Source organism: Hippopotamus amphibius, chromosome 3 (genome assembly GCF_030028045.1).
Source record: "Hippopotamus amphibius kiboko isolate mHipAmp2 chromosome 3, mHipAmp2.hap2, whole genome shotgun sequence".
Lineage (NCBI taxonomy): Eukaryota > Metazoa > Chordata > Mammalia > Artiodactyla > Hippopotamidae > Hippopotamus > Hippopotamus amphibius.
The window spans coordinates 95,871,191-96,159,548 of NC_080188.1; the positions used below are offsets into that span (position 1 = coordinate 95,871,191).

The 288,358-nt window shown below is 39.2% G+C and overlaps 4 protein-coding genes and 1 pseudogene across 16 annotated transcripts in view; 3 read left to right on the forward strand and 2 right to left on the reverse strand.

Moving 5' to 3' along the window:
• The first annotated feature begins 41,593 nt into the window (after positions 1-41,593).
• KLHL2 (kelch like family member 2) lies at positions 41,594-183,878 on the forward strand. 10 transcript variants are annotated; one of them, XR_009052544.1, is made up of 16 exons: positions 41,594-41,798; positions 53,351-53,476; positions 68,704-68,810; positions 80,631-80,752; positions 115,733-115,895; positions 141,268-141,377; positions 145,083-145,199; positions 146,378-146,527; positions 151,510-151,627; positions 170,867-171,064; positions 171,827-171,928; positions 173,054-173,182; positions 173,814-173,954; positions 178,894-179,238; positions 180,046-180,101; positions 181,065-181,560. XR_009052544.1 is itself a non-coding variant. In XM_057726129.1 (15 exons), exons 1-15 carry the CDS (start codon positions 41,773-41,775, stop codon positions 182,794-182,796), a joined length of 1,782 nt encoding a protein of 593 aa, XP_057582112.1. In that variant the 5' UTR covers positions 41,594-41,772; the 3' UTR covers positions 182,797-183,878. The 10 variants fall into 10 exon arrangements, 5 of the variants coding, with proteins under 5 accessions (XP_057582112.1, XP_057582114.1, XP_057582117.1 ...); XR_009052541.1 differs by having other exon boundaries at positions 178,894-180,101; XR_009052543.1 differs by having other exon boundaries at positions 180,046-181,560.
• A 3,459-nt stretch (positions 183,879-187,337) lies between these two features.
• Positions 187,338-204,847, forward strand: MSMO1 (methylsterol monooxygenase 1). Of its 3 annotated transcripts, none has more exons than XM_057726139.1 (6): positions 187,338-187,492; positions 193,057-193,341; positions 198,753-198,901; positions 199,830-199,956; positions 201,571-201,725; positions 203,890-204,847. In XM_057726139.1, exons 2-6 carry the CDS (start codon positions 193,087-193,089, stop codon positions 204,083-204,085), a joined length of 882 nt encoding a protein of 293 aa, XP_057582122.1. In that variant the 5' UTR covers positions 187,338-187,492; positions 193,057-193,086; the 3' UTR covers positions 204,086-204,847. The 3 variants fall into 3 exon arrangements, with proteins under 3 accessions (XP_057582122.1, XP_057582124.1, XP_057582123.1); XM_057726141.1 differs by lacking the exon at positions 187,338-187,492 and adding an exon at positions 187,530-187,671; XM_057726140.1 differs by lacking the exon at positions 187,338-187,492 and adding an exon at positions 190,218-190,351.
• Positions 204,848-207,876: 3,029 nt separating this feature from the next.
• On the reverse strand, positions 207,877-209,574 carry LOC130848144 (dnaJ homolog subfamily A member 2-like). Its single transcript, XM_057726138.1, has one exon. It carries the CDS (start codon positions 209,546-209,548, stop codon positions 208,310-208,312), a length of 1,239 nt encoding a protein of 412 aa, XP_057582121.1. The 5' UTR covers positions 209,549-209,574; the 3' UTR covers positions 207,877-208,309.
• Positions 209,575-226,877: 17,303 nt separating this feature from the next.
• CPE (carboxypeptidase E) overlaps positions 226,878-288,358 on the forward strand; it is a 115,918-nt gene continuing 54,437 nt past the window's right edge. For both annotated transcript variants that reach the window (XM_057726135.1, XM_057726136.1), the window contains exon 1: positions 226,878-227,362. In XM_057726135.1, the coding sequence (XP_057582118.1) occupies positions 227,059-227,362 (304 nt within the window). In that variant the 5' untranslated portion in view covers positions 226,878-227,058. The remainder of the gene's footprint in view (positions 227,363-288,358) is intronic.
• On the reverse strand, positions 272,465-273,403 carry LOC130848147 (S-adenosylmethionine decarboxylase proenzyme-like; annotated as a pseudogene).

The window sequence follows — 288,358 nt, forward strand, 5'->3', positions numbered from 1 at the left end:
ACCATTAAACTTGCTACCGAATCCAAGCTTGCTCTGCCCACCACGTGACAGGCCAATAAATCAGAGACAAGGTGCCAAGGCAAGGCATAATGACATTATTGAGAAAGCCAGGACAAAGCGAGAGAGTAGCACAGACATATATATAGTACCAACTGTTAAATAGATAGCCAGTGGAAAGTTGTTGTATAACAAAGGGAGCCAGTTTCTTTTATAGAACAGAGAGGGGAATGAGATGAGGAAGTAAAGTAAAAAGGCCATAAGACTTGCAAATATCCTCTAGAATGGCCAGCCTCAGGGAGGGGATGTGTTAATTTCTTCTTTCTTGCAGCCATCCACAGGTGGACAGGGTCCAGATGTTTCCCTGAACAAAGGCACTTTGGTTTAACATTCAGGCAGAGGGGCAGGGTTCTCCAAGGCAGGCCATTGTGTATGGACAGTATCCTTTTAGAGAACAAAAGCAAAGGGAAGCAAAGGTTAAAGTAAAAGAAACAGATCCAACATGGAGTCAGATTTGGCTCTTCCCTGTTACAAACTGAGAAAAATATATTGGAGGATGGAAAAGTAAATCTAAATGAAAGATAAGGAGAAAAAAATCTAAATATAATGTAAATCCAAAAGACATCCTTTTTCACAAAGGGAAAAATTTACTAATTATGTCAAATAAATAAATTTAGGAATTAGTGGTAGAACGAGTTAAATGATAGGAGTAAAACTGACAGTAAAACATATGAGTATGAATGTAAGTAGTATTTTAGAAATAAGTGTACTTAACTATTGAGGAAGAAAAGTGAGAAAACAAAAATTCAATGAGGCTTACTGCAGAGAAGCCACTCTGAGCTTTCTAAGATGGCCTAGAACCACATTCCTGGGGCCTCTATGATCTGGTCCCCACAGCCCAATGGGTGGGCCACGGGGGTCCTGGTGTGGGGAGGCAGGAGGGAAGCCAGCAGTACTTCACAACTGCCAGAGCTAAAAGCCAAAGAAAGAAAGAAAACAGAATATCTAGTCTGGAATGTGTGAATGTGATAAAGATCAGAAACACAGAAATGTTTGTTTTGAAGTCTGGCTACAGAGTGTCAACACCTCAGTTCCATTTAGTGTCACATAGAGACAGTGGTCCATTACAATGATTCTCCAAATATTAAGACTCAGCTCAGGACTTCCCTGGTGGTGCAGTGGTTAAGAATCCGCCTGCCAATGCAGGAGACACAGGTTCGAAGCCTGATCCTGGAAGATACCACATGACGTGGAGCAACTAAGCCCGTGTGCCACAACTACTGAGCCTGTGCTCTAGGTCTTGAGAGCCACAACTACTGAGCACACATGCCTAGAGCCTGTGCTCTGCAGCAAGAGAAGCCACTGCAATGAGAAGCCCATGTACTGCAACAAAGAGTAGCCCATGTACTGCAACAAAGAGTAGCCCCCGCTCACTGCAACTACAGAAGGCCCATGCAGCAACAAAGACCAATGCAGCCAACAAATAAATGTTAATTTAAAAAAAGACTCAGTTCAATTTAATTCCATCTTTTCTATGTAATTCTAACCATTCTTTTCATTTTTGTAACTAGTATCACACACATATTATCCCATGAATATTAAATACCTAAGAGAAGTAATTTTTTATAAACAGTTGGCGGCTAAAATAAATATCTGAAGTCAGTCTGTGTATGACCCCCACCCTCCTTCTTACCAATAAAGTCCCCCTTGTCCATACTGCATCTGGAGTTGAGTTCAATCTCTCTCCCCCACTGTAAAATCCCATTGTAGTGGTACCCATACCTATCACAGTGGTCCTTAACATAAAAAATAAATACAATAAAATCAATCTGTGTGAAATAGTAACCATATTGTATTTTAGAAAATGCTTTTTTCCTCCCAGTTATTTTTGAGGGCTTGATTTACCTGAACAGTGTTCTAAGCCTCCACTATGCTTATGTAGGCGGTCTGAGGCAGCCTACTGAAAGCACAGGTGAAGGTTAACTTCATAGCAATTAGCAGTCTCTGTTCTCATTCGAAGGAGTACAAGCCAAACATCATTGCTCCAATTCACTGATCTCTGGCTGGATTTCCTGCGTAAAAAATAATAACAGAAGGCAATTAAACACATGAACAGACTGAGAAAAATTGTAGTGTGTTAACCCTGAAAGAAAATACACCTAAATGCCATTCTCGTGATTGTGCAACTTCATAACATGTCTGCTCTCAATAGGCATTGCAGATAAGTGTCTTGCAGAAAAACTGATTTAATTTCATAAACATAGGTAAGCTATCTATGTATATATAAATTTCAAGAATACAGTCACGAAATTGAGGCACTTTTTCATTCTTCTCCTTCTAATTAGGATACTTTTTCCTTTTGTATTATTCTTGGTTGATGTTTCCTGAGTAAACTCAACAGAGATTTTGCTATTTTTTTAACTGAGAGATTATTGACTTATAATATTATAAGAGTGTCATATGTACAACATTACATTTCTCCTTCTGTGTACCCTAAAGCTTGCTCACACCAAAAATCTAGTTCCCATGCATCACTGTACAGTTAATCCCCTTCACCCATTTCACCCTCCCCCAACCTCTTCCCCTCTGGTAATCACTACTCTGTTCTCTGAATCTATGTGTTTGTTTTTGTTTGGTTTGATTTGTTCATTTATTTTGTTTTTATTTGCTTATTGGTTTTTTAGATTCCACATATAAATGAGATCATACAGTATTTGTCTTTCTCTGACTTATTTCATTTAGCATATATCCTCAAGGTCCTTCCATGTTGCCACAAATGGAAGGATTTCATCTTTTTATGACCGAGTAATATCCTATTGTATATATACACCACATCTTCTTTACTGAGATTTTACTATTTTTAATTACTGCATAAAGAATTTGGGACTTCCCTGGTGACGCAGTGGTTAAGAATCTGCCTGCCAACCCAGGGGACACGGGTTCGATCCCTGGTCCAGGAAGATCATAGTTGCCACGGAGCAACAAGGCCCATGCGCCACAACTACTGTCTGCACCGCAACAGCTGAAGCCCGCATGCCTAGATCCCGTGCTCTGCAACAAGAGAAGCCACTGCAATCAGAAGCCAGGGCACCGCAATGAAGAGAAGCCCCTGCTCACCGCAACCTGAGAAAGCCCGTGCAATGACGAAGACCAAATGCAGCCAAAATATAAATTAAAAAAAAAAAAAAAAAAGCCAGGAAAATCAGGGTTATTGACCAGTCATATGATCGTGTATATTTTAACAACAAAGTTGTATGAAAGCTAAGAGCCTCAGGACCTTGAAGGCTCAGAGGGATAGAGACCTGGTGCAAGTAAGGTTGGAAGCCTGGGAAGAGCCTGGGCAGGACTGAGCTTCCCAACGTGCCCAGCCTCACTGCTCTGAGCACAGACATTTCTATAACCATCTCGATTCTGAAATTTATTTTTCCAGAAGTGTAAGCCTGGTGACTAAACATCCCCCTCTTCTTGTATATCTCTAAAATGGGACTAAAGTAATGTGTGTCCCCTCTTCCACCTCTTATGAAGAAGACTGGTAAACATTATGTGGTGTACACTTCAATTTTAAATATTGTAAACAGAGAAGTCTATGATTTTAGTTGTTGTTTTTCCTTATCCAGCCAAGATTTTAGTTTTGCAAACAAACCAAAATATGCTCACCTCCGCTCACTACTGGTCTGCTTCATGTGGCTTTCCTATTATACAACTGTTTTATTGAACTGGTATATTTTGTCAGCCCATCAGTAAAGATCTTAAAGCACATATTTACTTGAATCCTTTGTAGAGTAACCACGTGCTTTAATGTAATTTTCAAGATTGGAATAAATCTAGCCCCCCCCAAAAAATAAAGGATTCTCTGTATGTTTATGATATTTCTCTTTCCAGACACTTTCTATTTAGAAACAGATGTTGTCTGGAGAAAACATATAGAGAAATTAAGAGGTAAAGATAGTAAAGGGATAATGAGGTATTCTATATTTTGAAAAATAACTTTTTTTCTTTTAAAATATAGAGTTTTGAAAGAGTGTATTGTTGGGACTTCCCTGGTGGTACAGTGGTTAAGAATCCGCCTTGCAATGCAGGGGACACGGGTTTGAGCCCTGGTCCGGGAAGATCCCACATGCTGTGGAGCAACTAAGCCCATGCACCACAACTACTGAGTCTTCACTCTAGAGCCTGCATGCTATAAATGCTGAAGCCTGTGCACCTAGAGCCCGTGCTCCTCAACAAGAGAAGCCACTGCATTGAGAAGCCCACGTTCTGCGATGAAGAGTAGTCCCTGCTTGCCGCAACTAGAGAGAAAGCCCATGCACAGCAATAAAGACCCCCACGCAGCCAAAATTAAATAAATAAATAAACAAATTTTTTAAAAAGTGTGTTGTTTTAGAGAAGAACTAAGCTCACCTGGAATCTGAAGAGCTGCTATGAAAAGATTATCCAGAACTATTTTGACAAATTGATGTGATTTCTCTTTTTCCCCTGGGCTAGTTTCACCCCAACTCTTTATTTTTCCTTTTTGGTAAAAGTAGATTTTCTTCTTCAGGCATAAAACGCTCAGTTTGTTATTTTGAGCTAACAGAGACTTGGTTTATAGAAATAATAATCCAAACGTTTTCATTAAAAGTTTTTGATGGGGGAGTGGGGCACATTGCCCAAATATGTGACAGAGACAAATATTTTCAATGAGCAAATTATATATTATTTTTATGATGTAAACATTTAGCTTGACATTTCTACTCTGCCGTTTCTGAGTAAGGAAAAGCATATTGAGAATGGGTGAATTTAAGCATTTATAGTTAGTGATAATTAGCATATAAATAGTCACTGTCACTCCACTTACAAAGATCTAGGTTTTACCACCCGTTGGCATCACCACCACACACCCATCAGCTCTAGCCCTCCTATCCAAGGCAGACCCAGAACCAATGGAAAATCATCTTTGACCATTCTAAGATTCTTAAAAAATAGTGGATTCTGTACTTCTAAGAAATCTAAACTACGTGTTTTGATTGTCTTAATGACCTTATGATCACTAAATCCACATCTGTTTACTGCATCACATTTAGAGCTGTTTGTTAGAGGTGGTTATAGTTTTCCTAAGGGTTTAAAACGAGAATAAACACCTCTGACTCTTAATGCCACTGCTTCTGCTTTTTCTCCCCAAGATCACCACCACACCCCTTTTTGTATTTGCTTAACATTTATATGCCAAGAGCTATATAAAAGAAAAAAATTCTTCCCTTGAGATAACAACTTAAAGAACCGCAATACTTTCATCTTATTGTGGGTCTTTGGGGAGCATTTTTCTCTAACAAGTACTTATGTATTACTGAAAATATAGGAGCTGGTATCCACCTGAGCATGGAAAATTTCCTGAGTAGATTAGACAAGCTAACTTTGAAACGGTGGTGAGCGAGGGCTGTTTATCTCAGTGTCTGTTTTCCGTAGTGCTCAACTTGAAACTGGTAAGACTTTGGCAAAAATGAAACAAAGGGAAGGTGAAAAGGCCATGGAAGAATGAGTGTAAAGGGCAAAAAACTGGCATCCGCAAGTGAGAAAGGAAAAAGCAACGCTTCACAGCTGGAAGCAGGCCTGATGCTGCCGATCAGCCTTGGGGTGGACACCCTTGCGCTGGCCCCCCTTGCACTGACCCAACAGGCTTCTGGAGCACGGAGACCCGGTGAGGTCACTCCACGTCCTACATGGAGGGACACAGACACCAGGCCGCTCTGTAATCGTGTCTGAGACCAACAACAAGCAAGGTCACTGTGAAGTCATAAAGATGGTCAAGTGCCCTCTCTCCCAGGGGAATAACTAGTGCTTCTTTCCCAACTGCAGCTTTAGCCCCTATTCCTTTCCCCTGCCTCCTAGACAGAAATGATTATGATACCCAATCATAGAATTGCTCTCACATCCCGACAGCACCCAGTCAATCCGTGGCAAATGCCTGCTTTTTGAGCCCTCCCTTCTGTGACACGTTTTTGTTAGAGAAGCCAAATTCCCATAACTCTTCCTTGATGAGGGACCCCATAGTTCCCCCGTGATGTGTGGTCTCCATGGTTGCAAGGAGCCCAGCCAATAAACCCCAATTCCTTTGACTACTGCTGGTTTTTGGCAGCAGTGCATCCACAAGAGGCAGGCTCAGGTTTAAAATTTCTAAATATTTTATTTTCAAAATGTGTCAGAATCACTTGAGCCTCTTTCTAAAATGTAGAGATTCCTGGGCTCAATCCTAAATTGCCTGAGCCTCCACTGAAGCAGAGATCTGCATTTCCCAAGCTCCCCAGGTGATTCTTACCTGCATGAAAGAGTGTGAACAGCCCCATTTATTTCCATGAGCCCATCCAAGTGAAGCCAGCAGGGGACTGTGCACCTCACCTACACCAGCACCTCTCCTCCTCCAAAGCCTCGCAAGCTTAAACAGACAATTTTGTAAATTCACTTGATCCTCATTAATTGCAGATTCCACATCTACGAATTCCTCTACTTAGTAAAATTTGTTTGTAACCCCCAAATCCATACTTGTGGCCCTTTGAGGTCGTTTGCAGACATGTGTAGGATCTTGAAAAATCTGAATGGCCAGATGCACACATTCCCAGCTGAAGTGGAAGCAGGTGCCTCCCCACCTTGTTCCAGCTCTTATGGTGAGAGGACCAGCGGGTGGAGGTGGTAGGGCAGGGCCAGCACAAGGCTCCCACTCTGGCGCCAGCTGGGGGGAGCTGGAACCCCAAATCTGGCATCTGGCAGTGAGGCAGCCTCCGGCAAGTCACCTAAGGCTTCTGAACCTCTAGTTCTCTCTCTCTGTCTCTGTCTCTCTGTGCTTGTGTGTGTCTCAATTTTTTTTTTTTTTTTTTGGTGGCAAAATAGATATAACACATTTTAACCGCTTTTAAGTACACAATTCTGTGTTATTAAGTACATTCACAATGTTCTGCAGTCATGATTGCCATCCATTTCCAGACCTTTTCATCACCCCAAACAGAAGCTCTGTATCCATTGAACAATAACATCCCATCTCCTTCTGCCCCCAGCCCCTGGTAGCTTCTATTCTACTTTCTCTCTCTATGAATTTGCCTATTCCAGCAAACTTATGTAAGTAAAATTATAAAAACAGTTGTCTGGAGACTGGAAAAAAGCGGCAGAGGAGTAGGATGTGCTGATCACCTTCCTCTACACAAATACATCAAAAATACATCTATTTGGGGAGTGGCTCCTGGAGAACACCTCCTGAACACCGCCAGGAGATCTCAGACCACCAGAAAGGCAAGAGAATTTCCACGTAATTGGGTAGCACAAAGGAAAGAAGGGAAAAAGAGAGACAAAGAATCCCGAGGAGACCAACCCCTCTGGGAGGGAGCTGTGAGGGGGGAAGGCTCCCAAACACGGGGGAGTCCCCTCACTGGTGGGGAAGGACAGGGGGAGCCTGGAAGCCCCTGAAGAGAGAGCAACAGCAGGTCTGCCGAGGGCAGAGCAGAGAGATCCCTGCACAGATGAGTCAGGCAGCACTCCCCAGCCTGAGAAGCTAATTTGCTCACCCATGGTGGCAGTGGGGGCTGGGTGCCGAGGCTTGGGCTTTGGAGAACAGACACCAGGGAGAGAGCAGGGGCTGGCTGCATGAGAACAGCCTGGGAGCAGGCGCACCAGCAAGCTAGGAGGGAGTTTGGGGGAAATCCTGGGCCAGAAGGAGACGCAAGGGACCTTTGTTTCAGAGTGCTTGGGAAGATCTTCCCTCTCTGCAAACTCACAGGCTGTGAAGCAGCATGACCTGCAGCTCCTGGATCAAAAAGCCCACCTCCCACCCCGTGCCCCTGACCAGCAGCTGCTGGATGGAAAAGCCCGCCCCCCAATGCCCCCACCCACCCCGCGTGCCACTGGGTCCTGCCAAATGCCCACCCAGCTGCCGTCCGCCCCGCTCCCCCACCCCATCACCATGCCGCCAGCCCGCAGCCCGCTCACCCACAGCCCCCAAGGGTCCTGTGTGTAAGGCAAGTTATTGGCCACACCCTCCCAGCAGCAAGGGAAGCCCACCAACACCAAGGGTCCCACAGTCAGGACCAACTTCCCTGGGAGAATGCACACCTCAGGCTCATGCTGAGCTCTGCTTCTGCAAGCACTCCCACAGATTTCAGTTAGACTGCCATATCCCTCCCTCCCCATGACCTGAAGTTGCAAGTGAGCCCCAATCACCCTCTTTCGCCCCCTCTTGTGTGGGCGGGGAACCAACTCCTGAGAGCAACTCACATGCAAAGTAGGGACCAAAACAGAAACTGATCCCCAAGGACTGCAGGACAAAAGAAGAGAAAGAAACAGTCACAGGAGGACCAGATTTAATGCCCACAATAGGCTTGAAAGAACCTGCATCTGTGGATCACCTGAATAGATGAGTGTTTCTACAATAGAGACTGTAGACATAGGGGCAACTGGGGACTGTGGGGACAAATACACACAGGACTAATACCAGATCACAGTCTGAGCTCTCCGCAGTCCCCTCCACAGCAGGGGCAAAGCCATACCTAGAAGTATTGGAGGACTTCTTGGTATGCTTATCTTGTTTCTGGTTTTAGGTATTTGTTACTTAAATTTTTACCGTATATTTGTATGTGGATTTGCTTGTAATTGGTATGAGTACTCTCTTCTTTCTTCTCTTTGCTCTCTCATTTTCTCTTCTCTTTGGTTTCTTTTCCTCTTCTCTTTGCAAGTGCAAGTATGCAATTCTCCTTGTGTGTTTTTGACTGATTAGAGTTGCTTTTACCACCAATCTTGGGATCTGTCTGTCCTTTCCCCTTCTTCCCTTTTTTCTTCCTTTTTCCCTTTGCTCTCCTACCTCCTTTTTCTCCATGCTGTGTAGCTTCTAGGGTCTTGGTGCCCCAGCCAGGGGTCAAACCTGGACCTCTGAGACATCAGAGTGGAGTCCAGGACATTGGACTACCAGAGAATTCCTGACTCCATGGAATATTAATCAGCAAATGCTCCCCCAGAGATCTCATTCTCAACACCAAGCTCCAAATCCAACCAAAGGCCAGCAAGCTCCAGTGCTTGACACATCAAGCCAAACAGAACAGAGATAAGAGGAATTTCTACTAGGCAGCATAGGGAAAGGAGACAGCAAATACGATAAATTAGACAAAATGAGAACATAAAAGAAACACCTTGCAAGCAAAGGAGCAAGATAAAAACCCACAAGACCAAATAAATGAAGAAGAAATTGGCAAATTGACTGAAAAAGAATTCAGAATAATGATAGTAAAGATGATCCAAAATCTTGAAAACAAAACAGAGAAAGTACAAGAAACATTTAATAAGGACCTAGAAGAACTAAAGAGCAAACAAATAGTAATGAGCAACACAATAACTGAAATTAAAAAATACTCTAGATGGTATGAAGAGCAGAATAACTGAGGCAGAACAAGTAAGTGAGTTGCAAGATAGAATGGGGGAAATAACTGCCACAGAGCAGGAAAAAGAAAAAAGAATAAAAAGAATGGAAGACAGTCTCAGATACCTCGAGGATAATATTAAGTGTACTAACAATCGAATCACAGGCATCCCAGAAGAAGAAAAAAGAAAGGGTCTGAGAAAATATTTGAGGCGATTATGGTGGAAAACTTCCCCAACATGGGAAAGGAAAGAGTCAATCAAGTCCAAGAAGCAGAGAGTCCCATAAAGAATAAACACAAGGAGAAACACACCAAGGCACATATTATTTAAACTAATGAAAATTAAACACAAAGAAAAAATACTGAAAGCAGTAACAGAAAAGCAACAAGTAAGATATAAGGGAAAACCCATAAGGATAACAGCTGATCTCTCTGCAGAAACTCTACAGGCCAGAAGGAAGTGGCAGGAGATAATTAAAGTCTTGAAGGAGAAAAACCTACAGCCAAGAATACTCTACCCAGCAAGAATCTCATTCAGATTTGAGGGAGAAATCAAAAGCTTTACAGACAAGCAAAAGTTAAGAGAATTCAGCACCACCAAACCAGTCTTACAACAACTGCTAAAGGAACTCCTCTAGGCAGTAAACACAAGACAAGGAAAAGACCTACAAAACACAGCCAAAACAATTAAGAAAATGGTAATAGGAATATACATGTCAATAATTACCTTAAATGTAAGTGGATTAAATGCTTCAATCAAAAGACACAGACTGGCTGAATGGATACAAAAACAAGACCCTTATATATGCTGTCTACAAGAAATCCACTTCAGACCTAGGGACACTTACAGACTGAAAGTAAGGGGATGGAAAAACATATTCCATGCAAATGGAAGTCAAAAGAAAGCCAAAGGAGCAATACACATATCAGACAAATGAGACTTTAAAGTAAAAACTATTACAAGAGGCAAGGAATGACACTACATAATGATCAAGGGATCAATCCAAGAAGAAGACATAACAATTGTAAATATGTGTATACCCAACCTAGGAGCACCTCAATACATAAGGCAAATGTTAACAGCCATAAAAGGGAACATTGACAGTAATACAATAATAGTGGGAGACTTGAACAGCCCACTTATATCAATGGACAGATCATCCAACAGAAAATAAATAAGGAAACAGAAGCTCTAAATGAGACATTAGACCATCTTGACTTAATTGATATTTATAGGACATTCTATCCAAAAACTACAAAATACACTTTCTTCTCAAGTGCACACAGAATGTTCTCCAGGATAGAACATATCTTGGGGCATAATTCAAGCCTCAGTAAATTCAAGAAAATTGAAATCATATCAAGCATCTTCTCTGACAACAATGCCATGAGACTAGATATCAATTACAGGGAAAAAAACTGTAAAAAATATAAACACATGGAGGCTAAACAATGTGCTATTAAACAAGCAAAAAGTCACTGCTGAAATCCAGAGGAAATCAAAAAATACCTGGAAACAAACGACAATGAAAATATGACGACCCAAAACCTATGGGATTCAGCAAAAGCAGTTCTAAGAGGGAATTTTATAGCAATAACATCCTACCTCAAGAAACAAGAAAAATTTCCAATAAACAACCTAACCTTACACCTAAAACAGTTAGAGAAAGAAGAACAAAAAAACCCCAAAGTGAGCAGAAGGAAAGAAATCATAAAGATCAGAGCAGAAATATATGAAAAAGAAATGAAAGAAACAATAGTGAAGATCAATAAAACTAAAAGCTGGTTCTTTGAGAAGATAAGTAAGATTGATAAACCATTAGCCAGACTCATCAGGAAAAAAAGGTAGAAGACACAAATCAACAGAATTAGAAATGAAAAAGGAGAAGTAACAACTGACACTGCAGAAATACACAAGCTCATGAGAGACTACTACAGGATACTGTATGTCAGAAAATGGGATAACCTGGAAGAAATGGAAAAATTCTTAGAAAAGTACAATCTTCGAAAACTGAACCAGGAAGAAATAGAAAACATGAACAGACCAATCTCAAGCACGGAAATTGAGACTGTGCTTAAAAATCTCCCAACAAACAAAGCCCAGGGCCAGATGGATTCACAGGTGAATTCTATCAAATACTTAGAGAAGAACTAACACCTATCCTTCTCAAACTCTTCCAAAATATAGCAGAAGGAGGAACACTCCCAAACTCATTCTATGAGGCCACCATCACCCTGATACCAAAACCAGGCAAAGATGTCACAAAAAAAGAAAATTAGAGGCCATATCACTGATGAATATAGATCCAAAAGTCCTCAACAAAATACTAGCTAAGAATCCAACAGCACATTGAAAAGATCATACACCATGATGAAGTGGGGTTTATCCCTGGAATGCAAGGATTCTTCAATATACGCAAATCAGTCAATGTGATACATCATATTAACAAACTGAAAGATAAAACCATATGATCATCTCAATAGATGTGGAAAAAGCTTTTGACAAAATTCAACATCAATTTATGATAAAAACTCTCCAGAAAATGGGCATAGAAGGAAATTACCTCAACATAATAAAAGCCATCTATGAGAAACCAAAAGCCAACATCGTCCTAAATGGTGAGAAACTGAAAGATTTCCCTCTAAGAACAGGAACAAGACAAGTGTGTCCACTCTCACCAATATTATTCAACATAATTTTGGAAGTTTTAGCCACAGCAATCAGAGAAGAAAAAGAAATTAAAGGAATCCAAATTGGAAAAGAAGTAAAACTGTCACTTTTTGCAGATGACATGATATTATACATAGAAAACCCTAAAGATGCTACCAGAAAACCACTAGCACTAATCGATGAATTTAGTAAAGTAGCAGGATACAAAATTAATGCACAGAAATCTCTTGCATTCCTGTACACTAACAATGAAAGCAGAAAGAGAAATTAAGGAAACTCTCCCATTCACCATTGCAACAAAAAGAATAAAATACCTAGGAATAAACCTGCCTATGGGGGCAAAAGACACATAAGCAGAAAACTATAAGACACTGATGAAAGAAATCAAAGATGATACAAACAGATGGAGGGACATGCCATGTTCTTGGATTGGAAGAATCAACATTATGAAAATGATTATATTACCCAAAGCAATTTACAGATTCAACACAATCCCTATCCAATTACTAGTGGCATTTTTCACAGAACTAGAACAATAAGTTTTATGATTTGTATGGAAACCCAAAAGACCCCAAATAGCAAAGCGATCTTGAGAAGGAAAAATGGAGTTGGTGGAATCAGGCTCCCTGACTTCAAACTATACTACAAGGCCACAGTGATCAAGACAGTATGGTACTGGCACAAAAACAAAAATATAGATCAATGGAACAGAATAGAGAGCCCAGAGGTAAACCCACACACATATGGCACCTTATCTTTGATAAACGAGGCAAGAATATACAATGGAAAAAAAGACAGCCTCTTTAATAAGTGGTGCTGGGAAAATTGGACAGCTACATGTTAAAGAATGAAATTGGGACATTTGCTAACACCATATACAAAAATAAACTCCAAATGGATTAAAGAACTAAATGTAAGGCCAGACACTATAAAACTCTTAGAGGAAAACATAGGCAGAGCACTCCATGACATAAAGGAAAGCAAAATCTTTTTGACCCTCCACCTAGAATAATGGAAATAGAATAAAAAATAAACAAATAGGACCTAATGAAACTTAAAAGCTTTTGCACAGCAAAAGAAACCATAAACAAGACAAAGGACAACCCTCAGAATAGGAGAAAATATTTGCCAAGGAAGCAAAGACAAAGGATTAATCTCCAAATTATACAAGCAGCTCATGCAGCTGAATACCAAAAAAAAGCAAATAACCCAATCCACAAATGGGCAGAAGGCCTAAATAGACATTTCTCCAAAGAAGACATGCAGATGGCTCACAAACACTTGAAAAGATGTTCAACATCACTAATCATTAGAGAAATTCAAGTCCAAGCCACGATGAGGTAACACCTCACACCGGTCAGAATGGCCATCATCAAAAAATCTAGAAACAATAAATGCTGGAGAGGGTGTGGAGAAAAGGGAACTCTCCTGCACTGTTGGTGGGAATGTAAGTTGGTAGAGCCACTGTGGAAAACAGTTTGGAGTTTCCTTAAAAACTAAAAATAGAACTACCATATGACCCAGCAATCCCACTACTGGGCATATACCCTGAGAAAACCACAATCCAAAAAGAAACATGTACCATAATGTTCATTGCAGCACTATTTACAATAGCCAGGACATGGAAGCAACCTAAATGCCCAACAACAGATGAATGGATAAAGAAGATGTGGTACATATATACAATGAAATATTACTCAGCCATAAAAAAGAATGAAATTGAGTTATTTGTAATGAGGTGGATAGACCTAGAGTCTGTCATACTGAAAGAAGTAAGCAAGAAAGAGAAAAACAAATACCGTATGCTAAGTCATATATATGGAATCTAAAAAAATGGTACTGATGAACTCAGTGACAGGGCAAGAATAAAGATGTAGATGTAGAGAACGGACTTGAGGACATAGGGTGGGGGGGGGGGTGCAAAGGGGAAGCCAGGACGAAATGAGAGAGTAGCACTGACATATATACACTACCAACTGTAAAATAGATAGTTAGTGGGAAGCTGCTGCATAACATCAGGCGATAACTCGATGATGGGTAATGACTTAGAGGGCCAGGATAGGGAGGGTGGGAGGGAGTCGCAAGAGTGAGGGGATATGGGGATATATGTATAAATACAGCTGATTCACTTTGGTGTACCTCAAAAATTGGCACAACAGTGTAAAGAAATTATATTCCAATAAAAAGCTTTAAAAAAATTAAAAAGTAAAAACAGTTGTCCTCTTGTGTCTGGTTTATTTCACTTAACATAATATTTTCAAATTTCATTCCTGTTATATGTATGAGAACACATGTATGTACCAGAATTTCATTCCTCTGTACAGATGAATAATATTCCATTGTAAATATGTATCGCATTTGGTTTATGCATTCACATGGACATGTGAGCTGTTTCCACCTTTTTCCTATTGTGAATAACACTACCATGAAGATTCACGTACAGTATATGTTTGAGTTCCTGTTTTCCTCCACGCCTAAGGAGCAGAATTCCTGGGTCATATCATACTTCTGTGTTTATCTGTTGAGGAACCAACAAACTGTTTGCCACAGCAGCTGCAACATTTTACAATCCCACCAGCAGTGCACAAGGTTTCCATTTTCTCCACATCCTCCCTAACACTTATCTCCCCTTCCCCTTTAAAAAAAAAAATTGCCATCCTAATGGGTGCAAAGTGGTTTTCTTTTTTTATAAAATAAAGAAAATAGGGTGTACTAGGGCAAGTTGTTTTCAGATTTGAAGATTGTAATTGGTGTGCTATATATATGTGTATATATATATATATATATATATATACACACACATATATATAAATATTTTGTTTCTATACCCTCTCAAGGTATATTACCCTCTTAGCCCTATGATATATCCACCAATGCAGAAGCTCTCCAATCTCCTTGTTCAGGAATTGTATAGAGCTCAATCTCTACTGCCTCCTGCTTCCCTCCCTTAGGTCTGTGAGTGGGCCTGAGAGCTCCAACCCTCTAATCACTTGGTCCTTCTGGTGACCAGCCCCATCTTATGCCTACGTAGGGTCCCCATCCTAAGTCACTTCATTAGCATGAACTTAGATATGCTCTAAAAGGACTCCTAGTGAATACCTAAAGACACTCCCATCCCTGAGGAAATCCCAAGCGTTTTAAGAGGTCTGTGCCAGGGACCAAGGACAAAAGACCTGATATTTCTTATACCACAACCTCAAAAGTGACCCATTTATGTGCTGGTGAACATTTGGGAGGTTTCCAGTTTTTCACCATTACAAGCAATGTTGTAATGCATATCCTTGAACACACCTTTTGATGTACATGTACAAGAATTTGTCTAGAATGTTGTCGCTAGAGGTGAAACTGAAGGGTCATCCAGATTATGCACATTTTCAACTTTACTAATAATTTAGCGAATTATTCTCCAAAGTGTTAGTTGTATTTATTTGCACCCCTATCAAATGTTTGGTATTTTCTCCCATCTCCAATTCCTTCTTTCGTGTCTCAGTGTCTACAAAAGGACCTAGGAAAGAAGGAAAACTAACATTTATTGAGTTGCCTACTTTGTGTGCTAAGTATTATTGGGGTTCAGGACACACTACCCCCAAAGTATGGCACTTTGGTATATTAAGTACCTTAAGCTCAAGGAGCTTGAGAAAATGGTAGAGGCAGGAAGGTCACTCTGAACCATCCCTCACCTTCTGTCCTAAAAGCAGAAAATAAATCTCCCCTGTGAAGTGTACCTTCCCTGTACCAGAAGGATGAAAGGGCATTTAGGGCTGAGAAGCCTGTGTAAACAAACCTGTTCCTTCTTCACCAGTACGCTATTCCTAGGCCAAACACCTTTTTTTGGTCAATTGTTCACAGATTTATTGTTTCTTAGTCTAAAAGGTATAAAAGTTTCCTGTTTTGGTCACTTCTTTGAGTTTCATATCTTTGTGGGGCTCCTACATGTATGCGTGTAATTAAATTTGCTTTTTTCCTGTTAATCTGTCTTTTTACCACAGAGGGGTCTCAGCCAAGAACCTAGAAGGGTAGAGGGAAAATTATTTTTCCTCCCTTACAGTATTCACTGTCTGTTTTCATATGTGCTATTCTTCTGTGTTCTGTTTATTCCCCTTTATCTTCATTTTCGACACCTATTCTCCACCCTCTCCCATAACCCTACAACCTTTCTAGTGTGCTTAAGGTATCTCCTTCCGTTTGTATGAGATGATGTGTTTTGCATGTATGTATTTTTAACTCTTATAATAGTGAGTGCAGTATATCTCAGTCTGTTTCCTGCTCTTTGTGGTCAGCCCTGGTTGTTGGGATAATCCCTACTGCTGCCTGTTCTCTGGTCCTAGCTTCTAACTGCCACGCTTCAAGCAATGTATCCACCTTACTCTGCTGATCTCTTTCCCCAGACAGAGGGCTAGATACTCAGGTGGCTTCCAACCACCTCCACCACCATCGGTACCGCCGCACCCCTGCAGAGACCTCTGGGAGAATGTCTGTGGGATATATACCCACGAGGGAGACTGCTGAGCCACCAGTTACAAGTGCACTTAAGTTAGCTGTGTACTTCAGGTACAATTCTGAAGATGGATCTTCAGAATGTGTGAATCTACCTCCCATGCATAGTGCGTGAGTGAGCACTTTTTCATCCTGCAACCTCTTCAGATCACTATTACCAGATCCTAGCAAGGAAGGAAACTCAGAATTTCTGTCTTACGTTTTTATTTTCTTTAACTATCAAAAGTTTTCAATTATGATGAAGTCCAGTTCATCAATTTTTTCTTTTTTGGTTTGTACTTGACCTTGCCTAACTCAAGATCACAAAGATTTTCTCCTTCTTTCTTCCAAAAGTTTTAGTTTTTACATTAATTCAAATTAATATTTATGTGTGTATGGTTCATTTTTTTCCCATGCGGAAGCCCAATTGTTCCAGTAATGTTTGTTGAAAAGACAATTCTTTCTCAATTAATTGGCCTCAACATCTGTGTTGACAATCACTTGATCATATTTGTGTGGGTTTACTTTTAGACTTTCTATTCTGTCCCACTAATCTATATCTACGTCTCACCTATTTCAATACCATACTCTCTTGATTACTATAGTATTATTATGTCTTGAAATCACGTAGTGTAGATCCTTAAGTTTGTTCTTCAAACCATTAAGCTTCTATGAACAAAGACTGATTGTTAGATAATTTGTGAAACAGGTGCTCTTCCCTTTCTGTGAGCCCCCAAACATCTCTCTGCTTCTGCCCACCACTGAGCTTCACTGAGTTCAGTGGGTTAGGAGGGAGTGAGGGGAGGGATGATAGAACTGACGCTATTGGCTGATCCAACCTGAACCACAGCCCTGACCTTCACAGCCAGCCTCCTCCAGGCAGGGTGTCCATGGGACCCACTCTGGCTAATGAGAAATGATATTTTAGCTGTCACATCTGTCACACAAATATTGCTCTTATGAGAAAATCTTGGCAAGAAAGCGGTAATGGGTCAGTACAGACATCTTCATCCTTGAAGACATACTTCAAACCATTTTCCCTCCTGGGAAACTTGTTATTATAATAAATGCTCCAGCTACCCCTTATTGGATTGGTTACCAGGAACCCCATCTCTCTTTTTTGTTTAAATAACAGATTCTAGGTATATTGGACTAGGACATGTCGAGCCCTGCATAATTATTATTAAACCACCACTACTAGTAGTGGTGGAAGTATTAGTAGTATAGCACTTACTGTTTATAAAAAACAAGCACTTTCCATGTGTTTTTTTTTTCTCAAAGTAGACCTGTAAGGCTGGTAACCCACCCTAAAAACTATTAGGTAATATAACCCTTTAAAATGGTATTTCAAAAACTAAATTCAAGTTTCTTGAAAACTTACAGCTAAATCTACATTGATTGCAGGTGAGGGCAAACACAGAGGTAGAATTTTTCCTGTGTGAGAATTGAAATCAGTGCAACTGCACTCTATAGTACTATAATTTCCAAATTAGTCAGTGTTCATTAACATACCCTCCTAAATTCAGAGTTAAGTATTAAACACAGACTTAATCACATTTTCCTAAAAGTTCCCTAGCTCGGACTCTGACTGACTGTGTAAGACAACAGGACCCTTTAGACAACAACAGCAGAATAACTTGGGCTTCACTGTTGACTGCTGTGAGTTGCTGTGATCTTCCAGTGATGCTGGGGAGGACCAGATGCCTCAGGGCGGTTCTGAGATCTGACAGCAGGGACCGTAGCCTTCCCAAGAAGGGACAGATCCTGGAGAAAATGTTCATGGATTAGAGCACCATTCTCTCACAAACACATCTGGTTCCCCCACCTCTCCCTGCCTTTTACCATCTGCAGATCCTTCCCATACCTCCATCTGCCAACCCACTCCCAGCACATTTGCCCTAACCTTTGTCATAACAGCAGTAAGACACAGAAAGTCAGTTGGATTTGTGCAAACGTGTTTTAAGTTCATATCTTCTAAAATATAAAGTCCTTTGCTCTCAAAATTTTATAGATCAGGAAAATTAAACTATTGTTCAGTAGTGCAGGTCTGTGGTGGGGGCTGGGAACCTCATACCTGTCTCAGTCTGCATTAGTCAAGACATTTAGAGTGTTCTTTGTTTCTTTTGCCCCAAAGCTTCAGTTTTTAACAGGGATCTTCAAAATTCCTAGGCTAGCCTTTGGAAAGAGGGGGAAAATGTAGTAAATAATTGCTTCCTGTCTGTGGTTTCACTTCAATTCCTTTCCCTCATATAATTCTTTTTTTTAATAACAACTTTATTGTGATGTAATTTACATATAATGAATTCAGTGCTTTAAAGCGTACAATCAGTGATATTCAGTATATTGAGTTATGCAACCATCACCGCTATTTAACTCAGAACATTTTTATCACACTAAAAAGAAACCTTGTGCCCATTAGTAGTCACTCCCCATTCCCCACTCCCACCAGTCCCTGTCAACCACTAACCTACCCTCTGTCTCTAAGGATTTGCCAATTCTGGGATTTTATATGATTGGAATCATACAATATGTGGCCTTTTGTGACTGGCTTCTCTAACTTGTAATACTTTTTAAGGTTTTCATCCATATTACAGCATGTATCAGTACTCCATTTCTTTTTCTTGCTGAATAATATTCCATCATATGGATATATCACATTTTGCTTATCCAGTGATCAACTGGTAGACACTTGGGTTGTTTCCTGTTTTGGTCTATTTTGAATAATGCTGTATACATTTGTGTACACATTTTTGTGTGGCCATATGCTTACATTCTTTTGGGTATATGTCTGTGACTTCACATTTTTAATGTAATTAAACTGTTGTTTAAGCAAATTCATATAGACAGTTTCACTCTCCAGGACTGAATTCACATGTGAGAGTAGTTCCATTTTATAACACATACATTGTTTTAAGTGAATTGACTTTGAATTTACTACTTGGAGTAGGACCAAAAAAAATAATGATGGGACTCTTAAGACACATTGTTTACAATCAAATTGTAAATGCAAAAATAATCTTGCATATCTTGAACAGAATCCAGAAAGTGCATTAGAAGACTGATACTTCATGGCCAAGTGGGATTTTTTTTCCAGAAATGCAAATATGGCTTTTTAAAAAACTATTAATATAATACACCCTAGGTGTATTAATAAGTCAAAGGAGAGAAACTGTATGATCATCTTGATTGATGCCAAAATGCATTTAATAAAATTTAATATCCATTTCCAGTGAAAATACTTAGTAAGTAGAATTAGGTGAATATTTTCTTAACTCATTAAAATCAGGAATAAAATAGAGGTGTTATTTATATATCAAGCCAAGGGATCAGATAAGAGCTCGAATGGAAGCAGCAAAACTATCATTATTGCACGTGATTTAAAATTATATATACAAAACTAGTAGCTTACATTTTTAAAATATCTAGTTAGAAAATATATTGACAGATATATCAATTTTGATAGCAAAAAAAATTGAAGTACATTAAAAAAAATCTTAACAAGAAGTGCCATATGAAGAAAATGATCAGACTTTATTGAGTTCTGTTTGACTCCAAATACAATGCTTTAATCACTACTCTGCATGTATCCATACTTTTTTTTTTTTTTGGCTGCGCAGGGTCTTCATTTGTGGTGTGGCGATCTTCGTTGCAGCAGGAGGGATCCTTATTTGCAGCACGTGGACCCTTGGTTGAGGCATGCCAGACCTAGTTCCCTGACCAGGGATCAAACCCGGGCCCCCTGCACCAGGAGTGCAGAGCTCCAACCACGGAACGGCCAGGGAAGTCCCCATACATATTAACTTACATGATAAAGTTAGCATTTCAAATAAGTAGTAAAAAAAAAAAAAAGAAGAAGACCATTCAGTAAGGGTTTGGGACAGCAGGTCAGTCATCTGGAAAAAACAGACCAAGATTTCAACTCTTTACACACAAATACCTTCCAGATGGATCACAGATGTAAGTGTGACAGATGGAATGTTGGAAGTACTAGAAGAAAACGTAGATAACTATTTCTCCCTTTGGAATATTGGAATATGGCAAAACTATGTCCTGAAAAATCAGGAACCAAAAAAGACTAGGATTTATAACTTTGACTTTATTTAAAGTTCTGTGCTGCAAACAACCAAACAAAAAAGAAACTTGCAACTTATGCTATAGTGAAGGGAGAAAGATAGATGACAAAAATTGGGAAAATGTTTTGCAACATGATGCAAAACAGAGAGCTCAAAGTAAAAATATATATATTGCACTCATGTAAGAAGTGAAAAGCCAAAAGAAAGATGACAAAAGAAATGAACAGGAAATTTACAAAAAGAAGAAATCCAAATGACCAATAAAGCATATGAGATGTTTAACCTTATTAGGTAGGATCAAAACTAGCCAATGAAATATCACTTTTTGGCCCAATTGACAAATATTAAAAGGTTAATAATATTGAGAGTTGGAGATGGTTTTAGGAAATGGATACCGTTATGTCCTATTGGTGGGAATGTAAGTTGATACAATGTTGCTAGAGGATAGTTTGGCAATATGCATAAAAAGGACCAAAAACCTCACATATAAAAATTTATTCAAAAGAAATAAATGAATAAGTGAGAACAGATGTCACAAAAGGATACTCACTGTGGCTTTATTTATAGTAGCAGAAATTCAGAAACAGCCTAGATAATTAAGTAAATTATAGTACATGGATTCAAAGGAATATGCTGCAACCTGTCAGACAAGAAAGTAGCTCTATATTGATGGGTATGGAAGGATGTCTGGGACAAATGGCTGACTGAAAAGAAGTGTGTTTCAGAACAGCCAGTACAGTGTGGTTTCCTTTAGGTACGATTATATTTGTCTGCAAAAGTGTAAATTTGTGCAGAGAAACATTGGAGGGTGTCACCACACTGTCAGATGCTTTCTCTGGGAATTTCTGTATATTTCTATTTTCTTCTTTGTACCATCCTGTCATGTTAGAATTTTGTTCATAATGAGTATGTATCATAGTTTAAAAACAATAAGCTGATTTTCGTATATTGACCAAAAATGTAGCTCCTTTCAGCGTGGCAATGCATGTGTTAGCAATCTGGCACAGATATGGGAGCAGTGATCATGTCAAGGACGTTTCTCCCTTAAAACACCCTCAGTCTAAATAAAAGTGTGAAAAAAGCTCAGGGGGTAGAAGAGTTATTGGGAGGGATTTAGTAGAGGGTGGTTTGAATGGAGTTGGATAACTCTATGCTCAACAGTATGGCCTCAAAGAGTTCCCCTAGCACCTGTGTATCCCTTTAAAACAGCCTATCACCAAAATATCACATTTATACTCAAAAGTGACATTAACTGTTCAAATTAAACCTCTTGAATTGGTACATATTCCTGTGGTGAAATATCTAAAGATAAGGTCAGGAAAACCATCACTGACTTTAATGAAGGAAACATATTTGCAGTCAGAGGACAAGTATATCAGCGGACAAAAAAATAGTATCAGGTAATAGTATTGGGCAAGGCCAAATACATAGCACATCATTACCAGAAACAATGGTTGGTAATGGAAATATCAAATATATTTCAAGAGGGTATTATGTTTTCCAAAGGAAATGGGATAGATTTAGAAGTAGATTTGGTCTTCCCTTCCCTGACCTGAAGCATTTCTGAACACCAGCAACTGTTAGGCAAGATCTGCATATTACTGGATACAGTAAACGTGTGTTTATGCTTCATACATACTTATTTAGGAGTTATTTTTCCATGTAATGATGCCAAATGTTGTCTTAAATAAGCTTCCTTGACACTGTGTAGATTGAATCAAATTTTATATCTTACTACAACTTGAGAAGTTCTAGGTCCTGCTGTCTTGAATTCTATTTCCAGTTACAGCACCATTTCTCTGTTTAGTTTGGAAAAACTTTTACTTCTAAGATTTGGTCAGCCCAGTTTAAAAAATAAGAGAGAGCAAGAGCATTGCCTTACTACACAGGGGGGCAGTAAGGGTTACTGAGATAATATTGATAACTATTTTTAGGAAAAAGGGAGAAAGTGCTATGCATATGCTTATTGCATATTGATAACTAAAGGTAAAAATATAGTCCCACAAATAAAGAGCATGTGTGAACTTTAATACTTTCAATATTTCAAATTCATAGACAAATTCAGTCTCTATGCTTTGCCAAAGAAGGATAAAACAAAACAAAACAAACAAAAAAACACCTCAGTTGTAGAAACACCAAATTTCCCAAGGTCAGATAAATGCTAAGAAGGCAAGCTTACCACATTGTTCCAGTGTTGCTCAGCCTTATCCAACAGTTACTAACTTCTGGCTCGCATTTTTTCAGGAATGTGCATAGGCCAGTTTGGTATAAAAACTGAAATGCAGAACCACATATTTTGGAAAAGCAATTGAAAATAGAAAACTCGCATAGACTAATCAGAGGGCTCTCTAAATTCCGTTTTGCATGACTGGAAACACAAGGATTATTGTTGCTGCTAGTTTTTATTGGTTGCAAAATCGAAAGTCATTGCTGCACGGTTCTAGTACCAGCTATAGAATCTCTAAGAAATCTGAACATTTTCCCCAGGGACCAATTAAGTTCCTATTTTATAGCCCAAGCTCTTCACGTAATGTAGTTTGGGATATCTATATCAACTTACTCTTTAGAATTTCTTTTTCAATTTTGGCAGATTTACTAACCAAGCTCCCGGGAGCAGTACAGTTGCAACAGTGATTTTTCAAAGAGGGCCACATGGGAGGGTAGAGTCAGTTCCCACCTTCCTCACACAGGGCTGGCTGAGAATCTCTAGGTGTATGTAAGTGAGGGGAAAATTCAATTATAATTTTATATTTGGGGGAAATACTCTTACTTTTGAAATAAGACTAGAAAATGTAAAACTGGAAAAAAATTAGATGTATAGGTTAAAAAAGCTTGAGAAGCATTAATAAATATGAACATTACTGTAAAGGAAGGAGGGTTAAAAAGAACTAGTCATTTAGCTGGGATCTTAAAAAAATTTTCTTGGTAAAAGAGGTGACAGAGGGACGGGGTTGGGGAAGGGATCTCCAGTACCCAGTGTTCCAGTTTCCTCTCCTCCCACGCCTGTCTGCTCACAGCAAGCTGTGAATTTGGAAGGCAGAGCTACAACTTGATTAGCTTCATTAAAGGCCAAGTCCAGTTGCAATCGTGGGCACTGAATTTCAGAACTGAAGCAGAGAAACATAACCCTCCCCAAGCGGCAATTTCAAAAGGTTAAGGGTTTTAGTTGGGCCTAAAGGTGACTGGGAAAGTAAAGATGACAAAATAAAGAGAAGGAGGAAGAGAGGGAGGGAGGGAGACACACAGAGAGACAGACAGACAAAAAGAAACAGAGAGAGACAGACAGAATCAGAGAGAGGACAGGGTAGGGGTGGGGAGAACCATGCGTGAGAGAGTGCAGGCAAGCTCCAGAAGAAAGGGAGAGAGAGAAAATTAAGAAAAAATTTCTTGAATTTTAAGTGTATGAAGAAACACAGAATCTCTAACAACAGATCACCACACAATTAAGTGTATAGTAATCAATAAGAAATGCTGTTCACTACAATGCATGGGATTTAGCATTTTAAGGTAACAAGCCTACTACTTCCAGAAACTAGAATTATATCGTGTTCAAAAGCGTGCATTACGTGGAGGCAAGTAGCATAGCGGGCGCACACACGTTTTCATACTCTAGCCATTTGCTACACAGCAATTACTGTGAATTGCTAGAGAAACACATTCCCTGGAGGACAAACAGGGACACTCTGCCTGCATCCCATGGAGGAAGACACTTTAAGGGTCACTTCTAGAAGGAAAACGCTTCTATCTTTTGGGTTTCTCATGACCTTTCTTTGCAGGCTGTGTAGTACAGTTGGGCTACTGCTCAGTGATGCCCGTCAGGGTTGACTTATCTGGGTTAAAATGTGCTCCGTTAAAAGTCATCTGTAGGTGTGAAAAGTTAGTTACCACAGTTATTCCGAATTATTGTCTGGAAGACTGAAGTGAATCAAAGTTCTTTTTTAAAAAAAAAAATGTATTTATTTATTTATTTATTGGCTGCATTGGGTCTTCGATGCTGCACGTGGGCCCCCTCCAGTCGCGGAGAGTGGGGGCCACTCCTCACTGCGGCACATGGGCTCCTTAGTTTGGTGGCTTCTCTTGTTGGGGAGCACAGGTTCTAGGCACACAGGCTTCAGCAGCTGCGGCACACGGGCTCAATAGTTGTGGCTCACGGGCTCTAGAGCGCAGGCTCAATAGCTGTGGCGCACAGGCCTAGCTGCTCCGTGGCATGTGGAATTCTCCTGGGGCAGGGATCAAACCTGTGTCCCAACCACTGCACCACCAGGGAAGTCCCCAAAGTTCTTTTTGAGATCTACAAGTTTGTGTTTCGAAGGTCCTCCAGAATATAGGCGAATTCCCACAAAACTTCCAAGGAGAGCATCTTTGGGACCTTTCTAACACATAAAAATCATTTTTAATTTATCATTCATTTGCAAACAAATGATGCCACACAATTCAAGAGGGCAGGGAAGATCTTTCCGAGCAAGACTAATAGACCCCTCTGGATTTTTTTTCATTAATAATTTACTTAGCAAACAGTTTCTTCAGAAAAAATACAAAGGTTGTGATCTTGCCATTGTAGAATTAACCCATCTTCTTAAACACTAATTTTCTTTAATGAGATGTTACTGGTATCCTCACACAAAAAAATGGTAGTTGTGTCATGGGTATCAACTGTGTGGAAAGTAGTCCAATGGCAGTTCCTTATGGTTTTAGCTATTTTTAGAATATTCATTTCAACATTAAACAAGATTTGGGAAAATTTTGTGGGTCTATTTAGCTAATAAATATTTACCTGAATCTTTTTCCACATAAGCAATGTGTCGGGAGATGGTGTGGACAAAGGCAAAAATCCAAAACATCCTTTGAAAGTGATGAGAACAGAGTAGAGCCTTGTCGGGTGGAAGGAGGCAGAGCTGCCCAGCAGAGCTCAGGCTGCAGCAGCTCCCTCAGAAGCCTGCGCAGCTGAAAGTCCGTGTCCTGAGGCCCGAGCTGTGGCCGGTTCCCACGCAGCATCCTCATGGCCATGCTGCCAAGCGCACTTCCATAAGCTGTGATCCTTTCATCACTGACTCACGGAGACACATGGCAGCAAGTGGAGGAAGACCAAAGGTGGCATGAAAGGGAAGGCGAGTGGGCAAACCCTGGTCACGGTCCAGAGTTCAGCTGGAAGCTGAGTGGCGTCCTGGCACAAGAGCTGACCTGGGGAAACCTCCACCCCCTCCAGAAAGATACTGGCTCTTGGGGAAATGGTGCCACAAGTTCACACCACGGCAGAAGCAGGCCTTTATCTCTTCCCATCCACCATCTCTGCGTGGAAGCCCTACCTATCCTTCAAGGCTCGATTCAAAGGCCACCCCTTCCACCTTTCTTTTAACTAAAAGTTGTCTTGCACCTCTGAATTTCTACAGTTTTCTGAACGCTGTCTGAATTTAAAAGAGCAACAGTTTTGTGTTGCTCTATGTGGCTTGTCCTGGTGTGCTATCCTTGTTTTCCTTGTCCTGGGCTGCTTCTCAGCTGAGGCCCGCTGGTGCTGGAGGAGAGAGGCTTATGTCTCCTTCAGGACACTACTGATGTTTGTGCAGGCAGGAAAGCTGTCTTGCTGGAGGAGGAACAGGAGAATAAGGCAGTGTGCCCTGACTCCATCCCTTCTTCCTTCTTTTCAGTAAATGACCTTCATAAATTCTATCTGTTTTGTGTCTTACTATTCCTAAGAACCCAGGCGCTAGCTTAGGTAAGGTTTCCCCTCAGAGCACTCTATTACCTCTATGCTATGATCCAAAAGAAAAGAAACCCCAGGACCTGTGGGAGACCAGAAGCCAGATGATGTCAGTTTTTCTCTGTTTCCCCTTTGGGTGACAGGTAGTAACAGACGCGGCATGACACTGCTGGTGTCTCAGGGCCACAGCAGTCACGTGAAGTGACGGACAGGAATTTAAAAGTAAGAAAGAAGTATCTATAACTTTTGCTATTATTATTATGCTAAAAGAGAGCTCATTATGAAATCGTGTTTACAGAGAAGATGGTTTGTACCTAAAGGAGGAATTAACAGCTTGAAAAAAGAGATGTCTTCTCTTGTCAGTGAGCTTTCATTAATTTAGAAACCCTGACGAGTGAGTCACCAAGAAGTCCCAATAGGTAACATTGTTAATCTGTCTCTTCTTCTCCCAAGAAATCAGACACGAGAGACTTGAAATAAAAACTAAAGTCCACCACCCACCAAGTATCTGAAGAAACGAGTGGCAGAACAGTGATAGACCACAACAAAATAAAACAAATAAGCAGATCCAATTCCAAGAAATAGGGTGTGTGCTTTAGTTGCTGCAAAGTCCTGGAAAGCAAAGCAGATAGTCAAATTATCACCTCCTTGGGGAAGAAGCTGTGTCTTGTTCACCAGTGAATTCCCTGTTCACTCAACAGCACAGAGGAGGTGCCCAGTAGATGTCCAGTGCCTGAAAACCTTCGAGGCACACCTGGTCTCTGAAAGGCCAGCCCATGCCTGTGTTCTCTCTCTTAGCAAGCACTTGTGCGTCTCTGCCAATCTTTTCTGTTCTGTGCACGTCACTGAATTGGAGACAGGAAGGCAAATGCTCTCAATCTTTTGTACTCTCTGCTCTAAGCCTGGGTCTCACAGTAGTTTATTTCCCTTTTTTTCTGCTGAGTGAAAAAGTGATGACTTTTCCAGTAAACAATGTATGTCTCCACTGCCACAAAAGACAGATCAAAAGGCCAGCATGGCCCCTATTTTTCATGCCTAGAGACTATTATTGGTTGGAGCGTAGTCCTTGAGTTTAAGGGTTTCATTCCCAAACCTAGGGGCACCAGGTGTCAGCGGAGCACCCCCTGACCTAAGTACTCATCCCTCCTGTTCCTGCTGTGGACCTCTCTGCCCTTCACATGCACAGAGCCAGACAGCTCTGTCTAGAGAGCCTATTCCTTTTTAAAAAATAAAGTATTCATCATCCAAAATTCAATATATTTTATTGTTAAAAGTGATGGGAGAGAACCGTATAGAGTAAAAAGAAAGCGTGCCAACACTTTGCCACCCTGCACTCAATCCATTCAGCTGAGGCCACGACGGAAATATTTTGAGAAATTCAGACGGATTATGTCAGGGACTGTGTTCGAAGGAAGAAAAACCTTGCATTCAAAATAATTCTTTCTACAACCCTTCCAATCATTCATCTTGCAGCTTTGCTAAACCCGGATCAGGTACCCTAGAGGAGCTTAAAGTGATGCTGCCAGGCGCTCTGTGTGGGGTACAGCCCACTCGTGTACACCTTGTACTCGTCTCCTCCCTCCTGGATGCTGGGAGCGGGTGTGTGGTGTGGGTGTGCTTCGTGTGCTTGACATCTATAAATACACTCAGAGCTGCGCACTGTTATTTCAGCACATTCACTGTTCCCGGTTTTTACATACACCCGCACCCTCACAGAAAGGAGTAAAGCAGAATTTTATTTCTGCTATGATGACTGTGACTCCAGTTAAATTGCTGCAAACCCAGATATCATTTTCAAGTGCACCTCATTTGTCTGCAGCCAGTCGAGAACACCCTGCTCTCCCTCTGTTCCCTCCACCTTCCCCGGTGCTGCCTTCCATTTATGCCTCCACCTGCCTCTACTCTTCAGTTCAGGGTTCATTGTTCTCCCAGCCTGTAATGCTGCCTCCATTAACTGGCTACAGCTTTATTCTCCTCTTTTCCCCGGGAATCCCACCTGACAGGTCCTCTACCTGCTGCTGCCTGGACCTGCCGTCAGTCCACAATGATCACATTGACCTGGGGAGCGTTCTGGGCTCCTCACCCTCTGCCCTTCTCACCCTCCAGACTCACTGCCTGGCTTCTCCTCAGTCTCTGGAGTTGGACTGGGTCCAGACCTTGGCCTTGCCTCCTGCTGGGGATAGGCTTCTCAACACGCGTTGGCTTCAGTTTCCTCACCTGAAAAAACAGGGATATTAACAGGACCTACCTCTCCGTTTTTTTTTAACGAAGACTGTGGTAGATTGCTGAAGTACTGGCAAACCCAGGAGGTCATGCCTCCCTGAACCCTTGCCCTTGGGAGATGCCCTCCTACGTTGATTTTTGGTTTCGCCATGTGGCCTATTTGGCCAGTGGCAGAAGCAGAGGCTTGATCAGTGTGTGCACATTGAGTTTTTACACTCCCTGGCTTGCTGCTTTTTTGAACCCAACCACCACCCGAAGAAGCCTGGGTAGAACCTTCTGGACAATGAGAGACACCTGTTCAGCTGACCACCCCCCACCCCCGCCAACCCCACCTCCCCTCGGTTAACTGCTGGACATGTGAATGAGGCTGCTTGGGACTAGTCAGCCCAGCTAACTTGCCAAGTGGTTACAAACACATGAATGATTCCAGCTGACATTACATGGAGCAGAGATGAACTTTACCAACTAAATCCAAACTGCCATCCCACGGAACCTTCAGCAATTAAGTGGTGATTGAATCATTAAGTTTTGGGGTGGTTTGTTACACAGCAATAGTTAGCTGATACAAGACAAATGAGTTTTTCTATGGTACATGAAAGGTATTTAGAAAAGTGTCTGGCACAAGGTATGTGCTTGTGTCAGTAGTTGTTTCTTATTCTTTATCAACGGTTCCAGCCATAATGGTGATCTTGGAGACTTTTGAATATGCCGAGCCTTCCCATATTCCTGTGCGTTTGCACATGACTAACATTTTCATGCCTGCATTCATTGACTGCCTACCTCCTCCTGTCCTTTGAGCAGGGGGATGTTAAAAATCTTTAAGAACTGGTATGTCATTGCAGCAAGAAATCAAATGTGAACCACCCGAATGTCGTCTGTCTCTGAGTCTCGGTTCAAGCAGCCAAGCCTGCTGCCTGAATTACTAGAGCAACTTATCAGATTTCCCTGCTTCTGCTCTCACGTTCCCCATCCCATAGTTTGTTCTCAACACAGTCATCTTTTAAAATGTAAATGATCCTTTAGAAACGTAAGTCAAATTACTCACCCCTCTCTCAAAACTGTGTGGTGTTTCTCAGGTTCACTCCAAGTAAAATCTAAGGTCCTTAAAATGGTTTGAGCCCTCTACCCCCATCCCTTTACCTCTCTGACCTCCTCTCATCTGCTCGCCCATCTTATACTCTGCAACAGCCACACTGGCCCCCTTCTTCAAAGCTTGCCTACCTTAGGGACTTGGTTCTAGAAGTTCTTTTTGCCTGGAAGGACTGTCCCAAAGGAAGACGTGCCTCACTGCCTCACCTCTGCCAGGTCTGCTCAGATCTCACTTTCTCAACGAAACATGAGCTGACTCTCTTATTTAACACTGCAACCTGCTCCCTCCTGTCACATTACACTCCCACTCACCCCTGTAACCTGTCACCTTTTGTATCAGTCAGGGATCTGCTGGAGAAGCAGAACCAGAAGGAGGTATGTATCTAAGGAGCTGGCTTCTGCAGCTGTGGGGGCTGGCTAGGCAAGTCCAAAATCCACAGGGCAGGCTGTCAGGAAGGGCAGGCTACAGCTTGTCCACATGAGCCAAAGCTGCAATCCATAGGGAGAATTTCTTCTTCTTAGGAAAGCCTCAGTTCTACTCTTAAGGTCTTTCAACTAATTGAATCAGGCCTACCCAGATCATCCAGGATAACCTTCACAGGTACACAACTAAGGACTGCACCCTAACCAATTGGCACATAAAATTGACCATCACACCTTCTAACATCCTATATAACTTTCTAATTTTTACGTCAGTTGTCTGTCTCCTCTACTAAAAATAAGTTCCATGAAGGTTGGAGGCCTTTGTTTTGCTTGCTGATGTATTCCACGGTAAACATTCAATAGGTACTCATTGAATGAAATAACATCACACCCTCAGGAAGTCCTCTCCGACTATCCCCGGTCCCCACAAGAGACACCCAAAACCCCTAAATTAGGTGCTGCTCTTCTCATTTACCTAAAGTTAATTAAATCCACCCACTTCAATCAGACTGATCTAAACTCCTTCCAGGATAGAGCACCAGAAATACTAAATATCTTATGATTTTATTTATTTAACTTATCTCTTTGCTCACATTAGTCTCTTATTTTGCATCTATCCCTTTAGCTTTCTTCTACTTCTTTCCCCTACTCTACTTTGATGGGTTGGGAAGAATACAAGGAAGGATCGTTACAGTTAAATGTACATATATAAAGAACCCTTATGCACAAGGCCAAAGGCAGTGTTGAGTTGTTAGACATCTTCACCTGCAGAAATAGTCTTTCAATTTAGCAGCATGCATCCATAGTTTTACCAGCATTTACTAAGAACCAAATATGTCAGACATTGTATGAAATACCGAGACCACAGAGAACAGTCAAGTTCTCTGCGTTCAAGTTGTTTGTAGTCTTAGTGCAGAATGATGAAGGGATGTCCTCGGGATTGTCCTTCTCATTATTATCAGCAGTACAACTCACACATTGCTGGTCTATGTGGTATTTGATATTTAAATTAGTTATTAACATTGGAAAATTAGAAGATTTCACATAGAAATCAGAATTTTGGGCTTCCCTTGAAATATGAGAGGATCTAGCACATCAATGTTAGCTGCTCAGATCCAAGGGGGAGCTGCTCATGGGGAGTGAGTGCTCCATCTCTAGTTCCCCATCTTCCCTACCAGTGTTATGCTTCCCAACATCAAGAGCAGATGCCAGGTGCTATCTGTCATCCTACACCTGGCCTGATCAGGCCATTAAGTTACCTCCCTGGCTCCCTGTGGGCACTGGAGTTTTTTGAGATCCCTAGACTAGTGGGTTGCATTTGATAGTACACTATTAAAACACTATTTAACTCTACAAAATAATTCTGCTTCTATGATATAATTTGATATTCATAATAAACCTCGGATGTAGGTAGGCCAAGTATTATTAGTTCCGTTTTTCACAAGAGGTAGTGAAACACTGGAGAGATTAATTTCCTAGCCTGAGCTGTAGAGGTGGTTCTAGAATTCAAATTTCCTGGTGAGTCACCCTAAGTCTGAGAAGTATTGCAGAGGGATCTCAGCCCCTCCTCAACTTTTCCTCCCTACAAGACGTCAGACTGAAGTAGTCAAAGATTGGGGAGGGAAGAAAAATTAACAAAAAGTTAAGTTCGGAATTTTGACTATTCCTTAAGACTGAGTTGTGGCTTGTTAGGATTATAATTGGCTGAAGGACTTTTTATCATCTAAGAGTGATGGGCCTGTTCAACATATCATCTTACAGCAGGAGAAGGTAACACCAATGAAGACATATTTAAAAGGACAAAAATTGTATTTCCTATATAATTAAAATATGTCATATTTGTTCAACTTACCCGTTATATACAGAGATATGCACACACGTACATGTATGTACGCTTTTCTCCTTATGCATGACTAGATCATACTATACAGAATATTCTGTAACTCCCTTTTTTCTTCCAACAGTATCATCTTTTTGTGACATTAAATAGTCCTATCATGTAGCAATTTTAATAGTCCTATATAATATGGTGGTATAATAATGACATTTGTCCAGTTGCCTATTGGTCAATTTAAATTTCCAATTTATTATTGTATGAATATACTGATTTAATATTCTGGCAGCTAACTTATTATGTGCATCTATGGTTACTTCTTTAGGATAAATTCCTAGAAGTGGAATTGCTGTCACAGGACACATCTATTTTTTTAAATTTCTGATGCATGTATAATGTCTCCTCAATCAATGCCCTTCCTTCTAAAATCTCCCAACAAGTTTGTTCACTTCAGCCGAGTAAATCTCACTAAAGTAATGCCTGCATATTTTACTCCCTTTGTTAAAAAGCTTCAGTGTCTTCTAGCTTACTAGATCAATTTTAAACCACCCCTCACTCAGGCTTTGGGAGTCTCCTGGGAAAACACCCTGCCTTACCTGTCCAACCTCACCTACTACTTTTCAACTCCAGTTAGGGCAGATCCATAATTTCTGCCAGGTGCACCATTTGATTTTTCCTTTCCTATATAAGGAAACTGTTGCCTTTCTTCTCCACTAATGTAGATACTATATGCCCCCCAAAGCCCAGATCAAATTATACATCTTCCAGAAAGTGTTTCTGGGATAATCCCACCCCCAAATTATTTTTTCACTTATGAATCATATTCCCCTATAATTTTAGGTATGTATATCTCATTCCCTCAGGGTGGGCAAGCTGTTCCCAGGCAGGTTATTTTTTGAATCTGTCTCCAAAGCAAACACAGAGCTAGGTGCTGAATCCTAAAAAGGACTGTAAAAGTGTGGAATGAGTTACTGGAGGAAGTTCTGAAATATTCCCCGAATGGCTTTAGAATTGGTCATACTCTTGTATGCAATTGGGTGAATAAACTGTATGAGTTTTCAAAGTGGCTTCAGCCATCCTTTTCTAATAACATGACTATAACAAGTTTTTGAAGAAATGTAAATAATTTCTAGCTAGTCATTTGAAAGACACTTTCACTTACTTGCAAAAATTATTTGGCATAAAATTCAGTATAAGAGGAAAAAACTCTCAAAGATGATTTAATCATCACAACTACAAAGTAGTGACCATATGACATGGATTTTGAAAACCACATTAGTGCAATTCCATTTTATAAAGATGTTTTTACTCACAGATTATGATATAAAATAGAAACAATGAATTTTAAAATTACCCTAGACACTGAACATTAAAAAAACTTTAGTTCATTTAAAAATACATAAATTATTTTCATTCCACCCCTCCAAAAGTATGGTACTTCACTGTTCCAAAAATACTACACATTCAAATAAACTGTAATTATGAACATATATAGCTTCTCACAGTTAGAAATTTAAAAGTGGATTGTGCTAAATAAAATGCATGTTACTGCAATATTTAAACATGTTTTAAAGTAAATCATTATAAATAGGCATGTAATTACTACAGTTTTAGGAAGGTTTAATCAGCAACTAAAACACAAAAGGATAAAATTTCAGCAGCTCTTGACCAACATAAAATGAACAGATATTCTTCAAGACTTTCCTCACACTCTGAGTTTCAAAGAGAAAGCCTTCTTCTTAGACAAGGTAACTGGAATGAAAAATTATGGAGAGAAAAATACAGATTGAAACAAAAGATATGGAAAAGAAAGAAATAGAGAATCTAGAAATACTAAGGATTTCTGGAAATGTAAGTCCAATTTAAAAAAACTAATTTTTATTGGGGAAGTAGCAACTTTGAAACTTGCTCTCTCAGGATTAGAGTAAAAATAAGATTTCCAAAAGAATGTGTGTGTTTTGGTGAAAGGGGAGGGAAGAATTTTCTGTGGTACTAAGATGCAATGGAGTATGTATTTGGCAGGGTACTATTTAATCTCATGCATCAGCCAACCTTCTGATGTTCAGTCTTCCCAGAAATTATCATCAGTTAAAATCCTGGCTGCATGGGCAGCTGGCAGCTCAGCTCCCCCTGCCTGGGTCCCGCAGCTATAGCAAATTGGCAGTAAGTCTTCCTCAGCAGCTGCTAGCAGGCTGACAGTACCACACAGCATGATTCCACTTACATAAAGCAAACAAATACAAACCCATGTATTTCTATATGTACCACACATGTATATAATTGTGTAGAAAAATCTTTGAACAGACACACATAAAACCTTTAACATGTGTAATCTCTGTTTACACAGAGGGGATTGGAGGAGAAGTCGATGGATACTTTCACTTTATAGTTTGAATTTTTACTGTAAGAATGTACTCGTATTATTTGCACAACTTTAGAACTTACAGTTAAGAAAGCAACACTGGGATGCCAACCTATGTAGAGAAAAATGTGAAGAACATACAGGAGAGTTTACATCTTTTTTTTTTTTTTTTAAGGTTACGTCTTGTAACAAAGTAGCTAGCTTCCCATAGAAAGTTCCCCTACCAGTTTCTTTAGGGATCAGTAATTTTATAAGTGATTCTATCTTTGTGGAAATATCCTTGTCCTGGCTTATTTATAATTTCCTGCAGGACAATTTGCTACAACTGACAACTTGACAGGTCTAAAACCACACACACCATCATCTACCTCATGTGACTTTCTTCTTTTTATCAATTCTATCTCCATAGTCTCAGGTTGAAAATCTTAGGATATTTGACTATCTTATCTTCCTTGCCCCCATATGAAATTAGTTATCATTCTTATTCCATCTTTGCCATTTAGTCTTTCCTTTTCATTTATAGCACACCATTCTCCTTCAAGTTTTATCTTCTCACACATGAAATCTTGTAATAGTTTCCCAACTAATCTCTCCTACCTGTCATTAATTTTGCACACCCATGCCAGATTAAAAGTCTTAACAGTAGAGTTTGTTTATTCTGCCTGGCCACACACACACACACACACACACACACACACACACTCTTCCAATAGTTGACTACTACTCCACGTAAAGCCTCGCATCTATTCAAGGACCCCCAAGATCTGACCTTAACATTAACATCTTGGTTTTTTCTTTTTACCCCACCCTTGGAATCATTTGTCTAAAATATCCTTTACTGTCCAGTGAACATGCTCTCTTTTCCTACGATGTGCCTTTCTCTTAAGTGTTTAAGTCAGTATTCATCTTATTTGTGAAGACTTTGTTGTCTGGTATTTTTGTTTAATTAATTTGATTTAAAACATTGAATTTACTTCTTGTATCTCAAGTTAGTTACAAATTTCTTAAAGGTAGAATCCTTGCTTTAAGCTTTCTTATTTCTACCACTCCACACTACCCACCTATCACAGCATATTCATCAAAGAAGTCATTCAACAAACGTCAGCTGATTGACTGACTAAAATCAAAGAAAGCTTCTCTGTGCCTTCCTTATTTCCAGGGAGCATTGATTTTATGCTTCCAAAAGTAAAAAGAAATGAAAACTAACACATAGATGTAGTTTATAGCTGTTAAAATGTGTGTTTCTGGAGGTAAACTTTTTGGTTGGTATATACAATACATTGTGCCAGTTTGTTCATCCAACAGTATTGCTGTGGGTTACTATTTGCAGTACTCTTCTAGGCCCTAAGGGTATGGCAGTCACTAAACAGACAAAATCCATGCTTTCATACAGCTTACATTCCAAGGGAGAAGATAAACAATAAATGAAAAAATAAGTAGAACACACAGTTTGTCAAATTGTGATAAGAGCTTTGGGGGAACATGAATCAGGAAAGGAGTTTAGGGAGTGCTGGGGGTGCAGAGGTAGCTGCAACTTACCATACGGCCGTCAGTACTTCCTCTATCTGGCAAAGGAAAAAAGTCGGTATAATACCTAAGTATAATATTGATACTATTAAGATTGGCTTGAATCAGTTTGCCTCAGAAAATATGACTAGGAATATTTTTCCCATGATTTAATTTTAGTTGGCTTTTAACAGTGACTTCAAAACGGCAGCTTAGGTTCACTTTTAGTTCAATGAAGAATAGTTCTCATACATATGCAGCCTGGATTCAATTCTATTTCTTGGGTTGGATTATCACCAAGATCTTAACAAGAAAAATGAAGAAATATGGATGCCGCAAGAGTTGACTAACCACTCATATACTGCATTAAACGTGCCTCTCTGCTTCCAGGAGCTGACTGGTACCAGATTAGGAACAAGAAAGGATTTGTTGGCAAAGGATTTTACTTGTAAAAATAATTCCAAGATTTGGGTTGAGCTCAAATTTTAGGATTTATGTGGAAACTCAAGACATCTTTTCACATTACCATATGAACCATTTGAACAAATAATACAAACTCAGAGGTTTGGTCTCAAAAGATCTAAAGTTTAAGAAGAATATTTTTCATCTCTCTCAGCATAGTCCCTTATTAAAGCATTCCTTTGACAGTGTTATACAGAAATATCTCTATTAATAAAAAAGACACATTTCAACATCACACTTAGTTGTCAAAAATGTTGTGACTGAAATAATATAGAAGGTGTTGGAATGCATTTTAGGAGGAAGGAGAATAGGGGATAGGTATGAAGATATTATTTGGCTAAAATAATAGCAATATGAAATAATACCAATATTACCCCATTGTATTATAGTGTAATCCACTAATCATTCTAACTGGTATTAGGTAATTTCTAAGTTTGATTAGGAATGAAGAGAGGACAGTGGAGTCCTACAGATGGTGAGGGTCAGAGGTGACAGATGTATTGACACCAAAATGAAAAAAGGGAACACTGGGGAAAAGGAGAATGGCAAAAAAAACCCTTATTTCACAATTTAGCTTAGGGTCCATGCTTTTAACAGTCATTGGTGATGAACAAACAGAAACTGTGGGTAGAAGTGTGTGTATGTGTGTGTGTGTGTGTGTATAACCTGAGATGAATGCTTCCCATAATTTATCAAGAACTTTTACTTGCTCTTTCTTCTCCTGGCATTGCTGACTGTGTAGAAAGATGTTAGTCCTAGATAATTCTATAATGAGGTATTACATCACCCGACTACATAAATAGATACCATAAAACTATATACAAGTAAAAATAGATTAAGTAAATTTCCTTTTCTTAGAAAAGCACAGAGAAACTGCTTACCTGATATACATTACTGTGAAGTCTATTTGGAGATACTTCCTGTACCAATACCAACAGATTTCCAGTTGAACTTTGCATTAAACAATTTGCTTTCATTTTTCCAGGAACCTCCAATATAGGATAAAGGGTAGGTGTGTTGTGCTGGAAGTAAGGTTTGTATCTTAAAGATTATGAAAACAAGGAAGCAACATTTGTAGAATAAACTGGACTCAAAGAGATGAAGAATTCCTTCAATTAAAGATTTTCTGTTGGTCTGAAGCAGAAGACTCACATCACCCCCATTTAAACCACAAAGCCTTAATAATAAATAGCTTTGTGCATCGACAAATCCATTTGCTAAATAGCAAAGTCTCACAAGAATAATTTGAAATGCTTCATAATATATTATGTACACTAAGCTGCTTCCAAATCAAAAGAATAAAAGCAAAGACCCTGATTTAAAATTAAAAAGCAACTCAAGTAATGCATTTTAGACTACCACTTTAGGATAGAAAATAAGGCTTTTCAGAAGGTCTCCACCTTTTTTAATATGCTTTTCTTTTCCTTTTTTTTTTTTTTTTTTCTTTTAGCCATGCAGCTCAAGGGATATTAGTTCCCTGACCAGGAATTGAACCCAGTCCTAACCACTGCACAGCCAGGGAATTCCCTGATATCTCATTTTTGAATGAGTGATGTGCTTCATCCTTGCTACCATTACACTGGGAGGATCACAAAACAGGCTCTTATCATTTTATATATTCTTTGGTGAAATTGTCTTTTCTTTACGGGAGCAATCCTCAGTTCCCAGATTCTTGCCATGTGATATGGTTTTTTTTTGTGCTTGTCATGTCATGTTGTTAGTTCTACTGCACCATCTGATTTTGACTCGATCTAAGTAATTTTTGCTACCAGTTACTGTCACAGACTTGTTCCTCTGCATGGTTGCATCTTCTTTACCAGTGATATATTCTGGTTACTTACATTAGCTTTAGGTTATGGTTACTAATAACAGCCAAGGAATTGTTCTGTTTCAACAGTATAACAACTGAATGGACAACTATAATATCTCATCCCTCTGTGGGGATTGAAAAGCTCATCTAAAGAAAAATTGGTAGGCGGTCAGGGCTAATAACTTGAGCAGGGAGAGGTCAAATACCTCAGCACGTCTAGTTAGTTTCTTATGCCAAGGGAAATGGAGACAGGGAGTCCTTGGTGGCCTTGGGTAGCTACTCCTAATCTTTTCTTTCAGAAAATGGCAAAACTATATGCAGACTATAGAAAAATGGTACAAATCAACCAGTTTGCAAGGCGGAAATAGAGACACAGATGTAGAGAACAAACATATGGACACCAAGTGGGGAAAGTTGGGAGGGTTGGGAGGAATGAATTGGGAGATTGGGATTGCCATATATACATTACTAATAAGAAAAATTACCAAAGTGTACACTCTAAATATATGCAGTTTATTGTATGTTAACTGTATCTCAATAAAAGTTCTTAAAAAAAAAAAAAAAAAAGAAAATGGTAAAACTGACATGCAAAGGAAGACATATTAAAAGTTTTTTTCCCCCACAGATGGATCAGTGTTCATCCTGTCAAGGTTTTTTGTTTATCTTTCTTGTGTTTGGTGAGACAGGGTTAACTGTTGAGGCTGTATCTGGCCAAGGACCAGTTTTGTGAAGTTATTCGGCCCACACAAAGATGAAAATGGAAATTTTGGCCTCATAAATTGCTACTGCTCTTGAGCAAGTCTGCTCATTTCTGAAAGCCAAAGGTCCCATCACTGTCCTTTCAGAAAACAACAAAGGTTCAGTGTAAATTAACATTTTCAAATTGCTTCAAGATTCACAGATAAGATGTCGAGCTGTGGACCTAGTTCCTCCTCTTCTCTGCAGGGAGTGGGGTCAGGGCAGAGAACTGAATTAGGAATATGGACCATCTTCAAATCTACCTGGTGGCCACCACAGTAGGATACCAGAGCCTGTGGGCTGATACTTAACTCTCAGCAAGGTTGAGTGTAAAAAAGTACTCTTTCCCAGGCCTACAAATTTAGGGATGGGTGTGAAAGTGAAAAGGTTTAAGTAGACATTTAGCATGCTAGCTGAACTGGATCCCTTAAGAAGCAGAGAACTGTACCAGACAAAACTAATCCAGGGGAGGATGTGAAAGGGGCCATGGTTTGGAGTTGTGTGCCTACTTGTCGGATTGACATAGCCTCACTTTTCAGTATTTACTTGTACCTATAACACTACTTGGGGTGGGAAGACACAAAAGCATTAGAAGAATTTTATGTTTTTGTTTTGTTTTGTCTTGAAAGAGCTCCTGAAATGGCTGATTAAATAGTCCTGCTCACTGGTTGCACGCAGAAGAGAGAAGTCAGACCAAAGGTTTGATCAAACCTAAGTTAGTGTGTATCTCTTGGTTCTAACACTTAACTTCAGTTCCTAGCTGGGTCAAGTATAACTGATGGTCATGGAAATATGTAGAAATAATGATAGCAATGAACATTTTTTAAGTGCTTCCATTATACACTTAGTGCTAAATGCTTTAAATAGATTATTTTATTTAATTCTTACAAGGACCTTATAAAGCAGGAAGTTTCATTATGGATCTGAACAAAATCATCACTAACACTTGAGAAATAACTCAATCATGTATGCTATCCTCATAGTGGGTCAATAATGCCACCAGGTTATAGAGGGGTGAGCTCATGCTAAGGGTTATTAGATACAGCCTTTTCCAGGAACATGTCAGTAGGCTACCAAGAATTTCTCCTTCCTCACTACTGTTCCCTTTTCTGTCTCCTTTGCTGAATCCTCCTTATCTTTATTTTAGTATTGGAGTGCCCTGGGGTTCATTTCTTGGTCTTTTTTTTTTCTCGTTACATTATCTAGTTGATCTCAACCAGTCCTTAAATACCATTTATATGCTGACAACCCCCACATTCCTAATTGTCTATACTTATCTTTACAGGGATGTTTAACAGACACCTCAGACTTAACCATGCCTAAATCAGAATTGACAAATACTCTCCTCCCTCCCCCTCCCCACCAAATCTGTTTCTTCTCTATTTCCTCAATCTCAATAAAGGTCAACTCCGCTCTCCCAAGAGCCTAGACCAATATCCTTGGGATCATCTTTCACTCTGCTTCCTCTCTGTACTCATATCTAATCTATCAGCAGTTCTCCTCTGCTTTATCGTCTCAGTAAAATCAGAATCTAACCACTTCTCTCCATCACTCTGATCATTCCAGCCAGGTAACTCCTTGTTTGCTTTCTTGCTTCCCTACATCTACGGCTCATATAGCAACATAAAAATCAGTTTCTATTATGAACCTTTTAAAACATTACACATAAATACACATAAACGACTACCCCCATGCACTTGTCACTCAGCATCAAATATTAATATTTGCCCATCTTCTTGCTTCTATTCCCTACCCTCCCTTTTTTGGAAGAGGATTTAAAAAAAAAAATCCCAGCAAAGGCATCCTTTTAATGATCGGATCACATTGCCCACAACTTTGCATTGTTTCTCTTCTCAGTAAAAGCCGAAACCTCTTTGATGACCTACCAGGCCTATATGATCTGTCACTACTCCCCTGACACCATCTCCCCCCACTGTCTCCTGTCCTGACTCTGCTTCAGTTACCGCAGAGGTTCTTCAACCTCAGCGGGCACCAGCATCCTTTGCAGGGCTGGTCACAGCACAGGGTGCTGGGCCTCACACCAGAACTTCTGATTCAGATTTGAAGTGAGGCCCGAGAATGTGCATTGCTAACAAGTTCCCAGATGCTACCGCTGCCCAGCGGCGCACTTGGGGCACCATCAGCCACACTGTATTCTTCCCGTTCTTTGACAGCCAGGAGTCGCTGCACTGCTGCTCCCTCTGCCCTGAGCACTCTTTGATTTACTCAAGATTCGCTTTCTTCCATCTCTTTAAAATGAACGTTTTGAGAAGCCTTCCTTGACCATCAATTAGCATCCTGTCTCCTCGCCTCGACGATTTGCTATCTCACGGCAGGCGTCTTCGGGTTACTGTGGTGGGCCGGCACGGAGACCTGGCTGGGCTCTGCATCCCATCCCAGTGCCGAGCCCTCGCCCAGCAGGTGCGACGAGCGGACCACAGCACGAGTAGGGAGGTTCCAGCTCCTGCTTAGGACCCTGGACAGGCGAGTCGTTTCTTCTTGCCTGTCTCACCGTCCGCAGGGGAAAGATCGGCTACGCCCACCCCTCCCGCCTCCCCGGGCGCAGGCCAGGAGAGGACCCAGCGAGCGCGCCTCCGGAGCGAGGCGGCCGGGGAACGCCGAGCACCGGGACGCCGCGCTTTCCAGCCGGACCGCGCCCTCGCGTCTTCAGCTCCTGCGCCGGGGCCGGCAGACTCACCCGGGGCACCCACTCGGCGGCCGCAGGAAGGAGCGGAGCGGGGCGGGGCCTCGAGGGCGCGTCACACCCGGAAGTGCCCGCCTGCGACCCCGCCCCCAGTAGCGCCTGCAGGCGGAGCGCGCCCGTGGAGCGCGGCGGCGGAGCTGGGTTGGCCGAGCGGGGCCGCCTCGGGCGCGGGCGCGGGCGCTTTTGCAGGAGCGGGTGCGGACGGCGGCGGCGGCGGGCGGGCGCCCGAGCGAATGGGACGCGGCGCGGCAGGCGGGCGGGGCCGGCGTCCGCAGCTGGAATGGTGCTGGCGGCGGCGGGCGCCCGCGAGCTGAAGCCCGAAAGGAGCCGCCATGGAGACGCCGCCGCGGCCTCCCGCGTGAGTGAGCGGGCGAGCGGCGGGCGGGGCAGCTCTGCCGGGCCGGGCCGGGCGGCGGGCGGAACCCAGCCTGGCCGGCGGGCGGGGCGTCGCCGCGCGAGGTGTGGGGAGGGTCCTCCGCCGGCGAGAGCAGCCCGGGGCGGGCCGAGCATCCGCGGGCTGGAGGCACAGGGTGAGCGCGAGGCCGTCGGAAAAGCAAGCTGCAAAGTGCCGACGCCGGTGCCGAGAGGGATTCCTCTCAGCTCGCCTGCTTCTCCGAATTCCTAGCAAAATTCTGTCGGATGAGCTTGCACATCACTCGGAGCGAGCAGAGCCGTGGCTCCACAGGGCATTGTGACCTCTTTTACCTGGCACTGCAGAAAATCGTACCCAGGAATCACAGCATCTTCTGTTTCTCTGGCACCCTGGGCGAATTAGGAGTGTATGACCTGCCAGGCACAGGTGTCTTTTTCCTTCGTACCCAAGTACCGTCAAGACCACCTGCAACAAAATTGCTTCCAGAAATAAGCTGAACAGTTATGTGGGAGACATTGAAGATCCTGAATTATTCAGTAGAAGATTGTTTTTCTTTCTTTCCTTTTCTTTTCTTTTTTTTTTTTTTAGCATTTTGTTAAAAGTGGACTATAGAGCCCCAGGAGTTCTGAACTTTTCAATTTTGGTTTGCTTTCCTCAGTTCAACCTTTATGAAGTAACAAGAGCCCTTTGATTCTGACTTTTCAAACCGCCAACAAATCTCGTTATGAAGAACCGTGTACCTTTTCTTGACAGCTCATTCTTGGAGCTTTATCGTTTTTCACTTAGATTTGGCCAGCTTCATTCCAGGGCAGTTGTACCACACCCGCCTTTTGTGGCTGTTTGGCAGAATGCCAGCCAAAATAGAAATATTTGGCTTGGGCTGAAAATGTTTTTGATATGGAGTCCTTTTAGGAGAGCTAATAGGATTTGGTAACTACAGCTTCTAGAAGTGCCTTACAGAAATTTTAGCTTGAGTGGACCGGGTCATGGGGATCTAAGGAGTACCTACAACTCTTGAATTGACCCTCCTTGGCTGATAGGAACCAGAGCTCAGTTGCTTGGTGATGGCTGTGGCTTTGAGGCCTTTGTGATCTGGTCATGTTCTTCAGCAGGTTTGGGAAGGCTCTTGAATCTCTAGGAAACGTGATCCTGGGTGGTCAGCATCAGCATGTGAGTTCTGCCCAGGCTCAGAGGCATGCGAGGCAGGAAATGCTGTCTGTCTGTAGACAGCACATAGTCTAGAGGATATCCCATGTAGGATGTTACTTGTCGTAATCCTGCCCCCTTTATATCAGTTCCCTGCCGTCCCTGTTTTGCTTCTGGAGCAGAGGGAGCTAAAGGAAAGAAAAGGGAGACCTTAGAATGCAGGTGAGAAAAGGTGTGGGAAAGCAGTCTCTGGAGGGAGGGAGGAGAGACATTAAAAATCATTTAAATTGAGATAGTTAAAAATGAAATGAATGTGTGCGTGCAAATATTAATAAACTGAATCTAAGAGAGAGAAACTAATCAGAATTTCGGTGTCCAGCATAGTTAGTTGCTATTGAGACTTCATCAATAGTGCCGGAGCAATGAGAGCCTGAGATATAGTGGAAAGCCTGAATGGCAGCCGGGATGAAAGAATAGTTAAAACCAAAAACCAAGAAACACCTTTCAGTCATGGGTGGTTGAAGTTGGTGAGACTTTTGTTTCCTATTTAATGATAAATACAGATAGGTTTTGTTTTCATTTGGTCTATCTAGGAATAGCCCTAATTCCAGAACTATAGTGTTTTTTACCTTTTTGTACATCAGAAGTAGATTTTCTTCCCACCCCTTGGCCTATTTGCTTCTACTCCCAATAACTTTGTTTTTTCCTTCCACACTGAATCATGGGTGCTGGATTTGAGAAATGGCATTTCTTGGGGAAGGAGTTTTGTCGGGCCTTGCTGTGCTAGAACTTGGCTAGGACAGAGGCCAATGCAAGTTATTGGGAGGGCTCAGCTTTTCATAAGGTTAGATTTTTAGCCTGAGCTTAAAGGCAAAGAAAGTTGTTTGTTGTGGACTTAAAGTGCCTTGGATGATGTGGTTGGAAGCAGGGGCTCGGATCCTCTTTGTAAGAATGTCTGTTTATTAATTCATTCCTTCTGCAAATATTTGAATGCCTGTCTCTACCAGGCACTGAGTGTGATACTTTTGCTTGTGCTTCTAACAGCCAGTTTTGCTTCATTTTCAAATCTCACCTTGCTCCCTTTCAGCCTGTTATACATTGTCTTGGAGGGATGGAGGTGACTGTGCCAGGCTCCCTAGTTCCTTCAGATGGGCTTGTTGAGATTAGTTTTTTTAAATTTCTTCTGCTCTTTCTACTCCTTGCCTTTAAGTTCTTCTCATCCTTTTTGATTCTCATGTTGATTTTTGTGGGCTTTATATCTCTATTGTTTTTTGCATCGCTGAGTATATGTGGCTTTTAGATTCTGTCGCATTCTGGGGTCTGGGTAATATTAAGACCATGGGACATTTGCCTCTGATTGAACCTGAAAAGTGTTCAACTAAAATTATATGTAGGGCTTCCTAGGTGGCGCAGTGGTTAAGAATCCGCCTGCCAATGCAGAGGTCACGGGTTCGATCCCAGCTCCAGGAAGATCCCATATGCCGCGGAGCAACTAAGCCCGTGTGCCAAAAAAAAAGGAAAAAAAAAAAAAAGTTGGTCCTGCTTTAAAATTATATGTAGGTTAGCAAAGGAGTCGTCTCAGGAAGTAAACTAAGATGTGTGGAAAGAAATGTAAACTGATCAGACCTGACCTGGGGAGTGTTTTATACATTCTAGCTTTTGTAGTTATTTTTGTAAAGGATTTTCCTAATTACTAAGTTGAGGGAAAACTATGAGTATAAGACAGAGTGCAGCCCTTTGACCTCACTGAAAAGTTTTCTTGACCTTTGTTTTCCTACTTGCCCTCTTTCACAAGTTGGCTTTCTCCCTACAGGACTTACTTTTTCCTTTTCCAAACATGCCTCAGATATACAGCCATACCTTTTTTCAGTAGATTCCACATCACTGGAAGCTCTTGAACGTTAGAGATGTTCAGCATAGGCGGGCAAACATCTTGTTGACTGTGTTCTAAGGGATATAGGCAGCAGAAAATTAGTTGGATTAGAGCAGAGGTTCTCATATTTTTGGATTTCACTGACTGTAAAAAAAAAAAAAATGAAATCCCACATAGAATTGCTGTTTTTTGTTTTGCCAAGTTAAAAAAAAAAGATAAAATTATGGTCATCAAATATCATCATCTTTTTGTAAAAGAAAGGACATTTTAGTACCCCTCCCCAAATACAAAGAAGGAGATAATCTCAGGCTAAAAGATAGTTCTTAAATTGAATACATTTAGTTTCATGAAAACTTACTACATTGTCCTCATTTTGTCACAGATCAATAAAAAGCTCATTGCAGCTTGAAGTGTGCGATCCACTGGATCAGATGACCTTTAATGTTCATTCTAATTCTAAGATTTAATTACTATGAATTTGGAACCTTTGCCTGAGTTACCCCAGTACTCATTTGTTTGTCTTTTATAGCCCAGTGGAATGTATTCTTGTTTTTGTTTAACTAGTCCTAAGTGTAATTGGGCAGTCTCAGATCATAGGTGAATCTCCTTAATGATAGGCAAAGACATTTAAAATACTTAGGGGCAATGATGGCCCACAAGATAATGTTGAAGGAAGACGTGTGGGTCAGCATGTGTTGAAGTGTCTTATATACGGAAAATTTTGAGGTGCATTTGGGAACTTGAGAAGTGGATTTCGAAAATAGGTAGCATTTCTATAGTAGTCTCTGAAAGTGGGAAATCACTCCTCCCCCTTCCATCAAATAGTCCTAAACCTCTTGTTTCTAATTTACATTTTCTTATGCACATAGTAGGCATTCAGTAAATTTTAGTAAGTGTGCTTTTGTGAAGGTGATGGTAAATCTATTCAGCTGTGGCTGTTTTGGAACTGCACCAAGAGTGTTTATGAAAACTAGTGAATTTCTTAAGATCAGGTGGAAAATTCTTTCAAGGTGATACAGAGAATGGAAATTGCTTTTCAGATGATCTTCTGTAGAATTCTACCAAATTCCAGATGTATTTACTGTTTGTGATGAGGGAGTTCAGGTTTTTTATTCATATTTGTTGGGTGCCTTTGGTGACCAGGCTTTGGGAATAGCTTGGAAAACAAAACAAAGTCCTTTTCCTCATGTTTGAAACTGACAGTAAACAGATATATGATGCAGTTACTGTAGTGGGTAGGCCTGTGTACTTCTGTTGTGTGCTTTTCTGTGTCACATATCAGGCCATGGGCATTTGCTAAAGTATGTTTTTGACCAGTTCTTCTCACTGATCCTGCCTTGAAAAACAGATCCTTGCTTCCCATGGCACTACTTTTGCTTGGTCTCCTGCTCTAGTCTCTAGGTTGTTAAATGTGATTTATATTATTTATTTTATTACTTTATCTCATTTAATCTTGTCAACAACCTAGCTTATTAAGTGCAAGTCTCTTTTTATCAGTTTTCAGAGGCTGTTACATGCCCAAGCTTATCAAGTAGAGGAGAAACTGGGACTCTGATCTCTCTCTGTTGATTGCTTTTTTGACTCACATGGCTTCTATTGGTTGGCAGTAGCTCTTTCTCACAAATGCAGGCCTTGGCCAGTTCTTCTTTTCAGTCAACTATTAATCACTAAGTTGTGGCTCCATCTGTATCTTAAGCCTGGGCTCTAGATCTGTGCTTCAGTTTTGAATTTTGAGCTTCTTGCAGAACACCTACCCTTCGCTCTTACATCAGATTCAACGTGTCTAAAACTGAGTTTTCATAATCTTTGTTCTCAAAGTGACTTCCCTTTATAATATCTCCACTTACTCAATGGAATAATCCTTCTTCTGGTCCTGGCTACCCAAAGCCTTGGAATGGTCTTTGATTTCTCGGTCTTTCATCATCTTCCACGTTTTATCAGCTCCCAGGAACTGTACAATGTTGGTTTCAGGTGTCCATTCTGATTGCTGATACTCTGCTGACACGGTTTCATCCCTTGACACCTGGATTGTTTCTCCTGTTGAACTCGTAGGTATTCTCTCATCACCTTTCAGTCCACCTACTGTTTTACCCCCCAACATCGAGTCAAGTCAGAGACTTAACAAACCCAGATGTCTCAGCCCTCCACCATTTTGGCCTTATCTTAAATGTTCAAAATCATTATGTGCCTTAACCTCCTAGGGTAAACTCTGCCTTATCACAAGCCAAGAGTCTCAGCCTTTTCCTATCCTGTCCTCAGTTAAAGGAGCTTCGAATTCCTCCAAGGCCCAGTTGGAGCCTCATCCCCTTCACAAAGTCTTCCCTACTTATTCCAATTCATTGTAGCTCCTCTTTGCAGTTCCTGTACTGTTTATAATTAGTAGCCCATAATCCTGCAATGGTTTCGGTAGTGCCTCCTCACTTAGCTGGTAACTGGCGAAGGCTTCTCTGTTCAGCACCTTTTATATCCCTCACCCTGCTTAGTATTGGGAAGCAGTGGGCGTCTAGGCAGTGCTTACCTACTTGATTTATTAACAGTAGTGGTGGTCTGGAGTATTGCCAATAACTTTTAATTTAGTGTTGCAATTAAAATGAGGAAGGCCAAGAAAATCCGTAAAAATATATTTCCATGTTCAGTTTAGCTCCTAACCCTAACATTTTTCTTCTTAACTCTGTGTTTACATTCACATAGTGTTTAGTTGCTTATATAGCTCCCTGAGGCAAGTAGGTGAGGTGTTACTATCTTTGACTTTCATATTACATTTCATATTAGATTTGTGGAATAACAAAAACCTTGTGTTATAAGTACACAGTCTGAAGCCCAGAGAGGCTTAGTGGCTAATCCAAGGTCACTTGGTTAGTAACTAGCACAGACCAGCGCTACAGTTCATGTCATCCAGCTGATTTTGCTCCTCTTGTAGTGCCTTTTCGTTCAGATGCTGGAACATGTAGCCCAGTAAGCTGAATCGCCACGTCATATACCTGACCCCTTACCAGCCAGTGGTGATGGGAAAAGTGGCAAAAGGAAGGTCAGAAACATGAGAGATGAAAGACATGGAAATGCTTGAAGTGGATCATCCACCTCTTCCTCCTTATTTTAGCACCTCACAGATATCCCACCCTGACAGTGCTAATGTCAATTGTTTATAATATTCTTCAAAGTAAGACTGATCTTGCATAAGACATGCTTTTACCCTGGTCGCTTTCCTGGTAGCAGTCACTGTCAGGGACAAGTGCCTGATTGTGCTCTGTTTGTCAGTAGGTGGGAGGGAAAGCGGGAGAGGGAGTGGGGTTGAACTGAAGCAGAGCTTTTTACAGCTCTGTTGTTCTACAGACAGAGAGCTTCTGTCACCTCTCCACCTCAGAGTCCCCGTGTTTCTCGCACACACCAGTCCTAGGGGAGGACAGGTGCTGTGTAAAGTCCCCCTCCGTCCTCTGGAAGGTGTAGCACTCTGCTTTAAGTGCTAAGCCATTTTAGTAAAATTGAACATCGCCAGCTTTTCTAGACTTTTCCTTTCCAGCTCTGGGAAATTGGAAACATAACTTTTAGCAATACACGTACTATACTAATGTATTTGGTGGCATTATTATGATGTCTGTAAGGTGTTCTGTGACTGGATAGGAGGTTTTTTATCTCACAAGATGCTTTACACATTCACTTCTGAAGGTCTACGTTGTGAAGGTCTAATTCAGGCAGACATTAATATTATTTGGTAATATGACCGTATGTTCATAGATTACAGTTAGTCTGCTGGGTCTATACCTAATAAAAGTTTAAATTCCAAGCACTTGAAGAAAATTTGCAGAGCATGTCTTTTTGCCTGTAGCTAATTGCAAAAACTGAAAGCACAACTCTACCATAAACCAAAATGTTTCCAGTGGAGAAAGCCTACTTTTACAGCCTCTAAGTAATATGGTGATTATTTGGGTGAGGTGAAGGATGTGCGGGTGTTTTGTTGGGCAACTGTAGAGTGGCATAAAAAATATTAAAGTATGAGTTATGGTTGAATCTCGACTTCTCATGTTCTGAACTTGTTATGGGAGCAATGTTCTAATGATAATCAGCTTCTGAATGCAAGTTTAGCTAGGAAGACAGCAGAGAAAATAGAAGAGATATAAAGTAATGGAGAAACTTCATAGCAGTACAGCATGGATGGTGACTTTGAAAACAACAGCTGCTGATGTGAACTTGGCAGAAATTTGTGAGTAATGGTGGGTGACTCATTGCAAGCAGGGGAGTCTTGCAGCTTTTGAGGTGAACAGGCAAAGGGGAGAGCAGAGATGGTGGCCACACAGGGGCTGAGTATTTGTCCTGGATGTGGAAAGTCTGGTCTCCTCCATTTTTCAGCTGCATCATTCACGTGTCTTACGGCATTATTTCCACCAGGAAACCTTGAAAACATAAACAACTTCTGTTTCCTAAAGAGTTTGCTTTCTGAGATGATTATCCCGTGGTGGGAGGTAAGTAGGTGGTGGAGCATATTACATCACCCCCTTTTTAAAAAATGGTAAATAGCTGCCTTTCTCCCCTTGGAGATGCTCTTGGAGATGCTGTCATTCTGGTATACCGAGACCTGTAAGAAGGGTTTGCCTGAATCTTCACATGAAGGGAGTTGATTGGTTATGTGTAGTTTAGAAAAATTGCTTGGGTGATGTGGTCCTTCTTTCCCCTCCATTGGAAATTACTATTCCAGAGCAAATAATATGCATCTAAAGAAACTGTTTGTTACTTTTAGGATGTTCTCAAAATTTTTGCAGTACGTTTAAACCTTTGCTCGGTTGTAGAATCTTGATTGTTTGAAGGAGAAAACCCTTATTAGAGTCTTTATTTGCCTCCTCTCTGAGAATTCAGTTATTGGCGACAGTGTGTTCTTAGGCAGAGTTAGAAAGTTACCTGGTCTGAGAAGACAACCTTGCCTACAGCTGGGAGTTTGTAGAAGAGTCAGTCATGGAAAGAAGGCTTTAGGATTATCTATTAGCAGTGTTCTGGGATCAAAACCTTTGAAACCTCAACTACTGTAGAGTATGTGTTGTCACAAAAGGCTGTTGGGGAATTTTAACACTGGTTATGGGATGTAAAGTTGGGGGAAAGCATTAAAAGTAAAAGAACCTTGAAAAAATATCTCCTCCAGATGTTTTAAAGAAAATGGTTCTCATAGTGAGGAGCTTTTCTAGAAAAGGTTAGCCCTTTGCTTCCCAAGGGAAGCAGGGAGGTGTAACTGCGCTTATGGTTTAAGTTGAGAGGTAAACCTTTCCCCAACCACTTGGCTGCGTCCTAGTGGATGTTCATCTTCCATGTCTGTAGTTTTAGACATGGTGTATCATTTTCTGTTACTCAGTTCTGCTTCTGGACAGGAGACCATCTGACACAAAACTATATGGGAATTAGAATATTGTGGAAAGGAGTTCAGTGTTGAAAATGTAGACCTGTGGCAGGGTGCTGCATTATAAGGGGTTCTCAGTACAGAGAACACTTAAAAGAATGCAGTGTTATTTCTTATTTATTCCTTTAAGCCTTTGAATAGAATCTTTTCTTTGCAGAGTTTCTGGAGTACATTAGAAAAGTGGGAGCTAAAAATGTTTAGCTTTAAGAAAACAGCAATATAGACATTGGTTGTTGTATGGTATCTGTCTTAAAGTTAACTCTTTAATGCAGGAAGTTTTAATTCCCAATTTCTTAAACAAATGTAAACGCTGTTAACCCTTAATGATAATCTTTGTAGGGCATAGTTGCATTTGTTTCCTTTCTGAGCATTGAAAAGCCTTCTGTGATAGTTTTGCCAGTCATCAATATTATATTTTCCCTCTGTTGTAAAATTACTTACACTTGAAGCAGATATATTGATAAATATCATTAACTTGCTTCATATGTGGATATTCAGTGTTATATGGTCAGAAAGTTTGTGTAGGTTGCGTATATACATAATTTCTGCTTTTCCTACTGTTTTCTTTATGAAAGGGTGGTAGAAATAGCATTATGAGAATATGTCTTATACTATGAAGTGTGTCCCCACTTCCCCTCTGCCATATCTGGGTATTCTTTCTCTCTTGGCCTCTAGACTTACTAGCTCCTTTTCCTTAGGCCGGGTGGAATTCATCTGTCTGTGTGTGTGCGTGCACACGCACACACACGAGGCCACAGGGAGTAGAGTGTACCATCCCATTCTCCCACTCCAGCCATGGACTCATCCACTGGAGGCAGTGATTGTACTAATTCATTTGTAAGGTCCCTTTAGAAACTCAGGTGACGGGGAAGCAAGTTTGCTGTCCGTTTCTAGTGTGCAAGCCCTCAAAGGATCAGGTGTCTCTCCATAAGTGCTGATTCTGGGGTAGGGGGGAATGAGCAAGGATAACTTCTATGGTTAGTGCTGGGTTATCTTAATATTTGAGTACCCAAGTTTCATGGCTTCATGTACCACGTTTCTGTCTCCAGCTAGATTTTTTTTCTCTCAAACTCTAGACTCCTGTAATCATCTGCCAATTTGAGAACATCTTCACTTGGAAGTCTGATATCTTAAAACCAACATGTGTAAAAACTGAGCCCTTGATCTTCCAACACCCAAACTGGTTCTGTCTGCAGCCTCCTCCACTCAATTAATGGAAAGTCAATCCTTCTAGCTGCTCAGGCCAAAAAACTTGGAGTTATTCAGACTTTCACTGACATGCCACATGCATTCTGTCAACAGATCTTATTAGCAGTACCTTTGAAATATGCCCAGAACTCAGACACTTCTCACTGCACCTGCCTCCGCCGCTGCTACCGTTCTAAGCCACTATCATCTCCTCCTACAGTACCCTTCTCAGTAGTGTCCCTCTTTTCATCTTTGACCCCTGTGGACTGTTCTCAGACCGCAGCCAAACTGGTCCTTTGAATATGTAAGTTGGATTGTTCTGCAGTACCTCCCCATTTCACTCAGGGTGAAAGCTGGTGTCCTCCAAGGCCCCACACAATCTGCACTCCCCTCTCCAGCCCTGCTCTCACATCCTGGACACATGAGGTGCATACTGGCCTTTGCTTTAGCTTTTCCTTCTGTCTGGGCCTTCTCCTACCTCCTGGTCCTCATTCTAATCTCAGTTCTCAATTTGGCCTGCCCTGAGCACTGTTTATTACTGTAAGTTCCGTCACTCCATCACCAGCACCTCCATACTCCTGACTTTCTTTACCCTGCCCCTTTTTTCCCGTAGTTCTTATTTTCTAATGTGCGACCTACTCTGCTGGTCTGTTGTGTGTATAGTCGGTGGGCACCCCCCCACCCTGTCCCCCACCAACTCCAAGCTCCACGAGGATAGGAATTTTTGTTGTGTTTATTGATATATTCCTAGTGCCTACAATAGTGCTTGGTACATAGTTGGCACTCAAAAATGACTTGCAGAATTAATAAAGTAATATTTAAAAAGTGAATTATCCTTTTAGAAATGGGTTAGGAAAGGAAGAGGCATGAAGAGAAATGATACAATAAATGATGTTTGCCTTTTGTTCTTTGTGTGATGTATATACAGGTACAATTATTTTAGGCTTAATTTGGTATCCTAATTTTTTTTAATTTAATAGCTTTATTAAGGTATAATTTACATACCATAAAATTCACCCATTATAATTGTGATCTTAGTAAATTTCTAGAGTTGTGTAACCATCTCCTCAAAAAGTTCCTTTTGTCCGTTCATATGCAGTTAACCCTTCCCACAATGGTACCCTGATTCTAATTGTTAATTTTTTGGCTCCCAGGTCTTGAAAGAATAATTTACACAGCAATACTAATAGAGCTTTGTACCCTTAAAAATTATACTTTTAAATATGAAATTAAGTATTCATTGCTTAATGTAGGAAATGGTGTTGAACATTAGCAAAAAGAATGGGTTTGAGAGTCAGACTGGCGGCACTTTTATCCAGCTCTACCATTTACCAAGTTACCCCAGTTATTTTCTGCCTCAATCTCTTTATCTGTTATATGGGGTTGCTAATAGTAGTTAGCTCATAGAGTTGTTGTGAGGATTAAACAAACAGTGAAAGAAAATTTAGTACAGTGTCTGCCTTAAAGTTAAATCTTAGTAAACAGTTAAAGTAGGTCCGGAGTATATGGGGTAAATAGCCTTTCAGGTAGAGAGCAAAATTCAGCCAGATTCTAGGCTTCTGAAGTGTGTGTAAAGTATGATCCAGTTCCTGTCTTGGTTTGAAATATGCCTATTGGAGAATGTAAAAGCAGCTTAATGTCCAACAGAGAAGATCATTTCTCAGCATTTCTTTTGAAGGTAGCTACTAAATTTTTACTGAATTTTCTATACTCATCTTTGAGAGACCTTTGACACCAGGGAGGTAATTATCTACTTTTTTGTTAAAATCACAGTGACCATCAGAAAGTGTCCTGAATTGTGTTCTAGTCTTATGTTGCAATAAACTATGAGACTTCCTCTAGATGGGGCGGGGGCATTCATTGTATCTCTTGTAGCCTGATAAGTCTGAACCAAACTATCTTTAATAAGATATTTTTCTGTGTTTTGTTATTTTCTTTTATGTACAGATGCACAAAGCAGGTTCATCAGAAGCCTCTCGATTCAAAAGATGATAATACCGAAAAACATTGCCCGGTGACAGTGAATCCTTGGCATATGAAGAAAGCTTTTAAAGTCATGAATGAATTAAGAAGGTATTGCATTAACATACCTTTATTTTTCAGTTGTTTATAGTGAATATATTCTCCATTCCTCATTGTTGCTTTGTTTGATACAGAGAACATTTAAAGCTTTTTCTGTAAGTTTTTTAAAAGAAGGGAGGAAGCAAATAATTTATTAGAAGTGTGAATGGTATAAGGCTGCTCTGTCCAATGTGGTAGACACTAGCCACATGTGGCTAGTCTGAATTGAGATTCTGTGTAAGTGGAAAATACATAATGGATTTTCAAGACTTACTACCAAAAAAAAAAGCAAAATATTTATTGGTAAGTTTTAAAAGTCTTACATTTGAAATGATATTTATTATTCTAATATTGGATATTTTGGGTTAAATAGAATTCTACTTAATTCTATTAAATTAATTTCAGTTGTTTCTTTTTATTTTTAAATGGGATTACTAGAAAATTCTGACTTGCATTATGCTTCTCTTGGACTCGCTGGTCTAGGGTTTCTAACTTATTGCAAAGCATATGAAAAGAAAACTTTTATTAAAAATTTTTAATTGAGTAGTTAAAATATAACATCAGATTAGTTTCCGATGTATAGCATAGAGACTCAACATTTTTATAGATTATACTCCATTTAAAGTCACCACAAAACAATGGCTATATTCCCTGTGCTGTACAATATATCCCTGTAGCCTATCCATTTATACATAGTAATTTGTAGCTCTCAATCCCCTACCTCCATCCCGCCTCTACCCTCCTTCTTCCCACTGTTCCCACTGGTAACCACTAGTCTGTTCTCTATACCTGTGAATCTGTCTCTGTTTTGTTCTATTCACTAGTTTGTTTTCTTTTTTGGATTCCACGTATACGTTATAACATAGAATATTTTTCTTTGCTTGACTTATTTCACTTAGCATAATACCTTCTAGCCCCATCCATGTTGTTGCCAGTGGCAGAATTTCATTCTTTCTTATGGCTGAGTAGTATACCATTGTGTGTGTGTGTGTGTGTGTGTGTGTGTGTGTGTGTGTGTGTGTGTGTGTGTGTGTAGCACATCTTTATTCATTCAGCTCTTTTTTTTTTTTAAGGTCTTGGGTCTTTTTTTAAAATTTTTTAATTTTTTTGGCTGTTTTGGGTCTTCATTGCTGCTGGTGGGCTTTCACTAGTTGTGGTGAGCAGGGGCTACTCTTTGTTGCAGTGCACAGGCTTCTCATTGTGGTGGCTTCTCTTGTTGTGGAACATGGGCTCTAGGTGCACAGGCTTCAGTAGTTGCGGCATGCGGGCCCAGTAGTTGTGGCATGCGGGCCCTGGAGCACTTGGTCTTCATTAGTTGTGGCACATGGGCTCAGTAGTTGTGGGTCACGGGCTTAGTTGCTCCATGTCGTGTGGGATCTTCCCAGACCAGGGATTGAACCTGTGTCCCCTGCATTGGCAGGTGGATTCTCAACCACTGTGCTACCAGGGAAGTCCTGTTCATTCAACTGTTGATGGAGACTTAGGTTGCTTCTATATCTTGGCTATTGTAAATAATGCTGCTGTGAATATTCAAATGTGTGTATCTTTTTGAGTTAGTGTTTTTATTTTCTTCAGATGTATACTGGGAGTGGAATTGCTGGTAGTTCTATTTTCAGGTATTTGATAAACCTCCATAGTGTTTTCTATAGTGGCTGTACCAAGTTATAGTCCCACCAACAGTGTAGGAGTGTTTCCTTTTCTCTGCATCTTTGCCAACATTTGTTATTTGTAGACTTTTGATGATAGCTGTTCTGACAGGTGTGAGGTGATATCTCATTGTGGTTATGCTTTGTTTTTTTTTTATGAAAATTACAGATGTTGAGCATCTTTCCACGTTGTCTGTTGGCCGTCTGTGCGTCTTCTTTGGAAAATGTCTATTCAGGTCTTCTTCCCATTTTTTAATCAGGTTGTTTGTGTTTTTGCTATTGAATTTTATGAACTGTTTATATATTTGGATATTAACGGCTTATCAGATGTATCATATGCAAATATTTTCTTCCATTCAGTAGGTTGTCTTATTTTGTCAATGATTTTCTTTGCTGTGAGGAAGTTTTTAAGTATAATTAGATCTCATTTGTTTATTTTTGCTTTTGTTTCTTTTGCCTTAGGAGACAGATCCAAAAAATATTGCTACAGTTTGTGTCAAAGAGCCTTCTGCCTATGTTTTTTTCCAAATATTTTATGGTTTCAGGGCTCCATTTAAGTCTTTAATCCGTTTTGAGTTTATTACTATATATGGTTAGAGAAAATGTTCAAATCTCATTCTTTTACACATAGCTTTTCAGTTTTCCCAGCACCACTTGTTGAAGAGACTGTCTTTTCTCCATTGCATATTCCTGCCTCCTTTGTTGTAGTTTAATTGACTAAAGATGGGTGAGTTTATTTCTAGACTCTTTATTCTGTTCCATTGATCTATGTGTCTGTGTTTGTGCCAGTACCATGCTGTTTTGATGTTGGTAGCTTTTTAGTCAGGGAGTGTGATACCTCCAGCTTTGTTCTTTTTTTTTTTCTCAAGACTGCCTAGGCTGTGCAGGGTCTTTTGTGGTTCCATATAAATTTTAGGATTATTTGTTCTAGTTCTGTGAAAATTATCATGGGTATTTTGATAGCAATTGCATTAAATTTACAGATTTCTTTGGATAGTCTGGGCATTTTAAAAATATTAATTCTTCTAATCTATGTACATGGGATATCTTTTCATTTCTTTGTATCATCTTTTTCCTTCATCAGTATTTTATGCTTTTCAGAGTGTAGGTCTTTCACCTCCTTATTTAAGTTTATTCTTAGGTATTTTATTCTGTTTGGTGTGGTTTTAAATGGGATTTTCTTATTTTCTCTGATAGTTCATTATTAGTGTATAGAAAAACAACAGATTTCCATATATTAATCTTGTCTTCTGCAACTTTACTGAATTCATTTATTCTAATATTTTATTGGTGGAGACATTAGGGTTTTCTAGATATAGTATCATGTTATCTGCATTTAGTAACAGTTTTATTTCTTCCCTACGAATTTAGATTCCTTTTATTTCTCTTTCTTTTCTGACCGCTGTGGCCAGGACTTCCAGTACTATGTTAAATAGAAATGGCAAGAGTGAGCATCCTTGTCTTGTTCCTGATTTTAGAGGAAAAGCTTTCAGCTTTAATCATTGAGTATTATGTTGGCTATGGGTTTATCATAAATGGCCTTAATTATGTTGAGATATGTACCCTTTGTACCCACTTTGATGAGAGTTTCTGTCATGAATGGATGTTGAATTTTATTCAGTACTTTTTTTTTGTATCTGTTGAGGTGATCATGTGATTTTTATCCTTCCTGTTGTTACTGTGGTATATCACATTGGTTGATTTATGGATATTGGACCATGCTTGCATCCCTGGAATAAATTCCACTTGATCATGGTATATGATCCTATTTATATATTGTTGAATTTAGTTTGGTAATATTTTGTTGAGATTTTTTTCTATCTATATTCATCAGAGATATTGGCCTATAATTTTTTTTTCTGTAGTATCTTTTTCTGGTTTTGGTGTGAGGGTAATGGTGGCCTTGTAGAATGAATTTGGGAGTGTTCCGTTCTCTTCAATTTTTTGGAATAGTTTGAGAAGGATAGGTATTAGCTCTTCTTTATAGGTTTGGTAGAATTCTCCTGTGAAGCCATCCTGTCCTGGACTTTTGTTTGCTGGAAGTTTTGTTGTTGCTGTTGTTACATATTCTGTTTTATTACTAGTGATTGGTCTGTTCAGATTGTCTGATTCTTTTTGATTCAGTCTTGGCAGGTTGTATGTTTCTAGAAATTTGCCCATTTCTACTAGGTTGTTTAATTTGTTAGCATATAACGGTAGTATTCTCTTATGATTTTCTTTGTATCTCTGGTATGGGTTGTTATTTCTCCTCCTCTATTTTTTTTATTTTATTTGGGTCCTCTCTTCTTGTTGGTGAGCCTGGCTAAAAGTTTATCAATTTTGTTTGTCTTTTAAAAAAAAAAAACAGCTCTTGATTTCATTGTTTTTTGTTTGTTTAGTCTCCATTTTACTTATTTTCTCTCTGATCTTTATTATTTCCTACCTTCTGATGACTTCGGGCTTTGTTAGTTCTTCTTTTTTGAATTCGTTCAGGTGTAGATTAGGTTGTTTATTTGAGATTTTTCTTTTTTCTTGAGGAAGGCCTGTATCGCTATAAACGTCCCTCTTAAAACTGCTTTTGCTGCATCCCATAGATTTTGGAAAGTTGTGTTTCTATTTTCATTTGTCTTGAGGTATTTTCTGATTTCCTTTTTGATTTCTTTATTGACGCATTGTTTTTCTTTTAGTAGCATGTTTAGTCTCCATGTGTTTGTGCTTTTCCCATTTTTCTTTTTTTATTTGATTTCTTCTTTCATACTGTTGTGTTTGGGAAAAATGCTTGATATAGTTTATATCCACTCAAATTTGTTGAGACTTGTTTTGTAGCCTAGCACGTGATCTGTCCTGGAGAACATTCCATGTGCACTTGAAAAGAACGCGCGTTCTGCTGTTTTGGCTGGAATGTCTTGTATATACCTAAGTCCAGTTGGTCCAATGTGGTATTTAAGACCACTGTTTCTTTATTGATTTTATTTTGTCTGGATGATCTGTCCATTGATGTCAATGGGGTGTTAAAGTCCCCTACTATTATTGTGTTATTGTCAATATGTCCCTTTATGTCTGTTAATATTTGCTTTATATATTTAGGTGCTCCTGTATTAGGTGCATATATGTTCATGAGTATTACATCTTCTTTTTGTATTGATCTCTTTAGTATTATATAATGCCCTTCTTTGTCTTTTTTATAGACTTAGTTTCAAAGTTTGTTTTGTCTGATACAAACTGAGTATTTCTACCCCTGCTTTCTTGTTGTTTCCATTTGCATGAAATACAAGAAAACTTTTATTTTTTTTCATTCATTAATTAATTATTGGCTGCATTTGGTCTTCATTGCTGCAGGTGGGTTTTCTCTAGTTGCAGTGAGCATGAGCTACTCTTTGTTGCAGTATGTGGGCTTCTCATTCCAGTGGCTTCTCTTGTTGCTGAGCATGGGCTCTAGGTGCACAGGCTTCAGTAGTTGTGGCACGCAGGCTCAATAGTCGTGGCTTGCAGGCTCCAGAGCACAGGCTCAATAGTTGTGGAGCACAGGCTTAGTTGCTCCATGGTGTGTGGGATCTTCCTGGACCAGGGATCGAACCCATGTCCCCTGCACTGGCAGGAAGATTCTTAAGCACTGCGCCACCAGGGAGGTCCCCAAGGAAACTTTTAGACAGAAAAATGTTACTCTCTCTTCAGTGGTTGTGGTGGTAGAGTTAGTAATTTGGGGGATTAGTGACCTGCCCATTGCTAAAGTAATTCTCAAATATGTTAAGAGTCACTGCAATGAAATGCGTGACTTTAAAAGTTGATTGAAAAATGAGTAGCTTTTTTTTAAATTAGAAAAGTAATGTATGTATTAACAGTCTTAGTTTTATTTTGTTAGCATTTTGTGAAAGACATATATTTTCCCATCATTCCCTTTGTGTAAGTACATATATTTAAAAGCTTAGGCTAAGAAGAGAGTGACTTAAAGTTTCCTTTAACCTCTCTATGCTGTGTCTTCCTGAAGCCCATCCTTTTTTTGTTCCATCATTTGTTTTTTGTTTAATTAAATTAAAGATTCAATAAATATTCATCTGCTAGGTGCTGGAGATACAATGGTAAGCCAAAACAGCCATGGCTGCTGCCCTTGTGGGCTTATGACTGACTGCAGGAAGCAGGTGTGAATCAAAGAATCACACAAATAATTCACTATCTATTTTAATAGCAGTAACAGCTGCAGGGAGGGCTATGAAGATAGATAACTGTGGTCAGGGAAAGCTTCCCTGAGAAGATAAGAATAATTGTGCTGAGATCAAAAGGAAATGAACTCAGGCATAGAGCATGGCAATGTCCGAGTCTTATGGTGGGAGTGAGCTAGCCTCCTGGAGGAGCTGAGGGGTGGCTGGGGGAGTCATGGCAGGAGAGGAGGCTGAGTGCGTAGGTGAGGGCCAGCATTCTAAGAGCCTTCTGCATTTTGGTCTTTGTCAGGAGCTGCTGTGGAAGAAGCCATTGGAGACTTTTAAGCAGGGATGTGGCCTGATCAGATTTGTGTTTTGAAAAGAACACACTGGCTGCTGGGTGGAGAGTGGTTTGGAGAGAGAGAAGAGAAAGTCAAACTGAAGATTGGATATTTGATTTGTTTCCTATTACTGCCCTGACATCAGTTTCAGTAAATAGGTTTTCATTTAGTTTTTGGGAGAAAGTATAGCTGGGGTAGTCCAGCAGGTCTGGCCATACTGTTTCAGTTAATCTTGTTGCACAAGTGTTTACTAGAATGTAAAATGTGGTGGCTATTAAGTGACCCTGAAAAAAAGGTAAGAAAAATAGTCTTTTTTCTTTGAAAAGTCTAGAAAGACTGACTTTTAATAGGCCTGTTCACATTGCCTTCCCCCTCCTCCTGTGGGGCTGGTGTGTGAGTGGGCCTGGTTATGAAGGTCTCAGTCACTAAGCTACGGGAGGGCCACACCCAGCTCTCCTTCCCCTGAGGTGAATGACCCAAGTTTGGGGACAAACTGTTTGGTCTTGGGCCAGTTGTTTCACTTCTTTGAGCCTTAACTGTAAAATGAGGGGAGTGGGTGGAATGCAATCTAAGGTTCATTGTTGCTCTGATGTTCTTTTAGCCTGTGATTTTTGTGCTTTCCTGAAACTCAGATGGTGCCCTTGTCTTGTCCTGGGATTACTTAGCTTTAGCCTTCGTTGAACTGTTTGTCCCATTTTGGGGGTAAACTGTATGGCTGTGGAACAGTATGTTTTTGTTCTTTGTGTTGCACCATTTCAGTAGCTAGCATATAACCAGGCTAATAATTAATAATGTTGATTTTCAGAACGAAGGATGACCTTTGAATAGCTGAGTCTTGGCTGCCAGGTCCACAGCAAGGATTGTTTTAATAAATTCACTGCTGCTAGCTAGTGTTTTAAACAATGAATTGTCGTTGGGGCTCATTGGAACTTTTTTTTTTTAATGTCATTCCCTTTTTTCTTACCCTTTATTGCCAGATTTTATGTAATTCTTTTATTTATTTATTTGTTTGTTTATGGCTGCACTGGGTCTTTGTTGCAGCAGGCGGGATGTTTGTTGTGGCATGCAGGATCTTCATTGTGGCATGCAGGATCTTTTAGTTGCAGACTTCTTAGTTGCAGCATGTGAACTCCTAGTTGTGGCATGCATGTGGGATCTAGTTCTCCCATCAGGGATTGAACCTGGGCCCTCTGCATTGGGAGTGTGGAGTCTTACCCACTGGAGCACCAGGGAAGTTCCCCAATTTTATGTGATTCTTAGAAAAAAAAAAAAAAATCTCTGAGGAGGGCTACTCCTTGTACATCTGAAAATCTTTTATTTCCTGTCCTTGCATCAACTTCCTGCTGCCAGAAATGGGTAGCTGAGTGTGGCTTCCTGACTTCTGGGAAGGGAGAACTTCCTTGTTCTCACCATTCTGCTCTTGGGCTGTCGCCTCTAATAGGTAGAATATCCACTGTACACTATAGAGTGTTTTTATGAACCTTTGGCTAATGAAAGCAAAATTTTAGAAGTAAAAGTCACTTTTCTTCCAATTATACTTGGTGTAAAGGTATGGTTGTGGGAATAGGAGGACAGGAGTTTTGTAAAGTTTAAGCTATAGAATTATAACTTAAGTTTAACTTAAGAATTATAACTTAAGTTTGTAAAAATAGAATGTTACATTTTCTTTAAACTAGTTTTTTGTTCTTTTAGACAGGAGGCCCAGATATATACCTCTGTGTCGCAGCCCAATCTGAGTTCGAATAACCTGAAATTATTTGGTTTAAAAACCCTGCGGTCACTTCTAAACAGTGTATTCAACAAGTGTTTGTAAGTACCTGGCTCTCCTTTAAAGTTAGCCAGCGTGCCCAGAGGCTGTGTGGGAGCCAGAGCCAGTGTCTGACTTGGACCCTGCCCTGTGAGTGACCTGATTGAGCAGAAGATGTAGAGAAGAGGATTCAGTGGTGGAAGATTGTGTGCAAAATGTGGGTTCTGAAAAGGATTCTCACAGTAGAAGTTCACAGAGGTGGTTTCTGCTGGGCCTGATAGGGGTGCAGTAGGATTCATACAAAGGACTGGAGAGGGAAAGCAGTGCCTGGTCTGGATAACTGCACAAGCCAGGGACGGGCTAAATGGAACCTGTTTGATAAAGTGAATCAAGAAGAGTTCGTGATGGGACGTCTGTAGAAAAGGTCACAATTATGGCAGGCATAAATAATGTGATTGATTGGGACTTAATTCCAAGGGCAGTGGGAATCAGGGAAGGTTTCTGAGAAAGGGCATAGCATCATAAGACTAATGATGTCGGAGGAACAGCCTGGCAGTATAGTGAAAGGCAAGTCTAGTATGGCAACATATCTCTGGCGGGGATTCAGCTCTGCACTTTTCCTAGGCATGGCTTGGCTGGGGGGAGGAGTTTTTCAAAGCACTAACACACTGACATTTTCAAAATCAAAGCAATAGACCTTTACAGAGTGCTTAGTACATGCAGCACACTGTATTAGGCCTGCTGAGCAGACAGAGAAGCAGGCTGTACCCTGCATACACGTTTGCTTGAGGACATTACACTGTGAGCTTTTTGAGATAACCAAAAAGGAACTGTCAGATTTAACATTTTGCGTTTAAAATAAATTAAAAAAAAAAGTCTGTTTTCTAGGATTTGGGATAAGACCAGACTTGAGTTTTAAAAGTTTCAATGAGTCTTAGTGGGGGCCAACCTATTACTTGTTTAGAAGGACGCTAATACTGATCCTTAAGTTATATTTAAGAGTTGAGACTTTTTAGTAAGGGTAAGTCATACGAAGCAATTTTTTTTTCCATTTGAAGTATGTAAGTTTAATAGTGTTTAGGATATTCACAGAGTTGTATATGAAGCAATTTGAATGTTTGCCTGTATGTCACACAGAAGCCATAAATATTTAATCGTTCAGTTACAGTAGCATTTCTTACATTCCAGAAGATAATTTAAACACAAGAGCCTGCAGCCCTCTCTTAAGGGCTTATTGTGTTTTTCCCACAGGACTTTTAGACGTGTGGACCCAGATCACTACTAGGATTATATCCATTGCGCATCTATGAATACTTTTGAGTTGTGGCTCTTCTTTGGTTGTTTGTACTTTGTTGCTTAGGTTGCAGGTGAATTAAACAACAAACTGAAGTGAGACATATCACTGTTTTTAAAAGAGATTTTAGGAAATTACACAGGGTGTGAATTTTTTTTTATTACTAATATATGTATATATTTCTGTAGTAAAACAGTCAGATTCTTTTGTTTTCATGTTGTACTAAAGTAGAATATAAAACATTTCTTGAAGGACAGAGCTGGTGGGAAGAGCCCCTAAATAAGCAGACTCATTTTATGTAAGAAAGTTTGAGAGACATTTTGAAGCTAACAGTCTCAATTTAACTGGTAATCTTCTACAGTGTATCTTAAGCACTCTTGATAGATTCCTCATTTGGTGGTGTTTATTGAGCATGGATAGAATCATTAAACATTTCAAAGATGTAAAGAATGTATGGTAGTGAATGCATCTGCTTCTCTTTCCCAGCAGGCGTTGCTGTGTGCCCACCACGTGTGCTCCGCCACAAATGCCCACCACGTGTGGGGTGCTGTGCTGCTTCAGGGTTTGCCTTCAGTGACCCTCCTAAGTCAGAAAATGAGATCTTACCTTGGCTGTTTTTCTTTTAAATTATTATAGCTAAGACTATCTAGCTCATGTTTTATTTCACCAAGTTTTTTTAAAAAAATAACTTTTAATGAAGTTTTCTTTATACACATTCTCCATTTCCTACATGTAGTCGAGCTTTCATCACACATGTTCAGAAACTCACTTCTGCTGTTACTGTTTCCCCTCTCTGCAATCCTCATCTCTCCACTTGGCCTCCTCCCCATCATCTTTTCTCTGTCACTCATATCTTCTTTCACTTTATTTCTAATTATTCTTTTCACCTCTTCTCAGCTGTGACCAAGTATTCTTAGAAGTCCTCAAATCTGGAGTCGTTTCCTTCCCTTCTCGACAAATACTCAGTAACGTGGATCCCCCCCATGTCTTCTTGTGGCTCAGTTTTGTCACTTTTCCCTGTCATTCTGCTCTCTTGATTCTGTGTGAGATTATTCTGGGATCCTTTTCTAGTTTGAGGCAGTTTCTAAATCACTGATTGTAGTAGGTTTTCATACGTGTTTCCAAGTTGACTGTCCCCTTTCCTGCTTCCTGTTTGAAAATCTCAGCAGGTGCAAATCTGTTGAAGGGGCAGTGCTGTTTTTCAGGACTCTTACTGTGGTGGTGAGTCTTAGTAAGCTCAACAGCTATGTTTTTCCTATGCTTCACTGCCACAGAAATTCAAATCCAAACCATCGTTGATTTAAGAAGAAAAAGGTGATGGTGATGACACTAGTGGAGTTGTTGCTCTTCAAGATTACTGACATTTTAGCTAGGTTGCATCTACCTTGTCTGTTAAATGACATTATCAGTTATAAGAGGTTTGGTTACACATAACTGATTTAAGTCGGTGATCAGGAAGCCTTTCACTTTGAAAACAGCTTGTTTTCTTGCCCCACCTCCCTTCCCCCAAGCAGCGGGAACCTGAGGGAGCAGCTGATGAGCAGCTCCGAGTCTGGCTCCATCCTGTGCTTCCTCACCATATTTTAACTCTCTTGGCTTCTGACCTCTTGCCTAACTGCTTTTTCTGTCTTGCTCTTGTTTCTTTGTCCTAAACCTGATGCTTTTCCAGAGATGCCTTTGGGCACATTCTGAGGCTGTGGCTTGTGTTTGCCCTGAGGACTCTGGCTACAGCTCATCTCACCAGCCTGGCACCTCGGGTGTTATTCTGATTCCTCTCCATGTGGCAGGAAGTGCCTCTAGATCTCACTCAGCCTGGCCCCTGAGGAAGAAAGGTGGACAGATGCTATATAATCTCTCCACCACACCCACTTCCAGTAGAAAATAGATTCTTATTTTGTGAAACTACCAATTATTTTAGATAACTCAGAGCCTAGTGGCACATTTTACTTTAAGAAGATACACATTAATCCCCCCTTATCTAAGGTTTCAGTTACCATGGTCAACCACAGTCTGAAAATATTAAATGGAAACTTCCAGAAATAAACAATTTATAAGTTTTAAATTGAGCACCGTTCTGAGTAGTGTAATGACATCTCACTGTCCTGCTCCGTTCTGCTCGGGCCGTGAATCATCTCTGTGTCCAGCATGTCCTGGCCATTAGGCGCTCAGCCCTCGCAGTTATCAGGTTGCCTGTTGCAGTGTCACAGTGCTCGTGTTCAGTGGCCCTTATTTCACTTCATAACAGCCCCGATGCACAGGAGAAGAGATGCTGGAATGCAGACGTGCCGAGGAGAAACCTGAACGTGCTGCCTTTAAGTGGGAAGGGTGGGTGTTCTTGACTTAATAGGAAAAGAAAAAAATCAAACGCTGAGGTTGCTAAGGTCTATGGTAAGAACAGATCTTTTATCTGTGAAACTGTGAAAAAGGAAAAAGGAATCCATGCTAGTTTTGCTGTCACACCTCAATCTGTGAAAGTTAGAGCCACAGGGCATGATAATAATTAGTTAAGATGGAAAAGGCATTAAATTTGTACAGTAAGATATTTAGAGAGAGAGAGGGGCTACATTCACATAATTTTTATTACAGCATAGTTATCATTGTTGTATTTTATTATTAGTTATTGTTGTTAACCTCTTACTGTGCCTAATTTATAAGTTAAACTTTATCATGGGTTTATGCGCATAGGAAATAACATGGTACATATAGGTTTCGGTACTATCTGTGGTTTTAGGGATCACTGGAGGTCTTGGAATGCATCCCCTGTGGTTAAAGGGAGGCTTCTGTATACACAGCAGTGATAGAGTTTTCTAGTCTCAGGAATTCATTCGTTTGATATCAGAAAACCAAAGGGTGTGTGTCTTGATATATTTGGGTATAAGTCATTTTCAAAGCAGTTTTTTCTTGAGAAGGACCAATTTTCGTGATGTTTCACTTGGGAGATGAGTGCCTATCTTTTTTCTGTGTCATTTCAGTTTTACGTAAGGCCTGTGTAACGCCTGTTCTTCTCCAGACTTGAGCTTAAAAGCAGTTTTCTTTCCGAAGCTTTCCTTTATGTTTGGGCTTGACCTGTCTCCTGTGTACTCAGATTCCCCACACTTGCCCTGATAGCTGTCGGGTCATTTTGTAAGTGCCCGTTAGCTTGTCTCTCTCCCTGGCTCTACTGTAAACTCCCTGCTGTCACGGACATTGTACTGTTTATTGTGGTAAACTGACATAGTCCTTGGTGCCCAGTGCAAACATTAGATATTTGATGAATGGGTGAATAAATTCAGAAATTGATTTATACCATTATTCTGAAAGACTTTTCCTTCTGTAATCAGATTTCACATAATAGGAATATAAAGTCACCATGTGGACTTTGGGTACGGGCTGCTAAAACAAGTTTCTGTTGTTTTTGTTGCCAGATTTTATTTGTAGCGCTCTTCTCACCCAAAGTCACTCAACTTCTTGTGAGCGCACACACTGGCTGAATGATAAGAAGGTTGGTCAAATCTCTCTTGTCTGTGAGTGCTATTTTAAGAATATGTTATTGCTGGAGACAGAAAGATAAACAATTGAACACTAAAACTAAGCATGTCCTTGATCTCTAATGTGGCGTTAGACACCATGTGACCTAACCCAGGGTGTGGCTGCGTACTGGTTTGGCAGTGTTTTTACTTTATTAGTTAATTAACATCAGCCAATAAGCTAGTAAGGCCAAGATAATTATGTGATAGCCAGCAGGTGTTATGCTAGGAGGTTTGGCTCAATGAGTAATTATAATTGAAGTTGAATGTGATTAATTATGTGATTTGTAGGTGTTCAAGTGTAATTCCACTTGAGTTCCATCTTAAAACTAGAGCACTAGAAAGGATTATTGACAAAAAGAAAATAGACACAAAGATGCACTTGACTCACATTTGAGCTGTGTCCAGATGCCCTGGTCACTGTAGGAAACTTGGATGGCCCTGCTGACCCCGGTATCCTCCCTCTTCTCCTTTTCGCACACGCTTCTTGTGCCATGTTGTGCTTTGCTGCTTCAGGTGTGTCTGGTAGCATCTGCTGTCCTCTCTGTGTGGGGTTCTCTTGTCTTTCTCCATCCAGCTAACATTTATTTGTGTTAAGAACTCGGCTAAAGGCAGTAGCTGCAGGACACTTCTTCTGACCCCCAGTCTGACTTAGATGCTCCCCTAGCATCCTCACTCTGGTGCTTTCCACTTTGTCCTATAATCCTTGCGTTGTGAGTCCTTTCTGCTAGTCTTCTTAAGGGCAGAGGTGATCTTACAGTGCTTTATCAAATTTGATTTTCCTAACTATTCTTGTAGAGGTAGTGCTAAAAACCCACTAAAACTGGGCCTTTTATAGACTATATATAGAACTTTTAAAAAATAGTTTCTGGTATACAGTATGTTAAGTAATAAATGGGTGTTGTTTCTTTCTATTCCCTGTTTTATTCAAGCTTTAACAAGTCTTAAAACCGTATAGATTTAGATGGTTTTCTGAGCTAGACTCCATAGATTTGAATGCTGGCATTGCCACTAGGGGTGACTTCAGGCTTCTTATTCATCTTTTCCTTGGTTTCCCCAGTTATACATTTTAATCTACCCTGTAAGATTTTGGTAGGGTCTAAGTGAAATGATACCTGCGGGTGGGGCTCCTGCATAACACCTTCCTGAAGACACCACTGACTTCCCCCTGCTTACTTGTGACCCATGGATTTCATAGGATTGCAGAGTGGTTTTATCTGCACAGAGTGGACGGTAAGACTTTGTCCTTTTTCCACACTGACTGGGAGGAATTACAGATGAGTGATGTGCCACCTCCTGAGTCTAACACACGACCTGCCTGCTGTCTCACATGGCATCGTAAGCTGTGCTTCCACTCACAGGGCACAGTGTGCTCATCTCTGGGATGCAGTCCTCACCAGGGCTGTGCTGGCCCCTTTTCTTACAGATTCTCCTAGACTGGAGGGAAAGTGAGTACCCGTAGGATCTCCAGAAGTTTTGGTGTGAACTCCACAGAAGCAAATTTGTAAGCAGTGTAGAAAAGTGGAACACTCAAGGACTGGGTTAAGCTCCTGTGAAAATGTTGTTGTAAGCTCCTAGAAATTACAGAAGCCAGCAGCCACCCTAGTAGGAAATAGGCGGGATAGTTGAGGAGGAGGCCCAGTGTGACCTGTGTGCATTGCACACATAAATTAAGTGCAAGGGTATTTGAGGTGCAGAAAGGACTTTGGGTTCATTACACCTGTTTGTCATCAATGGTACAATTACCAGTAAGGTTGGTGTTAGAGTGGAGCCCTCTTCCTTGTTCTGGAATTAGTGCTGGCAAACTTTTTTGCCAAAAGGATATTCTGTGACATTCTTATTTAGCTGGAGAGTCTCATCCAGTAGCTTGTGTAGCATGTGAAAATTGTTCACTGCATGTTTTTGAATGCATTATAATGGATATTTTAGAACTGTAGATATAATTATGTGTGTTGAATAATTGTTTTAAAGTAACAAAATGCTTTTTAATTTTATGTGTGGTAATATTTTCTGCTCTTGAAGAATGAGATATTTTGCACTGGGAAAATGTTCTGATTAAGTTAAACTTCAAATGCTCAAGTGCCTTTCAAGCAGCACGTGTAACTGAATGTAATTTTGCCTTTGCTTGATGACCCAGGACATTTTCTATGTCTGTATAGTTTTGATACTTGGACCCAATTTAATTTTCTGTGTGTGTTTTATTTTGTCTTTATCTTAGTGGCATACCACCACCTGCCACTTCTGCTGATGCAGTTCTTATGCAGACAACCTCCCCTTTTACACACACCCCATTAATGGTTTGCTGCTAGTAATTTTTATTAGGTTGAGAAATCAATAATCAAGTTTTGAAAGATTTCTCTGTTAAACAAAGACAAGATTCTGAGTGAGGGCCAAGGCATGTTGGCCTGTGTAACAACTGTTTTCTGTGTGCTTCATGTTTGGGAATCCTGTTTCTAGGTATGGCAGTTTTTAGTTAGTCTTTACTTCAGAGAAACTTGGCCTTTTACTGTAAAACTTTTGCATAGAATGTTCAGTACATTTACTCTTGTTATCATTAACATTTTTTCTCTCTCTGTTTTGTAAACAGTCAGAATTTGCTGTGTGATGTCACGATTGTGGCCGAAGACATGGAAATCTCTGCTCACAGAGTGGTGCTGGCTGCCTGTAGTCCTTATTTTCACGCCATGTTTACAGGTATGAAATGTTTTAGTTATGGACGTTTATAAAATGTATACAGATCTGGGCTTTTCTTTCTATATTTTCTTTTCTTATTAACATTTTATTGTTGTGAAATTAAGCATTGTAGTAGAAGAAAATGCTCTTGCTTTATTTTGAATTACTCCCCATCTTTGTTTTTCATTCTTGTAATCATGTTGTGTACATACATGTGTACATTACATACATGTATATGTTACATACAAATACAATTTTATGCTCAGTTTCCCCCCTTTACATTTATATTTCTTATATTGGCTAAGTTTGCCTTTGTGCCATTTATAACAGCTTTTGGCACTTTCTTATTTTGACAAAAGTAAATTGCTTTTCCTGTTGCACATTTCAAATAATTTTCACATTTGCCTCATCCAGTGTTTATAGTGAAAAAAGAGATGTTTATTTAGTACCCTTTGATTCAGAAATATAAGAAAATAGAGTGGATACTTAGGCAACTGTAAAAATACATAAAATGATTTTAATATTTCTGGCAGAAAAGCAATTTGTGCCTGCCACACTTGAAGCCGTTAAAAATATCGTGGGTGTACAATATTATGTTTCCAGAGCAATATTGACTTGACCTGTGCGTGGTTTATGATATGATCTCCACAAGAAGTCCTTTAACCATCTATCCCATACAGAGTTACTATAATATCGTTATCCTTATGCTGTACATTACATCCCCATGGCTTACTTATTTTATATCGGAGGTTTGTATCACTTAACTATTCACCTAATTCTCCCACTGCCCCCACTGTATTCTCCTCTGTCAACCACGCCTTTGTTCTCTGTGTCTGTTGACTCTGTCTTCATTTTGTTTTGTTTCTTTGTCGTTGTTGTTTTCTGTTTTTTGATTTCACACATGAAATCATGTGATATTTGTATCCTCTGTCTGACTTGTTTCACTGAGCATGATACCCTCTAGGGCCATCCATGTTGTTGCAAATGGCAAGGTGTCATTCTTTTTTATGCCTATTAATATTCCGTTGTGTATGTATACCTCATCTTCTTTATCCATTTATCTATCAATGGACATAGGTTGCTGCCATATGTTGGCTATTGTAAACAGTGCTGCATTGAACATAAGGGTGCACATATCTTTCCAATTACTGTTTTTGTTTTCTTCAGGTAAATACCCAGAAGTGGAATTGCTGGATCATATGGTAGTTCTATTTTTAATTTTTTGAGGAACCTCCATACTGTTTTCCATAGAGGTTGTACCAGTTTACAATCCCACAAACAGTGCACAAGGGTTTCCTTTCTTTACACCCTCACCAGTATTTGTTATTTGTTATCTCCTTGAAAATGGCCGTTCTGACAGGTATGAGGTAGTATCTTATTCTGGTTTTGGTTTGCATTTCCCTGGTGATTAGTGATGCTATCTTTTCCTGTGTCTGTTGGCCACCTGTATATCTTCTTTGGAAAAGTGTCTATACAAGTACTCTGCCTATTTTTTAATGTTTTTGTTTTGTTTTATGTTTTTGTTTTTTTTGATATTGAGTTGTATGCGTTCTTTGTATGAGTATATTTTGGATAGAAACTCCTTATTGGATAGTTCATTTGCAAATACTTTCTTCCATTTGGTACGCTGCCTTTGTTGATAGTTTCCTTTGCTGTGCAGAAAGCTTTTTAGTTTCATCTAGTCCCATTTGTTAATTTTCACTTTTGTTGTTCTTGCCTCAGGAGAAAGATCCAAAAAATATTGCTAAGACCATGCTGCCTGTGTTTTCTTCTAGGAGTTTTATGGTTTCAGGTCTTACATTTAAGTCTTTAACTCATTTTGAGTTTATTTTGTGCATGGTGTTAGAAAGTAGTCCAGTTCGATTCTTTTGCATGTAGCTGTCCACTTTTCCCAGGATCATTTATTGAGGAGATTTATCTATTCCCCGGTGCCTCCTTTGTTGGAGATTAATTGACCATGTAACTTTGGATTTATTTCTGTACTCTCTATTCTGTTACATTGATCTATGTATCTGTTTTTGTGCCAGTATCAGACTACTTTGATTACTATAGCTTTGTAATATAATTTGAAATCAGGGAGCATGATACCTCCAGTTTTGTTCTCCTTTCTCAAGATTGCTTTGGCTATTTGGGGTCTTTTGTGTTTCCATACAAATTTTAGAATTATTTGTTCTAGTTCTGTGAAAAATGTCATGGGTAATTTGATAGGGATTGCTTTCAATCTTTAGATTACCTTAGGGTTTATGGTCATTTTAGCAATATTAATTCTTCCAACCCATGAGCACGGTATGTCTTTCCATTTGTTTGTGTCGTCTTCAGTTTCTTTCGTCAGTATCTTATAGCTTTCAGAGTACAAGTTTTTTGCCTTTTTGGTTATATTTATTCCTAGGTATTATATTGTTTTTGATGAAATTTTAAATGAGATTGTTTAATTTCTCTTTTTGATGGGTTGTTATTAGTGTATAGAAACACGACAGATTTCTGTATATTACATTTTTATTCTGTTTCTTCACTGAATTCATTTTTTAATTCTGATATTTTTTTGGTAGCATCATTAGGATTTTCTATATATGGTATCATGTCCTCTGCAAACAGTGACAGTTTTACTTCTTCCTTTCCCATTTGGATTCCTTTTATATTTTTCTTCTCTTGTAGCCATGGCTAGGACTTCCAAAACTATGTCGAATAAAAGTGGCAAGAGTGGACACCCTTGTCTTGTTTCTGATCTTAGAGGAAATGCACTCAATTTTTCATCACTTGGAATATATCATGGCACTCTTCCTGGCCTGCTCAGTTTCTGTTGATAAGTCATCTGACAGTCTGTGGGCATTCCCTTGCTGCTTTTAACATTTTCTCTTTATTCTTAATTTTTGGCATTTTTATTATAATATGTTGTGGTGTGGAACTCTTTTAGTTCTTGTTTGGGACTCTGTGCTTCCTCTACCTGTTGTCTGTTTCTTTCTCTAGGTTAAGGAAGTTTTCACCTGTTAGTTCTTCAAGTAAGTTCTCTGCCCTTTTCTCTCTTCTTCTGGTTCCCCTATAATGTGAATATTAGTATGCTTGATGTTGTCCCACAGGTCTCTTAAACTACCCTCATTTTTTCAAATTCTTTTTTTTTTTTTTTTCTGTTCATCTTGGGTGATTTCTGCTACTCTGTCTTCCAGATTACTATTCCACTCCTCTGTATCATCTAATATTACTGTTCATTCCTTCTAGGTTTTTGTTTTTGTGTTTTTTCCAGTTATTTTATCTTCAGGTCTGTTTGGTGCATCTTTATATTTTCTAACTCTCTGTTAAAATTCTCACTGTGTTCATCCAGTTCTTCTCCCAAGTTCATGGAGCATCTTAATGATTATTACATAGAACTCTTTATCAGGTAGATTGCTTGTCTCTATTTTGTTTAGTTCTTTTTCAGAGTTTTGTCTTATTCCTTTGTTTAGAACATATTTCCCTGTCTCCTCACTTTGCCCAATTTTCTGCATTTATTTCTATGTATCAGGTAGGTTGGTTATGTTTCTGGATCTTGGAGAAGTGGCCTTAGGCAGTTGACATCCTGTGGGGCCTGGCAGCTCACACCCCTCCTGTTCAGAGCTGTATGCTCTCAGGGTGCCCCCTGGGTGGGCTGTGTGGCCCCTTTTGTTGTGGTGGGAAGAGTACTGTGGGTGGTCCGGTAGGCAGGGCTGGCCCCGGGCCTGGTTGGCTGCAAGGCTATGCCTCACACAGTAGCTGTGGTCAATCTGGAGGGTGGGTGGGCTTCGCATGAGGTGGTCTGCATGGCCTGGTTGGAGCATAGGGCTGCTGGTGGGCAGGTGAGCCCCCGGCACTAATAGCCTATAGAGTGGACCCCAAAATGGCACCTGCCAGCACCGGTGCCCCCAGGGTGAGCTCTTACCTCTCTGGGAGGCTCTCCAAGATCAGTAAATAGGTCCAACCCAGGATCCTTTCAAACTGCTGCCTCTGGTCTTGGTCTCAGAATATATGAGAGTTTGCACACCCTCAACCGTCGAGTCTCTGTTCCCTACAGCCCTCTTGCTCTCCTGTACCCAAGCCCAATCTCCTAATTCATTCCCCCGCGCTGCTTTCCCCACTTGGTGTCCATATGTTTGTTCTCTACATCTGGGTCTCTATTTCTGCCTTGCAAACCGGTTGATTTGTACCATTTTTCTATATTCTGCATATATGTGTTAATATACGATATTTGTTTTTCTCTTTCTGACTCACTTTACTCTCTATGACAGTCTCTAGGTCCATCCATGTCTCTACAAATGTCCCAGTTTCATTCCTTTTTACAGCTGAGTGATATTCCATTGTATGTATGTACCATGTCTTCTTTCTCCATTCGTCTGTTGATGGGCATTTAAGTTGCTTCTCATGGTTATCATTATTTTTTACCCTCAGTTTCTAAATGTCTTTATATTGTAAGAATAAAAGATTGGAAACATCTTGAACTAGAATTTTTTTGATAAGTATTTTATTTTCCAGTTACAAAAGGTAGTGATTAACTTAAAATTACAAGATCAGGGTTCGTTTCCTTTCCCTTCAAAAGACGACACTTAGTCTGCAAACTTCCTGAGCCTTCAGCAGCCAGAGACATGGATGCTGGAGATGAGAGATCTCATTATGTCTCTATTTTTCTTCTCTGTTTACTTTATAATCTAAACTACATTTCAGCTTCCCTCTCTTCTTATTTTCTTTTTTCTTTTTTTTTTTTGCCTAATGGTTCTCACCTCTTCATGTTTTAGCTGACATGCAATTTCTGAATAAGTGAGTTTTGCCTACTGATGGGAATGAGGCCCTGATGATGTTTGATTCTGTAAGTATTCCTAATGTATCTCAGTTAACTGATGGGTGGATACTTCTTGCATTTCAGCCTGTTTCTGCTTGAGAGTACTTGTTCAGATCTTAGATTGCTAGGTGCTTAGGTAGATGTGACATAGAGATACTGTGTTAATTTCTGACACATATAAAATGTGAATTGAGTACCTCGATTGTGATTTTCTTTCTTACAGCTTTACTGAGGCATGCTTTTCGTTGTAGTGTTGAGTGTTTGTTACTAAGTTTACTGAGTAGCACTTCTGTTACCATATCAACGTTACAACACTTTGTTCCCACATAGTATTGTTGAGGCTTATCCATGTCATAGTGTGTATCATCAGTTTGCTCCTTTTTATTGCTAAGTAGATTCCATTGTATGAAAACAGCACGTTTCGACTATTCATTTACCAACTGACAGACATTTAGGTTGTTTCCAGTTTTGGGCTATTATGAATAATGCTACTGTGAACATTCATGTGCAGTTTTTTGTGTGGAAAATATTTTTATTTCTCATGGTGGTAGATTCCTATGTGTGGAATTGTTGGGTATGTGGTAAGTTTATATTTAACTTATAAAACTTGCTATGCTGTGTCCCCTAGTGGCTATGTCATTTTACGTCCCTACATTATGTATGTATGCGTGTCCCATTTCCCTGCGTCCTTGCCAACACTTGTTACTTCCTGTCTTTTTTTTTTCTTCAGTTGTGGTCATTCTAATGGATGTGAAATGGCATCTCTTATAGTTTTAATTTGCCTTCCCTAATGACTAATGTTCTTGAGCATCTTTTCATGTGCTTGGTAGGCTAGACTTTTGTGGTTCTTCGGCAATAGATGCTATTTAGCTTTCTGGCCGTCTTTGTTCATTTTCTTCTTTTAAATCCACTAAATAGTCAACAGTTTGGCAGAGATTAGGTAAAGAAGACATGAAGATTTGGTGTAGGTGGTTTAGTGTACATATATTCATTTAAGATTTGCTAGACTATGAGCCCATTGTTTATCTGTTTTCCTGGTCTGAAGTCCTGTTATATTTATATTATCTGTCATAAAAAACGTGGTGAGGCCCACAGTAGCCTTTGGCATGCTTCTACTCCATCACATGCCGTAATGTTTGTGTGCTCTGGCTCAGTGATCAGCAGTAAGCAGAGTGTCTGCAGTGGCACCTGTGCTCCTTTTATTCCCTGTGACTCACCTATTAGGAGATGGGGGCTCTACAGATATTTTTTTGGCCCTTGTTTTTCATCTCCCATAAACTGTAGGTGGATTTTTCATTCAAATTATATCACCTAAAAAAGAATTCTGTTACTCATCCTGGTTCCAAGTATTTGGTAGGAGAAGGGAGGTGAAAAGTAACTCTGTGATGTAATCACAGGTTTCTCTTTTGTGAAGTATGGGCCATTTAGATCAAGGCCAGGTCATATAACTGTTACTTGAGAAAGAATATATCAAGTTGGGTTCTTGTGTTTTTATATATTTATTTATCATCCTTATTTTGTTTGGTTTGTTTTGGTTTGGTTTGGTTTTTTTGGGCCATGCCATGTGGCATGTGGGATCTGAGTTCCCCAGCCAGAGGTGGAACCCATGCCCCCTGCAGTGGAAGCATGGTGTCTTAACCACTGGACCTCCAGGCACATTCCCGATTCATGTGTTTTTAAATTACTTGTGTACGTACAAATGTAGCATTTAAAATGCTATTTTCCTTAACAAATATATTTGAGACTTCTTTAGTGCCACAGTCTAAAATATCTGAAATCTAGTGGGAAATATTGTATTTTTATTTTCACTCTACTTTTTGGGGGGTGCTTTTTGATAATTTCTTTTGTCATATTGAACATGATTTAGTAAGGTGAATTAGAATAGGAAAAGATAGATTATCACTTGAATGATTAAGATGTGAAAATTTTTTTAAAAGTTGTGTGCATATTTGTCTTGGATTTGTGCTTTCCTTCATCAAGGAGTACTCACTGAGCATCTTCTGTGTGCTCGGTGTTATCCTAGGCTTTGGAGCAGGAAGGGTGAGACACTGAGGAAACATTAAGAAAAGATAATTTCTTATATTACCAACTGCTGTGAAGAACATTAAATGGGGCATTGCGCATAAAGTGCACATAACTTTAGTCTGCATATAACAGAAGACTCCCCTTAAGCTGGTTTAAGTAGCAAGGAAATACATTTTCTCATAATTAAAACAGGCTGGGCACCAGGCATGATTGGATCATCAGGAATGCTCTTCCTTCTGTTGCCACTCACTGTCCTCACTGAAAGTTGCTTCCTATGGTTGTTTCCCCCGTGAATACAAGATGCCTGCCAGAGCGGACCCAGCGTCTCGAGGAAGGAGAGGAGTTGTCTCTTTCCTATTTTTCTTTAAGGAGCTGAGAGACTTATTCCAGAATTTACTGAAACTATAGCCAAACTGTCAGGGTAATGCATTTACCATGTTTGCCTTAGGTTAGTTGTAGAATTGAGGAATTATGTACCCTGCCACCATAGCCAGTGCCTCACAGGGGCATTCGGGTCATCTTGCCAGAATGAAGATACCAGTGTGTTGGTAGCTTCTTTGTAACCTAAGACTAATATGAGCAAAAGGGCAATAATGATTGGAGCAGGTGACAAGTGTAATTTGAAGAGTAATAGAATAAAATTTATTTATTAAATGTGGCTGTAGGACTTCCCTGGTGGCACAGTGGTTGAGAATCTGCCTGCCAATGCAGGGGACACAGGTTCCATCCCTGGTCTGGGAAGATCCCACATGCTGTGGAGCAGCTAAGCCCACAAGCCACAACTGCTGAGCCTGTGCTCTAGAGCCTGTGAGCCACAGCTACTGAGCCCGCATGTTGCAACTAGTGAAGCCCTTGTGCTTAGAGCCCGTGCTCCACAGCAAGAGAAGCCACCACAATGAGAAGCCCATGCACCACAATGAAGAGTAGCCTCTGCTCACTGTAACTAGAGAAAGCCTGTGTGCAGCAGCGGAGACCCAACACAGCCAATAAATAAATAAATAAATAAATAAATAAATTTATTAAAAAAAAGTGTGGCTGTAAATTTGTCATTCAATTCTTAGGGTTTCACCATAGTATAATGTCTACTGTGTTATACTTTTATGTTTTCAGTTACTTTGTGTGCTAAGCAATAACTGAAATTAGAATCATAAGAGTTTTTTACCAATCCTAGGGTTTGCTCTCTTAAACCTGTTTACTGTTTAGGACTCCAGAATGGGTACATTCAGTCACCAGTTTGTTCTGGGCTTCAGGAGTCCTAATTAAGGTCCTTGAGATGGAAATGTTTCTATCCATACATATGTCCGTAAGTGTTTACAATTTGGAGGACTTTATTTCCTTTCTCAAAAGAAGTAGAGATGGTGCAGTGTTCACTAGTGAAAGTGTTTAGTTCAGCCTATATAGTGGGTGTTCAGTAAATGTTCGTTGACTGAAATCCTTCAGAGCTAGAATACCCATATTCAAGCCTAACTTAAGTGTTAACTAATTGTGTTAAGTATGGTGCTGCATTTTAAATTGGCACTTGTTTTACTTTTCATTTTTCTAGTCATGCATTCATCCAGCCATTATTTATTGGGTTATCTACCATATGTCAGGCATTGTGGGATACAGAGGTAAGAAAGACGTCATCCCTGCTCTTAGGAAGCTCAAGAATCCAGGGAGGGAGAACCAGATATTATTAAGAGAGAGTGGATTTGCAGGAGGTGACCTAGGGTGAGAGCCTAACCTAGCCTTGGGCCCTCAGCAGTAAGGCTCCTTGGAGAGGCCCCAGCCAAATCTTGCAGAATGTGTGGGGTTAGCCTGTGGAGTGAGACAGAGATGATGAAGCTTACAAAGGCATCGAGGTAGGAAATTGCTGGATGTGTGTGGAGAATGACACAAAGTTCCTTCCTTACGTAAATTAAGACTAGAAGTGGGAGGGAGAGAGGAGGCTGGGTGTCAAGGCAGGGGTGGGACATGGACAGGGCCTGCATGCCTGGCCTGGGAGCAGCTGAAGGCTTGAGTGCCAGGGTAAGATGTGTGGAGTCCATCCTGGAGATAGCGAAGGAGGAGGAGGTGGCACAGCAGCAGGAGGGGTGGAGAGGAGATGAGGGTGGCGATGTCTGCGTGGATTTCCTGGTATAGCTTCAGTTCTGTAATACATGATCAGACTCAGGAGAAAAACACTAAGAGAGGAAGTTAAAAATGTTATGAGATTAAACTCTTTACAGTATCATTGGGTATCTTTTTAAAATTCATTATCGGGAATTCCCTGGCAGTCCAGTGGTTAGGACTTGGCGCTTTCACTGCTGTTGGCCCGGGTTCAATCTCTGGTTGGGGAACGAAGATCCCACAAGCCAAAAAAAAGGAAAATCTCATTACCAAAAATAAATCTCCTCTATAAACACTGCAAAGGGCAGTAACTAAGATGCTATATAACAACTAGAATTAGCTCTAAATAGCCTTTACAACTCTCTTTAGTATGTGTTTTGATTCTTAGTAGTTACTGGAATTTTTAAACTATTAACATAGTCTGTGACAAGCTATTTGTTTTTGTTACTGTTTTTGTAAATTAATATGAAAAATAAAGATTAAAACATTTCTAAAGCAGTATATGATAGAGGTAGAATTTGTTGAAAGTAGATAGTTTTCTTGGGAGAGAAATAATTGATATTAAAAATGACATAAGGAATGTGTGAATGAGCACGGTGCATCTTATAGCAATACCTTAAAAACTATATTAAAAACTGCTTGACATTGAACTGATGATTTTTCAGTCATACATGTAAATTAAAGTCAAACTTGTTTTTGTCTAAATCATGCCTGAGTCCTGAGGAGTGAGTTGACTCCTTGAGAACTAAGTACATGGCTTTACTCTTGTGTGGCCCCAGGCCCTGTGGGGCTTTACACCTCACAGGGGCCCTAGAGATGAGTTAGAGTGGCCTTTCGCTAAAGTCCAAGTGGGAGTTACCAAAGCGTCCTCACTTTTGTCACAAAACAGTTTTCAGATGACACAAATCCCATCTAGCTATAATATCCAGAGAGAGTAGGACAGAGGAAGGTGCCTTATATGTAGATGAAGAATTACGTTTCCATATTCCTCGACCCTGCTTTTTTAACCCTTTTCTTTAAGGGGGAAAAGACATGCTTTCCCCCTTTTCTTGAAAAGCGGGAAAATACCAAATATGCTGAGGCAGCAGACACATAGCCTGATCCCTTGTCTTCCTGCTATATAAGCATATAACAGGAGCATGTCATTAACTTTCTCTCTTCCCTTGTGATACCAATGGATGTTGCCCCCCAGCCCCAGGAAGTGGCGTAGTATTTTTTCAGATATTTTAGCTCTTAGGAGAACAGCTTTTTTCTGAGCTTTTGTTAGAGATAATCTCCAGAGAAGCAGGCAGTTAAGTATACGTCACCATTATTATTTCTCTTCCTAGTGTTTATGTTTGCAAAGGAACTTTGTATAATTATAAATTCCTTTAGGCTTTTCTGATAGTTTATGGTCGCTGACAGTATACTGTACCTGAAAAAGAAATGAACTTTCAAGAAATCTTGAGGCCGTTGTGTTGTTTTCCTTACAGTGAGGGATGGTGGCATTGTTTTTCGTACTTTTTATCTTTGAAACCTAATGCATGTAGAACTAAACCTTTTTGCTAAGATGTCCGCTAGTGCTCAATATTATTTTTAGACTGGCTTGATTTTAATTGGGTTTTCTTTCCCCATTCAGTTGTTCATGTTTCCCTATTCTTGGGCCATTTATGTCCACGCATATGTGCCCAAACCTGCTTCTAACTCTCCTGGGTTTCAGGGCCATCCCTTCTCTTTTCTGCTTCCCCGTTTCTTTCCACAAGAGAGTATCTTATTTATGATCCCTGAATGCTTAGCTAGTTTGGTGGGTAGTAGGAGGGAGGTCTTGTACCACTTATTTATCAGGCAGTGATGTAGAAGGGCATCTGGCTTTAGTAATCAATGCTGGTGTGGAAATGACTTCAGGATGAAGTTGCCACAGGTGACAGATAAGATGACAGATAAGAACGGAACTTGGGCTAGAAGGCCCATTGCCATTTGCCCTGGCCATTGACTCACCTCTTTTAAGATCCTCCTTTTGTCTTGCATTTCCTGGGCATCTTCTGTAATTTGTGTTCTGATTGTTTCCTGTCTGAGAGGTGTGTCCTCCCTAAGGGCAGGGGCAGGCACTGGTATCCCTGAGGGTGAGTGAGTGCTGTGAACCTGGCAGTTAGACTTATGGGGTAACACTGTGTTCTAGTCTTGAGTAGAAATTCAAAAGGAAAAGAAACTGCTCTAAAACATTGTCAAGTAAAAAACTGCACATCCTAGAAGTTGAGAATTATGTTTTATTTAGCTGACTTTGAGAGGAGTTCAGCCCAGAAGGCAGCCTCTCAGATGTCTCTGAGGGATGGCTCCAAAGAGGTAAGGAAGAAGCCAGGATACATAGTGGTTTTTGCAAAAAAAACCAGGTAATTGGAACATCAAAAGATTGCTGTTAATTAAAGAAAAACCGGACAAGTTAATAAATTTAGTGCTTTTCTATGTATGGGAAGATACAAGAATCTGGGCTCATTGAAGTCATTCCTTTGATATGCACCTTAACTACATAGGGCCAGTATCCTATCTTTTTCCCCCATTCTGAATCCCTTCATGATGCGCAGTCTGGGGTGGCCTGCAATGGCTGATGGCTGCAACATCCTTTGTTTACTGATATGGCAGGTGACATTCTTTATCCACAGCATGGGCCAAAAAAAGGCATGGACAGCATTGGGTCCTGAACCTATTAATGCTACAGGTATCAAGAGTTTATGCAGTTGGACATGTGGCACCTTCATTGCCATGATGTGATTTCCAGGTGTTAGTGGGGAACAGACGTGTCTGTGTGGTTTCCTCAAGTAAGCTTTTGGGGGAGGTAGGGGAATGTAGGCCTGCTGATGCGGCTGCCCGTGTTGCCTGCTGAACACGGTTGAGTGGCTGTCTGTCTGGGCCTGGTCTTCCTGCTGGGCGTCTGCCGTGCGTCAGCCTTGCTCCTTCTGTTTCAGGGGAGATGAGTGAGAGCCGAGCAAAGAGAGTTCGAATCAAGGAGGTGGACGGCTGGACCTTGAGGATGTTGATTGACTATGTTTACACGGCAGAGATTCAGGTGACAGAAGAGAATGTACAGGTAAGGGTGACACCTCATACCACTTGGTTCTTTACACGTGTCAGTGTTCTAATGCAAAGGAGCATGCCCGTACATAGACACTTTGCACCAAAACAATAGAATTTGTTATTAAAACAGTATTTCTGAGAGACATTTAGAATGATTATAGCTTTTTAATAATGCTCCTGATTTCAGTATCTTTTATGTTCTTAAAGTTCTAAGATACGAACCCTTTAGTTCTCTGAATGATGCATGTTCTTTTATGAAGACATGGTCATGTTCATTTATAACTTTTGGTCAGTGCTGCCCACATTTTCCTTTATTCCCTGGAAGGTTAAGTCTGTAAAGGGTGTTTTTGGTGGCCAACAGCCTTTACTTCTTTGATTATTTCAGCATCCTCTATTAGTGATTCTGGAGTTTAGCTAGAACTTGACATTGCATCTCTCTTACTTTCTATAAAGAACGAATGTTTTATACAAGGGTGAGTCAAAAATTATGTGCACTCTGGCTGTAGAAATTTTATTTTAATTAACTTTTAGAAAAGACAAATACATCATTTTTCGACATAATCTCCTTGCTTTTCAATACACTTTATCCATCTGTCAGCAAGCTTTCGTATTCCTTCATTAAAAAATGTTTAGGCTGAGCTGCGAGCCACGAATACACCACTGTCTTCACTTCAGCAGAAGTGAATCTCTGTCCTTGTAGGGCTGTTTTCAGGGGACCAAACAGGTCAGAGTCCGATGGAGCAAGATCAGGACTGTAGGGAGGATGCTTTAACACCTCAAAATGAAGTTTTTGCAGAGGATCGACAGTGTGGGCAGAAGTGTGTGGATGTGCATTGTCATGCAAGATCACAACGCACTTGGATAGCAGTCCTCTGCGTTTAATCCTAAGTTTAGGCTTCAGCTCTTCAGTAAGCATCTCGTTGTAACAAGCACTGTTGATTGTTGAAACTTTTTTCTGATAATGTTCCAATACTGGCCCTTGAGAATCCCAGAAAACTGTCACTCATCTATTCAACAGATTCATTTCACATGCACGCTCAGTGTTGTCATCAGCCGTGAATGTGGACAGACATCTGGCTCCATCTTGATGGCTAACACTTGTGTGACCTTCCTTGAACTTCGATATCCATTCATACACACTTCTTCGCAACAAAACCCTTTCTCCATACTGCACACAGTCTTCAATAAATAACAGCACCAGGTACACCCTCAGACCACAAAAAAGGAATTACTGCACACTGCTCTTTTTTCGTGCATATTACAAGTGGGGCATCCATTTTTGCTCGCACCACAGTTACAAATGAACTGATGTAACACATTCACACCTGTACAGCAGTGACTGGGGAGACAGTAGGCTTGAAAAGAAAGTGCTGCTAAGACAGTGTGGCCAACAGAAATTTTAATATAACTGGAGTGCGGATAATTTTTGACTCACCCTCGTATGTATGATGTAAAGGTTTAAATAATACAGGTGTATGTGGAGGAGAAAGTGAAAGTCCCTCTTTAAAACTGCACTTCTCTTCGCACTCACCTTTCCCACACTCTGTGATCTACTCTTTCCCCAAAGGGTAGCCTCTGTTATCTGTTTGGTGTTAATCTTTAAGACCATTTTCTGTGCAGTTACACACACATGATTTTCTTGACATAAGTATATTTTTACTATACCTGTTGTTCTGTAACTTGCTTTACTGTCTTGATGTTTTTCACATGTCAGTACATGTGGGTCCAGCTCATTCTTTTGTGAGGTGTCCCATATGTTAATCAGCATATATGATTTTTCACCTTTACAAAAATGTTGCAGTGAATGAGCATTTTTATATTTGCATCCAAAAATTTCCTGGATTAGATTCCTTAGCATGTAATTGCTAAAACAAAAGGTACACGTGTGTTTTAATTTCTTATACATATGCCAAATTGCCATCTAAAGTTTGTATTTATTTATACTCCTTCCAATAGGTAGACTGTATTTTGAGGACAGCAAAAAGAACTAGGACTAATTTCTCAGAAGTAATCTCTGAATTCTACTTGTGCAAATAAGAAATCTTTTGTCCCTTGTAATTAGTTGAAATATGCTACAAAACATTTGAGTTTGGAGACTGAAATCTTTGCACTTTAACTTGTTAGGACATGCTGTTATTAAATCTTAAATATTGGCAGTGGTAAGGCCTCCTGGTCATCCTTCCTAGATGGCCTCAGTTAACCTCTGCTTGGAAGTCCCATTCATGAGGTAAAGCATTTGAAAAGCCTGGGTTGATCCTGAAGTCATGTACAAAGGTGTGAATCAGATGCTTTGTGAACATTTTTTTAACCTGGAGGAAAATATTTGGTATTCGGTCTTTTCTCTACAGGTATTGCTGGATGCTAGGGCATTGTTTTCAGCAAGACCCTTGTCTTGGGTGTCTTTTGCTCCTTCTTTTTATTCATTTGAGTGCATATGAGTCTCATTGTGCACTGTATCTGACCTTCAGTAAATGAATTACTGATTGGTGTCTTTGATTCACACCGTGCGTCACGTGGGGGAAAATTGCAAAAGGTAATTGAGGCCTAGGAGACTAGACTGAATTCAGCTCTGAATGCTGTTTATAGTAGCTCTTGCGGTGGAGGTATTGGCCTGTGAGGAACTGGGAAGACGCCACTTATGTTTCTTTTAATAGCTGTCACGTCCCAGTCCTAAAGCGTTATTCTTCACACCTCTCAGAAAACCTCTTGCCCTGCTAATTTGCCTTTGTGTATATTTCTGGCTCGTACAGGAATACATTCAAAGAGTTGTATTTGGCAGACTCATTAAATGCTTAACATTCACATTGTTTTTGTTTCTTTTTGGAAGAGGGAGGTTTCTTCAGCATAGGGATATCTTGGTATATAAAGCCTTATTTTATATTCCATTGAAAAATACTTGTTTTGGAAAAGTCCGTTTGGAAATAAAATTGATTAAAATTAGCTACCTTTTCTATAACTCTATTTTTTTTTTTTTTTGGAGTATAATTGCTTTACACTCTTGTACCAGTTTTTGAGGTACACCAAGGTCAATCGTCTGTATTTATACGCACATCCCCATATTTCCTCCCTCCCTCGACTCCCCCCCACCCTCCCCATCCCAGTCCTCTAAGGCATCTTCCATCCTCGAGTTGAACTCCCTTTGTTATATAACAACTTCCCACTGGCTATCTATTTTACAGTTGGTAGTATATATATGTCTGTGCTACTCTCTTGCTTCATATCAGCTTCGACTTCACCCCCCGCCCCCCCCAAACCTCGAGTTCTCCAGTCCATTCTCTGCATCTGCGTCCTTGTTCTTGTCTTGTCACTGAGTTCACCAGTACCATTTTTAGATTCCGTGTATGTGAGTTAGCATACAGTATTTGTCTTTCTCTTTCTGACTTACTTCACTGTGTATGACAGACTCTAGGTCTATGCACCTCATTACATATAGCTCCATCTCATCCCTTTTTATAGCTGAGTAATATTCCATTGTATATATATGCCACATCTTCTTTATCCATTCATTTGTTGATGGGCATTTAGGTTGCTTCCATATCCTGGCTATTGTAAATAGTGCTGCAATAAACATTATGGTACATGTTTCTTTTGGGATTATGGTTTTCTTTGGATATATGCCCAGGAGTGGGATTACTGGATCATATGGTAGTTCTATTTGTAGTTTTTTAAGGAACCTCCAAATTGTTTTCCATAGTGGCTGTATCAACTTACATTCCCACCAACAGTGCAGGAGAGTTCCCTTTTCTCCACACCCTCTCTAGCATTTGTTGTTTACAGATTTTGTGATGATGGCCATTCTGATCAGTGTGAGGTGATACCTCATTGTGGCTTTGACTTGCATTTCTCTGATGATGAGTGATGTTGAGCATCTTTTCATGTGTTTGTTGGCCAGCTGTATGTCTCCTTTGGATAAATGTCTATTTAGGTCTTCCACCCATTTGTGGATTGGGTTATTTGCTTTTTTGGTATGAAGCTGCATGAGCTACTTGTATATTTTGGAGGTTAATCCTTTGTCTGTTGTTTCATAGGCAACTATTTTTTCCCATTCTGAGGGTTGCCTTCTTGTCTTGTTTATGGTTTCTTTTGCTGTGCAAAAGCTTTTAAGTTTCATGAGGTCCCATTTGTTTATTCTTGATTTTATTTCCGTGATTCTAGGAGGTGGGTCAAAAAGGATGTTGCTTTGATGTACGTCATAGAGTGTTCTGCCTATGTTTTCCTCTAGGAGTTTGATAGTGTCTGGCCTTACATGTAGGTCTTTAATCCATTTGGAGTTGATTTTTGTGTATGGTGTTAGGAAGTGTTCTAATTTCATTGTTTTACATGTTGCTGTCCAATTTTCCCAGCACCATTTATTGAAGAGGCTGTCTTTTTTCCATTGTATATTCTTGCCTCCTTTGTCAAAGATAAGGTGCCCATATGTGTTTGGGCTTACCTCTTGAGTTCTCTATTCTGTTCCATTGATCTTCCTTTCTATTTTTGTGCCAGTACCATACTGTCTTGATCACTATGGCCTTGTAGTATAGTTTGAAGTCAGGAAGCCTGATTCCACCAACTCCATTTTTCCTTCTCAAGATTGCTTTGGCTATTCGGGGTCTTTTGTGTCTCCATACAAATTGTAAGATTTCTTGTTCTAGTTCTGTGAAAAATGCCATTGGTAATTTGATCGGGATTCCATTGAATCTGTAAATTGCTTTGGGTAGTACAGACATTTTCACGATGTTGATTCTTCCAATCCAGGAACATGGTATGTCCCTCCATCTGTTTGTGTCGTCCTTGTTTTCTTTCATCAATGTCTAAAAGTTTTCTGCATACAGATCTTGTGCCTCCTTAGGCAGATTTATTCCTAGGTATTTTATTCTTTTTGTTGCAGTGGTAAATAGGGGAGTTTCCTTAATTTCTCTTTCTGCTCTTCCGTTGTTAGTGTATAGGAATGCAAGAGATTTCTGTGCATTACTTTTGTATCCTGCTACTTTACTAAATTCGCCAATTAGTGCTAGCAGTTCTCTGGTAGAATCTCTGGTGTTTTCTAGGTATAATATCATGTCATCTGCAAAGAGTGACAATTTTACTTCTTTTCCAATTTGTACTCCTTTTATTTCTTTTTCTTCTCTGATTGCCATGGCTAAAACTTCCAAAACTGTGTTGAATAATAATGGTGAGAGTGGACACCCTTGTCTTGTTCCTGTTCTTAGAGGGAGTTCTTTCAGTTTTTCCCCACTGAGAATGATGTTGACTTTTGGTTTCTCATATATGGCTTTTATTATGTTGAGGTAATTTCCTTCTATGCCCATTTTCTGGAGAGCTTTTATCATAAATGGATGTTGAATTTTGTCAAAAGCTTTTTCTGCATCTATTGAGATGATCATATGGTTTTTATCCTTCAAGTTGTTAATATGATGTATCACATTGATTGATTTGCGTATATTGAAGAATCCTTGCATCCCAGGGATAAACCCCACTTGATCATGGTGTATGATTTTTTTAATGTGCTGTTGGATTCTTTTAGCTAGTATTTTGTTGAGGATTTTTGCATCTATATTCATCAGTGATATTGGTCTATAATTTTATTTTTTTTGTGACATCTTTGCCTGGTTTTGGTATCAGGGTGATGGTGGCCTCGTAGAATGAGTTTGGGAGTGTTCCTCCTTCTACTATAATTTGGAAGAGTTTGAGAAGGATAGGTGTTAGCTCTTCTCAAAATATTTGATAGAATTCACCTGTGAATCCATCTGGCCCTTGGCTTTTGTGTGTTGGGAGATTTTTAATCACTGCCTCAATTTTTGTACTTGGATTGGTCTATTCACAGTTTCTATTTCTTCCTGGTTCAGTCTTGGAAGATTGTATTTTTCTAAGAATGTATCCATTTGTTCCAGGTTATCCAATTTATTGGCCTATAGTTGCTTGTAGTAGTCTCTCATGATCTTTTGTATTTCTGAGGTGTCCGTTGTGACTTCTCCTTTTTCATTTCTAATTCTGTTGATTTGCATCTTCTCCCTTTTTTCTTGATGAGTCTGGCTAATGGTTTATCAACTTTGTTTATCTTCTCAAAGAACCAGCTTTTAGTTTTATTAATTTTTGATATTGCTTCCTTCCTTTCTTTTTCATTTATTTCTGCTGTGATCTTTATGATTTCTTTGCTTCTGCTCACTTTGGGGTTTCTTTGTTCTTCTTTTTCTAATTGTTTGAAATGTAAGGTTAGGTTGTTTATTCGATATTTTTCTTGTTTCTTAAGGTAGGACTGTATTGCTATAAGCTTCCCTCTTAGAACTGCTTTTGCTGTGTCCCATAGGTTTTGGGTTGTTGTGTTTTCGTTGTCATTTGTTTCTAGATATTTTTTGATTTCCTCTTTGATTTAATGATTTCTTGGTTGTTTAGGAGTGAATTGTTTAGCCTCCATGTGTTTGTAATTTTTACAGTTTTTTTGTGTGTAATTGATATCTAGTCTCATGGCATTATGGTCTGAGAAGATGCTTGATATGATTTCAATTTTCTTGAATTTGCCGAGGTTCGATTTGTGACCCAAGATGTGATCTATCCTGGAAAATGTTCTGTGTCCACTTGAGAAGAAAGTGTAGTCTGTCGTTTTTGGATGGAATGTCCTGTAGACATCGATTAAGTCGAGATGGTCTAATGTGTCATTTAAAGCTTGTGTGTCTTTATTTTCTGTTTGGATGATCTGTCCGTTGATGTAAGTGGGGTGTTCAAGTCTCCCACTATTATTGTGTTACTGTCGATGTCCCCATTTATGGCTGTTAGCATTTGCCTTATGTATTGAGATGCTCCTATGTTGGGGGCATAGATATTTACCATTGTGATATGTTCTTCTTGGATGGATCCCTTGATCATTATGTAGTGTCCTTCCTTGTCTCTTGTAATAGTCTTTACTTTAATGTCTTATTTGTCTGATACGAGTATTGCTACTCCAGCTTTCTTTTGACTTCCATTTGCATGGAATATCTTTTTCCATCCCTTTACTTTCAGTCTATATGTATCCCTTGGTCTGAAGTGGGTTTCTTGTAGGCAGCATATAGAAGGGTCTTCTTTTTGTATCCATTCAGCCAGTCTGTGTCTTTTGGTTGGAGCACTTAATCCATTTACATTTAAGGTGATATTGACATGTGTGTTCCTATTACCATTTTCTTAATTGTTTTGGGTTTGTATTTGTAGGTGTTTTCCTTTTCTTGTGTTTCCTACTTAGAGAAGTTCCTTTAGCACTTGTTGTAAGGCTGGTTTGGTGGTGCTGAATTCTCTTAACATTTGCTTGTCTGGAAAGCTTTTGATTTCTCCCTCAAATCTGAATGAGATTCTTGTTGGGTAGAGTATTCTTGGCTGTAGGTTTCTCTCTTTCAGGACTTTCAGTATATCCTGCCACTTCCTTCTGGCCTGCAGAGTTTCTGTAGAAAGGTCAGCTGTTATCCTTATGGGCTTTCCCTTATCTGTTATTTGTTGCTTTTCTATTGCTGCTTTTAATATTTTTTCTTGGTTTTTAATTGTTGTTAGTTTAATTAATATGTGCCTGGGTGTATTTCTCCTTGGGTTTATTCTGTATGGGACTCTCTGTGCTTCTTGGACTTGATTAATTATTTCCTTTCCCATGTTGGGAAAGGTTTCCACTATAACCTCTTCAAGTATTTTCTCAGACCCTTTCTTTTTTTCTTTTTCTTCTGGGATGCCTATAATTCGAATGTTGGTGTGCTTGATGTTATCACTGAGGTCTCTGAGACTGTCTTCTATTCTTTTTAATCTTTTTTCTCTTTCCTGCTCTGTGGCAGTTATTTCCCCCATTCTATCTTCCAACTCACTTATTCGTTCTTCTGCCTCAGTCATTCTGCTGGTTATACCATGTAGAGTATTTTTAATTGCAGTTATTTTGTTATCCATTGCTGTTTGTTTGTTCCTTAGTTCTTCTGAGTTCTTATGAACTGTTTCTTGTACTTTATTTTGTTATTGAGATTTTGTATCATTTTTACTATCATTACTCTGAATTCTTTTTCAGGCATTTTTCCTATTTCCTCTTCATTTATTTGGTCTTGTGGGTTTTTTCCCTGCTCCTTTGCCTGCATGGTGTTTCTTTGTTTCCTCGTGGTTGTCTAAACTTCCGGGGTTGCTCGTCCTGGCAATAGAAGGGGTTTATAGAAGACTGTGCAAGCCCCAGGCTAATGGCTGAGTGTTGGGTCAAACAAATACGAAGTCTAGGAAACACATACATGTATAAGACACACAGTTACTGAATCCATTAAGATATAAGTCACTAGAAAAACCTGACAGAAGAACCCCAGTATGCTATCAGATATTCAAAGAGAAAACCAACAGAAATTGAAAACCAAAACAGAAGAACACAGAAGCTAAAGCAAAAAGAAACAAACAAATAACACCTTACGTATACAAACACAAATCCAGGGAGATATTGAAAGCTAGAATCAAATATAGAAAAGAGCTAGAGTACCACCAGACAGAATGGAGATTCTCAGAATGAAATTAGACAATTGTACTAAGAACTAAGATAAAGACAAAAACCTAATATTAAATACCAAGGCAGTGTGTCATCTGGAGAATAGAGCAAGGAGTCTGAGCAGATCAATAGTGTTGCTTATAAGTATGTTAAGATAAAAGAAACTAAAAATGGATGGAAGACAGGGGAATGGAAGAGCGTAGTGTGACTGGAAATATGCAAATAAAAAGAAAGGAATAGAAATGTATAAAAGATAGAGATGAAAGGAAGGTATGAGAAATATATTGTCTGTACTACCAAAAACTTAGTTAGAAATAGAAGTATATAAAAAGGCTAAAAATAAAAATAGAATAAAATGTATAATACAAAATATGTTATAAAACTTGTAGATCCCTTAGGACTAAGATTGTAATTAATAAAGAAAAAAAGAAAAAAAAACCAAAACTAGAACTGATCCCAGAATGGACCAGTTCAATGGAATTGGTACTAACATTTCTGTCCTTGGAGTCTCAGCTGTAAGTGTCCTTCTACTCGCCTTGGGTTTTTTGTATTATTCTGTGACCAGCAGAGCTGCCTTTATTGTTCGTCTGTAAGTGTTGGTGTGTGGGGAGGGGCAGGGTACAATAGTGGCTCCTTCCCCTGGGAGGGAGTCAGCAGTGGCACTCTGCCTGGGTCACGGTGGCTTGGGCAGCTCTTGGGTGGTGCCTGTTGCAGAGGGACACTGGCGGCTCAAGCCAAGAGAGCAACTCCAACGGCAGCTCCTCCCCCCAGCTACACCTCCACCAGGGCACCCTGCCTAGGTCATGGCAGCTCAGTCGACCGTGGTGGTGCCTGTTGCAGAGGGATGCCAGCGGCTCAGGTGTAAACAGAGTGTCTCAGAGTTGAGTCTCTCGCTAGGTTTTTTTGTTCTCAGTAGCCTCCCTGCTGCCGGCATTCGCAGGGGCTTTAAGCTAGCCCTGCCCGAGGGCCTGAGGGTCCTTGCTATCCCTGAGTGCCTTAGGTGGCCCACAGGGGTCCCTCCACTGCCCGTTGCAGGCGCCGAAAGACAGAGAGAGGCTATGCCCGTGGCTCCTCCCCGCTGCCCGTGAGCCAGCAGCATCCAGCTGCCAGCATGGTCGGGCAGCTCTCAGGGGCAGGCACTCCTCGCTGCGGACCTCTTCCCTCCTCTCCTCTCATTCCGTCTCTTTACTGGCAACAATTTTTCTCACCGTGAACCAGCTCTCCAGTTCCTACGCTCCCGCTCCTGGACCCTCTGTTCAGCTGTGAATTGACGTCTCTGTCCGGGAACACTGAGCTGTGGTGTGGACCCTCCGTGTGTTTCTCACTCCCTCTCGTCTGCCACGGCTCCGCTGCTTCACCCTCTTTGAGCCGTCGTAGATGCCTCCCTACCCGTTATGTCGGGATCCTTGCGGTCCTTTCTGGTGTCCGAGGTCGTCTGCTGGTGTTCTGCTGGTTCTCTGTGGGAATAATTGCGTCCTTCGGTGCATTCCCAATGCACCTGTGGAGAGGGATGCGTTCCACGTCCCTCTACTTTGCTGCCTTCTTTTCTCCCCTCATAACTCTATTTTTAGTGAAATACAGAGTAAGGGCTTACCTGTCAAGACACACTAAACTGCTCTTTCCTCTATTTTGTGTATTTTTGTCTGTCTGTACTTTGTTAAATCTTTCTTCTAAAGTGCTGTTCACCTTAAGGATAGGAACCATTCTGGGGAGATATCTGGTGTTCTTATTAATGTGAAGCTGAAGTTTAGCTAAAGTTTTAAATGGCCCCAGCTAGAAGCCCTGCTCTGAGTATATCTGCCTTGAGAGTGCTGACAGTGGCGACAGAACTTTCTGTAATTCAAAGGTTTATTGTTGTATTTTCTCATTAGACCTAGAATCAAATAAATCTCTTGTCAGGTAACCTCCCTTTTGTACATTTCTGTTTTGGTAATAAAGTGTAGTCTTAGGATAGCAGGTATCTTAGTCTTCTACTTTGGGACTGCATGTCTTTATGTAGAATCATAGTGCCATAGAATGCTGAGGTCCAGCTGTCCTAGAGTCAGTTGGTGACAGAACAGGACCATAACCCTGGTTTCCCTGATTCCTAGTTAAGGGTCCCTTCTGTAATACTATATAGTCTCCTTATTTCACAAATTTAAAATATATGTAAAAACTGTTTGAAGTGAAGATTGTTAACTTTGAGTCAGAATGAGAGACTGAAGTAGTTTGAAAAATTAACTCTAAAGAAGGAACAATTGTCACTTTATTATATAAGTAATAGGGATTTAATTCTTGGCTATTTAGGGTTTCCTCATTATTTTTTTTTTTTTTTGGTATTGCTGTTGTCTTTTTTGTTTGTTTAGGTTTTCAAACTTAGATATTGAGTTTGGATAGTTGATTTTAATTATGGGAAGGTTGGGGAATAATTTGAACCAAATGAATTTTTTTTTTAAGAGAAATAAAAGGAGAATACATATTTTACCATGACCACACTTTAAACTGAACTTTTTTGCTGTTGTTGCCATTGAGTAGTTTAAATTACTTGTGTCTAGAGTATCCAGTCAAATTTTATAAACTTTATAAATCTGGGAACAGAGAAAGTAAAGCCAAAAGCTACTATAAAAGTAGGCTTTTAAGCTTTTTTGGGGGTCATGGACTCTGAGAAGCTGAGGAAAAACTGAACCCTTTCCCAAGTAGAGTGCCCCGAAGCATGTATGCATCGAGTTCTGCATGCATGCTCAGAGAGTTCATGTACTTCGTCTCCCCCCACCTCCCTACTAAGACTACTTGACTTTGTGTGTGAGTTTGTGAAGGGTTTTCACATGGGTTTATTTTTGGCTTTGTGCCAGACATTTTACATATGTCCTTGTTGATATTCACCAGCATATTTAGATGGGTATTCCTCCATCTTGCAAGTGAGGAAGCTCAGGAAGTTTAATTAGTTCAGCATCACACAGCAACTCTTAAGTTGTCCTTAACTACTAGTGTTACTTAAAAAGAGAGTTTATAAATTCAAAAATGAAAAAAAATTTTCCAGTATCCCCAAACTATCAAAGGTTTATTATTCTTCATTTGATGTGTTGATTAACATTTTGGAGAATCCTAAAGGGTATTGAATTTTTAAAAACATTTACTTCATTGCTAAATTTGTGGTTTTGCTACATACATTTTTACTTCTCAGCTTTTGGATATTTGTTTTGGCTTGCTAAAAGTAGATAAAGAGTTTTTCACTTGATGCAAGTGTGAAAAACTAAGGTAAGGCTGTTAATAGACCATGCCAATGTAAGTAAATAATCTTATACCCAAATTAATATTATGAGTGTTCATCTACAGGTTCTGTCTACATTAGAACTTTTATCATCTCAGAATTTAAGAAGCATCTGATAATTTTGAATGAATGGGTTTTAAACAGTTCATGAACTGTTTAAACTTACATGTTGCATAAACTGAAATTATTTGAGATAGAAAATCTCACCCCTTTAAAAGAGGAACAGAATTTAAACAAGAGTTTTTCAAGAGATAGTTAAAATTAATTATTGGTAATAAACACACTGGAGTGTTTAACACAACCCAGTATAGTAGAGACTTGAACGTCGTGTGTCTGTATCCTTGGTGGTGTAGGGCAGGGTGTTTGTTGTTTGAGATGAGACCGGAAGTGCCAGCGTTGTGTCATCCTTGAGCCCTTCACCCGTGAGGGCTCCTGAAAGGAGGGCATCACAGGAGGAGCTTGCCTGTCCATATGGTTGACCACTTAATCAAGAAAAGGCTGTTGAAGTGGAGAAACTGTTAAAAAAAGAGCATTTGTGTACCCTAAATATTTTATTTGAACCCAGAACATGTAAGTGTACAATTGTATGACAGCCTTTTGTTGTAAAACTGAGCCTGGCCAGCTGCTTGGAGAGCCACGTGCTTGTTCTTGCACCGCCACATCACACCCATGCATCAGCTCGAACTTCCAGTGTTTTTAAAGTGCAGCAAGAACTGAGACACTTGAAATCTCAAAGCAAAGTCGTCTTCACACTATATACTTCCTCTGACATTCCTCACACATCCAATTTGAAAAATATTTTTATGGTAACATATTGATCAAATCATTCTAAAGCAATCAGTTAGTTTTCATAGAAAAACTCTTTTTTACACTCACATTTCATTGGATTACCTATATTTATTTATGTAATGTCAGTAACAAGTACAAGTGTCCCAAACAGATTGGGAGCAAATCTAACATGCATGAGTTGGTGAGTTGTACTGCAGCTGGAGGGGAGATGTAGAAGTGTGCACGCCTGTTAGAGTGTTCAGAGGGTGTGGGAGAGTTGGTTAGTCAGGCCAGTAGGCTAAGCGGAGATTGGTAAAGGATGCTTTTGCTGTATTTCTGCATTGTGTAGATAAACATTGAAGTGAGATTCCCATTGATGGATATTTATTTTAAAAATGGACATTGAAGATACCCTATCAGTTAAACAGACATTGACAGAATATTTGCTGAGTACTCAGGCCTGTGCTGATGGTCCTGATGGCACAAAAAATGAACAAGGAACAAAGCATAGTGAATAGAGTATAGGCTTAAACTGCATTTGAATCTTGGCTTTGCTACTTAAATACCATGTGACCGTGTCCAAATTCCTTAACTTCTCCGAGCCTGATTTTCTTGTCTGAAAAAGGGAGATGATTCTGTTCTTTCTTATATAATAAGAGCTTGTGGAACATTGTGATTAGATAACTGGTTTATGTAGAGGTAAGACATGCTGGGACTTCGTTAAAAGCCTAGTTGGGATTGAGGCTTAAGCCAGAAGTAAATGGGGCTAGGAATAAGCGCACTAATCTGGGGCAGGGCAGGGGCAAGCAGTCAATACATATTTTTTAAATTGAGGGTGGCATGCATTCCAAATTAAAGTGTTCAAGGATGAGTGGCAAATTTAGGTATGAGTGAGGTGCTGCAGGACACATGGTCTTGCGGTGATAGTGGTGCCCGCTGTTAGGCTGGTGACAGTGTCTTTGATTCAGGAAGAGCTGCCCTGAGTGCACAGTGGTTTAAGCCTACAGCTCCTATGTTCTGGCTTGTCTGGAAAAGGACTTGGTAAGGGCCAGGCAATTGTAATGACCAGAGCAAAGGAAGTTTGGGACTGTGGTGTCTGTTAGGGAAAGGACAGCAGACTCAGAATCTGGGGTCATACTCAGTGCTGTGGGGTTTTAGGGCTCACATTGTGTCTTGGTGAGCATGAGGGTGCTTTGGGGAGCACGCCACATTTAGGGTGGCAAGATTAGTGACAAACCATCATCACTGATTAGGCTCCTAATAAACTTTGCAGTATTGGTCAGGTTTAGTTTGGAACTGAATTGGACTGAACGTGAAGATCTAAGGCTTTTAAGGTCTACAGCTAGACCAGGCCCATTCGCATAAGGGTTAATAACCATTTTATTGCTTTTTATACATGGCTTGTTCTTTCCCTCTCATACTTCTAAGCTACTGAGTTTGCCTGTTTTTCCACTGCCGGTATTGATCCTCATAAATTCCAGTTTCCAATGATAGTTCATTAAAATTTTATGGACCATCTGTTTTATGCCAGACAATGTTCTGGTCATTGGCAATGCAGTGTCAAGCGAGACAGACAAGGCCCTTGTCCTGGGGACCTTTACAGCTTGTCACTTTGCAGGTGATTGGTGTTTTTAGTGACTGTGTATGTGTGTACATTATCCAGTGTGCATCATTCCTAGCCTCTCAGTACCTCAGTGATATGATTAGTAGTCGGGGGATTGTGTGGTTAACGTGGAATCACAGAGAAGGGGAGTTTACTTCAGATGGGTAAGAGAGGGCGCTAATGAACTACCATGCCACCATCAACACACTTTTCTAGTAACTAGAGTATTGACTGAGCGTCAGATCCATTGTCTCTCCACCCTGTGTGGCATCCAGAAAAACTGACAAATAGATGCTCTCCAGATAACCCATTTCTGAACATTTGATAATCGTTTGAAAATCGTTGTCTTTTCTGCCCTTAAGCACTTACCAGCCACAGTGCTTACTGATGCCAGAATTACAACCAGAGGGCAGAGGGCTGTAGTATTTTTGAACTCTCATCTGTCTCCAAATGGAAATTGAGTACCATGGACCATTTTGCACTTTATGTTGGAAATAATTTCTTCTGGCAGAGACTGTGACTGTACATGTGATCATGGTTTAAGCTTGGTTACAGTCATGCTCTAGATCTGCCCTTTAGTTGTCTTGATTGAATGACCCTTTTCCATCCTCAGCCACACATTTAGAAGTTGCCTAAGTACCAGAGGAGTTCAGCAGAAGGAAGGCTCATCTTCAAGGTGGACAAAACACCTACTGAACAGTTTTACAAATTTTCACAGGGGCATCTTAGCATAAAATTATTTAAGTGAGTATATAATACTGCATATTTAAGTTATTGTTGAACAACTCAGAACATAACAAGGAGTCCTTTGACTGGCTCTCTGCCATGCTAGAAACTTCATGGGCCAGTGGTCTCTGGCTAATTGTCCTATTAGAATTCAGAGCTCAAATCTTGAACTTACTGTTGACTTCAGTAATGGCCTTGAGTAAGACATTAACCTTTCTGTCTGTTTTACAGCTGTTAAATGAGGCAAATAATGCTTTGACACCTTGTAGAAATGCTGTAAAATATACCAGTTAAAGCTTCTAAAAATATTAAAGTGCTCTATGAATGTAAGCCAGGAAATGGAATAGCAATAAAAAGACTGGAGGCTGTGAGGAAGAACTCATTTGAGATTGTTTGGGATCACTGAATAAAAAGTGCTCGTGTGATGACACTAAAGCAACTTCACAGGAAAAAAATTCTTTAGTTGTGAGAGGTGCGTCAAACAAAGAGGCAGGAGCAGTGCAGCAGAAGGACTGAATATTCGTTTAATCCAATACTTGGACATTAGTCTGAGGCTTGGACAGTCTTCTATAAACACCTCTATCACCAGGACAAGCAACCCCAAAAGCTTGGACAACCATGAGGAAACAAAGAAACACCATGCAGGCAAAGGAGCAGGAAAAAAACCCACAAGACCAAATAAATGAGGAGGAAATAGGAAAAATGCCTGAAAAAGAATTTAGAGTAATGATACTAAAAATGATACAAAATCTCGATAACAAAATAGAGAAAGTACAAGAAACAGTTCATAAGAACTCAGAAAAACAAACAGCCATGGATAACAAAATAACTGAAATTAAAAATACTCTAGATGCTATAACCAGCAGAATGACTGAGGCAGAAGAACGAATAAGTGAGTTGGAAGATAGAATGGGAGAAATAAACGCCACAGAGCAGGTAAAAGAAAAAAAAATAAAAAGACTAGAAGACAGCCTCAGAGACTTCAGTGACAACCTTAAACGTACCAACATTCGAATTATAGGCATCCCAGAAGAAGAAGAAAACAAGAAAGGGTCTGAGAAAATATTTGAAGAGGTTCTAGTGGAAAACTTCCCCAACATGGGAAAGGAAATAATTAATCAAGTCCAAGAAGCACAGAGAGTCCCATACAGAATAAACCCAAGGAGAAATACACCAAGACACCTATTAATCAAACTAACGACAATTAAACACAAAGAAAAAATATTAAAAGCAGCAATAGAAAAGCAACAAACAACATATAAGGGAAAACCCATCAGGATAATAGCTGACCTTTCTACAGAAACTCTGCAGGCCAGAAGGGAATGGCAGGATATACTGAAAGTCCTGAAAGAGAGAAACCTACAGCCAAGAATACTCTACCCAGCAAGAATCTCATTCAGATTTGAGGGAGAAGTCAAAAGCTTTCCAGACAAGCAAAAGTTAAGAGAATTCAGCACCACCAAACCAGCCTTACAACAAGTGCTAAAGGAACTTCTCTAAGTAGGAAACACAAGAAAAGGAAAACACCTACAAATACAAACCCAAAACAATTCAGAAAATGGTACTTGGAACACACATGTCAATAATCACTTTAAATGTAAATGGATTAAATGCTCCAACCAAAAGACACAGACTGGCTGAATGGATACAAAAAGAAGACCCTTCTATATGCTGCCTACAAGAAACCCACTTCAGACCAAGGGATACATATAGACTGAAAGTAAAGGGATGGAAAAAGATATTCCATGCAAATGGAAGTCAAAAGAAAGCTGGAGTAGCAATACTCATATCAGACAAATTAGACTTGAAAGTAAAGACTATTAAAAGAGACAAGGAAGGGCACTACATAATGATCAAGGGATCCATCCAAGAAGAACATATCACAATGGTAAATATCTATGCCCCCAATATAGGAGCACCTCAATACATAAGGCAAATGCTAACAGCTATAAAAGGGGACATCGACAGTAACACAATTATAGTGGGAGACTTGAACACCCCACTTACATCAATGGACAGATCATCCAAACAAAATAAATAAAGACACACAAGCTTTAAATGACACATTAGAACATCTCGACTTAATTGATATTTATAGGACATTCCATCCAAAAACGACAGACTACACTTTCTTCTCAAGTGCACACGGAACATTTTCCAGGATAGATCACATCTTGGGTCACAAATCGAACCTCGGCAAATTCAAGAAAATTGAAATCATATCAAGCATCTTCTCAGACCACAAGGCCATAAGACTAGATATCAATTACAGGAAAAAAACTGCAAAAAATACAAATACATGGAGGCTATACAATTCACCCTTAAACAACCAAGGAATCACTATAGAAATCAAAGAGGAAATCAAAAAATATCTAGAAACAAATGATAACGAAAACACAACAACCCAAAACCTATGGGACGCAGCAAAAGCAGTTCTAAGAGGGAAGTTTATAGCAATACAGTCCTACCTTAAGAAACAAGAAAATGATCGAATAAACAACCTAACCTTACACCTAAAACAACTAGAGAAAGAAGAACAAAGAAACCCCAAAGTGAGCAGAAGGAAAGAAATCATAAAGATCAGAGCAGAAATAAATGAAAAAGAAAGGAAAGAAACCATAAGAAAAATAAATAAAACTAAAAGCTGGTTCTTTGAGAAGATCAACAAAATTGATAAACCATTAGCCAGACTCATCAAGAAAAAAAGGGAGAAGATGCAAATCAACAGAATTAGAAATGAAAAAGGAGAAGTCACAACGGACACCTCAGAAATACAAAACATCATGAGAGACTACTACAAGCAACTATATGCCAATCAATTGGATAACCTGGAAGAAGTGGATACATTCTTAGAAAAATACAATCTTCCAAGACTGAACCAGGAAGAAATAGAAACCATGAACAGACCAATCACAAGTACGGAAATTAAGGCAGTGATTAAAAATCTCCCAACACACAAAAGACCAGGACCAGATGGATTCACAGGCGAATTCTATCAAACATTTCGAGAAGAGTTAACACCTATCCTTCTCAAACTCTTCCAAAATATTGCAGAAGGTGGAGCACTCCCAAACTCATTCTACGAGGCTACCATCACCCTGATACCAAAACCAGGCAAAGATGTCACAAAAAAAGAAAACTACAGACCAATATCACTGATGAATATAGATGCAGAAATCCTCAACAAAATACTAGCTAACAGACTGCAACAGCACATTAAAAAAATCATACACCACGATCAAGTGGGGTTTATCCCTGGGATGCAAGGATTCTTCAATATACGCAAATCAATCAACGTGATACATCATATCAACAAATTGAAGGATAAAAACCATATGATCATTTCAATAGATGCAGAAAAAGCTTTTGACAAAGTTCAACATCCATTTATGATAAAAGCTCTCCAGAAAATGGGCATAGAAGGAAATTACCTCAACATCATAAAAGCCATATATGACAAACCAAAAGCCAACATTGTTCTCAATGGAGAAAAACTGGAAGAATTCCCTCTAAGAACAGGAACAAGACAAGGGTGTCCACTCTCACCACTATTATTCAACATAGTTTTGGAAGTGTTAGCCACAGCAATCAGAGAAGAAAAAGAAATTAAAGGAATCCAAATTGGAAAAGAAGAAGTAAAATTGTCACTCTTTGCAGATGACATGATATTATATATAGAAAACCCTAAAGACTCTACCAGAAAACTGCTAGCACTCATTGATGAGTTTAGTAACGTATCAGGATACAAAAGTAATGCACAGAAATCTCTTGCATTCCTATACACTAACAACGGAAGAGCAGAAAGAGAAATTAAGGAAACTCTCCCATTCACCATTGCAACAAAAAGAATAAAATACCTAGGAATAAACCTGCCTAAGGAGGCAAAAGATCTGTATGCAGAAAACTTTAAGACATTGATGAGAGAAATCAAAGATGACACAAACAGATGGAGGGACATACCATGTTCCTGGATTGGAAGAATCAACATCGTGAAAATGACTGTACTACCCAAAGCAATTTACAGATTCAATGCAATCCCGATGAAATGACCAATGGCATTTTTCACAGAACTAGAGCAAGAAATCTTATGATTTGTATGGAAACGCAAAAGACCCCGAATAGCCAAAGCAATCTTGAGAAGGAAAAATGGAGTTGGTGGAATCAGGCTTCCTGACTTCAAACTATACTACAAGGCCATAGTGATCAAGACAGTATGGTACTGGCACAAAAATAGAAAGGAAGATCAATGGAACAGAATAGAGAACTCAGAAGTAAGCCCAAACACATATGGGCAGCTTATCTTTGACAAAGGAGGCACGAGTATACAATGGAAAACAGACAGCCTCTTCAATAAGTGGTGCTGGGAAAATTGGACAGCAACATGTACAAGAATGAAATTAGAACACTTCCTAACACCATACACAAAAATAAACTCCAAATGGATTAAAGACCTACATGTAAGGCCAGACACTATAAAACTCCTAGAGGAAAACATAGGCAGAACACTCTTTGACATACATCAAAGCAACATCCTTTTTGACCCACCTCCTAGAATCATGGAAATAAAATCAAGAATAAACGAATGGGACCTCATGAAACTTAAAAGCTTTTGCACAGCAAAAGAAACCATAAACAAGACTAAAAGGCAACCCTCAGAATGGGAAAAAATAATTGCCTATGAAACAACGGACAAAGGATTAACCTCCAAAATATACAAGCAGCTCATGCAGCTTCATACCAAAAAAGCAAATAACCCAATCCACAAATGGGCAGAAGATCTAAATAGACATTTCTCCAAAGAAGATATACAGATGGCCAACACACACATGAAAAGATGCTCAACATCACTCATCATCAGAGAAATGCAAGTCAAAGCCACAATGAGGTATCACCTCACACCAATCAGAATGGCCATCATCACAAAGTCTGGAAACAACAAATGTTGGAGAGGGTGTGGAGAAAAGGGAACTCTCCTGCACTGTTGGTGGGACTGTAAGTTGGTACAGCCACTATGGAAAACAATTTGGAGGTTCCTTAAAAAACTACAAATAGAACTACCATATGATCCAGTAATCCCACTCCTGGGCATATACCCAAAGAAAACCATAATCCCAAAAGAAACTTGTACCATAATGTTTATTGCAGCACTCTTTACAATAGCCAGGACATGGAAGCAACCTAAATGCCCATCAACAAATGAATGGATACAGAAGATGTGGCATATATATACAATGGAATATTACTCAGCTATAAAAAGGGATGAGATGGAGCTATATGTAATGAGGTGGATAGAACTGCAATCTGTCATACAGAGTGAAGTAAGTCAGAAAGAGAAGGACAAATATTGTATGCTAACTCACATATACGGAATCTAAAAATGGTACTGATGAACTCAGTGACAAGAACAAGGAAGCAGATACAGAGAATGGACTGGAGAACTCGAGGTATGGGAGGGGGTGGGGGGTGAAGGGGAAACTGAGAAGAAGCGAGAGAGTAGCACAGACATATATATACTACCAACTGTAAAATAGTGGGAAGTTGTTGTATAACAAAGGGAGTCCAACTCGAGGATGGAAGATGCCTTAGAGGACTGGGGCAGGGAGGGTGGGGGGGGGACTCGAGGGGGGGGCGTCAAGGAAGGGAGGGAATATGGGGATATGTGTATAAAAACAGTTGATTGAACCTGGTGTACCCCCCCCCAAAAAAATAAAATAAAATAAAAAAATAAATTAAAAAAAAAAAAAAGTGCTCGTGTAATCTTTAGATTATTCTTTATATTCTCACTCTTTGTAATCAGGATGTATTATTTGTGACCAAAAAGAAAAAAAGATTCTTAATTTGCTATTGATTTCTCTTCACCCGACAAGTCTTGTGTTTTTGGATTAGTGTGGAGACAGCACTCTGCAGTGATTGCAGTACTGTTTTATATCTGTGATGTATAACAGCCTTTTCCATTAGTTTGACTGTGGTGGCTGGAGGTATTTCTCCTAGCAGAGTCTACAGAAGGCTTACTGTTTCTCTATTTGAGTTCTGTTTCTCTGATGAGATAGAGAGTAAGTCCTTCTAAATAGGTTTTGGCAGATGATGTGCTTGGAAAACATGGGTTAAAATTAAAAAAAAAGAAACAACTTTGAATCAAACCTTTAGGGTTAGTGGTTGTTTATAGTATAGCAATGGAAATCTTATCATGGGAGTGAATTTATCTGACATTCTAATACCTGGAAATCTTTTAACTTTGTATTTTATCACTTCACCAGAATAGTGATAATTTTAGTTTATTATTATTATCCAGAGACAAAAAAAAGATGAATTTCTTTTACTTTAATAATTACTGTAAAATTTAAAATTATTTACAATTGTTTTGATCTTAATTTTATTATAGTCAGAACTTGATAAGCATCATAATTTTATTTTTAAAATTTTTTTATTTTGGGGGAGCTGCATTGGGTCTTCATTGCTGTATGTAAGCTTTCTCTAGTTGTGGTGAGCAGGGGCTACTCTCCCTTATGCCTTTCGGTGCGCAGGCTTCTCAGTGCCGTGGCTTCTCTTATTGTAGAGCACAGGCTCTGGGAGCTCAGACTTCAGTAGTTGCAGCACAAGGACTCAGTAGTTGTGGCATGTGGGCTTTAGAGTGCCCGGGCTTCAGTAGTTGTGACATGTGGGCTCAGTAGTTGTAGTTCATGGGCTCTAGAACGCAGGTTCAGTAGTTGTGACGCACGGGCTTAGTTGCTCTGCGGCATGTGGGATCTTCCCGACCAAGGATCGAACCTGTGTCCTCTGCGTTGGCAGGCAGATTCTCAACCACTGCACCACAAGAGAAGTCCCAGAACCTCAGAATTTTAATCAAAATATTTGACCAATGAGGATATCCATTTATCCAATATCAGTCATGCCAGTTAAATTGTTTTACTCTATATAAGTTGTGTATAAAACAGATGAAGAACTTATTTAAAATTTAATGTGGAAGAAGCCATTGAGGTCAGCTAGTTGCAGAAAATCTAGAAGCTTTATTATAAGAACATCCCATAGAACTAGATGGACATCATACTTGAAGTGGTTTTTTAAGTTCTTGTTTGGAGAAAAGCTAGTTACTCCAGAAGCATTAGTAATTATGTTATTTGCTGTAGCTTCATATCATTAAAATGTGTAATCTTTGAAGATGTGCAGATGGTTGAGTCATTTTGTAGTTCATGTTTTAAGGAGCTTCATGTGGTATATACAAGGGTGAGTCAAAAATTATCTGCAGTCTGGCTGTAGAATTTATTTTAATTAACTTTTCGAAAAGACAGATACATCATTTTTCAACATACTCTCCTCGCTTTTCAATACCCTTTGTCCATCTGTCAACAAGCTTTCATATTCCCTTATTAAAAAATGCTTTAGGCTGAGCTGCAAGCCACGAATGCACCGCTGTCTTCACTTCTTCATCAGAAGTGAATCTTGGTCCCTGTAAGGCTGCTTTCGGGGGACCAAACAGGTAAAAGTGGAGCAAGATCAGGACTATAGGGAGGATGCTTTTAACACCTCAAAAACAAAGTTTTTGCAGAGTGTTGACAGTATGGGCAGAAGTGTGCGGACGTTCACACCCTCAGGCCACAGAAAACGAATCTGCACGCTACTCTTCTTTTGTGCAGATCACAGGTGGGGCATCCATTTTTGCTCCCACCGCAGTTACAAATGAACTGATGTAACATGTTCACACCTGCATAGCAGTGACTGGAGAGACAGTAGCCTTGAATGGAAAGCGCTGATAAGACAGTGTGGACAAGTTTTAATGTAACTGGAGTGCAGATAATTTTTGACTCACCCTCATAGGTGTTTATCTTGAACAAAACATGACTATCCTGATTATGACTTAGCATCTTATAAGCAACATTGAGTAATTTGTGCAGGGATGAGAAAAATTAGAAATGAATCAAAATCCTTACCAGGTGGATTTTTTCCTTGATCTTGATCTTTGCCTCACGTTTACATCTAGAGCCTCGTGGGAGGGAGCACGCTTGCATCTCACATGTGGCCAATGTCAAGGGTCTGTCTCCTAACCAGTGCAGGTGGTTAGGGCCTTAACTTATCTGTAATTCTGGCATATTTGGTTTGAGATAAGTGAAGTTTTATAAACTCTAGCATTATTGACATACAGTTTTTTAAATTATTACCTTTTGAACCTTGATGTAGTAATCCCATTGTCAGGTTAGTAAAATTAATGCACTTCTGATCATCTGGTTTAAGTGTCCTTGTGCTCTGGTTAAGTGTACTTAAGGACATGTAATTTTTGGTAACTTAACTTTGTGAAAATGTAGTTGTATCACAAACGTATTCATAACCTGCTGTTCACACAGGATGTGTTCTTTTGAGGCTGACTTTTTTGGCACAACATAACATTTGTGAGATTCATTTATGTTATCACATGTTCCAGAAGTTTGTTCCTCTTTATAAATATGCTGAGTATTCCATTGTGTGGATTTACTGCACTTTACCATGTTGATAAACATGTGTTTAAAGTTTTTGGCTGTTATGAGGAAAACTTAAAGCACTTTGATAAGGAACATTAACAATAACAGACTGTAATTAAGCCCTAGTTGGGGTCAGGTAGAGGCTATCATTAAGATGGATGAAGTTATTTAATTGCCTATTAAATGTAATTTGATTTTTTTATTTTTCTTTGTTTTGCTTAATGTGTTTTCTTATTTCCTCACTTTTCATTCTCCAGAAATAATTTGATTTTATCTTATAATCTCTTTTTATGTTAAGTCTAGGCTTTGAGAGACAAAGTTGAGAGATGATGTATGAATATTCATTGCAGACAGGGTTGAGAGGAGAGAATATAGAATAATATCTGATGAAAAATAACACGTACCTGAAAAGAGCTATTTGTCTAAGGAGTGAGAGTGTATTACGTGTGTATGAGAGAGTGTGTCTGTGTGCACGTATGCACATGCATATATGTCTGTGTTTTGATTTAGCATTATATTTACAAAAAAATCTTTAGAAATTATTAACAGTCTCTTCAGCCTTGAAAAAAATCTCACTGAAATAAATTTGGTAATCTTTGGGGTCCTGAATAATATAAAGCAATTTAGAAAGAAGACGTAAAAGGAAAAATAAATAATAAATAAAGCATTGGCCTTAGAACTCAAAAAAAAAGAAGAAAAAGAAAAGGAAAGGAATAGACATAGACCAGAAGGAAAAGAGGAAGGAGAGGACAGAGTGAGAAAAAGAGGAAGAGGAGGCTGTAGTGTGTAACTGAGTTATACTGTGCCCTCATATGACCCAATTTTTTTCTTTTAAGATAGTGATCTTGCTTAAGACCTTACTCATTTTATTACACATGTAAATTTGTTCCCCATTGACTATTCTATGATACCTACTGAACAATGATGGTTGGATAAAGACTCATTTTTATCAACATTACAGATTTTGGAATTAGGAAGAAATGTTTATTGATGGAGGGATAATGAACCCTTGGTAAAGGATCTCTCAAACTGATCATATTGAGACTTTCTTTTTTCCTTCATTTAAAAAATTTCTGGTTTTCAGACATGTTTGAATGAAAGTTTAATCCAGTCCTATATTCATAACGGTTTGAATGATTATTTGTGCTTAGATCAGATGAGTGACACAAAAAGGAGACAGTGAATATAAACTACTTTGACACTTATATTTGGTAGTTAATTTGGTGATTATCATCCACAGTTGTAAATATATCCATGCAGCACCTTTGAGAAGTCAGGTGTCCTTAGTCCCCTGTATTAAGAGACGTGTGTCTTATTTCTATTCTTTCAGTTAACTGATAATCTTGGCCCTTTAAACTTGCTTGGTTTTATTTTAATTAAAAAAATATTTTTGAGGCCCACTGATGGCACTTGTCAGTCCCTGTTTTCTTCTTTAGACAGGGGGTCGATGCCTCAACCTCACAACACCAATCCAGCCAGCTTAAATTCTGGTTTTGAAGGTCGTTATTTATGAAATTCTGAGGTTGTGGAAAGTAAGAATCTTGGAGGAACTGATGGAGATACAGGACCTGTAGAAGTAAAATGTGTGTTCAGTTTGTCGAGAGCCCAGCAGTCATGTTTTTTGATTTGTAGTGATTAAAGAGGAGGGACTAAAGGAGAGGAGATTAAAATGGATTAATTCTGATTAATGATAGAAATAGAATAAAATATTCATTTTTGGAAGAAGGGGCTACCTGCCTTCTGTGTTTCAGTTACTTTGCTAAATACATGCTGGGCAGAGGGTTGTTTTTGGTTTTTTGTTTGTTTGTTTTTTACACATCAGAGAATTGCAGCTTTGAGGGGCTAAGTGACTTTCTAGTGTGACACAGTGAGTATGAAGCTTATTCAGCCTCAAGGCCAGAGTTCTCTGACTCTTAGAGCTTGTAGTATAGTTTCCATTCTCCATTCTTTCCACACTAACTCCATTCTACCCCTGAGGCTTTACAGGAACTCAGTTACAGATTGGGGATTAATATCTACAGCTCCTGAGTGCCCTCATGCCTGTGAACTTTAGACTTTGAGATCCAGAGACCACTGTCAAGGGCGGGAGCACTCGGGTGATGGGAACTCCACATGCCCCGGCTAAATGTAAGCTCTACCTTTTAGAATCCAGGCTCTAGGATGCTGATACAATCTGTTCATTTTGTTCACTCCCAAATCCCCAGTACCTAGGCTAGTGATTGGTATTAATTAGCAGCTCAGTAAACATTTGTCAGATGAATAATGAGGGAACGCCCATAGGGTAGGCTGGCCCTGCTTGATGAATAGAGGCTGAGCCAGACAGGAGGTCCTGGCAGGACAGGAGGAAGGGAACCTGGGAACAGATATTCTGTATCATCTGGGCAGGGACTCAGAGGTATGATTTTAGTTTCTTGGAGAAGTGGTCAGTACACGGTAAAGTAGGGTCCACTGGGAGAAGGGCCCTAGTTAGAGGCAGCCAAGGGCATGTGGGCTGGAACTGGGTCTGGGGAGCAGAGCATCACAGTGCCCATGGCCACATCAGTGTGGGCACTGGGTTGACCTGCTTACTTAGAGCCCAGACATTCTCTCTGCTTATAGATAAGGTTGGATTCAGATCCAAAGCTGCCAGCTGTGGAACTGATGGATGCAAGGGCAGGGAGGTGAGCTATCATTGAAAGGACCCATGGATCACTTTCTTTACTTGTGTCCATTGTGTGTTAGGAGAAATGAATCATGTGGGAATGTTCAGTGTTTTGTTCGTTCAGCATTGCCATACTAATCAAGTTCCTTGAGATCAAAGGACGTGATTGATGTCCATTAAACTTTTTCTACTATGGTTGTAGGTTAAAGCTGTGTATTCATTCATTTTTTTTTTAAATTAATTAATTTTATTTTTGGCTGCGTTGGGTCTTTGTTGCTGCGCACGGGCTTTCTCTGTTTGTGGTGAGCGTTGCAGTGCGCGGGCTTCTCATTGCTGTGGCTTCTCTTGCTACAGAACTTGGGCTCTAGTCGTGTGGGCTCAGTAGTTGTGGCACACGGGATTAGTTGCTCTGCGGCACGTGGGATCTTCCAGGACCAGGGATCGAACCCGTGTCCCCTGCATTGGCAGACGGATTCTTAACCACTGCACCACCAGGGAAGCCCCTGTATTCATTTAATTTTATAATATGATTGTATCTTATTGCACATATTTTAGAAATATTAGTTTTTGCAACCATTATTAGTTTTCATTGTCATTGATTATAATATTTCATTATGTGAGTGTAACATAATTTAGTTAATTGTCATATTGCTAAATCTTTAGTTGTTTCTGTTTTTTTCCCTACTCTCATAAGTAATGCTAAAGTAGAATTCATAGACGTAGCCTATTTCATTTTTTGAACTATTTTCTCGAGGTAGATTCCCAGAACATACTTTCAGGTTCAAAGGCTTTAAACTTTTATATTTTTTGGGAGCTCTTTATAAATGTTGCCTATTTCCTTCCTAGGAGAGCTGACTAGTTTACAGTGACAGCAAAAATGTGCTAGGGGCCAAGGCCTGCTGTACCTTTCATGAATGTTTGATGTTAATTTTTTTTAATCAGTAGTCATAAAATGTTCTTATTTATTTGATAATCAGTGAGGCATCAAATATATTTCCTGTTTTTGTTTGTTGTGTTTGTTCTTTCCCAGATTGTCCCTGATTATATCTTTTACTTTTAGAATATTTGATGCAAAAAGAAAGCAACCTTATGCTTATTGTGAATGATCTGGCATAGAATGTCATCTTGTGAGGGAGAGAGGAAATTGTGGCATTTCATTGTGATGGGATTGAATGTTCACACTAAGAACAAAACCCTTGAATTAGCACTAACGTGCTACTCTGGTCATGTGCCGGGCACTGTGTTGAATGGTTGACTAGCTTTTTAAATTTTTTCAACAACTCTGCAAGGTAGGTGCCGTCTTGGTTGTACATTTGAGTCACTGTTGACTAAGTTGGAGATTTTAGAGAAACCTTGGGTTAAAAATAATGGAAGAAGCAGCTGTAAAAAGGGTAGTATTGGAGAAGAGGCTTTCATCCTGCCTGAAAGCCACATTGTTTCCATATTTCTTCTTTCTGTGCTACCTTTGCCTTTCTTCTTCACTTGTTATATCATTGGAAATGACATCAATTACAGATGCGTTCTGCTTAAGAGTCAGACTCTTTTAAAACTTTAAATACCTCTGGAAGGGATTTGTCCTGGAAGGTTATGTTACTAACTCTTCATGTAAATTAATAATAAGATGGCTTTTCTTTTGACCCTGCTGGCAGTAGCTATCCCAAGGGATGTAACTTGGCTAGGGGGTGTGTTGCGAGGGAGAGGTGAGGTAGGTGTATTCAGAGGATGAAACACTTAGCAGAAAAGGAAGATCTGGGTGGAGAATCATAGCTGGGTGCACAGACAGAGAACTGGCTGCCTGTGGCCTGGCTTTGAGGGCTGTGAGATGTAGAAATGTGAATGAGGTGGCAGGATACCAATGACAGACACTTCCTATTTCAAAACTCTGTCCCTGGCCAGGCCTACATCCCAGAAAGAGGAAGGAAGCTTTTTTCTTCCTTCTCTGCACCCACTGCCCCCTGAAGTCACAGCAATCAAGTAGTAATATTATGTTCATTGCTATTGTGGTTAATAACTATTTTTAATACTTTTTCTATGAGTAAATGTGCAATGAGTGTCATGTAGACAACTGGAAAAATTAAACTTGTGGAACATGACTTATTTATCAATTGGAGACTAAATGCAGATTTTAGAAGATGTAAGCTAATGAAAGTTATAGGTTATGTTTCATAATGAGGCTTTTTTAGTCTAAAACCATATTAGCTTCTATAACTCTGGGGATAATTTCTAACCTCTGCTCTTGCCCTTCTGTTAGCTGTTTCCTTGTTTTCATGTCATTCCTGGCACACAAGGCCCTGGCACTTCAAATAAACAGGTGCTTCTGATAAGAGTATAAGATGGCTGGGAAATTAATAAAAATTTGCTTTTTAGCAGTATGCTGACTGTAACATTAACAGCGACTGAGCTGTGAGCATCGCGTTTGCATATTTTCCTAGACATCTGGAAATCTTACATCTAAGGAATAATCAGACCCTGTGGTAGTGTCTTCTCATAAACACTTTGCTAATGGCTCAGGATTTAAAAAAAAAAATCTACTACATTTAAAAGATTTACTATGTATTAGAAGTAAAAGGTTTACTTCTAATAAACACTCTGCCAGTGGCTCAGGATTTAAAAGATTTACTAGCAAAAGATTTACTACATAAATTATTTCCCCCTATGGGGTGAGTGCCCAGGCTGAAAATAGTCTACAGACCCTGACAGCCAAGCAGAAGGAGTACGCTTGTCTAAGTGAGACCTCTTGTGTGTAATTGGCTCCTCAGACAACGTGGAGCAGCATGAAGGCGTCTCATTTACAGTGTGCAGCTGTGAGGGTGTCACACGAGTGCTTGTTGTGTGGCTCGGGTGTCTTCTGTCTGCTGCTTTGCTTGTCTTCAGGAATCAGCCGTAGCTTCCCCCACGTCTTTGTTCATTGCAGAAAACATCTCCACAGTGTGCAGTATTTAGGCTTTATGTGTCTCCATATGTTGGAAATCAGCATTTCTAGATGGAAAATTTTTTTTCTGTTTAACAAAATGATAGCATATGAAGTTAAGTTTATTTAATCAGCCAGCATGTTCTTTTAGTTCTCGTTTCTCCGAGTACTTAAAGAAATTGCTGTTCACATGTACAAGAAGAGGAATGTGTAGAACCTCTTAATTTTCTACTAAACCCTAGCTTGACGACTAAAGGCCTTTCAGCCTCATGGTACTCAGAGGACAGGCGAAACTAAAGCAGTCTCTGGTGAGTGGTGGGTGACAGTCACTTGCCATTGCTATATTGGCTAGAATTCTAGAGGTCCAGAAAGGTATTTCTTTACTTGCTTCTCCCTGACTTTCTTTAGAATAATATGTGACCGTTTAAATGGTGCATATTCATTACTGAAAATTTAGAAGTAACAAATAAAAAGGAAATAGAAAGCCTCCATGCTACTGTGAACCATGGGTAACCCCTGTTAACAATTGTGGAATATTCCTCTTGCACCGTCTCTGTGCTTATGTTTATGTGTGCTTGCAAAAAAGGGGACTGTTTAGAAATTAGCTTTTAGACTAAATATATTAGGGACATTCTTCCTAGTCATTAACTATTTATCTATTATATCTCTTTTAATTCAGTGGGCCCTCCATGTCTCAGGTTTCACATCTATGGATTCAACCAACCACAGGTTGAAAATATTAAGAAATTCCAGGAAGTTCCAAAAAGCTGTGTGCCGACAACTTCATATAGCATTTAAATTGTGTTTACAACTATTTACATTATATTAGGTATTATAAGTAATCTGCAGCTGATTTGACGTATATGTGTAGATTATTCACAAATACTACACCATTTTATGTAACAGACTTGAGCATCTGTGGATTTTGATATCCTTGGGGAGGTCCTGAAACCAGTCCCCAGTGGAAACCAAGGGACAGCTGTGCTTACAAACTGTTCAATTTTATTGATAATATAGAATTTACATAATTTGTCCATTGTTATTGGACATTTAAGTTCTTTTCAATTTCTGATATTATAAACAGCACTATAATTAATGTTATAACTACATATATCCACATTCACAGTTTGTTCCATATGTAATAAAATAGCCTGCAGTTCCCCTGAAAGCAAAGCTTTTGGCAGTAAATTTATTTGAAAAGTGATCCAAGAGAGTGACAATGAGTGAATGGGGGATTTGAATTGAAAAGAAGGGAAAACCATTTCAAAATGTGGTATAGGTATAAATGTAACATATTTATTCTCACCAGGACCTTTTGAGGAGCCTTATGAAATATGTCTCAGAGCTATCTGCCTAGTGAAGAAAATGGGGGAGCATTTATCTGTCATCTCCCTTTCAACCATTCTCCACTGGTCCAAGGTGGGTCCTGTGGCCCCACAGGTTTCCCCTGTACTTCCAGACTGTGCAAGTGTGCGTCCCGAAGTGCACCTCCAGTAGGCAGCCAGAGACAGGAATGGTAGGGGTTGGGTGAGGCCCTGTTAAGTTACGTCTTCACAAAGGTGATCAAATCCTGCTTGCACTTGGTCGCTGCAGTAGTAGCTTGAGCAAGAGGTGGGACTGAGGATTTGCAGTAGGACACAAGTGTCCCATATACATTTTAGAATAGTATTTCTGGGTCAAAAGACATCCAAAATTGTATCTCTTAAAATACAAACACCCACCAGAGTAACAAATTAATTTACTTTCAAGTTGATTTATTTATTAAGCACCTGTATATTCTGCTGCTACCTGAGGATACAACAGGGGGTAAAACAGATGTGACTCTACTGTATCAGAGTGTACATAGTTTTGCAGGCAGAGAGTTAATGTGGGAGCAGATACATAAAGATTGATTCTGACAGTGCTAAATGTGACAAAGCAAATGAAGTGAAGCGATGCTGTTAGTAGTGACCTGAAGGAACTGAGACCCTGGTGGGGGCACCAGGGCCTGAGTGGAGGGCTTCAGGGTTGGTGGAATAGAGCCAAGGGGGAAACATGTAGGGAGGAGTCTGCAGGAAGGAGGTGAGGGCCGGCCCAAACACAGACTGCCTACTTTACATTTTTCTTAGGACTTGGCATGTCCATGAGAAATGTTTTAGCTTTTGGAATGTGGTCCTCTCTCAATATATACACTGTATGGGAATTAATCACTTTTAGATTCTTAGACTATATCATAAACATTCAGAATATATTGCAAATATAATTGCTTTTTCTTTGATGTTTTGAAATACACTTCAGGATCTTAGAGTGCCATAGGGTTTTTAAAATCAATCTCAGAATTAATACTAGTGAAGCATATAGAGAAGGAAGCAAATAGAAATTTTCTCTTAGATCATAGTGCTTTGTGGCTGAAGGTTTATTGTATCAATATACTTATATTTCATATATGTAGCAGCACCATTCAACTACTTCTTTACTCTAGAGAGCTCAGAAAAATTAGTTTTAAAGACATGAATTTATTCTTCAGACCTCTTACTTATAATGCCCAAGATATTTTTGTGACCTGAATAGCACATTAAGAAAGCAGCTCAATAAAGAGCTAAAAATAAATAAATAAATAAATAAATAAATAAATAAATAGATCATAAGAAAAAAAAACAAAGCACCTCTTTACAATATGGGTGTTTCCCTCATCTGTTGCTAACCGTACAATTAGCCCACTTTGTAGAAGATAGACCATGGAATTGTGATGGCCCCACATTAAAAAGCACATTCTTCCTTTTCAGTGATACGTAAAAACCACAGAAATCAGAATGACATCAGATATTGAAAGATTAGGATACTAAATCTGATCTCCCAAATCAGTAATTTATGTGCCACTTTCATGCTTTGCTATATTCTGTAGTGCTGATACTATTAAATACTTAATGTTTTTATCTTCATGACTCAGTTTTTGCTTAAATTTACTTAAGAATTTATATTATTGAAATAAATAGACAGTAACTTTAAATATGTATTCCTGACTATTAACATGAGAATGTTCATCTATGCCATCTAAAAGCATTATATGTACTTCGATTAATACCGCTCTCTTAGCATATTCGAACTGTCCCATCCAGGTGTGTGACCTTGGGCAAGTTACCAGCTTCTCCCAGCCTCTGTGTTCATCGTGTCTGATGGGGGTAATGAGGTCTCATTGACAGTCAAGTGCTTAACACAGTGCCTGACATAGTAATTACTTAGTAAACGGAAGCAACTGCAAGAATTCGATCTCTGTTACTCTTGCTGAAAAGTGCAGTATTGCAGATCTAGAAATTAGACGGGCACCTCCATTCTGCACTTACAGATAGGGCTCGAGGTAGTGGAAAAAACAATAGACCAAAGAGTTGGCAAAGTTTATATCTCTGTCTCTCTACGGACAGGCTCTGCAACTTGGTCAGGTCTTTTGGCCTCTCTAGGATTTGGTTTTGTTCATCAGACAAATCAGGAGGTTGATTTGACTCGATCCCAAGGCAACCAGCTCATAGGCTGCCAGCTGTTTGGCTCTGATTGTGAGGTGTGGTTCATCTATAATTTGAGCATGTTTCATTTGGTTGGTTTCTTAGCTGGTTGTCTGATGCGTAGAATAATCTGGAAAGTTGGTGTGGCCCCACGTGCCTCCCTGTTTTCATCATGTAAGTAAGCCTGGGCCAATTATTAATTGTTTTTGAAGCTGTATTTAATGATTTAATAATTATGAGCTATTGAAGTGTAGTCCTAGTAAAATTACATTGTAAAACTGAGGCATTTTTGAAGGATTTACTGATGAAAGTAAAATATAAATAAATTCATTTTATACATTTTTTCCTAACATTTGAGGTGTATTTAATATATGTTTGCCAGGCATGGAACCACTTGACCCATCATTGTCATCAGTAAAAAGTTATATGTGAGTTTCTGGACACACGGCCTACAGTTAAAGTAACTTTATCCCTGGCCTGCATGTCTTGCCATATCCTTTCCAGATCTGGATTCTATAGTTTTATGTTTTTCAGTCTCCTGATGGGGTAGGTCTAGACTTGGTAGTGATGAAGTTGAAATCAAGGAAGGAAAATAAATTTTTCAAAGTCTACTATAGCTGCTTTTTTAGATGGATGTGTATATAAATGTGGGTGTCTGTTTGTATGTTAGCGTAGTGTGAACCAGTTGCTGATTTTTTTTTTCCCTTAAGAATGTATCTTAGAAATTGTTCCATTCATATGTTTCCTCACTCTTTTGAATGGTTGTAGAGTGTTCCATTGAATGGGTGACCACCAGTGCTTAACCAGTCTCTTTACGGTGGACATTTAGCCTTTTTCTAGCTTCTGCTATCACGCACAGTCAAGCTCTAATGAATGTCTTGTGTGTGTGAGCTTTTGTGCATACGTTTGTGTATCTGTAGGTTAAATTGCTGGGTTGGAGGGTTCGTACATTTGAGATTTTGATTAGACACACAGCTCTTCATGGAGGCTGAACAGTGTACACACCCACCAACAATGTGTGTGTGCACCTGCTTCTGCTCAGCTGCCTTCCGCTGCAGGATCCCTGTCTTACGAAGCAATTTGAATACTACTTATTATACTGTGTTGTCTCTGGGAAAATGCTCATCAGATGGGTGGTCATTACTATTTGTGCAGATTTCACAGAGATTGAATCTTACACTGAGGACCACTTTCTTAACTGGATGCATTTGCTGAATTAAATGGCTTGCACAGTTAAGCATCTTGGAATGTACTTTACGTTGCTTCAGAGCACAGTTATACCAGTGTGGAAGAGCTCCAATTTGCATATTATCAGCAACTAAAGCCTTCCATGGAGATGCATTCCCATAATGAAACACACTATAAGTATTATACAAAAGGTTTGGCCAGGAACAGAGTTATTTACATTTTATTTTTCTTAAATTTAGAAGGAAAAGGCATTATCACCAGATACTATTTCCATATTTTTACAGAAAACTAATATTAGTTGGTGGAATTGGACTAAAACACAGGGAGTTGTCCTCTTATTCCTTGTTTCGTGACCATTTGATTGTGTACATGCAAGCACATAGCCTTCAGATCTGAGAGTTAAAGCTGCTATGGTGCCTTTAAGAAAATAGAGTAGTTTGTGTTATAGAAAGATATGGACACACTCCTTCTCTTCCACATTTAGGACTTACTACATACATTTAGGAAGATTGTAAAGGATATTCAAAACTACTATCTCTTTTCTCTTTTTCTCTTTGGGCTGCAGCTTGGCTTATATGAAAGTCAGTTCCTGAAGGAACTTAGATCTTATTTATTTTTTATGCTAATATGCCAATGTGACCTTTTCTAAAATTGACTGTTGTTCTGATTTTTTTTTTTCTTCTGGCTTTTATAGAAGGACTTGTAAACTTCTTTTTTATGATATTTTCTAATTTGATTTTCAAATATGGTGCTTTACATTAGCATCGTACTAATTCACTTAAAAGGAAAAATGTTTCCATCATTGGCCTATTTGAAAAGCAGTTGTAGTGTTGGATGTGGTATTTATAGTGAAGATGCTGGTTAAACCCCAAAGAATAACTCAATGCAAAATCTTTTCGCGTTATTGAAATAAAAATACAAATTAAAAAGTTATTATTAGGCAATCTTTGTTTTCTTTTTTTAGCACATATATTATGTTTCGAGGAAACTGTCTGATTGTAGTTAGACTGTTGAGTTTTAAATTGTTCTGTCCCCCTAAGGAAAGCAGTTTGTGGTGTTGCTCAGTCAGTGGAAAAACAAAATGAGGCTCTGTCGTGGCATGTATTGCTCTGCTTAACCTTTCCCCACAAATCGCTGAAGCTCCTGGCTAGTTGAACTAAGGGAAGAAAACCATTTCCACTGAACCATAGCACCCCCTAGCAGCCTAATAATTTATGTTTTTAAAATTCAAAGGAACATTTTGTTTATGCTTATAAAAAGAATAATTAAATCTAATATGATATGATATCTCTTACATTCTTGTGACCAAGAAGAGACTTTTGAAAGATTCCATAGAAATTATGGGGAATGGAAGAAGGTGTAACCCTTTTTGCATAGAATTGTTACATAGCTTTTCTGTGGGATGCTGGGATCTGGATGCAGACCTTGAGCTGTGGCTGGACCCCTGAGCCCTCTGTAGATACAGTGAACAGTGAAATGTTTTCTAGCCAGTTGCCTAACCATGCTTAATTGTGTGTTACAGGTACTTCTCCCAGCAGCTGGTCTGTTACAGTTACAGGATGTGAAGAAGACTTGCTGTGAATTTTTGGAATCTCAGCTTCACCCTGTCAACTGCTTAGGAATCCGGGCTTTCGCTGATATGCACGCATGCACGGACCTCCTGAACAAGGCCAACACCTATGCAGGCAAGTGGAATAAACCTCGATTGCGTTTGAGACAGGGAAGAATCTGGAACTCTTGATTTCTGATATGATTCTGTAGTGAGTTCTGGAAAGTTGTGTCATGTTTCTGGATCTGGACTTTATAAAAATACATTTAAAGTCTTATAATGGTATTGTAGCACTGCATAATTGAGGCATGCTCATAACATTCTGAATTTAAAAGAAAAAAAAACTGTATGTGGTGTTAGGCCTGAATAATAGAATAGCTAGTTTTATGCAAATATTGAATTCCTCTGTATTTTTCTTATATGCGTATGTCTAATTTGACAATTAATAGGCATAGAAGAAACTGTTTACATATGAAATAAAGTCATTTTATCTCCGGATTTTTACACCCTTGTGTTCAAGAAAACATTCTGTGGCTTAAAAATCTTCAAAGCAAAGAAATCTAGTTGCCTTTGAGTGGGCTAGAAAAATCGATCCCAAATAGAGGCAGCCCTCTCCTTAGATTAAACACTGGTTTCCATGACCTCCTGCTGGCATCTTCTCCCTGTGGTGGTGGATGGAGGCCTGTGGCTGTCCAGTCGGGGAGAAGAGATTATTGTTATAGCTTTGGTACACAGAAGTAACCAATAATTTATTTTGCTCTGAGTTTACAAACATTTTAAAAATTCATGTTAAAAGTGATTATTAGGAAGTTTCTAATTTTTTAAAGAACCATTTTCTAGAAGATAAACCTGGTGGAAGTTACAGTCCCCCATCTCTGCCCTATATTTGTGAGACCCAATAGGAACAGTTACTATAGAACCTTCCAAGACTGCTGCTCCTTAGTAAGCTCTAGAACCCCAGCTTCCTGTAGTCTTCAAGTGCAAGAGCCTCTCATCTAAACTCTGCTCCACCCTGCTTACTCTGATAACTAAGGAACATTTTGGCACATAGACCCAGGTAAGGGGTGTGTGTATATTTATAGACAGAGCATCTGACAGGAGAAGTATTCTTAGAATCCCAGTTTCATTTATCAAAGAAATAGTTGTACAAGGTGGTTAGTTGGGGAAAAAAATAAAACAAAAAATCCCACAGCGCTACAGTGAAGCATAATAAGTCCAGTAAGTTTGAACCTTATAGATTTCTCTGGGGTGGCCTGATTGGCCTAATTAACTACCTTTTGTAAAATTGTTTCAGTGGGAAAATGTGATCGGGGTCCCAAAATATTTATTTACAGGTAAACTTTTAGAACATAACCCTTCTGTAAGCTGGGGAATGCATATAATATGTAATCTCTGTTTAATATAGCTTTCTTGGGCTGCTAGTTGTCTCATGGTACTTGATAAATGTTACTGAATCTTAAGAGATAGAGAATGAGTAAAGTACTTTTTAATTAAGTATTTTTGCATTATAATTTAATGCAAAAAATACATTAGAAAGTATTTTTGCATTGTAGATTAATGCAAAAGATGTCCATACACAGTTATCATGATGTACTAGAACTCTGAGTTTCACTCATATCAGAAGCAACTCATTTACTGTGTTTTTAGGAGACAGATTTTGTTATTTCTTTCTCTTATTTACTATCTTAAATTTACTGTCGTATACGACAGAATGTGAATAACTTTCCACCAGAATTACAGCACCTCTACGTCTTAGTTTATAGGGTCTTTCTTCATAATTATGCTAAAAAGTTTTTGTGTAAAAATTGTCACTTTCAATAAAATTGCAAAGAAAATTTGATTTTTCACTTTTAATGCACTAAATTTTAAATCAGAGTCTAAAAGATGTACTGCTTTTATATTTTGCATCTGAATCTTAAAGTCGCTCAAGTTTCTAAGTAACATTTTATAGCATCTTTTATAACGAAAAGATAGAAAAATAGAATAGTACTCACCACCCAACTTTGAGTTGTCAGTTTATTGATAATCTTGTTTTAACTACAGCCTTCTTAACTTTCCCCTCCTGTTATTATTTTTTATATGTAAACTTTTTAATGAAGTCTAATGAACATGTAAAAAAGTATGCAAATCATACATCTACAGCTTGATGAATTTTTATGTCCTCTTGTACAGTATTATTTTGAAGCAATTCAGTCATGTTATTTCCTCTGCATATTTCCTCTACAATTTTAAAGAAATAAAATTTCAGTGACCAACTTGATATAATCAAGCTATTTCCATAACTTCGGTGTATTGATAACTAGTTGCAACAAACTTTCTAAAATAATCCAGTATAATACTAAACTAAAATAGTAGTTCTTTATAGTGAAAATATCTGATTGTTGTGTATATCTTAAGCAAACAGGAGGTGGAGAGGAAAGGAGTCAACACAGGACGATGCCTAGAGTTCTCTTTTTCTGCCATAATAAATAATCGTTTTTCAGTCCCTCCCTCCTTTATTTTTACAGTTCAAGCACTTTATGTATCCTGAAGGCCTACACAAACTGCTAAATTACTTTCAAGTTCAAATTAGAGCATGTGAACAGATCTAGGAGAGTGAAGGTATTCCCAGAACAGTGACAGTAGAAGTTAATATCTTCGCTTTCTCCCCTCTGTCCTAGGCAGTGGGTTTACGAGTAGGGTCTGTGACATATAGGCAAGAAAGAAGGAAAGGATCAATAGAAGAGTTAATACATCCATAAGTACATATATACATGGAAACAAGGAGGGAGGAGAAAGGGGGACTGAGTGAAAGAGAGGGTAGGAAAGGGAAGAAAGTTGCATAACCTCAGGGTAGGTTCTGATCCAAGGTATGACTGCGCTTAAGAGACTGGAGCACTCCTTATCCTCTGCAGACTCACCAGCACTTCTGGGCACAAGATCGGCTTCATTCCTTTCTCTTGCAGATTGGAAATGTCTGTCATATTCGTTATAATTGAATTAAATTGTACAGGTGTGATGAAGGACTTAAGATGGTTGATGGGTATCTTTTCTGTGAACTCGTGCTCATTTTTCATAATATCAGCATCTTTAGAAAAGGTAGAAATGTGGAAACCAAGTGGGGAAGTCGGAGGCCTGAGCAGTGGAGGTGAGTCTGCAGTGCCCATCCTGGTGCCCCTCCCACAGCTTCAGTCACTGCGTGTCCCCCTGTCCCACACTGCTTCTCCAGGGTCCTGAGCAGCCTCAGCCCTGGACAACTGAGGACCCCGAGACCAGCCAGGTGAAGTGACCTGCATGTCGAGGCCTGGAGTTCTGGACTGCAGTCAGCCTTTGTTATGCTCTTGAATGACTGTTCTCTTAGCTAAAAAGCTGTATGAAATTACTTTTGCTCTATACCTAAAATGAAAATTTTCACACCTACCCCAAGAGACTGGTTTAGAGAATGCTGGTTTATGGACTGTTCTCATGTGTTTTGAATGGTGTCCATATTTTAGTCATTTCCCAAATCATTAAGACCTTTGTTTTGAGCATTTTTGCTGGACTAAAAATAAAGAGGAGATAAAAACTGAACTTATGACTTCAGGTGCGTTTTTATAGTCCCAGCGAAAGATTCTTTTGGAAGTTAGATTTTAACTTGAAATATGAATTTTATTCAACCTTTCTTGTTGATAAACAAAAGTTACCAGTGGTTGAATTATGAGAATTTCTGACAAATTTAAGGGAAACAGTAAGTTCCAGATTCTTAGTCATTCCTACATCTCCCCACTCCCCACACTAAAAATTTGAGAAGCTATTTAATATCAGTTCTAACTGACTTTTGGGGAAATTTTTAGTATCATTTTCAAACCAGTACTCTAGCTGAAACTCTGAGGAACCTGACATTCCTCAGTAACAGGGCTACCTGTGAAGAAGTCCTCTTCTCCATTCACTGACATGCTTTCATTGTATTTCCCATTCTCTTCTTTCTCTTAACCCTGTTACCTGTTTATATATCCTAGGCCTGTCCAGGCACCCCATACTGCCCTACTTTAGCCTTCCCACTATGCTGGTACAATGATCAGACATTTTTATATGCCCAGCTGTTTTCTTGTGTATACTCTCTCCCTTTGTCTTAAATGAAACTTTGGTTTTTCCCATACCTGCATGTTGGGGGCAAGCTTCTTTAAGGGGTGCTGCCCGCAACTCACCAGGTGTTTAGGAGGATTAACTTCCAAACTGTAGTTCTGTCACTGTCACTATTCTCGGTTCGGCACTGGCTGGCTGTCAGTCTGCAGCATTCTCTCTGCAGCCCATTCTCTCTCTAGGCCTCCAGGTCTCCAGACATACTTCGTCTGACACTTATACTGTCTTTCCCCTCTGTACTTTGTTTCTCTTGCCATCAGCAACTTCAAAATCTATACCGTTGTCTCCCTTGAGACTCCCTCTTCCTGCCTCCTTATGACCACTGTCTTGCTTCCATAAACACTTTTGCCACACTTAGAGCACAGCTCTAGGGCATGTTGAACCTTGTTGGTATTTGGAACTCCAGGGTTTCAACCTTTGCGCTGACCATATTCCTGCCTTCTCGTCTCTTGTGTTTCTTCATAAATATGTGTTCTCTGGTTGCAGTTCTCCTAGTCCTCTCTTGGCTGCTCAGCTTAGACCCAGTGGTCAGTCCTTTCAAAGCTACCCTCTTTATGTGCCTGGTATTCCCTGGGTGATCACAGGCTTAATACAATTTAATCCCTGCTTCCAAGGAGTTTATAGGCCAGTAATAGTCAATTCACACCCAAATTTGGTATATCCAGGTTATGCCTTATCCTCTCTGAGAGCTGGTCCCATAACATTTTCTTCTGTAGTCATTTACCTCAATCATTTGCTCACCCTTCTATAATTTAGGCTAGGAATCTCTGCTTGAGGTAAACATCTGTCGAAATAAGCTCGTGATTTTGAAAGCTGTGCTCTTGAAAGAAACTTGAGAGAGTGGTTCTAATAATGGTGATCACCAGCCTTGACTTTGTGATATGCATACTAAAGAATAGATGCTGCTTATTAGAGGGTCTATTGCAGTGTTAATTTACTGATACAGAAGATTCTTCGTTTGGAGAACTATGAAAGCATTTGATTTTCACCACTTCTTGATTGAATTTAAGCTGACCTAAATGACACTTAAAAGAATTAATCACTTTTATATTCTTAAACTGATTATGGTCCTCATTTATGTCCTAGTAAACTACATTCATTCTCTCTGTTCTGCTTTGCTGACAGTTTTTCTAGCTGACAGTTTTTCTAGCTGAGATGAGTTAGCTGTTTTCAGGTTTCACCAAACTGTCTGTGTTAATGGAACTGCTGGAGATGTATAATTTTTTTTTTCCCCTAGAGACTAATAGTATTCAGAATGAAAACTGTTGAAGTGTTAGCAGTAATCGGGAACCTTAGCAGTTATCTAGTCCAACACTTTCATTTTATTAATTAAGAAAACGAAATCTAGAAATATCTTTATTTTCCCCCAATCACTTTGTCTTTCAGGGGTAAGCTGTTTGTGGGTCTAAAATACAGTTGTTACCCATGCACTTAACCTCACTTCTCAGGTAGAATTCTGCACTAGATGGAGTATAGAGGAATTATATGAACCCTTTGCAGCATTTAATTTTGATCAGAAAGGTGCCTGTTGTGTAGAAATCACATATAAAGACTACTTTGTACCTTATCACAGGGTACAAAACAGAACAAGCAGAACTTTGGGCTTCTATTGTTGACTTCATTGGCTTAATTTGGGATGAAGGACCTGAGCCCTTTAAACCTGTTGTGACAGATCCTAGGGGCTGTCTTTCATTTCTTGATAGCTTATTTTATTTGTAGGAGGGAAGCAAATGGGAAAGTTCAACTGCTCTGCAGAGTGAAGAGATTCCTTACATATAAGGAAGAATGGCTGTGTACATTATATATGTACAATGTATATGTTTAATGTATATTTCATATCCATGGCATAGTCCATACTACTGGGAATCACACTCTGTTGCAGTTATGGAATTGGTTGAGAGAGAAGGAACTGATTCTCACATGCCAGTATAATTACTGATTGGCTTTACTCAGTGGCAGAGTAAACTAGTAGAGGCAAATCATTAGTACCACAATGCAAGCTCCCTGCTATGAACAGAATAATCTGTCAACCTGTGGGGTGAGAGGACTGGAAAGAATAGTTGAGGTTGGTAATAGCACTAGGGTAGTGAAGATAGAGGAACTAACCCTGGAAATGAGTACAGGAAACAGACTAGACTCTAAGATGCTCTGCCTTTAGTATTACATTTTGGGTAAAGCTTTGTAGGTACATTTTAGTGTGTGCATATTTATTGCCAATCTGCAGTAGCTGCTGATTTTTACTGTACCTTCCTGAGATACAGTAATCTGAATAAGAATTCATTCAGTGAAAAGGAAGAATTTCTTAGCTTTGTAACAAACCAATCCAAAGATGTTAGGGTTTTTGTTGATAGTGGATTCAGTAGCAATTAGTGATGTAATTGTATCTAGAAAGATGCAAGGTGTTGATCTGATTCTGTTCTGCCTCGATCAGAGCATATCCATGAAATTGAGTTCATTTTCAGCTATTTGTTTTCAGAGAGACTGATGAACCAAAGCGCTGAATTCAGAGCCAGGGTGATGATAAAGACCCCAAACCATGTTGTACAAGTAGTCCTCAGAAGACTTAGGAATTTATAAACCATAGAAGGGAAATTTGGGAGAATATAATGCTCTCTGTAAAAGTTTGAAGGAATTTCATGAAAGAAAGAACTTAATCTTGTTCAGTGGCATAAGTAGCATCAATGTTTAAAAATAAGGAGAAAGATTTTAGTGCAACATAGAGAAGTTTACAGCAGGTGCTCAGGGGTGATATGACTGCGTTGCTCTCTGCTGATATGTGCAAACTGTAGCCAGGTATCCACTGAATGCGAACACTTTAGAGGTTACTCTTACATATGAAAGTTGCGGTCAGGTGACCTTTCAGATCCCTTACTGGATCTTATGATTTCTTGTGGCACTACTGAGAAAGATTCCCAGGATTTGTGAAACAATATATTTTAGGGTTTATAGAGAGGAAAGGATGGAGGAGGAGGAAAAGGGGAGTTGTTTAATGGGTATAGAGTTTTAGATTTTCCAGTGTGAGCATACTTAACACCACCGAAGTATATGTATACTTAAAAATGGTTAAGGTGGTGAATTATCTTATGTTTTTACCACAATAAAGAGAAAGAGAGGGAGTGAGGAATCAACTGTGACTGAGACTTTAGCCTTGGAGTCAGTGTGGATAATAGAGCCATTAATACCCAAAAGAAACACACAAGATCAGGCAGGTGTGTGGAGGAAGGTGTAGGTGGGTCTTAGTCTTGATTGCTCAAAGGACAGAAGCAGTGGAAGTGCAGTATCAATTTAGAGGTTCTCAGACTCAGCAAGATTATTTGCAGTAGCCAAAGACAGCTTGGCCAGCAGAAGACCTTGATTTGTTTTGAGGAGATAATCAGCTGACTCAGCCAGAGAATCTTTGTTGAACATCAAGCCAAGAAGTGAAGCAAAGCCATTGATGGAAAGATATGATGATCAAAAGGTCAGACCACAGAGCACAAAGGAGGCCACAGTAAGTGACCCATGGCAGTGAGTAATGTGGGTGTTAGAGGACTGCTTGTGTGTGTTGCAGGTGCGTGGTGTAGGGGTGGATCTGTTTGTTTAAAATAGCCATGACGGTTACATAGATCATATGGAAACTAAAAGATAGCTGGAAATTTAGTTATTGGGGTTTAGAAGAGAGCATGAGTCTGGAAACAACTATGCTGGGGTGATAGTTGACAATAACTGGAGACACACAAATGTGGGTGAAATGGTTAAAGGAGAACAAGCAGAGAACAAAAAGGGGACTCAGGGCAGGCAGGACCATAGATGATACTTAGCTTCAGGGAGCTGATAGAGACAGACTGAGTGATTAGAAATGCAGAAAAAAGTGTTGTAGACTCCAAGCTAGGAGAGTGTTCTTAGGGTGAAATAGTGCACAGGGGTTGAGAAATACTAATTTCAAGAAAAGAACTTCCAAAGAACAGTTTGAGGGGAAAGTGAGCCCAGAGGCTGTGTTTCAACAGATGAAGATGTGTATGCCTCAGTATGTAGAGGTTTCAGGATTAACATCTACCCTAAAGAACTTTGGTGTAAAGGCCAGCAGGGTAGGACAGTGGCCCAAGTAGGGGAGGATAGCAGATGTTTGTTCACTAAAGTCAAGACAATAAAATGCATTGACTCTCTTTAGTAACACTTCTTTTTCTCTTAGTTTGGGGGTATTTTTTTTTTTCTTTTTAAAATTTCAATCAGTAATGTCTTCACATAGTTAAAAACATTTTTTTGGTCATGGGCATTAGGCCTCCCTCATTCTTGCCTTCCCTCCCTGTGCAATAAATATCCTCTATCCATCCACAAATGCAAGTGCCTTTGTGGGAGCTGTGGGATCCAGCATCATACCCTCAGAGACCCAGAAGGAGCCTTGTCCACTGTTCATTACGCTGTAGGCAGGCAGACCTTGGTCCTGGCTCTGGATCCTGAAGTGATCTGTGAAACAGTTCCAGCCCCTCTTGACTGCAGTCTGGGATACCCCGGAGAACACTGACCTAGTCTGTCCCCCACAGATGAGAGAGCCTTTGTGGAAGTCCAGCTTTCCATTGGAGCAAAAACAACAATACCAACACAAGTTTGGACACACTGGAGAGGGTGAGAGGAGCAGTTTGACTCTTCACCTGTGTCACCCCTCCCCCATGGCAGCACAGCTTAGTGCTGGGAGACCTTCCTTGGTCCATGCTTCAGAAATGAAGGAGAGATAAAGACTTTCCCCAGACACAAAGACTGAGGGCGTTCATCACTGCTAGTTCTGCTATAAAAGAAATGCTGAAAGGAGTTCTTCAAGATGAAATAAAAGGATGCTAATTAATAACATGAAAACGTATGAAGATATACAACACACTGGTAAAGGCAGCGTATAATCAAATTTAGAATACTATAATGCCCTAAAATGATGGTATAAGATTGAAGAATAAGGGTATTAAAAATAACTATAGCTATAATAATTTGTTGAATATACAATATAAAAAGAGGTACATTATACATCAAAACCCTTAAAAGGGTAGAATTTTTGTATATGATTAAAGTTAAGTTGTTATCAGCATATAATACATTGTTATATCTGTAAGATATTTTTTGTAAGCCTCATGGTAACCACAGAGCAAAAAGCTGAAGTAAGTACACAGAAGATAAAAAGAAGGGAATCAAAGCACACCACTACAGAAAATCATCAGTTTACTAAGGAAGACAGTGAGATAGGAAGAAAGGAACAAGGGAACTGGAAAAACAGCCAGAAAAGTATAAGATGGAATTAGTAATATCTTACCTATTAATAATTATGCTAAATGTAAATGGATTGAATTCTCCAATCAAAAGACAGAGTGGCTGGATGGATTTAGAACAAACAAACAAACAAACAAACAAATATATGATGCCTACCAGAGACTCACTTCAGCTTTGAGGACGTACATGGGCTCAAAGTGAAGAGATGGAAAAGCTATTTCATGTAAGTGGAAACCAAAACAGTACAGGGGTACCTATATTGATGTCAGACAAAATAGACAAAATAGTTGTTAAGTCAGAAATGGTAACTAGAGACAGAGAAGGTCCTTTATATAACGATAAAAGGTTCAATTCACCAAGAAGATATAACAGTCATAGATATATATGCACCCAACATTGGAGTATCTAAATGTATTACTAAAAGATCTGGAAGGAGAAATGGACAACAATAAAATAATCTTTGGGAATGTCACTACCCCACCTTCAACAATGGATAATCATCCAGACAGAACATCAACAAGGAAACATTGGACTTGAACCATACTTTAGACCAAATTGACCTAACATATTCAGAACATTCCATCTAAAAATAGCAGAATGCACATTTTTCTCAAGCACACATAGAACATTTTCCAGAATAGAGCATGTGGTAGGTCACAAAACAAGTCTTAACAAATTTAAGAAAATTAAAATCATACCAGGTGTCTTTTTTTGACCACAGTGGTATAACACTAGAAATCGGTAACAAGAGGAAATTAAAAAATTCACAAATGTGTGGAAATTAAACAACACAGCCCTGAACAACTAATGGGTCTAAAAAGAAAGAAAACAACTAAAAAGAAATCAAAAAGGAAATTTAAAAATATCTTGAAACAAACAAAAATGAAAATAACACCATACCCAAATCTATGGGATGCTGCAAAACCAATTCTAAGAGGGAAGTTAACAGTGATAAATGCCTTTATTAAGAAAACAGATCTCAACCTAATTTTGTACCTCAAGGAACTAGAAAAAGAACAAACTAAGCCCAACAATAGCAGAACAAAGGAAATAACAAAGGTCAGAGTAGAAATAAATGAAATAGGGACCAGAAAAACAATAGATAATTGTAAATGAAACGAAGGGCTGGTTTTTTGAAAAGATAAACAAAATTAACAAACCTTTAGCTAGACTAGGGAAAAAAGAAGGCTCAAGTGAATTAAAATTAATAATGAAAGAGGAGACATTACACCTTATACCACAGAAATACAGAGGATTGTAAGAGACTATGATGGATGTTTATATGCCAGCATAACCTAGAAGAAATGGATAAATTCCTAGAAACATACGATCTACGAAGACTGAATCATGAAATAGAAAATCTGAACAGACCAGTAACAAATAAGGAGATTGAATCAGTAATCAAAAACTTCCCAGCAAAACGAAGTCTGGGACCAAGTTGGTTTCACTGGTGAATTCTATCATTTAAAGAGGAATTAACATTAATCCTTCTCAAACTCTTCCAAAACCTCTAAGAGGAAGGAAAACTCTCAAACTCATTTTACAAGGCCAGCATTACCCTGATAACAAAGCCAGATAAGGACATTACAAGAAAGATAACTACAGGCCAGTATCCTTGATGAATATAAATGCAAAAATTTTCAACCAAGGATTAGCAAACTGAATTTAATAGCACATTAGATGGATCATACATCATGATCAAGTGGAATTTAGGCATAGAATTCAAAAATGGTTCAACATATACAAATCAATTAATGTGGTATACCACTTAATAGCCAAAGCAGGCCTGAGAAAGAAGAACCAAGCTGAAGGCATCACACTTCCTGATTTCAAACAGTATTACAAAGATATAATAATCAAAACAGGGTTGTATTGCTATTAAAATAGACACATAGACCAATGGAGCACAATCGGGAGCCCGGTAACAACCCCCTCCTATACAACCAACCAATGTTTGGCAAGGAGGTTGAGAATATTCAGTGGGGGAAGTACAATCTCTTCTGTAAACGGTGTTGGAAAAACTGGATAACCATATACAGAAGAATGAAATTGAACCCCTATCTTACAACACTTAACTAAAATTAACTCAAATAGATTAAAGACTGAAACATGAGACCTGAAACTCCTAGATGAAAACAGAGAGTAAGCTCCTTGACATTGGTCTTGGTAAAGATTTTTCAGATATGACACCAAAAACATGAGCAACAAAAGCAAAAATATATAAGTAGGACTACATCAAGCTAAAAAAAAGCTGTGCAAAAGAAACAATCTACAAAATGAAAAGGCACCCTACGAAGTGGGAGGAAATATTTGCAAATCATATATCTGATAAGGGAGTGGTATCTACAATATATAATGAACTCATACAATTCAATACCAAAACATAATTACTATTACTTTTTTGTGGTGAGAATATTTAAGCCTTACTCTCCTGGCAACTTTCAACTATGTAATGCATTGTTGTTAATGGTACTCACCATGCTGTGTGTTAGATCCCCAGAATTTACTCATCTTCTTACTGGAAGATTATCCCCTTTGACCTAACCCCTCCAAGCCTTGGTAACTGCCACACCCTACTCTGTTTCTATGACTTTGTCTGTTTTAGATTTCACATGTAAGTAATACAGAGTATTTGTCTTTATCTGACTTATTTTACTTAGCATAATGCCCTCAAGGTCCATCCATGTTGTTAGACATGGCACAATTTTCTTCTTTTCCCATTTAGTGTGTGTGTGTGTGTGTGTGTGTGTGTGATATCTTTTTTCATTCATTTGTTAATGGACACTTAGGTTGTTTCCATGTTGGCTGTTATGAATAATGCTGTAGTGAACATAATACAGATATCTCTTCAAAATAGTGATTTCATTTCCTTGAAATATATACCAGCACTGGGATTACTGGATCATATGGTAGTTTTATTTTTAATTTTTTGGGGAACCTCCATGCTGTTTTCCATAGTGGCTGTGCCAGTTTACATTTCCACCGGCAGTGCAGGAGGGTTCCCTTTTCTCCACCTCCTCACCAATACTTGTCTCTTGTCTTTTTGATGGCAGCTGTTCTAACAGTTTTCAGGTAATATCTCATTGTGGTTTGATTTATGTTTTCTGATGATTAGTGATGTTGAGCATCTTTTCATATACTTTTTGGCCATTTGTATGTCTTGTTTGGAAAAATGTCTGTGCAGATCCTCTGCCCATTTGTTAATCGGATTGTTTGGGGTTTTTGCTGTTAGTTGTAGGAGTTATTTTTATATTCTTGTTATTAACACCTAATCAGATATATGATCTGCAAGTATTTTTCTCCCTTTCCTGTAGGTTGCTTTTGCACTCTGTTGTGTCCTTTAATGCACAAAATGTTTAAGTTTGATGTAGTCCCATTTTTATGTTTTTGTTTTGGTTGTCTGTGCTTTTGGTCTCATATCTAAGAATAAATTGCCAAATCAGACATGACATTTTTCCCTTGCTTTTTCTTTTAGAGTTTTATAGTTTGGGGTCTTAGGTTTAGGTCTTTAATCCATTTTGAATTAATTTTTGTGTAGGATATAAGAGCAGAGCCCACCCTCATTCTTTTGCAGGTGGGTATCCAGTTTTCCCAGCACTATTTTTTGAAGAGACTGTTCTTTCCTCTTTCAGTGTTCTTGGCATGCTTTTCAAAGATCCTTTGACTATATACACAAGGGTATTGAAAGGTGTATATTGAAGAAGTCTCCCTTTCACCCTTGTCTGTCATTACCCCTCAACCCCTGCAAAGGTAATTACTAGTACTAGTTTTTAGTTTTTGGTTTCTGTGTTTGGTTTGGTTTGGTTTGGTTTGGTTTGGTTTGGTTTGGTTTGGTTTCATGGGGGTGAAGGAGCCTAGGTAATCTATTCACATAGTTCACATAACAATACAATGTACAAAGCTATCCGTTGAAAAAATTTGTTTCCACATCTGTCCTACTTCCCTCCTCCTTAGGTATCCCCTCCTCTATGGGTAACTGTTTTTATTAGTTCCTTTTATAGTTTTCTAGTGTACATGAATCTATAGTGTTATCCTTCCCCTTTCTTATATAAAAGGTAGCTAATATGCTCTATACTCTCTTCAATACCTTTTTTCCCCCTCAAATTGGCAGTATTTCCTGAAACTCTTCATAGCATGAGCATTCTTCTTTTTTATAGATGCAGAATGGACCTTGAGGGCATTGTGTAACATTTTTAATCAGTGCCAACTGATGAACTCTTTTGCAGTTATTAAAAACAGTGCTGCAGTGAATAACTTGGAATGTATTGTTTCATAACTGGTCAAATGTATTTGTAGGATGAGATTTCAATATTGCTGTATGTAGAGCTTGTACTAATTTATACTCCTACCAGCAATATGAAATAGTACACTGTTTCATAGTAGGGATTTGTTTTGGGTGGTTTTTTTGGTTTTGTTTTAATTTTGGTCTTCATGGTTTTGTAGCTTGAGGCCAGGGAAAAAATGTTCATATATCATTTTTATTAGCAGTAATGGTGATATTAGAGCATTTAACAACAGGAACTAAGCAGCAAAGAGGCAAGTAATGATTTGTATAAAGAACATATAAAATGACAGATGGGTGGCACTAACCTTCTTGCCTTTCTTCCTACAGAGTTCCTGTGAACAAATTTCTATCCAAACATGTTTTCAGTTGCTTTTGGTGCCTAGAAATTTGAATATGATATAGGAGTTGTAAAATTGAGAACTGCCACTGTTCATGTTATTTTAATGTTTTGGAAACTTACACAAGATTTTACTGATTAATTAAAGGTATTGTTAGGAGGCGGTGCTGTTTTTTAAAATACGTATCAAGGAAATGGCTTGCTGCATTGCAAGTGTCTCGCATTAGTTGACTAAAAGTTGTGATCTCATCTCACCCAAAGTGCTTCCTTCTGAGATGGCCAAGAGATTCCCTTTATAAATGTGGTTTGGGTTTTATATGTTTGCATAACAACTTTGTAAAGCTCCTTTTGCCCTTACAAGTTTGACCACAGGGTTTTTTTCTTCCAGCAGATACAGAATTAAACTTTTTTGCATTCAAATGACAAGACTTGCTTTATTTTAATTCAAGAGAATTGGTTATACATACTTCAAAACAAACCGTTTCCCATTCTCCTTACCCCAAAGCATTCTGAGGCATAAAACTGAATTGCAATGAAGTGTGGCTGACGGACCCATTTCAGTATGCACGTGTATGTGCACGTGCACAGATGTGCAGTGGTTCCTCTTGATAGTGGATCCTGTCCATGTGGTAATATACTACTCTGTATTTCTCACAATTGTTCCATTTCCAGCCCACAGTCAAAAAGCAGGATGGTTTGATGGCAACATCTTCAGCATAAGGTTTGAGAATGACCATTGTGAAGGTAGTAGATTAAAGTACGCTCTACTGTCATTTAGAGAAGAGTTTATTAATATATTATTTAGATGTGCTATATGTGTTTTCTTAGTCATTCATTAAAACAGTCTCATTAACTGTGTAATAAGTAATTCCCTCCTCTGTTCTCAGTTTCCAGTACCACTTGCCAGAAGCTTAAATCACCAAACTGTTTTTCACTAAAATATTTTTTTTTCTTATAGCACAAGGGTTGCAAAGAAGAAAAGAGAAATGGTACATGCATTTGAAAATAATGTAATAGGTTTTTTTATTAAATTTATTTATTTATTGGCTGCATTGGGTCTTCATTGTTGTGTGTGGGCTTTCTCTAGTTGCAGAGAGCGGGGGCTACTCTTTGTTGGGGAGCACATGCTCTAGGTGTGCAGGCTTCAGTAGTTGTGGCACGTGGGCTCAGTAGTTGTGGCTCACCGGCTCTAAAGCACAGGCTCAGTAGTTGTGGCGTGTGGGCTTAGTTGCTCCACAGCATGTGGAATCTTCCCAGACCAGGGCTCGAACCCATGTTTCCTGCATTGGCAGGTAGATTCTTACCCACTGTGCCATCAGGAAAGTCCCTGTAATAGGTTTTTGATGCTTTTTTTTGTAGGTATTTTAAAAAAATATTTTTTAATTGAATGAAAGATTCTTTAAATTCTGTAGTGCTTTACAGTTTTCAAAAGTTTTCCTGCTATACCAAAATACCACAGACTGGGTGATTTAAACAACAGAAATTTACTTCCTCATAGTTCTGGAAACTGAGAGTCCAAGATCAAGCTGCCAGTAGGGTTGGTTTCCACTTTGACCTTTCTTCCCAGCTTATAGATGACCACCTTTTCCCTGTGTCCTCACGTGGCATTTTTTCTGTGCATGCACACCACTGCTGTCTTTTTATAAGGACACCAGTCCTATTGGATTAGGGCTTTCTTATGACCTCATTTAAATTTAATTACCTTCTTGAAGGATCTGTCTCCGAATACAACCACACTGAGGGTTATGTCTTCAAAATGTAAATTTTGGGGGAACACAGTTCAGTCCACAATAACAATCGATAATGTCCAGCAACGAGCAAAGAGATGTCCTGGGAGTAGTACTTTGACAGAGACTTAGAACAGGCAACTGAAACATTTGATGTCTAAAACTGGGGGAGACAAAGGCATGAAGGGCTGGCTCCCACGTCTTCAGAAGTATGTGCTCACCTCAACATGGGCATGGCCAAGGGAGGGTCTCCAATAAGTAGATTCCTTCACTTTTCAGAAGAATCTGGGAAAGAGGAGGTGGGAGAAGATGGTAGTATGACTGTACAGTTTTCCTCCACAGCACCTCAACTGTCTTTTATTCCTACCTGATTCAGTGGTTCCAGGACCAGGGCTGCAGTTGCAGGGGCCAGAAGCAGGAATGATTCCTAAGCAAGAAACTTTAACTGTACTTTTACATCAGGATTCCTAAAGACCTAATGTGATAGATTGTACATTCACCTCATCTGGCAAAATTGGTGTTGACAGTGAATACAGCTATATTACCCAGTGGTTGAGATAGACCACTAGTTCTATACCTATGGTATGATATCCTGTGTAAATGGGAGTGGACTGAAGGGGAAGCATTTGCTAGACAGTATTGCTGCTGGCAGTCTGGACCATCACAGTGGCTAAACCTGTGGTCCCTTGCAAACGTGGAAAAGTTAGGGTCAAATTAATAATAAATGGAGAGAAGGAGGAATAGTAGCTGAGAGTAAAAGAATGAATGAATAGGTCATACAACAAGGGACATCCATTACATTGGTGCCCTGAGAGGCTCAGAGTAAGAGATGATATTGTATCTTAACTCAGTTATACCAGATGCTGGAAAGAATGAAGCCACATGTTGCCAAGACTACTCTGACATAGCTTTGGGAGATGAACTGGATCAGTTGATGACGGAGTGGGACTCTAGTAATGTGCCACTATCTTTTAAGTATTTTGTTTTGGAAAGAACACTTAACAGGACATCTACTCTTGTAACAAATTTTAAATGTACAGTATATTATGTTGACTATAGGTATAGTGTTGTGTGCAAGTTGCATCAACTGTCATATTATGATGTATAACACTGGCATTGTTGCTGAGATTATATTGATGGTCAAGTATATGGGGGAATTGAGTTAAAGACTTTTCAGGATATAATACTGATGGCAGGAAATTCCCTGGCGGTCCAGTGGTTAGGACTCTGCACTCTCACTGCCAAGGGCCTAGGTTCAATCCCTGGTTAGGGAACTAAGATCTCACAAACCACTGCCAAAATAATAATAATGATGATGATGATGGCAAATTACTAGTTAGAGAACTGGATTTAGCTAACCATCAGCTGATTTCTATGCTAAGTAGTTCTGCACAAGTTTATTATAAGGTACAAATGTAGGTCAAAGAAGAAGAGTAATCAAATTGATGTAAAAATATGAAAATGTATGTAATGGCTTTACAGGATGGATTCATTGTTTACTCTTGCTACATGTCATATAAATGCTATACTGAACGTACTTGTAGATGCCCAGACAGATATATTTTGCTTTGAAAGAGCCTTGGCTAAAGACCAGGTGCGGCCTGTTTGTAAAGAATTTAATCTCACCCAAAGAGAAGTCTGGCCTTTGCCTCAGTTTCTGGGAGATCATCTCTAGAGCCTTGGAATTTTATGCTTGATACGAATGTCTTTGTTAACCAGAGGGCCTTGTGCCATCCAGATGGTAATTATAGTATTTAGCATGGTGGGGCTCAAAGCCACACCAGCAGCATGATGAAGGATGGGGCTTTGAGTCATGCTGCTTGACCTCCTGAGGGTTGGAAACTGAAACCAGCCATATGGGCAGTCAGCTGTGCCTACAAGATGGAGCCCCCTTTAAGGCTCTTGACACTAAGACTTGGGTGAGTTTCCTGGTTGGCAACACTCCATAGTATTTCCATACCTCAATACCAGGAGAGTAATGCTGTCTTGATTCCATGAAAAGAGGACAACTGGAAGCTCTGCCTTTGTTACCTTCCTGGACTCTGCCCTATGTGCATCTTCCCTAGGCTGATTTTAATCACTGTCATTTTGCTGTAATAAAATGTAACTGTGAGTAGCAGACATACACACACACACACACACACACACACACACAGAGTTTCCCACACATGATTTTATATAATAACCCTTTTTTCCCCTACTCCTATATTACTCCTCCCCTCTTCCTTCTTCCCTCTGATAACCACTAGTTTGTCCTCTATATCTGTGAGTCTGCTTCTTTTTTGTTATATTCCCTAGTTTGTTGTATTTTTTAGATTCCACATATAAGTGATATCATAGAGTATTTGTCTTCCTCTATCTGACTTATTTCACTAAGCATAATGCCCCTCCAAGTCTATCCATTTTGCTGCAAATGGCAAAATTTCATTCTTTCTATGGCTGAGTAAATTCCATTTTGTGTGTGTGTATGTGTCTGTGTGTATACACACACATATGTATACAGACCACATTTTCATCAGTTCATCTGTTGATGGACACTTAGGTCACTTCCATACCTTGGCAATTGTAAATAATGCTGCTATGAACATTGGGGTACACGTATCTTTTCAAATTAGTGTTTTTGTTTTTTTCAGATATACACCCAGGAGTGGAATTGCTGGGTCATATGGTACTTCTATTTTTAATTTTTTGCAAAACCTCCATACTGTTTTCCACAGTGGCTGAACCCGTTTACATTCCCACCAAAAGTGTATCAGGGTTCTCTTTTCTCTACATCCTTGCCAACATTTGTTGTGTTCTTTTTAATGATGGTCATTCTGACCAGTGTGACGTGATATCTCATTGTAGTTTTGATTTGCATATACTGATGATTAGCAGTGGCAAGCATCTTTTCATGTGCCTATTGGTCATCTGTATGTCTTCTTTGGAAAAATGTCTCTTCAGTTTCTCTGCCCATTTTTTAATTGGTTGTCTTTTTGATGTTGAGTTGTATGAACTGTTTATATATGTTGGCTATTAAGCCCTTAATGGTCATATCATTTACAAATGTTTTCTCCTACTCAGTAGGTTGTCTTTTTGTTTTGTTGATGGCCTCCTTTGCTGTGCAAAACCTTTTGAGTTTAATTAGGTCCCTTTTGTTTATTTTTGCTTATGTTTTCTTTGCTTTAGGAGATGGATCGAAAAAAATATTCCTGTGATTAATGTCAAACAGTGTTCTGCCTATGTTTTCTTGTAGGAGTTTTATAGTATCTGGTCTTACATTTAGGTGTTTAGTCATTTTGAGTTTATTTTTGAATATGGTGTTAGAGAATGTTCTAATTTCATTCCTTTACATGTAGCTGTCCAGTTTTCCCCAAACCACTTATTGGAGAGACTGTCTTTTCTCCATTGTATATTCTTGCCTCTTCTGTCTTAGATTAATTGACCATAAGTGTGTGGGTTTATTTCTGGGCTCACTCTTCTGTTCCATTGATCTGTCTGTTTTTGTGCCAATACCATACTGTTTTGATTAATGTAGCCTTGTAGTATAGTCTGAAGCCAGGGAACATGATTCCTCCAGCTCTGTTCTTTCTCAAGATTGTTTTGGCTATTCAGGGGTCTTTTGTGTTTCCATACAAATTTAAAAATTATTCTAGTTCTGCAAAAAAATGCCCTTGATATTTTGATAGGGATTGCATTGAATCTGGATTGCCTTGGGTAGTATGGTCATTTTAAGAATATTAATTCTTCCAGTCCAAGAATATGGTATAGCTTTCCATTTGTTTATGTCATCTTCACTTTCTTTCATCACTGTCTTATAGTTTTCCACGTACAAGTCTTTTAGCTCCTTGTCTTTTCTGACCACAATGCTCTGATACTAGAAATCAACTATAAGAAAAAAATTGGAAAAAACACAAACACATGGAGGCTAAACAATATTCTACTAAACACCTAATGGATCACTGAAGAAATCAAAGAGGAAATCAAAAAATACCTAGAGACAGTGAAAACAAAAACATGATGATCCAAAACCTGGGGGACGCAGCAAAAGCAGTTCTAAGAGGGAAGTTTATAGCTATACAAGCTTACCTCAGGAAACAAGAAAAATCTCAAATAAACAACCCAACCTTATACCTAAAGCAACTAGAGAAAGAAGAACAGACAAAATCCAAAGTTGGCAGAAGGAAAGAAATCATAAAGATCAGAGCAGAAATAAATGAAATAGAGACTAAAAGAACAGTAGAAAAGATCAATGAAACTAAAAGCTGGTTCTTTGAAAACATAAACCTAATTGATAAACCTTTAGCCGGACTCATCAAGAAAAAGAAAGGGCCCAACTCAATAAAATCAGATATGAAAAAGAACTTACAACCAGCACCACAGAAATGCAAAGGATCATTATGAGGTTACTACAGCCAACTATATGCCAACAAAATGGACAATCTGGAAGAAATGCACAAGATCTTAGCAAGGTAGAAACTCCAAAGACTGAATCAGGAAGAAATAGAAGATATGAATAGGCCAGTTACAAGTAATGAAATTGAGTCAGTAATTTAAAGACTCCCAGGAAACAAAAGTCTAGGACCAGACAGCTTCACAGGTGAATTCTCGCAAACATTTAGAGAAGAGGTAACACCTATCCTTCTCAAACTATTGCAAAGAATTGCAGAGGAAGGAACACTTCCAAAGTCATCCTGTGAGGGCACCATCACCCTGAAACCAAAACTAGACGAAGATGTCACAAAAAAAGAAAATTACAGACCAGTATCACTGATGAACACAGATGCAAAAATTCTCAACAAAATACTAGCAAACAGAATCCAACAATGTATTAAAGGATCATATACCATGATCAAATGGGATGCAAAGATTTTTCAGTATCCACAAATCAGTCAGCGTGATATTCCACATTAACAAGTTGAATAAAAACCATATGATCATCTCAATAGATGCAGAAAAAGATTTTGATAAAATTCAATATCCATTTCTGATAAAAACTCTCCAGAAAGTGGACATAGAGTGAAGGAACATACCCCAATGTAATAAAGGCCACATATGACAAACCCACAGTTAACATCATACTCAACAGTGAGAAGCTGAAAACATTCCCTCTATCAGCAACAAGACAGGGATACCCTTCTCGCCACTTTTATTCAGTATAATTTTGGAAGTCCTTGCACAGCAATCAGAGAAGAAAAAGAAATAAAAGGAATCCAAATTGGAAAGGAAGAAGTAAAACTGTCCCTATTTGCGGATGACATGATACTGTACATAGAAAATCCTAAAGATGCTACCAGAGAACTACTAGAGCTCAGTAAGAATTTGGTAAAGTAGCAAAATACAAAATTAATACATAGAAATCTGCTGCATTTCTATAACACTAACAACAAAGTATCAGAAAGAGAGATTAAGGAAATAATCCCATTTACCATCGTATCAAAAAGAACAGATGCTGCTTTTAATGTTGTTAGTTTGGTGCTGGGTGAATTGGTTGAAATTTTAAGGCTGGTAGGATCATGCAGAGCACACATGGGCTGGTAAGAAACAATAGGGCCTGGAGACCAAGGCTTCAGAACATGTAAAAGAGCAGATGGTTGGCAGTGTCAAGCGTAAGCTGTTCTGGAAACAGTTAGGGCTGGGCCAGGGATAGTGGCCCTAGGATATCCATGAGTCCTGCTGGTGTGGGATGAAGTCAGGCCATGTAAATTGTGTGAATTGTTATTGATAGGTAGGCGGGTGAAATCATTAGGTTTAGTGGGAAAGAGCAGTAAATGCTCAAGTTAGGTAACATTAAATTAAGATTATTATTCACAGGACAAACTTGTGCAAGCAAAGACATGTAAGTATCACTCGTGCCCCAGCGTGCCTTCCAGTGACTGAGCCAGTCATTTGGGTGTCTGGGTGCCTGAGGTGTGTTACAGCAAACGTCCTGCCAAATTGCCTCAGTTAATACAGCAGAACATCTGAAGGTTCATACCGTTGATATAAATAGAGGAAGGGCAGGCCTTACAGTGAACTGATTTACTCCTGATATTGCCACACACTGCGCTCCAGATTTAGTGATGCAGCCCATAGTTGCCAAACCCTTTCCAAAGCAAGCTTAATGTGGAGGGTAAACATCAGCAACCAATACCAAAAGATTTTATTGAGGAGGAGAGGTTGTTTAGGTAGAAAGTAGAACATATGTGAGGGTTGGAACTATTAAAAATATGTATTTTCTGCAATGAAATTTTCTTTGAACATTTCATCTTTCTCCACGTTTCATTTAGACTAGTGTTTGGGAATTGTCGAGGGTCTTCAGGTTCATTTGTTTAAATAACAGCTATGTTATGGTTTTGGCAGTACCATCATTCCTGTATACCCTTGGGGGACTGATTCCAGGAGCCCTGCTGATACCAACATCCGTCTGTGCGCAAGTCCCCTGTGTAAATGCTGTAGAATGAATACAGTTGGGTTTCACAGCCATGGATATGGGAGGGCCGACTGTACAGTTGTAGTAGTTGACTACTTTCCCTACCCTCTTAACTTCCTTTGATCACTAGTAAAGAGTACACAATGAATGTAGAGCCCAAACTTGACTTCGAATAGAATTTACTAATGCCCTTCTAAATTTAAGTAATTGCTTATTTTTAAAAAGTCACCAGGTTTGTTTTTTAGCAAGTCCATTTTTCTGATTGATGAATTGACAAGGCAGAGGCTAGGGTAACTTGTACAGTCATGATACAGAAATGTTATGTTTCTCTCTGTTGTGTTTTTTTATCACTAGAGATTTTTTTCCTCCCTGAAAAGTATAGGGAGGCAGTAATCTCTTTCTTTGATTCAGATTTTAAAATTGTAAAAGAAGCTTGGTGCAGAATCATTATAGACCTATATTTGGAAGTGACAATATTTTATGACTAGGAAAAAGAGGTTTATATTCACTTGTCTTTTGTTCAGTAGCTATTGTATATTTATCTTTGAATTTCCAATTTGCTGTCATAAACATTTTTAAGTTTATATGCTGTTTGGAAACTTTAACTGCAAAGAATCTCTGTGCTTTTCTTATGTTCATTCTCTAAAAAGCAAATCCAACCACTGAAAAAAAGTTTTTCCTTATTTCTTTATGTATAAAAATTTCTGCAATAATTTTTTTATGTAAACTTCTTGTGAGGTCAGGAAATATTAGGATCATATTTCAGATATAGAGAGGACCTTTGTAATTAATCATGATAGTTTACTAAAATCTATAATGCTATTAAAAATTTCACACTATGTTTTAAAGTACTGTTATGAAGTAAGATTATGTTATAAGGACTAGATATCTCTTAAAAATGAATATTTAAGTTTAATCTTTAAAGATTTGTATTTTGGGGTTTTTTTTGTATTTTTTGTGTTTTTTCAAATATCAGTTTTTTTTCCCATTGACTTTTGATTAATTATAAATTCAGTTACAAATTAATCATATATGTTGTTCTTTATCAGTGCATTCTTTTTTAACTAATAATATCTATTCGTTAGAGCAGTTGTAGGTTTTTAGAGAAATCGGGCGGTGCAGAGAGTTCTTCCTGTGTCTTCCCTCTCCCTAAGGTTTCCACTGTGACTAACGTGTTGCGTTAGCCTGGTACATTTGTTGCGGATTATGAGCCAGTATTGATACAGTATTATTCACTGACGACCACAGTATATATCAGGGTTGACTGTGTTGTATATTCTGTGGGTTTTGACAATGTGCAATGATGTGTATCCACCATTTTCCTCAAACTCAGAGGTTCATTCCTCAGCTGTGTCCAGTCTACTAATAAGCCCATCAAAGACATTCTTCATTTTTCTTAGTGTGTTTGATCTCTAGCATTTCTTTTTTCTTGGAATTTCACGTCTCTCTGTTTATATTGCCCATTTGCTCTTGCATGCTGTCTACTGTACCCATTAGAGCCCTGAGCGTGTTTATCATAGTTGTTTTAAATTGTGTTTTAAATTCCCAGTTTGATAAATTAGCATCCCTGCTATGTCTGGTTTGGATGCTTGCTCTGTCTCTTCACGCTGTGTTTTTTTGCCTTTTGGAATGCCTTGTAATTTTTTTCTTGATAGCCAAACATGTCCCCAGTGAAAGGAACTGCTGTAAGCAGGCCTTTGGAGATGTGGCCGTGAGGTGGGGAGGGAGGCCTTCTGTATGCCTGTGACGAGGCCTCTGTTTGTTAGTGAGCCTGTGGCTCTGCACTGTGAACGTCACGCGTGTTTCTCAGGTTTCTTTCTGTCTCCCTAGGTGGCATAGGATGGCTGGACTGGGCTGGAGTTGGGTGTTTCCCTTCTGCGGGTCAGTTAGGCTCTTGTTAACTAGTTTCTCCCGAGGGCAGGCTTTGTTAGGAACAGAGTTCCTTGGGTATTTGAGATTGTTTCATATCTCCTCCCCCTACCAGCAGCCCAGAGGGGATTCTTCTCTCGTATTTACTGTGGAAACCTGGTTGAGCTGCTGGAGGAAACCTCACAATATTGTGGGGATCCCTCTTTGACTGGGTCTCTCTGGAGTTTTTAGCTCTCAGAGTTGTCCACACTGAGATTTTCCTACCCTCTCACTGGTTCCCATGTGGTTTCCACTTGTGAGTCTTTGCTCCAAACAGCTGCAGCTCCCTGTATTCTCCTGTTATCTCTCCAGTCTTGGGAGTATTGATTTGCCCTGTGTTCTCTGCAAGAGAAGACAACTAATCCTTTTTATGGTATGTTGAAACGTATATTTGAAATGAATCTTTTATTTCACCTTAGAAAAAAAAGCCTTTGAAAAAAATTGCTATTCGAATATGATTACTTGTAAAGACCTAGAAAATACCTCAAATTTCTGGCAGACTTTTACTTTAGAACATAGGGATTACAACACAATAAGAGCTAAATTATTGAATCTTTACCCTTCACCACACACAGTTCTAGATGCCTACAAGCCATGAATGTATTTAATCCTCACAGCAATCTTGTTATGTAACGTATTTTTATTATACCCATTTTACAGATGAGGACACCAAGGCCTAGGGAAATTACAAAACTTGCCGAAGGTTTTATGACCTAGCATATGGCAGAGCTGGGATTTGCCCATCACATTTCCTTGTGAGCTCACACTTTAAAATGAGAGCTGGATTTGGAGGAAAGGATACTTTGTAATTAGGATTTTGTTTTGTTTTAAGTTTTAAGTTTTAAAGTCACTGATTATGCTAATAGCACCCCCCCCCTTGGAGGAGTGGGTATATTTGTGAAATCAAAGGTGTTTTTTTTCCAGTTTTAAGAATTACTGATTTCACTGGTTTCTGGAAAGAAATTGAGGGTATAAAATAGTGTAACTTGATCCCCAAGTAAATTGCTTACACAGAATTCAGAGTTATCTATTCAGACTGACCAGCATTTAAGATTTGTTTAGTCTTTAGCTTTCAAATAAAACAGCTTCCCCTTCTTACGCCATTGTCCTAAAGCCCTCTGATGTTTTACATAATACATTCAAGTTTGTTAGTAATAACACCATGTACTTTATCTGATTTATGTGATCAAAAGGTTTTACAAATTTTAATACTGATAGTCTTTTTACCAGAGAAGAAATATATAGATGTTTAACTCTAAAACACCCCCTTATGAAACAGAAGTGATTCAACCGAGTGTAAGTAAGGCTGTCTTCCTGCTTGTGATTCTGCTTTGTCTCTCAAGTACAGACCACTTCCCCAGGTGAGTTTGTTTGGGTTTCTTTTGTTAGTTCTTGCCTTAAGGAAGTACACTTGATTGTCTCATTCATAGGTTAAATTAAGAAAACCTCTTCTTTTTTAAGTAGTTTGAAACTATGATAATAGAATGTTGGCGTTAATGGATTTTCCTTGTAACCTCCAAACAGAGCAACATTTTGCAGATGTTGTACTTAGTGAAGAATTTCTCAACCTTGGCATTGAACAAGTGTGCAGCTTAATCTCAAGTGACAAACTTACCATTTCTTCAGAAGAGAAGGTAAGTGTATTTTTCTTTTCCCAGTGTACAGTGATATAGTATTTTTCCTTTCTTTCACTTTGTTTTGTAACTTTGTGATCCTGTATGTGTAGTGACAGCCAGTGATCTTTGATCTGGAAGTTGAGAAACTCAGCTAGTTGACTTGTTGGTTAGGTAATGACTGTTCTCACTCCTTAGACGCTCCCCTAGGTGGTTAGACACCAGAGATTTGTACTTGACCCCACAGCAAGAGCTTGCATACATTAAACTGTCTGAAACAAAGGGCCTTTTGGGAACTTGGTTTCTTACCACAGCTAGATACTGGAAGAATTGTGATCTAAACATAATATCCTCAAACCAAAGTAATTTCACCATCGTGTGAGTTGTAAGAAGTCACCTAGGTGGCAAAGTTTAGCTAGTTCCAGACTGAACCTCTTCCTTAGACAGGCCCCTGCAGCTTACACCCCACCTTCCCCGTGTGCCCTTTCCCCCCCTTGCAGAGCCCTGTGCAGCTGCTCTGTCTGGTTGTAGCCTGTCTCTCTGAACCTGGGGTTGCCTTTGTCAGCCTCCTGCACCTTTCATATTGGTGGAGGAAGAAGCTTCTCAGTGGGTTTTATTCTTTGGGTATGTTTTGTAGCTTGTGGAATCAGGGCATGAAAGCTTATGAACATGCTGTGTTTGGAGAAAGTGAGACATGAGTTTTCCTTTGTGTGCTTTGTTATATAAATTTTAGTTGTTCTCTTCCTCAAGGATATTCATCCTGCTTGGGGGCAGAAAGGCACATTTCTTATAATATTTACCAAATGAAAAAAAATGTGAAAGTGGTTGTGAAATGTATAATCTTAACACCCCAGAAATATAGAGGAGAGGAAGACACTGCTATTCATGTTTAATAGATGTGTGTTGAGTGCCTGCTGTGTACTAGACACTGCCATGGAGTCCTAGATATAAGAAGATTGACAAAATAAAATCCTTTACTCATGACTAGAGAGACAACCGGTGGGTAATAAGTGATCACAGAATGCTGTAGAGGGTCCAGTAGGAGCATGTAATCATTCCTTGGATAGAGATTGGAGTTCAGTGTGGCTCAGATGTGTGATCCAAGTTTTTAAAAGTCAGTATGAGTTTACGAGGGAAATAGGGGTGGGGGGGGGGAGGGCAGCCCAGGTGGAGGGAACAGAATATGTGAGTGTGAAGAGGTGTGAAAGAATGATGGCATTCAGTTGGTTCAGCACGATTAGAGTTTACAGTATGTTTGGCACAATGGTAGGAGGTAAGGTTGGAAGATGATTTAAAGTACCTTCTCAGCCATGTTACAGAAAATTCTTTATCCTGATGATGAAGAGCCTCTGAAAGGTTCTAAGCAGTGGAAGAATGCCGTGATAATGTCTGTGCTATAGAAACGTCACGGAGGCTATTCTGCGTTTTCTGTTGCTGCATAACAACCACCCCAAAATGCAGTGACATAAAACAACAACCATTTTGTTATGCTCACGGTCTGTGGGCAGAATTCATGCAGGGCACATAGGGACAGCTTGTCCCTGCTCTGCGGTGCCTGGGGCTTCAGCTGGGTTGGCTGGATGGGTGGCATGGTTACACTGGAGCCACATACGTGAGGCTTCAGCCCCTCTGCACATGGCATCTTATGTTTCTGAAACACCCAGGATGGTTCCTTCACTCACTTGTCTGGCTTCCAGTCCGGGTGTTAGTGGATATCTCATCCTCCCCACCTGCTTCCTCTCTGTGACTGGCTTGGGTCTCATAGCATCTCATCTCCAGTAATCAGACTTCTTACATGACATCTGGCTTCCCCCAAATGAGCATTTCAGGAGACCCCAGATGAGCTCATTCCCCCAGATGAGCATTTCAAGAGCAAAAGCTGAGAGGCATCTTATGACCCAGCTTCAGAAGCCCCGCAGGGCCAGCTGAGATTCCTGTGGGAGGTTACTACATAAGGTGTGCATATTGGAGAAGTGGTTTACTAGGGACCATTTTTGGTGCTGCGAAGAATGGACTGAAAGTGGGGTGAGGGTCACATAGGAGGATTTGGAAGTTACCAGTGAGCAATAGGATCTGGTATAGGGTGGTAGAAAGAGGGGCGGAGAAGAGAGGGCAGAGCCAAGAGATATTCAGCAGATGGGATTAACAGGACCCGCTTTATCTCTAGCGTCTGGCACATAGAGGTACTTGTTGACTGAATGAATTATAATGTAGATTATTTTTAGCTTCTTGCTCTATACCTGTATCAAAATACCTATTTTTTGCTCCTCAGTTGTTCGTTTACATATATCAAACATTTTCTGCAACCCTTTAAAGATTATTGGATTGTATATTCATCAGTCCAGAAGGAAATTATGTAGTCAAATACTATCTTCATAATAGCTTATTAGCTTTCTCATAGGTAGATGTTGTAATGCCCTTATTATTTAGATTTTTAATTTAAAATATTACATTTTAATACATTCTACTGTTGTGACAAAAGAGAGTTAATCTATTCTGCAGATCCTCAATTTAGAAGTATATGGTTCAACATTTGTAAACCCAAGGAAAAAGCCAAAAATGAGTTGTTGCTAAGAGTACATGATTTTCATTCCAGACATCACTTTGCTTTATTATTTTGGGTGCTTTATTCGAAAGGGACTTTAGATTTAAATCTAAGTAAGTAGAACCAAATTCAATTTGGAAAGGTTGTCAACAGTGAATTAGATCATATATCATCAAATTATTACCACTACCACTCAAGTTCAAGAAGATTTGGTAATGTACTTGGTGAAATACATAGTAAACACCTAGCAAAAAGTACTCACTAAATATGTAAAAGTACTAAAAGTACTTACTAAAGTACCTGCTACATTAAAAGTAGATCTACCATAGATCTAGCAGTCCTACTTCTGAGTATACATCCAAAGGAAATAAAAACAGAATCTTGAAGAGATATCTGCATTCCCATGTTAGCTGCAGCATTTTTCACAATAACCAAGATGTGGAAACAACCTGTGTGTCCATCTGTGGATAGATGTGCTATATACACACAATGGAATATTACTCAGCCATAAAAAGAAGGAAATCCTGCCTTTTGTGACAACATGGATGAACCTTGAGGGCACTATGCTAAGTGAAATAAGTCAGAGAAAGACAAATACTGTATGATCTCACTTATATGCACACTCAAAAGTCAAATTCATAGAAACAGAATTGAGTGGTGGTTCCCAGGGGCCGGGACTAGGTGAATCGGGGAGATGTTGGTCACAGGGTACAAACTTCTAGTTATAAGACGAATAAGGTCTAGACACCTAATGTGACTAACAATTAACAATGCTGTGTTATATACTGGAAAGTTCCTGAGACTACCTCTTCAGTGTTTTCACCATGGAAAAGAAATGGTAATTATGTACATGATGGAGGTGTTAGCAGTATGCAAGTGTATCAAATTAACGTTTTCCACCTTAAACTTACAGTGTTACCTACCTGTCAACTCTGTCTCAAAAAGCTGGAAAAAATTAAGTACTTACTAAGTACCAAATGAAAAAAAAAAAAAACCAAAGAAAGAAATGGAGTGAATGACTTCTTAAGTACATCATAAATCAGGATTTAGAAAACCTGAACCATGGATTAAACTTGGATGTCTTAGCAAGAGTTGTATATAAAATGTAATCTCATTGTGTTTTATTCAGATGCCTTGGTACCTAACTCATCACTTGTTCTCTCCCCCATGTTTTCTTTAAGGTATTTGAAGCAGTCATAGCTTGGGTGAATCACGACAAAGATGTAAGGCAGGAATTCATGGCTCGGCTGATGGAGCACGTCCGGTTACCTTTGCTTCCTCGGGAGTATTTAGTTCAGGTAAAAGCATTTGCAGAACACATGAGTACACCCAGCGCCATGTCACTGGGTTCACAGCATGTGGGTTCCTGTTACACAGTGGTAACCAGGCAGAGGGCAGGAAACGTACATGCTGTCCTTGGCAGCTGCGAACTCTTGGGCCACTTCCCAGTCTTATGGGTTTGCTTATTCCCTATTTCTGACTTGAGTAAGCAGCACTAGGACTTACGGAGGCAGTATTTGTGGTGATTTAAGTGCATGTAAATAAGTGGCTCTTGTGTCGCTGGTCTGCGTTCTCCGTTGCTTTCCCTTTTGATAGCTTCCTCTGATTGTTCTGTAAAAATGGAATTTTGACATTTGACCCAAATACTGTTTAATTTTCCTTCCAAGTTTCACGGTGGCATGTATTGGGTTTCTATCTTTATTTCCAAGCTGGAGAAAACCAGGTTATTTGAAAGAAATAGCAATAAAGGGATCTTTAGTAGTCTCTGAACAGTTTTAAATTTACTGTTTTATTATTAGCGTTCTACTAGGAGCATTTCAACATTTTAATTTCTAATTGAAACCATCTAATGAAACATTTCTTTATTAGGAGATCTGAGCGTTTTAGAATTTCTTGAAGCCTCATTATTTGTTGTAATCTGTGTAATCATTAGTACTGTGCCTTTAAGAAAATGAACAGAAAAAACCTGTCTTGCACTTGAGGTCAGGGATAGCAAGGACAAGGTTTATTTGTGGTGTAGCCACATTGTTATAAAGTATTTTGAATCCCTTTTCTGGGTATTTTATTTGTGTTTTAAAACGATGCCTTTAATTTATAAATATTACCTCCTCCACCTGAAGGACTCATTATCTAAATTTTCTTATTTTTCTTACTATTTGGCTTAACGTTTAAAGATAACAAATAGATGAACATAATATTACCTAAAGATTATTCTATAGCTGACATTGAAATATATAATTTTCATTGCAGTTCTTCGTTATTACTTATATATATATATATATTTTCTCTGCAGACCAGATACTTGCGCATTTAGGGGCATCATTTTTCTTTTAGTGATATTTATAAACTTTCCTCTGTAACTTTAGACTGAACTGGAGGGGATAGTTATTGCTTTTTTCCTCCTCTTTACTTGTTCCTTTGTCAGTTTTATCATGAAGTAGTCCCCTCACAGGGTGGGTCTGATTTCTTCTTGCAGAGGGTTGAGGAAGAAGCACTGGTGAAGAACAGCAGTGCTTGCAAAGATTACCTCATTGAAGCTATGAAGTATCATCTGCTACCAACAGAGCAGCGTATATTAATGAAGAGTGTCCGGACCCGCCTGAGGACACCCATGAACCTGCCCAAAGTAGGATCTGCTGTTCATACTTGTTACCACCTCGTCTGTAAGGCCCGTAGCGAGGCTGTTAATATGTTACTCATCTGAATTTCCGTGTGCCCAGGAATTCATTGAAGTGTTTATAATTCAGTTTCTCTATTGATTTTGTCTGTGAGGGGTTGGGATGGACTCAGTCTTTATAAACCACATGATGTCACTCTTCTGGAACAGAGGCAACCAGTATTTGTCCCTTCTGAGTTTTTTTAGCTCCAGTTACAGCAGAAAGGAAACTCAGACTAGGTTTGATTTCTTTGTGAGCTACATGTTTGGATAATACCTGAAAGCCGAGCAGTTTCACAGAATTGCTAAGAACTAAGGATGCTGGCTTGTTCTGTTTGCTCCTTCCTGTTATCTCTTGTGTCCTGTTTGATGGTTCACTCACACATCACACATGGCCGTTTCAGTCTAGATGCTCCATGTGTCTCCCCAGATCTCCAGTGTTCATATAATTCCTCTGTGGAAGTTCATATCCTACCTTTATCCTTTTAGTTGAAGCCATTCATGTCTTACTGATTTAATTTTCCTTACAGATAACCCTCATTTCTGTCTCTCTGTTTGCAATTCCTTCTGCTGTTTGCAGCTTTATATTACTAGGAGATCAGCACTTTCAGCACCACGTTGTGTATGGTCTAATCAGAATGATCCATAATATAATGCATTTATGTATTGATTTTTAGCTCTCATGTATGTCTGGGGCAGTGATGGATTAAGAAATAAGAATTAATCTGTTATCCACTGTTTTCTTATGTCATCCTTAGTTATTACTTTGTCTTTCCATTAAATTATATTTTTTAAATTCTTTCACTTTAATGCTTTTATTTAGTGTTTTTTGGTTTTCTGTCTTTTTTTTGTCTACATTTTAATTGCTTCAGATCCATGTTAGTAGTGTTTTTCTGTTTTGCCCATTGTTAACAAAAGTTCTTATTTAGAACCAGCTGTATTTTGCCAGTGTGCTACTCCCTCCTTTTTTCTAAATCATTAGTAAATATTTTAATTTTGAATGGACTTCAATACTCTCCCTGGTGATACCTCATTAAAAATACCCACTTACTGACTAGTACGTTTGTAGGAAATTTCAGTCCATATCATTATGTTTATTATCTAAACCAGAAAAGGTAATTTGGCATAGAACATCTGATGAGATTCAGGATCATATAGATTCAAATATGGCGTGATTTTTTTTTGACATCCCTCTAAGTATCGTTTCATAGGCTCCTAGAAGTTTGAATGCTTTTCTCAAAATATTCTAAATTTTTACTGAGAATTATTATCACTTAAAAGGTATTTACAAGGCACTCACTTCCTACCCTATTTTGAAAATTGGTATTTGCCGTTTTTAAATTTTCTGATCTCTCCTCAGTTCTCCAAGATTTTTCAAAAATAATTGTAAGTGGCTCAGTAAGTACATTAGCTAGTTCCCTTAACATCTTAGTATGCATGCCATCTGGGTCTGCTGATTTTATAAGTGTTTACATTTTCCAAATACCCTTTTACCTCCTTTTGTAAGTAGCCATCTCTATAAGTCTTCATTACTTCATATTTATCCATATTATTTGGTGTCAGTTTTTGTTCTTAGAAAAAAAATAGATTATAAAAGCTGTTCATAGCCTTAGCCCATTTGAATTATTTTTTTTTTTATGCTGGTCTTAACTTCCTTCTAAATTGTTTTATCTTTAATACTTTTTAAAGACTTCATATTTGTAAAAGATCTCTTTTTAACTTGTGCATTCCCTCTGCTGGCATCTTTAGCTTTGCTCTCTTTAGCTATGCCTTAACCTTTAGAGTAAAAACTAATTCTCTTCTAATTTCTATAATAAGCATGTCACTTTTGAAAATACTCTAAAGAGTTCTTGGTAAAATCCTATCAAGTATTGTCTCTTCTGTAGAGTTGTAATCATCTGTTCAGTTGATACTGTCTCGGCTTCTCTGGTTGTGGCTTTGGAATGACCCTCCCAACTGTATTAAACTTTGGGATTCTCAGTTCTTAGCTTTAATTTTGTGGTGGGTATGCAGGTCCATGAAGGTTCTCTTCTGCTCTCTCAGGGTGGCTGGGGAGGGATGTGGCAGACCTGACAGGTATTAGGGAACTCACTGCTGCAATTTTGCATTTGCAGTCTCTCCTCAAAGTTTATTTATCTGAACATGTTTTTGAAAAAGTGCTTGTGTTTGGATTCTTTTTTCAACAGCACTATTCATCATTTTAGAATGGTTGTATTCAAGATTGATTCTAAGGTAGGTAAGAATGAGGCAAAGATTAATTTCTCTTGCTGACGTATTTCACAGTAATGATGCATTTTATCATGATCATGATAAGACATATCAGACAAAATGTGGTAGCAGTGCTCGAATAATAGATAATACTTCTACCATGACAGTGACTTACTAGGCTCTGATACTGTGGACTCATACTAGTTTGCGTGAAAGATCTTTTTGTATCTCAGACATTAGTTTTGTATCTTCAGTAATAAGCCGTCTTGTGTGAGGCACTCTTGGATTTGGACAATATAATGAGAAACTGAGTATGTTTTGCTACTGTGCTTTATTGTTAGTTTCTTTTTAGCTTTGGAATCTGTATTTTTACAAATGCTATCATATTATTTCTGTATATATATTTTTCTTTATTTTACCCAGGAGATCTGTTGAGATTTCTAGTTGGAAAATTATGAAATGTGATATTTCAGGAGGCAATTTTAAACTAATATTTAATAGGTGAAGAAAATGAAAGAGCAAAGTTTAATTGATCTACATTTCAGGATGGTCACTTGAATTTGTATAACTCCCAACCCCTTGCCTTCCTTAAATATGTCACATTTAACTTTTCCATTCAAATGTCTTCCCAGTTTTTCTATTCCTTTACATTAGCATAACTAGCATGATGTTTCTCAAGTGAGATCAGCTGTCTTTTACAAATAATTGGGGCGTCAGGGTCATGACACCTTTTTTGATGGTAGTAGCACAGTGGTTTTTAGCACCGTCTCTTGATCTCATACAAATATCCCTGCTCTCCTCTTCCTATTATATATTCTTCATTTCCCCATTATCTCTGATTCCTGGAGTTCTAAATCCTCCCCCCATTTTACTTCTCTTGGGTGAGTAAAGGACAGATATTACTACCTTTTTCTGTATTCAGTAGCACATTTTCCCTCCCATCCTCATTTTGATGTACAAGAAGTGAACTATTGCATGGAAATATGATTCATAGTTGAGAATCATGAAATTTAATAAACCATATTGTTTCTCAAGGATTTTTTGAAAAGTATTTCCTTCAAAGATTTGTTTAAAGTGATTTTCATCAGAGATGTTAACCAAGCCCCTTTCAACTGTTGTCTAACTGCCGGGCAGAGTTTAAAAGTTTAAGCACAGATAGATCTTGTATAGATCCCTAGATACAGGATTGATCTTACTGTCTGTTACATCTCTATGATTTCATAACCTTACCCTTCCCTGTTTTTCCTTTGGGAATTAGAGGGAAGGGTATTGCAGATTTTCTTTGTTAATTCTTCCTTTTATTTATTTGCATTCAACACTACAAGGATGGCAGGTCTGAAAAAAAATTATATAATTGTGCTACATTCAGTCTTCTTTTTAAGACTTTTAAAATTCTTTCTACTTTCCAGTAAATAAATTACTAAAATAGGCCTCTTTTTGGAAACAGGATTTACTCTGATTTCTGTGTGCCTATCTTTCTGTAGTTCTAAGTACAGGTAGGTCATTTCTCAGTCAAGGTTGCAAACCTCCCCTTTTTGTATGTATGAGTCATTCCATCTTATGTTCGTTTTGACTTTTTGTTTCTTTTGAACATCCATTTTTCCTATCATCTCACTTTTCCCTTGAAAGGTCCTTGCCATTCTTTACAGTGTTCCACATGTGACAGCATTAACTTTTATGTTCTTCTGAATTGACAGCTGTGTGTTCAGTGTTTCCAAAGGGTGCCCAATCTGCCCACTTTTACTCATTAAAGGACAAACACATTAATTGCTAAATTCCATCTATCTCAAGGTTCCACCCCCTGCAGGAAGCTTTCAGTAAATTATGGCTACATTTCATTTTATGATCAGGAATAGCAATTAATGTCTATAATCATAGCTTTCTGGTCACATGCAATTGTATATTATTCTTGAATTGCTTTAGAGACTTGTCTCCTTAGTGATATCTATAATAAGCTCTTGGGGGTAGAAACCATGTCTTAAATATCTTACATAGAACATCTTAGTATAGTTCTGATCAAATACAGATGATAGGCACTTAATAAGTAGTTGTTGGATTGAGTTGAACTGAAGAAGTTTACAGACCTCACCTATTCTCAGTGCTAGACTGTTGTTCATTCATTTGTTGTGATTTCTGGTATCTCCATTACCTGTCCTCTTGGTTGCTTTATTTGTGGGTCATCCAAGGGAGGTCTCTTTACTTGACATCTGGGAATCTGTGCTCTCTTGTGAACTTCAATTCAATTAGTCCTCCTTTTTCAATAGTTTTTGTTTTTTCCTTCTTCCATCTTTCTTTTAATATCTTACTGTCCTTTTCACCTCACCTGCCCACTAACATAAATTGCACTTCTGTCTGCTTTCCTAGATTGTGGAGATCCAATTCCTGGTCATTACAAAGCTGGGATCTAGTTTATAGCAAGCCCTATGACATACTGCAGCCTTGCCAGTGCTGACTGCCTGCTGTTTTTGGCTTAAACACTGCTTTTGCTTGAAGGATCAGAAACTTATTTTAGTCTCTGATATCCTTATTTTTGACTAAATGTGCTAGAAAATAGAATTGTAGTTCTAACACACATGTGCCCCCTTTGTTGATGTTTATTAAATGTTGACTAGGTGGTTGTTTCCCCCAGCTCACCCTACCATCTTCATCCTAATATTATCCATGTCATTGTCTTTGTAAGACATTTTAAATATCTGAATATGCAGTAGTTTTTTGTACAAGAGCTTATACTTCTGCCCTTCCAGTTAATGGTGGTGGTTGGTGGCCAAGCACCAAAGGCTATCCGAAGTGTGGAATGCTATGACTTCAAAGAAGAACGATGGCACCAAGTAGCAGAATTGCCTTCCAGGAGATGTAGAGCAGGTAAGCATGATGCATTGTGGTCATTTCCCTCTTGCTGGGCCATTGGGAGCTTCTCTCATAGGTTTTCTTTTATTAACTAGAAGAATCTTAATTGGAAAAGCTTTGGTTAAAATAACCGTGTGATTAAACAGTGATTCAGGAGCCTTGTACCTCACAAGACGTCGATGGGGATAGCTGCTCTCCTTCAGTTCCCATATTTTTCTGATTCTCTAGTATAAGGTGGAGTAGCTAGCAATTTGTTGGATATTTTCCTAGGTACCTTTGCTGAAGTGTTGAGAAAGAATTCTTTAGGTTGAGACCCTTAGTTCTGTGAGATTCCTGACTTAGATAGAAGCCACAGTTGCCTTCTTCAAGAACCCGTTTTACAAGCATTTGTTGAAATGGAACTTATTTAGCCAAAACTGCAATCAGAAAAGACAGTTGCAAATTCTAAGGATTCTTCCTGGGACTCACAACTGCATCCATGAATCATAGCTCCCATAGCAAAATGAGTTCTAAGTGTAGGGAACATTTCTCTCATGGTAGTCCTTTAGCAGTACATCCTGGAGATTGTTACAGAACAGCATAGAGTTAACTCATTCCTTTAGTGCTGTTGGAGGGGGTCTGGTCGTAGTATAATTTTTACTAGTTTTTACTTGAATATTAATCTTATATTAGAAACAGTGCTGTAATGAATTCCTTATACATACATCATTATGTATATATGCTAATATATTTTAGTGGGATGAAACTCTAGAACTAGAAGTAATGATTCAAAGAGTTTCCTAAGAAGATACACCAATTATTACTTTCACTAACAATAAAATATGAAGGTACAAATTTCATAGGTACATAGCCTATAGCACCTTATAATTAAATGTTTTGAGGTTTGCAGTCTGGTAGGTGAAAAATGCTATATCATCTGCTTTGCACTTTTATTATGAGGAAAGTTAAATATCTTTCTGAATGGTCAGTTCATGATTTTTGCCATTTTTTTATTATATTGTTTTATTGATTTGATATGTTATGGAAAGCAGCCCTTTTGTCTGTCATTTGTGGTGTGAGTGTTTGTTTGTATTAATCTTTTATCTTTTGATGTTACTTGCATTATTTTTGTGTTATTTTTGCCATGTAACAATATTAACTTTTTATGAATTCCTGTACATCAGAATTTTGTCCTTGGACTTAAGGATTTGTTTCTTGTGTAGAAAAGCCTTACTCAAAAATTGTTTGTGTGTGTGTAATTCCCTAATAGTAGTATCTTATATAACTGTGATGCAGTTATTAAAACTAAGAAATTAGCATTGGTATATTACTATTACATAAACTACAGACTTACTGTATTTTACCATTTTTTCCATTAATGTTCTATTCTATTTCAGGATACCACATTGCATGCATGCATGCATGTATTTATCTATCTGTCTATTTACTTATTTATAATTGAAGTATAGTTGATTTACAATATTGTGTTAGTTTCAGGTATACAGCAAAGTGATTTATTTATATTTATTTTAGACTATTTTCCATTATACATGATTACAAGATATTGAATATAGTTCTCTGTGCTATACAGTAAATCCTTGTTGTTTATCTGTTTTATGTGTAGTAGTTTGTATCTGTTAATCCCATACCCCTAGTTTATTCCTCCCCCCTTTCCTGTTTCATAACTATGTTTGTTTTCTATGTCTGCGAGTCTCTTTTGTATGTAGAGTTGTTTGTATCACGTTTTAGATTCCACATATAAGTGATGTCATATAGTAGTTGTCTGTCAGACTTCACTTAGTATGATATTCTCTAGGTCCATCTGTGTTGCTGCAAATGGCAGTATTTCATTCTTTGTTATGGCTGGGTAATATTCCATTGTATGTATAACACCTCTTCTTAAGCTGGTCATCTGTTGACAGGTACTTGGGTTGTTTCCATGTGTTGGCCACTGTAAATTGTAAATAGTGCTACTGTAAATATTACAAATAGTGCTACTCTGAACATTGAAATGCATGTATCTTTATGAATTATAGTTTTCATCTTTTCCAGATATATACCCAGGAGTGGGATTGCTGGGTCATATTGTAGTTATAGTTTTCGTTTTTTAAGGAAACTGCAAACCATTTTCCTTAGCAGCTGCACCAATTTACATTCCCACTAACAGTGTGGGAGAGTTATCTTTTCTTCACATCCTCTCTGGCATTTATTATTTGTAGACTTTTTGATGATAGCCATTCTGACCACTGTGAGGTGATACCTCCTTGTGTTTTTTGTTTTCTTTTTTTAAGAATTTTTATTGAGATATAATTGACATATAGTAAACTGCAGGTATTTAAAGTGTAGAATTTGATATTTTTTTCTTATTAGTAATGTATATATGGCAATCCCAATCTCCCAATACATCCGACCCCCCACCCTGCTTTCCCCACTTGATGTCCATATGTTTTTTCTCTACGTCTGTGTCTCTATTTCTGCCTTGCAGACCAGTTGATCTGTATCATTTTTCTATATTCTGCATATATGTGTTAATATATGATATTTGTTTTTCTCTTTCTGACTTACTTCACTCTGTATGACAGTCTCTAGGTTCATCCATGTCTCTACAAATGTCCCAGTTTTGCTCCTTTTTACGACTGAGTAATATTCCACTGCAAATATGTACCACATCTTCTTTATCCATTCATCTGTTCATGGACACTTAGGTTGCTTCCATGACCTGGCTATTGTCAGTAGTGCTGCAGTGAACATTGGGGTGCATGTGTCTTTTTTTGGATTATGGTGTTCTCTGGGTATATGCCTGGTAGTGGGCTTGCTGGGTCATATGGTAATTCTATTTTTAGTTTTTCAAGGAACCTCCATACTGTTCTCCATAATGACTGTATCAATTTACATTCCCACAAATAGTGCAAGAGGGTTCCCTTTTCTTCACACCCTCTCCGGCATTTATTGTTGGTAGATTTTCTAATGATGCTCTTTCTAACTGCTGTGAGGTGATACTTCATTGTAGTTTTGATTTGCATTTCTCTAATAACATGCAGTTTTTCATGTGCCTCTTGGCCATCTGTATGTCTTATTTGGAGAAATGCCTATATAGGTTTTCTGCCCATTTTTTCACTGGGTTGTTTGTTTTTTTGATATTGAGCTGCATGAACTGTTTATATATTTTGAGGATTACTCCTTTGTCTGTTGATTCCGTTGCAGATATTTTCTCCCATTCTAAGGGTTGTCCTTTTGTCCTGTTTATAGTTTCCTTTGCTGTGCAAAAGCTTCTAACTTTCATTAGGTCCCACTTATTATTTTTATTTTTATTTCCATTAGTCTAGGAGGTGGGTCAAAAAAGATCTTGCTGTGATTTATGTCAAAGAGTGTTCTTCCTATGTTTTCCTCTAGGAGTTTTATAGTGTCTGGCCTTACAGTTAGGTCTTTAACCCATTTTGAGTTCCTTGTGGTTTTGACATGCATTTTTCTAATAATTAGAGATGTTGAGCATCTTTTTCATGTGCCTGTTGTCCATCTATATATCTTCCTTGGAGAAATATCTATGTAGGTGTCCTGCCCATTTCCTGATTTGGTTGGTTTTTTATTTTGTTTTGTTTTGTTTTTGAATTATATGAGCTATTTGTGTATTTGGGATATTAACCTCTTGTCAGTCGCATCGTTTGCAAATATTTTCTCCCATTCTGTAGGTTGTCTTTTCATTTTGTTGATGGTTTCCTCTGCTGTCCAAAAGCTTTTAAGTTTGCTTAGGTCCTATTGTTTATTTTTGCTTTTATTTCTTTTGCCTTGGGAAACTGCTCTAAGACAATAATGCTATAATTTATTTCCAACAATGTTTTGCCTGTGTTCTCTTCTAGGACTTTTATGGTATCATGTGTTACATCTAGGTCATAAACCATTTTGTGTTTATTTTTGTATGTGGTGTGAGGGAGTGTTCTAATTTGATTTATTTACATGCAGCTGTCCAGCTTTCCCAACACTGCTTGTTGAAGAAGCTATCTTTTCTCCATTGTATAGTCTTGTCCCCTTTGTCGTGGATTAATTGACTATAGGTGTGTAGGTTTATTTCTGGGCTCTCTTTTCTCTTCCATTGATCTGTATATCTGTTTTTGTGCCAATACCATGCTGTTTTGATTACTGAAGCTTTGTAGTAGCACGTAAAATCTGGAAGAGTTATGCCTCCAGCTTTGTTCTTTTTCCAAAGGATTTCTTTGGCACCTCTGGATCTTTTTTTTTTTCTTTTTTTGGAGGTACATCAAGTTCAATCATCTGTTTTTATACACATATCCCCATATTCCCTCCCTTCCTTGACTCCCCCACCCTTGAGTCCCCCCCACCCACCCCGCCCCAGTCCTCTAAGGCATCTTCCATCCTCGAGTTGGACTCCCTTTGTTATACAACAACTTCCCACTGACTATCTATTTTACACTTGGTAGTATATATATGTCTGTGCTACTCTCTCACTTCGTCTCAGTTTCCCCTTCACCCCCCGCCCCCTCCCATACCTCGAGTTCTCCAGTCCATTCTCTGTATCTGCATCGTTGTTCTTGTCACTGAGTTCCTCAGTACCATTTTTAGATTCCATATATGTGAGTTAGCATACAATATTTGTCCTTCTCTTTCTGACTTACTTCACTCTGTATGACAGATTGTAGTTCTATCCACCTCATTACATATAGCTCCATCTCATCCCTTTTTATAGCTGAGTAATATTCCATTGTGTATATATGCCACATCTTCTGTATCCATTCATTTGTTGATGGGCATTTAGGTTGCTTCCATGTCCTGGCTATTGTAAAGAGTGCTGCAATAAACATTATGGTACAAGTTTCTTTTGGGATTATTGTTTTCTTTGGGTATATGCCCAGGAGTGGGATTACTGAATCATATGGTAGTTCTATTTGTAGTTTTTTCAGGAACCTCCAAATTGTTTTCCATAGTGGCTGTACCAACTTACAGTCCCACCAACAGTGCAGGAGAGTTCCCTTTTCTCCACACCCTCTCCAACATTTGTTGTTTCCAGATTTTGTGATGATGGCCATTCTGATCGGTGTGAGGTGATACCTCATTGTGGCTTTGACATGCATTTCTCTGATGATGAGTGATGTTGAGCATCTTTTCAAGTGTTTGTTGGCCATCTGTATGTCTTCTTTGGAGAAATGTCTATTTAGGTGTTCCGCCCATTTGTGGATTGGGTTATTTGCTTTTTTGGTATTAAGCTGCATGAGCTGCTTGTATATTTTGGAGGTTAATCCTTTGTCCGTTGTTTCATAGGCAATTATTTTTTCCCATTCTGAGGGCTGCCTTTTAGTCTTGTTTATGGTTCCTTTCACTGTGCAAAAGCTTTTAAGTTTCATGAGGTCCCATTTGTTTATTCTTGATTTTATTCCCATAATTCTAGGAAGTGGGTCAAAAAGGATCTTGCTTTGATGTATGTCATAGAGTGTTCTGCCTATGTTTTCCTCTAGGAGTTTTGTAGTGTCTGGCCTTACATGTAGGTCTTTAATCCATTTGGAGTTTATTTTTGTGTATGGTGTTAGGAAGTGTTCTAATTTCATTCTTTTACATGTTGCTGTCCAATTTTCCCAGCACCACTTATCGAAGAGGCTGTCTTTTTTCCATTGTATACTCGTGCCTCCTTTGTCAAAGATAAGGTGCCCATATGTGTTTGGGCTTACTTCTGAGTTCTCTATTCTATTCCATTGATCTTCCATTCTATTTTTGTGCCAGTATCATACTGTCTTGATCACTATGGCCTTGTAGTATAGTTTGAAGCCAGGAAGCCTGATTCCACCAACTCCATTTTTCCTTCTCAAGACTGCTTTGGCTATTAGGGGTCTTTTGCGTTTCCATACAAATCGTACGATTCCTTGCTCTAGTTGTGTGAAAAATGCCATTGGTAATTTGATCGGGATTGCATTGAATCTGTAAATTGCTTTGGGTAGTACAGTCATTTTCACGATGTTGATTCTTCCAATCCAGGAACATGGTATGTCCCTCCATCTGTTTGTGTCGTCTTTGATTTCTTTCATCAATGTCTTAAAGATTTCTGCATACAGGTCTTTTGCCTCCTTAGGCAGGTTTATTCCTAGGTATTTTATTCTTTTGGTTGCAATGGTGAATGGGAGAGTTTCCTTAATTTCTCTTTCTGCTCTTCCATTGTTAGTGTATAGGAATGCAAGAGATTTCTGTGCATTACTTTTGTATCCTGCTACTTTACTAAACTCATCAATGAGTGCTAGCAGTTTTCTGGTAGAGTCTTTAGGGTTTTCTATATATAATATCATGTCATCTGCAAAGAGTGACAATTTTACTTCTTCTTTTCCAATTTGGATTCCTTTGATTTCTTTTTCTTCTCTGATGGCTGTGGCTAATACTTCCAAAACTATGTTGAATAATAGTGGTGAGAGTGGACACCCTTGTCTTGTTCCTGTTCTTAGAGGGAATTCTTCCAGTTTTTCCCCATTGAGAACGATGTTGGCTTTTGGTTTGTCATATATGGCTTTTATTATGTTGAGGTAATTTCCTTCTATGCCCATTTTCTGGAGAGCTTTTATCATAAATGGATGTTGAACTTTGTCAAAAGCTTTTTCTGCATCTATTGAAATGATCATATGGTTTTTATCCTTCAAGTTGTTGATATGATGTATCACGTTGATTGATTTGCGTATATTGAAGAATCCTTGCATCCCAGGGATAAACCCCACTTGATCATGGTGTATGAATTTTTTAATGTGCTGTTGGATTCTTTTAGCTAGTATTTTGTTGAGGATTTTTGCATCTATATTCATCAGTGATATTGGTCTGTAGTTTTCTTTTTTTGTGACATCTTTGCCTGGTTTTGGTATCAGGGTGATGGTAGCCTCGTAGAATGAGTTTGGGAGTGTTCTGCCTTCTGCAATATTTTGGAAGAGTTTGAGAAGGATAGGTGTTAGCGATTCTCGAAATGTTTGATAGAATTCGCCCGTGAACCCATCTGGTCCTGGGCTTTTGTGTGTTGGGAAATTTTTAATCACTGCCTCAATTTCCGTACTTGTGATTGGTCTGTTCATGGTTTCTATTTCTTCCTGGTTCAGTCTTGGAAGATTGTATTTTTCTAAGAATGTATCCATTTCTTCCAGGTTATCCAATTGATTGGCATATAGTTGCTTGTAGTAGTCTCTCATGATGTTTTATATTTCTGAGGTGTCCGTTGTTACTTCTCCTTTTTCATTTCTAATTCTGTTGATTTGCATCTTCTCCCTTTTTTCCTTGATGAGTCTGGCTAATGGTTTATCACTTTTGTTAATCTTCTCAAAGAACTAGCTTTTAGTTTTATTAATTTTTGCTATGGTTTCCTTCCTTTCTTTTTCATTTATTTCTGCTCTGATCTTTATGATTTCTTTCCTTCTGCTCACTTTGGGGTTTCTTTGTTCTTCTTTCTCTAGTTGTTTTAGGTGTAAGGTTAGGTTGTTTATTCGATCATTTTCTTGTTTCTTAAGGTAGGACTGTATTGCTATAAACGTCCCTCTTAGAACTGCTTTTGCTGCATCCCATAGGTTTTGGGTTGTTGTGTTTTCGTTGTCATTTGTTTCTAGATATTTTTTGATTTCCTCTTTGATTTCTTTAATGATTCCTTGGTTGTTTAAGAGTGAATTGTTTAGCCTCCATGTGTTTGTATTCTTTGCAGTTTTTTTCCTGTAATTGATATCTAGTCTCATGGCGTTGTGCTCTGAGAAGATGCTTGATATGATTTCAATTTTCTTGAATTTGCCGAGGTCTGATTTGTGACCCAAGATGTGATCTATCCTGGAAAATGTTCCATGTGCTCTTGAGAAGAAAGTGTAGTCTGTCGTTTTTGGATGGAATGTCCTATAAATATCCATTAAGTCGAGATGGTCTAATGTGTCATTTAAAGCTTGTGTGTCTATTTATTTTCTGTTTGGATGATCTGTCCATTGATGTAAGTGGGGTGTTCAAGTCTCCCACTATTATTGTGTTACTGTCGATGTCCCCTTTTATAGCTGTTAGCATTTGCCTTATGTATTGAGGTGCTCCTATATTGGGGGCATAGATGTTTACCATTGTGATATATTCTTGAATGGATCCCTTGATCATTATGTAGTGTCCTTCCTTGTCTCTTGTAATAGTCTTTACTTTCAAGTCTAATTTGTCTAATATGAGTATTGCTACTCCAGCTTTCTTTTGACTTCCATTTGCATGGAATATCTTTTTCCATCCCTTTCCTTTCAGTCTATATGTATCCCTTGGTCTGAAGTGGGTTTCTTTTAGGCAACATATAGAACGGTCTTGTTTTTGTACCCATTCAGCCAATCTGTGTCTTTTGGTTGGAGCATTTAATCCATTTACATTTAAAGTGATTATTGACATGTGTGTTCCAAGTACCATTTTCTGAATTGTTTTGGGTTTGTATTTGTAGGTGTTTTCCTTTTCTTGTGTTTCCTACTTAGAGAAGTTCCTTTAGCACTTGTTGTAAGGCTGGTTTGGTGGTGCTGAATTCTCTTAACTTTTGCTTGTCTGGAAAGCTTTTGATTTCTCCCTCAAATCTGAATGAGATTCTTGCTGGGTAGAGTATTCTTGGCTGTAGGTTTCTCTCTTTCAGGACTTTCAGTATATCCTGCCATTCCCTTCTGGCCTGCAGTGTTTCTGTAGAAAGGTCAGCTGTTATCCTTATGGGTTTTCCCTTATATGTTGTTTGTTGCTTTTCTCTTGCTGCTTTTAATATTTTGTCTTTGTGTTTAATTTTCATTAGTTTGATTAATATGTGCCTTGGTGTATTTCTCCTTGGGTTTATTCTGTATGGGATTCTCTGTGCTTCTTGGACTTGGTGAATTATTTCCTTTTCCATGTTGGGGAAGTTTTCCACTATAACCTCTTCAGATATTTTCTCAGACCCTTTCTTGTTTTCTTCTTCTTCTGGGATGCCTATAATTCGAATGTTGGTATGCTTAATGTTATCACTGAGGTCTCTGAGACTGTCTTCTAATCTTTTTATTCTTTTTTCTTTTTCCTGCTCTGTGGCGTTTATTTCCCCCATTCTATCTTCCAACTCACTTAGTTGTTCTTCTGCCTCAGTCATTCTGCTGGTTATAGCATCTAGAGTATTTTTAATTTCAGTTATTTTGTTATCCATGGCTGTTTGTTTTTCTGAGTTCTTATGAACTGTTTCTTGTACTTTCTCTATTTTGTTATTGAGATTTTGTATCATTTTTACTATCCTTACTCTAAATTCTTTTTCAGGCATTTTTCCTATTTCCTCCTCATTTATTTGGTCTTGTGGGTTTTTTTCCTGCTCCTTTGCCTGCATGGTATTTCTCTGTTTCCTCATGGTTGTCCAGACTTTTGGGGTTGCTTGTCCTGGCGATAGAGGTGTTTATAGAAGACTGTCCAAGCCTCAGACTAATGTCCAAGTATTGGATTAAGCAAATATTAAGTCTAGGAAACACATACATGTATAAGACACACAATTACTCAATCCATTAGGACATAAGGCTCTAGAAAGACCTGACAAAACCCCAGTGTGCTATCAGATATTCAAAGAGAAACCCAGCAGAAATTGACAACTGAAACAGAACAAATCAGAGACAAAAGCAAAAGCAAACAATCAAACAAATAACACCTTACACATACAAACGTTAATCCAGGGAGATTTTGTAAGCTAGGATCAAATATAGAAAAGAACCAGATTACCACCAGAGAGAATGGAGATTCTCAGAATGTAATTAGACAACTGTACTAAGAACTAAGATAAAGACAAAAGCCTAATATTAAATACCAAGGCAGTGCGTCATCTGGAGAATAGAGCAAGGAATCTGAGTAGACTGATAGTGTTGCTTATAAGTATGTTAAGATAAAATAAACTTAAAAAGGCTGGAAGAAAGGGGAACAGAGGAGCGTAGTGTGGTTGGAAATATGCAAATAAATAGAAAGGAATAGAAATGTATAAAAGATAGGATGAAAGGAAAGTATGAAAGATGTATTGTCCATACTACCAAAAACTTAGCTAGATATAGAAGTATATAAAAAGGCAAAAAAAAAAAAGAATAAAAAATATCATTAAAAAATTGTTATAAAATTTGTAGATCCCTTAGAGCTAAGATCGTATTTAATAAAAAAAAAAAAAAAGAGAGAGAGAGAAAGAAAAAAAAAAAAAATCCAGAACTGATCCCAGAATGGACCAGTTCAATAGGTATTGATACTACTATTTCTGTTTCCTTAGTGTCTCAGCTGTAAGTGTCCTTCTCCTTTCCTTGGGTTTTTTTGCGTTATTCTGTGACCAGCAGAGGTTCCTTTGTTGTTCGTCTGTTAGCGTCGGTGTGTGGGGAGGGAGAGGGTACAATATTGGCTCCTTCTCCTAGGAGTGAGTGAGCAGTGGTGCACTGTTGTCTTAGTCGGGCTTGGTGGTGCCTGTTGCAGAGGGACACTGGTGGCTCAGGTGTAAACAGAAAGTCTTAGGGTTGGGCCTCTCTCGAGGGTTTTTTTTTGTTGTTGCTGTTGTTTTTTTTTTTTTTTTCTCTGGGCAGCCTCCCTGCTGCTGGCGTTGCAAGGGCTTTTAATCTAGCCCCGCCCGAGTGCCTGAGGGTGCTTGTTATCCCTGAGTACCTTAGGTGGCCCACAGGGCATCTCTCCACTGCCTGTTGCAGAGGCGGGGAAAGAGAGAGAGAGGCTATGCTCATGGCTCCTCCCCCCTGCCCGTGAGCCTGCAGCCTCCAGCCGCCATCATGGCCGGGCAGCTCTCAGGGACGGGCACTCCTCTCCGCGGACCTCCTCCCTCCTATCCTCTCGGTCCGTCACCCTACTGGCAACAATGTTTCTCACCCTGAACCAGCTCTCCGGTTCCCACGCTCCCGCTCCCGGCCCCTCCATTCAGCCGTGGATCGACCTCTCGGTCCGGGAACACTGAGCTGCGCTGCAGACCCTCCGTATGTTTCTCACTCCCTCCCGTCTGCCACAGCTCTGCTGCTTCACCCTCTTTGAGCCCTCGTAGATGCCTCCCTACCGGCTATGTCGGGCTCCCCACGGTCCTTTCTGGTGTCCGAGGCCGTCTGCTGGTGTTCAGCTGGTTCTTTGTGGGAATTAGTGCATCCTTCCATGCATTCCCAATGCATCTGTGGAGAGGGATGCACTCCACGTCCCTCTACTTCGCCGCCATCTTTTTTTCCTCTGGATCTTTTATAGTTCCATATAAGTTTTAGTATTATTTGTTCTAGTTCTGTGAAAAATGTCATGGGTATTCTGATAAGGATTGCATTTAATCTATAAAATGTATGGTCATTTTAACAACATTAATTTTTTCCAAGAGCATGAGATTTCTTTCCAGCTTCCTTTACCATTATTTTATAGTTTTCAGCGTATAGATCTTTCACCTCTTTGGTTAAGTTTATTCCTAGGTTGTTGGGATTTTAAATGGGATTTTTTTTTAAATTTCTCTTTCTGATATTTTATTGTTTGTGTAAAGGAATGCAACTAATTTCTGTATATTCATCTTGTATGCTGCTACCTTGCTGAATTTATTTATTTATTCTAATACTTTTTGGGTGGAGTCTTTAGGATTCTCTGTATAGAGTGTCATGTCATCTGCAAATAGTGACAGTTTTACCTCTTCACTTCCAGTTTGGATACATTTTATTTCTTTTTCTTGTCTGATTGCTATGGCTAGGACTTCTAATACTGTATTGAATAGAAATGATAACAGTGGACATCCTTGTCCTATTCCTGAATTTAGTGGGAGGTTTATCAGCTTTTCATCATTGAGTATTATGTTGGCTGTGGGTTTGTCATAAATGGCTTTTATGTTAAGATAGGTTCCCCTTATACCCACTTTGGGTGAGAGTTTTTGTCATGACTGTATGTTGAATTTTATCAAATGCTTTTTCTGTGTCTACCGATATGATCGTGTGGGTTTTATCCTTTTGTTAAGGTGGTATATCATATTGCTTGATTTGCATATGTTGAACCACCCGTTTACTCTGGAATGCCAACTTGATCATGATATATGATCCTTTCTTTGTATTGTTGGATTCAATTTGCTAATATTTTGTTGAGGAATTTTGCAACTATATTCTTCAGAGATATTGGCCTGTAATTTTCTTTTTTTGTAGTGTCCTTGTCTGGTTTTGGTATCAGGGTGATGGTGTGCTCATAGGCTGACTTTGAAAGTGTTCCTTACTCTATAATTTTTTGGAATAGTTTGAGAAGGATAGGTAAGCTGTATGATCCTAAACTTTCATTTGCAAAAGTTGTTTTCATTACAGTTTCTATTTCACTTCTAATGATCAGTCTGTTCAAATTATCTGTTTTTTCTTGACTCAATTTTGGCTGGTTGCATGTTTCTCGAAATTTTTTCATTTCTTCTAGGCTGTCCAATTTGTCATTATATAACTTCACAGTATTCTCTTATAAGTTTTTTTTGTATTTCTGTGGTTGTTATTTCTCCTCTTTCATTTCTTATTTTATTTGGGTCCACTCTGTTTTCTTCTTGGTATGCCTAGCTGGAGGTTTGTCAATTTTAACTTTTCTAAAAACCAACTCTTGGTTTTATTGATCTTTTCTGTTGGGTTTTTAACCCCCTTTGGTCTTCATTTTCTTTATTTCCTCTCTTTTCTTTATTATTTTTCCTTTTGCTGACCTTGGGTTTTGTTCTTGTTCTGATTCTTTTAGGTGATGGGTTAGGTTGTTTGAGTTGTTTCTTGAGGAAGCCCTGTGTGGCTATGAACTTTAGAACGTTTTTGTCACATCCCATAGATTTTGTAAGGTTGTGTTTTCATTGTCGTTTGTCTCAAGGCATTTTCTGACTTCTTATTTGATCCCATCATTGACCCATTGGTTTTTTAGTAGCATGTTGTTTAGTCTCCGTGTGTTTGTTTTTTTTCCATTTTTCTTTCTGTGGTTAATTTCTAGGTTTATACTGTTGTGGTAAGAAAAGATGCTTGAAATAATTTTTATCTTCTTAAATTTGTTGAGACTTGTTATGTGACCTAGTATGTGGTCTATCCTAGATAATGTTCTGTGCACACTTGAAAAGAATGTGTATCCTGGGTGTTTTTGGATATAGTGTCATGTAGATATCAATTAAGTTCAACTTGTCTGTTGTATCATTTAGGACTTCTCTTTCCTTATTGTTTTTTTTTTTTTGTTTGTTTGTTTGTTTGGTCTGGAAGATCTGTCCATTGATGTCAGTGGAGTGTTAAGTTCACCTACTGTTATCATATTCCTGTCAGTTTCTCAATATTAATTCTCAATTACTCCTGTCAATGTCTATTAGTATTTGTCTTGTATATTTAGGTGCTCCTATATTGGGTACACATATGTTCACAAGTATAATATTCTTTTCTTTTATTGATCCATTTATCATTAAATAATGTCCTTCTTTGTCTTTCCTTAGGACTTTGTTTTAAAGTCTGTTTTGTCTTACATGAGTATTGCTACCCCTAAATTCTTTTCATTTCCATTTGCATGGAAATGAAAATTTTTCATCTTCTCACTTTCAGTCTGTGTGTCTTTCACACTGAAGTGAGTCTCTTTGTAGGCAGCACATTGTAGGTTCTTGTTTTTTTGGTTCATCTGCCAGTGTGTCATTTGATTAAAGCATTTAGTCCATTGACATTTAAAGTAATTATTAATAGGTATGTACCTATCGCCATTTTAAACCTTGTTTTCCATTTATTTTGTAATTTGTTCATTTCTTCTTTTTGTTTCTCCTCTTGTGGTTTGATGGTTTTCTTTTCTATCATATTTGGGTTCCTTTCTTTTTGTTTTTTGGGAATCTATTGTATTTTTTATTTGTGGTCACCCTGGTTTTCAAATATGTTGACCCATAACTATATCTACTTGCTGTAGACTGAGTCAAAATTTCAAACACATTCTAATAGATCTGCATTTTCTTATTCCCACACATTTTGCCATTTTGATATCCTATTTTACATCTCAATGTTTATCCTTTTGCTGTTTATTGTAGTTATAATCTCTTTTACAAGTTTTTTTGTTTTTAATCTATGTACTGGCTTATTTAAGTGATCTTCAGTCCTTTTATATATTTGCTTATCCTATTGTGATTTTTCCTTTCCTGTAGATTCTTACTTCTCTATTTAGAGAAGACTTTTCAAGGCAGGTTTAATATTGCTGAATTCTTTTAGTTTTTGCTTGTCTGAGAAATTCTTTATTTCTCCTTTTATTCTAAATGATAATCTTGCTGGGTAGAGTATCCAAGGTTGTAGGTTTTTCCCTTTCAGGAATTTAAATATATTATTCTACTCCCTTCTGGCCTGCAAATTTTCTGGAGAGAAATTAGCTGAGAGCCTTATGGGGATCCCCTTGTAACTGACTCTTTTTTTTTTTTTTTTTTTTTTTTTGCCTCTTACTGCCTTTCAATCCTCTCTGTTTCTTACTTTTGCCATTTTAATTGTGAAATGTCTTGGCGTAGGTGTGATGGGGTTCATCTTGTTTGGGACCCTCTGTACTTCCTCTATCTGGATATCTGTTTCCCTCTTAAGTCCAGGAGGTTTTCAGCTGTAATTTCTTCAAATACATTTTTGGGCCCTTTTTCTCTTTCTTCTCTTTCTGGAACCCCTATTCTGCATAGGTATGCTTTATATTATCCCATAGATCTCATGTTACTTTGGTTTTGTGTGCATGTGTGTGTGTATTTTCTTTTTTCATTTGTCTTTCTGTCTGCTGCTCTGATTGGGTGATTTCCATCATTCTATCTTCCAGATCACTTATTTATTCATTCTTCTGCATTATTTAGTCTGTTATTCATTGCTTCTGGTTTTTTGTTTTTGTTTTTGTTTTTTTTGGCTGCGTTGGGTCTTTGTTGCAAGTGCGTGGGCCTTCTCTGGTTGCAGGAAGTGGTGGATACTCTTCATTGCAGTGCACAGGCTTCTCTCATTGCGGAACATGGGCTCTAGGCACATGAGTTTCAGTAGTTGTAGCAGTCAGGCTCAGTAGTTGTGGCACTCGGGCCCTAGAGTGCATAGGCTTCAGTAGGTGTGGCTCACAGGCTTAGTTGCTCTGCCTGGTATATGGAACCTTCCTGGGCCAGGGATTGAACTCATGTCCCCTGCATTGGCAGGTGGATTCTTCACCACTGCGCCACCAGGGAAGTCCTTTGGATTTGTTTTTACCTCTACAGTTGAGTTGTCTAGTTTTGATTGGTTCATCTTATAATTTCTAGTTCCTTGTTACAGTGATCTGCATTTTTACTGATAATCTTTAATTCCTACAGCCTCTTTATTACCTCCTTTTTGAACTAGGAGTCTGGTAGATTGGAGAGGTCTGTTTCATTGTTTGTTCTTTTAGGTGATTTCTCTTGTTCTTTTAACTAGAAGCAGTTCCTCTGCTTTCTCATTTTACTTTGTCTCTGAATTTAGGAGAAGCAGTTATCTATCGTGGTCTGGTAGGGCTGTTCCTATGTGGTAGGGTCCCTGTGTAGACTCTGTAAGTCCAATATTTTTGGCACGAGGGCTATGTGCCAGCCACAACTTGCCTCAGAGTGTGCTGGCCCTTATCCTGTTGATAGGGGATGTGATTGGAGTTGCAGTGTCGAGAGCCTGCACTGGATATTGGTCAGGGCCTCCTCTTTTCTCTGTGGCTGTCACAGCCTTGTCAGGACGAGGTCTGCTCCCCAGTTGTTTGAGTCAAAGCCCTGAGTCTCAGTTGATAGGGCTCCATTGCCCTTGCTGTGTCCCAAAGAGGGGAGGCCCATGTGGTTGCAGTGAACCTATGCACCGCTCTTGCAGTCATCTGCAGTTCTGCCCAGAAGCAGCCCAAGGTCGCGTCCCTTTCTCCCTTGTGTTTGTCCCAGATCTAGTGTTAGGCTATGGTGTGCGGTGTGGAGTGGGCTGGTGCTGGGGAATCAAGGTGGTTGTGCTGCCGCCTGGGACCTGGGCTGCTTCTGTGGCATGCCTCTCCCAGGACCTGTCTGCACTAGATCTGGCTCCAAGCTTCGGTGTGGGGTGGGCAGAACCAGAGTGCTCCAGCCAGAAAAGGAACCCCTGTGTACTCCTCCCAAGGGGCTGTCTGCCCAAGACATGCATTTCTGTGGTGTCACCCAGTGTGCGCATCAACAATGTCTGCTGGGGCTGAACCCACCCCCATGGTGTGAATGCTGGCAGTGGGCTCTGAGGCTTGATAAGGCCATACCCCAGTCCTCCAGGCTGTCTCCGTGCAGCTAGACTGAGTCTTCTCCCTGAGTGTGTCTGCCCAAGGTTCATCATCTAGTCGCTGTGCATACTAGCATCCCCACCCATCATGCATTTCAGACTGGGAAGTGTGGCGAGGTTGCAGCTGTCAGCTCCAGTCTCTCTCTGCCCTGATTACTAGTAAACCAGCACCCACACACTCCTTGAGAGCAGAGACCAGGCCCCTCTAAGACAGGCTGCTCCCTGGGATTTGGGACCCTTTACTGCAGTGCTTGCACCGGAACAAACATCTCCTTGAACAACAGAATACAAAGAAACTCTAAGGGACTAAAACGAACTGCACACATGCATTGTCAGGGCAGTTATGAATAATAAGGCCAAAACCCAACTGCTGCTTCTGAGGTGCTGGGAGCAAAAGCAGGGTACTGGGCATGATCCCTGCACACAGCACCACCAGGGGCATGGCAGACCACCTGAGCCAGCCTCCAGCCCAATCCACCAAGGTGCTGCCACCCTTACCCCATTTAGGGAATCAGCTCCCCTCTCCTCAGGGAGCGAGCAAGAGAATCTTGTACTTGTTCTCGCTCCCTTGTGCTAAGCACAAGTACCAGTAAAGCCTTGCCTGAGTTCCTCGTCTGGCCTCTTACTAATTTCTATTGCTCAAAGAGTCCAAGAACCCAGGTGTGTAGCACCTGCAGCCCCTCTGTCTGCCCCTGCAGACTTTGCAGCAGGCAAGGGGGCTCCCCAGGGTGCGGTCCTGCCCATGTGGACCTTTCCTCCTTCACAGTTCCCTCCCAGGGGTGCCAGTCCTGTCCTGAATGCCTTTTTCTCTCCATCCTACTTGGTTTTTTGGAGATCTTTCTTGCAGCTTTGGTTGTAAAAGAGATCTTCTGCCAGTTTCCAGTTGGTTTTCTGTGAGAATTGTTGCACATGTCAATGCATGTTGAAGCGTTTTTGGGTGAGGTGAGCTCCATGTCCTCCTACTCTGCTATCTTGATTCTCCCTTGTTATATTGCATTCAGTTGTCCGGTTAGTCTCTTTTGATCTGTGACAGTTCCATAGTCTTTCCTTATCTTCATGCCCTTGATTCTTTTGAAGAGCACTTGGTCAGGTATTTTGAAGAATGTCTCTCGGTTTTGGGCTTGATGTTTTCTCATGTCTAGGTTGGGGAAATTATTATTTCTGGTGATTTTAACCTTGATCACTTGGTAAAAGTAGTCTCCGCCAGGTTTCTCCCTTAGAACAAAATTGCATTTTAAAAATATGAATTTTTAGTACTTTCACAGTTTTACTTTTTATATTCCTATCAAAAACATCTGGACTTTGATATAAGAAGTGAAATATGGGTTTTATTTTTTTAATGGCTAGCTAATTGTCCCAACACCTTTTATTGTCAAATCTACCTGTCTCTACTCATTTTTAAATGCTGCTTTATCATATAGTAAATTCCTAAATTTACTGCGTTTATTCTAAATGTTCTGTTCTGGTCCATTGATTTGTCTTGCCTCATGTATCAGAACAGTTTTACTTACTATGCTCTACAGTCTGTTTTAATATGTCATAGGACTGGATCAGGGCTGATAGGACTCATTCTTCTTTTACATCCTTCAGTAGATTTTTATCATTTTCTTCCATGGCTTGCTGTGCTGCCTGATATGTCGCTGCTCACTGGCCCCCGGGCCCTCGCAGGAGATCTGCCGTTTCCCTGCTGTTGGGGTTCTCAGGAAATCTAATGGTTACCCTGAATCATTTGCTAGTTCTCTGCCTACTTAAATTGTCCACTGCCCACAGCTCTTCTCTCATACTCTGGATTTTCCAGAATTTAGCTTGAATATTCATTTCCTAATTGAACCAGGGACTGAAAAGTCCTTCCTGTCCCTGCCAGCTGCCAGCACAGGCCCCTCCATTTGGACTACGGAGTCTTGATACCATGTGGAGGACTGCACATCCATGAGTATCTTGGGGACTGGGGGTAAGACATTAGGGAATAGTGGTGCCTGTTTGCCTGATGACATCTCGTGAAATACTGGGCGAGTCAGACACTTGGGGCTGGTGATTCCTGTTCTCCTGGTGGGATGTAGAGAACTGTGAGGCACAGGGCTGGCCCTCAAGCTGGTGCAGTGACATAAACATAACAGAATTTAAGAACGACAAAATTTGATCAATTTAAAGCAGTGATATTGCAAACTGTATAAAATTTATTACCCTTAAAATAGGTGTTATTTGCTTTAGGGGTTCAGGAGTTAGCAGTAGTCCCTTCAGGATTAGTGGTTTGGGGAGGGCCTCGTAGAGAATGTGGAGCTTTCACTGGGGCTTGGGGCTTGCAGCTTGAAGAGGAGCTTCTCAGATCAGGACAGCAGCATGAAAAGGCTGGGAAACTGAAAGGTGGTGGAAACCTGGAGTCTACAGTTTAGTTTCTCTGTCCAGGGACCTCCCAGCATCTCATTAGCCCAGGAGCCAGCAGTCTTTTTCTTAAAGGACCAGCAAGTAAGTATTTGTGGCTGGGTCATATGGTCTCTATCTCAACTACTGCTTCAGTCGAAAGCAGCATGATGAATGGCTGGGGCTGTGTTCAAATAAATCTTTATTTATGATCACTGAAATTTTAATTTTATGTGACCTTATGTGTCATGAAACATTCTTCTCCCTTGATTGCTTTTCAGCCATTTAAAAGTGTAAAAACCATTCTCAGCTCAATGAGGTTCTACAAAAATAGCCTACCAGCTATAATTTACCAACCCCTGATTTAGCTCACTAACATGATAAAGTGGGAGCACGTTATGCAAATTAACTTCTATGGAGAAGAAGGTCTGAAATTGAAAGCCATGGGAGATGTGTACAGGTTCAAGTAGTTGGAAAATATTGGCTCTTTAAGTCTGTAAATAAGCCTTTTAAAAGTCAAGAGTCAAAATCGTACCTCAGCCCATGCCGTGGCATTTTTTAGCAGTAGAACGGAGCACAATCTAGTCGTACTGTACTCTCGCTGATGAATAGTGTTTCTTAGGACCTGTTCAGCCAGACGTCTCCTAAGGGGGACTTACACTCCGACAACCGCTGTAGACTGGAATGTAGTCTTTAGGTGGTGGTAAGCAGTTGGGTTGCACATGCAGCACTAACTGCTCTATTTTTTTCTCAGGAATGGTCTACATGGCTGGACTCGTTTTTGCTGTCGGTGGTTTTAATGGCTCCTTGAGGGTCCGCACTGTGGATTCCTATGACCCTGTGAAAGATCAGTGGACCAGCGTTGCTAACATGCGAGACCGGAGAAGCACCCTGGGGGCTGCTGTGTTGAATGGGCTGTTATATGCTGTGGGAGGCTTTGACGGGAGTACAGGCAATTTTCTTTTATCTTTTCTACATTGTCGTTAGAATTAGCATAGCAATCACATTTATGGAACAAGGCCTGGCAAAATTAGGAGACAGTTGAGTGTTTTAACAGGTATTATGAAGATAAGTTTAAAATTTCCATCCAGAATTCCTTTAAATGATGTTGAGTGATAAGTAGATAAATTTTCTTTTTTTTTTCGTTACTTATGCAAAATTTAATTATTTATTACTTTGGTAATGTGCCTGTAAGATTGATGTACTGAAAGTTAAATACAAATTAAAAATAAAATACAAAAATATAGCAGATATAAATAGATCATGATAGTGTCATATTGCCTAGTAACCCTATCTCTATCTTGCTGTTCCACCTTGTCATTATAATAATTTTTGAATTTTGTCTTTTCACCTCTACCTAGATTGCATATTCTTTGAGAGAGCAGCTATTTGATTCTTTAAAAAATTAGTTGTTTCTAAAGACCCAGAGCATTGTGCTAAAAATATATAGTGTATATATATATATACACTATATATTTTTAATTTTCTCTACTTTTTTTTTTTTTAAGATAAATTTTCTTTCTCATGCTTTAGTATAAGTCATCTTCCAAAGTTTGAAAAGCCAATAAATGCCAGTAGCTTGTGTAGGAGCTTTCTGGAAAAGAAGCTTTTCCTCTTCATCATATAGTTGGATTTTAGCCCAATTTAATGCAGCTGCTAATGTATATAAGGAGCCTGAGGAAGAGGTGAAGCCATTGTGCTTTGCTCATTACAGGGCTGTCCTCTGTGGAAGCGTACAACATCAAGTCTAACGAGTGGTTCCACGTGGCTCCCATGAACACCAGGAGGAGCAGCGTGGGTGTTGGCGTTGTTGGAGGTGCGGTCGGCTTCCTGCTGGTTAAGAGTGCTTCTTCCAGTAACCTGGACACCGGTTTTCTAAATGGGCAAGCAATGATCATTTAAAAGGGGAAAATAGTGGTTATCGTAAGATGTTAGGTATCTTTTTTTAAAATAAGGCATGTTTGCACTCTGGTGTCCCCCTCCCTCCTCTCTTTGTGTAACCTATGTAAAATTATTACCTATTTTTAACACAGTCATTTGGGGAACAAACCAAATGGCATGAATATGAAATTTTGCTTCTGGAGAATGGCTGTTTAACATTTAAGGAATGGGTTGCCACAGTTATTTATTTATATCCTACTTTGCCCCCCAAAAGGTTAAATAGGTGTGATTTTTTTTTTTACTTGGGCAAATTTGTGGGTTCCCATGGTGGGTATAATCTTATGCACTGACTTTTATCAGCTTTACTGAGATAGAATTTACATACCATATAATTCACTCATTTAAAGTGTACAATCCAGTGTACATATGTCATAATAATTCATTTTAGACCATTTTTATTATCCCCAAAACAGCCCTACTCTCCTGGGCTACTAACCCATCCTTCTAGCCCTCAGCGAACACTACTGTACTTTTCTGTCTCTATAAATTTTCTACTTAACGGACATTTCATATTAATGAAATCATACAGTATGTCGTCCTTTGTGCCTGGCTTCTTTGACTTGGTATAATGTTCAAGGTTCGTTTAAGCTGTAGCATTTACCAGTACCCCATTTCTTTTTATTGCCAAATAATATTCCATTGTATATTGGTACTGACTCTTGATTTAACTTTTTTTCAGTTTACTAAGATAACTTTGATATTTAATTTGGTTTTCCAGGATATTGTTCACTTACCAGATAGTGTTATCCAAAGGTACAATTACTGTACTTTTTTGTTCTATCAGTCAGATTATTGATTAAAGTGTTAAATTAATATCCTATATATTCTACAGATCTTTGTAATGTGATTTGGTAATTCTACCTATCACGATTAGGGAACAATTTTAAATAGTTCCTAATACTTTAAAGGTAAACTCTCCTACCGTGGAAGAAAATATATTATTTCAACTTGAAAAAATAGCTTTTTATGAATTTGGCTTTCTTTGTGATTCCGTGTTTAGGTCTGCTGTATGCTGTTGGGGGTTATGACGGAGCTTCACGTCAGTGTCTCAGCACAGTAGAATGCTACAGCGCCACGGCAAATGAGTGGACCTATATAGCGGAAATGAGCACCAGACGGAGCGGAGCAGGTGAATAGGAACCTCATTTAGCAATTGAAGCACGAGCATAATGGAAAACAAGTGAAATGATGGCATCTCTTCTTATTATTAGAAAATATATACTGATTCTGCTGACACTGTTAAAATGTCTTTTGCATTATGCAGGTAGATTTGGTAGGTGGCTGCAGTTAAATTTCCCTTTGTAAAATTTCTAAAGTGCTATATTAAAGGTTTCTTCTCTGTTTCATTTAATTATTTGTACTGTTTGGCATTACTTTTAGGTTTCTGCTTTTAGTGTTTATTAGAGAATTTGCTTAATAATCAACTCTCTTCATATCCATTTCTTACAGATTTTATGCTCTAATACTGGCTTGCTTTTGTCATGAGAGTTGTTTTCAAAATGATTATGTAAAGGACATCCCTTTCTGTGTTTCACCTACATATTTATTGTATTTGACATGCTTTTTTAGAACAATAGTTTTTACTGAGATTCTCATTTGTAATTCTGTTTGTTTCCATTTCTTAGGTTGTATGCTTCAATATTGACTTTTAATATGAATAATCATTTCAAAAGTTTTATTTACAAGTCATTAGAATAAACATTAATATAAATTTCTTGTCCCTTTTACTCTACTATAGTTTGGTTCTTTGTGTTTGACAGGTGTTGGTGTGTTAAACAACTTATTGTATGCTGTAGGGGGTCATGATGGCCCTTTAGTACGAAAAAGTGTTGAAGTGTATGATCCTGCCACCAACACATGGAGACAGGTTGCAGATATGAACATGTGCAGAAGAAATGCAGGTATCTCTCTAGTTTGTGGTTATGAAATTTATATTGAATTATATTCAGAGTTTTACTAGTGTCACGGTTTATCTCCATTGTTCTTTTACTGATCTGAGTTCCCTAATACACTTGCTCTTTAAAGACAAACTTATGTAATAATCCTGTATAATGAATACCTAGCATGGTGTTTGGAACATAACAGGTTAATGCAATCCTTCTGTTAACTTATAATATTTGTCAGAGTTTACTTTTTGGTGATGAATGTAGATACTTTTTTTTTTCTTAGCACTTTATTGGAACATAATTGCTTTACACTGTTGTGCCAGTTTTTGCTGTACAACAAAGTAAATCAGCTGTATTTATGCATATATCCCCATATTGTGTGACTCCTTCCCACCTTCCTTATCGCAGCCCTCTAAGTCATCATCTGTCATCGAGTTGATCTCCCTATGTTATGCAGCAGCTTCCCACTAGCCATCTATTTTACATTTGGTAGTGTATATATGTCAATGCTACTCTCTCACTTCATCCCAGCTTCCCCTTCACCACCCCCACCGGCCCCCACCCCGTGCCCTCAAGTCTGTTCTCTACATCTGCATCTTTATTCTTGCCCTGTCACTGGGCTCATCAGTACCATTTTTTTAGATTCCATACATATGAGTTAGCATACAGTATGTGTTTTTCTCTTTCTGCTTACTTCGCTTTGTATGACAGTCTCTAGGTCTGTCTACCTCACTACAAATAACTCAGTTTCATTCCTTTTCATGGCTGAGGAATATTCCATTGTATATATGTGCCACATCTTCTTTATCCATTCATCTGTTGATGGGCATTTAGGTTGCTTCCATGTCCTGGCTCTTGTAAATAGTGCTGTAATGAACATTGTGCTGCATGTTTTGTTTTGGATTATGGTTTTCTCAGGGTATATGCCCAGTAGTGGGATTGCTGGGTAGTTCTATTTTTAGCTTTTTAAGGAAACTCCATGCTGTTTTCCATAGTGGCTGTACCAATTTACAATCCCACCAACAGTGCACGAGGGTTTCCTTTTCACCTCACCTTCTCCAGGATTTATCGTTTCTAGATTTTTTTGATGATGGCCATTCTGACCAGTGTGAGGTGATTCCTCATTGTGACTTTGACTTGCATTTCTGTAATGATTAGCAATGTTGAGCATCTTTTCATGTGTTTGTTAGCCATCTGCATGTCTTTGGAGAAATATCTATTTCGGTCTTCCACCCTTTTGTGGATTGGGTTATTTGCTTTTTTCATATTAAGCTGCATGAGCTGCTTGTATATTTTGGAGATTAATCCTTTGTCAGTTGCTTCGCTGGCAAGTATTTTCTCCCATTCTGAGGGTTGTCTTCTTGTCTTGTTAATGGTTTCCTTTGCTGTGCAAAAGCTTTTATGTTTCATTAGGTCCCATTTGTTTATTTTTGATTTTATTTCCATGATTCTAGGAGGTGGGTCAAAAAGGATCTTGAGAGTGTTCTGCCTATGTTTTCCTCTAAAAGTTTTACAGTGTCTAGCCTTACATTTAGCTCTATAATCCATTTTGAGTTTATTTTTGTGTATGGTGTTAGGAAGTGTTCTGATTTCATTCTTTTACATGTAGCTGTCCAGTTTTCCCAGCACCACTTATTGAAGATTCAGCTTCTTTTTTCCATTGTATATTCTTGCCTCCTTTGTCAAAGATAAGGTGTCCATGTGTGCACAGGTTTATCTCTGGGCTCTCTATTCTGTGCCATTGATCTATATTTCTGTTTTTGTGCCTATACCATACTGTCTTGATCACTGTAGCCATTGGTAATTTGATAGGGATTACATTGAATCTGTAAATTGCTTTGGGTAGTATAGTCATTTTCACTATGTTGATTCTTCCACTCCAAGAACATGATGTGTCCCTCCATCTGTTTGTATCATCTTTGATTTCTTTCATCAGTGTCTTATAGTTTTCTGCATACAGGTCTTTTGCCTCCTTAGGCAGGTTTATGTCTAGATATTTTGTTCTTTTCGTTGCAATGGTAAATGGGAGCGTTTCCTTAATTTCTCTTTCTGATCTTTCATTGTTTGTGTATAAGAATGCAAGAGATTTCTGTGCATTAATTTTGTATCCTGCTACTTTACTAAATTCATCAGTTAGTGCTAGTAGATTTCTTGTAGCATCTTTAGGGTTTTCTATGTATAGTATCATGTCATCTGCAAAGAATGACAATTTTACTTCTTTTTTTCCAATTTGGATTCCTTTTATTTCTTTTTCTTCTCTGATTGCTATGGCTAAAACTTCCAAAACTATGTTGAATAGGAGTGGCGAGAATGGACATCCACCTATCGTTCTCAGATTCCTCCAAAATATGGCAGAAGGAGGAACACTCCCAAATTAATTCTACAAGGCCACCATCACCCTGATACCAAAACCAGGCAAAGATGGCACAAAAAAACAAGATTACAGGTCAATGTCACTTATGAAAATACATGCAAAAATCCTCAACAAAATACTAGGAAACAGAATTCTACAGCACATTAAAAGATCATACATCATGATCGGGTGGGTTTTATCCCTGGAGTGCAAGGATTCTTCAATATACACAAATAATCTATGATACATATTAACAAACTGGAGAATAAAAACCATTTGATCATCTCAATAGATGCAGAAGAAGCTTTTGACAAAATTCAACAACCATTTATGATAAAAACTCTCCAGAAAGTGGGCATTAAAGGAAATTACCTCAACATAATAAAAGCCATATATGACAAACCAACAGCCAACATCATTCTAAATGCTGAAAAACTGAAAGCATTCCCTCTAAGAACAGGAACAAGAGAAGGGTGCCCACTCTCACCACTATTATTCAAAATAGTTTTGGAAGTCTTTGTTTTTTACAGTTTTTTTTTTCCAGTAATTGATATCTATTCTCATGGTGTTGTGGTCGAAGAGGATGCTTGATACGATTTCAATTTTCTTGAATTTACTGAGGCTTGTGACCCAAGAGGTAATCCATCCTGGAGAATGTTCTGTTTGTACTTGAGAAGAAAGTATATTCTGTAGGTTTTGGCTGGAATGTCCTATACATATCAATTAAGTCTAGATGGTCTAATGTGCCATTTAAAGCTTGTGTGTCCTTATTTATTTTCTGTTTGGGTGATCTGTCCTTTGCTGTAAGTGGAGTGTTAAAGTCTCCTACTCTTATTGTGTTACTGTTGATGTCCCCTTTTATGGCTGTTAGCATTTGCCTTATATATTGAGGTGCTCCTATGTTGGGTGCATAGATATTTACAATTGTTATATCTTCTTCTTGGATTGATCGCTTGATCTTATGTAGTGTCCTTCCTTGTCCCTTGTAACAGTCTTTACTTTAAAGTCTAACTTGTGTGATATGAGTATTGCTATTCCAGCTTTCTTTTGACTTCCATTTGCCTGGAATATCTTTTTCCATCCCCTTACTTTCAGTCTGTATGTGTCCCTAGGTCTGAAATGGGTTTCTTGTAGACAGCATATATAAGGTTCTTGTTTTTGTATCCATCCAGCCAGTCTGTGTCTTTTGGTTGGAGCATTTAATCCATTTACATTTAAGGAATTATTGGCATGTATGTTCCTATTACTATTTTCTTAATTGTTTTGGATCTGTTTTTGTAGGTCTTTTCCTTCTCTTGAATTTTCTGCCTTGAGAAGTTCTTTTAGCAGTTGTTATAAGGCTGGTTTGGTGGTGCTGAATTCTCTTAACTTTTGCTTGTCTGTTAAGCTTTTGATATCTCTGTTGAATCTGAATGAGATTTCTTGCTGAGTAGAGCATTCTTGGCTGTAAGTTTTTCTCTTTCAAGACTTTAAGTGTATCCTGCCACTGCCTTCTGGCCTGCAGAGTTTCTGTAGAGAGGTCAGCTGTTATCCTTATGGGTTTTCCCTTATATGTTATTTGTTGCTTTTCTCTTCCTGTTTTTAATATTTTTTCTTTGTTTTTAATTATCTTTTGTTTTTAATTTTAGTTTGATTAATATGTGCCTTAGTATGTTTCTCCTTGGGTTTATTCTGTATGGGACTCTGTACTTCTTGGACTTGACTATTTCCTTTCCCGTGTTGGGGGAGTTTTCCACTATAACCTCTTCAGATTTTTTCTCAGACCCTTTCTTTTTTTTCTTCTTCTGGGACACCTGTGATTTGAATGTTGGTGTGCTTAATATTGTCCACAGGTCTCTTGTGTGAATTCTTTTTTCTTTTTCCTGCCCTGTGGCAGTTATTTCCACCATTCCATCTTCCAGCTCACTTATTCGTCCTTCTGCCTGAGTTATTCTGCTGTTGATTCCATCTAGAGTATTTTTAATTTCAGTTATTGTGTTGTTCATTACTGTTTGTTTGCTCTTTAGTTCTTCTGGGTCTTTATATAATGTTTCTTGTATTTTCTCTATGTTGTTTTTGAGATTTTGAATCATCTTTACTATCATTACTCTGAATTCTTTTTCAGGCAATTTGCCTATTTCTTTTTCATTTATTTGGTCTTGTGGGTTTTCATCTTGCCCCTTTGCCTGCCAGGTGTTTCTTTGTTTTCACATTTTGTCTAATTTATAGGATTTGCTGTCTCCTTTCCCTATGCTGCCTAGTAGTAATTCCTCTTGTTTCTGTTCTCTGCCTCCTGTGGTGGGGTTGGTCCAGTGTCTTAAGTAGGCTTCCTGGTGGGGGCGGTCTGATGCCTGCTTTCCAGTGTGTGGATCTGAGTCTTTTCCCTATGATGAGCAGGGCTGTGTCATGTGGTGTATTCTGGGGTATCTGTCAGCTTACACCTTATTAATATTTTTCATCTTTTAATATGAGTATGTAAGGCTTCAGCATGTCACACAAGTTTAATAAGTCCTAATTTTCTTTATTGTTTCATTCTAGGTGTTTTCTTACTTGCATTATCATTTTTTTTTGACCTCAGAGATGTGGCTGGGTAAAACTGTAATTCCAATTTTCTCCAAACAGCTTTGACCTATGCTTCCATCTCATGAATTCCAAGACAGTATTAAACTGATGCATATTTTCATAATTCTGAACCCTTTGAAACTCATCCTCCAGCCCTTGGTGCAGAGTGGCGTGAGCACAGTGAGTCACTGTGGGACGAGGCGGGACCCTGGCCTGGCCTCTGCCCTGGGCGTGCAGCGGCTCCAGCCTGGTCGCCCCTCATGTGGCCATATGATCCTCGTCTCATGCAACAGTCGCACTGGAGCCCAAGCCTTTCTGTCTGTCCTCCTCCCTCCTAGAGACTTAATTAGAGGAAGAACCCTCTTTATTTGATACTTGGATTCTTCTTTCTTACCACAGAGATTTGTGAGTGTCTACCTGTATCACATTCTGGAGCCCAATTCTCAGGGAATTTAGTGTAGTTGAGTAAATATTTATACCAGATTAAAAAGCTACTTGTTTATCTGAATCTGTAGGGAAGCCTCAATAAGGCAACCCCAATTTAATATAGCTCAGGGTTTCTAGAAAATGGAAAAGCTAAAATAACAACAGTAATTTTAAGAAAGCTGAAGTCTTCATGATCAGGGAACTACCTACTTAAAAAGAAGATGTGTGGAAGGGAAATAGAAATGGAATGTAGATTCAGGATGGATAGATAGTTTTTTTGGGAAATGCTCATCTTCTTAAAAATGTCATTGTCTTCTTAAATGTGCCAGTTCCCATAAACCAAAATAAGTTCCTGATGACCCTCAAACTCACTGTGTACCATTGGATGATGTTGCAAGAGGCGCCCTCCATCCCCCCCGAAATGTTCTTCTTAATTTTCCTTCAATTGAAATGTGATCACTAAGGGAGATCAGTATGGGGGACTGCAAGAACTCACTTGGCAGAACAAAATGTGTAATTAATTTAGCTGACCTTGACCTCACCCAGTGAGTTGTACTTGGTGAAGTACTGAAACTCTCTCAGCTGCAGATAGTTCAGAACTGTTAATAATAAGACCCACAGTTTCGGGCTCCAGCACACGAAGTTAGAAAAGCATGTGTGCATGTGCTTCCTGCATTAGGAAGTTTGTTTGTGATTTTAACTTTCATTATTCTTTTCCTAAGGATTATTCTAGTCTTATTTTTTCTCTATCCTTGTTTTATTGTTTTCAAATCAAAAATCAAAAAGAACAAGGAGAGAATTTGTGTATCTGGAGCTATTGTCGTCCTGCTCTTGTTTTGCAGGTATTTGAACTACTTTAAAATGGTATGAGTTTGCTTCCTGTCAAGAGCCTATCATAGTAACACCAGGGAGTTTGAGTAAAGAAGATCCATTCCATTTGCAGAGAAGATACTATTGCTTTTAAATGCTGTATGGAGATTTGGGCTCATTATTTTGTTATGTTAAAAATCTGCAAGCATCTATTAACTGTGTTAGCAAAACTGTCTATAAAGAGACCCGTGTGTGGGCAGCATCCTGTTGGATGTTCTCATGCCCTCTAGTACCAGTTCATAAATGCTCTGCATCTTGTTTAAAATTATTAACTATGCTTTTAAAAAATAAATTGAAATAAAGAGCTTTTATTTATTTTTTTAAGAGCTTTTAAAAAGTGTTCATCTTTTCACTCAGCAGTTTTCTTTGTAAACATTTATTTAAGAAAATTGTTGCCCAAGTATGCAAAATGTGCAAGAGGGATCCTTGTTCATTGTAACATCATTGATAAGAGCAAAAAACCGAAAATAACTTAAAATCCATCCATAAAAGACAAGTAAATTATGGTATTATCATACATGGAATACTATGCAGCCATTAAAAATTAAGTAGATATGGATATATTAACTTGGGGAAATGTCCAAGGTATATATTGTTTGGTGGGAGTGGGTAAAAAGTAGCATGTGTAGTATGAGCTACTTTGGGGTTAAAAAAAAGGAGTGTCTGTGTATATATATGCATAGAAAAGAGCCAGAATTTCATTGATCAGGATTCTAAGTGGTATAGGATTAGTGGTGGTCTTTTTTTCTTTATACTTTTCTAGATGTTTTGAATTTTTGCAAAAAAGAAAAACATTATTTTCATAATGAGATAAACAATACTGTTCTCCCCTTTTAAAGGAGGTAAAACAGTTAACCAGTCAGTATAATAATTAAAATTCAGAATCATTTTTACTTTCTACTAATATATATATTTATTTTTGTCTTTTTCCTTAGGATTTCCTTAGAAGCTGACTTTGGGAGAGTTACTAAACTTCTTTGACTTTTAATTTTCTATTTTTTTTTTTATAAAATGGGGGTTAAAATAGTTTCTAACCTGTAAAGTAAGGTTACTGTGAAGGTTAAGTGAAGCAGTGCATATATAGAGTAACTGCTGCATAAGTAGCATGAGTGGGAGCTGACAGTTGGTGTTGGACTCTCACGTGTAAAGGAGTTCTTTTTGGGTCCCCATCTTCTCTCCTTGCTTCTTTCCAGGAAGTAAGTGTCTCTGGATCACCTCACCAGACATGTTCAGGGATATTTATAGTCATCCAAATTTTTAAAATAATTGTTTTCTCTCTGTAATTTGTTTAAAGGAGTTTGTGCAGTTAATGGTCTGTTATACGTAGTTGGAGGGGATGATGGTTCCTGTAACTTGGCATCAGTAGAATATTATAACCCAACAACTGATAAATGGACAGTTGTGTCATCTTGTATGAGCACAGGAAGAAGTTATGCAGGTAATAAATGTTCAGTTTTCTTACAGTCTTCTATTATAATACAGAAGGATTACATCATTATGATTTTTACATTAAGAATGTTTTTCTCCTATATAAGAAGAAAGTCTTTTCTCATCTATATCTTATTTCTTATTCTCAAAATAATTAATATTGGATATGTATATTCTGAAACAAAGCACTAGTGTTCTTTTGTCATTCTGTAGTCATTTGTATTCAAAATTACAAGTCTTTCCAGAGTGGAGTCATACAATAAAATTTAATACGGCTACATCCGTAGGCAGTGGTGTGGAATTCTCTATGTGTAAAGGCTTTAATTACTCAGATATCCAAAAGATATGAGCCCTACAACATCTCCCCTGGCAGGGCTCCACATGATAGTATTATAGTGAGGCTACAGAGTAATTTTCTTACTTAAACATAGCACTGATTGAATTATAAAATATCATTTTGGTCCATTCTCTTAGTAAGAGAAATGGTAATACTCTTTAATAAACATAATGATGAGTCTTTAAAACTGTATGTTGCATATTAATTATTCTGATGATATTTATATTGCTTTAAATATCAGAATACTTCAGTAACATTCTAATACTGATTTAATAGTGGAGAAAAAAAGAAGTTTATACTAATTAATCATCACTGTTATTTATATGGCATCCAAAACAACACCAGATAGAATTATATACAGTAGAATCCCAGGGATAGCATTCCTCAGAATTATGTGAAACTTTTTAAAATGGCTTTATTGAGATATAACTGATATAGAATAAATAGTTTGTATTTAAAGTGTACAGTTTTATTAGTTTGACATATGTATATACCCACGAAACCCTCACCGCAGTCAAGATCATGAAAATATTCATCCCTCTCAGAAGTCTCTGTGCCCCCGTTGAGTATTAGGAGGATCTTAGTGTTTCTTGAGTAAAGTTATTTTCCCTTAATTGTAACTGTGAAGAGCAAAAGATGAGTTCTGGATTAAATAGTCTGATGTAGTTTTGGTCCATAAATTTTAAACAAAGATTTCATTGTCATTTAGGTTAAGATGATAGTAATACTAAAGTTTCTAAGAAAGAGATTTTGAGACATGATGATCTGTTCAGCCCTTCTGACCTAAGTAATAATATAAAAAATTCAGTATTTTCCCAGAGATATAGAATGCTTCCTGTGATTTCTGTTGTATTTCTTCATTTCTTTGTTCAGGGGTCACAGTTATTGATAAACCGTTATGAGCCTGAAGGACACTTTCGGCACATTTACACGAGAAGCAGACTTCAACAAGTACTTCTGAAGTCCCTGAGAGTCTAGCACTTCTCCACTTGTAGCTGCACTTTAAGTCTCCGCAGAAGATAAGATCATCTGCCTTTATAGGCCTCAGATACTGAAGATTATTTTTGGTAGATGCATCGTGTAGGTTTTTTCTGCAGTGAGCAGCAGCTGACTGAAATTTTAATAAGAAATTTGGACTGCAGTATTATTCTGTAGTCTTTGAACAACAGTGGCTTTCACAAAGATTAATTATCAACCTTGAATGACTATGGATTATTTTGTGAAGGAGGATAAAGTAATATGTGTTCTTGTAAAATTAAATTTCATCTTTATTTCTTCTCCTGAAAAACTGTATACACAGGAACTGAAAATGTTGGAACAGGAATTAAACTCTTGTAAGTATACAAACTAGTTGAGGGATAAAACTGTTTGCTTTTATAAAATATTTCATTACATGAGTATAATAAATTGTGTGCATATAAATGTGTGTCTATATGCTTTTCTTTAAATATGTTTGAAAAGATGTTTGAAACTTGATTATACTATTTATAATTGGCACAGTACTTTGAATTATGCCAGTACTACATTGTAAAACAGAGTTGTATTTTTTGATATTTAACAATGCTTAACACTTTAAAATGCCACTTCTGAGGAATGAACATGGTGTAACACACTTGAATACATGTGTGATGCCAAACTTTTTTAAATAAAATATAAATTATGCTTATTTATTATTTTCTTTGGTTTAATCTTGGTCATGTTTTGGTGTGTATTTTGAATTTTTTTCTTAACACTTTGGCATGAACATTACTGCAGGTTTTTGATGAATATAATGAATGTATGGAATTCAACTGAATTTGCATGGTCTTAAGAATTTTTTCTGTGTGTATAAATTTAGCTGCTATTAACAGAAGAGAGAACTTTCTGTGAGTAGCCATGTGCGTTGATCAGATACAATTTTTCTGAGATCTTCAATTAATCTCACTTTAAAAATGACCAAAATATGTCTTTCTTGAATTAACTTTGAATAAAAGTTTGTATATTATTTGTTTCACATTGTCCTTGATTTTTATCTATTTAGTTTGCATGTTCACTTTTTTTGTTCTTTTATAAAATTTGCCTTTTCTAACTTCATAAATCAATATTTTAAATTTGTTGCCAAAGTAACCTACAAGGCAAGTCTGCTGAGTCAATAACTGAAGTCACTGAAACTGTTCTCCAAGAAAAAGCTATCATAACAATCAAGGAAAATGTCTCCCAAGGATTGGTGAAATTTAAAATTTTATATTCTTCTGTCCCTAATATGGGCAGGACACAAGATAAAGGTAAATAGCATTGGGCCAAAAAGAAAGTCAAAGAAAAAATATCTACTCTAAAACAACTGAGAAATAAATTGTGGTTTTGATACCAAATAAAAGGAGTTGAGGAAATGGGTGTGGGGGAGTGAGGTGGACAGCTGAGGTGCTGGACCCAGGAGGAGGAGGAGATGGAAGGGTGTGATGGGACATGGTGGCTCTTCCTCCAGAATTTAAAAGGTAGGCATGAGCTCTTGCCAGAACAGTCGCTAATCAAGAGGAAAGAATTATGCCTATGATAAAAATTTCTGTTTAATATAAAGTATTCACATTTAAACACAGAACCACATTTATTACCAACTTAGTTGAATTTTCCATTGTAAGTGGAAATATAAAGATTTTAATCAGAAAAGGAAAAAGCCTGTATTCACCTTATGAAAACATTAATTTCTGCATTATTGTGGCTCAAAGCGCACCCATTGTCAACAAACATGTTGATGATCTGAAGCACTTGGAGCAGTGCTAGCTGCTTCTGACAGTGGCACCAAGAAAAGTATGTCATTACCTTTTCTAATCACTTCCAGACACTAATGTTACATGAAATTCTCCATGAATCTGTCAAAGATTTATCTAAAAAATTTTAAAGCTTTTCTTAATCTGTCAGGGTCACAGAGTCTTAAATACTTAGCATGTCAGATACCTGCCTCTCTGTCTTTGCTTTCTTTGAAGCTTTAATAGCTATATCATAAAACAGTTTGCCAAGATTTGTCAGTAGCTAGATCCATAACCCTATGACTTCAGAGACTGAATATTCTGCCCTCTGCCCCCAGCAGCATTTGTCTCTCCAGTTTGAAACATCTTGTTTTGTTTGTTTAGGCTTATGAAAGAGTTCTTGGCTTGTTCGATTATTGTACAGAAAAGAGAGGTCAGAAGTCTTAGAAATCCTGCCAAGGAAGCCACCAGGTATGCGTAGAGTTCAAGGCTAGATCCATGAAAATGCATTGTGAAGCAACTCTGCTGCCTGCTTTGCTTGGCTGTACACCTTGACTGAAAGCAGTGATGACTGGCGTTAAGGTGAATGGTGTGTGTACTTTCAGTTCCTCTCCCATCCCTTATGGACTCTGGCATGTGATTATTTTTATTATCACCCCTTATAGACAGCATGAGGACACGTATATATTTACAGTCTCGGCTGTTGATGAGTTATGAGACGAGGGTAGCATGATATTACATAGTGATGTAAAGGAGTAGCCTGCCTCCTGTTTCAGTTTGGTCTCAACCAGGTTGGCTCCTACTGGCTTGTGTGGCTGCCTGTGTCTCATTTTGGAGAGGAGGCTACGTGGGAGAGTGGAATCACACTTCGAATCAAATTTCTGGCATTCTGACCCTGGCTTCATGACTCTAAGGGAAAGAGCAGTGTGATGTATTGCAGAGCCCATGGTCATAGGAATCAGATAGCTCTCAGTTTGCATTCCCCTCTGTCAGTTGCTAGCTGTGACTTTAAACACATTTCTTAACCTGTCCCTTATTTTGTCTTTAAAATGGCAACAGTAATGTCTATGTCACTTATGAGGTTACTGTGGAGTTTCACAGAAGACTCTCAATATATTACTACTATTGTTGCAGTTCTCTGAAGCTCATTTCTTCATTGTAAGGAAATAAGTGAGTTGAGCTTATTTCTGTATTTTTTGGAGCCATATCTCTATTTCCTTTCAGCTCTAAACCTTCAAGATCTAAAATAATAATTTGACCCCTTCACATACATACATCTGCTCTGATATTAAAAATATGTATCTCTACTCTGGTAGGATTCTAGCTCAGAGGTAATAACCAACACAGTATCACTGAGCATTTCCTGTATTCCAGATACTATGCAAAGGGCTTTACATACATAATCACATTTATTGTCATAACAAACATCATAATACCCATTTTACAGAAGTAGTAGATAAAATCTGAGAAGTAAGTTATCTGAGAGCACACTGCTAATGAGTGACAAAGCCTGGTAGGTCTGACCCCACAGCAGATGCTCTTTAACGCTCCTAGACATACAGCAGCATGTCTGGGCAAAGGGAAAAGTGGGTTGCAGTGCAGTCACACCCACAACCTCAGCTAATGGGGGAGGGGGATGCTCTGGAGCTAGGCTGGCCGATCAGAGGAGTCCTAAATCAGGGTGAGGGGCTGGGCCTTTACACTCCTGCTCCAAGCAGTCCCTAGACTTGCTGCCCCCTGGAAAGGGACATGTGCCATGGGAAAGTGGCTCACGGCCAACACGCAGCAGCTGAAGGCCTGCTTCAGTCCTGAAGAGGGGGACCTAGGTGGTGCACCACAGCATCCACCTTAGGACACCACAGGCCTTCTAAAGACAGGGCTCTGGGTCAGATCCCATTTCTTTTCATTTAATGTAGCTTTTCTGTCATGATACGTTACAAAGAACGTGAGTGTCAAAAACATGGGACAGATGAATGGGTAGAGGTCACGGGACCTAACAAGAGACACATCCCTCAAGAAGGGACTTCCTAAAGCAGATGGTACCTGGCCCCTAATTTCAGGCAGGAGAGCCAGTCCCATCACAGCCATGAGAAGCAACAGCATCCCGTTTGTACAAAGTCCTGCCTAGAAAGTGCCTTCAACTAGACCGAGTGGTGCCTTTGTACAAGTTTTAAAAAGCCCTGTTAAGCGAAGGGTTAAATTCGTGGATGACCCCCATCCGTGCACAGCCCTGCATCCCGGCAGGGGCGGGAGGCTGCCGAGCCGGGCCGCAAGCGTGAGCCCCGCGCGGGTCCGTCTCATAAATCTCCCGGACCCTCGGCTTCCCGTCCGCAAACAGGAATCGCGCTGCATTTGAAGTTTCCCATCTCCCACGTCCACGTGGGGGTTATCAAAGGCCACCGGGCCTGAGGACAAGAAAGACGCGGTCTAAACTCTGCGCGCACTAGCGTAAAGGCGTGCCTGCGAACACAGCACGTGTGAAACTTCGGAGCCCGCAATGCCGCTGCCTCCGCGACCGCGCAGGCGCCAGGGAGCGGGGCCGAGGTTGCTAGGCGACCCCTAGCGCGGCCTCTCCTCCTCCCCGCCCGGCTGGAGGCGCGGTCCTGCCCCCAGGCTCCACGGCGCCGCTACTGGCCAGGCGCCTAGCTCTCACGATCCTCACTCCATCTGCGCAGCCAATGGCCGTGCAGCCAGTGCTCCTGTCGCGCGAGTCACACGATGCCGGCAGCTGCGCAGGCCAATCACAGCGCCCAGAAGGCGGGGCGGGGGTTCTCGAAAGCCAATAACGGCGGGAGGAAGCTGCTTTCCTGAGGGCTGCAGCGCCTGGGGAAGCTTCAGGGAAGGCTCCTGCTGCGGACCCGGCGGCGTGCAGGTGAGGGCCCCCGACGGAGGGGGCTCGGCTGGTTCCGGCGGGTGGAGGGCCTGGCGGCGGGTACGGGTGGAAATGGGTGAAATCCCTCCGTGTCGGAACCGGGCACGGCCCTAAGTTGTCCGGGGATAGTGGTCACAGCACAGGGAGACAGAGTGACCAGAGTTCTACAAAAGGAGCAGGCAAGCTCTCTGCGTGTGCGGCGGGGCGGGAGCTTGGGAACGACGTCCTAGGGCACTGAAGGGTGAATAGGAGTTGGGCAGGGGACGTACCAGCAAGGGACGCTGTTTCGTAGGCAGAGAGGCCCGGAGCGGAGGACAGTCGGAGGCCTTCATGTCGGAAAACCGAGGGTGAGGGAGAGAGAAGGAGAGCGGAGGCCTGGTCTTTATCTGTGGGACTGTAAGAGTCTGGGGAAGGGGCGAACCCTGGCTGCTGTTGAGATCGGTGCTGGCGTCGTGCTCTAGGGGGAGGGTGTAAGAGAGGCGCGGTGCCGGCAGGACGCGGACAGCTGAACCCCAAGGGGTCTAGAGGAATCCACAAACGACAACGTTTCTTTTCTCTGAGCCTGTAGCCGGCCTCCGGTCAATACCGTTGTGCAAGGATGAAAAAGGAAAGGAAAATTCACTCTTTATTTCCCCTCCCCTCTTTAACTCTTTTTTTTTTTTTTTTTTTGCTTCAGTTGGCAACAGTGTATCCATTTCCCTCTCTTGAGTCTGTAAACTCCTGAATACTGGTTAAATCAGTTACCTCTAAATTGGGTGAGAGTGTGAAGACTTTACCAGGCAGCAGAGGTAGAGATCTGAAATATCTGTCCCAGATGACTAAGTAAGTGGTGGCGCCGGTTCACCCATTGTTCAGGGAGGTAGGAGTACGTGGGCAGGGTTCCAAGGAGCAGAGTGCATGTCCCATGAACTTTTGGACGTGTTGACTTTGACGTGCCTGTGAACTGTCTAAATTGGAGATGGCCAGTAGATTTTTGGATAAACAGAACCTGGGGTTTAGGAGAGAGGCCTAGAGAGAGAGAGAGATTGTGGATATGAGCATATTCTCACAACAGGGAACAGATAAATTCATTCCAGGTAATCTAGAATAGTTGGAAGAAGTAAAGAAAGAAAGCATCTCTGGGAAACTCTTCAGCCTCAATTCTTGAGCCTTTCTTTCTCAAAAGCTGTACCACAGACACACTGAATCAGAAAGTGTTATCCTTTCTCATCTCTTGGTTGAGTCTTTAGAACTGATGTTTCCTCTACTCAAAACTGCCCCCGCCCCCCCCCCCCAAACCCCATCCCACCCAACTTTACTCTTATAATCTAGTCAGCTCCCCTCCACGCTCCAGGTTTTGCGTTTAGCTGCCTGTTTCTCTAGGATCTCTTCCCTGGGCCTCTCTATTCTGTATTTCCAACCCTTTATTGGTTTTATCACAAATTTTTGTGACAGTCTGGTTACTTCTTAGTATTCCTCCCTAGATTTTATGTTTTGAAGTCAGGGATGAAGGCAGCAGCAAGCACAGTGGCTACACATAGTACCCCATATTAAATCAGAGCGAATACGTATGAATCCCAAGAACCAAGAAAGGCGGGCATTTCAAAGTGAAAAGTATCAAATCTTCCATATTGGCCAGGTAAAGTAAACTCCAAAAAATGTGTGCTGGATCTGGCAGCTAGGAGACTTAGTGGTTTTCTTTAGTAAGAGTAAATTCAGTACACTGACTAGAGTAGGAAACAGGTTGTAATTACTGAAGAATGGATGGGAAACATGAAAATGAAGACAACCTATATGGAATACTCTTTCAAGAGGCTTGGGTAGACTGGGAATTATTCCCCTCTTACTATAATATTTATGTGCTTTATTACTTAGAATCACAGTATAGCATAAAGGATGAGAGCACATACTCCCTCACTTAGCACTTTTGTAGTTTGGGAAAGTTACTTAATCTTTCTAAACCTCAGTTTTTCGTTTATAAAATGGCAATAGTGAGAGTGCCTACTTTGAAAGTGTGGTAAGGATTAAAGTCTTTAATATAGAGAGAGCATATTACACTCTTAGAACAGTTAGTGGCATATAGAAAGTCCTTAATAATTGTTAGCTTCCTGTAGCTACTAGATGAACCTATGGTAAGTACTTCACATGCATTATTTCTTGGACTTATTAGAAGAACTATATTGTTATTCCTTATTTATTCAGCTTTACTGAGGTATGATTGACAAAATTATAAGATATTTCAAGTGTACATTGTGGTGATTTGATATACATGTACATTATGAAAAGTTTCCCATCATCTAGTTGTTATTGTTTTTCTTTACCTTCTGCAGATAATAAAACTGAGGCTCAGAGAAGTTACTTAACTTGCTCAAGCGCACACAGCTAATAAGTGGTGTTGGTTCAGCATTATCAGATTTGGTAATGACCTCATGAAAAATGAGGATTGGAACAACTTTTATTTTGTAATTTAGAAGATTGAAGACATTTTGGTGTGGCTGGAATTTTAAGTACACTTGACCCTTGAACAATTTGGGGATTGGGGCGCCAAACCCCTGGGCTGCTGAATATCTACACATAACTTTTGACTCCTCCAAAACTGAACTGCTAACAGCCCACCGTTGACCAAAGCCTTAACCAATAACATAAACAGTTGAGAAGAGAAAATGTTAACAGATTAGGAAGAGAAAATACATTTACAGTACTGTACTGTATTGATTCTGTAAGTTTATGTCACCTTTTTTACAAGATGAATGGTCTGTCAGTGCCTACATCAACATTGTCTTATATGATGCAAAACACTGTAGATGTTATGAATATTACCAGCACCAGGCATCAAAAATGAAAAGATGATGTGAAAAAGAAATTCCTGTTTGTTTACAGGTAGGTGTGAGGATTCATGTGTTGATAATGAGGAAGCAGCAGGAGGCCTGGGTTGTGGTTACCTGGTGTGACTGATACTATTGCTTCACCATTGCTTCACCGTAGCCCAGCGTACACACTATGAATGAATCATTATAAAGTTTAATAGCATAGTATTAGTCATATTCATAATACAGTATTGGAAACATTGTTACTTTAAAAAAAAAACACTGTGATAATAGGCTGGTTTGCAATAGCATTAATTTTGTATTAAATATTACTTTATGCCTATGTAAGAATAGACTAGTAATTACATATATTTTATGCACTCATGATGTACTTACTTTTTCTTAATTTTTATTGATATCGCTAGGCTATGCAGTTCATCTGTGAGTTTTTTCAAATTGTCACAAATCTCCCCCAATTTTTCCAGTGTATTTATTGAAAAAAATCCAAGTCTAAGTGGACCTACACAGTTCAAACCTGTGTTATTGGGACGTCTGTTGTAGTTGAGTGAGTTGTGTGAGAGTTAACCAGTCAGAGGCTGTAAGTTGCTCTCTCCCTTGAGACAGATGTTGGTTGGTCCAAAGAAAAAGAGAAATGGAACAGTGGCTTGGGGGAGAGGTGATAGAAGTTAGGAAAACTTTTCTCAAGAGAGGAAGACTTAAGTATGTTTTTAAACTTGACGGGGTGAACTCAGTGAAGAGGTAAAGATGAAAGATGAGAAAGGGTAAATGATGGACAAGTTCTTGATGAGGCAGGATAAAAACACAAGATTGGACAGTCTTAGAGGAGAGGGTGAGTGAGCACAGGCTGTGGCATTATAGTCCCCGTGCTGTAGGTCACTTGAGAATGAGTAGGACAAAGGAATAAGGGAGCAAAGTGAATTCAAGAGTCCTGAGGAAGCTGCTTAAGCTTTCTAGGATCCTTTATGATAGGAGGTCAGTTGGAGGGGGTGGGCATTTTAAACACTATTAAGAGTGCTTCTGAGGCTGAATATATTTGTTTTTAGAGTGGCTACCATAGTTCGTAAATTAGGGTTATCATAAACATTTTTAGCAAAGTGACATTCTTCATGAGTTTATTTTTTTATTTGGTGACCTATTAAGCTTATTTATTATATAAATAAAACATGCTCATGAAAAAATTTAAAATTGTAAGACGGCATAAAATGGAAAGTAAAATATTTTTCCTCTTCATAACCCCCCCACCGTGTATGCATATGCATTTTCTGTACATTTTCTGTTTGTGTGTGTCTCTCTCACGTGTACATATGCACAAAAATGGATAAAGTATATAACCTTTAAACAAAAACATGAGGGGCTTTTGCTGTACATTCTACAACTTGCTGTTTCACTTAACACTGTATATTAGAAGTCTTTCTATGTAGAACATATCGATTTTTCTCCTTTTAGGTGGCTGTGTATCTTTGGAAGGACCTGATAGAGTTTATGTAATTCATTTCTTGTTGATGGACTTGTTTTACTTTTTTCTCTTTGTTTTTGCTATTTATGCTTCCTTCAGTCTTAGTGTGCTCATCTTTGTACACCTGAGTGAGAAGATTGCTGGGTCACAAGGTGTTTTCATTTTGAGTTGTGATAAATACTGTGAATTTTTCCTCAAAGGTAGACAAATGCTCGCATCAACAATGTACAGTGGTGCCTGTTTCTCCAGATTGTTACTGGATACTGGGCACTATGAAACTTAAAGATTTTGTTCTAGGATGCATTTCCTATTTGAGTCAAATGGAACTGCCTATTTGCTTAGTAAGCATTTGTACTTATTTTTCTGTGAACCTTCTGTGAATTGTCTTTGTCACTTTCCTATTGGATTTTTAGGCTTTTTCTAAAGCACTCACTGTAGCCCTTTGTCATAATTCTTGGAAATCTTTTTTCCAGTTTGCCATTTGATCTTTGACTTTATTTATGTTTGTCTTTTTAGTCCCCATTATAAGTATTTAATTTTTATGTAGTTATGTTTGGCAGACTTTTCCTTTATAGATTCTTTTAGTTTTAAGTGACCCAACTATTGCTCATTGAAATTACAAGTTTTTCCTGGGAGACCACACTGAAAAGGCTGCTTACAGATAGCTTGACATGTCTTATCCACTATTGGTCTTTAGATCCTGCTCTTGAAAGTTAGCATGTGGTTTTTAAATCATATCTACAGGTGGAGGTGGTGGTGACATCCTGTAGATGGGTGGGGTTTTTATTGGTTTTTTGTTTGTTTTTTTAATTAATTAATTTGTTCATTTATTTATTTATTGGCTGTATTGGGTCTTCGTTGCTGCACACAGGCTTTCTCTAGTTGTGGCGAGCAGGGGCCACTCTTCATTGTCGTGCGTAGGCTTCTTATTACTGTGGCTTCTCCCGTTGTGGAGCATAGGCTCTAGGTGCGCGGGCTGCCATAGTTGCGGCACATGGGCTCAATAGTTGTGGCTCACAGGCTCTGGAGCACAGGCTCAGTAGTTGTGGTGCACGGGTTTAGCTGCTCCACGGCATGTGGTGTCTTCCTCGAGCAGGGATTGAACCCATGTCCCCCTGCATTGGCAGGCGGATTCTTCACTGTGCCACCGAGGAAGTCCCATTTGGGTGTTTTTAATCACGTTTAGGACCTGAGAGACTGGTACTCCTTTAGTAATTTAAAAATTAATCAGAAGCTTTTTAAAAGCTGTTTTTGTGGAGTTTTGTTGTGTAGCTTGTTTATTTATTTATTTATGTTTACAGAATTATAAGGCTGTCTGCAGAGATTGGAAAATGGCAACCAATGAAAGCATCAGCATCTTTAGTTCTGCATCCTTGGCTGTGGAATATATAGATTCACTTTTACCTGAGAATCCTCTGCAGGAACCATTTAAAAATGCTTGGAACTATATGCTGAGTAACTATACAAAGTTCCAGATTGCAACATGGGGATCCCTCATAGTTCATGAGGCCCTTTATTTCTTGTTCTGCTTACCTGGATTTTTGTTTCAATTTATACCTTACATGAAAAAGTACAAAATTCAAAAGGTGAGTATGATAGACTTGCAGTGGAATATTATCATTAGTATATTTTTAAGGTAAATATAACTTTATAACTCAAAATAGACTCTAGATCAGAGCTGTCCAGTAGACATGTATGAAGCCACAGATGTAGTTTTTCTAGTAGAGTACATTAAAAAGTAGAAAGAAATAGCGAGAATAATCTTAACAGTATATTTTATTTAATCCAATAAATCTCAACTGTTTCATTTCAATAAGTAATCAAAATTTAAAAGTTTTAGTGGGATATGTTATGTTCTTATTCTTATAATGTCTTTGAAATCCAATGTATATTTTACATTAATTTCAGCCCACCTCAACTAAGACTAGCTGTGTTTAGAAAGTTCAGTAGCCACATTTCTAGTTGCTGCTATATTAGACAGCACAACCCTAGGTCATTACTGTTGAGGTTTCAAGAATAATTTGTTAAATTGTGCCTTAAGTAGATGTGATGTTTATCTAACTTGGGTTTATAAGTTTTTACTTAAAAAAAAATTTTTTTACTGAGATATAGTTGATATACCATATACTAGTTTCAGATGTACAATACTGTGTTTCAAATTTTTATATATTATACTCCATTTAAAGTTATTATAAAATACTGGCTATATTCCCTGTGCTGTACAATATATCCTTGTTACTTATCTATTTTATACATAGTAGCTTGTACCTCCTAATCCCCTATTTGTATCTGCTCCTTCCACCTTCCCTGTCCCTACTGGTAACCACTAGTTCTCTATATCTTTGAGTCTGTTTTGTCATATTCATTCATTTTGGGGGTTTTTTCCCCACATGTAAGTGATAACATACCTATTTGTCTTTCTCTGACTTATTTTACTTTGCATAATACCTTCCAGGTCCATCTGTGTTGTTGCATATGGCAAAATTTCATTCTTTTTTATGGCTGAGTAGTATTCCATTGTGTATATTTGTGCCACATCTTCTTCTTCCATTCATCTGTTAGTGGACACTTAGTTTGCTTCCATATCTTGGCCATTGTAAAGAATATTGCTGTGAACATTGGGGTGCTTGCATCTTTTCAAATTAGTGTTTTTGGTTTTTTTTAGATATAGACCCAGGAATGGAGTTGTTGGATCATATGGTAGCTCTATTTTTCCTTTTTTGAGGAACCTCCATATTGTTTCCCACAGTGGCTGCACCAATTTACATTCGCACCAACTGTGTACTAAGTTTCCCTTTTCTTTACATCCTCGCCAACATTTGCTATTTGTAGTGTTTTTGATAATAGCCATTCTGGCAGGTGTGAGGTGACATCTCATTGTGGTTTTGATTTGCATTTCCTTGATGATTAGTGATGGTGAGCATCTTTTCATGTGCCTCTTGGCCATCTGTATGTCTCCTTTAGAAAAATGTCTGTTCAGGTGTTATGCCCATTATTTAATCAGTTTGTTTTTTTGATATTGAATTGTATGAACTGTTTGTATATTTTGGATATTAACCCCTAATCAGGTGTATCATTTGCAGATATTTTCTCCCATTCAGTAGGTTGTCTGTTTTGTCAAGGGTTTCCTTTGCTGTGCAAAAAAAGCCTTGTTTATTTTTGCTCTTGTTTCCTTTGCTTTAGGAGACAGATCCAAAAAAATATTGTTATGGTTTATGTCAGAGTATCCTGCCTATGTCTTTTCCTAGGCGTTTTATGGTGTTTCCTTACAGATTTTAAAATTATTTGTTCTAGTTCTGTGAAAAATGCCACTGGTGTTTTGATAGGGATTGCATTGAATCTGTAGATTGCCTTGGGTAGTGTGGTCAATTTTAACAGTATCGATTCTTCCAATCCATTGAACATGGTATATCTTTTCATCTGTTTGTGTTGTCTTCAGTTTCTTTCATCAGTATCTTACAGTTTTCTGACTACAGGTCTTCTACCTCTTTAGCTAGGTTTATTCCTAAGTATTTTATTCTTTTTGCTGCAATGGTAAATAGGATTGCTTCCTTAATTTCTCTGATAGTTCATTGTTAGTGTATAGAAATGCAATAGATTTCTATATATTAATTTTGTATCCTACAGCTTTACCAGATTCATTGATGAGCTCTAGTAGTTTTCTGGTGGTGTCTTTAGGATTTTCTACATATAGTATCGTGTCACCTGCACACAGTAGCAGTTTTCTTTCTTTCTTTCCAATTTGGAATCCCTTTTATATTTTTTTTTCTTGTCTGATTGCTGTGGCTAGGACTTCCAATACTATGTTGAATAAAAGTGGCAAAAGTAGGCATCCTTGTCTTGTTCCTTAGAGGATCTTAGAGGAAATGTTTCCAGCTTTTCACCTTTGGGTATGATGTTCACTATGGGCTTATCATCTGTGGCCTTTATTGTGTTGAGATATGTTCCTCCCTCTATGCCTAGTTTATGGAGAGGTTTTAGTGTACATAAATTTTAATTTTTAAATTAGCTGGCAGGGAAGGTTATGGGGATTCATGAGTATTATCTTGCAGTTGACTCCAACCCTTGATGTCTCAACTCTTAAATGTATGTTAATATGCTAAGACTTTGATCAAGACTGTTAAGGTTTTGTTTTTACCCTAAATATATCATGGTAGTTCTTCAGCATTCATGTCATCCCCTCAAAAATGATGATGCTCCTAGCTTCTAGGTATTTGCTTCAGTGTACTGAATGTTTCTTGAGGGCTTGCTGTGCATGACAGTGTTGAGATATACGCAGTACCTCTTCTCAGTTTTAAACATGGGGAAAATATTGAACTCGAGTAATATGTAGACTAATGACTTTGCCACAGTTCCCAGGAAAGAATCTGTACCAGCTTGTTACAGAAAGAAATGATTTATCAACACTTGGTAAGCCCATGATAGTTTCTAATGCTTACTGTTAACTTTTTTCAAAACTTGAACTCAAGGGCACACAGTCTTGGCAGAAAGTAGGCATCTTGGGAGTGTTCGCCTGAGGAGACTGTTTTGCACTCACTGAGCCCATGTCAGGTGACAGTTAGTGCACACATCCTCTCTCATCAGTCTCTTCACTTCGTAGCCTGTCCCAGTGAGTCTCACTTTAAGCAAGTACCAGCATTGATCCTCTCTGGGGATAGTGCAGGGGTCAGCTGCCTGTGGACTCCAAGCCAAAGGAGGGAAGAATAGAGGGTAGAAGGAGAAGGAATTAAAAGGGCTGTAGACTGAAGGAGAGTATCCCGTGACCGTAAATAAAGGACACAACATTTCCACAATACTTTTTATGAAAAGGCCTGCTTTGAAAGGCAGAATTGAGTTTGGCAGTCTGAGTTCTCATGCGTATTTGGAACTCTGGCTGCCTTGGGTCACCCATTGGTTTCTTTATGGGGTTGATTGGTTGTATGGCTGGCTGGGCCGAAGTATCCCTGTCTGTCTTCTGCCCTCTACAGTTGACTCGCTCACTGGTCAGACGTGGTAACTTTTTCAGACAGAGAAAGACCTGTTTCAGTCAAGGTTTTATGAAGATTTTAGAATAAAATGTGGCAAAAGAAAGGACAGGCAATAATGTAGTTTACAACTAGTTACTTATAAACAGAAATCAAAAGCATTCATGTCTGTACTTAGCATGTCTTCCTCGAGTTTCACAACCATTAAAGTCCCTGCTTTGAGATTTTTCGATACTAAAATTAACTGTGAAGATAAATCAGTGCAAGTTTTCACAATATGAGGGGGTTTAAAAACAAGCCAAAAAATCAGTGTAAGTTAATTACAGTTTTACACATCTTGAAGGCAGATACCTGAAACATTGAAGGGTACAGGAAAAAGTTGCTGGTGGAGCCAACACTGAAGATTCTGCTTTGAAACAGAATAGACAGCTAATGCACATGCTTGCTAGTTGGGTGGGGCAGGGGATGGGGCGGTGTTCACAGAAATGAGAAAGTAATGAAGTAGAACTTGCAGGGTTTTTTCCTAAGTCATACATCTTAATAATTCTCTAGGAATTTCCCTCAAGGATTTATACACTAAAAACATTATTTCTGAAGTCTGTGGCCCTGGTAAACAGTAAAGCATGTGAAGTTTTAGTTATAGTTGATCCATTTTTGTGTTAATTTCTGCAGCTACATCAGTATTAGATTCTAGCCAGGATTTCACAAGTCCATTAAACATAGTTCTGTGGGAAAAAGAGCGCCTTTGTCAGCCCAAGCCAGAATCTTCCATTTACTTTGTCCCCATTTGCAGACTGGAAGTTTAGAGGAGCAGGGCCAGATCATGCTCAAAATAGAAATAGACAATTATAAGTTATCTTGCTTAATTCCCTCATTTTATTGTTGAGCAGACTGAGACGTGAGCTAACAGAGGCCTTGAGGTTAGAGCCGCCGCTCCAGACTGATTACCAGTTGACTACAGTTCCTTTTTTGTCAGGGAAGGGTACTCTCCTCAAGAATTTCAAGAACAACACTGGAACCCTAGATTTTAGCTGGTCCAAGGTCTGCTAATAACTGCCTGTGTGATCCTGGGCAGGGTGGTTGACCTCTGGGCCTCTGCTGAGGTCCGTGGTTTCCACCCTTGGGATATTACAGTTCAGTTAAAAAACTTTCATTGGCAGGTTTCTGAATTTTTAGGTAAGGACATTTAAAACAAAGCAATGACTGTTTATTATCAGTGTCTTTTTTTGTAAAACCAAAAGCACTTTTTAACTAAGTACAGCCCTTTAACTTGAAATAATTTTAGATTTTTCTGTATGGCTTGCTAAACAAGTTGATAACCCTAATGAGGTTTTGTGAACATTTTGCTACATTGATCTCACTTCCTCATTTTGACTTTAATCTGTGAACTTCATCTGTGGGCAGTAGTTCTCCATTCTTTGGGAACCACCGGACACCCACCAGACACATTTGTTTCTGAAATTCTTCCAGCTCATGGAGTTTCTAATTCTGCCAATGTATATGAGCAAAAATGCACTTATTTCTGGGAATGAAAACTGCTGAATGTCTGGCGTGTTGGTTTACCTGTGTAATAAGGCTTCCAGAGCTGTGTGTGCAGCTGCCTCAGCAATTGGGAGAACCCAGCTGTGATCTTAGCGTAACACAGTCCTTCCTGTCTGGAATTCCTGGTAAAAGAAGTAAATGATCTGTGGGCAGCGAAGACAAGAGTTGCTCATCCTGTAGTGCTGCTTTGGTTTGTGGAGATCATTATGCCTGGGTTTGTCTATTGACAACACTCTTCACCTGTTTAAAGCAGTGATGATATCAACAGTTGTAAGGATTTGGGGGGGGGGGGGGGATGTTTTGGTTCCTGGCCTTAGTTACTGTAACATAGCAATTATAATATAGAATTCACATAACACAGGATTAATTAAATAAATTTAAGTCCCCATATAAACATTAGAGAAAAAGGTAGGAATTTTCTTCTAGTTTTCAAGTGAAATTCCTAATAGCAGAGGCTAATACTAAATATTTTGATTTGTTTTTCTGCATAGGATAAACCAGAAACATGGGAAAACCAGTGGAAATGCTTTAAAGTACTTCTCTTTAATCACTTTTGTATCCAGCTCCCTTTGATTTGTGGAACCTATTATTTTACAGAGTATTTCAGTATTCCTTATGATTGGGAAACAATGCCAAGATGGTATGTAGATAAAGATTTGATTTTTATACTCACTCATGGTTTAACATCCAATTAAAATATCCTTAATGTTATCTTTTTTCTTCATTTGGTTAATGTTTATTCTAAACTTTGGAAGTAAATAAAATGTAGAAAAGTAAACCATAGTAGAAACTCAAAATGTTCCCATTTTTATATGTTTCTATATTTTAATGAAATATTTTTATTGGAAGATGAGTTTCTTGCATCAGAAGTTTCCATAGCATCTTTATATGATTGTATACAGATAGAAATGCTTATACTTATACCAAGAAAAAAATATTTCATTTTAAGTCTAAACTGAATGAAAAAATGAGAATAGTTTGTGAAGATTATAAAACTTATGTCCATACAGACACAAATATAAATTATCTGAGCATAAATATTTGTGTTCAAATAATATTTGTGTTCAACTCTGTTCTGACTTAATCTGAATACAGATGTATAGATATGTGCTTTTCCTACTGTTGTGTATTCAGCATATGAAAGGATTTCTGTGTATGTGTTCATATGTATATAAGATATTTTTTGCCCATTATTACACTTATATGCTTCTCCTTGGCAGGGGAAAAAAAAATGGTTTCACTATTGTTAATCTTAAATCCTTTATCAGTGTTACTCCTTTCCTAGAAGTTTTGAGTTTTGTTTCTTAACTCTGATTTTGTACATGTGACTTTTTTTAAACAAATTAGAATTGGTGTGGTGGTCAGCTGCTTTCACCCTTCTTCAGGTGGTATCATACAGCTAGCTTGTATCTATATGTATTGTTTTGAGAATTTGTTGATCAGTATAACCAGTTAGATCAAGCTGGTATTTGGTTTTATGCAGTGTCTCCAGCAGTGATCACAGGTAAAAGTCTAAATTGTTTAAGTAAAAGTTATTTTATCCTCATTACAGTATTTTCATCTTAAAGGTACATGCTTTTGGCAAGATGCTTTGGCTGTGCAGTGATTGAGGATACCTGGCACTATTTCCTGCATAGGCTCTTACACCACAAAAGAATATATAAATACATTCATAAAATTCATCATGAGTTTCAGGTACGTTAGAATTATATTTAATACATTTTTTTCTGTTAGAGGCAAAAATGTTGTTTTAAAAAAATCTGGACTTTTAAAAAAATTGTCAGTGATGTTTTTATTTCTTTTTCCTTTGGCATGATTGTGAAGAATGTTATACACACACACACACAAACACAAAGCCAGTTCTACAAATTTTCTTTACTATCTTAATTTCAGGGTAAATTGAAACCTGAAAGAAGAGTGTTATGTGAAATTGCTCACTTCTGCATTTGGGTGCAGAGCACTGTTCACATAGGTGGGCGCCTGGCAGTTTGACAGGGGCTCTGGTGCTGTTAGGGCCTTTTCTGAAACAGTTTCCAAATTAGTCTTAACACATTTCGACCTCATTTTGCTACCTCCTTTCCACAACACAGTGATTCTTATCAGACCTGCGTTGTTGTCAGCTTTGTCCAGTTTGTTATTTTGGTATGTTCTGCATTGATCGTGATTACAGGATGTGATAAAGCAAACATCCCTTTCTTGGCAGAAAAATTCAGTTGCATAAACCAAAATTAGAATTCAAGTGAATTCTTTAATGTCTTTATCTCAAAGACAGCTATTAAAATAGATTGTACTAAGGACATCCCTAGACCTTTTACTGTTTGGTAACAACAAAAAGATAGATATTTTTATTGAGAATTACTGTTAATATTTATATACGTATGGCTAGATATATAGTTGACCCTCAGTATCTGTGGGTTCTGAATGCATGAATTCAACCAACCAAAGATTGAAAATATTTGGAGAAGAAATTCCAGAAAGTTCGAAAAGGCAAAACTTGAATTTTCCTTGAGTGGGCAACTATTTACATAACATTTAAATTGTATTTACAACAATTATATAGCATTTACATTTTATTAGGTATTATAAATAATCTATAAAATGATTTTAGTTTTAGTTTAAAATGATTTATATTATAAATAAACTATAAAATGATTTAAAGTATATGGGAGGATGTGCGTAGGTTACATGCAAATACTGCACCATCTTGTATGAGGGAGTTAGTATCCACAGAGGTCCTGGAACCAATCCGCCTGGGATAACAAGGGATGACTGTACTATTGTAACATGTAGAAGGGATATAATTTTATTAAATGATATGCATAAATGAATTAGAATATATATATTAATCAGGGTTCTCCAAAGAAACAGAATCAGTAGGAGATACACACACAGACGTATTTTAAGGAGCTAGTTCACGCAGCTGTGCTAGCGAATCTGAAATCTGTAGGGTAGCTCATCGGCTGGAAATGCAGGTGAGAGTTGGTGTTGCAGGCCTGGGTCTCAGTTCCTTAGGGCCGCAGGCTGGAAACCAGGCAGGGTTTCTGTGTTGTCGTCTTGAGAATTCCTACTTTCTTGGGAAGCCTCAGTCTTTGCTTTTAAGGCCTTCATCTGATTGGATGAAGCCCACCTGCAGTATAGAAAGTCCTCTTTACTCATGGTCTACTGACTTAAATGTTAATCACATCTAAGAAGACCTTCACACCAACATCTAGACAGGTGTTTGACCAAGCAGTGGGGCACCATGGTCTACATGAGTTGACACATAAAACTAACTGTTACGCTATCTTATGCAATTCTTCCTTATTTCAGGCTCCATTTGGAATGGAAGCTGAATATGCACATCCTCTGGAAACCCTGATTCTTGGAACTGGATTTTTCATTGGAATCATGCTTTTATGTGATCATGTAATTCTTCTTTGGGCCTGGGTGACCGTTCGTTTGATAGAAACTATTGATGTCCATAGGTAAGCTATGGCTTCTATTCAGGTAGAAAGTGTCATAGAGTATCCTTTCTCCGTGGTCATAAATTATATTTCTGTTTTTTTAATTGAGATGTAATTGACATGTAACATTGTGTTGCAGGTGTGCGACGTAATGATTCGATGTATGTGTGTATTGCAGGTGATCACTGCACTAATCATCATGACAGATAGTTACACATTTTTTTTTCTCATGAGGAGCACTTTTAAGATCTACTCTCAGCAACTTTCAGGTTCACAGGATTGTGGACTTCAGCCCGCATGCTGTATGTTACATGCCCAAGACTTACTCATCGTATAAGTGGAAGTCCAAACCCTTTGACCACCTTCACCCAGTTCACACACTGTAATCATTGTCATAGATTATCTTTTCGCCTAAGTAGACTGATAGGAGAAGTTAACCTTGTTGATGTTACTATTTTTAAGAAAACAGAAGAAAAGTGTTAAGAAATCTTGGTCAGTATGAGGGCAGAGGGCCTTCAGGTTGTGATCTGCGTTCTCCAAGGGTGGCTGTCTGTGTGCTTTTTGACCAACAGTAATTTTTTTCTTTGAACGACCATTTTATATCATTTGCCTATTTTTTTGTTAGGTTATATGTTTTATAACCTATTGGTTCATGTGTAAGCTTTGTTTGTTACATATGTTGTAAATATTTTCTCTCCATCTGTCATTTGAATTTTATCTCTTGATTCTTTTGCAGTACTGAAGTTTTAAATTTTTATGTAGTAAAATCTGTCAGGTTTTTTTTTTTTTAATGGCTTTTGGGCTTCACACCTTGCTTAGTCTTCCTGAAACATTGTTCAAATGAAAATATTTTTGCGGTTTTCTTAAAAATTTGGTTAAATACCATAATTAAGAACCAGCAATAACTTTATCCTTCTGTAATGAACCTAAACCTAACTCTTACTTCAAAACAAAATTGAAACATCCAGCCTTCACCAAATAAAACCTTTCTGTACTCTGCTGCCCAGCACAGATGAAAGCTCCTCATGATGTGTGCGTATGTCATATGATTCCTTTCTGTTGGTTGGAAGGCATTTTTTGGTAAATTATTTCTACTTAATTGCCTTTTCAAATCCAAATCCAAATATCCTAATCTTTCATTATTTAAAAATGATGATATGTTTATTGCTATTTTATTTGGGACTCTTAAGTTCATCTGTGAAAGCAGAATATGAAATTCTAGGAATTATTTCTGCATCACTAAAGTAGCAAAATTAGTGCTTCTCCAGGCAGGGAAGTCGTAGGTGGTGTCGCCTTCACTCTTTCTTTCCTTCCATTGCTCTCTTCTCCCTCCTTCCCTCTCAGCCTCCTCAAGGGAGGGAAGGATTGGGATGATTCAGACTGATAAAATTATAGATATCAGATTTTAGACTTGTAGTTAGAAATAAAGGCGGGTACTCTAAAACAAGTTGCAAAACAGTAATCCTCGGGTTTAACCTTTGTAATGCTTGGTACTAACTTCATATAACTTTTCCTAAAAGACATATGTGGTATTTTTTTTTAATAAATTTATTTATTTATTTGTTTATTGGCTGTGTTGGGTTTTCGTTGCTGCACATGGGCTTTCTCTAGTTGCGGAGAGCAGGATCTACTCTTCGTTGTGGCACGCAGGCTCCTCGTTGCTGTGGTTTCTCTTGTGGCTCACGGGCTCTAGAGCACAGGCTCAATAGATGTGGCGCACGGGCTTAGTTGCTCCATGGCATGTGGGTTCTTCCTGGACCAGGGATAGAACCCATGTCCCCTCCATTGGCAGGCAGATTCTTCACCACTGTGCCACCAGGGAAGTCCCCATATGGAATATTATGGGTGTTACAAACTATGGTGAGAGAGTGCCTCTAAAACAGAAAAAAAAAATTTTGTGAAAATCTATGTCTAAAGATGTATTAGTATAACTCCTCTTTCATCCCCTGATGTAAAATTAATTTCTAAAAATTGTTCAAGGTTTTTTTTTTAATTTCTTAAAGTGGTTTCTAGAATATGCACCATTTGCTGTGAGTTTTTGTCTTTTGTAAACATGTCAGAAATAAGTGACTTAGGTAGAGTGGAATGTTATTTGAATGGTTAATAAGCACATTACTATCAGTGAAAATGTTGATTATATAAGGCGTATTTACCTCCTTAGTAATCTTTATCATCTTTATTTCAGTGGCTACGACATTCCTCTCAACCCTTTGAATCTCATCCCTTTCTATGCTGGCTCTCGGCATCACGACTTCCACCACATGAACTTCATTGGAAACTATGCCTCGACGTTTACGTGGTGGGATAGACTTTTTGGAACAGACTCTCAGTTCATTGCCTACAGTGAGAAGATGAAGAAGGCTGAGAAAAAGACTGAATAAACGTTTCACATAAACCTTCCTGAAGATACACATTTCCTGAATCAAAGCTAGTAGCTAACATTGCTTCTGGGGAGTGGAAATAAACACGTGTCTCGGTTGCTAAGTGATAAAAAGAACATTAACAAATTCTAATTATCTTCCTAGTGGGAACTTTTGTATATTTAAGTACCGTTTACCTGAGGAAGCTTTAAAGGCCATGTTGCTAACCTTACAAAAAGGATTTGAGTAACAGAAGCAGTATTAATGTATGTTTTTTCCCCAAGTTGTACCATAGTCCTGAAGCTGAAATTGGTGTTTGAACCTTTTAAATATATAGGGGCCATTTCAAGAACTCTTAGTAGATTAAACTTTAAACGCTTTTGGGGGATTTGATTAAAGATCAGATGCCATGGGTTGAACCACACTAACCTGTATGGTGTGAGTGAGCGCTGGATCTGAAGTAGCCGGCACCGGGGATTTCTACTCTTATCTGAGCTCACCGGCTTGAGCTGATTCTCTTTCTTTGAGAAGTCCTTTCTGACTGCAGTGTACTACTGTTACCTGTAAATTAAGGCATTTCTGAATTGGTGAAAGACTATTTTAGTGTAAAGGTTTTCAGGTTTGAAGTTTTTAAAAATCAAGCTTTATTTCTGCTATTTACCCTTTCATTTTTGTATATCAAGTTTTCATTATACTTAAGGCTGTGTCTAGAAACTTTGTGTACTGACTTGCTGTATTTGCACTTGGAGCTATTGAAATAAATGTGACTTTGATTATTTGGTTTCCAAGTTTGAACATCATTTGTAACCTTTTATTATCAGGAAGAGTACAGAAATCACTAAATCATTAAATTTTGTAATAAAAGGAATAGTTTTTATCTTTTTAAGTGCTTCATTTTTTGGCAGTTTCAACATGTATTTATCAGGCTGTCTATTGTGGGAAATTCTGTTGACCTAATAAAATGGAGAATATTGAAGCAGCTCTTTTCTCCACTTAGAAAATGTACAGATGGAAGAATGGAGCTAAGCTTTTTAGGGCTGGTATAATTTCAAGTATCTAGAGTCTAACTTAAATTGAGGTGATAATTTTAGCTTTGTATATGGTAGTACCAAATTGTAGTTTTTAAAAATATGGAGTCCTCTTCTGACAAGTTTCTTCTGCTTTTTGTTTTTTTTAAATTATACAATAAAGTTTAAGTAAGAGTTGAGAAAGTTACAGCTGAGACTTGCTGGACCATATTTTCTAACTCATACCTGGTTCTATGGCCATTTTCATCCTTCCCCTTCCAGCCCTTCTGCTGTGTGTGTGTGTGTTTAATAAATCTGCTCTTAAGTCTCAAACAGCAATTTGGGGGCTGTACCTAAAACTGTGCTGTTTAGTTGTAAGGTATCTAAGGGAATTCTTAGACTCTTGGAACACAGGCATCTGAACTAACAGAAGGCAACTCCTCCCAGTATTTAGGGAGAGAGCGACACCTACTGTTGAAAATGGTGCTAAACATTTTTAAACAACTTGGTACATTCTAATTTGCTTTCATACCCTGAATGGTGTGTGATCTCACTTATCACTCTGGTGTAGATGCCATCTTTTCCATTCACATGTGAGGGAATTGTCTGAAAAGTGGTTACTCCAGACCCAAAAGGCCAGACTTTTGACTTCAGAAGCCATGGTTGTGGCCACTACATTTACATATTGCAGACCTGCATCTTCTAAGAAAATCTCGGGATGCTTCCCCTCATTCTTATGCAGTCTTTTAAGAAGACACTTGAAAGAAAGCTCTAAGCTGGTAGCCATCCAGAAAGTACTAAGACCCATTCACAGGCACTTCAGTACAAATGGATTCTGATGATTCAGTGGCCAGACTTACTTTAAAATTACCTGAATTAAGCTTTCTGTCTTTCAGCACTTGACAGTGAGACAGAAATAAATATGAAGACTACAGTACAAAAACAATGCGTAGATCTGAGTATACTCTAGAAAACAAGAGATTCTTTGTTTCTTAGATTACCTGTTTTGGATTTTGCTAAAGTAGTAATTTGAAAGCTTAAAGTTAATATTGTAATTAAGATGAAGGGTAGGATATGGTTAGAGTTAATATCTTCAATGTCATAATTAACTAGTAATTTACTCTTCTCTATATAATCTGGCTAAAGACATTTAGACCTTTGGAAAAGCTTGGGTCTGTGATATTCAAAGAAATTCTCAACCCAACTTCTAATACCTAAGCTCTCACATAAAGCCTAGTGCTGTTATATTCCTCTAGCTGGAGAAAGATGCTGTGCAAGGTCTTCATGCATGAGTGCATAGCAGGCTGTATGTTTTTCTCTGAGGATTTAGCTCCTAATCCATTCTTCGAAAAGATCAGAACCTTTCAGCTAATGTTTGGAAGAGTGACGTGCCCTTGGTCAAATGGAAGCTCTGCAGGTGGCTGTCAAATGCTGACGTTCTTCCGTAAAACCACCAGAGGACCATGGTAAAACGTCTTTACGACATGAGTGCTATTGTGTTTTGAACGTTGAAAGGAAGAGGATGTGAGAGGGTAGAACCCACTGTATGAAATACTACCCTCAAATTATTGAGAAAATAAGCAAAATTCAGGACGGGTGGAGGCTCCCTGTGCACTGGAGGCTCAGAGCCCAGGGTACCTTCACCCAGCACCAGGCGGGATGGGGGACTGAGCTGCAGCTGCTGGGACAGCAGGCCTTACCCCTTTGCTCCAGGAACTGGTCCACTTCCTGGAAAGCCTTTTCCCCCTGCTTCTACTCTACCCTGCCGATTTCCATGGAATGAGGATGATAACGTTTCAGAGGGAGCTTGTGAGGACTAAGATGCTCCAGGCAAAGCATGTGTTGCTGTGCGCCACAAATGTTAGCTACTGTGTTATAAATTCCCTTCCCTTCTCTAAAGAATCAGCTCCAGCCTCCCCGCCACGAGCCCCACCTTCCTTAGTGAGGTCCTATCCCACTCCCCCTCACTCGCGTTCTGTATCACTCACCCTATCACGCCTCAGCGCGGGCTGCTTTGTGTTCCTGCCTCTTTCGATCCAGAGATTCCTGTTCTGCACTATGTAATTTCATTCTCCTGTACCTTTGCTCACGCTAATCTCTCAGCCTGAAACAGGCTCAGTGAGTGTTATTAATAAGGTCACAGTCATGCCAGTGGCTGCACTGACTGCAGAACTGGGATTTGCTGTTCTCCATTTCCTCCCGTATCCTCTGTATGCCTGGCATACATGGTAGGAGTTCAAGAAATGTCTTGTTGAGTTTTAAAAGGGGAGAATATTGTAACAGCAACTTAATGTAGGATTTGGCAATTATACTGCCATTTAAGCAATCAATTCAGAAAGATTTAAATAATAACAGCAAACAGTGCGGGTACAGGAAGAGGGAGAGAGGGGTGTTGAAGTGAATGCCAAAGCCAGAGCCAGGTATGGGGCTGCGTGGGCCAGTTGAAGTCTGACTGCACTGATGCTTTGGGACCCTAACTTTTGATTTCATAGGTGCAGATTCTCATGGGATATGCAGCTTGATATGTTCTTTTAGGGAACAAATTACAGATCAGAAGGCATGTGTGTGTATTTTTTTTTTTTTTTTTTACACCAACTGCTTTTTATTATTGAGTTTCAGAAACCTTTCACAAGATGGTTAAAAAAAAAGAAAAAAGAAAAAAAAGAAAAAAAAAAAAAGAAAAAGGGGGGAGGGGATTCAAACTTTACAACCACAGCTCAGCTATTATTTTTTCCATTGTTCCCAGTCAGCTCCAAACCCATTGTGTGCAAAGCCCATTTTTCCATGCATCTAAACGATAGATACAGGCTATGAAATTCTTTATTCTATTTGTAGCAGCTTATGCAGGTGCAGCCAAACACAAAGCTTCAGGACAAATTGTACACATACTTTACAATGTGGGATTTGAATTTAAAATATGAAACGTAAAATCTACACAAAACTGATAAAAATCAAGCACAGATACCAGAACTGAGACTTATAACCCATGTGTGAAAGGGAGTCTTGTTTCCTTTCAAGTGCTTTATTCTGCTACAGAACAGTCGAAATGAAGATGTAAAGCTTTGTGGTTAGTTTAAATTATACACTCTGTAGATACTATACCAATTTTAAAAGTTACACATAGACCAACAGATGTCCATCAGTTCATCTGGACTGACCAGACTCTCTAGCTGGATCGCTGAAAACAAACCAGGCAAAAGTGGAAAGAAAATCCACCTGTGTAATCTGTTTGCAGAGTTTACTGATGGGCACATTGCACTCCTGGTCCATGATGGCTACTGCTTTCTTCATCAGAGCTATCATTATAGGCTTCACGCCTCTGACCACCTCCTGAGCCCCGAGTGCTATCAAATTCTTGAAGCTCTACCTCCTCTGTGTCTCCAATAATGTCTGGAACTTCTGGTCTAGATGGCAGAAGATCTTCTAATTCAGAAAGCTTGTCTGGGTTGATCCAGTTGTTTTCAGGAAACTGCACATCAAACTTTATGTAAAGATCACCTTTTTCAAAGGGATTACGATACTGTGGCATTCCTTCACCTCGAACTACACGGACACATCCTGGTTCAATTACTTTGCCAGGAGGATATTTCACCACAATCTGATGTCCATCAAGGTGCTTAAATGTGAACTGAAATCCACATAGAGCTTCAACAAGTCCTATCTTGTATGTCATGTGCAAATCATTTCCATCTCTCTGGAACACCTCATGTTCTTTTTCTTGCAGCAAAAGAACAATGTCTCCTGGTTCCACTCCTGGGGCCTGGTCTGCTTCCCCGGTAAATGTAATCCTCTGTCCATGTTTCATGCCTTTGTCTACGTGGACTTCAAGAATCTTGACTTCTTTAATCACCTTCTTCCCTTCACATTTTTTACAGCGGTCCTTTTCATTAATTACCTCCCCTTCTCCATTACAGTCAGAACACACAGACTGCATCTGCTGCACCATTCCTGGGGCCAGCTGTCTGATCATGATGCGTACACCTCGACCCCGACAAGCGCTACACTTCTGAACAGCTCCAGACTTTCCACCTTGGCCACTGCATGCACTACAGAGTACATTCTTGCTAAGTTGTAGTTTGGTGGTCTTGCCATTATACAGATCTTCTAAAGATACTTTGAGTGGATGCATCATGTCTTCTCCTCTTCTTCTGCCATTTCGACTTCTGCTCTGGTTGCCCATGAAGCCGAACAATCCCCCACCAAAAACGTGAGAGAAAATATCATCCATGCCACCACCTCCGCCGCTACCTTCCCGAAGACCTTGTTCTCCATATCTGTCATATAGTTCGCGCTTCTCAGGATTTGATAGTACTTCATATGCAAAACTTATTTCTTTGAATTTGTCACCATCGTTTGGATTCTTATCAGGATGGTATTCCTTGGCTAACTTTCTGTATGCCTTCTTCAGCTCGTTCTCGCTGGCGCCAGGCGGGACGCCCAGGATGTCGTACAGCTTCGTGTCGGCCACGTGCGCCATGGCGGCCGGCCGGGCAGCGCTCAGGGAGGAAGCCATGTGTGTGTATTTAACTTGACAAAAGACAAGTTCCTTAACTACCTGATAAGGAAAATGTAAAACTTTGTTTAGTCTTTTGGCAGATTTGAGCCAGACTTTTTGTATTCCATGAAGGGTCTCTGAGATTTCTTTTGCTAGAAAATAATTCATCTGCTAGTGCTAGAAGTAGGTGGTACACCACTAACACGCTATGGGGCTCCAGAACCACTCAATGCTTGCACTTCTTTCTCAAGGGAAACCCACATTCAAGGTGGAAAAGGAAGCAAAATAGCCCTGCTGAGAGGGAACTGAATCCCAACATAGAGGAGGAGATATTTCATCGAGTGCCTAAGAGCTTTCAATGAACTTTGAAGTTTCCAACTTGACTACCGCCTTTATCACTTTTGACCAGGAATATAGTTAAGAGTCTTACCTGGCTGAACAACTGAATACAAATGATCTTGATTAATGAGAGTTTCTACTGTGGTGACAGGAGGCTTTGCGGTGGCCTCGTCCTGTTAAACACATGTATCTTCACTTGGATAATGCCATTAAAGGCGAGCTTATCAAGTTTATGATCAAGGTGAGGGAATAAAAGAAAGCGAACACTGTTCTACATGATAGAGTCAAGAACCAATAAATGTTTTGCCTTCATTTAAAGTTCAGCTGTTCAAATGGAGGCTGAGAGTTACAGACTTGGATTAATAGCAATATATATCTGAAAAACTTAAGAATTTTAGTAGACTGCAAGCATTAACTTACCCCAGTGTTAAGACAATCTTAAACTGAATTGTTGGCAAGCCCAAACTGCAGAGAAGGTAATCAATCACCTTATTTGACTGCTTGGTTGGCTGCACGTGGAAAAGCATATCATGTTTATTGTGGTACATTTTTTTTTTTCAGTTTTTTTTGTAATATAGTTTATTACAAAATATTGAGTATCATTCTTTGTACTGTAAATAGGTCCTTGCTGTTTATGTATTTTATATGTAGTAGTACATATAAGTTACTCCCAAATTCATAATTTATTCCTCCTCCCCCCCACCTTTCCCTTTGGTAAGCATAAGTTTGTATTCTTTTTTTTTTTTGGGGGGGGGTATTGTGGTACATTTTGATTCAAAACAGTAACCAGGAATGGCTTAAGGCCTAGCAGTAATGACACAAAGAGTGTCAGTGAAGGCAGAGGCCTAGCCTAGAGGACCTCTGACAAGTACGGGAGTGACTGGCCACGTGTAGTTACTGACACACGTGCCAGCGTAGATTATAGAACATTAGTATCATTGCAGAAGGTCTTTTGGAAAGCACTGGACTAGATAGAAATATCGAAGTTGTCTTCAAATATCTGAGATGGTTTTATGTAAAGGAAGGTAAGGCATTCTTTATTGCCCCAGAGGGAATAACTATACTAGGAAACAGAGCTATAGAAATTTTTTTTAATAGCTTAAACTTTGAAAGAACTTTTTGACCATTAGAGCCCATTGCCTGCTCCTTCCTTGATGGTTTCGGCAGCAGCTGTAGGATCCCTAATCAGTGTGTCACAGAGGGATTCCTGAAATGAGGGAGAGTTGGAAAAGAGTTGTTTCCAATGATACTTCCAGCTCTATCCATGGTTCTAATGGAGACATTTTAATTTATTGTCATAACAATTTTTTTCATATGGTTACAAGGTTTTGTCTCAACTGGTCCTACTTGTGTTGCTCAGCCCTGGAAAACGCCTTGTTCTCTCCTGCCTCTCATCATTTTCATTTTCTCTTCCTGATGCCTAGAACAATCTTTCTTTCCTAAGAACTTCTGTTTTGAATAGACACTTCTCCACAGAAGATATACGAATGGCTAATAAGCACAGGAAAAGATGCTCCATGTCATTAGTCATTAGGGAAATGTAAACTTAAACCGCAGTGAGGTATCACTTCGTGTTCATGGGGATGACTATATCAAAAAAGACAACAGCAAGTGTTGGCAAGAATGTGGAGAAATTGGAAGCTTCATACAATGCTGGTGGTTGGCAGTTCCTCGAAATACAACAGAGTTACCATAGGACCCAGCAATTCCACTCCTAGGTGCATATCCCAGAGAAATGAAAATGTGTCTGAACACAAACACTTGTACTTGAAAGTTTATAGCAGCATTGTTCACAATAGCCAAAAGGTGGAAACAACCCAAATGTCTATCAGCCAGTGAATAGGTAAATAAAATATGCAATATCTGTAGCACAGAAATTATTATCATAAAAATGAACGAAGTACTGATTCATGCTACAACATGAATTGTTGAACCTGGAAAACCTGCTGAGTGAAGGAAGCCTGTCACAAAAGATCACATATTGTATGATTCCATTTGTATGAAATATCCAGAAGAGGCAGTTTATAGAGATAGGAGGTTTGTAAAGACAGGAAGTAGATGACTGGTGGCTTAGGTCTGGAGGTGGGTAGGGTTTGGGAGTAGGTGAGGAATGGGAATTGACTGTTAATGGGTATGTGGTTTCTTCTAGAGGAAACAAAACTACTCTAAAAGTAGACTGGGGATAGGGCAGAACCCTGTGAAGGTCTTTCATGGTTCATACTTTTAAAATGGTGAATTGTATGCTATGTGGATTATATCTCAACAAAGCTGTTAAAAACAAACCAACCTTAGTTAACAATGTAGTAATTTCTCATAATAAAGTACCACAAATGAGGGAGGGGGGTTAAACCAGAGATGTTTTTGTCTTGCAGTTCTGGAGGCTAGAAGTTGAGACCAAGGTGTTGCCAGGGCCAGTTTCTTCTGAGCCTCTTCCATGAGGAGCCATCTGAGGGAAAGTTTGCTGCACGCCTCTCTCCCGGCTTCTGGAGGATCGCTGGCGATCTCCGGCGCTGTGTGGCTTAGAGATGCATCCCCCAGATCAATACTTTCACGTTCACAAGGCGTTTTGTGTGTGTGTCTATCTCTGCGTCAAAATTTCCCCTTTTTTATAAGCACACCAGCCTTATTGGATTAGGGCCTCACCCTAATGACCTCATTTTAACCTGATATTCTGCAAAGACCCTATTTCCAAGTAAGGTCACATTCACAGGTCCTGGGGGTTAGAGCTCCAATTTCTTTCGGGGGAACATGTTTCAACCTATAAGAAACAGTAAGGACATTATTATTTTCTTTGATTCTAAATAGAAAGCCAAGATGCTAGAATCTTGCTTCCTTCTAAAGAAGTCACCGCATTCTCTTTTTAAGACTTTAAGACTGTAATACAGAGAGAAGGTATTTTTCTACCACCTGTTAGCTTGAATACTTACTTACCTGGAAGAAGTGGAGCTTTTCCAGAGTTGGTGATGAAATTTCAGAATGTTTCTGTATCCTTCAATGACCTTAAAAGTCACTTAATTTGATCACCCATCTAGACTTGAATCTCCTTTCTATAATGGATAGACAGGAAACAGGGCTTGGAAACGGGACCGCTGGCAAACAATTCACCATCCCCCTTGCCAACTGGTGGCAGCATCTTGCTTGAAGCCCTGAGGTCTGAGGAAAGGGCACAGGAACTATAATGGACCCTGGTTTGGGATGGGTTTATTGTGCGGCCTGTCGGTGTGACCTTGGGCGAGTTGCTTAACTGAGTCTCTGTTTCTTTGTTTATAAAATGGGACTATGAATGCTTACCTTGCACAGTTAGCTGTAGAAAACTTCTTTTTATAGCAAAATACTCAACACAAAATAGAAACAATAGCAACAAAAAGCTGCAAATTAAACAAAGCAACTGAGGTTTTATTTTCTAAATAGACTAAAATTTTTCAAATGCACTGTCAAGGAAATGAAAAATTTGGAACCAATACTTATCCTTTCGTTGGAAAATCTTATTTTCCCATATGCATACCAATTGACATATACAGCTTTTACAAATATTTTTCTGTAAAATGTGGGTATGTAGATATACTCAACAAATTAAATTGATACAAAATTACCAAATGCACATTAAAACTTAAAATAGTTATTAGGTCACAATACTATAACTTAGCAAATTTATTAAAAATAAAAACTTGAAAAATTTGTCTTCAATATTTTTGACTTTTTTTTCCGGAGGAGGGCGGGGGAGGGGGGTGGGGGAGGGGGACACCGCACACTGCCTGGCATATGAGATCATATTTCCCCACCGACCAGGGATTGAACCCTTGCCCCCTGCAGTGAAAGCCTTGATTCCTAACTGCTGGACCGCCAGGGAATTCCTGATTAGTCTTCAGTTTAATTGGAAACTTTATGTGGCAATGATGCTTTTCTTATTTTAGTCCAAACAAACCATGTTTTATTTTTCAGTATCTCTTATAACACTTCAAAAATGAAAGTGATTCTCCTGCTGGGGGGAGGGCTATCCTGGATTGAAAGTACAAAATAACTTTGGAACTCGATGATCCAGGTGGCGATTTTCCCAGACAATTTAGCTGACCAAAGTGAATGGTCTTCTTAAATTGTGTTCATTCCATTCCACTTTATTTTTACCTTCCCTCCCCTTTCCTCCCTCCCACCCTCTCTCCCTCCCTTCCTTCCTGTTTACTTTTTCAGTTTTAAATTCAATTTATTTTAATTGCAATGAAGTGGTAATGATCAGTTCACCTACTCAGGACCTCACAGTCAGCGGACTATATTCCCGGTTCCCTTTGGTTCCAGGTGTGTTTCCACATAAACTGGGTGAAGTAGGCAGTGAGGAGGGGGTCCGTCCTCAAACTCAGAACACACTCCTCTCAGATCTGCATATTTCCATAACCATGAGCTGCTTCCTGTGGTGATGGAAGTGATCACAGCTTAGGTAACATGGATTTTGAGCAAGTTATTTTTGAATTGTTGAGGCATGACTTAACTGGTGGTGTATCAGATGTCAACTGAGAGCAGAGCTTGATGTCTAAGAACTTATATATTCTTTCCGTCAAATATTTACTTAGTTTCAATTATGCATCAAACTCTGCTAGGCACTAGGGTATACTAGGAGGTGTGAGAGATGTGATTCCTGCCTTCACAAGATGTACAGTATAAAGGAGATTAAGGTTAATTAAACAAGTAGTTATGAAAGAGCTCTGAGGAGGGAGAGAGGCACAAGGAACTTTGAGTCACAGAGTAGCAGGATCTTTCTTGCCTGATGGAGGCCGTAAGATAAGGTTCCCATAGGAAGTCATGTTTATCTGAGCCCTGAATGACAGCAAGTTACCCTGGAAGAGGGGGAGGGGGTGCAGAAGGGGGTGAATCATCCAAGTCAGGGGACCCCGTCCTAAGATCTGGTGGTGAGAGTGTATGGAATACGTTGCCACACGCTGAGAGAAGGATGGAAGCAATAGGGGTGAAGGTGAGAGAAGCTGGAGAGGGGAGACATATGTCTAGAGTTGTTTGGGAGGCATTTTAGACAAGGGAGCTTGCCCTGCCCTAAGGCCAGCAGCTAGAGGCCAGTTTGGTGGAAGGATGGCCAGGGGACATGTGGCTCATTTTCCATCAGAGCACCTGTGACTTTCACGGGTTCCCTCTTTCTAATCCTATGTAATCCCATCAGTTCAATGTCCCATTTACAGTGCGGTTGCCCGGACCCTGTTGGCTGCCCGGCTGAGCATGGGTTAGTCACAGGCATCCAGGGGTGGGTTAAATGGCTAACAAAATAGCAGGGGTTGGGAGGCAGCCTGAACAAAGTAAGGAGATAAAAACTAGCTCCTAGGAAGAGGTGAAGCTAGACCAAAGATGGGACAGTAGTTGGGCTGTCAGGGTTTCACAAGTGTAAAATAAAATACAAGCAAAATCAAGGAGTCAAAAGGTTAATCTCCTGAGGCCAGGAATCAGACAGAAGTAAAACACTGAAGCTTGGAAGAATCTTTCATGAAACAATATGAGCAATGTGGCAGCTGAACCTAATATTTTTACCCAACTAGGAAGACTTAATGACTCAGTGTGTTTGGTGACGCTTCCTGCCACAAGTGGGTTCCCAAGCAGCTAGAGTGTAGTGCATTCTAAATCTGTGAATTAATTAATTACTTACCCAATCTAGTTATTGGACATTTATTGTGTATTGCTCTCCAGGTGTTTAAAATATTTAACAAGTCACTTCTCAATAGTATGTGTTTTTCCCAGACTTTAATTCTGCTAAATCCCAATTGAAATAAACTCTGCCATTCATAGTGAGGATGCTCATCATGGGACAAGACCATCTTGGGTTTCTACACTGGAGAGTGAGCTCTGAACTCCTCTCTGGCAGGAACTATGTGTTAATCAATTTTATATTCCTCACTGACCACATTCCACCAAGTAAGTACCAAGTACCTGGTTCTAAATAAAAGCTTGTTGAATGAACAGGTGAATTTAAAGCCCTACAGTACTCCATGGAAATAAAGCCATGTTTCTCTACCATCTTGCTTTCATCACTTCCTATTCATATAAACTTGTACTAATTATTTAACCTAAGTCTTCTTATTTGTAAAATGTGGTAAAATACTGGAATATTAAAGCCAGTAATTAGTATTTAGTGCCTAGTTCAAAGATTTTTAGATATTGAGACTATTAGAAATGATATTCTTCTTTTAGAGGTAAATTGGTTATTTCCCTGGAATCTTTAAAGTTTAAAAGGCATAAAGTCCTTCTGTACATAAATTAAAATGTTAGGACATATCTCATTTTTCAACAATTTTCTTTTTTATGGATTAGACTCTGGTGGTAGGAGCCTACCATCAAGATGCTCACCTTCTCAAGGGAAAAGAAACAACACAAGTAAAGAAACATCACCTTGTGATGAGGGTCAAGAGGGAAATGAGCCTGAAGACTTGACAGGTGGTAACAGGGGTGCCTGGGAGAACTAGAAGAGGAGATGGGAGAGAGAGGGAGGATGGCGGGGAGAGGAGACTGGAGAGAGGAGATGGGGGAGGGAGGGGAAATGGGAGAGAGTGAGAGGGTGGGGGGAGAGGAGACTGGAGAGAGGAAATGGGGGAGGGAGGGGGGATGGGAGAGAGAGGATGGGGGAGAGGAGACAGGGAGGGATGTGCCATGCACACCTGGGCAGTATTTAGAGTTACCATTGTAGATTCCTGAGCAAATTAACTCACACCATAAATAAAGATCTTATTTATTTACAAGATTGGTTAATTTATAATATTTAAAAATTTATAAGATGGACAACATCTCGTAGCTGAAGAGAAAACCAGTCATCCTTTGTGATATGTGTCTGATGGGAGCGTGGCATTTGATTTTTATTTTGGTAATGTCATTGCCAAACGTGTGTGTATAATATTAGTGGCAAAATTAAGGGCTATAAAGTAGTGCATTCCACTAGCTGCTAGGGTCTAGTATAAATTTTGTAAGTTTTTATATTATCTTTTTTACTCCATTCTGTTTTAAATAGCAAAGTATTGGGTGGGCCCAAAAGTGCCTTCAGTTTTTCAAGTAAAAAGAAGACACATTTTTCATTTTCACCAAGAACTTTATTGAACAATGTATTCATCATTTTGTTCCACTACCAGTTTTCAGGCAACTTCATGATTCCATCTTCCCAAAACTTTTTATCTTTTTGAGCAGAGAACTGTTCTGGGTGCCTTTTTGCCTGGTCATCAAAGAAACATACAATCTTGTGTTATCCTGATGGAAGACTATGCATTTTCTGTTGACTAATTCTGGACGTTTTTCATAGAGTGCTGCTTTCAGTTGGTCTGAATGGGAGCAGTACTTGCTGGAATTAATTGTTTGGTTTTCCGGAAGGAGCTGATGATAGAGGACTCCTTTCCAATCCCACCATATACACAACATCGCCTTCTTTGGATGAAGACCAGCCTTTGGTGTGGTTGGTGGTGGTTCATTTCGCTTGCTCCACGATCTCTTCCGTTCCACATTATTGTACAGTATCCACTTTTCACTGCCTGTCACAACTGGTTTTAACAAATGGAATGTTTTCATTACGTTTAAGTAGAGAATCACATGTGGAAATACGGTCAAGAAGGTTTTTTTTCGCTTAACCTAGGTGGAACCCAACATCAAGGCGATTCACATAACCAAGCTGGTGCAAATGACTTTCAACACTTGACTGGGATATTTGAGTGTGTCGGCTATCTCCCGCGTAGTATAACGTTGATTGTTCTCAATTATTGTTTCAATTTGATTGCTTTCAACTTCAATTGATCTACCCAATCATGGAGCATCGTCCAATGAGAAATCTCCAGCACGAAACTTTGAAAACCACTTTTAACATGTTAGACCAGTCACAGCACCTTCTACATACACTGCACAAATCTCTTTGTGTGTTTCAGTTGCATTTTTACCTTTCTTGAAATAATAAAGCATAACATGCCGAAAAGGTTGTTTTTTTTCTCTTCCATCTACAATATTAAAATGGCTACACAAAAATTCACTAATTTTGATAAGTCCCTTTTTTAAATGCACGCTGATATGACAGCTATCACATAGAATCTAACAAAATTGTTTCAAATGAAGTTAAAGACAACTAAGTGCTATTAGAGCCAGAAAAAAACAGAATGAAACATTTGGTCCACCCTATATATCATTTTAAATTAAATCTGATAAACACCATCACCATACTTTACAGTTGTTACAGACATATCACAGTTTATAGTCGGTAAAGGTGCAGCAACAATTTCTTCATAGATGGAGAGAACACAGAAATGCAATTCATTCTTGGCTCCTAGTAACATGTTAAGACTAAATTTATAGTATATTTTCCTAAAATACAATCAGCTCAGATCCAAAAGATTAAATAAAGGCGTGGTTGCAAAATGTATCTTTGAGTTCATAAATATTTCTCTCTGACCCAGTGTATCCTTGCTTTGGAATTTATCCTCCATAAATTCATGTGGCTTGTCTGTAAAATGTGGATAATGAAATGTGGAAATTCTCATTGTGAGAATCAAGTAAGAAAATGCAGGGGGGGTAATTCCTAGGTGTCACAGTAGTTAAGAATCCACCTGCCAATGCAGGGCACACGGGTTTGATCCTTGCCCCAGGAAGATACCACATGCTGGGGAGCAAGTAAGCACATGCGACACAACTATTGAGCCTGTGCTCTAGAGCCCATGAGCCAACTATTGAACCCATGTGCCACAACTACTTAAGCCCATGTGCCTAGAGCCCGTGCTTTGCAACAAGAGAAGCCACCACAGTGAGGAGCCCGTGCAACACAATGAAGAGTAGCCCCTGCTCGCCGCAACTAGAGAAAGCCCATGAACAGCAATGAAAACCCAACACAGCCAATAAATTAAAAAATAAATAAAATAATTAATAAAAAAAAGAAAGTGCAGGGGAAACAGTTTGTAAATGTTATATTTTTATTTGCTGTTGTTTTTATGCTACTGTGTATCTCAAGATGCAGAGATTCCTCAGTTTGATTTAGGACTAATCTTCCAAATTTCCCATGCTCACCACACCAAAGTGGATGAAGTTTATTAAGTTCCTAAGACCCTTGAATAGAGAGATTACCAGATTTTCAACTGCCTTACTTTTGCTTGTTTCCTTCCCCTCTTCCTCTCTTTTGTTCCCTCCTCCTCCTCTCCCTCCTCTTTTTCACTATTTCTCTCTCTTTCCTGCTCCCCACACCTCCAGTCTTCCTCTCTTACACAAATCCCACCTAGGTTCTCAGCTACATTCTATTCCTTTCACCCTGAGATTCACCCTAAAGGAGACAGTCCACTAAGTCACCATGAGAAGGCATGACCAGCCAGCAGGCAGAACCTGCTGGCAGCCACCACTCCTGACCCCTGGCCCCTCATCTCCTGGTATAGTGGAGCCTGCCCTCCCCTTCCCTGATGCAGAGCCCTAGAGCAAATCAAAGCAAGCAGGAAACAACCAAACTGTCTTCTTTAACTTGGAGCACGACGCAAACTATGAGTTACTTTTCAACAAAAGGGCCAACCCCAGTCTTATGTTTGGGGGTGTGGGAGAAGCCTGACATAACTTCAAAGACGTTGCTCCATCCACACGGAGGCGCACAACAACAGTGACTGTGACTGTGCCCATGTTAAAGACGTCGTTGTCCACGAGTAGTGTTGGAGCGAGCATCCACTTGAACACGCTGTGTTTTTCCCGTTTTTCACAAATAGTGATGTCACTGACTGCTCACCCACTTGCAGGAGGATGTAAGTCATTCCTCCAGGGGGGTTGTGTTTGCTGTCATCCACAAAGCATCTTTGACACTAAGGGTGCACTCCTGGTAATGAGTGAGGGATTTGCTTGATGACTTGCTTGTTTTTCTCTCTTACGGGAGTCATCAGTCAGCCTCAATTTCGAACTCATCAGCACCTTGGTCAGTCCCTTTAGAAGCAGAGGGTTCCAAAATGTTGGCCAAGGCAGAAGACACTTTAACTCACATATGTGGACACAACATATGTTTACTTACATTTATAAGTTTGAGCTTACAGGGCAGTGGGCAGCTTCCACAGATAAGAGACTGTTTCACTTTGACATCTTGTAAGCTGTATAAAACAAAGAGGTTTTTTTGGACATCTGAGATTTTAAAAGGTACAATAAACATTATGGATTGATAAGTCACATAGTAGATAAGGTATGGTTATTGTTTATAATGAGGGATTTCATTACTTCTTCATACAGCTGCATGTCTTAATATTTCTTTATTTCATACCCTACGTATGAAGTTGTCATGCATTATTTATGTTGGTTGGCTTCCAGCAGCTGAAGGGAAAACCAACCATTCTTTGAAGGGTTTACCTGATGGAAACCGGCAATTTGATTTTCATTTCAGTAATTTGGTTTCCGAAGGTAAGAACATCATAGAAAAATCCACCTTTCTCTTCTGAATATTGTATTTGTGACGTGGTAGACTTAACCTGACAACATGCACAATAATAACGTAGACAGAAATAGGAACTACGTTGAAAAAATACACAGATAAAAGGAGAACACTGGCAAATGACTTATTAGATGCAAGCAACTTGGTAAATGTGGTTGGTGAGTGAGGAGGAAACTGGTTGTGTCACACCGAGAAAGGGATCCTGCAGGAGAATGTAAGAGCCCAGGAGTTTGCTGAGTGAGCAGAGCATTAAAAACATGGGTGTAAGTGTGAGTGCCAAAAGCAGAAGGTAGCTGGTAGCATTTAGTAGTTCACCTACTCATCTGCAAGCTTACCGAGCCCCATTGGCCACAGCTGTCACTGTGCTGGACAGTGGCGGCAAACACAAGAAAGGCCAGTCTCCATCTCTCAGTGGGAGAGAATGGATATAGGACTCAGTCTTAGGAGTTACAAGCAGGGGAGCAGAGAGGTGATACTTGACCCCATGAGCACCCAGACGGAGCACATGAGGAGGGAGCAGAACAGAAAGCCGAGTGTGTGCCTGCGGACGCTCAGGCAAGGCCAGGGGATGTCACATCTGGGTGGGCAGGTAGAACCCACAGAGCAGGAGTCAACGGGGAGGGGAATGAGCTGTGAGGAAGCTGAGGTGTTTGCATGATAACGAATGGGGAATGTAAACTCAACTGAGAATTTCATTTTTTTCCAGAGGAGAGAAGAGGGTTGACCAAAGGGAAATGCAAGGAGAGCAAGGAGCTGCCACTTCAGGAGGGAGGAAGCCTGCCTGGTGGGGGAGCCAGGACAGGTGTGTGTGTGTGGTGGGAGGCGTGACTGAGGCTGGCCTGGGAGGAGGCAGCACAGCACAGCTGTGAGGATGGGGCAGCGGTAACTATGCTGTGGTCTGGGGGATGGTGGTGCAGGAATTTGAGAGAGAAAATGTGGTAGTGGAAGAAACAGGAGGAGGCACGAGAAGTGAGCTTTCCCCGGGGCTCTCTAAGGAAATTCTCTGAGGAAGAGGATTGCGGCTTTGGCTTTGATCCACTGGGTGATGGACAGGACAGGATGGTGGATGGTGGAATCCAGGTGAATGATGGAGAAGGTGGTTTTGGCAGCAAGATTACAAACTGAGATTAACTGGTGCTGAGAGGAGTAATCTTCAGATGAGGATGTTGCCAGAGTCCAGGCAAGAAATAACCAGAGCCAGGACTAAGGCATTAACTGGGAAGATAAAGCAGAAGGAATAGTTTTAGAAGCTAGAAATATAAGAACAACAATATATCTCAGCTGTACAACACAGCTGTCAACAGCCACTTGTGGCCAGTGAGCTCTGGATATATGGCTAGCCTGAATTGTGCTGGTGTGGTGATGTAAATTACACAGCAGATTTTGAAGACTTAGTATGAAAAAAAAATCTCATTAATACGTTTATATTGTTTACAAGTTGAAATGATAATATTTGTAATATATTGGGTTAAAATTTTTATTATTAAAATTAATTTCCCCTCTTCCTTTTTCCTTTTTTTAAAAACATGGCTACTAGAAAGTTCAAAATTACATACATGGCTCATATTACTTTTTTTGGGGGGTAGTGCTGCTGGGAGGTCAGTAATACTGGGGTGGCCACTGGGATACAGAGAAATTGGTACATGGTAGAGCTGCAGACCCTTTGGACCATGTTTAATTTGAGTTGGTCATTAAGTTTCACGCTGTGATAGCTGTAGATGGAGTTCTGTCCTGCTGATTCAAGCAGTGGGCTCAGAGTGCCTTTGGCTGTCACCTGCCTGCTGTAGTACATCTGCCCTCTCAACTGATACAATTGGACTATGCAGCGGGTGCTTAATGGAGAAAATAAATTACAGAAGAGAATCAAAAAAAGAAGCACAAAGCACACGTTAAATAATTTAAACTTAAAACACGTGTCCATCCATCGGTTAGCTGCTGGTTGTTGGAATGAGGCCTTCTCCCCACCATGTGTTACCTACCATTACAGTTTATTTAAAGTGACAGGTTTTCAACAAATCTAAGGGCAGAATCTTTAGCCATTTCTATCTTTTCCTCAGTCCTGCACTTTCTCATCCATACCTAATTCCACTTTTAAAATTCAAGTGTTTCCAAAGCATTTGACTTTTTTCTACTCTTGTATTCATCAGTTCACCCAGTTTTTACAATTAATTACACAACGACAAGTAAAAGTGGCCTGAACATTTTGGTGACACCTGCCTGATGCCTGGTTTGCACACAATCCAGTGATGAAAGAAATGAGAAATGGGGGAATGGGAGACCCTTGAGAGCAGCTGCAGCCCTGTCAGGTCAGGGACACGGACTCCTGAGTGGCATCATGGTGTGGATGGGGAGAAAGTTAAATAGGGTTTGGTCAGAGAATTTCTTCAGGGCTCAGCAGGAAGGCCAGCCCTGGATGTCCGGGTGGGGCTGCAGTGCCAGTGAGAGGTACCACGACTGGGGTCTGGTCCCAGCAGGGAGTGCAGGGGCTCAGAAAGCTTTGTCTCGTGAGCGCTCCTCTTGTGCCCCCACCCCCTTGCTGGCGTGGGAGGAGGGGTACAAGGTGGAGCTCAGCCCTGCAGACCAGAAGCTGAGCGCACTGCGGTCTCCGCTGGCTCCGAGGACCTTCTTCGCGGCGCCGTCTGGCCCGGGCACCGTCGAGCTGTGAGAGTGGGAGGAGTCCAGGGACGACGCCTTGCTGCCCTCAGCGGTGGCCTGCACCCGCCGAGGGGGGTCCACGAGGCCTCTGTGTCAGAAACAGAGCAGTGTGGTCGTTGAGCTGTTTTACAGGAAATGAAGTGCGTTTGTATGGAGATAAATTCCTCTTTATTCAGCACGGAAGCTGGCCATCTTGCAGGGGCTGCCAGCATCTCTTGGCTGGCAGCTCTTTCCTCTACCTTCCCAGCCAGCAGCCCAGCACCTTCTCGCTTCGACTCTGCTTCCCTCTGCTTCAATTACCAGGTGTTCAAGGAATGGCCATCGTGTCCCTCACTTTGGGGTGAGGTCATCGAGCAGCCTCCAGGAACAAGCAGACCTGGGAATAGAATGTTGACAGACCTCAACACCAGCCTCCTGAACCGGTGTCCCTCCAATCCCATTGTGCATCAGAATCACTCTGAGAGGAAGGGGGTGGGGGGAGCTTGTTCAAATGCAGATTTCCAAGCCCCAGCCCCAGAAAACTGGATTCAACTGGTCTGGTATGTGGCCATGCTCACCAGGTGATTCTGATGCAGAATGTTCATGAACCTTGAAGCTCAGTGCAACATCACCTCTACAGGGAACCACAGAGGAGGGGCAGCTGGAAAGGAGTGCTGCTGAGTGAGAAATGGGGCCTGGAGAGGGAAGAGTGGTTTGCTCCACCCAGTCATACCAACTTGTGTGGAAGGGAAATCAAATGCAATTTGTGTTGCTAAGAGAGCTCTAAAACGAAGCCCCAAGGCCACTGAGGAAGTGAGTCCGGATGAAATCTGACCTTTGGACCACATATTGTCTTAACACAGGCACCTAGAACATCTGCCCACTGTTCCAGAAACTCAAGACACTTATTGGACCCTTACCCTAAATAACTCTGATATCCTGTCCCTTAAAGACAAAGATCTCCTTCTTGCACTAGGGTCAGTCATGATTCTCGGCAGACAACTTTAACAACCTTGTGGCTTTTGCCTTTATAAGCCCCTGACTCTTTCTCTGGCTTAGAACACTCCGTTTTACCTGAATCTGTGTCTCCAATATTGCAATTCCTAAGATCTCCAAATAAAATCTTTTCTTATTTGCAGCCTTCCGTGTTTCTTGGTTGACACTTGCAAGGGCCAATTGTTAAAATTAAAGGAATCTTGAGTCACTTGTTAAACACAGCCATTATTTATAAAAAATAAATTATATAAACTTGAAATTAAATAAATTTTAGGAAGAATAAAGGCAATAAATACTCAAAATCCATCACTTCATTATGCTGCTTTATTTTATTATCAACTGTGTTCTCAAGATACCGCATGCACTAGTCATCCCCAACCTTTGTGGCTTGAAACGGCACACACTTATTATCTAATAGCTTCTGTCAGGTGGGAACCTGTGGCTGCCTTGCTGGGTGGTTCCAGCTCAGGTTCTCTGAGGAAGCTTGAGTCAAGCTGTCAGTCAAGCGGCCCTCAAGGCTTGCTTGGGGCTAGAGGCTGTCCCACTCCCATGGCTGTTGACAAGCCTCTCAGGCTTCCACAGAGGACTCCCCCAGTCCTTCCTATGTGAGCGTCTCCGCAACATGGCAGACAACTTGCCCAGGAAAAGGGATAAGAGGGGAGAGACAGTCTTGTTATAACCTAATTTTAGTAGATATATCCCGTCACTTCTGCCATGTTATGTTCCTTAGAAGCCAGTTACCAAGTCCTTCCTACACTCAAGTAGAAGGGAATTAAGCTCCCCCTCTTTAAAGGGAGGAGTGCAAAGAATTTGCATAAAAGTGTGCTATTGTGTACCTATTCTCAGCTCTGTGTTCAGTGATGTCACACTGGCAATTTGGAATCAGCCACGGTGGGAATATTTATACCACAGAAATCAGCAAACACTCTAAATCAGGTTTTATCCCCCATGTGGAGCTGGGTGTCAAACATTACCAGCACACCCCTAAAAGGATGTAAAGCTACGTGTGCTGCACTCGACTGAATCCAAATCTTTCATTTATTAGACACAGAAAGCAAACTTCTAAGATTCAAAAAAATCCTCCTCAGGTGAGACCACAGAGCTGGTAGGATTCCACCCATTTACAAAAAAGTCTTAAAAAAATCCATAAAACTGAGATGTGGGAGAAAACAGAAAACACACCCCTTGTTTGGAGGGAAGCTTAAGGGCAGCACAAGGCCTCACCCAATCATATGTTGTTTATGCGTGTTCTTACCAGCATAGGCCCACCTTGCCACAAATTACTGTGGTTATGTTAAATTGCTAACATGAAAATCTTAACCTTCTACTTCTGAAGTTATTTGTTTTGGCTACACTTTCTTTTTCTAGGTTTTCAAGGTTGCTCTTTTGGGCATGATTTTAGAAATCTAATTATAACTCTGGTTTCAAACTTCTGGACCATGTAAATCAAACTCAGACTGGTCATAGAGAAAAATATATGGTTCTTACCTCTGCCAACACTGACAAGGAACATGGAGGGGTCTAAATTAAACTGAGTGGCATGTCTTTATAGTGGCGGTTTTCCCCAAAAAATCCAAAAGAGAAGATCCATTCTGCTGTGGGAAACTTAGATAGTCAGAGGGTTTTGAAACCACCCTCTCCAGCAACATTGTTTTTTTTATCTGATAAAATCATTTAAATACCTGGCTCCTCTTCCAGGAGCACGTTTTTATTCAGTGCACTGCACTGTTAGACAGGTGGAAAAAGAGTGAGTTAAGAAAAAAATGTCTAACGTGAAAAATACCCACATGATGTCCAGTTTTCCTGCTTGGTTGAAATACCCAGTGGATTATTTCTTTATTCAGATTTGTGCTATTTTTGAATCCAAATGGCAACCTCTTCAGAATAACATCTGCCCCTGAGCCGTTCAAGGACTACAAATCCTGCTTGAAGGCTGGGTACTTAAAGCTGTAAATGATTTTATATTCTTGAAATAATTACGGGAGGGGAATGGAGATATTATCTTTCATGATCAAAGTTTTCTTTCTGTAACAGGATTTGACCTTTCAATTTTTTTCTTGGAAGAGATTCTCCTACCCCAATCAAGTCTTCAGATGACTGCAGTCCTGGCCAACATGTTAGTTACGACCAGGTACGAATCTCTGCGCCTGAACCACCCAGATAAGCTGCTATGGAAAGATTTAATCTTAATACTAAACTAAATCCCTTGTCCAGAGCTCCCCAGCTGTATCTGTTTTCCCCACGGGAGTTACAGAAGCGGGTTGACATAGGCACTGGCAAATGACATTGTCTTACTTGCCACCTCCCCTTGCCCCCGCCCCCGGCCCGGAAGAATCCAGAAATTGTATAATTGCATAAATACAATTAAAGACAGTATCTGCAAATTGACAGAATGCATTTTTAGTTTCTTAAACCTCTAAATCACAGTGTACCCTGTTCTGTTTTCCAGCCAGAGCTTGCAATCAATGAACACCCATCCCGGGGGTTCCTGTTTGGACCATGGATACAGTTATTAAAGACACACCATGGGGAGAAGGCAAGTGGCTGCCAATACTTTTTTTGTGTTTCTATTTTTCTGGAATATTCTCTAGCTTTTGGAGCGTCGAGATGGAACCCTGCTGGGCTTGGACCCGATGGCACACTAAAAGGCTGCACTAACAATTCCAGAGCGTCTTCTCCGCAGGCAGTGTCACGGGTCTCTCAGTGACAGCAGCGTGCCCACACCCGGCCTTAGCAGTCACCCCACCTGGCTCGCTCCGGCGCCATTTGGCTCTGACGTGACTCCGAGACCTCAAATCATGCAGCGGCCCCCGGTTATCCGCGAATCCGGCCCGCGGCGCCGCCCTCCCCTCCCCGCCCCGCCCCGCCCCGCCCCGCCCCGCCTGCCCGCGCGCCCGCGCGCCCCGCCCGGCTCCGCGACACCTCCCCTGCGTCCCGCGCTCAGCGGCGGTGCGTCCTGCGCTGCGCTCAGGCTTCTCAACGCTCGGGCTCCGCGCTGCCGGCTCGGGGCTCAGCTCCGCGTCCCGCTCCAGGCCGCCGGGAGGCTCGGCGAGGGGACCCACGCGCCGTGCGCCCCCAGGCACCGGACACAGAGGAGGCCGCGCGGGAGACCCGGGGCGCGATGGCCGGGCGAGGGGGCCGCGCGCTGCTGGCGCTGTGCGGGGTGCTGACCGCCTGTGCGTGGCTGCTGGGCGCCGAGGCCCGGGGGCTCGAGGGGCCCGCGGCGGGCGCGAGGCGGCGCCGGCGGCCTCAGGAGGACGGCATCCCCTTCGAGTACCACCGCTACCCCGAGCTGCGCGAGGCGCTGGTGTCCGTGTGGCTGCAGTGCGCCGCGGTCAGTAGGATCTACACGGTGGGGCGCAGCTTCGAGGGCCGCGAGCTACTGGTGCTCGAGCTGTCCGACAACCCCGGGGTCCACGAGCCGGGTAAGGGTGCCGCGCGGGGTGGGCTGGAGGTGGGGAAGGATGAGAGGGGCGCCCGGGGTGGAAGGTGGGACCTTGAGGGAGGGATGGGGATGGGGATTGCCGGGGGCTAGTCTCGGCCGGCTGCCCTCTCCAGCCTTGAGGCCCCCCGGCCTTGGGTGAGCACAGGCCCGAGGGGCTGCGGTGGATGGAGGTAGGAGCGCAGGGAGCAAATCTGCGCGCCCGCAAGCCCGCTGTCACCGCCACTTCGCTGTACCCAAGACCGCAGGGGATAACTGCGAGGCCTCTGGAAGGAGGTCGCCCTTCCTTGCAGACGGGAGTGGAACGATGAGGTGCAGAAGGCAGGGACTTAGAGGAAATGAGGAAAAATCATTTATCATTTGTTTCCTAATGTCTAGAGGACCAGTTTATTGGTCCTGGAGGCTCTATGTACCCATCTCTACCAGCATGTGCGCATTAGGTCCACGCGCTGTGGGATGCTCAGGGAATGTTAAGGATCTTGGCAACATTGGGAGGTATTGGGTGAGAAAGTGGCCGCTGGCAGGCATTCCGATCCTGAAACTGCACAGTCTTTCTAAGGAAAAAGGAATATTCCATTTTCTCTGCCCTAGACCTTGGAAGTGGGTAGTTTGTGACCAGGATTTTATTTCAAAGGATGTTTCTATATGGCCATCTTAAGCATCTTCCTTCTGAGTGTGTTAGGGCATGTTTTAATTTATGTTAAATGTTATGCATTTGGTATTAATAAAAAGGTATTTTAAAAAATATTCTTGGTGCTTCTTTTTTATTGCTCTTTGGAAATGATATAACTCTTAAGGCCGGGTCTAAGGACCCTAAAGGTACTATTAAGGTAATCTGGGCTGATGACATCAGCATGGGATGCTTGTTTTTTGTTTCTTGGGTTTTTTGTTGTTGTTGTTGTTGCTTTTAATGACAAAGAAAGCAAGAAACAGGTAAAAATTCTCAATGTAGAGCCAGAATAGTTTTATAATGATATTTAAGAACCAAACTGAGAAGGGATGAAACTAGGTGATCCATGGAGACACGTTGATCTTCAAATGGAAAGAGTATGGGTTGATCAATAATGAATCTTCAAATGGGAAATATTTCTTACCTTCGAATAATGTAAATGAAAAACTTTGTATAATTTTACAGTCAAAACCCTAAAATCAGATCCTAGAAAACATTTTTGGTAATGCCCTCTAGCAGGATTCAGCATGTAGAATTGGAAATTTGGAAAATGTTTTATATTTGTATCTGAAGATTAAGAAAATTTTTAAATGTGACAACTCATTTTCAATTATTTCAGATAATCGAAGTCAAGACATCCTAGGCTTAGGTAAAGAGAATCTAAATATTTCTGATTCACCTGCCTACTTAATTAGAACCTTTGGTTATTATGTCGTAGATTGCTTCTCAGATTTCGTTAATTATTTCTTCAAAGAGATTATATGAAAGAAAATGTTAACTTTTTGTTGTCTTGCTTCAAGTTTAGAAACACAGTTGTAAAGTGATATTACTGTTAGAATGCGATGTGCTTTTGGAAATAAAAACCGTAATTCTTTTGCTTAAATATCTGGAATGTATAGTCTGTCAAGATCTGCAGGTCCCTCTCTCAGACTGCAGGCTCCATGGGGAAGGGCTGTGTCTCCAGCGCCCAGGCCGGGTCTGGCACACAGCAGGCACTCAGGTCACATTAGGGAAAAAATGAATCAGTCATTTTGCTGAATAACACAATGCCTTCCATGTTTTATTCCTTTTAAACACAAGATACATCAATTCAATTCATTTTAAGAAGGTGGACAAAGAAATGTTTACATTACATGCTTTGTAAGTCCTTGTTAAATGAAGGAAACTAAGTTCGTGGTATTACTTAATAAATAGAATACAAAATGACTACCCGTTGTATTTTTAAAGGTTGAAATAAACTATTGTGAGCCAACAGTAAAAAACCACAGGATGATTTACCCCTTCAGCACCTTTTAAGAGGAGATGAGCGTGTTGGAAATCTTCAGGGAACTAGTGTTAAAAAAAAATCAACTGAGTAAATTTTAAAGATCTTATTGACTTTATTCAGTGCTTCATGAATTGAACATCATTTGGTCTAGCGGATAGAAAGGTATTCCTAAGAGCTGTACAAAGTGAAAGACTTTTATAGGCAGAAGGGAGCAGGAACAAGGAAGTTACACTAGGCAAAAAAACGGGTTGGTTATTGCAAGGTTACTTTCTTTTAGGGGATGCGGGGGCGGAGTCCTTGATTATCTCACTTGTGCTGATCACAGGATTCCTGATTGATGGGGTTAAGATTTAATTTCTGGGCGAGCCAAAACTGTAATTGTTTCAGTTTGGTGATGTGGAGCTTAGCATAAGCAACTACATTTGGGGCCTATTGTCTTGTTTTTAACGTTAGTAAATGCGGAGATCTGATCAATATATGAGTTTGATAGCACTAGTGGAAATTAACTTTTTAGGAAATTTCGAATGAAGGAAGGTATTCACTATTCTTAAATGGCCTTCATATTCCTTTTTAGACTAAAATATTTTAAGGAATGAGAAAAGAACTTCCATACTTATTTTGAGATAGAAATGGATGCATTCAGTGTGTTTTGAACACCTGCACAGTCTAGGTGAGGCAAGTCATGTGGGCTGTGCAGTGATGCACAGGGTGGTCCTTGCCCTGTGGGGAATTGAGAATTGGGAGGTTGGAAGACAGTGTAAAGGTGGGCAGAGCTGCAAGAAGGGAGTGGGAGGCGCAGAGAAAGGAGACTGAGGACATTAAGTCAGGGGCATTTGGTTATTGAAGAATAGAAAACAAGAAGGCAGGTAGGTACAGATTACTGAAATTTACTAATCCCAATGCAGCTCATACCCATGTATGTTTTAACAGAGCCCCTGCTCTGGAAAGAGGGCAACTGTCTTTCACTGTTTTCACATTACAGGTGTTTTGGGGAAGGTTGAAATAATGTTTCTGATGAAGCTCTTCAGAAGCAATATTCAGCTTAAATTCATTGACCTGACTAACACTTTGATGAAGTTGCCATTTTCATTTTATCTTCCAATGAGAGGGAGGTGTGAGGTTTGTTACTCCTTTTAATCTAAATTCTTTTTCTGAACTTTAAAAAATGTAGCTAATGTCTAAGTATTTAGTTATTGTAGTAGAGAAATTCTCCCAAAACAAAACAGCATGTATACATCAAGCCTTTCCCTATAGTAGTGGTTACCTTTGCAGATAATGGACCAAGGGTGTTCCTTGATCCCACCCTGCTCCCTTCCCGAGTGGAAAACAGTGATCATGGGACTTGTTTGGTAGCAGGCCATGGGCTGAGTTTGAACTGATCTCCTGAAAATGATCAATTCTCTTAGATGTTGTACATTTGAATTCATCAAAAGGGAAAGAAAATTCTATTTGGAATTGGTCAGAGGGGGATATCCACACCTATTCTGTCTGCTTGACTCCTGACCCGCTGGACGTTGGGTCTGTTATGCGGATCACTTTGGAGGCCTGCACAAGTCTGCTGAGGAAGGCGGTGGGTCTCAGCCATTCTCAGGAGAGCTGTGCACGATCTTGGCCGCAGCCTCATCTCCTCACACATCATGAATCTGGACTGCAGACGTGGGGCTGGGCTGGAGTCTCGGCTAAGGCTGTCTCTCTGCTCTCAGATGTGTTCCCGTGAGATGTGATACCTGCCAAGCCTGATCATGTTTCCCATTTTTCTTTCTGTTTGCTTATACTTTATACATTTAAAATAATTTCTACACATAGGGGCTCATGTTCTCAAACCCAAATATATGCTCTCCGAGGCATGCATATCCATCATTGCAATGCTCATAAAAGAAGCCTTTATTAATTTATGTCTGAGCAATGAAATCTCTATTCCCAGACCACTCCTCCCAGGGTTAAACATGAGTTAACGTTAGTTTGTTTAAAACACTAATTCTTTTACTTGTAGCTTAAGATTGCTCTTGGGGAGTACATCTGATTTATAGCTAAAATGTTATCTTAGAAACATTCTTTAGGGCATAGATTTTCCTCTCTCAAAGGCTGGAATGATTATTTTGGACTTGTTCCTCCCCAAATCTGTTCAAACTTAAAGTGTGTGAATGCCAGTGTGTATTTGCCAAGTATGTGATGGAACGTTAAATGCTGGCTAAATTCTATACAACTCAAAAAGAAAAAAAAAAAGAAAAGAAGTGGGGATTTTGGTTATTTTGTGTGGCCTCTTTTAATACCAGATGAGTGTGAATTAGCGGGAGATGATTACAGCTGAGTAACACCTTACAATTGTTGAGTATTGAGGTTAAATTGTGGAGAAGGGTCTAGATGTACCACACGTGGTCAAGAGTTATTTTTAGACCCAAGTGAGTCAGTGTAGCTCTTGCCAGAAGCAACCTACTTGATTGACTTGTGATTGGCTAAAGGAAGCGAGGAAATTGAGCTGGCCCCTAACATTACATCCTGTACTCAGACAAAATAAGTGTCTTTCTATGGAAAGTGATTTGAGAGGCGGCAAAGCAATCATCTGCCAGCATCTCCCTCCTTGTGTAGCACAGAAGATATTCCAATACCCACCTTTACAGTTCTTTGGGAACGATATCTTGGACAGATAGAAAAACAGCTGCAGTAAGAAGGGGTGACACATAACCCAGCTTTTCCCAAATTATATTCAATGGAACATTGGTTCAGCTAGTTTGAGAAGGATTAGGTAAACAAAGATAAATAGGTTTATGTATTGCAAGACTTACCAGGGCCCTTAATGTGCTAAAATATGTTTCAGACCTCCAACTTAGATGTATACTATACAGTACTTTCCAATCTTTTTCGACATGGAGCTCTTTTTCTCCCCAAGGAGCTTATCTTGTACCTGGTATTACATTAGTCTGAGAAGCACAGCACTAACTCAGTGTTACTCATCATATTTTGAAGGATTCATCTGATAATTCTCTGGCGGAGATACTCAAATAGGGAGTTCCTTAGGGGTGGGGAGCATATATTTTCCAGTTTTTTTGCCCATGAACAGCTAACTTAGTGATTTATGTAGAGTATGCTCTTTTTTAAAAATAAATTTTATTTATTGGCTGCCTTGGGTCTTTGTTGCCACGTGTGGACTTCCTCTAGTTGCTGCTAGCAGGGGCTACTCTTTGTTGTGGTGCTTGGTCTTCTCACTGCAGTGGCTTCTCTTGTTGCGGAGCACTGGCTCTAAGCATGTGGGCTTCAGTAGTTGTGGCGCTCAGACTCAGTAGTTGTGGCTCACAGGCTCTAGAGCGCAGGCTCAGTAATTGTGGCGCACGGGCTTAGTTGCTCGGTGGCATGTGGGATCCTCCCAGACCGGGGCTTGAACCCATGTCCCCTGTATTGGCAGGCAGATTCTTAACCACTGCACCACCAGGGAAGTCCCTAGAGTAAGCTCTTAAGATAAGCTTATTGAATTGAGAACATGATTTTGAGGCACCAAGGCATAGGACAGATACTTTTGATTGGAAAGATTGAAGTGACAAATGCATTCCCATTCTTTTATTGTAACGTGGCTTCATGCTTTTAACTTCTGTTTACCTCCTTTTCTTGTCTATGAAGTAGGAATGCTTTAAAAACTCAAACCTCACAGGGCTGCTGTGAGGCCAAAGTAGTACAGAAAAGAATTTAAGGAAGCTGCTTTTGTCTAGTTAAGAACATGGGCTAACCTGTTAAAAAGTTTCTTCACGACTTGAAGTTGGTCAGGGTTATGCTCCATCAGCCTCCTTGACTGTGATCTCAGGAGACCATAGGTGCTTACCTGTCACAATGGAACCCCATCTGCCCAAGCCCAGCGGGTGGCCTGGACGGACTTCTTCCCTCTCATCATCAGTGTTTCCTCGTTCACAAGTGTTTGTCGTCTATCAATTTTTAAAAGTAGGACGTTCTTGCTTTGCTTCAGTTTGACATCTTATATTGTTTCATTTGATAGAAACAGTGAATGTGTTCTTTATGACTGTATCTTCAGGTAGCTAAATAAATCTAGGGCAATTCCAGCATTTACTTTGGATTTATAACGAAACTGCTCAGATCCTGACTGCTTTATTCTTTTACTGATTCAGTGTGAGTGAAAGATACTTTGAAACCTCCTTTCTCACTCCTGCCTAATTTTCTTACGCCCACTGTGGTCTTTTCTTTGTGTTTCCACAGTTCTTTGAAGAGTGGTAGTATCAAGGTTTACAAAATATGCTTCAGTGTCAGGGGACCTGAGTTTAGATACTGGCTTCCTATTTTAAACGAAATGTTCTTGGGCAAGTCACTTAACTTCTTTCAAAGTCCCAGATTCATCACCTACAAAATGACAATAATGTGATGATTAAATGAAGTAGTAAATGTAAAGTTCTTAATTCAGTATGTCAACAATTATTATCTCTATTATGGCATTTTCTGTTGTTGGTCTACATGTTCCCCCAGTGAGCTGTGAGATTCTTGTGGTCAGGAGTTGTATTTTGCTCATTTCTTTATCCTAAATGTCTGGTTCTATGTTTGGGACATAGTGGCCACTCAGTGAATGTGGAATAAATGAAAATTCTCAAACAGGCAAGAATGAGCCTGTGCTGAAGGTCAGTGTTGAGTTAGTGCATGTTCGCATGCCAGAAGCATGATATCAGGAAAGGACAGAAATGGCATTTTCCTCACATGGACACATATTTTGTTGTGATGCATCCAGTTTTGCATGATGGAGAGATCCATCTACTGCAGGTCTTTCAAGTGATGTCTGTTGTAAGTGGCCTAGTATGGGGCTCTTTCCCTCTTGGCCTCTTTCCTCTTGAGACGTTTTATTGATAGAAAGTTAAGCAGCTTTTTAAGTGTTAAATAAAAGTTCTAATGATAATTAGTAAACATTTACATAGTGGAGTTTCTGGCTTTTTAAAAATCTACCTGAGCCCTTAGTGTGGCTGTTTGACACAGAAGTCAAGCATCTCCAGGTTTTAACTTTCCTTCTGTCATGAAAATGGCATTCAAATCATGCACTTGAAAATGCCGTAGAGGAGATGTATCTGAAAGTTAGCTGATGGGTCAAAGGAACTCAAATTTGAGACATGTTTAAAGCTGCTCATTCCTTCCCATCTCAGTAATGACTAGAACTGCCAGGCAGTCCATTGCTCTGCAAATGTTTCTTTTTCTTTTGAGATTCAGGAGGCGGTGTTTTGTAGGCCTTCCAGCAGCCAGCTCTTTCTAATACAATGTGGCCTCAGAGAAGAGGCTGTTTGTGCTGCCAGTACCTCTTACTGTGTTCCAGTGATTTACCTACACCTTTGTCCCTAATTAGTAACTTCGAAGGTGGCTCATGTAGAGAATTCCAGAGTTGATTCTTAAACAAACAAAAAGAACAAGTTAATTATGATAATAAACCCGAAACAATTTTCTACTACCAGTAAATGTTTTGTTTTTTTAAAGTAGAAATCTGTTTTTACTATTAAATCACTCTGAGCATCACAGTTCAGTAATAATGCAGCTCACTTTAAAGTTGTGGATTTCAAACAGAGGCTGTTTTTCTAAAAAGTAGATACAGATTACTTATTTTTCAAATGGTACTTTAAACTTAAATCCAGGTTCTAAAATAATCCCCTGCTGTGGTGATTCATGTCGAGGTAATTGGGAAAAGCAACAGTTATCTCATGTATTTGCACGTGCAGGCAGCTCCTCTGATGTTCAGATCCCAAAGTGATGCCACTAGGATGGACCTACACGGCTCCTTCCTGCAGAGCTTGAAGTGTTCGAAACCAGAAAATCTTCCTTCACTGCCATTCTGTAATTTTTTCCCCCACGAAATATCTTGTTTCTAGAGCTTAGTTGTGCAACTTGTACAAATCATAAGCCTGTGACCATGAGTTCAGGGTAGGAAAACTGGAATATACAGGTTGAAGCATCACCTCCCTGACCAATGTCCTAGTCAAGGGGTAATTTTTAAAACAACCTTTTCTCACAACCATTATAAATATTGCTGTGTAGCGTTCTAAGCTGAAATTGACTTTCCAAGATGAAAAGAAACTAGGCTTTTGTCAATATAGCTAGTATGGTCACTTTAATTTAGGGAGTACTTAACGAATACCCACTATGTATATGCTGTTTTACTTTATCTGCCAGTCACCCTTTTAGGCAGTTCCTTTGCATACTGAAATTTCTATTTGGGTACTGGTTTTGGGTTCACTCTTTCACGCATGTTGAACTTACTTGACATGTTTTGTAACTAGTGGACACATCCCTTGATTCAACAAAATGTATGCTGCTTATAGATGCAAGGGTCAAATAATTCCCTAGACTACTATTCTTTTTTTTTTCGGCTGTGGTGGGTCTCTGGTGGGTTTCTGTGGCTGCGAGCGGGCTTTCTCTAGTTGTGGTGAGCAGGGGCTACTCTTTGTTGCAGTGTGCCGGCTTCTCATTGCAGTGGCTTCTCTTGTTGTGGAGCATGGACTCTAGGTGCGTGAGCTTCAGTCGTTGCAGCACACGGGCTCAGCAGTTGTGGCGCGCAGGCTCTAGAGCACAGGCTCAGCAGTTGTGGCGCATGGGCTTAGTTGCTCTGAGGCATGTGGGATCTTCCCGACGAGGGATTGAACCTGTGTCCCCTGTATTGACAGGCAGATTCTCTCTCTCTTTTTTTTTTCCTGGCTGTTTTTTGTTTTTATTTTGTTGTTGTTTGTTGAACAAAAACAGCAGGTCCCCTAAGGAGAGGGGGAATGGCAGGCAGATTCTTAACCACTGTGCCACCAGGGAAGTCCATTCCTATACTATTCTTGATGTAGCAGATATAGAGACAGTATCTGCAGGTGAAACTACTGGAAATGTTAGACATTTGCAAAATAAAATGTGTTTTGCCCTTTTTGTGTTTTAGGTGTGGTCTTGGCCATCTGATTTTTTTAAAATTAATTAATTAATTAATTTATTGTCTGTGTTGGGTCTTCGTTGCTGCACATGGGCTTTCTCTAGTTGCAGTGAGCGGGGGGCTACTCTTTGTTGCGGTGTGCTGGCTCCTCAGTTGCCGTGGCTTCTCTTGTTGCGGAGCACAGGCTCTAGGCGAGTGGACTTCAGTAGTTGAGGCACATGGGCTCAATAGTTGTGGCTCACAGGCTCTAAAGCACAGGCTCAATAGTTGTGGCGCACGGGCTTAGTTGCTCCGCGGCATGTGGGATCCAACCCGTGTCCCCAGAGCTGGCAGGTGGATTCTTAACCACTGCGCCACCTAGGAAGCCCCTTGGACACCTGATTTTAAAGTACAACAGTTCTATTGAAATAGTTCCATTTGTCTCAAGTTGTGACATTGTTCAGTGCATTTTTAAAAAAAATTTTATTGGACAAAACCAGTCTTATTCATTGTGGGACCTCAGTAAATGTTAGGCCAAATTCTGCACATAGTCAGCATCATGGGAATTAACACACTTTTGGAAACAGCACTAACTCTGCAAAATCTGTGGGACCTATATAGCAAAATATATGGAGAGAAATTGCTCGTTAAATGTATTTTCTTGCGTCAGATTCCATTTTTGGAAGATGCTAAAACAGTACAAAATCTAGATAGATAATTCTCATGTGACTATTTTAGAGTATAGTGACTAATGTTATGTTGATGCATAGACTGAAATACTATATAGACATGTACGGCTTGTCTAAGTCTTGATGACGGCAGGATAATCGTGAGTGGAACCATCATTTTACATTATTTTAAATTTCACTTGCTTCTTCAATTTAATTGTTTTTACTTCTGTCTATAGCTTTTATCAGGAATTGAAGAATTTTCTCTTTTACCTAAGTAGCTTATATGAAAAAAATCATTTCTCAAAAGTTATTTTCTTTCGGAAAGTTTTCTTGGGCTATTGTTGCCCTCTTTAAATACAGTCAGGTATTCCACCAGGATTTTAACTGTTTGGCCAAATTTGCCTTTACTTTCACGAGGATTCTGACTAGGTGCCTGTGAGGCGGCTCTGGAGACCCTAACGGTTGTGGCCCTGCCTCTCCCCCTCCCCATCTGCTCCCCTCTCTGCTGTGGGTGTTAGAATAAGGAAGGGTCATCGTCTGGATATCAGCCGGGAGGCTTTCGTCTGATAAATGTGGGTCATGAACCCCCTGGGACTTGTGTTGGCTCATTTGTCAGCCATTTACTCCATGGTTCCCGTAAGCAACCTCATTTGGTCCTAAATGAACAGCTTCTTCATACCTGTCACAGGTGAGGAATTAGATAATAGTTATCTTTATGGGGACTTAAAGGTACAGGAAGTCTGCCTATTGTTGAAAAGAAGTATTTGAAAGAAAAATTAGAAATGTGGATTTTTCTTGCTTTCTAAAGATCGTGTCACAATGATCTTAATTCTCTATGAAAAGGCACATAAATTTCTGTGGTTTGTGGTATTATTATGCTGTTATTTATGTTCTGGAGAATCTTAGTGACTGTACTGAGAATAGTTATGCTGTAAAAAAAAGACGGGTAACTTGAGGTGTTTATTTTTTAAGGGGGTTATTTTTAAGAGGATTTATGCAGCTGTAGAAGGAACAATTTGAGTTTTAAAATATGCACATTTTGGTTAAGTCTCTGTAGTTATCCCGTAGTATCCACAGGGGACTGGTTCATATGTGTGAGTTACATGCAATCTTACTGTTTCTCTCAACCCACATTAGTGCCTGATCTGCCCTTCAGTGGTACCTGTGGACTGGCCTGGAGAAACTGCATTCACAGCGTATATTAATTTCACTCTGGTGTCTACATGGGGGGCTGTATGCTGAGGCTTTTACCACTAGTGTAGCCTTGCACTAGTGGTAAAAACCATGAACTACGTAATAAGTGTTTTAATATTTTTGAGACCTCTTTTTCCATTATTTCTAGACCTTTCAGTGTGCTTTTCATAGCTGATTCAATTGCTGGATAGGTGGGAGTTGGGGGCATCTTGTATTGTTCTAATAAACATTTCCCCTTCTCTTTGCACAAACTGTATTTTAAAAAATGACACGTAACTGTCTTTCTGAGTCAAGCATTTTTCCTGAATAGTTTTACAACTCGTATTGTTGCTGCTGTTATTTTAACATTGAAGCTGGATTGTTGGCTGCAGTAATTGTATGACCTGTGTGCAGAGGGAGAGGGAATGAATGAGAATGTGTTTCAGAAATGAATGTACAGAGGGTGAGACTGGCTGGTGTTGTCCCCAAACTGGTGGAATAAAGGTAATGTGTTTATAGCCTCTGTAAAGACAGCAGCATAAGCAAAACATTCATACCCCTACCAGCATTTCCAAGAGGCCAAGAGGGCTCTCCTTTGTAGCCCATACCACACTTTCCATGATGTCCTTCTCAGTTTATTATTTTTAGACCCTACTAACAGCTTGCAGGTATAAATCACCCTAATTGGACAGATTACCAAGAAAACTAAAGGCATTCATTCACTAGACATTTGGAAATACCAGATAGAAATGCTTTTAAACCAGTTCACGTTTAGAAATCAAACTCTTGAGCAGTGCAGGGCAGACTGGAGTACATCTTCTATTACTGTGTGTGCTGTTATATTTGTAGGCCTAATGTACTTCACAAGAATCGCTAGGTGCCTGCTCTATTGGTGACATTCTGCACATTGAAGAGATACTTACAAAAGGAACAACAAACAGTATTTTACAAAGCACTTAATATGAAGATATTAATTCAGTTTCTACCGGAGGTTGAGAGAAATCATCAAAGGAGGGCTTTCAGAAGGAGGTGGGGATTTGAGCAGGTCTTAAAGGATGAACCACATCTGGAAAGTAGAAGAGAGGACTTCATTCTGTGCTAATATAAGATCATTCACACTTCTTGTGTCTTTTTTTCCACTATCCCCAATAGTGGTGACATAGCAGTATTCAGGAACAGATAATTACATTCCATTAACATGTGAAATTTCCACCTTGGCAGGAAGAATATAGTTCAGTGTATCACTGTGTTTTCAGTTCCCTAGAGCAGAGTGCCCAGACCTCTGTGCTGTAAATGGTGTGGGTGTTTCCAGGTGAAGGGACAGGGCCTGGGTGGCGGGTGAGTATGTTGAGTGGCAAAAAGTCTGGAAAGGATTGAAGTAAATCACTTTAGCATACTGTAAGTATACACAGAAAATACTGTTTTTCTTGGCAGTAGAATCCTCTCTCAAGGAAGAAGCAACCTTTTGTTGAGAGGCTGTTCTGATGAACTCTTTTGAGGTCTGGGCCTTCAGAGCTCAGGAATGGGCTAAACTGAATAAAAAGAAGAGGCATATTTTCAGAGGCTGGGTGGAGAGTGAGAGAGGGAGAGAAAGACTTAATGGCTGGTGGCTTAAGAGAACTTTGGGGATAACAAACATGTGAATGGAGACATCACACAGTCATCGATGCTCTGTGATGCTTTATGTGGTAGACTGTTTTGGGAGACGAGATAAAGTACTTAATCTTGCTTCAAGATTGGCAGAACTAGATAGAGGTTGTCCAAGGAAGGACAGTTACACAAAAGTTACACAACAATAGCTTATTAACCTTATTAATAAAGATCAGCTATAACTATACCACAGTGCTTCCTAGAAGACGTAAAGGCAATTCTTTTGGAACGTCAGCCAGACATCACCCGTCTCACTGACCATTTACAGTGAAATCCCAGATTCCTGAGCTGTGCATTCCAGATTGGAGCCCTGATCCCAGGAGAATGTAAGCACTGGGAGACAGCCTTGGGTTAGGGTTCGTCAGCCCATTTGAGGTTTGTGTGCCAAGCAGAATGAATCATGTATTGTGTTGTTGGAGATGAGGGGCATGGAATATAAATAACTAAAATCGGGTGAGGTTTCCTCTCAGAAAAATAGTACTCATGTTGATTGCTCATGTGTCTACATTAAATTTTAATGTAAAAACAGTTTTGTGCTAAAAAGGATTATATATTTGTTGAGAATTTTTCCAAACCAACGATCAGCATACAGTTTCTTAAAGAACTTTATTTCCATATTTGTGAATCTTTTATAAAACATTACAGTGGTGTAAGAATTATTGATATTATATTGCATATCTAACAAATAGCCTATATTAAAAGAATAAATATACGTAGGAACTATATCTGGAATAAAGTGCCTCCTTAAATTATTCAGAAAATAGTGGAATGCATTATTGCAAGAATTTAAGAATATATATAAAATATGCGTGAAATTTTTTTTTTTTGCCACTTGAGAAACTCTACCAAAATGATTAGATGATAAATTCTGTTGGTAATTTATAGTCAGGATATGGGCCAGCAAAAAAATGCCCAGATCTTCAGGCTGATGTTTATGTGAGGGGCTGTGTTCTCATGAGCAGGAAGCGGACTAACAACACAGTGAGATGACAAGGTAGTTTTAGTTACCTCAGGGTAGATAACTTGCCTTTTGATGACCATGTTATTTCACGTGAAAATGTTTGGTCTGAGTGATTCAGATAATTGCTTTAATTCCCCACTTGGTCTGTGCACAGCCATAGCTGTTGGGCGTGTCAGGTGCGAGGTCAGGAAGAAGGGCTGGTGGGGTGAGTTCCCAGTGCAGCAGGGGTCAGTGAGAGATACTGGAGGATTTGATTGGGCAGTTTTGTTAGCAGCCATTTCTTTGTTAGACTAATAAAAAGTGACTTTTTAGCGTCATTTTCCAAGTTCTTTTATATAAATGGATTAGAATGAAAAGGAAAGAGTGTGAATCCAGGTTTCATCTGTTTCTTGCTTTCTGTTAAGTATATTTCAGAAGCCAAATAGATGGTTCAGGATAAAACTTGAGATCATAAATGCTATACATTCTGTGTAGTTCAAAGGTATTAGCTGTTCTCTCCCATGTAGAGAACTGCACGGGACACTCAGGGAATGTTAATCCTAGAGAGTGCTAACCCGGAAGGAGCAAGGCCCATGGGTGCCTGCAGTACTTCAGAAGCAGCTTGTGGTACCCCAGCCTCACATGTGTGGGTGTGAGGACCTGGCTAATTCCGAGATGAAGAAGAGTCCTTCCTTTTCTTAAGTAAATAAAGAACTAGACTGACTTTTATCCAGTCAGTTATTCGAAGACCATTGCAACATTTTTCTCCCCACAAAAAGGAGGTACCTCAAAGATGTTCCTTTTACTTCGCCCTCTTTTCCCCTCCCTTCAGAGGAAAAGTGTGTGTGTGCATGTGTACCCACACGCGCACTTGTGCTAAAATTTCAAATACGACAGAGTTTTCCTGAAAAAAACTCTTTTCAGATCATCAGCTGTGTTTTTTTGCACAGTAAGGTTTTTGGTTCCTGGGATGAGTTCCTTAAGTCATCTTGAACTGGGCTGAGGTGACCTAGGTGATATAGGAGCTGCTGCTGTCAGACTCACGGTGGTTTGTGGCCTGGGGTCTGTTGTAACTCTCGCAACCTGGCTTTGAGGCAACTCCTAGGAAGTGAGCCATTGAATATAGGAAATCTCAGATTAGAAGTTAAGATAATAAAAGATGGTTAAACAGATTAAGACAGACTGAAACATAACATTTAAAATAAAAGAAGGAAGTGAAGCAAACTTGAAAACAAAAAGCATTAAGAAACAGTATATACCAAATGTAAAATAAGTAGCTAGTGGAAAGCTGTTGCAGAGCACAGGGAGGTTAGCTTGATACTTGGTGATGACCTAGAGGGGTGGGATGGGGAGGGTGGGAGGGAGACTCAAGAGGGAGGGGATATGGGGATATATGTATACATATAGCTGATTCACTTTGTTGTACAGCAGAAACTAACACAACATTGTAAGGCAATCATACCCCAGTAAAGATGTATTTTAAAAAAAACCAGCATAAGTTAAGATAGAAAATAAAGTTTAAAGAAGTCCAAAGGCTAAACAAAACATGTTTAAATGTTGTGAAAATAAAATGAATATACTCCCCCCCATTCTTAAATAATGCTTAGTATATGTCAAGTACTGTTTAAAGGTTTAACTCCTCTAATCCTCAGCCCTGTGGAGTTGGTACTATTATTATCCCCATGCTAAAAATTAGGAAGCTGAAGCACAAGAGAGAGAAGTGATTCGTTCCCTTACCTGAGAGATCATGGGCTTAGAAGTGGAAAAACCAAGATACGAAAAATATATTTATATATAGCTACATTGTCAAATAAATACAAAAAGTCAGTACTTTAGACACCATTTGCTTCATCCCCTTTCCTTCTTCCGAATTGTATCCTTCCGTCTTGCCTTTCTCCCTTTGCTTTTTGGAGAATTCTTCTTACCACGTGATTTGAGTGGGAGCTGTTGCCATGTTCTAAGATACCCTGTCTCCTTGCTTCCAAAGTGAGCCTCCTCTCCACCCCACCATCATGTCTTGATTCTACGATATATTTTCAAACATTATTTCAGATACTCTGCATTTTCATGAGGTAAAACAAGATCATCTCCCTTGGGGCAAATTATCATTTCAACTTACAAATGACAGTGTTAAAAATAAGATTTAATTGTTACTTTGAACACTCGTATTAGGTATCTTAGGTAAAAGTAAGAATGTCATTCCGGTCTTTTCACATTATTTATTTCTTTGATTATTCTCTTTAATCAGATATAATAATAATAACAGACTGATGAGTATGTACCAGTGAAAAAATTCTAAGACAGTAACATTTGTCATTATATTTAGAACTGTTAGCCTGCAAGTATGTGCACATATACACACACCTTTAAATGGAGTGTGTTTATCTAGGAAGGCAATAAAGTTAGAAACTGAGTGTATATAAATATTTTTAAATGGAAGGGCAAATGGCTTTTCATAGGTAGACCTGATTTGAGACGCGTGAGATCCAGGCAGTTCTTTTAGCTGAAGTATCTGATCATCATATGCTTGGAGGATACTGGAGTTTTAAGATGGGTGGCCCATTTATCTTGAAAATGCAATATTTTTTCTGAACTAGGTATTGCCATGGTGACAGAAAGGCTTAGCAACTGAAGCCTAATTTCATTGGTCGAATGTCTGCAGACTTGCTTGTTGAGTAGCATTAATATGTTGCCTCCTGCTGAGTTTTTTTTTTTTTTAATTGAGGAGACCATCTGGCATTAGCTGTATTTAAAGATACAGTTCTGTTGGACAACCAATGCCAGGTGAAACACACTGAGGTGTTAAAAAAATAGGTTTTGCTGGTGTTCGTTGTTTTAACTAATCAGTGACTAAGAAGTTCTACTTCACATCACCACCTGTTATAGCCAATTAGTAATTCATAATTCTAGGCTCTGACACTAGGAATTAAAGGGCTTTACTTTTGAGCTTGCTTATGTTATACAAATTTACTTGCCTAAATATACACCTTTACGTGGTCACATTAATTTTGATGTACCTGAAAATGGACCCATTCAGTACAATGTCCTTTCACATTGTGTGTCCATAAACTATACAGTTAGAGACATATTTTTTAAAATAATGATTACTGAGGATGCTTAATATATTAGAGCACGATTAGTCAGTTTTTCTTTTGTATTTGAGGGTGATAAACATAATGGATTTTAAAGTAGGAAGTGAAAAGATGTCAAGTGTATCTATTACAGAAATGATATCTATCCATCCTAAATAATAAATAACTGTTGTGTATCTATTAAGAGACATACCCTAATTTTAAGGAGCTTCCAGTATAGTAGGGAGGATAATTACATGTTATGTACATGTTATGATAATCAAGACAGAATATGTCTTAAGGACTTGCAGTGCCTTAGAAATACAGAATTGAGTTTGAGATTAAAGAATGGAGTGGGGTATTCAATGAGGATACCAAGAAGTCCCTGTGGAACAAGTCGTTCCCGATTGGCCAGAATCTTAGCCAGTGTAAGATGAAGAGAGAATTCTAGAAGAAACAGGAGCATTCACTACAGTTATAACACCCACCTCTCCAAGAGTGGGCTCCCACGTAATGTGCAGTGAATACTGAGAGCACACTTTGTGTCTAGAGCTTACTGCACGTGTAGAGGAAGCAAAATCTTAACAGGTAGGCTTAAGGCGAGAGTTTAGACTTCATCTCACAATTTGTAGAAAAGAAAACTTATAGGCTGCTGGTTTACAAAGAAGATAATGTGTATTTTTGACAGGTTTGGTGACGTGTTGTGGATCAACCACTGGAGAGAGATGTATGGTTCTTTGTTTGAAATGAGGATCTTCATTTTAGGAGAGATTTTTGAGGACAGAGGAAAAGATTTCAGACTCATTTGCGTGACTGGTAAAGGTGAAAGTGGTTAGTGCATGAGGCCAAGAGGGAGAGAAAATAAACAAAAGAGAGAAGGTGTCTCAGGGCAGAAACTTAGGATATATTGATGTTTTTAAGGTTAGGAGAGGTAGATGAGAGCAGAGAGTAGTCAGAGAAGTAGGGACAACTGATAAAATTCAGTGCCTGGAAATCACGGGAAGAGACAGTTTCAAGGGCTAGCGGCATAGGACAGTGCTGATAATGTGGAAGTGGATGAAGCAGAGGACTCAGGAAAGCTTATTCTCCTCCTGCACTGGCTGGAAATCACTGGTGCCGCCTTCTGGGGAAGCAGTTTCAGTAGAGCTGAGAGAAAGGAGCCAGACAAAGGAAGAAGGAGGAAGTAGAGGGGTGGAGTCTCCTCCAACACTAACTTTTTGTTACCCATCAATCAAACCAAAGTTCTTGAAAGACTAGTGTCTCTCTCTGCCTCTTGGTCGCACATTCATCCCGAGTGCACAGCAGTGTGGCTTGCACTGCGTCTCTCTGTAGAAACTGTCTGCACGAAGGGCACTGGTGACCTCTCAACAGGGTGCCCTTGTGTCCTTTTTGCATCAGGTTTGCACGGGATAATATTCCATGGTCCTGGGGTATTTGCTAACAGAGCGCTCTTTCACTCTCAAAGCTGTTAAGGTTTGGATGATAAGTTGTGAGTCACCCTAGCTCTTAACCGACAATTCCAGTGAGCAGTTTTCAATCTTTGTCTTACTTGACCGTATTTAATTTTTTGCTTTATGAGTTGATCATGCTCCTTTACTGTAACTTGAAATTCCTTTTCTTTGACTTTTTCTGTGTAACTCTTCTGGTTTTCCTCATATCTTCTCAGTCTTTTCCTAGGTCCTCTTTTCTTCTCTTCACCCCTGAGGCGGTGGCATTGCTCACATTTTTGTTCCTGTTTTTTTCTCTTTTTATCATACACCTTCTCTGTGGACAAGCTCATTCTCAGAGATAGGTACAACTAACCATAAGACAGTGACTGCCAAATACCACTCTAGTTTCTCCTCTTGAACTTCCCATTTACATATTCATCTGCCTAGTGGACAGTTTCACTGTAAGTGAAACAACACGTGGGCAAGAATTTGAATGTTGGAGTAAGACAGACGTAGGCTGCCAGCTTGCTGTGTAATTGCTTGGAAACCTTGAAGAAGATACTTTATTTCTGTGTGGCTCGGTGTTCATCCTGTACAATCAGGAAACCTCTCACACAAGATTTATGTGGGGAGAGCACGAGATAGCACGGATCATGTGCTTTACATCATTCATGGCACACGATAATCTTTAATAAATAATGGGGTTGCTATTACTCCCCAAATCTTACTCTCCTCCCATACGCCGCACCTTAATGAGATGTAGAACACCTAGCTGTCTGAGTGGAGGAGGGTCCATGTTTGGGGGAACACAAAATATTTTTGAAAAGACTGGGTGGTACCACAATATATGAGACCCTGAAAGCTGGACAGGGAAGCTTAGAGACGATGGTGGATAACAGGGGTGTCTATAAGTTTTTAAGTGTAAGGGTGACTCTATGAAAAGTGGTGTTTTAGTAAAATTAGTTATTTTATTTTCAAGCCAGATGTATTAAAAGTGGGGGCAGGGAAGATGGCCAGGAGGCTATTGAAATAATAGTGGCATAATTTGATGAGGACTTGGAAGAGGGTGGTGACAGTGGGATAAAGAGGAAGTTTAGGTAGCGGAAGGTGATAAATCTGTAGATTATTTTATTTTTCATATCAGTTCTTCAGAAGACTATAACTTCATTTTCATTGATAAGCTATATTTATTAAAGATTTAGTAACACTTCTTTATAGATCAAGATATCATGATTGTTTTGAGCCACTCTATGTGTGAGAGAGAAGGAGAATATATAATAATGATAGAAGACATCGTCAGCCTGATTCACCCACTGTTTACATAGTGTTAAGTTGCCTTTTCAGATCTTGCATGACTTTTGTAAATGACTGGCCCCAGCTGTGATGCCTTTGTTATTTTTACAGTTACGGAGTTTTTAGATTGCTACTTGATTATTTTGTAGTTCTATATAATTACTAGACAAGATATTAGTAGGAAAGAGCTGAAGGGTGAATGGTTTATAACGTATATCACAAAGGAAACCATCACCACCTACCATTACAACAAATATCTCGATTTCATTCCTTTTTACAGCTGAGTAATATTCCATTGTATATATGTACCACATCTTCTTTATCCATTCATCTGTTGATGGACATTTAGGTTGCTTCCATGTCCTGACTATTGTAAATAGTGCTGCAATGAACATTAGAGTGCATGTATCTTTTTGGACTATAGTGTTCTCTGGGTATATGCCCAGGGTGGGATTGCTGGCATATGGTAACTCTATTTTAGTTTTGCAAGGAACCTCCATACTGTTCTCCATAGTGGCTGTATCAATTTACATTCCCACCAATAGTGCAAGAGTGTTCCCTTTTCTTCACACCCTCTCCAGCATTTACTGTTTGTAGATTTTCTGATGATGCCCATTCTAACTGGTGTGAGGTGATACCTTATTGTAGTTTTGATTTGTATTTCTCTAATAATTAGTGATGTTTAGCATTTTTTCACGTGCCTTTGGCCGTCCATATGTCTTCTTTGGAGAAATGTCTTTTACATTTTTTTGCTTGGGTTGTTGTTTTTTTCTCTTTCTTCTTTTCTTCCTTCCTCCCTTCTTTCCTCTCTCTTCCTTCCTTCCTTCCTCCCTTTCTTTCTTTCTTTCTTTCTTTCTTTCTTTCTTTCTTTCTTTCTTTCTTTCTTTCTTTCTTTCTTTCAATATTGAGCTGTATGAGCTGCTTGTATATTTTGGAGATGAATCCCTTGTCAGTCGCATCATTTGCAAATATTTTCTCCCATTCTGTAGGTTGTTTTTTTGTTTTGTTTATGGTTTCCTTTGTTGAACAAAAGCTTTTGAGTTTAACTAGGTCCCATTTGTGTATTTTTGTTATTTCCATTACTCTAGGAGACAAATCCAAAAAGATATTCTTGTGATTTATGTCAAAGAGTGTTCTGCCTGTGTTTTCCTCTAGGAGTTTTATAGTATCCAGTCTTATATTTAGGTCTTTAATCCATTTTGAGTTTATTTTTGTGTATGGTGTTAGAGAGTGTTCTAATTTCATTCTTTTACATGCAGCTGTCCAGTTTGCCCAGCACTACTTATTGAAGAGACTGTCTTTTCTCTATTATATATTCTTGGCTCGTTGATCCTACAATCCCACTACTGAGTGCATATCCAGAGAAAACTATAATTTGAAAATATACATGTACCCCACTGTTCATTGCAGCACTGTATACAATAGCCAAGACATGGAAGCAACCTAAATGTCCATCAACAGACAAATGGACAAATGGATAAAAAGATGTGGTACACACACACACACACACACACACACAAACACATTATTCAGCCATAAGAAAGAATGAAATAATGTCATTTGGAGCAATGGGGATGGACCTAGAGATTATCATACTAAGTGAAGTAAGCCAAAAACAAATAACATATGATATCATTTATATGTGGAATCTAAAAAAAGGATACAAATGAACTTATTTACAAAACAGAAACAGACTAACAGACATAGAAAACAAACTTATGGTTACCAAAGGGAAGGGGTGGAGTGGGATAAATTAGGAATTTAGGATTCAAATATACACACTACTATATACAAAATAGATAACCAACAAGGACCTACTGTATAGCATAACGAACTATACTAAATATCTTGTAATAACCTATAATGGAAGAGAATGTAAAAGAAAAGAATGTATATATTTATATATATGTATAACTGAATTACTTTACTGTATACCTGAAACTAACACAACATTATATATCAACTATGTTGCAATAAAAATTTTAAATAAGTAAAAAAACAAAAAACCACCTCAAGCCTTTGCCTCCAACTGGTGAAATGGAGCAGATTTCTTACGTTTGTTTTGTCACAAATATGCCTAGAGCAGCTGAGCTGTTGAGTGCACGGGCAAGCTCATCGTGGAGGGCGGTGGTGGTTGGGGAGCGGCTGATGGGAGAAGTGCAGAGGGAACTGCTGGATTGTGAATCTGAATCAGGAAAGTAACGTGAGTGAGGCTCGTTAGAATCTTCTGTCCCACAGTCAGGTTCAGTGAATTGATGCCATTTGTATGAGAGACTGAAAATAAGTAATGAACTTAATTTGATGATTCTTTTTGGCTTTAACTCTTTCAAAGTACAAATGAAATCTTGATAAGGAAAATATAAAAATAGCAGTATATCAATGCTTTTCTAAGAAGCTATGAAATACTGTGGTGATCTTGTTCTGCAGCCAACATGAATCGGCCAGTCTTTATTGTTTTACACTATAGTTTATTTAGATCTTATGCTCACCTAGTAACCTTCATATTGCTGAGTTCTGTAAATTAATTGCAGAAGCAGTATTAATGGGAATCATAGAATCTCAGAACGTGTACCAGTTGCCCCTCTTTCTGTCAACTATACAAGGCTTTTAAATTAATTAATTAAAAAAATTAGAGATCTTAATGGATCAATTTTGAACTGTATGAGCAATCCACTCAGAAGAACAGTTCAATTTATAAAGAATCAAAAAATAATCATTGAAGAGCTATGAATGGATCCCTTTTAGATGCAGCCTGATATTAATGGTCCTATTCACAGCTGTGCCCAAAGCAGAACTCACACCCTTGCTCGGTGAGTAAACGAAAGAGACCAGTGACTCTCTCAGCTGCCAAAGACCCAGCTATTAATGGAGATTTATTTTTATCATACATTTGGATGGATTCTTGTCATCCGAGGTGCTGAAACAGAAACTCAGTACTACTTGATTTAAGAGGCAGAGGTTTTATAAGTTTGCAGCTATTTAAAAAAAAAGAAAAGAAAAGATAACTAAGGGGAGTGGACCAAATTTGTCTTCACATTTTTTTCCTTTCCCTAAATGGAAGGTGGAATAATTTATTAGCAGATATTTGAAAGGCTTAACTGAAAACCTGGGATTAGTTTAGAGAATGAGAAAATCTTGTTCTAAATTTCTTTTCATTTATGGTGCTACCTTGCCTCTTAGGTACATGGGGTGTGTGTGTGTGTGTGTGTGTGTGTGTGTGTGTGTGTGTGTTGGGGTTCCCTTTCTGTGGATGCTAAAGGACAACAGTTCAGCAGGAAGCCTGATTTGGGGGATGTCAGAGGTAATTTCTGCACGGAGAGATGAATGCAGGACCAGAGAGAGTGTGAACGGAGGACACCACAGAAGTGATTATTTCAGTATTACCTTAGGGGATCTTCACCACACTATAACGTAAGATAAAAATCTAGCTCATTGTTTCTGAGAGTTCGTCTTTTTCTTCTCCAGAGGAAATATTTCCCCCCTTTTCTCTCCTCTGTGAAAAGACATTATTAAAACAAAGAAGTGTCTTCAGAAAGGGAGTGTTTTCAGTCACATAAGAGAGGTGCTGTCAGTACTTGTTTATTTAAAAATGGACTTTATCAACCTTTTTCCCTCCATCTCTCCCATCTTCCCTTCCTTTTCTTCTTTCTCCCTCCCTCCCTTTCCTCCTTTCCCTCTCTCCCCTCCTCCTAACTCCTTCCTGCTTTTCCCCCTCAACTTCCTGTGATCCTTTGTTTCATTGAGTTTATCTCATTGTGGAGGTGACAGTCAACCATCTGGTAGAATTCACTTGACGTTCTGCACAGTTGGTCCATCAGTGCCATAGAAATTGCTAAATGATTGGCCAACAACAGCCTTGATCAATGGATGTAACTTCCTATCCTTATTCTCCATTGAATGAAGATGGAAACCAGCATTCCTTGTTTTAGGTATGGCCATTTGCATTCTGATTCTTTATGGTGCAAGTGGAAACCTTGTAATGTGCTTGAAGCCGCTTTCTCATGGGCACTTAGATGCCTGTCAGGGGTAGGGTACATGGCAGACATTTTGTTTATCTGATCAGATGATTAATTCGATAATTTTATTCAAAGTGAAGAGTTTGCTCTTATTACAGTATATGGTGAATTGTTCAGTGGGTTCTGGCCCTGCGGGATGACGGACTACAACTGTTGTGATCTTTTTCGAGGAGAAAACCTTTCTTTACCCAAAGGAGTGGGGAGAGTGGCGCGCAGAACAGTAGGGTCCGAGTGTCTCTCAATTCCTCTGTGAGAATGAATCCCTCTCTTCAAATATGAAAGCACTTCCTGCCGACAATAGAACCATCTGTTTTGTAATCATGCGTAACTCTTGGCACAGCAAGGGGCTGCCGTGGGCTGAACTAGTACGTCTCACCCAGGGTACGGCATCTGTCCACGCCCAGAGCAGGTTTAGGGGACGTCAGAGCGCATCTGCACCCCAGCCAGCCTGAAACTTAAGGTTTACAAATGCGTTCAACTGAGGGGTTTTGTTTCAAAGAATAAAGCACATTATGGAAAAGTTAAGGAAGAAACAAAAGGAGAAAGATGTAAACTTACTTTCTATGTTTAAAAGAACAGATGTGTTGTTAACAAAGATGGTGAATTTTTTTTAGTATAGTTTGCTAGTGGGGAAAATTGGAGACATTAAATACATTTTACAGTTATAGTGGCTCCTTACAATTATAGTCCTTTATAATTTTCAAATTAAAATTAACATTAATAAGCGCTTACTACATACCAGGCACAATTCTAGATGCTGGACATCAGGCAGTAAATAAAGCAGGCATTATTCCATTAAATCCTCTCAACAGACTGTGAATTAGGTACCGGTATTATCTCTGTTTCACATATCAGGAAACCAAGGCACAGAAAGGTGACATAACTTGCCCCCAGTGGGCAAGTTATGTCACCTCTCCATCTCTAGCTCCTCATTGGCTTCCCAGCCTCTAATCAGCACATCCCTCCATCCCCATTCTCCCCACCGTAAGCAGAGTGGTTTCCCCCAGACGCAAATCTATACCTCTCTTCTGCTCAAAACCGTCCAGTGATCTGCTTATACTTAGGTCAGACCCAAACTTCTTACCATGAGCATGCGCTCTCTCTCTCTTTCTTTCTCTAATTGAAATTTAATTGACGTACAACTTACAATGGAGAGTGTGAGGGACTTTGTAATTAAATAGCTCTTAACTGAATTCCGGCCTTATCACGTACTACTTTTGAAACTTTAAAAAATAAGTTTACATCTTTCTCCTTTTGTTCCTTCCTTAACATTTTGAGAAAACAAGCTCAGGGATGACTAAAATGGCTTGGAGACCTTTATGTGGGAAACTGACTTGTTAACAGGTGCATATTATGGGATAACGCTGGGGGGACACAGAGGAGGGGTGGCCAGTGCAGGCCAGGGGTCCAGGAAACCGCCGCTGAAACCTTGTCTTTTGTCTTCCTTAGAGCTTCTGGCATCTGTGCTCAGGGATGCTGAACGCAGGTCAGCTGTTTGTCTTTGCTGGAAGAGTGTAGTCCAGGGGCTTTCTGAGCGTCGGGATGGAGCGAGTGATCTTCCAATCATGCGTACTGATGATTCCAGTCTAAGTTAAATTATTAACAGCATTTGGAGCGTATTGTTTGTTTGTTTATTTATTTTTGTGTGTTTCAACAAAGCTTTATTTACAAGAATCAGCTGCAGGTAGGACTGGACCGTGGGCAATTGCTGACCACTGCTTTACCGAAAAGAAAGCTGAAGCAGCTACATTATTATCAAAATAGACTCTAAGGCCCCCTAAAACAGTTCTCTCTCTCTCTATTTTTAAACAGTTCTGTATTTGAAGGTACTGATGAGGTAAAGCAAGAGAATACTGTTTTTAATACAGACAGGAAGAGTGTTCAGTTTGAAACATTTTCTGAGCTTGCTTGTAGCTTACTGGGAAAAAAAGGTCTGAGCTTCATTATTTTCTCAAAAGGTTTGTTTATTTTTCTTAGAATAAAATAGCAAAATAAAATCATGAAGGATTTAGAATTTTTAAAGCTATATAATTCACATTTTAAGCTTTTACTCTTTCATTAGTTTTCCTAAAATAACTTGAGAAATTACTCCTTGAAGAGGTTTCATGTATCAGATTGGTCAGATGAACTTATTTTGAAAATAGTTCTGCCTCTTTGGATAAAATTTATTTTATTCCAAAGAGCTTTTCTTATGGCAAATAAAAGCAAAGCTATAAATTTTAAAGAATCTTGTAATCTTGTAACCTGCTTTAAAGAAGGGTGAACTTAAGTAATGAGTGTATTTGTATACAATTTAAAGCCAAATGTTCTTATTTGAAAAACAAAATTTGTTATGCTTCTAAGAATAGATTTTATGTAAGAAAAATAAAAACAGTGATGCAATCAGGACGCTAAGAATATTTTTCCTGCAAAAATAGTGTGTGTGTATTAACAAGCTGAACAGTGTTCCCTTGAAGGCAACCTGGCTCCATCATTGTAGTAGTTTGATAAAAAATCAACTGGTTTATACTATTTGTCCAAAGAAATGTTTGACAAAAATAACCTGGGTGATGTTTTATATGCATATATATATATATGTAGTAAACCTCATATATATATATATATGAAGTAAAGTAATTCAGAAAAATGCATCCAGAAATAAAATTGAGCTTGAAAAATACCACCTCACATGACTGCAGTGACAGCTGGTCATTTGCTTAGGATAATAATGTGCATTTTGAAGTGAACTTTAGTGACTTTACAAAGTGCCAGATTGGGAGGACAGGAAGCCAGTTTTTTTTTGTTTGTAGCAAAACTAACACTAAGAATGAGTTTTCTGGTAATTATCTCATTATTATAAATTAATTCCAAATTAATATGTTTGAAGGAGACATTGGCCTGGAATCTTTATTTCATCCTTAGCCTTGGTGATCAGAAATCTTAGATGAAATTAGTGAAAATGTTAGTAGTGCCAAACCTGAATGTTCCTCGGCATCACTGCCTTCTGATTGGGAAAATCTTCACAGAAAGGTTTTTACAGGTTTCTGTGGCAGTGAGCTAATCTGTTTCTTCTGATATGGGGGCAGCAGATAGGGCTGTGTTTCTTTCCATGTTGCTTGTAGAATCAGTTGCTCTCTAGGGAGTAATCGTGTAAGAACTGACTTGAATTATCTTTTAAAGCTACTGCTGCCTGGAGGGTGATTTTAATAAATTATTTTATCATTTGGGTTAGATGAAGCAAAATGAAAGCATCATTATTTAGGGTAGCTGTCCCCATAGTCTTTAATATTTTCTCAGTATTAATTTCACTGAAGATATGTTTTGGGGTGATTAATAATAACTAATAAAATTTTCACCACAAGTACAAGCTTTTTGCTGAACGTTTATATTCTGTGTCTGTCTCTGCTCCCCTAGCATCACCTAATTATTTCATAACTTGAAAGTGCATAATTTCAATTATGTAGAAATGGATAGCTCAAAATTAATTCAGCTGTCTCTTTGTCACGTATAAGTACTTTGCTTTGTAAGTAACATGAGAGAATGGAACTAAACTTCATTATGCTATTATATATAGCCCTCAAAGGAGACAGACTTTTGGTTGTTTAGTATTTTTTTGTCTGTTTTTTGTTTGTTTGTTTTTTAGGATCTAGGTCCTCTAGATTTAAACAGTAAATGTAAAATAGAGAATTCAGCATGGAGGTGCTGGTCCAGGTGGGGCACGTCCCCATCTGTCCTGCCTGCCAGCTCAGCCACCACCCACACTCCTGTGCCAGCTCAACCATTGCTTTGAGACCAAATCAGTGCCTTCTGGTTCAGTGCAAGGAAACTCTGGCCTCTTTAGTTAGGCTGATCTTCCGTGTTGGGTAATGGAGGGAGGAGATGTATCCATGGAACGTATAACCAAGCCTGGTGCTGACTCTGCCCCCTCTCCTCCACTCACCTGCCCCTCCGGGCACTCAGCAGTTACACTGCCACCACTGGGCTGGTTCTGGGGGACTGCTCTCCTAATGCTCTCTCTCCCCTACATGGGGACACAAAATACTGTTTCAGATTTCCAGTAGCACAGCTTATGGCAGGGTGAAGCACTTACACAAGGGGGAGGTGGAGGCTTTGGGGTAACAGATTGGAAACCAGCAAGGGGAGAAAATGCAGTAGACAATTTGAGCCCTTCCATGTAACTTGCCCCAAAGCACTGTTCCATTCCAGGCTTTGCACATGCTGTGTCCTCTACCCAGACTACCCTTCCCATCATTGTCTGCCTAGCTTCTCACTCTTCAGATTTCAGAGTAGGCAAGATGTCCACGATTCCCAAGACCTGGCTTAGATTGACCCCATAGGCTCTAGTAAACCCACAGCTGCCTGCTTCCCACCCTGCTTTGCAGCCACACATCCCATTAGGCCTTCGCTTGGGGAGGTGGGCGCCATGTCTGTCTTTTGCAGCACTGTGTCCTCAGCACCCGGAACAGTGCCTCATATACAGTGGGCACTTAATACATAATTTGTGGTGGACGAGAAATGTCAGAACCATAAATCGTTTTCTGTTCAGTATTGACAAAGTCTCACTGTTTTCCAGTGGTTCTGTGGGAAGGGCATTTCACCGAATGTAAATTATGAAGGATTTCAAGGATCATATTCGTGTGCTACTGTTACATTCACTGTTGGAATGAAATTCTGAGGGGAACTGAGTTTCTTGTCCTCTACACCTTTACTCTGAGACAGAAGATACCAGTGCAGCAGTCATTTAGAATCATAGATACACAGGAATTTAATAAACGTGTTGGCGTAAAACACAAGTCTCATCAGCTGGTGGTGAGGCAAACACATTTTGTGTGAATGAGAACTTAGTTCATTGATTGACATTCGAGACCCATTGGAAAAACCCATTGGAACACATGACTGGGAAGAGCTGAGACTCGATCAGACTGGAGCAGCTTTCCAAAAATACAGAAGGCCAGGAGGTGGTGAGAAAAATGCCAGACAACAGACTGTGCAGAAAAGGAAGCAAGCCAAGAAATGTTCTGTTTGGCCTTAACAGAGGCAGATGGTGACAGGAAGTATTCAGTGAGGGGTGATTGTGTTAAAAATCACAGACTCTAAAATTATCATCTGTATGAGGTTTTGGGGAAAAATTAAAACTCTTGGCTAGTATTTATTACAAGAAATGGTGATAGTACAGAAACAGAACATTAAGTGTGTATTTGTGTCATGATAATAGAAATGTGAGATGCGTTATTCCACTAGAAATTTTATTTACTTAGAAATTTTGTTTACAAAATTATTTTAAAAGTTTTTTCATAAAAAGACCTGATTTGTATTAAATCTCTTTCACATTTTTGATGTAAGAAACAATTCTCCTAAGAATGGTAATAGGTTGCTAGGATGACAATAATAGTTTTCTAACTAAAAGAATATACAAAACATTTTTTGATTTGTTTCCCTTAGAAAGGTCTTTGATATGGGATATAGAAAAGGAGAAATAAAAATGTTGAGGCTTAAGGTACAGAATTTTAATTAGAAAGTTGAGGAAAAAGATAGCAGGGAGAACCAATCATTTGGCATGGTATTGGGAGAATCTGAAAAAAAATCATTGTCAATATTTTAAGAGACACAAACATTTAGAATTGAGAATAGTTTTTAGGTAAAGAATATAATTGTCTTCGTTTAATTTTTTTTTAAATTAAAATGTAGTTGATATACAATATTATGTTAGTTTCAGGTATGCTACATAGTGATTTGACATCTGAGTACATTATGAAATGATCACCGTGATAAGTCCATTAGCCATCTGTCCCCATTCAAAGTTATTACAGTATTATTGACTATATTCCTTATGTTGTATATTACATCTTAAGATTTATTTATTATATAACTGGAGGTTTATACTCTTAATTCCCTTCACCAATATTTCCTCTACCCACTCCCATTGCCCTCCCTTTTGGCAACCACATTTGGTCTCCGAATCTGTGAGTCTGTTTTCATATTGTTGTGTTTTTTAGATTTTGCATATAAGTGAGATCATGCGGTATTTGTCTTCCTCTGTCTGACTTATTTCACTTAGCATAATACCCTCTAGATCCATCCATGTTGTCACAAATGGCAAGGTTTCATTTTTTATGGCTGAGTAGTATTCCATTGTATATATGTATCGCATATTTTTTAATCTATTTATCTATTGATACACACTTAGCTTGCTTCAATATCTTGGCTATTGTAAATGCTGCAACATACATAGAGGTGCATATGTCTTTTCAAATTAATGTTTTTGTTTTCTTTAGATAAATACCCAGAAGTGCAATTGCTGGGTCATGTGGTAGTTCTATTTTTAGTTTTTTGAGGAACCTCCATACTATTTTCTATAGTGGCTGCAGCAGTTTACATTCCCACCAAGAGTGTATAAGGGTTCTCTTTTCTTCACATCCTCACCAGCACTTGTTATTTGTTGTCTCTGATGATAGGTGTCAGGTAACATTCTGGCAGGTGTGAGGTGGTATCTTGTGGTTTTGATTTGTGTTTTCTTGTTGGTTAGTGATGTTGAGCATCTTTTCATGTGCCTGTTGGCCATCTCTATGTCTTTCTTTGAAAAATGTCTATTCAGATCCGCTGCCCATTTTAAAATCAGTTTGGTTGTTTTTTTGATGTTGAGTTGGGAGTTCTTTGCATATTTTGGATATTAACCCTTTATCAAGTGTATAATTTGCAAATATCTTCTCCCATTCACTACACTTTTTCATTTTGTTGATAGTTTCCTTTGCTGTGCAGAAGCTTTTTAGTTTGTTGTAGTCCCATTTGTTTATTTTTGCTTTTGTTTCCCTTGTCTGAAGAAGATCTGAAAAAAGTATTGGTAAGACCAATGTCAAAGAGTGTCCTATCTATGTTTTCTTACAGAATTTTTATGGTTTCAGGGCTTATATTTGTCTTTAATCCATATTGAGTTTATTTTTTGTATATGGTGTGAGGAAGTAGTCCGATTTGATTCTATTACACTTAGCTGTCCAGTTTTCAAATATTATTTATTGAAGAAGCTGTCTTTTCTCCATTGTACATTCTTGCTTGCTTTGTTGTAGATTAATTGACCATATACATGTGGGTTTATTTCTGGGCTCTCTATTCTGTTCCATTGACCTATGTGTCTGTTTTTGTGCCAGTATCATACTGGCTTGATTACAGTACCATTGGAGTATAGTTTGAAATCAGAAGTTTGATACCTTCAGCCTGTTTTCCTTCCTCAAAGTTGCTTTGGCTATTCAGGGTCTTTTGTATTTTTATACAAATTTTAGAATATTTGTTCTAGTTCTGTGAAAAAATGACTTTGATGTTTAGATAGGGATTGCATTGAATCTGTAGATTGTGTTGGTTAGTATGGTCATTTTAATAGTATAAATTCCTCCAGTCAATGAGCATGGTATATCTTTCAATTTGTTTGTGTTGTCTTCAGTTCCTTTCATCAATGTCATAGTTTTCTGAGTGCATGTCTTTTACCTTCTTTGTTAGATTTATTCCTAGGTATTTTATTCTTTTTGATGTAATTATAAATGAAATTGTTTTCTTGATTTTTCTTTCTGATAGTTCATTGTTAGTGTGTAGAAATGCAACAGACTTCTGTATACTAATTTTGTATCCTGCAACTTTACTGAATTCATTAATGAATTCTAAGTTTTTTGGTGGTGTCTTTGGACTTTCTATATATAGTATTAGTCATGTGCAAACAGTGACAGTTTTACTTCTTTCCAATTTGGATTGCTTTTATTCCTTTTTCTTGTCTGATTGCTGTGGTTAGGACTTCCAATAATATGCTAAATAGAAATGGCAAGAGTGGGTATCTATATCTCGTTCCTGATCTTAGAGGAGATGCTTTCAGCTTTTCACCATTTACTATGATGCTGGCTGTAGGTTTCTCATATATGGCCTTTATTATATTGAAATGTGTTCCCTCCATACCCACTCTGTTGAGAGTTTCTTTTTTTTTTTTTTACCATGAATGAATGTTGAATTTTGTCAAAAGCTTTTTCTGTATCTATTGAGATTATCATGATTTTCATTCTTCAATTTGTTAATGTAGTGTATCACATTGATTGAATTATTAAGCCATCCTTGCGTCCCTGGGATAATCCCATTTGATCATGGTGTATGAGCCTTTTAATGTATGTGTTGAATTAAGTTCACTAATTTTGAAATAGTTTGAGAAGGATAGGTGTTAACTCTTCTGTAAATGTTTGGTGGAATTTACCTGTGAAGCCCTCTTATCCTGGACTTTTGTTTGTTGGGAGTTTTTAAAAATATTTCTTCCCAATTCAGCCTTGGGAGATTGTACATTTCTAGGAATTTATCCATTTCTTCTAGGTTGTCAATTTTATATCTCATAGTAATCTCTTGTTATCCTTTGTATGTATGTGGTGTCTATTGTAACTTCTCTTTCATTTCTGAGTATTTATTTGGGCCCTCTCTTTTTCTTGATGAGTCTGGCTAAAGGTTTATCAATTTTATTTATCTTTTCAGAGAATCAGCTCTTAAGTTTCATAGATCTTTTCTATTTTTAAGGCTCTATTTCATTTATTTCTGCTCTGATATTTATGATTTCTTTCCTTCTAGTAACATTGGGTTTCATTTGTTCTTCTATATTTTAGTTCCTTTAGGTGTAAGCTTAGAATGTTTATTTGAGACTTTTATTGTTTCCTGAGATAAGCTTGTATTGCTATAAACTTCCTCTTAGAACTGCTTTTGCTGCATTCCATAGATTTTGTATCGTATTTTCATTTTCCTTTGTCTCCAGGTATTTTTTGATTCCTTCTTTGATTTCTTCAGTAACCCTTTGGTTGTTTAGTAACATATTATTTAGCCTCCACATGTTTGTGTTTTTTTAAATTATTTTCTGGTAGTTAATTTCTATTCTCATTCTGTTTTGGTCAGAATATATGTTTGCTATGATTTCAGTCATCTTAAATTTATTGAGACTTGTTTTCTGGCCTAGTGTATAATCTATCCTGGAGAATGTTCCATGTACCCTTGAGAATAATGTGTATTCTGTGCTTTTGGGTGGAATTTTCTATATATACCTTTTAAGTCTATCTGGTCTAATGTGTCACTTAAGGACAGTGTTTTCTTACTGAATTTCTGTCTGAAGGATCTGTATATTGATGTAAGTGGGAGGTTAAAGTCTCCTAGTATTATGGTACTACTGTTAATGTATCCTTTTATGTTTGTTAGTATTTGCCTTATGTATTTAGGTGCTCGCCTATGTTAAGTCCATATAGTTTACAGTTTTATGTCTTCTTGTTGAATGCATCCTTTTATCATTGTATAATATCCTTCTTTGTCTCTTGTTATGGTCTTGTTTTAAAGTCTGTTTTGTCTGATATTAAGTATTGCTGTCCCAGCTTCCTTTTCATTTCTGTTTGCATGGAATACCTTTTTCCATCCTCTCAGTCTGTGCTTGTCTTTAGATATGAAATGTGTCTCTTGTAGGAAGTATATAGAATGGGTCTTGTTTTTTAATCCATTTACCCATAATACATCTTTTGATTGGATTCCTGTTACATTTAAAGTAATTATTGATAGGTATGTGCTTATTGCCATTTTGTTAATTATTTTCTGGTTGTTGTAGTAGTAGTAGTTTTTTATTCCTTTTTCTTCTTTTGTTCCCTTCACATATGATTTGATGACTATCTTTAGTATTATGTTTGGCTCCCTTTCTCTTTTGTGTGTGTGTATGTATCTATTATAGGTTTTTGTTTTGTGATAACCATGAAGTTGGCCAGAAACATTGTTTGGGTTTTTCCGTAACGTTTTACAAAATATATATATATGAGATTATTTTAAATTGATCATCTCTTAAGTTTGAACACATTTTAACAATCCTGCATTTTTACTCCCCCATTTCCATTTAATATTTTTGATATTATATTTTACATCCTTGTATTTTTTGTACTCCTTAACTATTTATGTGGATATAAACGATTTTACTACTTTTGTCTTTTTAACCTTCCTACTAGCTTTACATATGGTTGATTTACTACCTTTATGTATATTTGCCTTTACCAGTGAGATTTTTCACTTTGCAGTTTTCATATTTCTAGTTCAGGTCTTAGAGAAGTCCCCTGAACATTTCTTATTGAGCTGGTTTGGTTGTGCTGCACACTTTTAGCTTTTGCTTGTCTGTAAAACCTTTGATCTGTCCGTCAAATCTGAATGAAATATGAATGAAAGCTTTGCTAGGTAGAGTATTCTTCATTGTAGGTTTTATCCTTTCATCACTTGGAATATATCATGCTATGCCCTCTGGCCCCCAAAGTTTCTTCTGAAAAGTCAGCTGATAGCCTTATGGCAGTTCTCTTTTGTGTAACTAGTTGCTTTTCTCTTGCTACTTTTACAATTCTCTATTTATCTTTTATTTTTGCTGTTTTAATTATAATGTGTCTTGGTGTAGACTTCTTTTAGATCCTCTTGTTTGGAACTCTCTGTGCTTCCTCGACCTGGATGTCTGTTTCCTTTCCTAGGTTAGGGAAGTTTTCAGCTATTATTCTTCAGGGAAGTTCTCTGCCCCTTTCTCTCTTTCTTCTCCTCTGGGACCCCTGTAATGCAAATGTTAGTACACTGATATTGTCCTAGAGGTCCCTTAAATTATCCTCATTTAAAAAAAAACTCTTTTCTTTTTTCTTTTCAGTTTGGGTGATTTCCACTACTTTATCTTCAAATTCACTGATCTATTCCTATGTATCATCTAATCTACTGTTGATTCCTTCTAGTTTATTTTTTATTTCAGCTATTATATTCTTTAGCTGTTTGGTTATCCTTTACATTTTCTAACTCATGTTAAAATTCTCACTTCTTGTCTTCTCCTGAGTTTATTGAGCTTCTTTGTGATCATTACCTTAAAATCTTTATTGGGTAGATTGCTTACCTCCACTTCATTTAGTTATTTTTCTGAGGTTTTGTCTTGTTCCTTCATTTGAAATGTATTCCTCTGTCTCCTCATTTTGCCTAATTCTCTGTGTTTATTTTTATGTGTTAGTTAGGTTGGTTATGTTTCTTGATTCTTAGAGTTGTGGCCTTGTATAGGAAATATCCTATCAGGCCCAGCATCACTCTCCCCTCTGGTCACCAGAGCTATATGATCTAGGGGTACCCCTGTGTGGACTGAGTGGACCCTTCTGTTGTGGCAGGGATGACTACCATGGGTGTGCTAGTCAGCAGGGCTGGCCACCAGCCCACTTAGCTGCCTGACCCTGACTCATGCAGTGACTGCTGGACCACTGGTGGATGCTGCTGGGTCCTCAGGCAGCTTGCTGTGCGGGCTGGGCACCCACTGTTGGGCAGGGCCAGGTCCTGGTGTAGCTGCTTGACAGGGCTTAGGGTCCCACGCCAGTTCTGGCTCACTGGTGGGTGAGCCCTCGTCTCGGAGTGATTGGCTATGTGGGCTTGGGGGTCCACTCTTGCCTGCTGGCGGGTAGGTAAGCCCCCAGTGCTGATAGGCTGCAGGGATAATTCCAGAATGGCACTTGCCTGTGCCAGTGTCCTCATGGTAGAATGAGCTCCCTAAAATGGCTGTACCAGCATCTATCAACATATCCCCGGGGGGAGTCCCTGTTTCCTCCTATTTCTCTGAGAGGTTCTCCAAGATCAGCAGGTGGGTCTGACCCAGGCTCCTTTCAAAATGCTGCTTCTGCCCTGAGTCTCAGCATGTGTAAGATTTTATGCACACACTTGAAAAGCTGAGTCTCCATTTCCTACAGCCCTCCAGCTCTATATGGAAGCCCTGATGCCCTTCAGATCCAGGCATCCTGGGGTCTCATCTTCCTGGTGCAAAACCTCTGTGCTGGGGAGCCTTAATTGGGGCTCAGACCCCTCACTTCTTGCGGAGAACCTCTGCAATTTTGATTATCTTCTCATTTGTGTGTCACCTACCCAAGGGTGTAGCTCTTGACTATACTATGTCTCTGTCCGTCTTTCCCTTCTTATTGAGGTTCCTTCTTTATATCTCTTGTTGTGGAAAATCTTTTCTGCTATTCTTCAGGTAATTGTCATAGATAGTTGCTCTATAAATAGTTGTAATTTTGTTGTGTCCATGGGAGGAAGTGAGATCAGGGTATTCCTGCTCTGCCATCTTGGCCACTCCTCCTTCTGTGCTTAAATTTTAATTCAGATCTACTTATTCCATTTTCTTAGGGAAGTATCAAACTTAAGGAACCAAAGAAGCCTGGGTTTTTATAGCTTTCTTGTAGACCATGTAAGGATTTCTGCTGTGTGTTTGAACATGTCTTTGATTTCATATGTAAGAGATAGTAGATGCTTCACTCTTTTTCTGTAGAAGAAATTATTAATAATTTAATATATTGGATTCTTACTTGTTTTTGTTGATTTGCTCTTGGATTTTTTTTAATAGTTTCCTGGGCTTTTATTTTTTTATTTTACTTTTTTATACAGCTTTATTGGAGTATAATTGCTTTACAATGTTGTGTTAATTTCTAATGTACAACAAAGTGAATCAGCTATATGTACACATATATCCCCATAACCCCTCCCTCTTGAGCCTCCCTCCCACCCTCCCTATCCCAACCACTCTAGGTTGTCACAAATCACCGAGCTGATCTCCTTGTGATATGTAGCAGCTTCCCACTAGCTATCTATTTTACATTTGGTAGTATATATATGTCAGTGCTAGTCTCTGACTACATCCCAGCCTCCCCTTCCCAAACTGTCTCAAGTCTGTTCTCTGTGCCTGCGTCTTTATTCCTGCCATGCCACTAGGTTTGCCAGTACCATTTTTCTATATTCCATATATATGCATTAACATACAGTATTTGTTTTCCTCTTTCTGACTTACTTCACTTTGCATGACAAACACTAGGTCCATCCACCTCACTACAAATAACTCAATTTGCTTTCCTTTTTATGGCTGAGTAATATTCCATTGTATATATGTGCCAAATCTTCTTTATCCATTCATCTGTCATTGGACATTTAGGTTTCTTTCATGTCCTGGCTATTATAAATAGTGCTGTAATGAACATTGAGCTACATGTATCTTTTTGAATTATGGTTTCCTCAGGTTATATGCCCAGTAGTGGGGTTGTTGGGTCATATGTTAGCTCTGTTTTTAGTTTTCTAAGGAATCTCCATACTGCTCTCCATAGTGGCTGTACCAATTTACATTCCCACCAACAGTGCAGGAGGGTTCCCTTTTCTACACACCCTCTCCAGCATTTATTTTTTCTCAATTTTTTGATGATGGCCATTCTGACGGATGTGAGGTGTGATACCTCACTGTGGCTTTGATTTGCATTTCTCTAGTGATTAGTAATGTTGAGCATCTTTTCATGTATTTGTTGGTAATCTGTATGTCTTCTTGGGAGAAATGGCTATTTAGGTCTTCCGCCCATTTTTGTTTGGGATTGTTTGCTTTTTGATATTGAGCTGCATGAGCTATTTGTATATTTTGGAGTTTAATCCTTTTGTCAGTTGCTTTGTTTGCAAATATTTTCTCCCATTCTGAGGGTTGTTTTTTGTCTTGTTTACAGTTTCCTTTGTTGTGCAAAACCTTTTAAATTTCATTAGGTGCCTTTTTTTTTATTTTTGTTTTTATTTCCATTACTGTAGGAAGTGGGTCAAAAAGGATCTTGCTGTGATTTATGTCATCGAGTGTTCTGCCTATCTTTTCCTCTAAGTGTTTTATAGTGTCTGGCCTTATATTTAGGTCTTTAATCCATTTTTGTGTATGGTGTTAGGAAGTGTTCTAATTTCATTCTTTTATATGTAGCTATTGAGTTTTTCCAGCACCACTTATTGAAGAGGCTGTCTTTTCTCCATTGTATATTCTTGCCTGCTTTGTCAAAGATAAGGTGACCATATGTGTTTGTGTTTATCTCTGGGCTTTCTATCCTGTTCCATTGATCTGTATTTCTCTTTTTGTGCCAGTACCATACTGTCTTGATGACTGTAGCTTTGTAGGATAGTCTGAAGTCAAGGAGCCAGATTCCTCCAGCTCTGTGTTTCTTTCTCAAGATTGCTTTGGCTATTTGGGGTCTTTTGTGTTTCCATATAAATTGTAAAATTTTTTGTTCCAGTTCTCTGAAAAATGCCATTGGTTATTTGATAGGGATTGCGTTGAATCTGTAGATTACTTTGGGTAGTATAGTCATTTTCAGAATATTGATTCTTCTAATCCAGGAACATGGTATATCTCTCCATCTGTTTGTATCATCAGTGATTTCTTTCATCAGTATCTTGTAGCTTTCTGAGTATAGGTCTTTTGCCTCCTTAGGTAGGTTTATTCCTAGATATTTTATTCTTTTACTTGCAGTGGTAAATGGGAGTGTTTCCTTCATTTCTCTTTCTGATTTTTTGTTAGTATTTAGAAATGCAAGAGATTTCTGTGTGTTAATTTTGTATCTTGTTACTTTACCAAATTCATTGATTACCTTTAGTAGTTTTCTGGTGGCATCGTTAAGATTTTCTATGTATAGTATCATGTCATCAGCAAACAGTGACAGTTTTATCTTTTCCAATTTGGATTTCTTTTATTTATTTTTCTTCTTGGATTGCCGTGGCTAAAACTTCCAAAACTATGTTGAGTGATAGTGGTGAGAGTGGGTACCCTTGTCTTCTTCCTGACCTTAGAGGAAGTGCTTCCAGTTTTTCACCATTGAGAATGATGTTTGCTGTGGGTTTGTCATATATGGCCTTTATTTTGTTGAGGTAGGTTCCCTCTGTACCCACTTTCTGGAGAGTTTTTCTCATAAATTGGTGTTGAATTTTGTCAAAAGCTTTCTCTGCATCTATTGAGATGATCATAAGGCTTTTATCCTTCAATTTGTTAATATAGTGTATCACATTGATTGATTTGTGTAGATTGAAGAATCCTTGCGTTCCTGGGATAAATCCCACTTGATCATGGTGTATGATTCTTTTAATGTGTTGTTGGATTCTGTTTGCTAGTATTTCGTTGAGGATTTTTGCATCTATGTTCATCAGTGATATTGGCCTGTAACTTTCTTTTTTTGTGACATCTTTGTCTGGTTTTGGCCTTACAGAATGAGTTTGGGACTGTTCCTCCCTCTGCTATATTTTGGAAGAGTTCAAGAAGGATAGGTGTTAGCTCTTCTCTAAGTGTTTGATAGGATTCATCTATGAAGCCGTCTGGCCTTGGGCTTTTTTTTGTTGGAAGATTTTTAGTCACAGTCTCAATTTCATTACTTGTGATTGGTCTGTTCATATTTTCTGTTTCTTCCTGGTTCAGTCTTGGAAAGTTGTACTTTTCTAAGAATTTGTCCATTTCTTCCAGGTTATCCATTTTATTGGTATATAGTTGCTTGTAGTAGTCTCTCATGATCCTTTGTATTTCTGCAATGTCAGTTGTTGCTTCTTTTTCATTTCTAATTCTGTTGATTTGAGTCTTCTCCCTTTTTTTCCTGATGAGCCTGGCTAATGGTTTATCAATTCTGTATATTTTCCCAAAGAACTAGCTTTTAGTTTCATTGATCTTTGTCACTGTTTCCTTCATTTCTTTTTTCATTTATTTCTGATCTGATCTTTATAATTTCTTTCCTTCTGCTCACTTTTTTTTGTTGTTGCTGTTGTTGTTGCTGTTGTTGTTCTTCTTCTTTCTCTAATTGCTTTAGATGTAAGGTTACATTGTTTATTTGAGATTTTGCTTGTTTCTTGAGGTTAGCTTGTATTGCTATAAAATTCCTTCTCTTAGAACTGCTTTTGCTGCGTCCCATAGGTTTTTGGTCATCATGTTTTCATTGTCATTTGTGTCTAGGTATTTTTTTATTTCCTCTTTGATTTTTTCAGTGATCTCTCAGTTATTTAGTAGCATATTGTTTAGCCTCCATGTGTTTGTATTTTTTACATTTTTTTCCCTGTAATTGGTATCTAGTCTCATAGTGTTGTGGTTGGAAAAGATGCTTGATACAGTTTCAGTTTTCTTAAATTTACTGACGTTTAACTTGTGACCCAAGATATGATCTATCCTGGAGAATGTTCCTTTTGCACTTGAGAAGAAAATGTATTCTGTTGTTTTTGAATGGAATGTCCTGTAAATATCGATTAAGTCCATCTGGTCTAATACGTCATTTAAAGTTTGTGTTTCCTTATTTATTTTCTGTTTGGATGATCTGTCCATTGGTGTAAGTGGGGTGTTAAAGTCTCCTGCTATTACTGTATTACTGTTGATTTCCCCTTTTATGACTGTTAGCCTTTGCCTTATGTATTGATGTGCTTGTATGTTGAGTGCATAAATATTTACAACTTTTCTATGTTCTTCTTGGATTGATCCCTTGATCATTATGTAGTGTCCTTCCTTGTCTCTTGTAATAGTCTTTATTTTAAAGTCTGTTTTATCTGATATGAGTATTGTTACCTCATCTTTCTTTTGATTTCCATTTGCATTGAATATCACTTTCAGTCTGTATGTGTCCCTAGGTCTGAAGTGGGTCTCTTCTATACAGCATATATACAGGTCTTGTTTTTGTATACATTCAGCCAGTCTGTGTCTTTTGGCTGCAGCATTTTATCCATTTATATTTAAGGTAATTATTGATATGTATGTTCCTATTTCCATTATCTTAATTGTTTTGACTTTGTTTTTGGAGGTCTTTTTCTTCTCTTGTGTTTCCCACCTAGAGAAGTTCCTTTAGCATTTGTTGTAAAGCTGGTTTGGTGGGGCTGAATTCTCTTAACTCTTGCTTATCTGTGAAGCTTTTGATTTATCCATCAATTCTGAATGAGATCCTTGCTGGTAGAGAAATCTTGGTTTTAGGTTTTTCCCTGTCATCACTTTATATATATCCTGCCACTCCCTTCTGACCTGAAGAGTTTCTGCTGAAAGATCAGCTGTTAACCTTACGGGGATTCCCTTGTATGTTTTTTGTTGCTTTCCCCTTGCTGCTTTTAATAGTTTTTCTTTGTATTTAATTTTTGTTAGTTTGATTAATATGTGTCTTAGTGTGTTTTTCCTTGGGTTTATCCTGTCTGGGACTCTCTGTGCTTCCTGGACTTGATTTCCCAAGTTGGGAATATTTTTGACTATAATCTCTTCAGATATTGTCTCAGACCCTTTCTTTTCTTCTTCTACTTCTTCTGGGATGCCTATAATTCAGTGCCTCTAATGTTGTCCCAGAGGTCTCTGAGACTGTCTTTAATTCTTTTCATTCTTTTTTCTTTATTCTGCTCTGCTGTAGTTATTTCCACTATACTATCTTCCAGATCACTTATCTGTTCTTGTGCTTCAGTTATTCTGCTATTTATAGGTTGTTGCTTTTATTTATTGTATTTTCTTCATTCTATTTCTGAGATTTTGGATCATCTTTACTATCATTACTGTGAATTCTTTTCAGGCAGTTTGCCTATTTCCTCTTCATTTATTTGGTCTTGTGGGTTTTTATGTTGCACTTTTGTCTGCAAGATGTTTCTCTGTCTTCTCATTTTGTCTGATTTACAGTATTTGAGGTCTCCTTTCCCTTGTTTGCAGGATCGTAGTTCCTCTTGCTTCTGTTCTTTGCCCCCAGTGGTGAGCTTGGTGCAGTGGCTTCCATAGGCTTCCTGATGTGAGGGACTGGTGCCTGCATTCTGGTGGGTGGAGCTGAATTTTTTCCCTCTGATGAGCAGGGCCATGTCAGGTGGTGTGTTTTGGGGTGTCTGTGAGCTTAGTATGACTTTAGGTAGTCTGTGTGTTGATGGGTGAGTTTATGTTCCTATTTTATTTATCGTTTGGTGTGAGGCATCCATTGCTGGGAGCTGTGGAATGGGTTGAGCTGTGTCTTCAGATGGAGGCCTCCGTGAGAGCTCTCAGTGATTAATATTCCCTGTGTCTGGGAATTCTCTAGAGATCCAGCATCCTAGACTCAGTGCTCCCACCCCAGAACCTCTGTTTGGGGAACCAAGACCCCTCAGTTTGCTCGTTGTGGCAATAAAGGGGATTAAAAGAAAAAACTAACAAAATTCCAGACAAATGTAAAAAGTGAAATCAAAGAAAAACGGAAAGAAGGAAACAAGCACACACACAAAAGAAACAAAAACAGAACCAAATAAAACAAAAGCAAGAGAACCACCAGACAAACAAAAGAATTCAAGAATGCAATCAATTGAAAACTAACAAAAACTCAAAACCAAAAAACAAAACCAAAGCAGGGTGCCAACTGTGGAATAAAACAAAGAAATAAACTGACAAAAATGATTTAAAGAAAGAAAAAGAAAAAGGGGAAAGAAGACAGAAAAACAGAAAAGCAATGTAGAAATACAAATATAGAAAAAAATAAAAAATATACTAATGAAAAAAGGGAAAAAACACAGAACGAGAGAAATGCAAAGTAGAAATGGAAATATAAAAATTATATATTAAAAAATGAAGAAGAAAAAATAATGGAAGAGAACACAGAACAACAGAAAAACAAAGTAAAAATAGAGATATATAAAAAAAATAAAAATATGTTATAAAACATGAAGATCCCAAAAGACTAAAAAAAAAAAAACTAAAACAACAACAACAAAACAAACAAAAAATCAGAACCAACAACAGAATGAATAAAAATGTAATAAAAATTATAGTAATAATTATGTTTCCCTGGGGTCTCAGCTCTAAGTGTCCTTGCAGCTGCCGTGAGCCACAGTCTACCTCCGCCTCCCCAAGAGGCCCTCCTCTGCCTCTGGGCTGGTCTCTGGACCTGCTGTGGGCTCTGTGGGGACCACTCAGGCTCTGTTCTGGCCCAGTTCATGCATGTGCTTGCCCCCAACATCCACAGCTGCCAGACTTAGACCGTTTTCTTTTGTGGGAACACTCATGGTCTACTCAGATATTCCACAGATGCAGAGTCTTCCTAGCTGATTGTGAGAATTTAATCTTCAGTTTGTGCAGCTGATGGAAAGATATTTGATCCTCTTCCTTAGTCCCCCGTCCTTGGCATTCAGCTTTGGTTTTGTCCCCACCTCTGCGTCGGGTCCACCTACAGGAGTCTGCTTCTGAGGCTGCCTTGGAGCTCTTGGGTGTGCCTCAGTGAGGACAGGGCACAGAGGTGGTATGGCTGCTTGGATCGTGGGAGCCTGGCAGCGCCAAATGCGCAGGGAAGCTGGTGACTATGGGCGCGAGAGCTATGCCCCCAATGAGGGCCTTTTCTGGCACCTATTGTGAGGCACGCGAGGGCCAGCCCTGGCCAGGCTTTTTCTGGTGCTCAGCGGTAGGCATGTGAGGGCCAACCTGAGAGGGCTTTTTCTGTTGCTCAGTAACTGGCGTGCGAGAGCCAGCCCTGAGAGTGCTTCTTTTACAGTGAAAGGCTGGGAGGTGGATTGTGTATTGATGCTTCTGCTTTTTACCTTGAGAACTGAAGGGAAAAGAGGAGTATAAAGTTGACCTTTGACCAGCATGGGTTTGGACTGCATGGATTCACTGATATGCAGTTTGTTTTCAACAGTAAATACTACCATAGTGCTTGGTGCTTAGTTGGTTGAACCTGCAGATGTGCAACTGTGACTGTGGAGGAGCTTTGGATGTAGAGTCCCGGCTGTAAGCTGTACATGTATTTTTGACTGTGTGGAGGGTTCGTGCCCCTCACTGTGCATTGTTTGAGGGTCAACTGTGTTATGAAAATTTGTTTTACTTTTTTAAAACACGGTTTTCCAGACAAAGAAACAAGCTTGTGTATTACTATATTTTTATATTTTTATTTTTTATTATTCTTTTTCACTAGACAATAAATGAAGCAAACCTTTATTGAAACTTAAATTGTGGTACAGAAATACATTTCAACTGATTTAAGTGCAACATCATGACGAGAGAAATTATGGAACCAAAAATTTCCCTCCTCTATCATAAATATGAGGGCTAATTTAAATTACTATTCAGTCTATAGTTTTCATTTTTCTAGGCTTTGTTCCATACAAGTTTGAGCAGTTTTTAAACATTAAATAGAAATTTTAAATCTATTAGGGAGGGGAAAATCAGACCTCAAGCCAATAAATGTCATCAAATCTACTCGGATACTGTTCAAGAACAAAATCCACTTTGGGCATTGATCCTCATAATATCACCGAAACATTAGGTACTTTGTGCTCATTACAGAATCAGACTGATCTATTGATTGAGATCTTGTTTCATGAAGCTGTGAATCAACAACGTGTTTAAAATAAAAGTCAAAAGTGGTGTTCCAACCACTTGATTTCAAACCAAGTAGATTTTATGTTTAGAAACACTAAAAATGTTTCATTTATAAACACGGAAGGAACAAAAACATCACTGCATCAATCTAGAAATAATCAAAAATTGTTTGAGGACAAGAAGAAATACAAAATTGAGTCAACTTTGCTCTTATCTTAGATGCTTAAATGTCTGTGTTAGCAAATATAGCTAAAAGATGCCAGCTCTTTTAAGCCTGTATTTCTAGTCATTTCTCGTTGACCATTTTGGAATTTTGCATGTTACGTTGCATGGATGGTGTTCTACTTCACTGTGTATGTCTGAATAACATGAACAGTTCTTATTCATCACTTGATGTTACTCTATGGTGAAACCAGGAGGAACCGTCAGAACACTATCACATGCACCACAGAGTCACAGAACTTTTTAAGTCACAAGATAACAAAGACATCAATTCTGCTTGGACCAAAGTTTATGGCATATCATTAATAGGAATCAGTGGAAATGGCTATGAAAATAAAAGTTAAGGTGAATCACATGAGCTGACTTGACTTATTGAATCCAATACAACCTTTATCTTAAATCTCCTTGTTAACAAATTTAGTGGTAATTCTTTTATACTACTACTTAGCAAGTTAATAAAGGCATGGTACTCATGAGAAGCTAATCTCATTTAGTGGGGGCACAGAATGGCATATGGTTTCTATACAGTTCTGCCAATATTCCCTAGTATCAATCTACATTTTCTTTGGTAATCCATACTAGCTTATTCCAAAAGAGCTCATGCTAAATGCCAAACTCCCTTGACCTTAAAAGAAAATTAAGCCCAGGGACCATCCCCCTCTTCCCCCTCTGGGGTATAAGATTAGTATAAACCCACAGTATAACAGTGTATTTCTTTATTGAGGGGGTGTGGTTGGGAGGGGTGACACCATGGTGAGGATCGAATCAAAGTAATACAAGTATAGGAAACAGTGAAATAGTAATACACAAAATGGATAACTGCAATCGTTTTCTTAGAGGACTTGACTCATGGAAGAAAACCTTTAATTGGTGTCGCAAAAACATCTGTGTGAAATAGAAATTGGTTTCAATAATGTTAGTAGAGCATATGTTCTAGAAAGTGGAGGTAACTGGATGTAAAATCCTGGCAGCAATTTAATAGAACAGTCCCAGATGGCTAGGCTGAGGCCAACACCTAATGAGGACGAAAGCCTTGTCTGTGGGGGATTTTGGATGATACCTGGAGAAATATCACACAGTGCATGAACCAAATTGAACTGTTTTCATGAGTGTTGTAAAGTTTCATATAGTCAAAGGTTTCTTCTACATGCACTTCAGTTTCACAGCAAGAGTGGCACAGGATACCTAGACACACAAGAGAGCATTCATGCAAGACATCTTTTTTTTTTAATTTTTTTTTTATTGGCTATGCTGGGTCTCTTTTGCTGTGCACAGGCTTTCTTTTTAGTTGCGCTGAGTGGGGGCTACTCTTCATTGTGGTACGTGGGCTCCTCATTGCCGTGGCTTCTCTTGTTGCGGAGCATGGGCTCTAGGAGCGTGGGCTTCAGTAGTTGCAGCACATGGGCTCAATAGTTGTGGCTCACGGGCTCTAAAGCTCAGGCTCAATAGTTGTGGCGCACAGGCTTAGTTGCTCGGTGGCATGTGGGATCTTCCTGGAGCAGGGATTGAACCTGTGTCCCCTGCATTGGCAGGCAGATTCTTAACCACTGCACCACCTAGGAAGCCCCCATGCAAGACATCTTGATATAATAATGCGTACAATTCAAACTGATAACACTGTCATCACAGCTAGGGCTTTCTGCAGCTACAGGGTAGTGGTTTTGGAAAGCATGGCCCTTGGTATCAACATCTGGAAAGCAGCCACCACATTCTTCTATGCGTGTTCTCTTTTTGCATTTTTTTCTTCATCTTTCTTAATCAACTTTGCCGTTGTTGCTGCTTCTTAGCAAAACTGATGAAAACAAAATTCTAATCATTGAACATAGCGCTTTGGCAATCAAGACGTTTAAAACCTTCAGTCTTCTGGGGTGAAGAAAGCACTGTGTGATATTTAGAAATCTGATTTACAAACACGGTGGTCACAAATTTCCCTACCTTGAAGACTTCCACAACTTTCCTGATCAGGTCATCATAGGAGGTCTGACTTAAGTTTGTTTCAAAGCTAACATAAGAAAATTCTGGTTCTGGAGAGATAGTCCAGTAGGTTCCATCTGATTTCATTCCGTTCATTGAATACCCATGAGGATCAATGACAGAACCTGGTATGAGGGCATGAATTTCACTCTCATGAGTGACATCGTTTGCTATAACACCATCTTTCATATAGAACTGGTCCACAACTGCTGGGTCAAGCTCACTCATCAGAATTTCCAAGGTTTGATCTGGCTGATTGATTACCCGACTCTCTGGGAAATCCGAAGTACACAAGTACCAGCAATCAGAATTCATGTGCCCTGTACAATATGCTGCTTCATTTGGGAAAACTGTGTTAAGAAACTATTTCTTCCTGGAAATTCCGGTGTGGGTACCCTTGGTGAGAGGGCTTCATGAAATTTTTACGAGAATAAAAGAAACTTTGAATTGAGTCAAACCCACTGTAATCCCTAGCAAGTTTCAACAGGGGAACCAGTGCTTTCAGCAAGTGGGTGGTACCACATGTCTTCAAAATGAAACGTCTCTTGGAGACAAACATGGTACACTCACTGAGTACATAAGCTTCCTGCTTGCACATCCTTCAAAAGTATGCCCCAATGGGATCTTGGGATGGTGTGAAGATCCCCAGATCCTTGATTTGGTCCGGAGAACCAAACCTCCAGCGGCTTCTCTGGTCCCTTCGGAAAAATGTGCAGCTTCCATCACCGTGAGACTAGTGAACAGCCAACAACCACGGAAAATCAACTAAACTGAATCTCTTCTCCCACGCTGCTGCCACTGTTGTGGATTGTTCCAGCTGTGCTACTAAAGTTCGGGTTCCTTTTTTTTGCTGTAATTTTATATGAACTTTTTTTTTAAGGGTTCATAAACATTTCCCGGTTGAATGTGAGTCTGTGGGAAACAGAGGCAGATACAGCTCAGTCTCTGTAGTCCGCTGTTTCCCATTAGAGAGGCCAGAGCAGGCTGTGTGTCGCCGGCCATGCTCTGGGAGCCTGGTAGGTTTTTAAATGAACCAGAATCATGATATCTAGACACTTTACATAAGGTCTTTAATTCTCAAAATAACATTTTGACAGCTATTATTATCTGCCTTCCTTTATAATTGGTAAAACAGAGGATTATGAAAACCAAGTCAATGTCTTCACCTAATAAGTGACGGAGGCAGGATTTGAATTCAGTTTCGTATGTCTCCCAACGCTTTCCATTACTAGTGCACCCTAATGGGGGAGGGGTTTTGCAAATAAATCTCTTTGTCCACTAGACTACTTGTCCTTTATAGTTGTCCAGGGTGGGGCCTAAGAATACGTATATGGAAGAAGTTTCAGAGGAGGTTCTGATCGCAGCCTTTAGTTGGGAACTGCTGAACTTCAAAGTTTCCAAACCAACCAACCAATCGCCCTCCACCCACTCAGTCTTTATTGTATGGTGGTAGGTGAAGACCTAAACGTTATTTTCTACCAGTTGCTAGCCCGTTGATCCAACCTCCTTCACTGAAGACTGTCTTTAAACCACAGATTTAGAATATCTTTTTATCAGGTATTAAGCAATATAACAGGTTATTTCTGAGAGATATATGTACATATGCACAGAATTGTTTCTCCTTCTTGTGCTCATATGTTTTTCACTTTTACGGCTTATATGTGTGGGTATCTCATAATATCTTTCAGGATTAGTGCTTTCTTCACCCTTATTCTCAGATCTCACCTCTTTAATGATTTTCTTTGTTTTGTTATTCTCACCGTTTCTGTTCTCAAAGAGGCCTTCAGAATCATTTTATCATGTAACAAAAATATCCTCTTTTGTACTGACTGAAATTGCATCAAAGAATGAATCTGGAAAAAATGAAAGTATCTTTCATTTCTCAGAAAATTCTAGCAGTTTATTAATATTGGTAATATACTTTTCATTATAGCTAGTCCTATATAAATAATATGTTTATTACTGCTGTGGATAATTGTCTTTCAATTATATTTTAAAGTTGTTATTGTTAAAGTATGAGAACTGTTGATTTTTTGTATATGTTTCTTATTTTTGGCCATTTTGCTGAACTCTCAAGTCTAATAGTAGTCCAATTGATTCCTTTCAGTTTTCCTGAATATATAATTTGTATACAGTGTTTGCATTTTATTTGTCAAAGTTTATATATCTTAATTTATTCACATACATATATTAAAGTTAAGAATTTCTAGCACATTGTTACATAATAATACCATCACGTGTCTCTTTCCTCTGACTTTTGAGGGAGTGGCTCTTCTGTGTCACTGCATAATGGTCCCTGTGCCTACTTGTGCATGTAAATGGCTGCTTGCAGATTCAATATGTTAAGCCTTTATAATAATTAGTTTTATCAAATGCTGTTTTGACTTGAAATGAGTTTTTATTTAAAGGATACTAAAAAACCTCTGATTTGGGCAGATTGTTCTTCTAATATATTCTGTTTTCTGGTATTTCATTTAGATTTTTATGTCTATTTTCAAAAAGGACATTGGCCTTGTCAATGAAAACATGTTGCCTGCCATGTCAGTAAACAAAGTGTATTGCAACCTTCAAGCCCTCACATAACAGCCACCCCGACAGTGAGCCCTGAGTGAACTCAGGATGGAAACAGGATACCCCACCATCTGGCAGTCAGACACTGCAGCCACCCCCAACCTGTGCACCTGAGGGGATTCAGGATGGAGAGAAGCAGGACATGGCCCTAGGTAGCTGAGGTACATATCAAAGGAATGGTTTCAGTAAACCCCGACTCTTGCATCTTCCCTTACATAGAAAAGTGCTAAATTCATTAACTTATGATGTCTGGTTATCTATAATTAACAGTAATCTTTTGATGTTCTGATTACCTGGTTTTGGTTGCAGAAACTCCTATATATCCTGGCTCCTCCCTTACTTCTTCAGAGCCGGCCCTCAGAGCTACTGAGAGCCTGTTTCCTCAGCTGAAGTCCTCAGTTTTGTTCGACAAATAAAACACAATTCTCAACTTTTAGGTTGTGAATTTTTTTTTTAGTCGACAGCTTATACTTTTCTATTTCATATAATTTTTGTCAGATTTGGATTTAGAGTTGTAATTTATTTTCAGAAAATCATTTAATGAGATCTACATATTTATTAATGTAATGGGAAATATATTTAGGTCTGCGTCATGTAGGAAAATTACAGTTTTTAACACTCTGCCTGATTATCAGCTCTTTTCCTTTAATTGCCTAAGACTGATCAAATTAAGCGTGATCTTAAGGCAGGTGTTTAAGTGCAGTATTAAAGTAAAAAATATTTTACCATCTAAATCTGTTTTTTTTCAAAGAAATTCATATCCATTTATTGATCAAAAAAAAAGTAGAGGATAAAAATACATCTTGAGATTAAAGCAGTCTTCTGAATATGGAAGAGGAGAATGGGGTGGGAGAGAGCTTTTGTAGCTAATTCACTTGAATATTTCCTTCCCATCCTTGGCTGCTAAAGATTAAAGTTGTTTCTAAAGGCAGGACACAGTGGCTGGGAGAAAATTCAGCATGAAGTGTGCTGGAGACAGCTATAGAGACTATAGAGGCATCAACTTGAGGACCCTTAGGTGGGACCAGAGGAACAGAGATTTCGTTCAACTCAAGGCTGGATTAAGCCCTTCCTATATTGCAGCATGTAATGCTGTGTGTCCTCCTAAGGTGGTGCACTCTGACAGACATACCACCACTGGAGTGTTCTTGCTGCAAAACAGTTATCCTGAATCCAGTCAAGCCTCTAGAACTAATTTCCAGTTTGTCAGAAAGATGGGGAGGAAGTTACCATCAGGAGGAAGCAAGCAAATTCAGAAAGGACATATTTGAAGACAACTGGCCTGAGGCTTTTAAAAGTCAGTGTCATTCATTTCAGAAAGTTCATTGTTAGTGTAAAGAAACACTACTGGTTTTTTTACATTCTATCCTGCAAATTTACTGAATTTGTCTATTAATTCTAATAGTTTTTTGATGAAGTCTTTAGGGTTTTTTTCATATAGGATCAAGAACAGTATGGTTTAAAATGGTAAAGGGACTTCCCTGGTGGTCCAGTGATTAAGACTCTGCGTTTCCACTGCAGGGTGCACATGCTCGATCCCTGGTCAGGGAACTAAGATCCTGCATGCCACAAGATGTGGCCAAAAAAAAAAAAAAAAAAAAGGTTAAGATGGAAAATTGTATGCTGTTATATTCTACACAATTTTTTTTATAGATTTATTTTATTGGCCATGTTTGATCTTTTTTGCTGCGCGCGGGCTTTCCTTTTAGTTGCAGTGAGTGGGGGCTACTCTTTGTTATGGTGCGTGGGCTCCTCATTGCCATGGCTTCTCTTGTTGTGGAGCACGGACTCTAGGCACATGGGCTTCAGTAGTTGCAGCACATGAGCTCAATAGTTGTGGCTCACGGGCTCTAAAGCTCAGGCTCGATAGTTGTGGCGCACAGGCTTAGTTGCTCGGCGGCATGTGGGATCTTCCTAGGGCAGGGATCGAACCCGTGTCCCCTGCATTGGCAGGCGGATTCTTAACCACTGCACCATGTAGGAAGCCCCTCTACACAAATTTTTTAAAGCAAATGTCATAAATAAAAAAGATTGAAAGAGGTGAGTGGACAGTTCTGAATAAAAAGGGACTAAAAAGACAATACAGGCCAAACATGAATTTTAATGGCCTCCTGGTTTGAGAAAACAAAGCAGTCATAAAAGGCATTCTGAAGACACCTGGGGAAATTCGAATGCGGACTGAATATTAGATGACAGTATAGAATTATAGGTAATTTCCTTGCCTATGATAATGGCATCGGGATTATATAGGTGAATGTCTTTATTCCTACAGATGCATGCTGAAGTATTTAGTGATCAACTGTCCACAGTGTCTGCAACTTCCTTGCAGATGGTTCAGAAAAATATGTAAACTAAAACAAAACAAATAAATAATAGGGAATAAAAACAAAAAGTTAATGATTGTTGAATCCAGGTAAATCTGTTTTATCTACTCTCTGTGTGGTAGGATTTGGAGATCTTTCGTTGCTGTGCTCTGTGGCTGATGGTTTTTTCAGGGCAGAAAATAACAGATATATTGAAAGGTTTACTTTCAGGATGTGCATGCCTGGTTCCTTGTACTCCAGTGGGCAGAGAAGGGACTGAATCTTAATTTTTATGTCCCTTGTGTGGCTGGTCAGCAAATAACCTCTGTCCCTATTCCTTTTCCTGAACTTGGCAGTTGAAAGCTCCCGTCCCTGTGTCTCACTGTCTGAGGTAGGGCTCATTCCCAATGGGCTAATTCCCTTTTCTTCTCCAAGTTTGCTCAAAGAACCCCTAACACTTGCCTAACAAATCCCCTATCCTTCTTGCTTTTAAAAGAGGGACCCTTGAAGATTCTTTGTCTCCCTTCAAGTAGCCTATCTTTTTACCCAGGAAAGGACCATTTGAATTGTAGCTATAGAATGCTCAACTAAAATTTGATCCAGCCTAAATATTTTGTGCTCTCATTTCCATCCATCTTATAATCCTAGTGAAGATCATGTCCCGATTTAAAACAAAAGTTGAAATGAGAAGGTAGGGCTTTCCTGTGGTCTCCCATTTTAACTAATGTGTGGCTGTGCATAGCACCCCGTTTTAACACATTTTTCTCTATATATTATTTCCATTTTATTGTTTCTAATCGAATTATTTCTGCTTTTTTCATTAGTAGTTTTGCTAGGGGTTTGTCTAGTTCAGCATTTTGCAAGCCATTCTCCTCAGAATACTAAAAAAGGGAAAAAGGGGGCAAATACGCTTGGGAAATTGTAGTAAATACCCTTCTTGAGGATTCAAAGTACATATTAACATAAGAAAAGATCTGAGAAGTTTTAAAGTAAAAGGGAAAACTTGTGAAGTCTATTTAATGTTTTAAAGAACTTAAAAATAAAGAACTTATTGTGTGGAGGAAGACTTTTTCTTGGCACAGTTATTGACTTTCTTAACACCAATTTGGAAAGTGTTAGCCTATTTCATCAACATCATTATTACTTCAAGTGAGGAACTTTTGAATTTGTTTATTCAATTCATAGTTTTTCTTTCTTCCTTTTTTTTTACTTTTAATTATTTTTAAAGGAATTTTCTGTCTTCTTTATGATTTAAAAATAGCTTAGTCCATTTATTTTAATATTTAAATATCAAAAAAAATGACTATGTCTCTGAGTACATATACTTTTGACCAATCCTAAAGGTTTTGATAAACTCATTATTGCTATTTTATTTTTCATATTTTCTTTAATGTCATTTTTTAGGAAAAAGTTTTAAAATTTCTAATTATATGCCTTTTTTCAGTCTTTTACTGATTTCCAGTTTTGTTGTATGGTTACTAGAGAATGTGATCTATAGTCTTACTTATACAATTTTGCCTTTTAAAATTTCTCAAAAATTTCTCTATGACCGATTATGTACTTAGGCATTATGTTTCATTTGTATGTTAGAAGGTGAATTCTCCATTTCTAGATTATGAAGTTGGATATGTTTTCATTAATTTTTATCTTTCTCTTGAAAATCTCCGCTATCCTTCTTTTTGTCTGCTTGACCTACTGAAAACTATGAAGGTCGGTTGGTCTTTTATGTAGTTGTGCTTTGACTATTTTCTACTTATATCTCCAAAGGTTTTTGTATATATACTTTTCTTGACTTCTTATTCAAAGTTATATGTACTCAGGTATTTTAACTTTAAAATGTTACTTACTTCTTCTTAGGAAAAGTTAATGTCAACTTTGCCTAATTAGTTCACTTTTTTATTTTTGGATTTGCTTTATATGCATTATACATATTTTTTAAAAAATATTTCCATGTCATTTTACTTTAGGTATATTTATCAGAAGTTTTAGAATTAGCTATTTTCTCATCACATCTTGGGCTTTTATCATTTTGATAGTAAAATATGAAAGATTGATTGCTATAATTATTCTGCTTGATTTTGATCATTCTTATGCTTTTATTTTTTTTATTACTATTTGCTTTTTATTCTGCATTTTACAACAAAGGCCGTCATCTTTATTTTTAGTTTATATAATGATTTAAGAAGTAGAAGCTTCTTTTAATTCTGATCTTGTTGGCCTCAGCCCACAGCGGCTTGAAGCAGGGTTTCGGCTCCTGGTCAGTGATTGAGGTCCGATATCGGCGGTGAGAACACTAGTCACTAGACCAGTGGTCAGTGACAAGGCCCTGGTCCTACGGCTTTGCAGAAAAGAATTCCCACAAAGATGGAAAGTAGGAAAACAAGTAAAGTATTTATTAGGGGTAAAAAAGGAGCAGAATACGTGTGAATAGACACACAGGTGGGCTCAGAGAGAGAGTCGCACCCTCGTGGCAGTTTGAATCACTTATATGGGACATTTCTTCCTTGTTTCCTTTGACCAGTCATTTTGATTTGACAGGTTCAAAGTCCATATTTGGTGTATCTCAGGATTTTCCCACGTGTGCGTGTGCATCTCTTAGCCAAGATGGATTCCACGGAAGAGGCCTATGGGTAGGTTTGGCCACGTGGCATCACTCCCGTTTTGACCTCTAAGGAGGCTTTCTGCGCATGTGTGGTCGGGGGAGGTCTCCTGACTTCAAGAATGAGGAATATGTGATCTCTTATCTTCTATCTGGGCAGGGCCCAGCCTCCTCTCCCAATTGTCCTGTTATTTCTGTCTTAGAGTGTCGGTCCACGGGGAACAAACTCAGGCTATTTGCCCTGGGGGCCCATCTGTCTCCTGCCTCAATTCCACTGTTGCTTACCATAAAGATAACATGGATTTATAATCTTTTTATTATTATAAAAATGTAAATCCTCTTTCAACATTTGTTGGTTCTTTGTATTTAACTTAGGAGTTTTTACTCTGATTTTTTAGCTTCTATACTTTTACTTTGTTAAAAAACTGCTATAGGTCCTTTTTTACCGCATCTTCTGGTTCTTGAATTAATCTCTTGAGTCTAAGGAATTTATAGAACTCTGCTCAAGAAGTATTTTGGATTAATATTCACTTTATATGCCTACAGATAGAAGATAGAGTGAAAGCTTTGCCTGATTCTAGTTCAGGAAAATAGAAAATTCAACCTGCCTATTTCTTAGTTGGATAAAGATGAGCCAGAAATGAAAGATAATCTGTCAGAGCTGCTAAGATATTGATGATGCACTCAAAGTCATGCAAAGATTGCTCGAAATCAGATATGTTTAAAAGCAAAATAGTCCTCTAAAAACTACTTAATACCCATAAGTCCAAGTAGATGTTTTAGATTTGTAGTTTTCAAGGGGATGTTTTGCTCCCCAGGAAACATTTAACAATGTCTAGAGACATTTTTGGTTGTCACAACTCATGGGGACATGTTACTGGCATCTCTTGGGTGGAGGCCATAGATGCTGCTGAACATCCCACAGGCACAGGACAGCCCCCCAATGAGTAATCTGATCCCAAGAGCCATAGTGTCACAGTTGTACCGTCTTTAGCTTAGGTGATACCTTAGATTAAGTGGTTACGTACAGGAGTAAATGTTGTTGTTTATAATGTTGATGTGTATTGTATAGCTTTCCTAAGACAGAAGCAGAAATCCAAACACCCATCAGTGCCTGAATGAAGTACTTAAAGACTTCAGCAGTAAACTTTTCTGTACTGTTCTCTGTATTGTGGATTTCAGGGCTCTTACTAGCTATGATCTAGAGTTTTCAGCCAAGTCAAAATAAATGGAATTTTCCACACGGAAAAAAATTCTCTTGGGAGTGCCTTTCAACACTAGAAATTTAAGGCTCTATTTTAGTGGCTCAGCCAAAGCCTATGTAAATCTATAAATACTGTTTCCATAAGAAGGATGTGAAGCAAACTTCTGTTCTGTATTTTTAATATAGAAGGCTAGGTTATTGGAAAAATTCCTTTTACTGAATTACAGTTTCCAAGCTTAGCCTTGGTTTTGTATGGTGATTCATTCTGTTTAAACAGGTAGGAAAAATGCTAAATCCAGTGTCCAGTTACAGCGAGGAAGTCCTTGCAGGTGCTCCACGCCACCTGCTCCCGTTTTCTTTCCCTGCCACCTGAAGTGTGGTGCCCACCCCGCCCCCTCTACCAGCAGCATTGGCAACACCTGCTTCAGAAGCGCAGGCTCTCAGGCCCCAGACAGACTCACTGGATGAAAGTCTCCGTGTTAACAAGGTCCCAGGTGATTTCTGTGCACAGTAAAGTTTGAGACACCTCTTTTGTTGGTCTTGGTTTTATTTTCAGTTTCAGTGGTCTGGTTTATGTAATGTTAATTTGTGCAAGTTGCCTCAAATTCTTTCACAGGGAGGAAGAAGTAAAAATCTCCCGTGACTATCTGAGGTGGCCCATTTCTGGTTTGTAAAAGAAATACATGCACACACATTTGGGAAAATTAAAAATGTAAATAACCACAGTGGTGCTTTTGGCATTACTCTTTTTTTGTTCTCTTTCCATGCATATGTGTATGTAGGTATTATGGTTTTGTCTTGCCTTTTTAAAACATTGTATCAGAAACACCTCCTCAACCATTTCCTGAGGAGATTTGGAAGACATATTAAGGGTTGCATAATATTCCATTTTATGGATGTGGCTTAATTTACTTGTTTTGTGGAGAATACCTTCTGAATTAAAAAGAAAAAATTATATGGGCATTGGGTAAGAACCTACAAAATTTTTTGATTCTTTCTTTCTGAACCTTAGATCCTCTAAAGGAGACCCTATCTTCTGCAGTATGGGCAGAACTCCCTGCTAATGGTGCTCTGTATCTCTTGGGCTCTGTAGGAAGTGTCCGTGGTCCCTGTCACATCATACAAGTGGATATAACTCATCTCGGTAGTTTTCGTGGGATTTCCTCTAGCAATAGGCAATGGTGATTTACAGTCTCCAGCAATCTCAGCTGTACTCCTAAGCACCCATACCTTGTACATTTGATATTTATTTTAGGTGTAATTTTCTTCTTGAAAAAAAATCGTATGAATTTATATTGCTTTCTATGGTATAAAAATAAGGCTTTTATTATTTACTAGTGAAATGGACTCTTTCCTTAAGATTATACACTTTATGCTGTGCTTTCGTACTCCTTGGCAAGTTTTAAGTATTCCAGTGTGAAAACACTCAAAAAATGACCTGCTACTCAAAGAAAGAAGATGTATCTGTAATGGGAGATAATTTTTCCCTTGACATTACATGTAAAGACAGTCTCTCTCCCATATACATGCATTACCCATTGTATTAGTTTCCTTTGGGTTCTGTAACAAATTACTTGGTGGTTTAAAACAACAGAAATTTATTCTCTACAGTGTTGGAGACCAGAATTTCAAAATTAGTATCACTGGGCTGAAATAGAGGTGTTGGCAGGGCCACCGCTCCCTCCGGAGGCTCTAGGGGAGAGCCCCTTTCTTTCTTGCTCCAGCGTGTGGGTTCTGCCAGCGTTCCTGGGCTTGTGGCCACCTCACTCCAGTCTCTGCCTTTGTAGTCACGTTGCTTTCTCCTCTTCTGTATGTGAGATCTCCTCTTTAGCATAGCTGAGCCCCACACCACCAAACCAAGATGGAATTACAGTTTCAGCTCTCCCAGAAATGGAACCCTAACCCAGTCAGTTAGGAATCACCTGATCAACACTAGTTAATCTGCCTGATGGACCCCTGCCATCCACTGAAGAAAAGTAACTTTGCAATAAGCAACATGCTTTTTTTTTTTTTTCCCGGTATAACTTCCTTGTTTACACTGCTTTTGCCTATAAAAGTTTTCCATTTTGTACAGCTTCTTGCAGCTCCTTTCTGTCTGCTAGATGGCTAGATGGGATGCTGCCTAATTCAAATCAATTTTTGCTCCAATAAACTCTAAAAAATTTTAACATGCTTCAGTTTATCTTTGAACAACGTCAGTCTTTACTCTTTCACTTAAGCAGTCCTGTCACTCTTCTCTCACGTATTAGTTTGTTATCTATTGCTACATAACAAACCACCCTCAAAACTCAGTGGCCTAAAAACAGTCATTTGATTTTTTTCTTAAATCTGTGGGTCAGCAGTTTGGACTGGGCTCAGCTGGGCAGTTCTTCTGGGTTTGCCTGAGTTCACGTAGAAGCCGGGTGGTTGATGGCTGTACTCACATCTGTCTGTGCAGGCCATGGGTTACCAGCAGGCCAGGGGGGACTGCACCAGATGTGGACTCAGGGAGTTGTGAGTCTTCGAGGGCCATTAGTTTAATAGTTTCTAACAATTCCCTGCATCTCCTACGTTTAATACTTTTGGAAATTCAAGTTTGTACAAAAGCATTCCCAGAATAAGTACATTGGGAAGATTCTTTGTTCTTTTACACACACTAAAAATTATTAAGCTTCTGTCATGTTATCAACACTTTAAATGTATAAGAAAGATTAAATATACATACGCATAATGTAAAGACAATAAATCACCAAGACAAACCATAAGGGATTATAAATTCTTGTTTATGCTGTGCTTGTAGTTTTGGATTATTTTTCATGCTGTATATATGACTAATGGTTAGGTAAAAAAGATTTTATGCTTAACTTCTAATCCCTGGGGAAGTCATAACCTCAGCTGGCATGAGTCCAGCCAGGATTGTATTGGGAGTCATTATTCTGTTTGAAAGCTGAATGTAAATATCAAAGAAAAATGGGAATAATGTTATTGCTGCCATGCTCTAACCTGCCCTATAACTTCAGGCCTCAGTTTCCTCATCTGTGTAATGGGGTGAGGAATAGCTGTTTCCATATGCCCAACAGGGGTCGTCAAAAAAGAAACTGAGTGAGGGGGCTTTGCTATTTTTTGGGAGAACTCTTTAGAAAGAATAAAAGAGCTTTAAATTCTCACCAATTTTTATCTTCTGGGGCTCAAAAAGGAGAAAACACGCAGTGCGCAGGGCCAACATGACAGAACAGAGAGGCCTGAGTTTTGAATCCAAAACCCCAGGCTCGAGTCCCAGTTTGCAGGCTGTGTTGTGTCAGTTTTTAATAGCTACGGAAATAATAGAGCCTAGAGGTAGTTTTCATTAAAAAAGATTAACTGCTTAATAAGTAACTATATGTGGCCAAATCAATTGCATGTGTTGACTCAGTTTTGGGAGGAAGTAATCTTAGTCGTACTGGCTACAAGAATTCTTGTTCTCTGAAGAAAATGTCACTTTGGGAAGTTTGCACAAAATTTTTTTAAAGCAAGTGCAAAACAACATGTGACAAAACAACATAAAAAATATATTTTTGGGGCCTGATTCCAAACCTAAGTGCTTGTGTGGGATTTCAGAATGATGTTTATAGATATATTCTGTAGGATCCCATTTCAGTGCCATTTTGAAGGTAACAGACTAAAACTGTGGTCAATTAATATTAAGCTTCATCATTTCTAGGAAGATGATAAAGGCTCTCTGAAATGCACAATATGATTGATGGTTGAAACTGTGTGCTAGTAAAATATATAGTTTTCATTGCATGTTGGAGTTTGAAAAAAATATAGATCTATATGAAAGTGATTTTTATATTTACTATATGCCTTACAAAAGAAATATAAAAAGAAAGTTATTTAAGGATATATACTTTTCAGGTTTACTAAGGGACAGTGAAATTTAGGGTAGGAAGTTGTATTTCAGAAAAAGCAAAAAGAACAATGGGAAAATGATTTAGGTTAAATATTTGGATTTAGGTTGAAGGATGCTGGCAGGTGCAGAGGAAGCTAAGGACTGAGCGGGACTCAGGGCAGGTCCGAGCCGCCGACCCCGCTACTGATGCAGCACCTGCCCTGGCAGAGGACGCTCTGGCTTTGGGGTTTCTCATGAGCAGCCCTATGCTCTGTCCTTGCTTCCAAAGACGCCCTCCAGCACCTGGCCTTAGCCCCTGCTCACTCTGGAAGGACGGAGCCCCAGCCCCATTGCCTAGAGTTTCCGACGTGTCCCCTGCCTTTTCCCAGCCTCCTGCTCTTTTGCCTTAGATCTCTTTATATTGATCTACAGGCCACATTTCCTCTGGGCTCAGGAGCTGTGGTGTTGAGTGACCTCCATGCCTGTCAGACCTGCTCTGGTAGGATGTCCCTGTCCTGAGGGGGACACCGCTGTTGCCCAGTGTCCATGCCTAGTTATGCCCCCTGGGTGAGCGTCTGCGTTTGTTTTTGCATCTGCTCATAGAAGTCTGCTTTAGGTGTCTTAATGCTACACAGTCACCTTACAAAAAAGGGTAAAGGACTGATAGAACTGATTGTCTTTCTGTACAAGAGAGGGAAGGGGAAGGGGAGACAGGGAAGAAGGTAACTTGGGGGCACTTTCCATACGTAATCTCTGTATTTAATTCCCTCAGCTCTCTGTGAAGCAGGTGCTCACAGCCCCATTACAGCAAGACACATAGGTAGTAATGGGGGGGGGGGGCGATGTTTCTGACAAAAAATCATGCTTTTTCCACCACAACATGCTGCTGCCTTACAAATTTGAAACATTTGAAATCGAAAGCTGCTGCTTTTTCTGTATAACATACAATGACGAAAACTGAAATTAAGTACTTGAAGAACTTGGAAATTGGGACAGAGATTTGTGAAAGCTGATGAGGTTTTTGTTTGAACATGAAGGCATTAAAATATTGTAAAGGATGATAAAGATCCCAGAGTGTAATAAGAATGGTTAAATACATGAGAAAAGATCTGAGGGGAAGGGCACGTGTTGACGGTTTCACAAAATTGAGTAGATATTCCCATCCATTGCAGGGGCTAATAGAGAACATAGGTAACAAAGGCAAGAGAGAAGAATGTGGTAGATGGAAAACCAGAATAAAACACATCCCCTTTCTCTCCTGCTCACGACCCACTCCCCAAAACAAAACAAAAACAAATGAAACAATCAATGTAAGACTATCAGGGTGATGTCAGAGAAAAAGAGGGTCTGGGTACTCAAAGAACGAGAAGGTGATTGATGTGGGAAGATCTGTTTGCCCTGCCTTCCTTTGTATGATGCTCTGTGAGCACAGGTACATTCTAGTCACTGTGCTGGGCGTGGACGTCTCGTCGTCGTGCTGGGCACGGGTGGTAGACTCACCAATGACTCCCGTCTCCAGCTGGATTATTCTCATTTATCTCTAAAGTTCAGGGACAGGTCCCGATATACCCTCTTGAACCCATTTATTCTTTGTTTGCTAACTGCATAAGTGATACCTGCGCCATCAACAATCCCTGTCAGTCCTTCTTAATCTTTCTAAATCTGTCCACTGCTCTCCACGACTCCTGCCACTATCCTAGTTCACGTCCTGCTCAAACCACTACAACGTCTCCTGACTTCTTATATTTTACCTTATTGGTTCCTCCAATCCATTCTCCACACCAGAGGCCAACAAACGTTTTATGTAAAGGCCCAAATAATAAACACGATTTCCAGCTTTGTCAGCCATACCATGTCTGTCTCAGCTGCTCAATCTGCCATTGAAGGGATAAAAAGAATGGTAGTGGGGTTCCAATAAACCTTTACTGACAAGCAGACAGCAGCAGGGTTTGGTGTCCTGGCCATGGCTTGCTGAGAATCCTGCTCTATACTGCGGCTAGTGCTGCTTCCTAAGTGCAGATTGAGTGGCGTCAGACCCCTGCTTAATGCTGTTTAATTGCTCCTCGCAGCTCAGGGGAGTAAACTGGAAACGCCTGTGTCTCTGTTCTGCTGTGACCCCTTCCTTCTTAGTCATTTTGAGCCAGTCCTTTTGGCTTTATTTCACTGGGATCCTTGAAAGCTCCAGGTTCCTTCCTGACTTGGGGTCTTTATACAAGTTGTTTTCCTCTCCCTGGAAACTTCACTTTCTTAACTCCCACTCAACCTTCTGCTCTCAGCTTAAATGTCACTTTCCTAGGGAAATCATCCCTATCCTCTTCCAGACTAATTTAGGTTCTTTCTGCTGTATCTGTACTTTTTTTTTTTCATAGTTTTTATCTCAATTTTAATTAAATACTTGTGTCTTTGTTGTTTGTTTGTTTCTTGTTTTTACTTTTTGGCTGCACCACATGTGGGATCTTAGTTTTCCAACCAGGGATTGAACCCGCACCCCATGCATTGGAAGGGCAGAGTCTTAACCACTGCACCACCAGGGAAGTCCCACTGTGTCATTTTTGTCTAACATTTAGCCCCTTACTAGACAATAAAGCCTGAGAGTCAGGAAACGTGTCTAGGGTTTCAATCATGAATTCTCAGCATCAGATCCTGTGCCTTTATAGTAGGCAATTAGCAAACATTTGCTAAGCCAATAAATCTACAATTGCTATCTGTAATATGAAAATTGATATTAGAGAAACCGTTTTTAGTTTCTAGTATCAAGTTGAAATGGAGATGTTGTAGTTTTCGGCTAGCAGCCATGGAGGACACACAGATTTTGCAAGAAAAACTTTTTCTGCAGGGGCTGAACCACATGAAACTGCCTACATTTGACTATCCTTGACCTGCAAAAAAGGCAATTTCATGTGCCGTAACCTAATACTAAATATTGTGTGCCCTCTTTCTTATAGCTTCTTACTTCCAGCACCTAAAGGACTCATTAGAACTGACAAAACCAACCTGGGATCACAGTGCCCACTTGGACCATGTTATCTTGACCATTGGGTTTGATGAGCTCTTGATGGAGATGAAGTCCTGGAAGTAAGGGAAACTGCCAGTAGGGTATGAGCAGGTAGAAGGGCTGTAGTGACACCTGGTGATTGATGTGTGATAACAAAAG

Coding starts and splice junctions, on each gene's coding strand:
- KLHL2 (XM_057726129.1), top strand. CDS start 41,773: ATGGAGACGCCGCCGCGGCCTCCCGC. Junction 141,378..145,082: donor CCATTTCTTCAGAAGAGAAG/GTAAGTGTATTT, acceptor GTTTTCTTTAAG/GTATTTGAAGCAGTCATAGC. Junction 171,929..173,053: donor GGGTGTTGGCGTTGTTGGAG/GTGCGGTCGGCT, acceptor TTCCGTGTTTAG/GTCTGCTGTATGCTGTTGGG.
- LOC130848144 (XM_057726138.1), bottom strand. CDS start 209,548: ATGGCGCACGTGGCCGACACGAAGCTGTACGACATCCTGGGCGTCCCG.
- MSMO1 (XM_057726139.1), top strand. CDS start 193,087: ATGGCAACCAATGAAAGCATCAGCATCTTTAGTTCTGCATCCTTGGCT. Junction 198,902..199,829: donor TGGGAAACAATGCCAAGATG/GTATGTAGATAA, acceptor TTCATCTTAAAG/GTACATGCTTTTGGCAAGAT. Junction 201,726..203,889: donor GAAACTATTGATGTCCATAG/GTAAGCTATGGC, acceptor TCTTTATTTCAG/TGGCTACGACATTCCTCTCA.